At 42.5% G+C, this 239,136-nt stretch overlaps 12 protein-coding genes and 1 pseudogene across 22 annotated transcripts; 5 read left to right on the forward strand and 8 right to left on the reverse strand.

Annotated features, from left to right (window-relative positions):
- The first annotated feature begins 7,509 nt into the window (after positions 1-7,509).
- Positions 7,510-41,478, forward strand: LOC110220538 (RING finger protein 112-like). 2 transcript variants are annotated; one of them, XM_078153021.1, is made up of 16 exons: positions 7,510-7,814; positions 31,501-31,719; positions 31,861-31,942; positions 32,703-32,744; positions 33,440-33,746; positions 34,009-34,218; positions 34,438-34,572; positions 34,841-34,945; positions 35,725-35,775; positions 36,245-36,301; positions 36,388-36,474; positions 37,132-37,249; positions 37,401-37,531; positions 37,622-37,678; positions 37,885-37,959; positions 39,157-41,478. In XM_078153021.1, the coding sequence occupies exons 4-16, from the start codon at positions 32,722-32,724 to the stop codon at positions 39,646-39,648; spliced, it is 1,848 nt and encodes a 615-aa protein (XP_078009147.1). In that variant the 5' UTR covers positions 7,510-7,814; positions 31,501-31,719; positions 31,861-31,942; positions 32,703-32,721; the 3' UTR covers positions 39,649-41,478. The 2 variants fall into 2 exon arrangements, with proteins under 2 accessions (XP_078009147.1, XP_078009148.1); XM_078153022.1 differs by having other exon boundaries at positions 37,885-38,018; positions 39,157-39,245.
- LOC110220539 (NADH dehydrogenase [ubiquinone] 1 beta subcomplex subunit 5, mitochondrial pseudogene) lies at positions 27,906-28,485 on the reverse strand (annotated as a pseudogene).
- An 11,994-nt stretch (positions 41,479-53,472) lies between the features above and the next one.
- On the reverse strand, positions 53,473-62,635 carry AHSP (alpha hemoglobin stabilizing protein). 7 transcript variants are annotated; one of them, XM_078153030.1, is made up of 4 exons: positions 62,525-62,633; positions 59,009-59,126; positions 54,030-54,111; positions 53,473-53,836 (listed from the first exon to the last, which is right to left on the reverse strand). In XM_078153030.1, the coding sequence occupies exons 3-4, from the start codon at positions 54,102-54,104 to the stop codon at positions 53,633-53,635; spliced, it is 279 nt and encodes a 92-aa protein (XP_078009156.1). In that variant the 5' UTR covers positions 54,105-54,111; positions 59,009-59,126; positions 62,525-62,633; the 3' UTR covers positions 53,473-53,632. The 7 variants fall into 7 exon arrangements, with proteins under 7 accessions (XP_078009156.1, XP_078009155.1, XP_078009154.1 ...); XM_078153029.1 differs by having other exon boundaries at positions 54,030-54,108; positions 59,009-59,202; positions 62,525-62,629; XM_078153028.1 differs by having other exon boundaries at positions 59,009-59,202; positions 62,525-62,629.
- A 195-nt stretch (positions 62,636-62,830) lies between these two features.
- Positions 62,831-73,404, forward strand: RUSF1 (RUS family member 1). Of its 4 annotated transcripts, none has more exons than XM_021004478.2 (14): positions 62,831-63,069; positions 63,610-63,687; positions 64,105-64,219; positions 65,410-65,455; positions 66,203-66,235; positions 66,345-66,450; positions 68,391-68,492; positions 69,374-69,444; positions 69,539-69,723; positions 69,966-70,023; positions 70,254-70,324; positions 72,411-72,566; positions 72,660-72,737; positions 72,969-73,404. In XM_021004478.2, the coding sequence occupies exons 1-14, from the start codon at positions 62,923-62,925 to the stop codon at positions 73,061-73,063; spliced, it is 1,341 nt and encodes a 446-aa protein (XP_020860137.1). In that variant the 5' UTR covers positions 62,831-62,922; the 3' UTR covers positions 73,064-73,404. The 4 variants fall into 4 exon arrangements, with proteins under 4 accessions (XP_020860137.1, XP_020860135.1, XP_078009149.1 ...); XM_021004476.2 differs by having other exon boundaries at positions 72,411-72,553; positions 72,969-73,056; XM_078153024.1 differs by having other exon boundaries at positions 63,015-63,079; positions 72,411-72,553; positions 72,969-73,056.
- Positions 73,405-73,608: 204 nt separating this feature from the next.
- Positions 73,609-80,173, reverse strand: SLC5A2 (solute carrier family 5 member 2). The gene is given in 15 exon segments (XM_021004475.2): positions 73,609-73,829; positions 73,960-74,092; positions 74,286-74,501; positions 74,646-74,814; positions 74,948-75,098; positions 75,347-75,415; positions 75,418-75,453; positions 75,603-75,738; positions 75,829-76,058; positions 76,255-76,335; positions 77,718-77,823; positions 78,034-78,198; positions 78,997-79,101; positions 79,226-79,297; positions 80,089-80,173. Coding segments are annotated over 14 exon segments (1,887 nt in total). The 5' UTR covers positions 79,295-79,297; positions 80,089-80,173.
- Positions 80,174-89,542: 9,369 nt separating this feature from the next.
- On the reverse strand, positions 89,543-98,066 carry TGFB1I1 (transforming growth factor beta 1 induced transcript 1). The gene is made up of 11 exons (XM_021004602.2): positions 97,958-98,066; positions 95,583-95,698; positions 95,443-95,495; positions 95,161-95,291; positions 94,986-95,073; positions 94,659-94,764; positions 94,266-94,463; positions 91,750-91,923; positions 91,427-91,508; positions 91,043-91,191; positions 89,543-90,913 (listed from the first exon to the last, which is right to left on the reverse strand). Exons 1-11 carry the CDS (start codon positions 97,968-97,970, stop codon positions 90,647-90,649), a joined length of 1,377 nt encoding a protein of 458 aa, XP_020860261.1. The 5' UTR covers positions 97,971-98,066; the 3' UTR covers positions 89,543-90,646.
- Positions 98,067-99,028: 962 nt separating this feature from the next.
- ARMC5 (armadillo repeat containing 5) lies at positions 99,029-104,845 on the reverse strand. Its single transcript, XM_021004458.2, has 6 exons — positions 104,374-104,845; positions 103,025-103,132; positions 102,094-102,880; positions 101,081-101,697; positions 100,676-100,808; positions 99,029-100,213 (listed from the first exon to the last, which is right to left on the reverse strand). Exons 1-6 carry the CDS (start codon positions 104,843-104,845, stop codon positions 99,424-99,426), a joined length of 2,907 nt encoding a protein of 968 aa, XP_020860117.1. The 3' UTR covers positions 99,029-99,423.
- Positions 104,846-105,243: 398 nt separating this feature from the next.
- On the forward strand, positions 105,244-154,139 carry LOC110220455 (uncharacterized). The gene is made up of 2 exons (XM_078153025.1): positions 105,244-105,504; positions 153,791-154,139. Exons 1-2 carry the CDS (start codon positions 105,244-105,246, stop codon positions 153,839-153,841), a joined length of 312 nt encoding a protein of 103 aa, XP_078009151.1. The 3' UTR covers positions 153,842-154,139.
- LOC144454047 (uncharacterized) lies at positions 105,527-118,154 on the forward strand. Its single transcript, XM_021004460.2, has one exon. It carries the CDS (start codon positions 105,749-105,751, stop codon positions 107,363-107,365), a length of 1,617 nt encoding a protein of 538 aa, XP_020860119.1. The 5' UTR covers positions 105,527-105,748; the 3' UTR covers positions 107,366-118,154.
- Positions 137,747-140,557, forward strand: COX6A2 (cytochrome c oxidase subunit 6A2). The gene is made up of 4 exons (XM_021004464.2): positions 137,747-137,893; positions 138,153-138,289; positions 138,655-138,787; positions 140,419-140,557. Exons 1-3 carry the CDS (start codon positions 137,818-137,820, stop codon positions 138,736-138,738), a joined length of 297 nt encoding a protein of 98 aa, XP_020860123.1. The 5' UTR covers positions 137,747-137,817; the 3' UTR covers positions 138,739-138,787; positions 140,419-140,557.
- Positions 141,089-151,958, reverse strand: LOC110220456 (integrin alpha-D-like). Its single transcript, XM_021004462.2, has 10 exons — positions 151,821-151,958; positions 149,919-149,992; positions 147,523-147,664; positions 147,288-147,404; positions 145,690-145,769; positions 145,221-145,304; positions 143,210-143,288; positions 142,915-143,022; positions 142,301-142,414; positions 141,089-141,487 (listed from the first exon to the last, which is right to left on the reverse strand). The coding sequence occupies exons 3-10, from the start codon at positions 147,652-147,654 to the stop codon at positions 141,377-141,379; spliced, it is 825 nt and encodes a 274-aa protein (XP_020860121.1). The 5' UTR covers positions 147,655-147,664; positions 149,919-149,992; positions 151,821-151,958; the 3' UTR covers positions 141,089-141,376.
- Positions 154,140-155,415: 1,276 nt separating the features above from the next.
- LOC110220458 (integrin alpha-D-like) lies at positions 155,416-184,367 on the reverse strand. The gene is given in 32 exon segments (XM_021004465.2): positions 155,416-156,029; positions 156,143-156,253; positions 156,790-156,891; positions 157,462-157,575; positions 157,780-157,857; positions 157,999-158,106; positions 158,594-158,672; positions 159,718-159,801; positions 160,185-160,264; positions 161,778-161,891; positions 162,012-162,127; positions 162,130-162,152; positions 164,401-164,474; positions 165,582-165,713; positions 166,041-166,195; positions 166,332-166,486; positions 166,610-166,665; positions 166,667-166,741; positions 167,583-167,792; positions 167,908-168,048; positions 168,308-168,450; positions 168,632-168,755; positions 168,934-169,007; positions 169,710-169,860; positions 170,073-170,226; positions 171,210-171,355; positions 171,552-171,682; positions 172,446-172,560; positions 172,966-173,036; positions 175,596-175,699; positions 176,213-176,318; positions 184,192-184,367. Coding segments are annotated over 32 exon segments (3,453 nt in total). The 5' UTR covers positions 184,223-184,367; the 3' UTR covers positions 155,416-155,933.
- A 3,696-nt stretch (positions 184,368-188,063) lies between these two features.
- LOC110220453 (integrin alpha-X) lies at positions 188,064-227,690 on the reverse strand. Its single transcript, XM_021004457.2, is given in 31 exon segments — positions 188,064-188,403; positions 188,517-188,627; positions 189,164-189,265; positions 189,837-189,950; positions 190,155-190,238; positions 190,380-190,487; positions 190,974-191,052; positions 195,907-195,990; positions 196,390-196,469; positions 196,566-196,688; positions 201,546-201,687; positions 201,918-201,991; positions 202,097-202,228; positions 202,509-202,663; positions 202,836-202,993; positions 203,108-203,238; positions 208,392-208,437; positions 208,439-208,599; positions 211,914-212,054; positions 212,248-212,390; positions 212,553-212,682; positions 212,854-212,927; positions 213,434-213,584; positions 214,056-214,209; positions 214,692-214,837; positions 216,416-216,546; positions 219,490-219,604; positions 219,756-219,826; positions 221,122-221,225; positions 221,830-221,935; positions 227,555-227,690. Coding segments are annotated over 31 exon segments (3,501 nt in total). The 5' UTR covers positions 227,610-227,690; the 3' UTR covers positions 188,064-188,307.
- Between the last annotated feature and the right edge of the window lie 11,446 nt (positions 227,691-239,136).

Genomic DNA, 239,136 nt, shown 5'->3' on the forward strand with positions numbered 1-239,136 from the left:
TTAAATTTGGAAATAAGTTCAGGAGGCAGGATAGGGTTAAGTATAGATTTCTTTAAGTCCCCTTTTCTTCGAGTGCCACATTAGCAGTTAAAGTTTGCTAAGCCTGAAACCTTTGAAGCCCCCCCCTGTATTTGTTGTATCTGTTGCTATATTTCGGTCATGGGGACCTGGTTATACAGTACAATGTGTCTCAGGAGTAAACGTTTGAAACCTCCCCTGTATCTTGTTGCATCTGTTGCTATATTTCGGTCACACTGACTTGGCTACACAGCATATCATCGAGCTTGACTGCACATTTTTAATCGCCTCTTTCATATTATTTCAGTAAACTAAAAAATATAGATATGTATATTGTTTCCTTTGTTTTATGTTGGTGGGAGGGGGGATTTGCCCGTTAGGGCTATTTAATCTGGTTCTTTTGTTTCCATCTCTGTCTTTCCCTCATCAGAGTATCCTGTTGGAGGGACACCCTATTCTCAAGAATAGCAAATAAATTAACTTTCTGTTTCTCCTTGAAAAAAACCTCTAAGTGTGGTGGTTTTTTTTAAATTTGAGTGGCATCCCGCGTACCTTGAATCCACCTGAAGGGTGGGAATGAACTTTCTTTACCTTCCATCCCAACTCCACCCTTAAATGTATCAAAGATTTGAGAGGGTAAGTAGAAACTGCCCACACCTCACCTGCTTGCAGACTTATTACCAGGCTCCAATCTCAGGAGGAATCTGGCCCTGAATATTCTTTCTCCTTCTAACACATTGTAATCTCAGTGACTTATGTGGCTCATACTTCTGACCAGTTTGCACTGACAATTCAAATTGGGTTTCTAAAGCCTCTGTAATTTAAATCTGCTTCCCTTCTGTGTTTCTTCTTCCAGCTCACTTAGTTGCACCAATCACATTCAATTACAGAACTAATATATATTTTAATTGGAATAACCCTGTGCTTTTCGAACTTGCTAAATACTAGCTCACAGCCTCCAACCTGTGGACTGCCCCTTAATTAGCCAGTGGACTCAATTCTTTTGCATTTTCTCTAGGACCATAACAAACACAGAAGTTAAAAAGCATTATCCCTAAGGAACACACTCTCCCACAAACACACGTATAGACCTTTACCAGCAAGAGAGAGCCTGAACTTAAAAGTACAATGTTAATCAAAGCATTATATGGAGGGAATAAACATGGCCCGGGGACCTCAGGATACTACCAGGCCTCAACCTCCTTTCTCTCTTCAGAGGGGCCTCACAAAACACATGGAGGCTTGTTTTGCAATTAAACAGTTTATGCTTCAGCCATTGACTGGGCTGGGGCTCTCTTTAGCTGGAGTGTTACCTGTCTCTTTCAGCTAGAGCAGTTACTGTTGTTGCAGTTTGGGGTGAAGGGAACCCTGAAATGCAAGGGTACAGAGGTTCTGCCTGGAAAGATTTCCACCACTCAAGCCTTCTTTCAGTCAAAGCAGTGAGGTTTATTTGTAATGCCAAAAGAAGCAGGATAGCTTCTAAGTGAATCTGCTGTATTATATCAGTTTGGTGGGCAAGATTCCTAGTAAATCTGCAAATTTGATGAGGATTGCACTGATACTTATATACAAAAAAAGACTATTATTTGGATGGGGTTAAGGAGTGGGGTGATTCAGGTGCAGACAATGAAAGGAGTTAAGTGGTCAGAGAGCCACCTGGAAAGGACAGTTAAAAGGATTATTGAGTATCTAGGTGGATTGGGATGGGCCAGAGGCCTCAGGTGAAATGCCAGGGACTGGGCTGTGTGGGGAAACTGCTTCCTGCTGGCAAGGGCCATAACTTTCAAAGACATGGTCCTTTCCTTTTAGGGGTCCAGGTCCTATCACCCCATCACCCTTACTGTGGAACTGAGAGAAGTTTCTTTCCTTTGCCTTTCTCAGAGCCTCAGATCTGAAGCTTTTTATCATCTCTAGGCAGAAGAGAAGGTTTACTGCTTTTGGCAAATGTTTTCTCATCAAAATGTCCTTCCCTTCTTATGCCATTCTATGATGCCTTAGGGAAATTAGTTTTAGTTTCTCATTTTTTACCTCCCAGATGCCTTCGGGAATCATGTGTATGTTTATGTATGTATGTATGTATGTATGTACACACACGTACGTGTGTGTGTGAGAGTGTGTGTGTGTGTGTATGTGGTAAGGCCAAAGAGGTGAATATAAGTCTATTTCCCTAGTACAAAGGTCAGTAAATTATGTCCCATGGCCAAATCTGGTCTGTGACTATTTTTTGTAAAGCTCCTCAAGCTAAGAATTTTTTTTTACATTTTAAATAAGGTTTTGTATTATTTTAAAATGTAAAAAAAAATAGTTTATGACTGTACAAAAAAAGGCATTAGGCCTAATTGGCTTTTGGCCATAGTTTTGCCAACCCATGCCCTAGAGGCACATTCATTTTCTTGTTGACCTCTCAGACACTTTCTAGGCTGGGAAATATATATGTTGTATCTGAACGCTTTCTTCTTCTCCTTTCAAAGCCTGTCTTTTAGCCCTCGTAGACCTTCAGCTTTTGCTGGAGTCTCACTGGGGTACCTTCCTTACATTAATATAACTTCCCATGAACCCTGAAAAAAAACCTTAAAATAATACCATGTAAATAGATTACAGTTCTATTGGGAGGAAGTACTCCTCTCAGCAAAGGGGTTTGTTGGCAAAAGAAACCAAATGGCCAATTTCCATTTTGTCCCATCCTCTAGGAAAGGGACAGAAAGTAGATGAAATAAATGACTGGGGAGTGAACTTCTCCCAACAAGATTAGGAGGTGTGTGTATGTGTGTGTGTGTGTGTGTGTGTGTGTGTGTTGTGTGTGTGTTTGTGTGTAAATTCCAACTCTGCCTCACTAACAAATTCTGATTTATATCTTAGAGAGGTGCTAGGAGGCCCTGGAATTCCCAGATCCCAGGGCTCCTCCATTGGCCTACAGCTCAAATGACTAGAGAAAGGTTCAGCATAAGGAAGGATGCCAGCTGGGTTGCTACACTCCCTCCAATCCATGCATTCTCTGTCACTCTGAAAGTCAAGTCTTTGATCTTCAGTATGTTTCCTAAAGCCAGTTTGAACCCGGAAGTTAGCCAAGACCAAAAGTTCATGTCTCTCTGAGTTCCAGCTCTGTCTGGTCTCTTCAGAAGGGATACTATGCAGAAAAGGAACAAAAGAATTGATTAAGTTCTGTTCATTTTAATTCCTATATTTGGTGGCAAATGCCTCTCCAAATGAATGTTTCTGGAAAAGGGCAAAGAGATCTGACACACAAAACTTATTTATCCAAATGAGATCATAAATCTACATTTGGAAGGGACCCAAGAAGCTAGCCAGTTCAACCCACTCATTTCATTTAAGGTTATTTTTTATATCCAACTTTAGGCCTCAGGAGGTTTAGAGATAGGGATTCTACAAATTTTCAAGTCTGTGACGAGCACAATGAGTTTAAGTGTGCATGAAACAAACTGGACGATTGCTCCCCTCATACCCCAAAAGTGACATTTCCTTTCCTCTCTCTGTGATATCTTATAGGCTGTTCCCTTCACCTGGAATGCCCTCTCAGCCAAGTCTGCCCTTTGAAATCCAACCCATTAGGACTTGTATGAGCTGATGTACAGTGAAATAAGTGGGACTGAAGGATGATTTATATAAGGATGGCAATAAGGTAAAGGTATAAAAGGGATCAGAAGTTCCAGTCAAGATGAAGGACACAGAGGAGCCTAGCTTCCCCACATTATCTAGAAAAGATATCATGTAAAGCCATTAGATCAAAAAAGGATCAAGAAGAGAAACATGAGTGAGTTCCTCCATCCAGCCCAGGATTGCCCAAAAAGATAGAAGGAAGAACACTGGAGGATAGGTCCCTAGGTGTTGCCCGCAACCAGATTGTACACCGAACGGAGAGGCGTGAAATAACTTATGACATGGGCCAGGCAGAGTAGAATTACTGACTCAGTTTATTCATCTGAGGGCACAGAATATATAGGGAAGATCTAGCCTAACTTCAAAGAGTCCTCCCCGTGAGATACTCCCCAGAGCATCTGCTGAGGATGTAACAATCATGAATTTCCTCCTTATCAGGGTTCCTAGATTGGGTTGTAGATTCCAAGGTTTTCCCAGGTGCCTAGGCGCCACCTGCATAGAGGAGTAAATACGTAAATCTAAGGTTCAAAGAGAGAGAAGGGATGTCTCAGAGACCTCTTTATCAGGAAGGAATTTGGGGAGCCGTACCACTTAATCCCTGAGCCCTTTGGGGTGAAAGCCTGAGCAGAGGTCAAATTCTGCCTTGGATCTTAAACCCTTATCAGACTCTTAAGATCGGCCCTCAACACCTAGGTCAGCATAAGCTCTGGTGACACAGCCCAGAGGTCCAGCAGTGTCCTGACTGGGGACGCACCAGTAGGGAATGAAGGTCCCAGTAGCCTCTGACTCTGAAAAGTCCAGGAGAAGGGGGAGGGATCCTTAGGAGATCATGGCAGAGATCTGACAGCCACCTGCAGAGCTCAGGCTAGGAATACTGACACCTGCCAGCACTCTGAGACCACAGATACAAGGTGAAAGAAAACCAACAGCAGGATCTAAGGAAATAGAGGTTATGACTTGACTACCCTATGTGGCTGGGGGTAGAAACTGGCCCTGGCACAAAGGCCCAGGAACTAAGGCTGGAGATATGAGGAAACAGAAGAAGACACTGAACACTAGGAAGAAATCATAGGAATCAAGAGAAGCCAACAAGGAAAATGGGGAACAATTACAAAAACCGCCTTAAACACAATGGATTGGCCACAAGGACTCCAAGAGCACCAAGAGGAAATGAAGCCAGAGATTTTAAAATGAAATAAAAATTGAAAGAAGATCTGTGAAGGGGAAAAAGTGGAAGGAGAATAAATAGCTTAGAAGAAAAGATTGAAAACCTTCCTCAAGGGGGCACCTAGGTGGTGCAGTGAATAGAGCACTGTCCCTGGATTCAGGAGGACCTGAGTTCAAATCTTGCCTCAGACACATAACATTTACTAGCTGTGTGACCCCGGGCAAGGCACTTAACCCCATTGCCTGGCCAAACGAAAAAGCAAAAGCAAACCTTCCTCAAGTAGCACACATCCTGAAAATTAGAAAGGAGTAAATAGAACTTAGTGACTCCATGAGATAAGAAGAAATAGTACAACAAAATAAAAAAAACTAAACATAAACACACACATATATACGTGTATGTATATATATATATATATATATATATATATGAAGGTAAGCCATTGCCCATTAAAAAACTATTGGCAAGGAGAGACTATTAAAATTCTATTTATTTTTTTAGATTCTGAACTACGCAAATACCAAATAAAATGGGCATTTCCATTTACACTGTAGAACAGAAGGGGAAGATTGCACATGGAACTGAGATCTCTATTATGTAGTGCTCAATTTTAACTATCAAACTTTTTTAACTATCAAAGTTATCCTGCTTGTCTGTTATTCCTTCTGGCCTTTATCCTATTCTCCTTTCATTTTTTTTTGGGGGGGGGAAAGTCCTATTCCTCACATTCCTAGTTCCCTTTACTTCCTCACCAACTGAAGAACAGTAAAAAACAAAGAAAAAATACAAACAAACAAAAATCCATTGTAACAAATATGCTTAGCCAAGCAGAACAAAGTTTGATATTAGCCAGATCCAAAAATGTCCCATTCTGTATCTTAAGTCTACTCCTGCTCTGTTAGGAGATGGGTAGCATGCTTCATCATCACTCTTCTGAAGTCATGGTTGATAATTGCATTGAACAGAGTTCTTAAGACTTTTCAAGTTGTTTTTCTTTCAAATGTTGTTGTCCTTGTATAAGTTTTTCTCCTGGTTCTGCCCACTTTAATTTACATCACTTCATATAAGTCTTCCCAGGTTTCTCCAAAATCCTTCCTTTTGTCATTTCTTATGGGGCAATAATATTCCCTTGCCTTTATATCTCATAATTTTGCCCAGTCATTCTTCAAATGATGGACATTCCCATCATTTCCAATTCTTTGCCACTATAAAAAGTACCACTTTATTAACACAACATTCATAATCCATTTAAACTGGTCATTATAATTATATTACTTCTTTTTCCCACTGGCAAAATAGGATCAGAGATAGTTATATATTATCTATCATGTTCCTAAGATGCCACGAATTAAATTAATGCCTACGATAAATTCTCATTCTTCTTTATCTTGTGTAACATTTCATAATCTATGTACATTTGATCAGATATACTAGTGTTACTGGTTCTCTCAAAAATAATAAATATCCTTTTATGCTTTTCCAAAATGAAACAGAAAAGGACCACTATAAATCTTTTATCTTTTTTGAGGTATAAGCCTTGCAGTGATATTATTGGATCCAATCACTGACTTTATGCACTTAGTAAGGAGATGGTTTAAGAATCATTGAATTCCCTGACAGCCATTATTATTGTTCTTTTCGAAGAAATCATTATAAAAAACTATCCAGATCTACTACAAGCAGAAGGTAAAAGAAAAATAGAAAGAAGCCATCAGTACAAGTCTTAGGAGTAGTCATAATACCAATAGCTAGCATTTATAAAGTTCTTTGGGTTTGCAAAGCACTTTACAAATAGTATCTCATTTTATTCTCACAATGACTCTGGGAAGTAGGTGCTATTTTCATGCCCATTTTACATGTGAGGAAACTGTGGCTGATGGAGGTTAAGTGATTAACCCAGGGTCACACAACCAGTGTCTGAGAGAGGATTCAAACTCAGGTCTTTTGGACTCTACTGTACTACCTAGCTTCCAGATCAAAAGTACTTTAAAGAACCAAAAATAAAGAGGTATAGTACCAAGGAACCACAGTCAGGATTATATAAGACTTGATGGCAATTATTGTATTTTAAAGGAGAAAAAATCTTGCAATATGATATTTCCCAAAAGAAAATAAAAACATAGAAACAAGAATAACTTGGCTTACAAGACTGAGGATTATCCTCTACGAAAAATATAGATATTAAATGGAATAGAGCTCTTTAAAGCTTTCCTGATGTCTAAGAGTAAAGTAGAAGCCTTGAAATGCAAATGAGAGATACGAGGAAAAATGTTTGATTCCATAAATTTGTAGGAAATAGAGAAGTAACTAAGTAAAACAGGGTATAGTAGATCTCTTGTTTTGCTGATAGAAGTGAGTTAATCAGAATAAAAGATTCCATAAAATTGAAAATAACTAGGAAAAAACAGGATAAAGCTGGTGTTATTTTCCCGATAGAAGTTAGTAAGTAGTACAAATGTTAAGCTTTGCTTAGAGTGCACATGCTTAACAGGCTTGTAAATATTAGCTTCTCTACCTCCAGGAGGGGCTAAGACACCATTTTCTGAACATGGGATGTATGAAGAAGGAGAAATCACATGTCAAGGAGTACGTGTGTAATAGCTGTACTGGAAAGTTGTACACTCCGGAGTACTCAGCCAATGGAGAAACAGAGGAGGGACCTTGCAGCCAGGATTAGAGATAAATAGTGAACTGATTTGGTGCAATGTGTCCTAGTTCATAGGACATGCGTGGTTGCAAATGCACAATAAACTCAGCTTTTAACTTCATCCCTGCTGAGTCCAAATGAGTTATTTATCAACGTTCCTTGGGGGATTGTCCAAAATACCAAGCGTGGAGGAAGAAAGGCAATCGTCTTCAAAAGGTGGGGAGGTACACCCCATTGTGAAGGTGAGCACCTTTTGTCCAACTGCAGGGACTCGAGACTGCTTGAAAAGGAAGGGTAAATGGAAAAGTGGAAAACAGTCATGCAGGGCAGTGACCACCTGTGCAGGCTCTTATATGGGGCAAGGTAAGAAAATCTATCCTATTAAGTTATTACCTTGTCAGTGGGGTCTGAGACTGAGAGGGTGAGGTGTACTTTTTAAGTACAGGTATGTGGGACTTTGCTCTGCAGGTGCAAGCCTAGACTTGCAAATCTGAACCCTTAATTAAGAGGTGGGTATTCTACGCTCAAGATATCTCAGGAAAGTAGGTAGAATGGGAAATAAGGTAACTAAGGTTCCAGGCAAGGAGAAAGAGAGGGCTCCAGGAAATGTCCCTCCAGAAAGTCCTTTAGGGAGGATGTTGAAAGACTGGAATGATAATTCTTGTACAAGAGGGAAGGATAAGAAGAAAATGATAAAGTATTGCTGTTTTACTTGGCCTTGACAGAGCAATTTACCACCAGCAGTGTTTTAGCCAAAATATGGAGTAGATGAAGACTGGGTATTGTCAGAGGTGATCTCTCAGAAGTGAAGCCTGCTCAAAGATCAGTAGTTCTTGTTACCAGGCTTTGTATTGTTTTCAAAACTCTCCCCTGCTCAGACCCTGTTTGTAAACGTGTAGCAAAAATAATTGCCCTACCCCCAACCTGAACTGCTTGCCCTTGCAAGACTTCCTGCCTTTTCTTGTCTTTGGGCAAACTTGTGTAACTGCCTTTGTTCTCTGTTGCTGGGGAAGAAAGCTATGACTAGATTGTGCCTCCTGAAGCCCAGCCAGTGGGATAAGGGGAAGGGGGTTAGGGAGGAGGAGCTCACATTAGGGTATAAATAAGGATTGCTTTCTGTCACCAATTTGTATTCTCCTGGCTGTTGCACAAGGTGAGCAGGGCGGTACCTTTTTTCATGAGAAAGCAATAAAACTCCTTTTTGCCTTTCTTAAGAAAAGTCTCTGACTGATTATTACAAGGGGGTCACAAACACCTCACACAGTATGTCAAATATTAAATGTTTTTATGAATAACAAAGATCCTTCCAGTCAGGAGGAGTATGATTGTGCCTCCTGCTGGAAAGGAAAGAGTTCTGTTAAATTGTTTCCACTTGAGACAAAGGAGACAGGAAAACTTGGATGCAAAAAGGAGGAAGATTCTCTGAAATGGGACCCCCTTCTTTCCCTTCTGCCCCCTTATTTTCCTACACCCAGGGTTCCAGATACAAATTTGACAGATCTAGGGAATAAGGGAAAGAATGCTGAGAACTCGAAGAAAGATCCAGGAAGTTTGGGGGCATGTAGTACTCCCACCTTTAGTAAATTAAGGAAAGAATTGGAACAATGTCAGCAGGATCTCCAGAATTACCCCCTTCTTTCTGCAGAGAAAGGGGAGCCTAAATTAAACCTTTTAAGGGAGGTCCCAATGGGACAAGGGGAGACTGGATATGTAAACACCCCTTTAACTAGTACTGAAGTTAGGAATTTTAAGAAAGAAATGAACTCTCTGATACAGGCCTCAATTGGCTTAACAGATCAATTAGACCAATTTTTAGGCCTCAGTTTTTATACCTGGTCTGAAATGATGGCAATTATGAATATATTATTCTCAGGGGAAGAAAGGGCATGATTAGGAGGGCAGGTATGAGAGAAAGGAAGAAGAATAATCCACCTGCCCTGGGAGGGCTAGCTGCAGAACAAAAATTTCCAAATACTGACCCTAATTGGGACAACAATGACCTGGTAGATAGGAGAAAGGAGAAAGGAGAAATCTGAGAGAACTGATAATTAAAGGAATCAAGGAAGCTGTACCTAAGTCTCAAAATTTCAACAAAGTTTTTAAGATTCAACAGGAGAAAAATGAGTCCCCCTCTGCATTCCTGCAAAGACTCAGAGATCAAATGAGAAAGTACTGAGGTATGGAGCCTGAGTCGGGATGGCTCAAAGCTTGTTAAAGGTCAATTTTGTCACCAAATCTTGGCCAGACATCCAGAAAAAGATGCCGAAAATTGATGGATGGAGTGAGAAACTATTAGATGAGTCGCTTAAGGAGGCACAGAAAGTGTTTGTGAAGAGGGAAGATGAGAAGCAGAGACAGAAAGCCAAAATCATGGTTTCAGCCAGGGATGAGGTGATTAAGAGAAGGTTGGAAGGGGAAGGATCAGGAAATAGAAGAGGAAAGGGAGAGAAAGGGAGGAAGGCTCCACAAGGAGAATGGATGAGGGCAGGAAGAGGAAAAGGAAGAGGGAGGGCAGAGGTAACCCAAATTATAACCCCTTTAATTTGGCCAGATGCTTCTATTGTGGAAAATTTGGGCACTTTAAGAGGGAATGTCCTGAACTAAAGAAGGAAGGAAAATTAGCACTTCTCATGACTTTTCATGAGGAATGGGGAGGTCAGGGCTTCTCAATGATTGGCCCCAGCCAGAACCCTTGATAAACTTAAAGGTGGGACCATGGGAGGAGGAAGTGGTTTTCTTAGTTGACACCTAGGACTAGATCATCTCTGAATTTCAAATCAGAAGGGGTAAAATTTTCTACTCAGGAACTTACAGTCTCTGGAGTTCAGGGAGAAGAATTCTCAGTAGCCATATTTGAACCAATTAACTTAAAATTAAAAGAAGAAGATATAATTGGACACCTGCCATTTCTTCCTGAGGCAGAGAGTCATTTATTAGGGAGGGATTTAATGGTGAAATTTTTGAATTTCAAAGTGGAAGGTATAACCAAGTGAAAATAGCATTAGTAACAGAAGAAGAAGAGAAGTGAATAGATCCAATAGTCTGGGTTGGAGAAGGAAACAGAGGCGGTTTGAAAATCCCTCCATTGGCTGTGACCCTGAAGAAAGAAGGTGAAGTGGTGCGGTTGAGACAATACCCCATTCTCATGGAAGGGAGGAAGGGGCTATAAGCAATTATTGAGGGATTAATAAAGGACAGGTTATTGGAACCTTGCATGTCTCCATATAACACTCCTGTTTTGCAGTCCATAAGCCTGATGGGTCCTATCGTTTAGTCTAGGACTACTGGCAGGTAATAAAATAGTTTCAGTAAGACGTCCAGTGGTCACAAATCCTTATACCATCATGGGAAAAATTCCATACCAGGATGGATGGTTTAGTGCAGTAGACTTAAAGGATGCCTTCTGGACCTGCCCCCTCGCTCCAGAAAGTAGATATTTATTTGCCTTTGAATGGAAGAACCCCCTTACAGAAAGAAAACAACAATTTAGGTGGACTGGTCTACCTCAAGGATTTACAGAATCCCCAAATGTATTTTTTTTTAGTTTTGGAGCAATTATTAGAAACACTTCCAGTGCCAAAAGGAACCCCTTTACTGCACTGTGTAGATGATCTATTGATATCAGGAGAAAGGAAAAATAAAGTAGTGGAAGCAACAAATGCTTTGCTAAATTTCCTCGGGAAGGAAGGTCTTAGAGTGTCAAAAAAGAAATTACAATATGCAGAAAAGGATGATTTGGTATTAGTGACTGAATCTTGTATCAATCCTGCCTCTTTCCTTCAAGAAGGAGAGACAGCATATGAAAATTTGGAATATAATTGCCTTGACATCATAGAGTATCAAACAAGTGTATACCCAGATTTGAAAAACGTCCCCCTCCATGAGGGGTGTCATCTTTTCACTGATGGATCTTCCAGAGTAATAGAGGGAAAAGGACATAATGGGTATGCTGTCATTGATGGTGAAAGTAATTCTTTAGGGGGCAGCTAGGTGGCGCAGTGGATAAAGCACTGGCCCTGGAGTCAGGAGGGCCTGATTTCAAATCCAGTCTCAGACACATAACACTTACTAGCTGTGTGATGCTGGGCAAGTCACTTAACCCCATTGCCTAGCCACCCCCCCCCAAAAAAAAAGAAAGAAAGTAAATTTTTAGAGGAATCTGATAGGTAACCTAATAGCTGGTCAACTCAAACTTGTGAATCATATGCCCTTAATCAAACTCTAAAGTTGTTAGAAGGAAAAGAGAGTACTATATATACAGACTCCAAATATGCTTATGAGGGAGTTCATAAATTTGGAAAAATTTGGTATGAAACAGGAATGAGAAACAGCAAAGGGAAGGAATTAATACATGAAGAATTGGTAAAGCAGGTACTGGCCAACTTATTGTTACCAAATGAAATTGCCATAGTACATGTGAATGGCCACCAAAAAGGAGGAGTATTTGAAGCAAAGAAGATTAGCAGAAGAGAAGGCTAAAGAGGCTGCCTTATCCATGGAACCTACAAAAATACATGTGTTAATTCCCCAAGTCCATGAGACAAAAGTGATCCCTGTGTTTACAGAAGTAGAAAGAAAGATCTGATTAAATTTGGGGTGACTGAAACCAAGCAAGGCCATTGGTTATTACCAGATGGGAAAGAAATGGTTAAAAAACAAATCATGAGAGAAATTTTATCAATTCTACATCAAGGAAGTCATTGGAGAGTGCAAGTGATATGTGATCTAGCTTTGAGAAAATAGCATTTAATTGGATGGGTTGAAACTTACACTTGGCCTAATGCTACAGCAGCAGGAGTATCTAAAATAATTTTGGAACATGTAATTCCACAATATAGTTTAGCAGAAAATATAGGTTCATACAGTGGTAGTCATTTTACAACCAATCAGACTCTAAAAAGCATGTTTCCAAAATAACGTTAGAAACAAAATTGCCCCGGACTAAATGCCTGCCAATACCTTTAATAAGAATTAGGACTTCACCCAGGAAAGATCTTGGCATATCATCGTATGAAATGTTGTTTGGATGTACTTATCCAGGAGGGCACGGAGACATCCCTACTTTTGAGACAAAAGATAGATTTTGGAGGAACTATGTACTGGCACTATCCGCTACATTGTTAGAGTTGAGGAAGAAAAGACTTTTGGGGCAGACTCCACCACTGAAATTCTCGGCGCGTAAGTACAAACCAGGGGATTGGATACTGCTCAGATCCTGGAAGGAGACCAAACTTCAGCCTGACTGGAAAGGCCCCTACCAAGTGTTGCTGACCACAGAAACGGCAATCCAGACAGCCAAAAAGGGGTGGACGCGTTACACCAGAGTCAAAGGACCAGTGGACAACCCCCGGGAATGGACTGTTCAAAGTTGCCCCGATCTGGGAAGGAAGGGGATGTCAAAAAACCCTGGATTGATCATTCTTGTGCTTACAATATTATTTGTTATACTTGTAGTAATATTCTTGGCGGCCATTTGCAAGAAACTTAGAGAAGGGATCCCTGTATTGCAGAAGCTAGGTAAGGATAATAGGTGTAGGGCTCCTGTGTGTGTAGTATTAAGAATTATAAGAACAGCTGTATTCCCTGAGAAAATTGTGGCAGAAGCACAGCAAATGCTTCCATTGTCATACATAGTGATAGCAGTCCTAATCCTCCCTGGGATGGCCCTTCCTGTGCCTCTTCCCATGGCTCCTAATGCCTTTTTACAACTAGCCAAAATAATGGCAAACACTTTCACCCTGAGCAGCTGTTGGTACTGTGGAGGTGCTGAAACAGCAGAATCGTGGCCACAGTACCTAGTACCTGTGAGTCCAGCCTGGATATTTAGTAACTGGTCAGAGGTAAGGAATGGCACTGGTCTCTGGGACAAAGCAGAAAAGCATAGTTGGCCCTTGGCTACAAGTGTGGGAGGACAATGTTGCTCAAACCAGACAGGAGCAAGAGAGAACCTGGGAGAAAGTGGCTGTGAGTGGACCTACTCCTGGGGAAAGGATTGTAGAGCAGAAAGTGGTTGCCTCATTAATTGCACATGGAAAGGGAAACAACAAATGTGACAGCATAATACAACATTTATGGAAGGAGGACTCAGGATCAGAAGAACAGCAGCATTACCCCTCAGTGCGAAGGAAACCAGTGTTGTTTAGTGAAGAAAGACTTGCATTAAAGGGGTGTTATTGGATTTGTGGACTAAGTGCTTATACCCACCTACCATTTAACTGGACCGTATGTATGTTATATAGGGTTACTACGATCAGGCTTTTTCTTTTTGAAAGGACCAAAGGGGCATGACCTTGGAATTCCATTACATGATGATTTCCAGAGACAGAAAAGAACCTTAGATACCAGCATTACTCAATCAGGAGATGTCAGTGGTTGGGAGAATGAATGGCCACCTTAAAGAATAATTCAAACCTATGTGCCAGCAACTTGGGCCCAAAATGAGAGTTGGGGATATAGAACTCCCATATATCTCCTTAATAGGTTAATTAGGCTCCAGGCAGTGGTAGAAATTATAACTAACCAAACTGCACAAGCTTTAGAACTACTTGCTGATCAAGCCACCCAGGCACAGGTGGCTGTATATCAACACGGATTAGTATTAGATTATCTTCTAGCAGAAGAAGGGGGAGGTTTGAGGAAAATTCAATATCAGTAATTACTATCTGCAAATTGATGATAGATAATGGGCAAATAGTTAAAAATCTGGCAACAAATTCGTAAAGTGGCACATGTGCCAGTTCAAAGGTGGAAAGCACACAGTGAATAGAGCTCTGGCCTTGGAGTCAGGAGGACCTGAGTTCAAATCCAGCCTCACACACTTAACATTTACTAGCTGTGTGACCCTGGGCAAGTCACTTAACCCAGATCAACTCACCAAAAAAGAAAAAAAAATGGAAAGGATGGTTTGACTCAAACTGGTTTAATTGGCTAGCAGGGTCATAGTGGAAGCAGCTTGGAATGATAATTGTGTTAGGATTAGGGGGTCTATTATTTATACCTTGCTTAATTCCTTGCCTGATAAGGCTTATTTCACATGTGGTAGAGGGGATACAAATTGTTACATTGCCTAAAAAGACAAAGCAAGGTGTCTCCATTATGGTAGTAAAAAGAAAACCCGGTCCTAGAGAAGAATGGGAGAAGAAAGAATGTTTAAAACTTCTTGAAAAATTTTGGGGAAAAGGGCTTAAAAGGAAAATAAGAAATTATGGAAACAAAACCCATATTGAGAGAGAAAGAAACTGAGAGACATAACGAAAATGTTTGTTCCCATAAATTTGGAGGAAACAGCTGGAGAAGTAACTAAGTAAAACAGGGTACAGTAGGTCTCTTGTTTTGCTGAGAGAAGTCAGTTAATCAGAGCAAAAGATTCCATAAAATTGAAAGTAATTAGGTAAAATAGGATAAAGGTGGTCTTATCTTGTTTTGCTGATAGAAGTTAGTAAGTAGGACAAAGGTTAAGCTTTGCTCAGAGTGCACATGCTTAAATAGTCTTATAAATATTAGCTTCTCCACCTCCAGGAGGGGCTAAGACACCATTCTCTGAACATGGGATGTGTGAAGAAGGAGAAATCACGTGTCAAGGAGTAGATGTGTGATAGGCGTACCCGGAAGTTGTACATTCTGGAGTACTCAGCCATTGAAGAAAGAAAGGAGGGACTTTGCAGCCAGGATTAGAGATAAATAGTGAACTCCCACTTTGGTACAACGTGTCCTAGTCCTTAGGACATCTGCTGTTGTAACTGTGTAATAAACTGGGCTTTTAACTTCATCCCTCCTGAGTCCAAATGAGTTATTTTTCATACCAAATACAGTGGTAAGGAGCACCCTAAAAAGGCAAACATATCTGAAAACCCTCTAAATGCTAAGGAAGTGATTACATTTCCACAGCTGGAGAATAAACAAGGGCCCTTCAAGATGGCACTAAATGAGATGACAATGGTTTTGTTGTGTTTGGTTGGTATTAAGAGAAGAAAGGAAAGTGAGTGCACACAGGAATTCACTAGTGAAGAAATGAAGGACGAGAGGGAAAATGGCGTGATTATTATCCCCATCTCACAGTTGAGAAAACTGAGGCAGGCAGTAGTTAAGTGATTTTTCCAAGGTCACACAACCAGGAAGTAGGTGATTTGAACTCAGGTCCAGTGCTCTTTCTACCACACCATCTAGTTAGCTGCCTGGTATGAAAAGAAATATACAAACCTAGAAGAAGGGGTGTGAGGTAGGGAATGTGGATCTGAATCTCATTCTGTTTCAAGGGTTCTTCACCTGGTGTCCATGAACTTGTCTGTAAACTGCTTAGCTGTATTTTAAAGTAAATGGTTTGCTTGGTAATCCTATGTATATAAAATATCAAATATCATTCTAAGAAGGGGTCTGGAGGTATCTCAGACTGCCAGAGGGGCCTATGACACAAAAAGTTTGTTGTGAGGATCAAATGGGATCATACTTCTAAGGCCCTTAGCACAGTGCCTGGCACTTAGTAATGTTTACATATAAACATTAGTTCTTATGATTATCATTATTATTATTATCATCTGAACCAGAAAGGGAGGGCTGAACACAAGACTCAAAGAATTTGAAACAGGGAGAATGGAGAGAAATAATAAAAATAGTAATAGTTAAAATTTATAGAGTGCTTACAATGTGCCAGGCACTGTGCTGAGTGCTTTGCCAGTGGTATCTCATTCTATCCTCACCACAGTCCTGCAATGTAGGTGCTGTAATTATCTCCATTTTACAGATGAGGAAGCAGTTAAATGACTTACCTAGGGTCATCCAGCTAGTAAATTTCTGAGGCCAAATTTGAACTCAGGTCTTCCTGTCTCCAGGCCTAGCCCTCTCTCCACTGTACCACCTGGTTGGCCCTAGAGATGTTTAAGAGTAAGAGTATAGTTGGAGAGGCAGTAGCAACAGAAAAACAAAGTTCAGCTTTGGAGTGTGGATTGCAAAAGGGATACTAAAAAAGAAAGCAATCATTATGTGAGAGGCATTAATCAAGGTCTGGGCAAGAGGAAGGTGGGAGGGGCAATGGAATAGATCTAGAGCGCTTCAGGTAAAGATTTGTCGAGTCATTTTCAGTCATGTCTAACTCTTCATGACCCCTTTTGTGGGTTTTCATTTTGTTTTTTTTTTCTTTTTGGTGAGGCACTTGGGGTTAAGTGACTTGCCCAGGGTCACACAGTTAGTACATTTTAAATATCTGGGGCCAGATTTGAGCTCAGGTCCTCCTGACTCCAAGGTCAGGGCTCTATCAACTATACCACCTTGCTGCCCCAGTGGGGTTTTCTTGGCAAGAGATATTGGAGTGCTTTGCCATTTCCAACTGATTTTACAGATAATGAAATTGAGGCAAACAGGGTTAAGGGACCGGGCCAGGGTCACTTAGTCAGTAAATGTCAAAGACCTCATTTGAACTCAGGTCACTTCCTGAAACCAAACTCAGTGGTCCATGGACTGAAGCACTTACCAGTGTTAATTACATTCCTGCTCTTTGACCTTTACTGATTTCTTCTCCTACATAAAGATGGAGGCCATAGTAAAGAAAGAAAAGAAAAGAAGTGGCTATGATGGAGCAAAATACACAATTAACTGTCATAACCACCAATGCGAACTCACCCAGGAACGCCAGTATAGAGTAGCAAGATGAATTGTTCACAAGAAACATGCTTGAAACAGAAGGATTTACACAGAGTTAAAGGTGAAGGGCTGCAATAGAATCAATTGTGCTTTAGAAAACTCAAAAGACAATGGTCCCAATCAATCTCAGACAAGGCAACAGTGGGAAAAAACAAACAAACAAGCAAACAAAACCAACCACAATTAAAAGTGATAAACAGGAAAAGCGTGTTATACATAAAACAATGAACTAACGGCAGTACTTAACATGTATGCACTGAATGCACCATAGATAATAAAATATCCACACTTAAAACATGCACCCAATTGTGTAGTATCTAAGTATCTAACAGAAAAGTGAATGACATTACAGGGAGAAAGGTCCAGCAGAACTGTAACTACAAAAGTCTTTCTAAGATCTGGACAAATTTAACTGAAAAATAAACAGGAAATAACCTAAGGGCCTGAATAGAACTTTAGAAAAGTTAGATCTAAAAGATCTCTCTGAATTATTAAATGGTAGAGAGGGCAGAGCCCAGATGGTGGAGTAACAGGAACTCACTTGAACTCTCCCAAATTCCCCTCCAAACAACTTTAAAATGCCTCCAATTGAATTCTGGAGTAACAGAACCCACAAAAGGATGGGGTGAAACAGTTTTCCAGCCCAGAACAACTCAGGAGGTGGCAGGAAAGATCTGTCTCCCAGGAGGGGTGGTGGTCCCCAGCAGCTGTGTGCTATGCAGGGTGGGCCTTGGAGGTGGCTGCATCAGTGAGGCAGCAGCTTTGGCAGCTCTCAGCTCACAGACTGTGGGGGGGGGGGGGGGTCGGACCGGTGGGCAGAAAGAAATTACTGGGAACCTTTTGCTACCCCTGGGTGCAGGACCCTGTTGCATTGTCCATACACAGCTCAGAGGCATGGTCCCAACTAGCAGTTGCACTTGCCTAGGGGAGCAGCAGCTCTGGTCACAGTTCCAGGGCAGAGAGGAGTGCTTCTGGTCACTCCAAAGAGAGCCAAGGCCCTGGTCTCAGGTTTAGGGTGGAAAGCAGCACCGTCACTTGCCTGAATTGCATTTACAAGACCAGAAGGAGCTAGAGTTGTCATGACAACAGGGGAGCAGGAGCCCTGGTTGTGATTCTGAAGCTTGGAGGAGGGCTTGTACAGGTTGATGAGCCATAGCACAGGACAGGAGAGCAGTGACCACACTTACATCATACCACGTTGAAAGAACTGAAAACTTTCAGACCCCCCAGCACTAGCCAGCGCAAAAAACCCGAAGCTTGGGATAGTTCCTGCTCCACTCCAGGAGCAGAGCTGAACTTTAACATGAACTACTAAATGGGGAAAGAAAAGAGAAAACACATTTCTCAACTGCATGCAACCAAAACAAAATTTTTGACTATATGACAGAGCATAAAAACCTCAGAAACAAATGCAGAAAAGCAGAAGTAGAAAACATATGATTTTATGACCACAATGAAATAAAAAGTGCAATTAACAGAGAATATTTGAAGAAAGGATTCAAATTTTAATGTAGACCAAATAATTTAAGCCTAAACAATGAGTAATTCAAAGAATAAATCATAGAAAAAAGATAATTTCTTGAAAGTGATAACAAAGAAGCAACATACCAAAACTTTTGGAACTCACCCAATGGAGTTCTTATGGAAAATAATTATATCCTTCAACAGTTTAATCAACAACAAAAAAGAACAAAACAACGAATTGGGTACACAAGTAAAAAACCTCTTACAAATAAAAAAATCCCATTTAAACACAAAAATAGAAAATCTTTTAAATTTTAGTTGTTTATTGTTAGTTTTCAACATTCATTTTCATAAGATTTTGAGTTTTAAATTTTCTTCTCTCTCTCCTCCCCCCTCCTGAAGATGGTGTGTAATCTGATATAGAGTCTACTTATACATTCGTATTAAGCCTATTTTCACATCAGTCATGATGTAAAGAAGAATTAGAACTAATGGGAGGAACCACAATAATGAAGAAACAAAACAAAATAACAAAAGAAAAGAGAGCAAGGAGTATGCTTCAATCTGCATTCAGACTCCATAGTTCTTTCTCTGGATGTGGATGCATTTTTCATCATGAGACCCTAAGATGAGATGTCTTAGAGCCTTGTATTGCTGAGAAGACTTAAGTCCATCAATATTAGTCATCACACAACATGGCTGTTACTGTGTACAGCGTTCTCCTAGTTCTGCTCACTTCACTCTGCATCAGTCCATACAAGTCTTTCCAGGTATTCCTGAAGTCTGCTTGCTCATCATTTCTTATAGCATGATAGTATTCCATTATATTCATATATCACAACTTGTTCAGCCATTACCCAATTGATGGGCATCCCCTCAATTTCCAATTCTTTGCCAACACAAAAAGAGCTGCTATAAATATTTTTGTACATGTGGGTCCTCTTCCCGTTTTTATGATATCTTTAGGATACAGGCCTAGCAGTGCTATTGCTGGCTCAAAGGGTATGTACAATTTTATAGCCTTTTGGGCATAGTTCCATACTGTTCTCCAGATTGGTTAGATTATTTCACAACTCCACCAACCTTCTCCAACATTTATCATTTTCTTGTTTTGTCATCTTGGCCAATCTGATAGGTATGATGTGGTACCTCAGAGTTGTTTTGATTTGCATTTCTATAATCAATAGTGATTTAGAGCATCAAAAATAAAATCAAAGAAGAAATTAACAAAATTCAAAGCAAAAAAAGTAATAATAAAACTAAGCTCTGGTTTTTGAGCTAATCTGGCTTTTGTAAAAAGAGAGAGAGAAATCAAACTACAAATATAAAAAATGAAAAAGAATTCACAAGTGAAGAGAAAATACAGGAAATTACTAGAAACTATTTTTGCCCAATTATTTGCCAACAATTTTGATAGCAAATGACATGTACAAATATTTAGAAAAATATAAAATACCTATATTAACAAAAGAAGAGAGGATTCCAAATATCAGGGAGAAAAAAATTGAAAAAGTAATAATTGAATTCCCAAAGTTGGAGGGAACCCAGTACAAAACGGATTAATAAGTTAATGCTATCAAACATTCAAAAGAATTAATTCAAACTAACTCTTAATTCAGACTAATCCTTTCAGTTCGAGATTGGCCCTATCTTCCTCTCAGAGTGCTGGGGGTACCTTAAGAATTGGGAATATCTTTCTATAATGCTATTAACTTGAGCCCCTATTCAAATGTGTTTCCCCTCCCCCAGACTTCCTGGGGGCTTTCTGGTCATCCAAGGGCATAAAGCAGCCCCACCACATGAAGTCCTTGTCATCCAAGGGCATCCTAGGGGCCTGGTCTGAACACAAAAATCACAATATAAGAGCTGAGGGTGAAAATATAAGTTAACAAAAGACATACTGTGAGGAAATAGAAATCCAAGAAAAGAAAGAAGGAAGAAACAATCTCACAACAATTATACAAGGAACTCAGAAGGAAAAATGTCTTGGCCACAAGGTCTACAGAATTGACTGGAAGAAATTAAGTGGAAAATGTTAAAAGTGAAATTGAAAAGAAATAAGAAAATAGAAAGAAGAACGATCAAAAGTGAAACCTAAAGCAGAAAATGACTCATTTTCAATAATTAACTCCTTGGAGGATAAAAAAAGAACAGAACAAATAGAACTCAATGACTAAGTCAGACAACTGGAAAAAAGAAAGCAAACAACTGTTAAGAAATCCCCTATCAAAAGCAACTGACCTCGAAAAAAGAATTAACAGGCTACTTGAAAACCATGATCATACACTATGTTGTATTATAAGAAATCATGATAGAAATCTGCATAAATAAATTACAACTGGGGGGCAAAATGAAAATAAAAGGATTCCAATGGTAACCTCCTGAAAGAAACCTTACACTGAAAAAGTCAAGGAATACTGTGGCCAAAAGTCAGTTGACAAATCAATGAAAAAAATACTGTAACAAGTATAACTGTTATTTAAAGGAAATTTAAGTCTAATTTAAAATAAATTGTTTGCAATAATAAGACAATCTTCTACTTTTATATGAGAAATTTCTTTCTCTTTTATATGAAAAAATTTGCCCCATTCTACCTTTCTCATCCATCTTCTCCCAGTGCATCCCTCTTTTTCACCCCTACATTCTTTTCTTTGGAGGTCATCCCAACATAATTAACTCACACCCCTGCTTTCTGTCTATGCAGACTCCTTCTAACTACCCTAATTATGATATAATTCTTAGGAGTTACCTGTACCATCTTCCCATATAGAAATACAAACAGTTTAACTCCACTGAGTCCCTTATGATGACTCATGGTTACCTTTTTATGCTTCTCTTGAGCCTTCTGTTTGAATGTGAAGTTTTCTATTCATCTCTAATCTTTTCATCAGGAATGCCTGAAAACCCTCTATTTCATTCAATATCCATTTTCCTCCAAAAGATTATACTCAGTTTTGCTAGGTAGGTGATTCTTCTTCTTCTTCTTCTTCTTCTTCTTCTTCTTCTTCTTCTTCTTCTTCTTCTTCTTCTTCTTCTTCTTCTTTTTTTGAAGTTAAAACTTTTTGCTTTTATTTTGGATAATATGGCAACATATTACTTCCCAACAGCCTCCCCAACTCCTTCCACATGAACTTATTGTTCAGAGGAATTAAAATAGATATGATTCAGTAGATAGTATATGTAACTCTCCTCTTACATGCTGAAAGATGTGCTATAACTTTAGTCATTTGGAACCAACACTGTCCACGTCATCTTTTGCATGCTCACTCTGAGTTGTATTGTACTTTTGTGTTTTTATTTACATTAAGGTCTCTGTTCATACTATACTGCAACAGGTCACATGAGGCTTCCCATGCTAAAAAAACTACTTTTGATTTTTATGTTTATAAGTAAAACAAGGTGACTAAATTTGGTTTCTATCTTCATTCCATAGTAGATATTAACTGAGTCAGAGTCTAACAAATGAGGTCTTAGTCAATACAATACTTTAAAGAAATGTTTAGGCTGAGAATCTCATGCTCCAAAGGGTGAGAACCTCTCATGCCTGCTCGTCCTCACGGTTGTCACCTGGCCCTAAATGTTTTATCGCTAATAAACTTTTCCTCTGGCTGAAGAAGATTTGAGTTGAATTCTTTCAGACAGGGCCCAGTACTGCGATCTTGGAGTCCCAGCACCCCAAAACCCCTAGACCTCTTCATATGGTTCCCTGACCGGGAAATAACTGCCAAATCTCAAACTCTTCTTCAGCCACAACTAGTAAGCTTCCCCCTCCCCAATTCCGCCTGTTGTTCTCAGGCTTTTCGGTCCAGTGCCTCTGCTTGAGCACTTGGACCTGGATTTCCAAGCAGCTAGCCAGGCTTGCCTTGGAAGTTTTTTTCGGGCCTGACCTCTCAGGTTCCCTTAGGTCAGACAGCTACAAGGCTGTCTCGAACTCTGCCTGAAGTTCTCAGGCTTTTCGGTCCAGTGCCTCTGCTTGAGCACTTGGACCTGGGTATATACCTTCCTTAGCATAGAGGATGGACTCCCTATCAGGAAGCATAGGTTCAAACTTCTCAGTTCTCTGCACTAGGGAATTGGGAAATTGTTGGATGTATATTTTTTTCTTTCTTTTGCTTTTTTTTCTTTTCCCTAAGCCCACAATAGGTCAATCCTTTTCATTTCCCAAGAATTCGCCTTTGGGCTGTCTTTTACTAAATTGGAAAAATCTTAGCTTCTGTAAAGAACTTAAAAAGAAAAAGCTGGTGCATTTTTGTAACATCATTTGGCCTCAGTATCACCTGGAAAATTGTGAGGCATGGCCCCTTTTTGGGACATTACAGGTAAAGACCCTCTCAGAGTTAGAAAAATATTGTTGCAGAGAAAGAAAATGGGTGGAGATTTCTTACTTAATGGCTTTTGTTGAGCTTTCTAGAGATCCCATTCTCAGAAAGGATTGTAAGATGCTCATAGCTAGAGCCACCCCACTAGTGGTGAGTGGGGACCAAATGGACCTTTTGGACGATCCTCTTATGGCTCCTAGGGTTATGGCATCCCCCTCTTCCCAACCTCAGTCGGCACCACCTCCCCAGCACCTATCTCCACCCCATTCTCCTCTGGCCTCTCCGCTGTTCCTCATTCTCCCCAGACCCTCCCTTCTGCTCCTCTGGTCCCTCCATTTCCTCCCCAGGCCCCTGCTCTAGAGGCTACTTCTACTCAGGCCTTGAGCACGGGCCTTGCCCCAGTGTCTACTTCCAGAGAGACCCCAGCTCAAGCTCTGGACAAGGTTCTCAACTTGGTGCCTCCTCCCCAGACCTCTACTTCAGACAGGACCCCTCCTCAGGCTCCAGACAAGGGTATCACTGTGGCGTCTTTTCCCCTGATCCCCGCCCCTCCGGTGTCAGGTAATCTTCCCCCTTGCCAGCTGGATTCCTCGGCCTTGCCAGTTCAGCTGGCACTTTCCAGTCCCTCACTCACGAGAAGTGGGACTTCCTACCTCCCTCCCCCACAAGCCCCTGCTCCCGCAGGGCCTTCAGGGCTTTTTCCTTTAAGGGAAGTACCTGCCTCTCCTAATGGGACACTTAGGGTGCATGTTCCATTCTCCATTTCAGACCTCACCCAGATTAAGGAAAGGCTGGGTCAATACTCTGAAGATCCAACTAAATTTACTGAGGGCTTCAGGGATGTGTCCCTACAATTTGAACTTTCTTGGGGTGATTTGCATGTCCTCTTCTCCACCTGTTGTACCCCTGAGGAGAGGAAGAGAATCTGGGAACAAGCCCAAAATTTTGGGGATCATTTGCTAGCAATGACCCCACAAAATACCCCCCAGGAACAGCTGCTGTTCCTGCTAGTGATCCGGGGTGGGATTATCAGAAGAGGAGGATAGGGGAAAGAGAGACTACATGATAATTTGCCTGTTAGAAGGCCTGAAAACAGCATTTCAAAAGCAGGTAAACTTTCAAAAGATTAAGGGAATTACTCAGGAAGAAAAGGAAAACCCTGCCCTTTTCCAAGATAGGCTAGTAGAAGGCATTAAAAAGTATACGAATTTAGATCCTGACTCTACAGAAGGGGCAGCAATCCTTAGCATGTATTTCATTAACCAATCTGCCCCAGATATTAGGAGGAAACTACAGAAATTGGCAATGGGACCCCAAACACCTCAGGCTCAGTTATTGGAGATTGCCTTTGGAGTCTTTAACAACAGGGACCTAGTTGCAGCAGAGGAGAAAGAACGCAGGCAGAGGGCTAGAGACAAAGAACATGCTCGATTCCTGGCTGCTGCCATGGTCAGGGAAAGACCCAAGGGTGTTCCTGGCAACTTGGGCAGTGGGAAAACCTGCTTTGATGCCACCATGAGGGTCACTGGTCCAAGGAGTTTACCTCCAGGGCACCCTCTCGGAGGAAGCCCAGCGATTTGGGCAGGGGAGGCCACTGGGAGGCTCACTGGTCCAAGGAGTGCCCCTCCAGGGCACTCCCCTTGGAGGAAGCCCCCAAGACTGAAGCCTCCAGGACCTTGCCCAAGATGTGACCAGGAGGGACATTGGAGGAAGGATTGTCCCCGAGGTAGGAGAAGTGATAGAGCAGCCCCCCAGTACCCTGTCCTCCAGTCTTCTCAAGACTGGGGAGGACAAAGGAACCTGGGTCCGGGCAACGCTCCCACTTTCTCCATCTCCCTCGCCAAGCCCTGGGCAGAAATTGAGGCTGAAGGTAAGGTTACCCACTTTATCATGGCTATGTTCTTTGCTTTAACCAATTACTCTGGCCCTATTCGCTCCTTGACCCATCCGGTCATGGGCATTCGAGAGGTAACTGAGGGATGTCTCCAGACATACCCCTCCCCCTGCCTATTTGAGAATCTGTTGTTTAAACACTCCTTCCCTTATGCTCTCCTTGTGCCCTGCCCCCTCATTGGGAAGGAACCTGATGGTGAAGTTGGGGAGCCAATTTTCTCTAGTTAAGCCTCCCATCTCCCTTTTCCCTCTGTGTGCCAGACCTCCCCATGTTCCCCTGGAAGTGTGGGAGACAATTTGGGATACTTTTGCCACCCCAGCTGTTGTTCACCTCCAAGACCCTAAAGTATTTTCCCTTCCCGTATTTGTAGCCCCACCCAGGAGGCTTCTTTGTCCACTGCCTCAGGAGTGCTTAATCTCTTGGGAACTCAAGGCTATAGGGTCTCTTTGAACAAAGTCCAGATAGCATGCCAGTCTGTAAAGTTTCTGGGCCATGAACTCCTGGTCCCAGCCACTAAGAAACAATTTCGAACTTTTCTAGGCATGGATAGATTTTGTAGACTCTGGATCCCTAATAATAGTTTGATTGTTAAGCCCCTTTATGACTGTCCTCTGGGCCCTGACTCACTCCCTCAAGAGTGGGGCCCAGTCCAGGCTTTCGTGATTTTAAAATCTAAATTGACCTCTGCACCCCTAACTCGGTCCTTAGGAGCTGCTGGAAGGCCTGGCAGTGGCTGCTCATCTCTACAAAGCCCCCTTCCCAATATGACTTTCTCAGAAGTTTATGCCACTCCATTTATGCTTGCCACTTCTCTATGGGCCACTCTGTCTGTATCAACACCTTGCTTTTCCACAGGGGAATATTCCCATACTTGGGAGACAAGCTGCAAGACCACTAGACAAGTTAACACCCCTGTGGAGGGAGGGCTTGAAAGAGTTTCTGCTTATCTTTTGACCTGCACACCTGTGCAGACCACTAGTGACAAGAATTTTGGGGAAAAGGTGAAACGAAGTGCCAACACATGGCAAGACCCCAGAACTACTGTTTTGGTCACTCAATGTTTGACACCCTACAAAGACTTGGGGTGTGCACCTCGGATTTTTAGCACCGCCCTTCTCCATTTTCAATGCCAAACAGCCCACAGTCTCTAACTTAAAGGCAAAACATGGATTTTGGGGAAATGTCCTCTGGTCTCTTAAAAAGGGAGCACACTATCTTATGTCCTGGTATAACTTACAGCATGAACATATTCTCTCTAAGCTTACAGAGACTATTCACCAGTTGGCAAATGTGACAGCTTATGGTCTCTGGGAAATCCAGCAATCTTTGGATTCCTTAGCAAAAGTAGTTCTAGATAACAGAATAGCCCTAGACTACTTGCTTGCCTCCAGTGGGAGTGTATGTGCTTTAGCAAACACATTTTGTTGCATGTACAACAATTTCGGGCAGATAGAGTTCTGCACTGCTCATATTTTGGAGAAAGCTAGTTGGATGCAAGAAATTCACAATAACTTTAGTGCTCCAAAATCTTTTTCATGGGAGTCCTGGCTTCTTTCTATACTGGTTCCTATTCTCATTCCACTACTGATCATATTTTTGTGTTTGTTTCATCCATGTTTACTAAATATCCTTGCCAGATTCCTTTCTTCTAGGGTTGGAGCCATCAACTTTCAGATGACTGCTCAGGCTGTACACCAACCCGAGGATTCTGCCCTGCTGACCCTGGCATCAGCTGGGTTTTTGAAGTTTGACCCCTCAAACAGGACCCAGAGAGGCAGGGACAGCTCCACTACCCTTGCCAGCAGGAAGCAGTTTCAGAAGTCCAGACCTTCGCCCCTTTCCCCAAAAGAATTTGTGTCAAATTTGTTTGAGGGGGGAATGATGGGGTGTGGCCCAAGCCAAGGTCTTTGCCCCTTGCCCTAAAGGGAATCTGGCTCCCCTTTTGTCTACAGGCCCCAGCCCCTCATCTCTCTTTGAAAGCCTTAGCCTACCTTTTAATTTCATTTAGATACCTTTCAGTTCCTTCATTATCTATTCCCATTGTCTATTCAATCTCTTAGACATTCCAGTCTCTGGGAATTCTCACCCAGACCCTTTTCCCAGACCATTTTCCCAGACCCTTCCCTGGTCACCCAAAGTATATAAGATCTACCCTGGCCCTCATTCGGGGCTGAGAATCTCACACTCAAAAGGCTGAGAACCTCTCATGCCTGCTCATCCTTATGGGTGTCACCTGGCCCTAAGTGTTTTATCACTAATAAACTTTTCCTGTGGCTGAAGAAAAAAAAAATGTTTACCAAAAACGTTCAAATCTTGACTTTTTAAAAATAATTTTGTCCCATACAAAGAGCCCATCAAATTGTATTTAAATTATTTTAAAGAGAATTTTTAAATGTTGAAATTTTTACAAAATTTTATGTCTATGCTTGGCATTTCAATTTAACAAATATTTCTTGTCTTTTATGTTTTATAATTTTTATCATTTAAAACTCCTTACTTTGAGCTACTCTTAACACCAACTTTTTTTTAATATTTACCAGTAATTATTTTTATTATTATATCTCAATAGTTAAGATAAGATCCTTGAAAAACTCACATTCTTTAAAGAGATGCAAAAGTTTCTTGGCTATAAAAAGTAAAAAAAAAAAGACAAAACTTTGTCAACTTCCAAAAGACTTGCTTACTGAAGTTTTTCATTTATCTGATTTATTAAAGTGTTAATTTTTACATAATCCAGGCTGAAAATTCCCATGCCAACTGAAATAGATGAGCTATCAATGATGAACCAAGATGCCTATATTCTATATGCTCAGGTACATAAGTCGTTTTTGATATGGTTATACTTCCTGTCCACATCTTTCATTTACTGGGCATATTGTAGAATCTACTTTCAAACAATAACACCTGTATAAGTTCACAAACTTTGATCTCATCTAATTTTAATTGCCATATTCATGACCTTCTTAAAAAAGAAAACCATCCCTTCACATCAAAAGCAATTCTCTCAAACTACACTGAAAACTAACTACAAGACCAAAAGGGAAATGGCTATTTTATTCAGAAAACAACAATGCAGTATGCATTTCTTCATTTGACTCCCCCCTGAAAGACAGATTGCATCAGATGTGTAGAATCAATAGCTTAATGGTCAGGCACTACTTTAGCATTGTGATCAATAAGTTGCTTATCAACAGTTGGGTAATGAAACCAGGGGCCATCCCCTCTTCCTCTCATACCTCTGTTTCCCAATATTTCAACCTCAAATCAGCCTTTTCAGCTTCCAGCTGAAGGATTGCCATGGTTCTTTCATAATTCTTTTCAAGAGGTTCATAAACATAACGAGCAATCCACCTGCTTATGGGATGCTTGTAGTACTCCCAGTACTCTGGAACGTAGCCTTCTGGGATTTCTGCTAATTCAGCTTCGCCAAGAAATCTATTCACCATGTTATGCCTATTGCTACTGGAATCCCAGTCAACAATAAATAAAATCTCAACTTTGAAAATCTCTTGTCATAAAATTCAGTAGGTCTGATGACAAACATTTTCTACCCATGGCCTCCACTATGTCGGACTGGGGCTACAGAGCCCGCACCCGGGGTGCTCCGGGTCAGTAAGCCGCCAAGACACAGCTGCGGCCCGAGTCCATGGCAGGTCAGGGCCAGGCCAGCTCCAGGTGCTGCTGAAGCCAAAGCCCACATCAAGAGGCTCATCACCACCATGGCTGCTCCCAGCTTTCTGTCAGTAGGTGATTCTTGCTTGTAATTCTAGTTCTTTTGCCTTTTCCAATACCATTTTCCAAATCTTCAATTCCTTTAATGTGGAAGCTGCTAAATGTTGTACGATTCTGACTACGGCTGCATGATATTTGGATTGCTTCTTTGTAGCTGCGTGTAGTATTTTCTCCTTGACATGGGAGCATTGGAATTTGGCCATAATGCTCTTGGGAATTTTCATTTTTGGATCTCTTCCAGAAGGTGATCAGAGGATTCTTTCAATGTCTATTTTACCCTTTGGACCCAAGATATTGGGGCAATTTTCTTTAATAATGTCTTGAAATTTGATGTCTAGGCTTTTTTTTTGATCATGCCTTTCAGTACTCCATTAATTCTTAAATTATCACTCCTTGATCAATTTCCCAGCTGTTATTATTCCTATGAGATATTTCACATTTTCTTGTTTTTTTCATTCTTTTCACTTTTTTGTTTGTTTGTTTGTTTCTTCAAGTCTCCTGGGCTCATTAGCTTCCACTTGCCCAATTCTAATTTTTGAGAAATTATTTCCTCAATGAGCTTTCGTGCCTCTTTAACCATTAGGCCAATTCTGTTTTTTAAGGTCATATTTTTTTTCAGTAATTTTTTTGTGCTTCTTTTACCAAACTGTTAATTCTTTTCTCCCTAATTTTCTTGCATCACTCTCATTTCTTTATCCAATTTTTCCTCTACCCCTGTTATCTCTTTCTTTAAGTCTTCCAAGAATTCTTGCTGATCCAGGGTCCAATTAGCATTTTCCTTTGAGGCTTCCTTGTAGCTTTTTCACATTGTTTTCACATTGTTGTCTTCTCCTAAGTTTATGTCTTGGTCTTCTCTGCCACCACAGTAGCTTTCTGTGATCAAGTTATTTTTTTGTTATTTGTTCATTTTCCCAGGCTATTTCTTGACTTTGAACTTTATGTTAAAGTTGGGTTCTGTTCACTTGGAGGTGGGGAGGCACAGTGCCAAGCTTCAGGCTTTTTTGTGCTGCTACTTCTTGGGGGGAAGGGGTTACTGCAAGTTTTTGGTGCTTTCAAGCTGGTATTATTCTGGGAGACATGTGGTCACTGCTCTCCTGGCCTGTGCTCTGATCTTTATGCAGAAAGGGCTCCTGCTCCCTTGCATTACTAGCACTAATGCTCTTCTTGGGCATGGAAGTGTGACTCAGAATTACTAATGGGCAATAGAGTTGCCAGTCAGCAGCAGCTGCAACCAGTGCTACCAAAGGGTCCCTTATAGTTTCTTTCTGACCAATTATTCAACCCCCTTACCACCTCTGGGCTGACAGCTCTGGAAGCTGCTGCTACTGCTGTCTGGGCCACCTCCAAACCACACCACTGATGCTGCTGCCATGCTCTGGGCCTGTGGCCACTGGGTGTTACAGGTCCCTCCTGTGGACCTCCTAGGTTGCTTTACACTGGAAAAATGTCTCCCCTGACCTGCTGTTGGCTCTGCCATTCCACAATTTGATATGAGGTATTATTTTAAAGTTGTTGGGAGGGCAATGCTGGGAGAGTTTAGCTGGGCCCCGGCCTGTTCTTCATCATCTCTGTATCTGTTTCTAAGACAGCCCAAAGATAGCTTAAAACTTCACTCAGATTTTTTGGGACACCTTGTATAGATTTCTGGGTTAAAATATTAACTTTCTAAAAGTGAAGAATGTGGCCTTTCTAGCCTGTGTAAGTGCTTGAAATGGAACCATGAAGAGGCTTGCAAATGCTTATTTGACACAAGTGGAATTCCATCCTGCTATCACCAGTGTCAGGAAAAATTATAATCATTAACAGAAGGAAGAAGTATTTCTCCGATATATCTCCATCCAAAATATTTATTAAATGTCTATTTGAAAAAAAATAAAGCAAGGGCAGGTGACAAAGTCATCTTACCTATTTCCTTGTGCCTCTTCTAGACTGGAAGGGGAGGGGTTCTCTCCCTTTGAGCACCCTCCCCCCACCTAGACAACAGGGGCCCTTTAGTAGAGCAACTCATCCAGGAGGACACACCTGGCCCTCCAGAGAGTAGGACCAGAAGCTCTAACTGTGATGTGGAGTTGAGCCACTATCAGGAACAGGCCCAAAGAGCTCAGTGGTATGACCTGTCCATCAGATACAAGGGCTGCAGTGGATGAGCACAGGGCAGAGTGTGAGGGAATGTGAGAGAGAAAGGACACTGGGTCCCAGATGTTCTGGAGCAGCTAATTGCCCTGACCGTGTGCGTTCTGTTTATTTGTGCCTGGGCTAGTGAACTCTGTGCTTGTGCCCAGGTTTCCCATTGCTGCTGTGTGCATCTGGGAGAGAGGGGCCCCAGGTTTATGGAGGGAATATTTTGTTACAACTATTCCTGTTGTGCCATTTCAGAAATACCTTTGTTTTAAGCTTACTGTGTCCTCTGACAGACTATTTAAGGTAAATACATTCATGGGGACACATGGACTCTTATTTTAGGTGTGTGACCCCACAGCATACTTTGAACCTGGAGTTGTCATCCCCTAGGGAACCAAACCAGAAACCATGATGGAAATTACCTAGACAGGAAAGTATAAATATCTGTTTTTCTTTCCCCAGCTAATTGTGAGCCCTTTTGAGGCTGGTTCCAGGTTTTATTTATTTCTCTCTCCCCATAGCTCCTAGGAGAGAGCCTTGAACATCACAGGTATCAGCTCACAAAGGCATGTGGACATGGAGTCAGGAGAAACCTGGGTTGGGAACCTACCTCCACATTTACTGTATAACTATGTTCAAGGCTTTTCTTGTCTCTGAGCCTTACTATCCTCATCTATAGAATGGGAATAATATTGCTTAAAGTATTACAGATGTTTGTGAGAATCAAATGAGATAACAGGTTAACTGCTTTGCCAATGTTAGCTATTATTTTCTTACTAAAAATTAAATTAAATTGACAATTGAATGAATAAGTGAAGTAACTTGCTGTGCTTTCACTTGTTTAACCATGTGTCCCTTTGCCCCTTTTGTTTTCTCATTCCAGGAACCTTTTCTGCAAGGCTGAATGCTGTTTCTGCCTCATCTCCCTGCCCCTCCCTGGACTTTGAGCCTATCACTTCCTTCTTTCAATTTCCTGGTTAAAGACTCTTCCTTCAATACAGCCTAAGCTATTTAATTGTCCTCCTTGAACAGAAGCTGACTGAGGACTGAAGTGAGACCCTCCATTCCTTCCTTTCCCAGAGGAGGTACACCCCTAAGGCAGGTAAGTATGTTCCATTAGTCTTTGGTCTTCTCCTTTCTCCCCACATCCCTGACTCTTTCCTGGCTTCATCCCCACCCCCAAACCCGTCCCCCATCTAGTCACTTCCAGGAACAGAACTTGTTTATCCCATTTATTCCACAGGTTTCTAGACCTGACAAATAAAGACCTTGCTCTTAAGGGAAGAGGAATAGGGCTGAAGAGAGTTTAGTACAAAGGGAACAGGGTGAGTACAGTGAGAAGGAAGATGAATGGGTCTGTGGGAGGATTGTGGGATGGGAGGGGAATGGGTCTTGGGGAGTACAATAGTATAGAAGGAAGCTAGTGCTAAGGTGAAGACAGTGGGAAATACAGGCGCCAGGCGCTGAGCAGGTGCAACACTAGGACTTAGAAAGTAATAGGACTTGGGGAAGACCGTGAGGGGGCAGAGCAATAGAGTTGAGCAGACCAGAATGGGAAAGAATGAGGACTGGCCTGCGGAGAGGACAGTGGGATAGGACTAAGGAGGGGAATAGTGAAGGGGAAGGAAACAAATGTTTATTAAGGGCCAACTATGGGACAGACACTGATCTAAGGCACTTTACAGTTTGACTCACAACAACCTTGGAAGGTAGATTCTATTATTATCCTCATTCTACAGTTGAGGAAACTGAGGCAGGCGGAAGTCAAATGATGTGCTCAGGGTCACACACAACCAGTAAGTGTCTTAGGCAGGATTGGAACTCAAGTCATCCTGATTCCTGACCCAGGACTCTATCCACTCTATCTATCTACTAGCTGGCTAGTAGAAAGTGGATGATAGAGTTGAGGAGAAGAAAACTGAGTGAGATAGAGATAAAAGGAGGGCAATAGAAAGGGGAAGAAATGAGGTTAAAGGGAGGACAAGTAGATAGGAAAGGAAAGGAAAGGAGACGAGTGTGGGTACCAAGGTCCAGCACTAGCTGTTCTATCATATCTCTCTCACTTTTTTATTTCATATTTTCAAGGACGTAAAAATCCATCTTGATGGAAAACAAAAATGACCATTTGTAAGTAAAAGTGATGGTTAATATGCAAGAACAAGTCCAAATTAGGAGGATTTGGGAGGTTCAGCCTGGAGAAGTCTAAGTTTAGGGGGCAAGTGATAGTTACCTTCTAATATCTTAAAGGATATTGTGGGGAAGAAAGATTATTGTTCTTTGTTGCCTTTTACAGAGGGCAAAATTACTACGAGTCAGTGAGATTTACAGTAAGGCAGAGATTTCAGCTCTATCTAAGGAAGTACTTTCTAAAAATTAGTGCTATCCAACAAGAGTATAGTCTGCTTCCGGGGTGGGGAACCTGTAAAAAACTCCCATCACTGGAAGTATTCATACAGTGATGTTACAGGACATTCCAGCATAGGGTGACAAGTTAGACTGGAAAACCTATGATATTCCTTTTAATTCTAAGATTTTGTAATAAATTAATCAGTCTGGGATCAAAAAGAATAAGAATCCCCCTCCTCTACTTCTTTATCAGTGTTCCCTTCCCACAGTAATCCAGAGAAACTGATCCACTCAGGTATTTAAAAAAAGAAATTATACATCAACATACCTTACCTACATTTGGTCTTCACTCCTCACACTCTTCTCTCTTAAATGAAACGTCCCTGCCACCAGATCCCAACTACTCCCCATTAGCTCCTACAGCCCTTCCGAGATCTAGACATCCTGCTCTATAACACCTTGTTCTGTATCTTTAGACCCAGCTCTGTTCCGAAATGCCCCTCACCGAGTACTTCAACTGACACACAGGATTTACTGAAGTCTCTCCTTACCTGCTCCATCTGCTTGGATCTGTTTCGACATCCTGTCTCCCTTGAATGTGGTCACAACTTCTGTGCTAAATGCATCAACAGTTATTGGAACTCAGGTGTTCCAGGTTCCCAACCACCTCTATGCCCTGAGTGCAGGAGGAGATGTGATAGGAGGCAGCTAGTTCCAGACACACGGCTCCAGAATCTATTAGAGAATATGAACTTGCTACAGCAGAATGCAGACTCAACACAGGTCAAGGATGGGGCCTCACAGTCTCGTGTAGAGAAGGAAAAAATGATCTTCTAGGTCTGACTAGCATAGTGGCTACCATATAGTGAGCACTTAATAATTACATTTTGCCTGATTCGGGAGGAGGTTGTGAAGTTTGGGTTAAATCTAGAAAGATTAGGGTGAAAGATGGGGAATTCCTTCATTATACTTAATAGAGGTGGGTACTCCAGGGTCAGATCCAAGAAGATTAGCAATTTACAGTACCTTTCCTTCTTCTTCTCAGAAGCCACGTGATGTTTGCAACAGAGAGGCAAAGCAGCTGGTTCAAGTGAACTCCAGAAAGGATTTGACCCTCTCTCTAGAGGTTCTGGATCAATGTCTGAATCACCCTCAAGCCAAGAACAGTCCGGTCTGTCTCATCTCTGTCCAGGGGGAACAGAGAACAGGAAAGTCCTTCCTTCTCAACTATCTAATCCGAGGACTGCAGGGTATGGTAAGGCCTAGGGTTGGGATTCCATGTCTGGACAGGTGGAGGGGAGGGAAGGATGGGAACCCTGAGAAATGTGTTGAGGCTAAAAGCTTCTAAAGGAAGCTCAGTGTTAGGAGGCCTAGATCCAGATTTTGAAAGGGGAGTAAATAAGTTCTAAAGGGGAGATTTCATATACATGATATCTAGGTCCTGGGAAGAAATAATTAATTCTACCTCCTTTAGAAGTCCAAGGATCCCCAGTGGATGAGAAGAGGAAGCGATCTTTCAGAGTTCCAGTGTGAACCAGGAGCCAAGGCCATCACCAAGGGCCTGTGGCTATGGAGCCAGCCATTCATTCTGCAGAAGGATGGGAGGAAGGTAAGAGTCCAGAAGAGGGGAGATAGATAAGGAGAGGGGAAAGTGGGAGGCAAAAAGCAGGAAGCTAAGGGGTGGACAATGGAAAAGAGGAAGGAGGGTGGGTATAAGGGATGGGGAAAATAAGAGAGAGAAGAGAGGAGAGAAACTGAGGGAAATCAGGTAGGTGAAAGGGAAGAAGAATTGAGGAAGTTCTGAAGGAAAAAGGAGCAGAAGGAGGAGAGGACCATGATGCTGACCTCATGCTCTGGCTTTCCCCTCTCCTCTCCAGGTGGCTGTGTTTCTTGTGGACACAGAAGGGACCATAAGTCTAGAACAGGACAAGGAAATGAATGCCAAGCTCGTGGCCTTCAGCATGCTGCTCAGCTCTCATCAGGTGATAGCCTGGGCCCACGTGTTTTGTTCCCTAGCCTGTGGGTTCCTTTCTCTAAGACAGCTTCCCTTCCAGCTTATTACAGGATTTCAGGCCAGAATTGAATTATAACTCAGGAAGTGAACCAAAGAGAAATGTGAAAACCACTTGATTCATCTGAAAAAAGGCATCTCAATGCACTGCCTTAATGGGATAGGCCTGCTGTTGATATTATTGTAATTGGGAAGGAATGGTGAGTAGTTATTGAAAAAAATTTGTAAGGTCACAGGATTTAAAGTGGATATGGTTTATATTTTTAAATCATTGTATTGTTGACATATATCCTGTGTAAATCTAGCCAAAAAAAAAAAAAGAATGAGATTTCTAGACCAGAGAAACTGAATCTGTATCAGCTACTGTATTCTTAGTGAAAATGAAAATCACTAGCTTCTGTGTTTGTACTTACTATCTCCTGGCCCTAAGTAATCCCTGAGGCAATATTTTAAAAGTAGGTTATAGAAAATTTCCTGTACTTCCACCCCAGCCCCTAACTCTAACTAGACTAGATTAGGTTTGATTTCTGCACTGAAGACAAGAGGGGAAAAGGATTTGTTAGCCACAAGGTTCTTGATGTTGCCTTGCAAAATAAGTCCCCTTCCTCTCATGAGAAGTAATAATTCCATTCTGAGAATGTGCTTATCCTAAAAAGGAGGGTTCATACTTTCTGAGATGCTCAGTGATCAAGTTTTCTAGGCTCTCCTGCCCTGCTCTCCTTCCCAGTTCCTTCTCTTCCTTGTTCCTAGATTCTCAATGTCTCTCGGATGGTGAAGGAAACAGATCTGGAGTATCTGGAGGTGAGCAAATACTTTGAACTTCTGCTGGGAGTTGAGGGGAAGAGAGGAAGTGATATGAGACAAAGAACTAGGTTTGAGATAGGAAAGGTCTCGTTTCAGAGTGTGATCATAAGGACCAGTAGCTATGGAAGGAAAGGATCTCTGGTTTCTCCAGGAGAGTCTAAGGGACCTGAAGAGAGAGAGAGAGAGAGAAAGAGAGAGAGAGAGAGAGAGAGAGAGAGAGAGAGAGAGAGAGAGAGAGAGAGAGTGAGAGAGAGTGTGTGTGTGAGAGAGAGAGAGAGAGAGAGAGAGAGAGAGTGAGAGAGAGAGTGTGTGTGTGTGTGTGTGTGTGTGTGTGTGAGAGAGAGAGAGAGAGAGAGAGAGAGAGAGAGAGAGAGAGAGAGAGAGTGAGAGAGAGAGAGAGAGAGAGACAGTTAAGCATATCTTGGTCCTGTGACAAGAAGAGCCTTAACTTATATTTTCTTACCAGATGTGCCTCCATATTGCTGAAGAGATAGGAGAATGTTTTAAGATGGAACCAGTGCAGGTGAGGCATTATTTATTATTTGCCCTGAGACTCTGACCCCCTCCAGAATCCATTTGTCCAGCTTTCTTACCTTTTCTCTTCTCCAGCATCTGAATCTCTTAGTTCGCGACTGGTTTTATCCAGCTACATTTGGAAAGGAGGCAGGTCAAAAACACATGATTGATGTGATCCAGGCAAGTGGGAACATTGATTGATTCACTGATTTATTCATTCAATAAGAATTAATGAAATGCCTACTATTGAGCCAGGACTGAGTCTGCCCTCAAAGAACTTATACTTTCTTAGTGGTGGTGGGGACAACATATACATGTATGAGCATATATAGAATCATTTCTGGGGAGGGCTCTAGAAAATGAGGAGAATCAGAAAAGGCTTCATTTAGCAGGAGTCATTTGAGGTGAGCTTTGAGATGGGAGTAAGGAGGGAAAGACCTGGCAAGTTCAGGGAGCAGCCAGCAGCAAGTCAGTTTGGCTAGGTCACAGAATGTATGAAGAGCAGTAATGTACAGAACTTAGAAAGGTAGGCCAGAGATTATGATGAGGGACTGTAGATACCCAACAAACAAGTTTATATTTAATTCCAGAGGCAATAAAAAGCCGCTGAAGCTTCTTGAGCAGACTTATGGAACCTATGCTTTAAGAATATCAGTTTGCCAACTGTTTGGAGGGTGGTGGGAAAAAAGGACATGAGGCCTGGGTTCAGGGAGGAAAGAAAGGTACCACTGGAGTGTGGACATACAAAGTGGGAGAGGGCCGCAGGAACATTGGAAGGGAGAAAGAAGCTACCACCTGAAGCATGGAGCCCATCATGAGGTCTTGCTGTCTCCTTAGAAAATTTCTGACAGATATCCCAGGATTCAGAAGATTCTTAAAAGCAAACAAGCCTGCTGCTATCTCTTGCCATTTCCTGGGAAAAAAATACCAACTAGCAGCAATGGAAATCCAGAAGGTGACTGCCCCTCTATCCAGAAGTCCCTATAATCCCTTCTCAGAGTATAACTGATCTTGGCTCCTCCACCATCCCTCCTCCCTTCTAAACTCCAGCCACCCTGCCCTCCACTACTCAGATCTCCCAGGATCACAGATCTTCTCTTCCTCAGACATGGATCCAGATTTCTATCACTATCTACATGACTACATCACTGATGTTTGCAAGTCATCCACCCAGCATGTGAAAAGGCACTCAGATGGACATATTCTCACTGGGGAAGAATTAGCTGAGAACATGAAGGTACAAGTAATTTCCCTAACTTCCATGAATCTTTCACCTATCTGTCCATTCTCTTGTGATCCCTAATTATCACTTTAAATTTATCTGCAGAAACTTTTCAGCATATTACAGAAGAAAGAATTTGGATATTCTTCCTTGTTTGAGTCGGTAAAGTCCTGGCTTATAGTTCTGGGAAGGATATTAGTCCTGGGTAGAGAACCAGGTCCAGGGAGTCAGAACAACTGTCTTCAAGGGAGCGTGGGGTTGGGTTAGGATTAAGTAGGGAGTGGAGGTAGGTGGGAGGCTTGGGACAGAATTCCAAAATGAATAGGGTAAAAGACAACATGATAAGGGGTCTTTTTCTCCTTGGACAGGTGGTTACTGGACTGTATAATATGAGGATTATTGAAGCTGCTAGAAAAGAGTTGGAGGACTTTGTGAAGGAACAGGTGAACCCTCAGGCTTTTCATTGTCCCTCTCATGGATGAGCTACCCAGAGCTACCCTAGGTTCGAGACACTCTGTGGGTTCACATCCACTCACAACAACTCATAAATTCCCACTGATACTTCTACTTTTTCCCTAGTTATCCAGGGGATACAATTATGTCACAGCAAAGGTGCTAGTGGAATGGCAGAGTAAGAAGATTTATAATAGAGCATTCCCTTCATGAATGTAGAGTATTTTATCCTATAAATACACACACCATATACCTACCTGAGTGAGCATGTATAGCTATTATTATTATAATACATGAACTCACCAGGGAACATCAGGGTCCTAAAGCATCAGAGGTAGTTAGTTGCCCCTGTATATTTATTCCAAAGTGATCACTGGTGTCCCCTGGTGAGTTCCACTGGGTTCACAGAGTCAGAGTTCTCCCCTCTGAGCACTATTTTGCTAAGTTTCCAGTCTCCCCTAGTAATCTCATCTCTTCAGAGCCAGCTCAGCCTTTTCAAGTTAAGTCTGCTAGGATGTATTGGTTAAATCTTCTGCCTCATAAGGCCTGGCTGTTAGCTCTTTAATCGTGGTTGTTCACTAGGCACTACAACCAGGTAACAGAAGCCCAGAAGAGTTTTAAAGCTAAAATTTTAAAAACTAGATCTTTATTTTTGTACCCTATGGACTGGGAATCAAAGGTTTCTGTTAACTATAATTAGTAATTATAATTAATATCTAGATTAAGTATTAGATAATTATCTAGCTTCAGGTTCAGACAATTTAACACATTTCCAATATCCTCCCTGGCTTGGCTTCAGATGAATTTGAGTCAGAAGCAAAGGCAGGCTAAGGAAACAAAATAAGTGGTTTCCACCCACCCAGCCTTTCTCTGAAGACATTGGGAAGTGTGGGTGTACAATGTTGCACATACTATCTGATTAAATTGATGTGTGGGGTGCCAGGGGAGGGGCATCTTTGTAAAAAAAAAGTGATATAGATAGATATAGATATACACATATTTATAGATACATATACATACATACAGACATATATATATGTATATTAAAACTTTTTTTAAACATAATTGAGTTCATCTGGACTGGTAGGGGGGACTAGGGTGAAGGTTGCCTGAATTCTCAGAATCAGAGGGATCTGAATCCCTGGGTGCTCAGTCAGCAGTCATAGCTTCCTCTTCTATACTTTCAGGATTCTTCCACAAAGTCCATGTTTACTTCTTTGAAGACTCTGCCTGGAACCATGTGGACACGCCTCTCAACTAAGAAAGATACAATCTTAAATAGTCTCAAAGAGACTTTGAAGGGCCCAGGGAAGAATCAAATCTTGAACAATTTTAAGGAAGAGATTGAGATGAGAGTTCTGGACTCCTATAAATCCTATAAAAATCGTTTCTGTGGCCATACTGCTGCCGTGGGTGGACTTCTTGGGGCTGGAGTCCTTGGGGTGGCAACTGGTGGTATAATGGCAGTTGGTGCGGCAGCCACTGCTTTGACTATGGAGGGTGTAGCTGTGGCTACAGGGGCCACAGTGGGTGCCACAGTGGTTGGGGGTGGTGTAGGGGCTGGCGTTGGGGCTGCTGTGGGTCTGGCTGGCGTTGAGGCTACTGAGGTTATGGCCAAAAGAAAGCAAAAAGTTCCTGAAGAGGGAGAGGAAAACCCCCTTCTCAGGGATGATGAATGAACCCTGGAAATCAAGTAGAAAGAAGGAGGGAGGGAGAAAAAGCAATGAAGTATAGGGCCCTTTGGGTTACCAGATCTGGCTTGTTTAACAGGATTAGGGGACTGGGGTGGTGCCTATGATACTGTTGGATATTTGACCCAGCAGGTAAGAGGTGCACTCATATTTGCTGACTTAGTAGGACAAAGCAGTGCTTAGGACACATAGCATATGGTGGCTTTAGGGTGCATTTCATGGGCCAATATGGTCTGTCACTAATTTTATGACCTTTCTAGATCAGGTCTTCCCTGGGTTCCCTTCCTACTGTCTATTTGTAATTGACCCTCCCCCTCCTAACTCTCTGTTCCCAACTGAGGAGGCAATGATTTCCCCTGTCCTCTGAGACTGGCCACAGAAAAGTGTCCTGTATTAGCTCTATTCCCTGAGGCCAGCTAGGTCTTGGCCTCAACTAGGAGTGTATGGATGGTCCATACCATCTAAATAGTTCCTGAAAGGACAAGATAAAGCCTAGCCCCCAAATCCCAGTCTAAAGCAGACAGGATACTATTTTGTACCCCAGAGAAGTTTATTGATCACAGAGAACTTAGACCAGATAAAAAAAAAAGACCTGGTTTCAAGTCCAGTCTCTACCATTAACTATGTGACTTTGATAAACGCTCTTTATTTTTCTCATCTGACAAATGAGGATTCCTGTCTTATCTGCTTCACAAGGCTATTGTAAGAAGCAGATGTGAAACATCTTTACAAACTGCAATATTCTAAGGAAGAGTCAAACCCACTCTAGTGGGTGGATTTTTCAGGATGGGGTTAATTCAGGATGGGGCAGCAGGTATTGGCCAGTATTAGGGAGCAGAGGATAATGGACTAGGCTTTTGATCTGCTAGGAATTGATAGGTAATTTGTGTGCTAAATATAGTATAAATGGAAGCAATGTTGTACAGTAGGGAAAAAAGTGACTTTGGATTCAAAGCATATGATCAAACTTGACAGGATGCTCAGAAAATATTACGTTTGTTTAGCAAAAATATCTGCACAGTTCCCTGCAAAACAATTGTAAAACTGTTGGTGGGGTTGGGAACTGATCCAACAGTTCTGAAATGCCATTTGGAAATATAACTGAAGAACAATCAAGCAGTGCCTACCCTTTGATCCAGCACTTCAGCTACTAGGTCTGTATTCCAGAGAGATCATAAAAATGGGTAAAGGTCCTACATCTACAAAAATATTTATAGCAGCCCTTTTTGTAGTGGGAAATTGGAAATTGAGGGTATGTCCAAAAATTGAGGAATGGCTGAACAAGTTGTGGTGTATGAATGTAATGGAATACTATTGTGCTATAAGAAATGATGAGCAGGATGCTCTCAGAAAAACTTGGAAACATTTACATGAATTGATGCTGAGTTGATTGAGAAGAACCAGGAGAACATTGTACATAGTAAGAACAACATTGTGCTATGGTCCACTATGAATAACTTAGCTCTTCTTAGCGATACAGTGATCCAAGACAATTCCAAAGGACTCATGATAAAAAATGATATCCACATCCAGAGAAAGAACTGATGGAGTCTGAATAGAGATGGAAGCATACTATTTTCACATACTTCATTTTTTGCTTGTTTTTATCCTTGTGGTCTGTTTCTTCTGTCACAGTATGACTAATATGGAAATGTTTTACATGATTGCACATATATAATCTATATCAAATTGCTTACTGGCTTAGGAATGTGGAAAGGGAGAGAGGTAGAAAATTTGGAACTCATAATTTTCAGAAATGAATGTTAAAAATTGTCTTTACATGTAATTGGAAAAAATAAAATGCTATTTAAAACAAAACTGTTGCAAAGCCTGCTTTTACTTTCTCCTCTCTCTCTTAAGTTATTGAGGGCAGCAAAGGGAAAGGCTTCCCTTCTCTCAAGCTGCAGATGGTACTAGAAGGCAATAAGTAAAGGATGCTGCTTTCTTCCAATGAAATTCCAGCATTTACAGGATTCTCCTTCAATGAAATAGCTCCTTGAACCAACTGCAAGGCCTACCTGCTTGTTTCCCTGCTTCTCAGAAGTCTAGGGGCAATGATTATTTAAAATGGGGTGGGGGTGGTTGTCTAGGGTTGAGATATTTAAACTTGTTCTTAAGTCAAGCCTTGGATTAGGGACTGTGAGACCAAAACCATAAAATTTTTACACTTAGGAACTTTCTTTTGCCACTGAAATAGACACACCCATAGAATTATAATTCTTGAAGAGGGGAGGCCCTTGAAATAGCTTAGGAATGTCAGCTTTGCTCATTTCTTGTCATCTTCCTGAATATTCTGCCCTTGGTAAGCAGCTGCCCTTCCGAAGCCTTCTGGGTCTTCTGTCCCCAGAATCTTCTAATTCCTCCAGCACTCAGCTTTGCATTTTCTATTTTCTATTTTTATCTGATTGTCTTTCTCAGGCTTATAATTTTTCAGATCAAGTCTCCTTCTACTTAGTGATGCATCCTTTTCCAAACTCCGCTTTTCTGTCAGGTATGACCCTCCAGTTTTGAAATTAATACTAATAATCATAGCTAGAACGTATATAGTACCTTCTATGTACCAGGCTCTGTACTAAATGCTTTCCATAAATATCATTTCATTTGATCCTCACAGCAAGTCTATGAGGGAGGTGCTATTATTTTGCCTATTTTACAGATAAGGCAAATAGTGTTTAAGTGACTTGCTCAGGGGCATATAATTTCTAAGTTTAGGCTGGTAGATTTGAACTCTGGTCTTCCTGATTCCAGGCCCAGAGATTTATCTACTGTGATGCCTAACTGCCCTATAATTACAATTTCTATTATAACCTTTAAAATTCGGCAACCATTCTATGGAAATGAGCTGATGGACCACAGTCCTCTGCAACCATCTTTATCTCAGTCAATGCTCTGATTTCAAACAAGTTCTACCTTAGTGAGTTTATGGGAGGGATCATCTTCTCTCATGTCTGTCTGACACATTCCTCAATCTTTTTATCTGAGGGACTTTGTTTCTTCTCAAGCAGATTTTGTCTTCACACAAATGTTCATTTTCTTCCCCCTTTCAGCAACCAAAATGTCCCTATTACAAAGGGGAAGCATTTTCATTAGTTTTTTTATCTTTATGTAAGCCCACAGGTTGGCCCAGGTGAGCCAGGCAGGTTTAAGAACCACCCACCAGCCTTGATTGAGGCCAGACTTTCAGCTCATTCCTATATCAGGTTCTTGGCTTATATTTTACCGCAACTCACTTCCCTTGAATCCACTGGAAGGGTGGGGAGGAACTTTCTTTTCCTTCCATCCCCACTCCACCCTTAAATATATCAAAGATTTGAGAGGGTAAGTAGAAACTGCCCACACTTCACATGCTTGCAGACTTATTACCAGGCTCCAAGGTCAGGAGGAATCTGGCCCTGATTATTCTTTCTCCTTCTGACACATTGTAATCTCAGTGAGTTATGTGGCTCATACTTCTAACCAGTTTGCATTGACAATTCAAATTGGGTTTCTAAAGCCTCTGTAATTTAAATCTGCTTCCCTTCTGCATTTGTTCTTCCAGCTCACTTAGTTGCACCAATCACATTCAATTACAGAACTAATATTTATTTTAATTGGGATAACCCTGTGCTTTTTCATCTTGCTAAATACTAGCTCACAGCCCCCAACCTGTGTACTGCCCCTTAATTAGCCAGTGGACTCAATTCTTTTGCATTTTCTCTAGGACCATAACAAACACAGAAGTTAAAAATCATTTTCCCTAAGGAACATACTCTCCCACAAACACCTATAGACCCTTACCAGCAAGAAAGGGTCTGAACTTAAAAGTACAATTTTAATCTAAGCATTACATGGAGGGAATAAAGGTGGCCCAGGGAATTCAGAATTCTAATACTACCAGGCCTCTACCTCCTTTATCTCTTCAGAGGGGCCTCACAAAGCACGTGGAGGCTTGTTTTGCAATAAATAATTTATGCTTCAGCCATTGACTGGGTGGGCTGTCTTTAGCTGGAGGGTTACCTGTCTCTTTCAGCTAGAGCAGATACTCTTGTTGTTGTTTGAGGTTCTGGGAACCCTGAAATGCAGGGTACAGAGGTTCTGCCTGGAAAGATTTCCACCACTCAAGCCTTCTTTCAGTCAAAGCAGTGAGGTTTATTTGTGATGCTAATAGAAGCAGGATAGCTTCTAAGTGAATCTACTGTATTATAACACCAGTCTGAAAACTTATAATTTGTGCAATAACTCAGAATTTTTAAATTTAATTTCATATTTTCACATAAGTTATATTTAAGGGAAGAGGGAATTTTTTAAATCTTATATCCTTTCCCAAGTTGCATTTTCTAAGCTGGGTTTATAGTTTTGGCAGGTTGAATGTCATTAGAAACACCACACTGAGGGATTTTAGTTTTTAGCCTTTTTAATTTTATTTTGTTTTTCCTTGGGTAAAATGTGAGGCTTCTTGATTCATTATGAATGGGCAGAGTTGGCTTATGGTTTTATGAAGGAATTAAGCTCCAAAACATTTTGACCCTGCCTTATTAGCAAGATTCCTAGTAAATCTGCAAATTTGATGAGGCTTGGACTGATACTTATAGACAAAAAAAGACTATTATTTGGATAGGATTAAGGAGTGGGGTGATTCAGGTGCAGACAATGAAAGGAGTTAAGTGGTCAGAGAGCCACCTGGGAAGGGCAGTTAAAAGGATTATTGAGGTGGATTGAGATGGGCCAGAGGCCTCAGGTGAAATGCCAGGGACTGGGTTGTGTGGGGAAAGTTCAGGGAAACTGCTGCCTGCTGGCAAGGGCCATAACTTTCAAAGACATGGTCCTTTCCTTTTAGGGGTCCAGGTCTTATCACCCCATCACCCTTACTGTGGAACTGAGAGAAGTTTCTTTCCTTTGCCTCTCTCAGAGGCTGAGGTCTGAAGCTGTTTGTCATCTCTAGGCAGAAGAGAAGGCTTGCCATTCCTTTTGGCAAATTCTTCCTCATTAAAATGTCCTTGCCTTCTTATGCCAATCTCTGATGCCTTAGGGTACTTAGTTTTAGTTTGTCATTTTTTACTTCTCAGATGCCTTTGTGAATCATATCTGTGTGTGCATGTAAGATGTATGTATGTGTATATATATATGTGTGTGTATATGGTAATGATGTGGTTTAGGGATTCAGGGGTGCTGGGACCCCAATATCACAACACATAGGTCCTGCTTGAAAGAATTTGACCCAAGCCTTCTTTCAGACAAAGACAAGGTTTATTAGAACATTGTCATATTGGGCAGACTCTTAAGAAGTCTGAACATGAGTAAGCAGTGGCTAGATTATAAGAATCTGAGCAGTGGCTAGATTATAAAAATCCAAGCATCTTAATGGAGACAAGATGGACCTTATACACAGAAAAACTGTTAGAGGGATCTAGGAGTGACTAAATAGTTTGGGGTTGTGAGAGATGATCTCTCAGAAGTGAAGCCTCCTCAAAGGGTCATTAGTTCTTGTTAGTGGTTCTGGTATTGTTGCTTACAAAACCCTCCCCTACTCAGACTCTTTTTTTTTAAAATACGTAGCAAAAGAAATAACCCTGACCCCAACCTGAACTGCTTGCCCTTGAAAAACTTCCTGCCTTTTCTTGTCTCTGGACAAACCTGTGTCTCTGTGAAATAGATTGTACCCCCTGAAAGCCCAGCCAATGGGATAAGGGGAAGGGGGTTAGGGAGGGGAAATTGCAGTAAATTTAGGTTTCCTGGGAATTATCTAACTCATGGGAATTTGGCCCTAAACCCCCTCCTGATTGCCACACCACTTCTACATTAGCATTAGGTTTACTAAATAAGGACATGTAAGTTTGGATTGGCAATACCCTGTTTCTTTGTTTTTTGTCTTTGGGAAAGAATTTTAGTGCCTAGAATGTAAGCCTGCCTCCCAGCTAAAGGGAATAGGAAATGCAAACCCGCTTCCTAGCCAATGGGAATAAGGGATAGTGGTGGGTGGAGGTTTTTTTGCCTTAGGGTATATAATCTCATTTTGCTTTCTGTGCTGGGCCTCTCTCCTGCTGGTAGTGTATGGGAGGAGCAGACATCCCTTCTCCTGATATTGTAATAAAGAGTAACTTTTGCTTCCACCTTGAGAAGTCTCTGAGTTAAATTGAGTTAGGATCACTGTCCCACACAGGGCGACTGGAGGAGGGATCTGGATGGGAATGGCCGGTAAGCTGGGGTGAACAGAACTCCTGGGACCTGGACAATGGAGCCTAGCTAGGGTTCAGTGTGGGAAATGGTCAGGAGCCATAGGGAGCTAAGACAATGGAGGGGAGATTGGGTGTAGCCATAATGAAAGGCCAGTTAATGGGATTATAGACTCAGGCCAATGCCAGAGATTTAGCCATATGGGAAAGTCCAGGATTTTTCCTTTCTGGGGTCTAGATCCCATCCTCATCAGTAGGGCCCAAAGAGGTGAATGTAAGTCTGTTTCCCTAGTACAAAGGTCAGTAAATTATGTCCCATGGCCAAATCTGGCCTGTACCTGTTTTTTGTACAGCTCCTCAAGCTAAGAATTTTTTTTTACATTTTAAATAAAGTTTTGTATTATTTTAAAATGTAAAAAAAAATAGTTTATGACTGTACAAAAGAAGGCATTAGGCCTAACTGGCTTTTGGCCATAGTTTTGCCAACCCATGCCCTAGAGGCACAGTCATTTCCTTGCTGACCTCTCAGATACTTTCTGGGCTGGGAAATATTTATGTTGTATCTGACAGCTTTCTTTTTCTCCTTTCAAAGTCTGTCTTTTAGCCTCCTAGACCTTCAGCTTTTGCTGAAGTCTCACTGGGGCAACTTCCTTGCATTAATATAATTTCCCATGAACACCGAAAAAAACCTTAAAGCAATACCATGTAAATAGATTACAGTTCTATTGGGAGGAAGGACTCCTCTCAGCAAAGAGGTTTGTTGGAAAAAGAAACCAAATGGCCAATTTCCATTTTGTCCCATCCTCTAGGAAAGGGACAGAGAGTAGATGAAATAAATAACCAGGGAGTGAACTTCTCCCAACAAGATTGGGCGGGGGTGTGTGTGTGTGTGTGTGTAAATTCCAAATCTGCCTCACCAACAAATTCTGATCTTACATCTTAGAGAGATGCCGTGAGGCCCTGAAATTCCCAGATCCCAGGTTCCTCCATTGGCCTATAGCTCAAATGACTATAGAAAGGTTCAGCATAAGGAAGGATGACAACTGGGATGCTGCACTCCCTCCAATCCATGCATTCTCTGTCACCCTCAAAGTCAAGTCTTTAATCTTCAGTATGTTTCCTAAAGCCAACTTGAACCCAGAAGCTAGCCAAGACCAAAAGCTCATGTCTCTCTGAGTCCCACCTCTGTCTGGTCTCTTCAGAATGGATACTATGCAGAAAAGGAACAAAAGAATTGATTAAGTTCTATAACTATAATTGATTAAGTCCTATAATTCCTATATTTGGTGGCAAATGCCTCTCCAAATGAGTGTTTCTGGAAAAAAACAAAGAGATCTGACACACAAAACTTATTTATCCAAATGAGATCATAAATCTAGATTTGGGACCCAAGAAGCTAGCCAGTTCAACCCACTCATTTCATGTAAGGCTATTTTTTATATCCAAATTTAGGCCCTTTTTATATAGATAAGGTCCCATCTTTGTCAAATTGGACATTTCTTCTTCATTACTAAGGATATTAAAGCATGTTTGGTGGGAAAGCAAGTCATTACATGTTACTTCTGATTCTGGGCCTATGCTTTGCCATTTTTGAATATTGTAATTGTATTAGGAGTAAAGAGGGGAGAAAAGGAAAAGGGAATACAGTCTGATTTACTCTCATGTCTGACTTTGGGTCTTTTCTCATAAAGGTAGACCTTGACTCTTATGGCTTTAATTAGATGATAAGAAATTCTTCTCCACAAGTAATCATGAGCTCATAAAAGTAACATAACTTTTGTTCATGGCCTGAATTTCAGATTCAACTCAAATCTCCTGAACCAGTCTCCAGATCCAAAAGTAGGGGGTTCTTTCCTTTTTTTAACATGACGAACTGCTTTGCTAATCTGGTGAAGCCATGGGCCCCTTCTCAGAATAAATTTTTTAAAATTCATAATGGAAATAAATTATTAAATTTTAGTTAGAAGTTAATGGAAATTAATATGTAAATTTTCCCCAGTCAAGTTCACTGAGCCCTGGAAAATCATCCACAAATGTTTTCAGCCTACTTTCATACTCATGAATTCTGAAATTCCCTTATCTGATCGCAATCTGTTGTCATTCCACTTCTCCCTCTGCATTGTAACTTCAAACTCTATTCTTCATTCTCACTATGACCTCCAATCCTTTAACTTTCAGTTCTTTCCTGTGATGGCACAGACACTGGCTATGTTTTCCTCCCTTTCTCATAGTGACCCCTTGATGAACCAGTTCAACTCTACAGTCTTCTCTCAAGTCCCTTACCCCTTTATTCTATCACTAATCTTGATTTGCCAAGCCTCAGCCTTGAATTACTTCCAAGATCCTCTGCCTTTGTTCCTAATCACATGCTGCTGAAAAAAGCTGGTTAAAGTTAGGGGGCAGCTAGGTGGCACAGTGGATAGAGCACCAGCCCTGCAGTCAGGAAGACCTGGGTTGAAACCTGGCTTCAGACACCTACTACCTGTGTGACTCTGAATAAGTCACTTAAACCTGTTTGCCTCCGTTCTTCATCTGTAAAACAAGAAGAAAATGGCAAACCACTCAAGTATCTTTGATGAGAAAATCCTAAATTGGGTCATGAAGAATTGGACATGGCTGAACAACAAGCTGGAGAAAATCACAAAACCATGCTGATTATTATTATATTGGTCACATCTGACTCTTTGTGACACCAGCTGGGATTTTCTTGCAAAGATACTGGAGTAGTTTGCCATTTTCTTCTCCAGCTGACTGAGTCCAACCACAAATTGTTACATCTCAGCTGAGTAAGGCAAACCTTAATGCCTCCCTAATTGAATCACTATCTCAGTCACCACAGCGGCTTTTCCAGACCTTTTCATCCATCCTCAAATCTTCCATGGCTACTCTTTAACCCACCTTCTCAGCTTGTAATTCACTGAAAAATATTGAAATCTTTCCCCAAGAACTCCCTCTTCTCTCCTCCTCATCTCACATCACTAAATGCCTTTTCACACTCTCTCCTCTTTATCCCTGTCTCACATGAAGAGGTGGTTCTTGCCAATGAAAGTCTAAGGTGCCACACTGAAGTAGGACCAAAGAAAGAGAGAATTGTGAAGGAAGTAGAGGGGATGCAGAGGGCTTTGCTGGTAGAGGTTCTGAAGAGTAAGGGTGGTAGTGGAGAAAGGCCAAAAGGATGCAGTGGGATGCAAGAGGATATCAGGTTATAAGTGCCAAAGAGTTCCAGATTCAGAAGAATGTAAGCTCCCTGAGGGCAGGGACCAGCTCTTTTTTTTTTTTTATATTCCCAGGACCTAGCACAGCACCTAGCACATACTAAGAGCTTAATGAATGTTTATCTAATAGAATTGAGTCAAATTGAATTTGATGAGAAGGCCCCATTATGTCTACAGAACCACAGAGAATGGAGATAAGTAAACAGCCAAAGAAAGTTGATGACCAATTTAATTCAACATTTATTAAGCACCTGCTAGGTACAGGTGCTGTGCTAGGATTTGTAGATACAAAGGTGAAATGCCATACAAACTCTTGAGGGAAACTCAAGGTACTTAGAGTCCAGTTGTGGGTAGGAGAAGGATGGAGGAGAGAAAACATGAGGCCTGGATAAAGTGATGCAAGGCAGGACCCTCAAAAACCCAGGTATCCTACTTCCCCATTTTCTCCCTTAATCCTAGACATTAGAACCTAAAGAAATCTGGAAAATCTCCTTTGCAACTTGTCAAAGTGCTGTTATACAGAGCACTCACCATCTGCCCTGTGAAGAATAAGGAGGAATAGGATGCAGGTACCAATCCTAACTCATACTGTCACACCAACTACACATGGAAACCAGTTGTGACTAGGTTAGGATCCTACCTCCCTCAATAGGTCACATACCCTGGAATCCCACCTTACAGTTAATCCAGTCTGATTCCATGTCATCACAGATGAGGCAGAACAGACTTCAGATGAGAACACAGTCTCTTGGAAGCACAAGACTTCTCTCCTTTTATATGGTCACTGAAAGTCTGTGAAGATTCTAGGACTGAGGTTTCAGAACCTGAGACATCACTCAGAGTTTGTCTTGTGTAGGCAATTATCTTAGAAATCCTACTAACAAAGTTTTTCTTTTTTTCCCTTTTTTTTTAGGCAATTGGAGTTAAGTGACTTGCCAAGGGTCACACAGCTAGCAAGTGTTAAGTATTTGGCCTGAGGCTGGATTTGAACTCAGGTCCTCCTGACTTCAGGGCAGGTGCTCTATCCACTGTGCCACCTAGCTGCCCCCCAAAGTTTTTGTTAAGTGTCCTATACTTAACTCCTCTCCCAATATTATATTATGAGGGATTCCTGAAGCCATTCAGTGGAAATCCTAGGTCTGAGAGTAGAGCTTATAACTAAGGTGGGGCATCTTCAACTTTTCCTCATGGTGCTGACGTGGGGGAACACACTTCTTCCTGGGGAGGGATAAGTTTCCTCTTTATGATGGTCTGGAAGCCCCTGTTCCTGTGCCTGGATGACTTCAACCAGCTTGTGCTACATCTCACAACTCTACTATTCCACCTAGCCCCAGGCTGCTACTTCCAGGCTCTTATTGTCATGAGATTGGTCCCACCTGCCACCAACCTTTTTGGGGGATGGGCCAGACTCTCTGGTATCTGAGCCTTTTCTTCTAACAATGTGAACACACCCTTGGTTATCCTATCCTCAGTGCTGCCACAATCTTCCTCCTGCCCACCTCCACTCCCTAACTGCTTTTGCCTCCAGTGAAAGAATTCTTAGTTACATCTTGTCTGACTGCCACTTATGGATAGTTGGGGAAAAGGAGGCATAGAGAGAACTGTGAAAATGATGCTCCAACCTACCAACCTACCTCTGTGGCCTTATTTTACACCACTCCCCTCTATACACCTACATGATCTTGTCCTGCATTCTGGTACCTCCGTGTGTCTGTACAAGCTATCATCCATGTCTAGAATGCATTCTGGCCTGTTGGAATCCTTCTTGTCCTTTGAAGTCCAGCTCAGCTACCTCCTCTTCCCTGATACTTTCTCCTGTCACACTAGCTATAATGCTCTGCCCTGACAGAGTTGTCTTGCATCCCTTTGTATGGATCTCTCCTTTGCTCTTTATCATGGTCTACTTTGCATTATTTTATTTGTACATTCCACAAGACCCCAGGAGCTGGAAGGGACTTTGGAAATCACTTAGCACAATGCATGTATTTTATATAAGAGGAAACTGAGGCCCAGAGAGGACTACAATTAAAGCCCAACCTTCTGGCTCCAAATCCATTGCTCATCATATTATACTACACTGTCTCTGCTAGTCTATCCCCTAGAATTCATTTTACAGAGAAAACAATTAAAGTATGGATAGTCTCTGTTACTAATTGGGTGTATGATCTCAGGCAAGTCAAGGACCTCAGTAATTCTAACTTAGTAAAATGAGAAGGTTGGACCACATGACCTTTAAATTTCCAGGTGGCACTAACATGGTAAGTTTCCATGAAGTTTAAAATCCCTTCTCCCCCTTCCCGTGCCCAATGGCTGTCTGAGAGTTCAACCGTGGTCTGGCTTCACCATGTGGTGGTTGAACAAGACACGCTCTGATCTTCGGGGCCCTACGTTGACTGATAAGATCCTCCACTTCGTCCTTTCTAACTACATCCCTTCTTTTCCATTTCCATTATTAAGTTCCTTCTTGGACATTTCCCATCTGGACTAATCCTTTTCTCCTCTTTTGCCTGCACCTCCAGTCTCTTGGACCTACTTCCACAATGTCTAAATGCCAAATGATCCTCTTCTGGACTTTGCCCTTAGCCTGTCATTCTTTTCCCCATCCCTCTCTCCTTGCTCCCATCACTAAGATGTACATGAAAGAGAGTGATACGAAAATCTGGAAAGGTAGTCAGTTGTCAGATTGTGGAGGGCTTTAAGTAGCAAGTACATTGGAGAGATACAAAATGAAAAATTTCAGTCAATCAACAAGCATTTATTTAGTGCCCACTGTATGTCAGGCACTAGGATAAGCAGTGAGGATACATAAAAAAAAGGAAGAAAAAGAAAAGAAAATTGCCCCAGCCAAAATACCATTGTCTGCTCTCAAGGAGCTCATCATTGATCCAAGGAGGGTTTTTATAGACCTGGGGATCCCAGATGAGGCAGCATTTTGGGTTTAGAGGGTTGGTAGAAATTCAATAAATCAAGAAGTAGATGGGAGACATTGCCACTCTAAGCAAACAGGAAACACTCAGACCAAATCAGAGAAGCACCTTCAGCTCAGGGGGCAGAGCATACTCCATTGTCCTTGGAATATGGAGTACCTGAAGGAAAATGGTGTTACATAAGGATGGAAAGGTAAAGTGATGTCAGGATACTACAGGGTTTGAATGCCAAGCAAAGGAATTTGAATATCCCTTAGTAGGCAATAGTACCAGAGAATTTTTAGCAGAGAAACAAAAGAAGCAAGTCTGTGCATACGCAAAATCATTCTGACAATTAGAATTTGGGGGAGGGTTGAGGAGGTAGGCAGAGGGAAGTAGTGACTTGTCCAAGGGCACACTGCCATCTAGTGGCAGATTCTGGACTGGAGCTCAGCTCTCCCAACACCCCAACTTTCCACTGTGGTACAAAATCTTTAAAGTATCTGTAATTTCACACAGCAAATGCTAGATTTCATATGTCTGGTACAGATTAAAAAAAAAAGGACGGATACTGAAATGAGGGAGGGTAAAGCCAATACCAGGCACCCTTAGTTTTTAAGACCATCCACTAAGAACTCTTTGGGAAGCCCTTTCACTCCTTTCACTGGCATCCACAAATGTCTTTTAGGGGAAACGATATCCCTTCCTGTTTAATTAATCATTGCCCCCATGCCCAATTATATCCCTGAGCAAGTCAGTCTTCCTCTCTGGGACTCAGTTTCCTTATCTTAATGGGGTGAGGTAAATGGGAACAGATGATCTCTAGGCTCCCTTCCAGCTCTGACATTCTATGATCTATGAATTGAGCACCCCGGTAAAAGGTGTTGAGGGAGCAGGGGTCCTCCTGGGGTTAGCACTGGCACTGGCAGAAGACAGCCTGTCTTTACTCAGCTGGAGTGGAATGCTATCAGTTGCAAAATTAACTGTTAGTTCCATTATAAAGAAGATAAGCAAACTGAAGCAGTTCAAGGCTAGTTGGGTTGGGACTCCTCATAGATGTACAAGCCACCACTTCTATTCCTACCTATCAACCCTGGACATCTTCCTTCTCCCTTTCTCTCTCCCTTCTGATCACCCTCATTCCTCCTTGGTCTTCCATTTTGTGTCTGCCTGATGCCTGCTGTTATGGTCACTGTATATAACTGACTGATCTAGGTAGAAGCCAGGAGAAGAAAACTCCAAGATCTGAACCAGGGAATCCAACAGAAGAAAAGGGGAAAGGATGGACTTCTAGGCTCTGTTCTGAGGAGACCTCGGTGAGGGGAGCACTGGGAAAACAGGGAAGGCCGGAGAGTACTGAAAACTTATTGTTCCATTTTGGGAAAAATAAATCCATGAAAGTCCATTAGACTTCCCAAAAGACACAGGAATGAGACTAACCTTTGCACTGCCTTGTTCTCCTAAGTCCTATCCACAGGTCTATACTCTATGAGTCCTGGGGAAAGGGAGGTCCATGTCGAAAGAAGGATGCTAATGTCAGACATTCCCATGTGTGTATTTATTGAGGTATAAATTTTAGGGTCGGGGAAACTGAGGTACAGCAGGCTTTCAGGGGAGAGGAAAAGATTAGTAGAGGGGGCTCAGCTTTGGGGGCATACCGCAAGTGAAAGCCTAGGTCAGGGAAGGAAGACATGGGAACTCAAAGGGCTTTCAGGAAGGCTCTGTACTTCTCCAGGAAGGGGTTGGAAGAAGTTCGAAGCTCCTCTTGCAGCTTCTCTAGGGCTCTCTCCTGTTCTTGCTGATCTCCTGACATCTTGTCAGAGAAGTGTGAAAGGTAGAACTTTATCCAGTCGTCCACGATGGTGACCATGTCTTCCTCAGAGATTACAGGTTCTGTAAAGACCTGGCAAGGCAAGAGAGATAAAGTCACTACTCGAATATCCTGACCTCCAGGCACTCAGTCTTTCCATCAGTCACTGCATGCCTCCCAGAAGCTGCATTTCCTATCCCCTGATTTTGCCATCAAACCCCCCACCTTCCTTCCAAAAGCCAAGATGTCTTGTATGCCCTGGTCCTTGAAATAGGATCCTTCTCACCTGCTGATTCAGCAGTTTGCTAAACTGCTGCAGTGCTGTGGAAATGACATCCTGATTTGACTGAAGAAGAGCCATCTCCCTGCTTAAAAAAAGAGGGTAAGCTCAGGTAACTTTTCCCCTAGAGCTCTGCTACCCACCCCAACACTTCCAGTATCTTGTCTCTTTTTTAAATCCCAAGCGTTTATTTCCCTCCATCTCTCATCAGTCTCTGATAATTTCTCTCTAAGGCGAGCCTCTTCCCAGCTATAGCTAAGGCTTCAGCTTTTGGCTCTATTCTGGGTGTCTCACCTTGCTTTCTCTGGTTCAGTCTGTGTGTCTGAGCAAGACTAGGAACAGCAAAGAAAGAATTTGAAGGGAGGAGATATCCAAAGTGGGGTGGCACCCTGAATTCGACTCTGAATCACAAAGATAAGTGAAGAAAGAGGGAGGAGAGAAAGGGAGGGTCTTTCCTGAGCCAGGAGATAGTGAGGGTTGTACAGAAACAGCTTAATGGGAAAGACAAGGCAACTTGGTAAAACGAAGACAGACCCCTACCATGTTCCTCAAATTCAGCTATCATTTTCCCTATAATCTTTGCTTTCTCCCTTTCAATGATGACTCCTCTCTAAGAATTGGAGCATCTGTACTGTCCCAAAGCTCAAGGGCTTATTTCCCAGACCCTTATGTAATCTCTCCAAGGGCCTGGTTCCCAGCTCTCCTCTTGCTAACTTCTGGAGGAGATTCTAGAGAATCTGCCCTGTTTTTCAGGAATCCTGTTCTAGTCTGTCCATGTTAAGAAAGCAGTAAAAAAAAAAAAGGAAATTCCTTGAACTACAAATAAGATCACAGGATTCTGAATTCAGAGATATAAGGGACCTCTGTGGTCATCTAGTCCAACAATCCTCTCATTTTACAGCTGAGGAAACTGCGGTGAAGAAAAGTTAAGTGATTTGGTCAGACAGGTTGTAAGAATTTGAACTCAGGTCCTTAGACTCAAAATCAGAATTTTTTCTGCTATACAATATTGACAAAGTGAAGAGATAGGGTAGGAGCAAAGGGAGAGAGACACAGAGAGAGAAATAAAGTTTTATTCACTTCTACTGTCTTTGATCATGTAGAACTGGACACATCTTGGTATTCTACCCAGGTATTAATATTTCTCTCCCCAGAGCCAAGAGCATTTTATTTAATATTCATCACCAATACCAAGACTAATAATTCAAGGGAGGAAAGACCAGCAGTCAGACATAATGCTGACACATTCGTCATGGGAAGGAAAAAACAATAACTGCATGTGATTAATATTCTGCTCACTTAAATATTGACTTTCTATGGCATTTTCCTGCAAAGAGCTCTCAGTGGTTACCATAAGTCTACTATGGTTGGGATCTGTATGTGCATATTATTCTTGCTCATCAGTAAACTGCGTTATGTTGAGATGGCAAACACTCAGATTTTGGTGCAGAAATAGTGTTATCCTAAATGACAACTAACTTTGAGGGTCTTTTGTGTGGAAGATAACAGGCTAGACCCAGGGAAACAAAGAGGTGTTAGGTCTCTGGCCTCAAAGATCCTCTGCTCTCTAAGGTTCTTTTTCACTCTAAAATCCTACAGTATTAATCTACTTGGAGAAGCAGAGTCACAAGACCGTGGATTTAGAGCTGGAAGCGGATTCAGAAGACTTCCAATCCAATCTTCCCATTATACAGATGAGGAAACTAAGGCCTAGACACATGAAAAAAAATTTCCCCAAGATCACCTGGGGAGTAAACAACAGAGGAAGGATTTAAATTCAGGTCCTCTGACTCTACAAGTAGTGCTCTTTTGTGTGCAAAAAAAAAGTGTTGCTACCTTGTTTTGTTATTTAAATGGTAAGCGACAGAGAAATGGGATCACTGAGGGTGGTTTCAATGAGGCTTCACTGAGAAATCTTGAGTTGGTCCTTTGGAGGAGGATAGGGTTTAAAGAAATGGAGAGGAAGGGGGAGAGTATTACAGCCTGGGTAAGCAAAGACAGCAAAGTGATGCAAGACAAATGCTGTATTTTGTTGTGGTTTTGTTTGTTTGTTTGTTTTTCCAGGCAGTTAGGGTTAAGTGATTTGCCCAGGGTCGCACAGCTAGTAAGTGTCAAGTGTTTGGTCTGAGGCTGGATTTGAACTCAGGTCCTCCTGACTCCAGAGATGAATGCTGTACTTTGTAGTCAAAGGACTTGGGTTCAATTGCTGGCTCTGCAACTTGCTATCTGAGTAATAATCTTGGACTAGTCACCTCACTTCTCCAGGGTTTAGTTTCCTTATCTATAAAATAAAGGCATTAGACTAGATGATTGCTAATGTCCCTTCTAGCTCTAAATATCTGAATAATCTAAGAATCTCTATAGCATGTTCTGGTGGACAAGGAGCAGAGCAATCGACAGTGAGAACAGCTTGAAGGAATTGGAGATATTTCTCATTCCATCTTCCCCTATGCCTTCCAACTCCTAACTGCTCTTCATTCTTCCCTTCATCCTCCACTCCTTTCCCAAGCCATCACCCTTGCACTGGATATGTGCTCTCCCCTTCTTTATCTCACAAGCTTGGTGAACCAGTTCAAACATACATCATTCTCTATTATTGGATCTCTTGTCCCTTTATCCTATCAATTACACCTTAACTAAATTCTAACCCTGTATTATTCCCACTGTTTCCTTTATTCATCTGCTGCTGAACAGATCTAGAGGAAATGCTGAAACCACTGTAAATTTCTGCTATCTAATCACAACTGGGCCCTCACTTTTGCAGGGCAATCCTTCTCTTCCCTAATCATTTTGTTACTGTACCCTCCGCAACTCCCTTGATATTCCTTCTTACTACTCCTCAAGTTTTCTATGGCACCATTCTACCCATTTCAGTTGAAAGACTTCAATTCATACTTTATAGAAAACATTTGAGGCCATTTTCCAAAAACTCCCTCATCTCTCCTCATTTCACATCACTCAGACATCTTTCATCACATTCTTCTTCACTCTCGTTTCTAGTGAAGAGGCAGCCCTTTTCTTTGCCAAAGCCAGCTCTTCTACATGGACTCTTGATCCTATCCCTTTCCATCTTCTCAAGCAGATTGTACCCACTAACATATACTCTCTATCTTTAATCTATTTCTCCCCTATCTACTTGCTTCTTTGGTGTTTATAAACATGATCATGTTTACCCATCCTTAAAAAAACCCCAAAACAACGTTTATGTGATCCAACCATCCAGGCTAGCTAACACTCTGTATCTCCCTTCACTTTCTCAACAAAACTCCTTAAGAAAGGAGTCTGTGCTGGGTGGTTTTACTTCTCTCACTCTTATCTAAACCCTCTGCCATCTGGTTTCCACATCACCCAAATGAAATTACTCTTCTAAAGTTGTGAATTATTTCTTAATTGTCAAATCTATTGGCCTTTACTCAGTCCTTATCCTTCTCGACCCCTCTCTATCATTTGACATTAACTGTTTTCTTCTATTAGCTTTACTAGTTCCTAGTAGTTCTCTCCTCTCTGAGTTTTTGTTATATCTTTCTCTCGGTTTTCTTCCTATGTATCTATAGCCTAGGCCTAGAGTGAGTGAGGTGGGGTTATTGACCTCATTAATGTTAGTTTCTCTATTCCTGTGGCTGAGGCTAGTCAGGAACAGTCTTTTTTCATCTGGGAAGGCATCTAGTATATCTTCATCATCCATGCCCACAAAGGCCTACCTGAAATTTCCCTCATGCTGCCACATTATGGTGAGCAAAGACCTTTGTTGGATTTTTATCCATGTCACACCTACCAACCAAAGAGCTATCCTGGGCCTCCTTCTCTTTTCCCTCTATACTTGGTGACCTCATTAGCTCTCATGAATTCAATTATCATCTCTATGAAATGATTCCCAGATCTATATATCCAACCCTAGTCTCTTTACTGAGCTCCAGTCCTACATCCCTAACTGCCTTTTGGGCATTTCATCCTGGATAATTATTTCAAAATCCATCCATACAAAACAATATTCATTATCATCCCTCAAATTCTACCTTATTCCAAACTCCCTTATTACTGTAGGGAATACACCATCCTTCCAATCAGTCAGATTACTGACCTCAGTGTCATCCTCAACTCCTTACTCTCTCTTACCTCATGAATCCAATCTGTTGTCAAATCTTGTAGCTTCTACACCAACATCTCTCATATATGTCTTCTTTTCTCCATTCACACAGCTACCACCCAAGTTCAGGTGTTCACCTGAATACCTTCTAATTGGTCGCCCTGCCTCAAGTCTCTCCATGCTTCAATCTGTCCTCCACCTAGCTACCAAAGTGATTTTCCTAAAGCATAGGTCTGGTCATATCACACACACACATGCCTACCACTTAATAAACTCTAGTGCAGGGGTGGGGAACCTGTAGCCTCAAGGTGTCACATGTGGCCCTCTAGGTCCTCTACATTGAAGTTTGGATTCAGTCAAAGGGCTATACTTGAGGACCTAGAGGGCCACAGGTTCCCCATCCCTGCTCTAGTGGTTCCCTAATACCTCTAGGATCAAATCTAAAATCCTCTATCACTTGAAGTTCTTTACAACCTGGTTCCTCCCTACCTTCTCAATCTTTTTACACTTTACTCTCTTCCACCAAATTCCCCAAAACTTGACTGAGTAGGCTAGAGTTGACTTCCACCTCTTGTCCTTTATATGAACCACCAACTGATCTAGGGCCTTTGTCAAGATGTTCTTATCAGACCAATTAACATTATGTCATCATTGTAGTGGTGTTAACCAATGCCCTCAGGAAAGGAAGCCTCTTTCAGGTCTTTGCTCACCATGATGTGGCAGCATGAGGGAGATTTCAGGTAGGCAGGTGTGGTGATGGATGATGAAGGGATGCCTTCCCAGGTGAAAACATACTGTTCCTGACTAGTCTCAGCCACAGGAATAGAGAAACTAACATTAATAAGGTCAATAACCCCACCTCACTCACTCTAGGCCTAGGCTGCCCAGGTTTACTGACCTACAACATTGATGAGGTCAGGATCAGCTGTAGTGATGATTATGACGACTTCATGTAGCTTTGTGCAGTTCACTATAAGTTGCCAGGTACCATCAGTCTTCCTCAGGAGAGAGGGCTGCTGTAAGGGGTATTTGTATAATGAAGTGTTCCAGCTTTCTTCATCTCCATCACTAAAGAAGTATCTTTCATCCTTCCTGAGGATTTGATATTGGTTGGTGTTAACTAAATGGGAGAGTTAAGGTAACTCTAAGAGTTTCAATGCTACCTACAGTAACATATACAGAGGTTGATGAAAGAGCCTATACAAATATTTATTCCCAAGAGCCTATGAAACCCTTTCCTGCCATGGTTTGTCCTCTATAGCCTCCCCTGAATCATCCAAATGGACCTTTGTAGGAAACTTTAGGCTTGGGAGTGGCTGAAAGGCTCTTAGTGTCCCGGTGCTGAATTTTCTCATACAATCTTACAAGTACCAGGATGGGCAGGCCCCATATTTTAGGAACCACACCCAAAGATCCCTCCAAGAGACAGTGTCCTTGCCCTCTGCCCACCTAATAGGCTGTTGGGCTCTGTGACTCCTTCCTATTCCCATTAACAGCAGTATTTGTAGAATCATAGCTGTCCTAATGTCTTGCTCAAATTTCACCAATTGATCAGCTTGTACCTGTGTCATTGTATGATTAGAGACCCATAGCTAAAGTCTAAATACGTTCTGCTGAGCTTCCACCCAGAAGTCAGAATCTAATTTCCCCAGAGGAGGGCTAGTCACAGGGTGTGCCAGGCCAAGGGGATGGGGGTCAAGAAAGCAACATGAATAAATCCAATCTATCAAACCCATTTCCTTTATGAACTTCATCCTTTTCCTTGCAGATTCCCATCTGGAGCTGGCTGTGTTGAAGATTAATATTTATGGGACCAGTGCAAATAACTCTCCACTTCAGTCACTTAAAAAGGGACAAAGGGCAGTCCCCATCTGAATGCTGTAATACATTTCTCTAATTCCACAAAAGTCCCCTAAGCCAATGGTACTAAGCTTGGTTCTATTAGATCACACCCTCAGGAGCCATCCCTCCAATGACCCATCAGGTCTCTGAACTTCTGAAACAGTTTTGTTGCCTTTTAGGGAAAACCAATTCCTAACATTCTGAAGTGGGGGAACCCTGGTGCTATCACAGGAACTTTACTTAAAACTGGGCCCACTTTAGCCAAACAAGAGATAGAGGAAATTACAAAAGATAAAATAGATGAATTTTATTACATAAATTTTGAAAAATTCTGCACAAAATCCATACCTATAGAATAAGAAGGGAAACAATGGAATGGAGGGAAATCTTTGTATCAAATTTCTCAGATAAGGGTTTGGTATCCAAGATATACACACACACACATACACGTGTGTGTATATATATATATATATATATATATATATATATATGTATATATGTACGTATGTATATCTTTCCATATATTTAAGTAGATATGAACAGTTCTCAAAAGAATGGCAACATATTAATAATCATATGAAAGAATGCTCCAAAACACTAACAATAAGAAAAATGCAAATCAAAACAATCTTCAGTTTTTGAAATACAGAAAACTGGCAAAGCTGGGAAAAGATGGGAATGGTCCATGGTGGAGAGGTCATGGGAAGATATATACTGGGCCTGCACAACATCCCAGGCCATTTATGACCAGAGTGCTGCCCGCCAAAGGATTTCAGGCAGCCCGAGAAAAATGTAGAGGATATAAACAGGCCTGCTGCTTGTAGCTGCCAAAGAATCACCCCCCAAAAATGTAGATTATGTAAAACAGGCTTGCACAACATCCTGTCCACCTGCCACTTTGGCAAGCTGAAAGCAGCCTGCAGGCTGTATGTTGTGTAGGCCTGATATACACACTAGTGCATTGTTGATGGAGCTGTGATTTAGTACGACCATTTTAGAAAACAATTTGGAATTATGCAAATAAAGTGATTAAAATGTCCTCTAGACAGTTATGTCCTTCTGGAGTCAGGGTAGCTTCTATCTTTAGCAACCCTTGGGCTCAGAGGGTCCATGCCAGAACCATACAGGCAGGACCAGGAGGATGTACGGGGTTAGACTTTTTCCTTTGACCCAGAGATTTCACTTCTAAGTATATACAATGAGGTCATTGATAAAAACAAAGTCCCATATACAATAAAATATTTATAGTAGCACTTTTGGGGGTAGCAAAGAAGTAGAAATAAAGTAGCTGTCCATCAATTCAGGAAATGGCTTAACAAATAGTGGCACATGAATATTACTATGCTGTAAGAAATGATGAATGTGATGAATACAGAGAAACATGGGAAGACATACATAAACCGATGCAGGGTGAAATAAGTAGGGCCAACAAAACAATATACATAGTAACTATAATGTAAATGGAAAGAGCCACAAAATAATCAAAAGTAAATGTTGCAAAATTATAAAGAACAAGCATGACCTTAAAGAAGAAATGTGAGAGCTCACCTCCCACTCTGTTGCAGAAGTGGGAGGGACACAGCTGTGGAACATTGTATATACATACATACACACACACACAACACACACACACACACATATATACATACACATACATATACATATGTATATATACATATATATATATATTCAGACTTTTTCCAATGTATTAATCAGTTTTGCTGATTGCTTTTTCTTCCTCATTTTTGTCTTTAAAAATATTCTTTGCTACATGGGGTGGGGGGGGAGCAGGAGGGAGAGGGGAAATTTAAGTAATGGGAAGAAAAGCTACCAATATTTTTTTTCAACTAGGTCTAAGAGAAAAATAAAGTGGTAAGGTACTGAGGCTGGAGAGCGGTGGGAAACTCAGGGGAACGGAAACAACACTGAAAAACTTAAGTGAAGGAATTTTCTGAATTCAGCAAGGCACTCTCCTCTATACCACAAGGCCTCCTTTAAATGAAAGTTGAGGGTATGAGAATGGAGGTCAAAAGACACTAAAGCTCTGGCCCATTCTCATATCCCTGGAACTGAGAAACCCAGGTCTGGACAAGAGGCTACAGCATCCTTTATTAAGTGCTTTAAAGTCTGCACAAATAGCTCACAAACGCGATCTCGTTTGAGCTTCACAACAACAATATGAATTGAGTCCTATTTTAATCTCCATTTTAGAGACAGGGAAATTGAAGCTGGAGGAGGCTAAATGATTTGCCCATAGTGATACAGCTAAGTGTTTGTGAGAAGCAGAATTTGAACATGGGTCCTTGTGACTCTGAGTCTAGGCAAGCAAGTGAGTGGCCTCTCAGGCATTAAACCACAGCTCTATCTGATATAAACGTTTTAAGGTTTGCTAAGCGCTTTGCATGCAGCTGTGAATCCTCCAAAGAGCCTGGGGAGTAAGTGCTGCAATCATTCGCATTTTACAGAAGGGAGGAAACTGCGGCCCACCTAGAGGTTGAGGGTCACAGAGCTTAGTAAGCGTCCGAGGTCTGATTAGAACACCAGTTTTCCTTATTAGAAGGGCTCTACTCACTGCGCCATCTAACTGCTCCCATCCTTATTAGAGGTTGAGGGTCACAGAGCTTAGTAAGCGTCCGAGGTCTGATTAGAACACCAGTTTTCCTTATTAGAAGTGCTCTACTCACTGCGCCCCTACGCCTGGTCCCCAGGAGCCAGCGGGGGAAGGGGGGCAGTGTTGTAGGAGGGGATCTCGTGCTTCGCCTTTATGAACGTTATGTCCTTCCGGCGTCGCCGTAGCTTCTATTCAAGGCAACCCTCGGTCTCAGACAGAGGGTCCATGCCGGAACCACGCCGGCCGGCCGGGCGGATGTGCGGGGTTAGAGGTCATCGGTACCGACCGCTGCTCCGGAACCTGTTCTGTTTTGCCGCTGCTCCACGCGGCAGCTTATACGGAGGCGCCTGGGGACGGAGATGGCGGGCAGCAAGGGGCCCGTGGCCCTGCAGTGCTGGGAGCGCTTCGGCTCCGGGAGCCCCCGCAGCTGCACCGTAGCCCCCGATGGGAGCCTGAGCTGGGAGGCCGGGGGCGGGCCCGGGCAAGGCCTGCGAGCCGCTCTCACGGTGACGGATGGTGGGGAGACCCCCAAGAAGAAGAGAGTGTCAAGAGACACCTCCCCCCAGGAGGAAGTAGAAAAAGGCCCCTGGGGGGGAGTGTCAAGAGACTCCCCCCCAGGAGGGAGTGCAGAGAGACCGCTCCGGGAGGGAGTGTGTGTGGGAACCCCCCTCCAGGGAGGAGGTGCTTGTGGAGGGGGTGTAGAGAAACCCCTACCTGATGAAAGTATATGATGAAGTAGACCTCTAGAGTGCAGAGAGACCCCTCCTCCCCTGAGGGGCGGGGCAGGGATAGGGGGAGGTAGATGTAGACATAACTGCAGGTAGATATAGATAGTGGTGGGTGGGATAGAGACAGTCCCTGCCAGGAAAGAGGTAGAGGTACCCCCCAACTCCCTTAAGGGAGGAAGCACACTTGGGATGAGGAAGGGCACGAGGTCTTCCAAATCCAGGCATACAGATCATCCTAGGGGTCCACTGTGGGAGGGAAGTGCGGTCCCGGCAGTCGGGGCACCCTTGAACTGCCCTCCCTTCTCCCCCCCCCCCCAGGCCGTGTTCCTGCCTCATGGCTTCCCTGACAGCGTCAGCCCTGATTACCTGCCTTACCAGCTGTGGGACACAGTGCAGGTTATTGTCCAGCCCCCCAAGGGGGAGGGAGGGCGGCTGGGAGGCTCCACCGTCCGAGGACCCCGGAGGTCATGTAGGTCAGGCTTGGCTTTTTACAGAGGAGGAACTCGAGGCCCAGACTGGCCCACTTGAATCCAGGTCTCTTTTTCTTTTTCCCAGTGTTCTTTCCATTCTTTACTTTGGGGCGTTATGACAGGACTGGCAGCTTGGTGTAGTGGAGCAAGTCCTGGGCTGTAAGTCAGAAGACGTGTTCTAGTTTTAGGTTTGCCCGGGTTCCTCCTGGTCCCTATCTGGGCCTCTGTAAAGGGAGGGGGTTTGACTAAATGATCTCTAAGGTCCATTTAAACCATATTATGACAAATTTCAAGCTGGGAGAACTATGACATTTCTTTTACCAGATATCTTTTCACCATTCAGGCTTTTGCCTCCAGCCTCACAGGCTCCTTGGCGACCCAAGCTGTCCTTCAAGGGGTAGGGGTGGGGGATGCGACTGCTTCTGTCTCAGCTGCCACCATCACTTGGCTCTTAAAAGGTGAGCTATGATCTCTATGCCAGCCCCAAATAGCCTATATCTTTTCAGCCATTGTGTTCCCAAGTCAGTGCTTCCTTTTCTCTCCTTCCCACCCCAAATGCCTACCATGCTTCCCTCTTTTGTTTGTTTTTGTTTTTGCTAGGCAATGGGGTTAAGTGACTTGCCTAAGGTCACAGTAAATGTCAAGTATCTGAGGCCAGATTTGAACTCAGGTCCTCCTGACTCTAGGGCCAGTGTTCTAACTACTGCACCACCTAACTGCCCCCATGCTTACCTCTTCCTCGAGTCCCTTTTCCCACCTGGCATTCTGGATTCATGTCACTAAAGAAAAGAATTCATTCTGCTGTAAGCTTTCTCCCTCCAATCCATTCTGTACTGGTCTATCAAGCTAGTCTTTATAATGCCCCATTCTGACCCTATCCTGCAAGGCAGTCTTATTCAAAAACCTTCAGTATCACTTCACTGCCCCAAGGCATGAGTTCTTAACCTATTTGTGTGTTGGGGACCCCTTGGTAAGTCTGGTGAAACTATGGACCTCTTTTCAAAGTAATGTTTTTAAATCCATAAATTCACAGACCCCAGGTTTAGAACCCTTGATTTAGGATGATGTACCCATCTGTGGCTCAAGATTTCTACACCCCCATCAATCTGATTTTGCCATTCTGACTAATCCTGTTCTTTGCACCAACCTTCCAGCCTTCGTTCCCACTTCTTCCTTATACATTTTACTCCACCTGGAATTCAATATGTATTAATTACCTACAATGTCCAAGGCATTGTATTCATTGCTAAAGGAGGAGCAAAGATAAATTAGAGCCCTTAAGGAGTTTGCTTAGCTTCTACTACTGTTTCCACCTGTCAAAAATCCTTCGATAACCACTAGTCAGAAGTCATCTGTCATTTTTCCATATTCCTATAGCATTGTTTGTACTACTCTTGAGGCATTTATCACTTTTTAACTTTTATAATAGTTATTTATAAGTTGCTTATTTCACTTGTTAGACTGTTTCATGAGAGCAGTGATTGTTTTAATTAGTTTTGTACCTTCTCCCTTCCTCCTCTGCATCACCCTCCCCAGCAATTTACACCTAGTAGATGAGAAACTTACCTGCTGAATGAATGAATGAATGAATAAACAAACATTAACTTCAGAGATCCTTTGGCCTCACTTGCCTTCTCTTCTACTGTAGATGGAACTGGCATGCTGGGGCGAATTGGTTTTGCCTGGTTGATGGGGTAAGTGAGCTCATCTTTCTTCCAGATCAGGTCTGATTAAATCAAGAGCTTTCATGGGGGTAATCACTGTTCTTTTAGCCATTAGTAAAGTGGCAGGGCTGGCCCTCACCCAAATTGTGAAGTTTGATTTTGGTAGCTTCCCATTTCCCCTAACCTCTTTTCAGGTAATGAATCAATATTTCTTGATATCAATTGCAATATCAATATCTCTTTTTCTACTTCCCTTTTCTTTTCCCTTTCTCTAAACCACTGAACCCACTCAGTTTCTTAAGAGTGTTAGAACCTGGAGATAGAGAACCTTAGAAGAGGAAACTGAGCTCAGAGGGGCACTACCCAAAAGCCACAGATAGTTAATGATAGAGCTGGGACTAAATGACCAGTCTGTGGCTCTCTGCACTACCCTGTGTTGCCTTGTGTTGTTTCGTCTCTCTTGTCAGGGGAGAAAAGATATGATAATATCAAATGCATTAAGGTGTTAGGGACCAGATGTGTTCCTTCTCCCAGTGCTGTTTGGATTTCAAAAGAAAGGGCCTAGAGAAGGCAATGCTTAAATCAGAGTAGATCTCTAATGTTGGGGGTTTAGGCATCAACGATAAGTCGGATGAGAGAGATTTTTGGGAAGAAAGGGTTTTCCTAGGGCCCTTCAAATCACACTATGTGCTCTGCCTATATGTGAAGCTGGCTGCCACACTAGCCACAGTAAATACTTTCTTCTTGGTTCCAATGCATGCTAATCTTTCTCGACAGGAGCAGACTGGATTGTGAAGCCAAAAAATGGAGGTAATGAGAATGCAGTGGGGAAACACAGAGCTGGTGGGGCTTGGAGGGCACAGGATGAGTCTTTTATTATGAAAATTCAGGACCCCTAACCTCTAACCTCTGACCCCAGGCTCTTTGCTGATGTTCTCAATGATGCAGCCATGTTCCTAGAGATTGTGGCCCCAGCATTCCCATCCTGCTTTACTCTCATTGTTTGTGTCAGCAGCTTGGCCAAGGTACTCATCTTGAGAAGAAATGGGGGGGGCCAATCTTTTCACAATCACTCTTAACGTATTGTTAAGATTAAGAGATGCATAAGACATGCTCTGGAGGAGTCCAGCAATAACAATGAAACACAGGGGCTTGAAAGTTTAAATAAAAATGACAGTGTGCAGTCAGTTTCATATGAGTAGTATAACCTGATGTTATGCTACTGATTGGGTATCAAGATGATGCAGAATTTTCCATGTCGGTGCTAGGAAAGGAGACAGTTTTGGCAGGGTCTGCCACACTGGCTTCATACAGAGGCCTGATGATTAGGTGTTACCCAAGAACTAGCATTGGTATATGCAGAAAGTCTCCCCAACAAGTAGTGACTTTGGGCTTAGTTTATGAAACCACGGGCCAATGTGTGGTAGAGTTATGGTCTGCCTCAGTGGAGGGAGTGCCTGTACCTCTGAATCTTGAAGTACTAAGATAAGAGAAACATGGTTCATAAGGATGATCAGAGTTCAGCACTGAGGCAGCATGGTGTATTTGAATAGTCATGGACTGGGAGTCAGAAAACTTGGGTTCTAGTCCCATTTCTGCCACCGACTAGCTATCATATCGCTTCACTTTCATTAATTAAAATGAGGTGGTTGAACTAGGTAATCTCTGATTAGACTCCAAAATTCAAGGATTCCCTCAATGATATGTGACCTAAGAGAGCTGGAGTGGTCAGGGAAGACTTCATAAGTAGGAGGTGAGATTTGAACTGGACTTTGAAAGATAGAGGGTGGTATTTAGCAAGGTAAAGAAGGTGGAGAAGAGCATTTTAGGGATCATGAAATCTGGAAAACATGATATAGACAGAGGATAGGCAAGAAAGCATAGCTGGTGTTAATTTTGTGGGGTGGAGGAGGGGAAAATAGGTTAAAGATCTGTGGGGCTTATTCCACATCCTTAGGGCTTCTCCGTTGAGGAAAGGAGTCCTTGACCCTGGAGGTTCTGAGAAGGGAGAGATTAGGTCAAGAGCTGCCAGATCCAGAGGGGAAAAGGACCCACTGTATCTGATGGAGGAGGAAGATGACTATTTCATTCCTTCATTGAAGATAAAATGCCTCAGATTCCTGAAGTTGGGACTCTGAAATTCAATAGGAGGGCACTGGTCACTGGGGACAGTGTATATTTAATAAACATTTATTTGTCTGGGGCAGTGTTGGCGTAGTGGAGAATGTTGGACTTACAGTTAAGAAGATGTAGGTTCAAGCCCATTTAATAGGTGTTTGATCCAGAACAAGTCACTTAACTTCTGAATTTGAATCTGCTCATCTATAAAATGAAAGAGTTGGACTTGGTGATTTCTAAGGTCCTGTCTCTCTCAGTCGGTAATCCTGTAAGATACTGTGTTAAATGCTGGGGATATAAATAAAAAATAAAATATTCCAGGCCTTCAGAGAGCTTAAGTTCTTTTTCCCTCTGGAATCACAGCAATAGGTTTGGTTTTTGTACTAAAGTGCAGGTACAATGCTGGGTTCTTTCAGGATCTTAGACCTATTTTCTCTCACTAATTTAGGGAAAGATTCAAGATTTCCTCCAGTTTGTTGAAAATAAGGGCTATTTGATCTAAGGGGCAGCTTGGTGGTATAGTAGATAGAGTGCCAGGCCTAGAGTCAGGAAGACTCTTTCCTGAGTTCAAACCTGGCCTCACACACTTATGAGCTTTGTGACCCTGGGCAAGTCACTTCATCCTGTTTGCTTGTATTTCCTCATCTGTAAAATGAGCTAGAGAAGGAAATGGCAAACCACTCCAGTATCTTTGCCAAGAAAACCCCAAATGGGGTCACGAAGAGTCAGACACGACTGAAAAACAACTGAACAGCATTTGATCTAAATGCAATAATTAGTCTTGACAATGTGACATTGTTGTATTGGGTACTGAGCTCTTCTTTTTTCTGTCATATTTCACTCTTAGTGCATTGTGGGAGTAGCAGGAGGAGCCACACGGGCAGCCCTGACCATGCACCAGGCCAGGAGAGACAACATGGCTGATGTGTCAGCCAAAGATGGAAGCCAGGTGAGAGGCATGAGAAGAGTTGTGGGGTCAAGTCGAAGGGTAGGACTGGAATTGAGCTGGAATAGCAAGGGCTGAGTTGGGGATCTGTGGGAAGATAATCTAACCCTCCTTTTAGGAGGAGCAGAATTTAAGTAGATACCACAGTGTCTGTTTGTAGGTCTGATAAGCTAGTCTAGACATAGCCAAATGTGGTGGTTTCTTTCACTGCCAGAGAGGAACCACCTAGCAGATTAACAGCTTGTCCTCCCCAACCTTTTCTCATGTGAGAATAGCTGGAGGGTAGAGGAGAAGGTGAGAACATGTCAGGACTAAACCTGGAAATTTGGAGCTGAGGGTCCCTTTTCCCTAGTGGTAGTGAAAGGTTAGTGTGTTAGTGGAATTTGAGGATAAGCTGAGGATCCATCCAGGTGTGAAGGTGTTCCAGACGGTACTCTCCGGAGCAGCCTGAGGACAGGCAAGCTTCATTTGACACCCAAACAATTAAACTCCTATAAACACTTCTTTGTTGCACTTTTTTGGCGGTTCAAGTTGTCTTAATTTATGATTTTATGAAAAATTTATCATCTTCCTTCTTATTTTGGAATTGATCTAATTGAGGAATTGATTAAAGCGTAGTCTCATAAATTTAGCACTGGAAGGAATCTTCAAGAGACACCTTTAAATGGGTGATAGACCCGGGAAGGCAACTTATGGCCAGATTTTTAAAGATCCTTGAATCGCAGGTTAAGAAATTTGGACTATATTTTGTAAGAAATGGAGAACCATTGGGGAATGACATGGTAAAAGCTCTGCTTTAGAAAGATTAGTATGGCAGTGGCTCTATGATGTCAGAACTGCTGGCCTGACTTTTTTCCTTTCTGCTAACTTGTGTCCCAATGCAGGAGACTCTAGTGAACTTGGCAGGGCTCCTGGTCAGTCTTTTACTTCTTCCTCTGCTGTCTGAACGGCCAAGGTGAGATTTTAGGGGAAGTCATGAAGGAGGGGTTGTGAATTCCTTGTTTCATCTATCTTGGCTTCTACCTCTGATCTCATTCTCTTTTCCCTAGTCTCAGTCTTGCTGCCTTCTTCCTTTTCACCATCCTCCATCTCTATGCCAACTTCCGAGCAGTTCGGGCTGTCATCATGGAAACGTTCAATGAAGCTCGACTTTACCTTGTCCTAAAGCACTTCATTCAGCGGGGAAAGGTCTTAACACCCCCCTTAGCCAATCGTATGGAACCACTGTGGACAGGTGACACTGCCCCTCTTCTTCAATCTCCCACATACCCTAAACCAGGGATGGGGAACCTGTGGCCTTCTGGGTCCTCAAGTGCGGCCCTTTGACTGAATCCAAACTTCTCAAAACAAATCCCATTTTTCAAAGTTTGGGTGCAATCAAAGGGCCACATTTGAGGACCTAGAGAGCCACAGGTTCCCCACTCCTAGTTCCTAAACCTAGTTCCTGCTGAACATACTGACCCTGGCTCTCCACAGGTTGCCACCCTACCCTGTCTCTGTCCCTGGGTGTACCCCTGCACAGCCTGGTCTCAAGGTGAGTGACATCCTCCTCTCTCTCTCTTCTTGCCTTCTGCTCCCATGCATTCCCTAGGCACCTGTTAACCCTATACAAAGACCTTGCACTTCTTTACCTCTAATGGCTCTTGCCTCAATCCCTCTCCTTTGGGTTTCCTGCCCAGCCATATCTCTTACCCACAGCCACTCTACTACTGCTACCTTCTCCTCTCCCATGTACCCCCACATTTTGTTTCTTTCTTTCCTTAGTGCCTCTGAACTGCAGCAGGTGAGTGAGGGGCACCGACAACCCTACCTCCTTCGCTGGGACCGTTGCCAAGGTGAGAGGGGTAGAAAGCAAGATAGGCTAGGGGAGGAAGAGGAAAGGCAATGGAATGAAGCTTTATGAATAACTCCTTTCACTTCCTTTTCCTTTTGGACAGTTTTTATAAGAACATGAAAATTCTCCTAACTCCCTTTAGTAAGAGCTTAGTCAGACAAAAGGAATCTTGACTACGTGATATAGGTAGGTAGATCTGGCTGAACAGTTGACCCCAGAATATTAAGATCGGTGTCAGCCCGGATGGTCTAGTGCTGTAGGGCTTTCTAATCTAATCAGCATGTTTATCCTCAGCTTGGATGAAGTATATGGCAGGGCAGATACTACAAAGGAAGCGAGGCGGTGCAGTGGATCGAGCGCCAGGCCTAGAGTCAATAGGACTCTCTTCCTGAGCTGGAATCTGGCCTCAGACACTTACTAGCTGTGGGACCCTGGGCAAGTCACTTAACACCCTGTCTGCCTCAGTTTCCTCATCTGTAAAATGAGCTGGAGAAGGAAATGACAAATCACTATCTTTGCCAAGAAAAGCCCAAATGGGGTTGTGAAGAGTCAGACACAACTGAAAATGACTAAATAACGATAACCATCACAATAGGTGATTTTGCAAAGCTAAGGAAGATAGCTTTATTGGATGACAACCAGAATTCAAAAGATTTCAGTTTTTGTTGAAAAATGGGCTAAAACAATTCTCAAATTACTTTGTGACATCAATGTGGATGTTCCCTCCAGCATGTAAATAGTAGCCTCTCTGTGCCAGTCTGTCCTGAGCTGTTCTTGGCCGTGTTCTGCCATATAAGATTGTTACGTTGGGTCCTAACCAAGGTGCTAAGAACCTTCTTTACTTTCTCCCTACTTCAGGAGGATGCCAGTAGAGTAAACAGGAGGTTCATTAAGTGATCAGCCTATCTCTTTTTTTCCAATCATAAATTCCCCTGATGACATACTTTGTTCCCATTCTTCTCCAGAGTTCCTTATTTGCTATATGTGATAGCCTCACTCCTTCTCATACTGTGTCTCTGTTGCCCTCTGAGTGATGCTATGTCAAAGACTGTTAGTGTTCTGTGACCCAGAGCCATAGGACTAACTGAAACAGAAGAAAGGAAATGAGAATAGATGTAAAGGCCTACACTGCATGAAGACAAAGTTAGGGGGACCTTACTTGACAGCAGTTTGTGTGAAAAAGATCTGAAAGTTTTAGTTGACCACAAGTTTGACATGAATGTTTCAGCAACCATTGTGAGCTCATGATACATGAACTTTTTGACTCTGAAGGTCCTTTCCAGGTATGAGAGTCTATGGAACTATAAAATTCCTCTGTAGCTTATACCTACATATACATATATACATACTCACACATATACACTTCTTGGCTTTCATCACCTCTTGGGGTTACAAATACTGTGAATTTACTCTCTTCTATAAATTATATGTTCCTTTTTATAGACTTCAGATCTCCCAGTAAACTTTTCTCCATTATAATCAAGGATTTGGGAAAGAAATCTGCCTTTTCTTTTATGAGTTAATTGGCTTTTGTCACATCCTCTCTCAGTCTTCATCTTTCCAGATGGAAGAAGCCTAATTCTTCTGCTCTAGCCTCAAAGCAGTCACTCACTTATCTTTCTCTCCCCCACAGATTTCTGTAATTGTTCTTCCAAGGATCTTTTTCAGTTGTTATTAGACATGCAGTCAAAAAACATTTATTAAGCACCTGTATAAGGAGGTTGTATGCTAGGTGCACTGGTGTAAAACATTTCCCTGTCCTCGAGGAGCTTACAGATGTGTTTGGGTAGATAGGATATGTACACAGAAGAAGAAACCTAATGACACCAGGACATGTAAGCTAAAGGCCAGATAGTGGGATAGGCAATAAATGTTCTTGGAGTTCAAAGAAGAGAGAGTGATGTGAGCTAAGGCAGTCAGGGAAGGCTTCATGTAGGACACAGACTTAATTAAAGCCTTGAGGGATGAATAGTGAAGAGAAGGCATTCCAGGAGCAAAGAAGTAGAGTAGGGGAAAGCATAAGGTGTGTCCTAGAGATGAGACCAGTGTGCCAGGCTGGTATTAACTTGTTAAATTAATCTCTCTAGGCCAGATACAGGTGACTTTGGGCCAGGAAGTAAGTGCTGGAGTCATTCTGAGGGCAGCAACACATGGACTTTTGCTGGCAGCACTATTGGAGGATGTACCTCTTACAGAAGAGCTGGAGACCCTGAGGGCCAGATCAGGGCAGGTGAGAGCTGAGGGTTTTCTATGAGAGTGGGGCAGTGAAGTGGACAGCAGAAAGAGAGGAAGGCTGGTTCTTAGTGCTGATGCTGGTTATTGTTTTGGTCCCACAGCCCCTGAAGGAGACAGTTGGACCATTGTCAAAGAGACTTACCAGATCCTTGATAGGCTCTACCCCAAGTTCTTGAAAGGTAATAAAATCCATACTCCTTCCTTCAGCCATCCTGCTGGGATTTGAGAACTGGGGATTTGAGAATGCTGTATTCTAATCTGAGCTATTCCATTTACTTATATGACCAAGTCAGATCACTTCTTTTTTTCTGAATTTGCTTGCTTGGCTTTAAAATGGGGAAGGGTTCGAGAGAGGGTACAGATCAGATTAAAGGCCCTTCATTGGATTATGAGGGCTTCTTCTCCACCAGAGCTGCAAGCTGTAGGCTGGGAGACAGAGCACCATCTGTTGGAGGTGGACGAATGGCGAGCTGCATGGTCCGTGGGCGAGAAGAAGACTTTGTGAGGGCTGCTGTCATCACCTGAACCTAGACAAGGGCAGATGGGGACCAGGAACGCTCTGGAATTGGATCAAAGGAATAAGGATTCCAGAGAAAATGAGCTGCTCTCAGTGGGTGAAGCCTCTCCCTTAACAACACCTCCATTTTCTTTGAGTGGGAGAGCCTTTTCTATGCTATCATTTTAAAAATGACGTTGGACTTTCCAGATCTGTGATAAGTTTTATTTTTAATCAATCCCAAAGCCAGCCACATTTTAAACTGACTCAATAACATAAAGGATGTATGTATTCATTAAGTACAGTGGTGGTATGTAGTTGATGAGTGATCAAGCTGATACTGATAAAAATGAGTCCGAGTCTTCTGTTAGGGTTCCTTTTTACACCTCTGGATCTGTGGGTGCAGAGGTCCTCACAGATGGCCAGGCCTAGACTCCAGCTGTGTCAATGCGGAAGTCGCCTGGCGTCCCTGCTCCTCATCCCCCACCCCCAATCCCCAACACCAGAGAGCCCCAGGGTAGCACTGGATTGCCAGTGTTCTGCCACCAGAGGTCTCAGGCATAAAAGCCCCAGAGGAAGACTGCCACTGCCATCATGAACAGTGCATTGAGGTTGACAAGTCGAGCCCAGCGTGGGTCCTCAATAGGGTCTTGCAGTTGCTGGGCCCTTGTTTCCCCAGCTGTGGGAGGTGAGGAGCTGCTTGGGTCACTTCCAGTCATCCCACAGAACCAGAGCAGGCAGCGATGGAATAGGCCTGGGGCTGCAGGTGGGGATTCTAAAGGAAAAGAAGACTCAGTGCTCAGCAGATGGAGGTGCCTCCCACCCTTCCAATGAAAGAAAAGCCAGTCCTTCTCCCCCATACTTGTAGACAGGGCGGGTTCCGGTCCCCGTCCCCAGTGACCTACCATCCATCTCTACTGCATGTTCCAGCTGGCCATTCTGCACCGGCAATTCAGGGGGCCCTGTGTCCTGCTCATCCACATCCAGGTCCTCCCGTTCTTCTTTACTGTGACGGAGGCTGAACACAAGGCGGTGGAGCTAAGAGAAGAAAGGACCTGTAAATTCATTCGTTCATTGGATTTACCCATTCAGTTGGCACTCACCAAGTTCAGGTCACCATGGGGAATATTGATGCTAGACTCGGTTCCTTCCTGTAAGGCATTTGGTCCATGAGGGAAGAGGGGGTGCAGCCCTAGGAAGAAGGGAACCATCCAGAAACCAGTCTACTTACATGTTTCTGGGGGATAGGTGTAGTGCAGAAGGATATGGTGAGGATTAAGATACAGGAACAGATGAAAAGCACAATGGCAAAGTAGAGGTAGTGGACACCACAGAAGAGGCCGGGGCAGGAGGAGGGCCGGATACAGCTGCCGGTGCCAAAGGAGAACTCTGGGATGAGGCGAGCCAACCCCATCAGGAGGCCTCCAATTAACCCCCAAAAGGCACCCTGGTGAAAAGAGGGGTGATCGCTCTTAAATGTGACCCCCAAATCCAGGAACGCTCCCCACAGTTACCCTACTCCCAAGTTCCCTTTCTTAGGCCTAGATGGCCTGCCCCCTAAGTTCCCTCTCAGTCTAGATTTGGGGCTTACTGGTTCGTTGACCCTGGGCACAAAGAGGGCAAGAACGAAGACTGCTGAAACTGGGGGGGCCAGGTAGCTGGAGACAGCTTGCATGTAGTCGAAGAGCTGACCACCTTGTGCGGCTTGGACCACTGGGAGCCAGGCAATTGAGATGGCAACAATAATCAGCACCCAGAGCCTAGGAAGGAGAACAGAAAGTTCAGGACTGTGGACCAGTTTGTCCACCCCCAGCTGAGACTCAAGCATTGGTTTCCAGGGTAAGTGTACCCCAGAATCCTTGTCTCCAGGAGGGGCTAAGGGCCGATACTCACCGGCCCACCAGCAGCAACTCTTTGTCTCCAGCTCGAGGTCGGATCCTGGTGTAGATATCCATGGTGAAGAGTGTGCTGCTGCTGTTGAAGATGGAGGCCAGGGAGCTCATGAGAGCAGCCAGCATGACAGCCAGCATTAGTCCACGAAGACCTAGGTAGAAAGGAGATGATAGGGCTGGGTGGGATCAGGTGGAAGGAGCCCTCACTGAGAGCAGGCCTTGGTTGCAGTTCTGGCCTTAGCACTGACTTATTGTGCACCTCTAGGTAAACGTCTTTCCCTTTCTGGGCTTCAGTTGCCTCTTCTGTAAAAGGGGGTTGGGCCTGGTCTCCAAGGACCCCTGTAGCTCTCTTATTCTGTGACTGACCGATGTCTCCTCCATTTCCCACTCCCCAGCTCACCGTTGGGCATGAGTTTCACCACCAGCAGGGGGTAGGCGATGTTGGAACAGCCAACCTCTGTACCACAGACCGCTTGCACACTTCTGGAGCCACACATGCCACCTTATCTAGGAGAGGACCATACAAAGCTGGAGAAAGCCAGGGCCTGGCAGACATGCAAGTTGAGCATCTGTATCCTGGGTTTGGGATAGGAAGCAGAGTCCAAGGGTCAGGGCACCTGGATCCTAAGGTCAGAGTGGAGCTGAGGGGCTGTTACCTGGGAAGAGAATTCGGCTAATCATTCCTGGCATGACCATTAGGAACATGGGCAGCAGCTTCAGGTAGCCACACAAGATACAGCCAGCCTTAATGTGGGTCAAGTTCTTTCCTGCCAGGCATCTCTGTACAATAACCTGAAACATAAAGGAGATCCCTGGGCTCAGATCCAGTTGTCCTCAGACCCCAGCATTCCCGTACACCCCTCCATACCTTCATCTCCATACCTGGTCACTGCACCAGTACCAGCCAGAGACAATGGTGAGCCCCACTATCAGGGCTGGCCAAGGCAGATCGCTAGTCACTGGGTCCCGAAGAAGGTGAAAGGAGTCAGCACGGGGCTGGTAGCAGGAGGGAGAGATGTTGCCCACCATGGGGTCCTCAGAAAAGGTTTGTGTGGCCTTGGCTTCCAAGTACTTGTTAAAGAGGCCTGTATACCCGCCCACCTCATTGAAGGCTGGCGTAGGGACAGAGGACAGTCACAAGTCCTGGCACACAGATTTCCCTCTTCCCAGGGATCTAGATTCTTTCTAGAGTGAGGGCCCAAGCTTCCTTTTCCCCTTAAAAGTTCCATCCCTTTCTGAGAGATTGAGGTATCCTGTCATCTAGCCTTTAGTACCTCTCCCCGAATTCAGGGTTCTGCTTTGCCATACCGTAGCCCATAAGGATGAATGCTCCCCCAAGAATGACGAAAGTCTGGACGGTATCTGTGTACATCAGTGCAGCTAGGCCCCCTGGAAGGAGAGTGGGGTAAGAAGATAGGCCTTCCATTTCCCTCCCCCTAAAAATCACAAAAATAATCATGGCTTTATAATTTCCAAGGCACTTGTTCATCTATAACTTCATTTGATCCTCAGTTCCACCCTGTGAGTTAGGTAGTAGGGCAGGGGCTATTATTTCTCCTTGACAGATGAGAAAATGGGTGTTGCCCCAGTTTGGGGTGCTATATTTTGAAAAGGACTTTGACAGCTAGAGCATGACCAGGTAAATGTGAATAAGAATGGTGAGGGAACTAAAAATCTTCCCCTTGTTTGGCAGAACTGGGAATGTTTAGTTCCTCATCCCTGGTTTAGTCGATAGAAAGTAAGCTGGAGAAACATGATTAAGTCTGAATATTTGGATGGCCAGCATATGAAGAGTTATTTTATTTGACTCCTAGAGTTCAGTACTAGGAGCAATGAAGAGAAGGTGTAGAGAAGATTTTTGCTAAATTAAGGAAGAACCTAATGATCAAAGCTGTCCCAAAAGGGGAAGGGGCTGTCTCAAGAGAGTTTCCTGCAGCTGAAAGTCTTTGACATAAGTAAGGGTGGATGACTACTTCAGGATATTTGCTGAGGAAATAATTCTCATTCAGGTAGAGGCTGGATTCAGTTAGAGTTCTTAACCGTTTTCTTCATCATGGATCCCTTTGGCAGTGTGGTCAAACCTCTGGATCCTTTCACATAATAGTGTTTTTAAATGCATAAAATAACAGGATTGCAAAGAAAACCAATTATAAAAAAAAGCAATGACCCCAGATTAAGAGCCCTTTGACTAGATACCCTTTGAAGTATTTTCCTATTTGAGAGTCTGAGGCTGAGGGAGGTGCTTTGCCCAAGGCCATGCAACAAGGCCAGCACTGGCACAAAGGACTTTTGCCTTTTTTGTGTTTTGTTTTTTCCATTAAATCATGTGGCCTCCCTTTTGTCCTGTATCTGTGGCATGCCATTTTTTACCAGATCATAACCCTTTTTGCCCCAGTGAGTTGTCATGTTGGCTCTGGAGTTTGAATCCTGAATACTACTTATGTGCTCTTGTATAACTTTATTTCCCCCTCCTGGCCTCATTTTCCTCATCTGAGAACCCTTCAAACACTATAATCCATGAACTTTGGTGCCATTCCCCATAGCACCCCACGCCGATGGGCTTGGAACATTTGCCTTCTTATATGGAATCCACCAGAAAGAGAGGGAGCTCTAAGCCTGCCCTGCCACCAGAGCCAGCCAGTGAGGAAAAAAACCACCTAACCTGGCCACATGTGGGTCAGATCCTAAATTAAAAAGATGAAGTGACTCTCCCTTGGTCCCACCTGTCTCTCTGAGGCCTCACTGCTATTGGCAGGCCCTGCCTTACCTACCTGTCACTGTGTAGATCATGGTGATGCCCAGGAGGGCAATAACAGAAGCATAGATGTTCCAGCCCAGAGCCTGCTGAATGAACACAGCCCCAGAAAACATGTCTACCTGGAGAGAGGGGAGGGGAGGGGAGAAGAAGAGAAGGTCAGGTCAATAGGAGAAACATGAGGATTTAGGCATCTTATCCTCCAGGGTCTAGGCTTCCTCTCTCCCATTCTGTTCCCTGCAGGACACAGGTCATATCCCTCATTCATTTCTCAACATCACAGCCACACTGCCTCCCATCCCACTCCCCACTTCTATATGGTTGACTCCTACGGAGATTTTGGTGAAGATGTAGAGGAAGAGTGAGAGCATTGAAAGGTAGAGGCGGATTCGATGACCCCCAAAGCGCTTCCTCAGGTACTGGGGCATAGTGATGACTCCAGCCGTCAGGTACACGGGTGCAAACAGCCAGCCCAGGAGCAGCACCACAAAGAGGGCCTGGGGATTGCAGGTACGGGATTGTTAGTAGGAAACCACCAGCTGTCAGGGAAACGGGCCTGAGGAATGTACAGCTGTCAAATTTGCTGCCTGAACCAAATTAAAACGTAATTGGGATATGTTTAAAAGAATAAATACAAATATAACACAATATAGATAATGTTAATTTGTGGTTTTCTAAGTCAGTATGCTGCCTGCAGGGATATGTTTTGACACCATTACTGCAGTGAGCTGGAGGGAGGTCCAGGCCTCCGGAAGGAAAAGATTAAGATCCAGGGTGTGATGAGAATTGGGTTCAGTTCAGGAATTGTTCAGCTAATAGACTATTGTATCCCAGGAAGTGGGAAGTCTTCCAGAGCAGAACCTGATGTGGACAATGTGATGATTACAGGGGGAGTGTCCCCTTCTAATGAGAAGGAAATGGGTTCAGGAGGAGGCTGTACATCAGTTCTGTGCCTTTTCAAGGCCTATATGAGTTATCTTGTCTATCCACCTTCCTCTGTGAAAGAATGCCCTTCACAATCAGAAGGTTTCAGGCTGGTATTTGGAGAGCCTCAAGGAAGGAGAAGCCAGAGGCACCTTCCCCACCTTGACTCATTTCCTCCTATGTCTCTTAGATTCCAGATTAGGAAGTTCTATCTCAGATCTAACGTTTAGACTACTTGCTATAGGAGCTTTTAACTCCATCTCTGGGAATCAGTCCTTCACAGAGATACAGAAGGAAATTCCCACAGGGCAGTAGTACTGATAATTCCTAGAAGATGGTGAGACTGGAGAAGAAAAGGGAGTGAAACTCACATTCCACTCAAATCCTGCCACAGCTAGTCCATTTGCTGCGCCTGTCCCAGCCAGGCCCACAAAATGTGCACTCCCAATGTTGCTGGCAAAGAGAGAGGCCCCAACCTGCAAGAATTGAGATAGGAGGAGAATAACCTCCAGGAGAATAACCCCCAGCTCCCCCTCATTCACCTTCACATTCTTCCCAAACCCTTCCCATGATAACTCCTTTTTCAAAGCCCCTCCTTACCGGCCACCATATCATGCTCCTCCCAGCCAAGAAGTATCCTCCAATGGTCCCCCGGTTTGTGTGGCACATGGACTAGGAGAGAAGGTGGGGGAGGGCTGCAGCTAACTGCAGCTGAGTAAAACATGAAGACCAGTCAAGAGGACTGCATTAAAGGGGTGGGGAGTGAGGACATGGATGGGGGCAGGGGTTGGGCTAATGGGATCATCTATTTGTACCTCATTAGTGTCCTCATCACATTCCTCAGCCTTGCCTCAGTCTGAATATTAACTCCTATTCCAGCTTTCAGCCCTAGTCACATGATCTTAGAAGCATAAGATGTTAGTGCTGAAAGGAACCTTAGAGATCCAGACTCATTTTATAGAAGAGGAAAGTGGTCAGACCCATGGAGGTTTAATGACTGGACGAGGGTCAAGAAGTAAGTGGCAAAGCCAGGATTTGAACTTAGGTCCTCCGGTTCCAAATCCAGGGGTTTTCTGACGGTTTGTTTTTCACTCCATCGTATTCCCTGCCCAGCTCCTATCAGTTCCCTTCGATGTTGGAAGACACATTTCCAGCTCCCAATCTGTGTCTTTCTTCTTCAGAGATACAGGCTTCTTTAAATGCACTGGACTGGAGGTCAAAAGGTCATAATCGAAATCCTGGCTCTACCATTAATTTGTTCTGTAACCTTAGGCAGGTCATAACTCTCTAGCCTTCAGTTTCCTCTTCTAAAGGTTAAATTAGATGACCCTTCAGGACCCTTCCAGCACTGACATTCTAGCTTTCTAAGATACCAGGTGTCCTATCCCTTAGCCCCCTCCCATCAGCTATTCTGTTCTCCCTCACCCAGCCTAAGCTCAAGACATAACCCTTTGGCCTCTCACCCACAGACCGACCCCGATGACCAAAAGGAAGTAGCCAGAGAGGATGATGAGGTCTGCTGGGTTGTCAATGAAGTTCCTTGAGTCTGCTGTGCTCTGCTCCATGATGCCTCAGCTCTGCCTCTAGTCCTGTCTGGACACTGGCCTCCCCCTAACTCCACGAGAGGTGACTCCACCCTCTGAAGGTTTAATGGTTACCCTGGGGGGCACTGAGCCGAGAAGTCCCCACTTGGCACTCTCAGATACCTGGTACCCCTACCCTCATCTTGAGTAAGAAGGCCCATGCTCAGTGGTAAAGAAAGGCCAGGATATTGTGGGGCAGGATTCATGTTGATGAATTATTCTGGAGAGGAGATAAATAGATAAGCATAAACTAGATCTACAAAGGAGATTTAGTCATGGGAACTAAGTGGGTAAACATGGATTGGAAAATAGCTAAACAAATTGTGGTATATGAATGTAATAGAATACTAATATGCCTTAAGAAACAACAAATATGAGGGATTTAGAGAAACATGGGTAGGCAAACTTCTGCAGCGTAAACTAAGCAAAACCAGGAAAACAACATACAAAATGACTATAATGATGTAAATGAAAAGAACGATATGTAATTGTAATGACTAATCTCAGTCCCTGAAAAAAGGTGGGGAAATTCATCTCCCTTCTTTTTCATTGGGGAGGTGGGGAGTGAGTGTGGGTCAACACATATGTGTTCCCTTATACGTTAATTTCAGTTGTTTCATCATGTCCGACTCTGTAACCCCTAGTTGGGGTTTTCTTGGCAAAGGTAATGAAGTGGTTTGCAGTTTCCTTCTCCAGCTCATTTTACAGATAGGGAAACTGAGGCAAACATGGTTAAGTGACTTGCCCCAGGGTCACATAGTAAGTGTCTGAGGTCAGATTTGAACTCAGGAAGATAAGTCTTCCTGAACGCAGGCCCAGCACTCTGTGCATTATGGCGCCGCCTAGCTGGTTTGGGTTGATGTATCAGTTGGTTTTGTTAACTGATTTCACTCCCCCCCTCCCTCTTTGTTAAAAGAGAAGTTTCACTAGGGTGGGGTGGGTTAGACTCTGGAAATGACTGTGAGGTAAAAACAAAAGGCATCAAATATTTGTTTAAAAAGACTGTCATAAATTCGTGTGCTTATTTGTTTGACAGACCTTTACCAGGCTCCTGTGCGGGTCACTTGTAGATCACTTGGGAGATGCAGATATGATTAAACTGGCAACCCCAGCCCTCAGGCTGGCAGTCAGGAACAGATGGACTTCTCTACCCAGATATTCCAGCCCCTCTTAAAATCCATCATAACCAAAGCTCATCTTGTACTCCTAGCTTCCCTATCCCTGTTGATCACACCACCATCTTTTCAGTTACATAGGCTTGAAGTCTCAGATTCGTTGTTGTATTTTTTCCCCTTCCTCACCTCACACATACATTCAGTCCCTCCATTCTGTCGATTCTACATCACTAATATCTTATCACCTTGTCTCTTCTACTCTCTTCCCATGGATAGGATAGCCTAATCCAAGTCCTTATTACTACTACTTGAATTATTCTAATAGCTTCTTACTTGGTTTTCCTTCTTCCAGTCTCTTCCCCAACCTTTCCTACAACGACTGCCTCATTAATCTTTCTAAAGCACATCTTTCATCATATCTGCCCCTTACTCAGACTTCAATGGCTTCCTCTTCATTGGACAATTAGGTGATATAAGGGACAGAGCATTGGACTTGGAGTTAGGAAGATTTGAATTCATATCCTACTCAGACACTAATTATGTGACCCTAGGCAAGTCACCTAACCTCTCAGCTTCAGTTTTCTCTTTTGTAAAATAGAAATAATAATGATAGCACTTATGTCACAAGGTTATTGTGCAGATCAAATAAAATAATATCTGTAACACCCTTTGCAAACCTTAAAGGGTTATGTAAATGTTAGCTATTACATTACCTACTTTAAAAAACAGTCCAGGGGCAGCTAGGTGGCACAGTGGATAGAGCACCAGCCCTGAAGTCAGGAGGACCTGAGTTCAAATGCGGACTCAGACCAAACACTTGACACTTACTAGATGTGTGACCCTGGGTAAATCACTTAATGTTGCTTAAAAAAAAAAAAAGTCCAAGCTTACGCAGCTTTCGAGGCCTTCCATATCTTGACTTTCAGCCAGCATTTCCAGCTCTCTTCTAAAATACCCCACATTACATAAAACCCATTCACCTTACTGTGTCCCAAACACATCCTACATTAGTCAGTTGCCATAACTTTGTTCAGGCTGCCTCTGTTCCTGGGTTTGTACCCTGCCCCCCTTTGGCTGAAAGAGACAGCAATAAATTTAGAGTCAGACAGTTAAAATGCTGGCTTTGCCATGACCTTGCCTCCTGTTCTGCTGAGCAAATGAGTATTCCCTCAAGAATAACAACTAAACCCCAAGCGCTATGTAATCCAAGCTTGACTTCAGAAAAGAGTGAAGAAGAGGTACCTCCATTCCTTTACTGAAGAGGTGGAGGCCTGTGTGTATTGCCAGATGCAGTCTGATGGTTAGTTTTGTTGTGCTGGGTTTTTTTTCTTTTTCTCTTAAAAAAATATTTGTTACAAGGAATGGCTCACAGGGTAGGAGAGAAGGGAAGAATATACTCAGAAAAGTGATATATAAAGCAAAAGGCACCAATTAAAAAGAAGATATTGAAATATTCCGTGCTGGTGGTCATGAGGGACTGTAAGTACTCAGATGACGTCAGTAGTAGTATAGAGATGGGCATGAGTGTGATAATGTAGCAATGTGATCCTGGGCAAATCACTTAATGTCTCAGAAACTCTGCTTCACTTCTATAAGGAAGCCTCATTTCATGCACTGCTATGTGATACTCTGTAGGTAACATACATAAAATTGGTAACTAATTGTATTTGAGAGGTGAGGGAAAACAAGTCAAAGATAACATTAAAATTATGATTTTGGGGCGATTGAGTGGATTGTGTTGGTAGAGACAAAAATAACCAAGCTCAAATGAAGCACAGGATTGGGGAAAGATAATAAGTTTGGTACGAACAAATGAGTTTGAAGTTGTTGGTGGTGTATCTATGTAGAGAAAATATAAATGGCTTGGAGATACACATCTAGGGTTTGGAACCTGGATGATTGGGAATAGGGATCAGAAGGAGGAGTAGATTTTTTTAGAGAAAGAAACCAGTCCAGGTGTAGACATATTGAATCTGAGGCATTGTTAGGGCATTCAGAGGCAGGATGACTTTAGGAGGGAAAGAACATTAAATTTGGAGTCAGAACCCTGGGTTTGAATTCTTAATTTCATGCTTTCTAGCTATGATTATGGGTAATTTATTTAAACTCGGTAAACTTCAATTTTCTTACTTATAAAATGGGTCATTGAGAGGCATGGTGGATAAAATGCTGGCATTGAAGCTAGAAAAATCTGAGCATAAGACATGCCTTTGACACATAAAAGACTATGCAATCCTGGGCAATTCACTTAATTTTTCAGTGTTCTAGGCAGATCTCTAATACGATGCATTGTGAAGAAGGTCTTGACCTGCATTGGTAAGGGGCTTTCCTCATATGGGAGTTTTTCATGTCAGTAAGATCAGAGGTCTAATCCCTATCCTTAAATGGATGGTAGGACCATAAATTCAGAACTGAAAGGAACCTTAGAGGTCATCTAGTAAGTCCAGGGCTTCTTAAACTTTTTCCACTGGAGACCCCTTCTGCACTTCTTAAACTGTAGGTCAAGACCCAACCCACTGTGTAAGAAGCACTTGTCCCACTCCTTCAATTTACAGTTGAGGAGAAACCAAAGCCCAGAGAGATTATTTGCTCAAGGCCACGTAGAAGATCAGAGATTTGAACCCAGATCCTCTGATTCTAGATAACCATGCTCTTTCTACAGTATTTTATTGCCTTTCCTACTACTTTGTCAGTCTTGTGATCAGTTTCTCATATGTCATCTATTTCCTCCTTCTATCTAGGCAATCTAAAAAATACTCCTAAGATAATATCTCTTTTGTTGCTTTCTTCACTGATTTTCAGCAGGTGATCTCTACCATGCTCAATTCATCTTGTTCTTGGACTTCCTCACGTGACCACATCTTAATATGTAGTGTTACTCCTCTCCCATCTTCTTTCGAATGTTACTGTATTTGATGGTTATATTCCAATCATCAGTTCCATCCCATTAAGTCTCAGTGATATCAGTGATTTTGACATTACCTCCTTGAATTAGGATCTCCAGTTCACCTTGCTTTTTACTCATACTTTGTGCTTCTCTGTATACATATCTGGGGTTATAGGTTTTGATGATGGCTCCATTCTTGGATTTTCAGTCCTATGAATTCTGAGTGACATCATTTTTTACCTGGCTACTTTGGGGACCTCTCTGACTTTTCCACAAAGCCCTGAGTCAGGGACTGTGTCCAGCTGTCCTTTTCAGTTTACTTTTGTATATTCCAGCATGTAGCACAATGCCTAGCACATAGTAGGTATTTATTGACTATTATTATTGACTGCTGACTCTTGCTATTCATCTTCCTATGTCCTGTACAGTTTACATTGTACAGATCACATTGTGATAAATGTGGTTGTGATGAGAGTGCTTTGTAAACTTTAAAATGGTGATAAAAACTACTGGGAAAAATGGAAAACAATCTGGCAGAAATCAGGCTTAGACTAACATACCACACTCCACAATATAGTCTAAGTGAATACAGAACCTTAATATTAAAGATCATACTATAAAAAAATTGGAAGAGAAACAGATCATATGCCTTTCATAGCCATTGGTGGGAGATGTATTCTTAACCAAATGAGAGAAGCAATTGCGAGAGATAAAATAGATAACTTTAATTACTCGAAACTGAAATGCTTCTGCAGAGACAATATTAATGCAGCTAGGATAAGAAGGGAAGTGGTTAAATGGGGAAAAAAATCTTTGTATCAAATTTCTCTGATAAGGGTTTGGTATGCAAGATATATAAACAATTCATATATATATATGTATGTATATACATATCACTAATAATAAGAGAAATGCAAATCAAAACAACTCTGTGGTATCATCTTATATCCTGCAAATTGGCAAAAATGACAAAAAATAGTTAACAGTCAATGTTGGAGGGGTTGTAGAAAGATAGGCATACTAATACGTTGTTGTTGGAGCTGTGAAATGCTACAACCATTTTGGAAAACAATTTGGATATATGTAAATAAAGTGACTAAAATGTCTATACCCCTTGAGTCAAAGATGCCATTACTGGGCTTACACCCCAAGAAATCCATTAATAAGAAAAAAGTCCTCATGTCATCCAAAGTATTTGTAGCAGCATTTTTTTGTGATGGCTAAGAACTGGAAACAAAGTAGATGCTGGTGAATTAGGGAATGGCTAAACAAATTGTGATGCATGAATGTAATGAAATATTACTGTGCTGTAAGAAATTATGTGTGTGATGAACACATAGAAACATGAGAAGATCTACAGGAACTGATTCAGAGTGAAGTAAACAGAGACAAGAAAACAATATACACAGTAACAACAATGTAAATGTAAAGAATGACACACCCAAAAAAGTAAATATTACAAAATTATAAATATCAAACAGGATTTGAATAAAGCCATATGAGAAGACAGTGCCAATCTACCCCTTCCTGGAGGTGGGAGGTCCACAGGTGTTACACATTGCAAGTTTTCAGACTTTTTCAGTGTATTGATCAGTTGCATTGACTTTTGTCCCTCTCCAAAACAACTACTATTTGTCATATGGGATAGTTGGGGGCTGGGGTGGGGGTGGGGGAAGGAATATATGTGACATTATGGTGATGTAAGAAATAGAAAATATCAACAAAAACTTATGTGTTTTAGAAAAGATACTATAGAAATATGAATTATAATTATCTAGAAGAATATATTTAGGCAATGATTCAGAATGAAGAACTCTCTGTAGTGAGGCTAATGTTGAATATAAAGATTTGTGAGAATAAAGGATCTGACTGGGCTTTAGGCTTTGCTTCCCTTTGTCAATTTCCTAGGGATTTCAGGTCCTCCTAGGAAATGCCTAGAGCCATATCTTTAACTAGGAATCACTGAACATTAGGCAAATAGCAAAAAATCTCTAGTTAATCTTAGCTCATATTTTCCTGTTTCTTGTTTCTGCTAGTTATTCTTGCTAACTAGGTGCTAAGCTCTTTTGTTTCTGTGATGCTGAGGGACTGAAAGTGTTGGTAGTATCCTATTAACTTTGTGCCCTTTAAATTTAGCACCTGGGGGCAAAGCTCTAAACACCCTATCTTTGTTGTGGCTCTGTCCGGAAGACCTTACCAGCTCCGGTGCTTTCTCCTTCCACCACTTTCCAAACTTTAATTGATCAGCATGCCCCGAATGTGAGGCACTTTTTTGGTCAGTCGTTTTTCAGTCATGCCTGATTCTTTGTGACCCCATTTGGGATTTTCTTTAGATACTAGGGTGTTTTGCCATTTCCTTCTCCAGCTCAATTTACAGATGAGGAAACTGAGGCAAACCAGGTTAAGTGACCTTGCCCATGGGTCACACAGCTAATAAGTGTCTGAGGCCTGATTTGAACTGAGGAAGGTGAATCTTGCTGACTCCATGCCTGGTAGCTGTCCGTAATCTGAGGCATTAAACTTCTTGAATTCCTTGTTCCCTTACTTAAATCAGAGATTTGCTGTACTTGATGCCTGTTTGTCCATCTTTCTTTCCTTGATAATGTTTCCTTTTTTTTTCCTTTTTACTCCTGTCTGCTACACATTCCAAGCCACGACAGTTCATTTTTTACAGTTTATTCACTGGAGTAAAGAGAATATATGTACTCAGAAATAACGCACTAGGAAAAAGTAATTGTGTATACAAAAGAAAATTACCTGGTACCAGACCAGGTGATGCTTAAGCTTTCGAGCTATTCTCAAGTCTTTAATCTATCCTTCCCTCCCCAAGCCCCTTACCCTCAACCAAAAAAAAAAAAAAAAGAAAAAAGATAAAGAACTTTGCTGCTATCTTCTTCCATAACTAACCCTTTAGCTTCAAAGTGAGCTTCTTGGTCCATTGGGAAAGTGAAGGATGTTGGATTTAGAGCTATCAATTAAGATTTCTGGGACTTATTGTCAGCCTCAAGATTGCCACACAAAAGCACCACCTTGGTAAAAAAAAAAAAGCCCCCCCCCAGCAAAATCTTAACCATCAATGGAAAGAGGGTTGAAGACAAAACAGATGGGGCACCAAGAATACCTTGTAACTTTCTGGTCAATACGCCTTAAAGCATAAATCCTAGAGCTGGAGGAACTCTAAAGAAAGTTGTTCTAGGAATTGGGGTTTGGAAGACATCTGCCACATGAAGCTAGCTCCTCAGACTGAAGGAGACCCAGGCTGAGAGGGGAGGTGGTTGAGACCTGGGGTCTCAACCTGTTCATCAAGTTTGAAAAAATTTCCTGGTTTACCTTCGGAGGTGGGGTGGGTAGTGAGATAGGTGAGAATCTAATGCACAGGGTGGCACTGTAAGTCCTGGGGAGACTAGGACTATGTAGGAAAGCAAGGCTCACTGGAATAAGAGGATTATCCTGGCAGCACCCCCAAGTTCAATTCCCTTCCAGGGAATGCTGAGGAGCTATTTGGGTGTTTCTGTTGTATTTGTTCATAGGCTCCTAAGAGACCTTCACAGCTTACACATTTTCTGTGAGGTGAAATAAAGGCTGTCACAACACAAATTGTACATTGTATGTCTGTGTGTAAGTTACAATGACATCCACATTTAGGGAGGCCTGCACAGAGCTATACCTAAACTTTATTTTTGAAGATGATCGTGGATTACCTCCAGGTGGAGACAATGAGCCAAAGAGAGAAACTGACCGCTTTGGGGATCAGACCTCAAAATTAATCTAAGTATGTGGAGGCCACCAAGTTTGAAGAGCTAGGCTATGGATTACACTTACGGGTTACTGAGATCCAGGATCACAGAGACCTTAGGTACTTAGGCTGTACCTTTCAAGGGGATCAGAGACTTTGGAGAACTTTCCATGGAAGAACAGAAGATCCTTGGGCTGAACAGGAAGTCTGAAGAGAGCTGTTTGTTTTGGGGTTCCAGTGGCACTGAGATATTTTCTTCAAAGTTTGAGGAGACATTACTCAAGGAAGTAGAAGGGTGGGAACAAGATGCAAATAGAGAGGGGTGTGTGGATCAGCAAACCAGTAAAAAGATGTAACAGAGAAGTGGCTGCCAGGCACTGAGACTACACCAGGGGTGGGGAACCTGTGGCCTCGAGGCCCCATGTGGCCCTCTAGGTCCTCAAGTGCCGTCCTTTGACTGAATCCAAATTTCACAGAACAAACCCCCTTAATAAAAGGATTTTTTTCTGTAACACTGGGACTCAGTCAAAAGGCCAAACCTGAGGAACTAGGCGGCTACATGGGGCCTCGAGGCAGCAGGTTCCCTACCCCTAGACTCCACCAAATCAGCAGTTCCACTCAGGCACCTCATCATTCTCCTGTTTTCCCCAAGCACAGAAATGACTGGCTTTGATCTCTACTGCAGCCTTGTTTTAAGTGTTTTTGTTTATTATTTGATACTAATAATAAATTACGTGGCCAGCAACAGTGATTTTTCTAAGCCTATAAATGTGTGGTTTGAGAGAAGGGAAGCTAGGTGATAGGAGAAAAGACTTCTGTGGGGTGAGGGGCAAGGCTATTAAAGACAGAATTTCTGTAATTTTGATAATTAAAAAAAAAACCCAGGGCATACCCAAGACTGCTTTTGAACCTGATGAGAGAGAACTACTAAGGAAACAAGCTAGATTGAACAGTGTGGGGTGGGGAGGTTGGTATATTTCCTCCTAAGAGCTGAGAGATAAACTAACAGCCTGATCACATACCCACAGTTGTCTACATATTATAATTAGGGCCCGTGGGTTCTTCAGTAACCAGTTCTTTTCTTCACTTCTTTCACCACAAAAGATCCTAATTGGACAATGACTAAGAGCCACAGACCTCTGGCATAGAGGGAGTACTCAGAAATGTGTTGAATTAATGAAATTAATCCTGGCAGAAAGCCAGGAGATGGAGAACTGGATTCGATTTCCAGCTCTGCTACCGACTCAGTACAGTCTTTTCTGCAATCTGCTTTTTCTCTTGTTTTCTTTTTTTGTTTTTTGTTTTTTTAAAAAGTGGCCAGAAGGGTCTTTAATTAATCTTCCAGCTCTAATTGTCTAATTCACTAAGGTCCTTTCTGGCTCTCAATGGTTCCACGGAGCCACAAAGTCAGAACCTAAGCCTTAGGGTCCAGAGAGAGAGTGCAACGGTCCTTCTATTTCCATGGTGGGCCAAAGCTTTGTGTTTCTGGTTTCAGAATAAGGGTGTGTGTTGCAGAAGTAAAAGAATCAGAATTGGCAAAGGCTGGAGAGCCAGGCACCTGACTTCCCTTGCTAAATCACAAACACAGGAAGCCAGTTCGTGAAATATGTATTTATATAGAGATAGGTGAGGACAGCAGTGAAGGAAACCCAGGGCACTCAGGAAGTACCCTGAGGCAGAACCTGGATTCTCAATTTTCTTGGACCTGGTCCCATTCTCATAAGCTCTTTCCTTTCTCAGTAAAATGCAAGTGCTTTAAAACCTAGAGAGGGATTCTATTACCCTCATTTGTGGAAATCTAGACAAGAGCCCCCTACACTAAGTTGAGTATCCCCTAAAAGTCTATTCCTGTGGATAGCCAACCAGTATAAGGTTAAGACTCCACTTCTTCTTACCATCCCTTTTCATGAAGGAAGACACTAATTCACTATACACTCCTTTGCCTCTCCACATTGCCCAGAGGGATAGAACTTCAGGAATAGTTGGGCTGCTTTGGGGAAGGGACACTCCCCCAGGAAGCCTTTTTTTTTTTTTGGAAGAGGGAGAACATCTCCTTTGAGATCGTTTCATTATGTGATAGTCGTGGACCTTCTGGGACATTGCTCTATTTAATGGGCACTTGGACACGTGGTCTGTTCTTGAACCTGTTAACAAGATTTTACTAAGCCAAGTCTCTATCTTCACTTCAGTTAGATGGAATTCTGATTAGAATTCCTGATTTGCAAATCTGTTCCTCATAATGAAAAGAATTAATTAAATGTCTACCTCATCTCTGACACTTTGTCTCTGGCCTGTTGTTTCGTCATTCTCAGGTTAGAGACTGGCTCAGTAAAATCCCGTTGACAGGTTCAAGAATGGACCAGACCTCTCTTTGGACTGGGTTCTAGTTAAGGGGCTGGAGTTTAAGGTGAGGGAGTCTGCTGGCACTGGGCTCTAATGAGAAGGCCAAGTGCGCTGGAGATGCCTTCTATTCTTGAGTCAGGCTCTCGGGTAGGGAAAGGACCTCTCTTTGGACAGGGTCTGGTTCCCAGGTGAGGCCTCACTGGGGACGGAGTCTAATCAGAAACCAGGTTTTGTGGAAGGGGAGGGGCCTCCCCCAGCTGTGCAGCCTCTCCTCGTACCAGACTCATTTTAAGAGCAGAGGCCTTTCTTGGAACCGGGTTCTAAACTTGGCAGTGGGCCCTTCTCGTGGGTAGGGGCTCATCCGAAGAGCTTGAGGAAGCAAGGCTGGCAGTAGGGCTTGTCCGCGCGCTCCTGGAAGGAGCCCTTGGTGAGCGGGCGCAGGCAGAAGGTGCAGGTGAAGTGATCGGGGTGGAAACGGCGCCCCAGCGCGGAGACGCAGCGGCCGGTGACCGGGAGCCCGCAGGTGGCGCAGAGGGAGCCGCGCCGAGCGTGGAAGTGGCTCTCGCAGAGCGGGCGCCCCTCGTGCTCGAAGAAGCTGCCTCCCGAGAAGGGCGTGAAGCACTCCTGGAGGAAAGGACGCGAACCAACACAGCAAAGCAGGGTTAGGTGCTAGGCAGGGAAGGGGGAGGGCTAGAGTGCCCGGCTTCATCCCTTCCTCCCCGCTTCGCCCCAGCCCTTCTCGGCCCCCCTCACCCTGCACACGAAGCAGTCCGGGTGCCAGAGTGCGCTCAGCGCCGAGATGTAGTTCTCCAGGATAGGACCCTGGCAACCTTGGCAGCGTGGGGCGAACAGCTGCAGAAAGTCCCGGCGGCAATACGGGCGGCCTTCCCGCTCGTGGAACCCTGCGGGTCCGGGAAAGGTGGGGTGGAATCAGGGGGAAGATCGGAAGAGGGGAGGGCAGTGGGGGCGCTAAAGGTGGCATCAGGGGCAATCGGGGAAGGGGAAAGGTGCCTAAAGGGTGATATCTTGACGAAAGGTGGCGGGGGAGAAGGACGAGAGGGAAATGTCTGAGAGGGGATCCTAAGGGTGTGGGGGAATGGACTGCTTGCTGCTGGGTGCCCCCAGCGCCTCTCTCACCCTCTTCCCCGAAGGGCTCCCCACAGCTGACGCAGCAGAAGTGTTCAGGATGCCAATGGGTGTCCAGGGCGGTGACCATCTTCTGTAATAATAATAACAATGCACATTCCTATGCCGCTTTAAGGTTTGCAAAACACTTTATATACGCTATCTGAAGGTGGCGGGGAGGGGAGAGCCAGGACCCAGGTGGCTGGAAGTGTAGAGCTCCCTAGAGTTGAAAGATTGCCGGAGTCGGGGAGGGGGAGAGAGAAGACCAAATGAGACTGAGCAAGGATGAGGAGTGTGGAAGGGGTGTGGAAGCGCTTCCACTCTACAGGGCTCACGTGGCGAATGGGCTGATTGCAGAGACCACAGCGCGGGGAGAAGCGCTCGAAGTAGCATTCAGGGCAGTAAGGGGCACCGTCCTTTTCAAAGAAGCTGCTACCTCCCAGAGCCACGGAGCATCCTCCGCATAAAAAGTGCTCTGGGTGCCAGGTGCGGCCGAGAGCTGTCACTACCTGCAGGGAAGAAGTGGGTCAAATGGTCACATAGACACACACATTAGAGCCTAGCTGAAGCTGCTTCTTGTGTCTCTACATTCATTTACCAACCAGGTGTTAAACCCTGGCTTCTTCTACCTGTCTCCTCACCCCCTAGCATCTCAAACTTAGTTTGCCTCAAATTGAGTTTATTAAGGCAACACAAGAATACAAATAAAATGGATCTTTATTTAGCCTAGCCTGCTCATTTTATAGATAAGGACAGTTACTTAGAGGTTAATCTTTCTTCCTAAACACATTCTTCCTTCTGGCTTCACACCTTTCAGTGTGTGGCAGCTCATTTACTCTGTCTAACATGGTTTCTAGTTTAATGAGTTAGAAACCTCTCACCCTCAGCCCTCCTATTTGGTTAGTTGTCAATACCTCTCAATACCACCTTTTCTTTGGCAGTTCTCCCCAGTATATTACTAGTTAGTTACCCTGGTACAGGACTCCATTACAATCCATCTACTGTTGCATTGGTCCTTCTGGACTTCACAATAACCAACCCTTTCCTCCCTCCCTCCCTCCTTCACACTACTGTCAAAATCATCTTTCCTGCACAAAGATTTGGTCATGTTATTCCCTTATCTCTTTCCCACTCTGCTATGATAATACCCTTTTCTTAGACCTTTTTAAAAACTTCATATACTTAGGTATAATTTAATATTAAGATTATTAATCCCTTACTAGTCTGTAAGCTCTAGGAAGACAAATATTATATCTTATCTAAACTGACTCTCTCCCAATGTTTTCTGCATACAGTAATACTCAATGTGTCTGAGATCTCCCTCTCTCCAGGGTCCTGCAGATCACAATTTCATGGTCAGTTACAGAGATGTCAAGGAGGAGGAGACCTGAAGGAAGTCCATTGTATTTGGGGGGGGGTAAAAAAAGTGGTCACTTGTGGCCTTTGGGAGAAGTGTTTCTTACTTACAACTTCACTAATGTGAAAATATGTTTAATAAAAATGTAAATGTATAGCCTATATCAGATGGTGCGCAGTCTTGGGGAGGGTGGTGGGAGGGAACAGGGAGAAAAATTTAAAACTCAAAAGCATATGGAAGTGATTGTTGATAAATCAAAATAAATTAATAAAATTTTAAAAATTAAAAAATAAAACAAAGAAGAGAAGTGTTTCAGTGGAGTGGTGGGAACACAGTCAAAATGGAAGAGGCTGAAAGCTGAGTGGGGGATGAGGAAGGGAAGGCAAAGAATTCAAACTGTTTACTTTTTTTGCAATGTAGGAGAGAAGAGAGAGGGATGACAGCTTAAGGGAAAGGGTCAAGGGAAATTGTTTTTTTCTTCTAATTTTAGGAATGATATGAGAATATACATGGTGTCCCAAAAGTCTTAGTGAAGTTTTAAGTACATAGAGATAGCTATATCTCACACACACATATATGAAATATATATATATATATATATATATATATATATGTATAAATGTATCACAAAACCTATTAAGCTATTAAAGCTTAAAACTACACTGAGATGTTTTTGGGATACTGTGTGTATTTGTGTGTGTGTGTGTGTGTGTGTGTGTGTGTGAGAGAGAGAGAGAGAGAGAGAGAGATGAATGAGATGGAAGCTACATATCACAAAGCTATACATAGACACACACACATATAAAATACGTAAAGATTCAAGGATTATTAATGGAGTTAGATCCTGGAAGGGCATCAGGATCCCAGATAGAGGGGGCAGAATAATAGTTTGTCCCTGCCCCATAAGGGCAGAAAGTTAATAACAGCTAATATTTATATAGCTCTTTAAGGTCTGAAAAGCACTTTACATGTATTATCTCAACAATTCTGTGGGGTGAGTGCTAGTGTGACCTCCACTTTACAGATGAGGAAACTGAAGCATTTGCCCAGGCTCCCACAGGTTGGGAAGTGTCTGAGGTAAGACTGGAACCCAATCCTTCCTGACTCCCAAGTAAGGCACTAGCCTACACATCCTGCCTCTAAAGACAGGTTTTGAGGTAAGGATGACCTGATCTCAGTGAAACAGGAGGTGAGAGCATCTGCTGAGAGTGTGGATAGGTTGGGGTGTCAAAGGATGTGTGCACTTAGAAGAGGTGGTCTAGAACAAGTGTTGTGTGGAATAGGAAAGTAGTACATAAATGATACATAAATGATTTGCTAAACAGTAGTGAGGCCTCAGCTAAAGTTGCACAACATGTCTATAATTAACAATTTTAACACTTTTATAACTCTCCCACAGGAATCCACAGCCTAGTTTTTTTGTGTGTGCCCTATTGTCTTCTGTATCTGTCTTTCCTCCCTCCTCCCTTCTTCTCCTCTGGGGGCCTCACTCACCTGCCCAGCAATGGGTTTATTGCAGGAACCACAAAGGCCCTTGGCCTGGGTGGGGACTCCCTGTCGACTGAGGTCTGACTGCAGCAACCCCAGCATGGTGTCCAGGCTGCCCTCAGCGGTGGACCCTGAGGTAGGCGGTGGTGTGGTATCACTCACTGAGCTCAGCTCTGGCTTTGGGGGAGGCCCAGAAGCAGGAAGCTATTAGAATACAAAATAGAAGTACCTGCCATTTGGCCCCCATCTGCTTCATTGAGCTGGAAGGGATGGGCTGGGAGACAGGGGAAGAAGTTGAGATGACCTCTCACAGTTAGGTGGGTACAGGGATCATAGGGGCTGGGACTAACCAGAGCTAATACCCTCCCCGGAGACCCTTGACCCTTTCATTCAGCTCACATGGTTCTGGACACGGAAATCAGAAAGGGAAGCCATCAGCTTGTCCAATTCCAGCGTAGCTGAGGTGGCTGAAGGTTTTGGCAGTTGCGGCGTTGGGCTAGGGGGGCTGTAGGGAGATAGGCTGAGTCAACAGCTTCTCCCATTTCTCAGTCCTTCCAGGTCCCAGACCCAAGAAGCCTAGCTCTCAGTCCTCCCTCTTACCAGACCCTCAACCCCAAATAATGCAGGCATCTGGATCTGCAGCCTTCATGCTTCCCACTTCAACCCCGACCTGGGGATCCAGCTCCCAGGCTGTAGCCCTTCCAACCCTGTCTCCAAGAGCCTCACGTGGTGGGCCTTTTCTTTTCTTCAGATTGCTCTTCCTTTCGTTTCCCATCAGCTGCCTTGCTGGATGGGAACTGGGACATGATTTCATCTGGTTGGAAGGAGGGGTTGTTATTCTCACTATTACTTGCTTTTTCCTGCCTTTTCCCCTTATCCTCAATTCTCCCTCTTCTCTTACCTGTGATATTGAATTGGGTGGCATTGAGCTCCTGCAGCAGGCGGTCCAACTCACAAAGGCCAGCACCAAGGACGCCACTGGAGGAGAATGGGGGTGCCGCTGGCTTGGGGGAACGAGGCTTACACACGGTGCTAGAGCAGAGAAGAGAATTAGAGGAGGGGACCCGGGAATGAAAGACTCAGACTGGAACTCAAGTGGCACGGAGGGTGCAAGCCCTTTGGACTTAGAGAGGGGTAAACTTCAGTCCCACCAGCCTTTAAAGGACATTCCCAGTCCCTTCACCTGTATAGATGGTCTTTGTCTCCTGAGGCCCCAGAGGTTTCCCTAGTCGCCTTCTGCAGAAAGAAGCAATACATCTGAGGCTGGAGAGGAGCTTCTTCCCCAACCCAGGAATCCTAGACCCTTAGCCCTGCTCTTCTTACCTGCTGCTGCTGGCTATAGGGAGGAGGAGGAGTGGTGGCTTCTTGGGGCTGGTCCCTAAGAGCCCCAGCCCGGGGGATGTGGGATGTTGTAGACTCCAGGTCGGACAAAAGAGCATCTGTGAGAAGACGCTGAGTAAATTGTCTAGAGGGTTGCTTAGATATTAAGGGGCTGAGTTGGTCTAGGTTAAAGGAGGTGAATGTTTGAAAGAGATCTGAAGTCAGAGTTGGGGGTCAGAAACCAAAAGTTAGACAACCACAGCATCAAAGAGGCTCCAGGGAAACCATACAAGGGTAAAGCTGGGAGAACACAATACAGCCAAGCTGTTTCATCCTTGGCCAATCCCGGGAGACGTGCCAGGTTGGGTGTTTTACTTCCAGCCATGAAAGCCCTTGTATTTGTATAGCAATTGTGTCATCTAATCCTCAAAACAGTTTCTATGAGGTCATAGCATTATAAACTGTAACAAACATTACAGATCATCTAATCAAATCCCTCACTCCAAATTATTACTCACTCCAAACCCACTCGTTTTACGTAATAGAAAACTGAGGCCCAGAAAAAGTTAGTGATGATAGCTGACATTTCATAGAGCATCTGAAGATTTATAAAACATTTTCCAGTTGTCTGATTTAGTCTTCATAACAAGCCCGTGATGCAGTTATTGTCATCTGATAGATGGAGGAAACTGAAGCTCAGAGGTGGTGACTGGTCAAAGGTTAGGCAGGTAGTAACAGCTGAGATTCTGACTCTGGCATTGCTGTTCAGTCTTCCCTGACTTCGGGACCACGTCTGTTTGTTTGTTTTTGGCAAAGATTCTGGAGTGGTTTGCCATTTCCTTTTCTAGCTCGTTTTACAGATGAGAAAACTAAGGCAAACATGGTTAAGTGACTTGCCAAGGGTCACCCAGCTAGCACGTCTAAGACCAGATTTAAACTGAGGAAGAAAAGAGCCTTCCTGATTCCAAGCCCCGTGCTCCATTCACTTCATCACGTAGCTGCTCTTGGAGTCAGACGACTTAGCTTCAAACCCACCTCTGACATACTAGCTATGTGACCTCAGTCAATGTATATGCCTAAGCCTCAGTTTCCTCATCTATAAAATGAAGGAGTTGGATTAGATGGTCTCTGAAAGAGATGATTTCCAACTTTAGATCCATTATTCACAAAGAAACAAGAGGAAAGAAAAGAGGCAACTTTGTGTTGTGGCTAGGTCAACAGACTTGGAGTTGAGAACAGCTGGGTTCAAATCCCAACTCAGAAAGTCACTTAACCTCTCTGGGCCTCAGTTTCCTCATCTGTAAAAATGGCTTCCAAGGTCCCTTCTGGATCTAAACCTATGACACTATGAGGTGAATGTATGTCTAGAACTCTATCTAGTCTTTCAGGTATTATCTGTACATTAAGTCCTGGACTCTTTCCTGGATACTTCATTGGCTTTTTTGGATTATTGTCAGGTTGTATATTCTCCAACTCAACTTTACAATGGGCCCTTTCTCCCATTTTAAAATTTGGACTCCTGGCCTCAGTTTCCAATTGATCACATCTATGCCCCAGTCCCTTCTTCCAGATCTCTTCAGAGATACCTCTCATTAGGTAATCTGCCAGACTCCCACACTCTTCTGATTAGCTGTTTCCCCTAACTAGGACCCCTGGATTGGGGTACCTACCAAGACCACAATAGGTGGTTCAAGAAGGGATAAAGGGGAGGTGGAGTCACCTGGTAGGGTAAAGAGAGACAGTCACCGGGAGAGAAGTGTACCACCTGGTGGCCTGACCCCCCCTCCTAGTCCCTCTCCCTCCCCCACTCCAGCCTTTCTCCTATGACCTGGGCATCTTGCCTTCCAGCTCGAAGCTTTCTTCTGCAGACCCATACCCAGGAATCCTCCCTGCCACCAACCTAACCCCCCTTCTGCTCCCCTCTCAGAACCCAGGTATCTGGTCCCCTCCGCTCCACTCCCTGGTCCCTCCAGCCTTTCGACCAGTGGACCTCAGTTCCTCGGGAAAGAAGGGAGAAAGGATTGAAGAAAAATGCAGGAAGGGAGAGGCAGGAAGGCAGACGTGGAGCTGGGCAGGAGGAAGAGAGGGAGGAGGGGAAGAGAAAGAAGAAAGAGGGAGAAAGAGAAGAGGAGAGAAGCTATGAGAGGCGGGGGGGGCGAGGAGAGGGAACTGAGACAGAAATGGAGAAATGAAAGGAAGAAAGCACTTAAGGCAGAAGAGGCAGAGATGAATAGACGTGGGGAGAGACAAGAGAGGAGGGAAGCAGAAAACGAGCTCCAGGGAGAGGGGACGGTGGGATGGGGTTGAGAGAGGCAGATGGAGGCATCTCGGGCTGGAAAGGAGAGACTCATGGTCCCGGGGCTTCTAGCCCCACTCACCCAGGTCCTCCATGGCTGGGGTGCCGGGCTGGCTGGCTGAGAGGGGTAGCAGCAGGGCGGGGGCTGTGTCCGGTTGGGGGGGCGGGAGACAGCGGGGGGGTGGAGGGGGGGACGTCCGGGAGAGGAAGGCCCCGGCCGTGACCATGTAAGGAAGCGGGGACCAGATGGGATGGGGGGCGGGAATGGGAATTAGCGGGGAGAGAGGCTGGAGAAGGGGGCCTGAGGGGAGCCGAAGGGGGTGACAGACAAGAATAGGGATGGCGGGACACACCCTCAGAACAGCCACACCCCAGCTAGACACTGGAGTCAGCGAGAGCTTAGGCTTGGAACTGAGAACCATCCACCAACAGCACCAGCGAAAACAAGAGCAGCAGGAGTAAGCCGGAGTGACAGGGGAGTCTAAAGTCTTAGAGAGACAGAAGTCCAGGGAAACCCTCCCAGGAGTACAGAAACACCTCCAGAGAATAGCCAATTCAGACACGCAGAAATGGAAATAAAAACTCAGAGGAAGACACAGATCTAGAGGGATGGAGATACTCAATCACAAAAAGCTTCTTAAGTAAAGGGATAGAGAGGCAGAACCCTGAAGCAGACATTCCTAGACTCCTGGGCCACATACTGAAGAACCAACTCCCTCACTCAAGGGAGGGCTCTAGCCAATGCTTGCATTTTCTTGGACTGTGCAAAGCCATTAAAAATAATAATAATAAAAATTAAAAAACCAAGTATTTGGTCACTGGTTGAGCAACTTTTTACCCCCATTCGGCATGCCTACCTCCTCTATAAAGTGAAAAAAATTGGGCCTGGGAACTCCTAGAGCAGACACTTGGGTGAATCCCCTGGGTCCTTCACAAAGATCTGCTCTGGGGGTGTGGGAAAGGTTAACTATAACCTCATATCTAGTCACATACACAGTGACCCTGCACGTCAGCCCAGATTTATGATCTCACCCATCCCTGGGTACCTGACTTAAGGTTTAGGCCTACTCGGCTGAAATAAGGATGGAAATGGGAATTGGTCAATGGGTGGAGGGAAGAGAAGATCTGGGACAAAAAAGAACCACACACTACATGAAGTAATCAACTCTGGAGCCTTTAATTTCAGTCTGGCCTCTGTATGAGGCTCCTTTTTGGGTGCTGAGGGATCTCTTCTTCGCCTCTAGTCCTTGTAGGTCTGTACTCTCCATATTTCATTCTTGAGACCTCTGGCCAAGTCCCATTTTGCTTCCCCAAGCCATTCTCATTCCTCATTCTCTATCCTACCTCCCCTTCTAGTTTCTTGTACCTTCCATGGCTCCTCTTCCCTGGAATTTGCCCTCTCCCCCCCCCCCAACTCTCCCCCGGCCACAGTTCTCCTTTTCCAGAGAAGCCTCCTTTTCTGGTCCCTGGAGCCAGGTGAAGGTCCTATGGGGCATCTCCTCCGTCCTGGTGCCAGGGCCCCTCAGAGTCCTGGGGCTGTGGCCCTAGTCACAGCCTCCCTTTCATCCCCATCACAGCCCCCAAAAGGGCCTCAGTCAGGGGCCCACCCTCCTCGCCTGCTGCCTCTACCAGTCCAGCCAGGGCCGTTGCCCGGGCTTGTGGGCTCCGGCCAGGTCCCAGGGTCCAGTGGGCACATCTTGCCGCTAGACGGGTTCCACCAAGACGGAATACCTCGCCTACTGCCTCAGGGGGACCACAAGGCCCGAGGTGCACACTTCCCACAGCCTCTTCCAGTTCTTCCTCTAGAAAGGGCAGCAGAAATCGGCCAGCTGCCTCTAAGGCAGCTTCTGCCTCAGAGCCCAAGAGGGGTTGGCCTGGAGGCGGAATGGGTTGTAAGGAAGCCCCACAGCCTCGGCAGCCATGGAGATGATGCAGAATAGGCCAAGCAGCCCCTGGGGACAAGCCCCTCAGTGGCACCAGGCTCAAGTGAGCCTCAGCAAAGCCTCCTGATAGCAAGGCTCTGAAGAAGGGGGAAGCATCAGCTGCAGAGGCCCGAATGGCAGGTAGGCGGAGGCCCGAGTCCAGCAGGAAGTGGAGGTCAGGGACTAGGGATGGGGTAGGGCCCAGCAATTGCCCATAGAGGCATGGGGAGGTTGGAGAAGAATCCATAGGAGGCTGAGCAGAATCCACTGATGGGGAGATTAGGCTTTGAAGGCAGGAGAGGGAATCAGCAGCAAAAAAGAGGAAAAGTGGATGAGGGGCTGGACGAGAAAGTGCTGTCAGAAGGAGCCGGAGACCACCTTGGTCCAGAAGTAGACGCCTCCAGAGAGCCGGTTTCCTGAAAGACAGAGGGGTACGCACAAGAGTCAGTGAGGGCACGTGATACAAATACAGAATTTTTACCTCATAAGAGAAAGTAGTACAAGTCCCTGCCAGAAACCCAGTGGGCCACAAGCTCTGGGCACCCATGAAATAGGCTGATGATCTTGCCCATTCCTGGGAACTTCCTATGGATCTCTTCAGGACAAAGAGGCAGAAAGCACAGAGCTAAGGGAAGGGAGGAATAAGGCAGCAGGGAAGATGGGAGGCAGAGTCACAGAGAAGGGAATAGTAGCGATGCTAAGGGAACTAGGACAGGAATTTGGGGATTTGCTGTACAGTCAAAGGGAGGAAGCAAAGTCTTTTCCTAATATCTAGGGGTCTTTGACAAATTTCTGTTCTCTGTCCTCCTATCCTATCCTACAACCTTAGGAACATTCCCTCCCATAAGAGCTGTTCCCTGGTTCCTAAAATAACGTACCTGCAGATAAAGGGCAGGGTCAGTGCACAGGCAACTCGGTCTTCTGGGGTCCCAGAGAGGAGCAAGTGAGTCAGTGCTCCCACCCCAAAGGGAGACTCAGCCTGGACTGTCAGGTTCTGGAGCAGCATTTCACCTGGGGGGAAAAGAAGGGTCAGGTCAGGAGACTGGATCACCGAAGGCAGAAGAACTGATGAGGTGGAAAGAACTGGCAAAGAAGGTTTAAGATGCCTGGGTTCTTGATGCATAAAATTACAGGGAGGGAGGTCACATGGGTTCAAGGACATTAAGTATGGGCAGCACAGAGATCTGGGTAATAGGAAAACAGAACTTCTGGGTTCTAAAGAGAGAATAAGGGGCAGGAAAACCACATGTTTGTGTACCTGAAAGAAGAAATGAGTCACTCACCTAGTTCCCTATGTTTTCGATCACCTGCTCGTACCCGGGTTGGCTTTGAAGCCCGCCAATCGTCTGGGGCAACACCCAACACTAGCCAAGCCCGGATGAGTGCAGCACCATAGCTTCGGACAAAAGCTTCTAGGCAAGCAGGGTTGCAGGTGAGGCGGGCCAGAATTCGCAGGGCTCGGGGATTTGGGGGACCAGGGGCCCCGGTCACATAGCCTAGCAGGCCTTGTAGTGCTGGGCCAGTCACTAGTGCCCCACTGGGATCTGGAGCCTGTGAGAAGCGTGACAAGAGTAAGAGTGCTGGCCCTTCCCGTCCCCACAATTCTTCAGCACGACCAGATGTCCTTAGTGGGGTTGGGGAAGTTGGGATGTCGCCTGAGTGACTGGGAGTGTCTAGTTGTGAGGTGCTTGGGGTCTCCATGCCTAGGCTGGCAGAGTTTGGAGCAGAGGGTAGTGGGGAATGGGACACTGAGGAGAAGGGCAGACTGTCCCGTAAGCATCGCTGCTGGAGGGATCTGACTGGGACAGCAGGAAGCTCTGGCAGAGGGCAGTGTTCAGGGGACCAATCAGGGGAGATATCTCCAGGTGCTACAGCATAGCCTTCTGATATCAGCCATGACCTGGAGATCAAAGAGAAAGACAGTCAGTGGTCCTACCAGACCTAAGAGAAATCATGTGTAAAAAGTGCTTATCACAGTGCCTGGGTATATAATAGGCACTTAGTTTAAACATTAACTGATAATAGCCAGTATTTACATACTACATTAAAACATCAACCCCGGTAAATAGGTGCCATTACTTAGCAGTTGAGGAAACTGAGGGAGACAAAGGTTAAGTAGCTTGCCCAAGGTCATACAGCTAGTAAGTGTCTGAGTCTGGATTTAAACTCAGGACTTCCTGACTTCAGGTCCAGTGCTTTATCTACTATGCCATTATATTAGGGAATATAAGAATTGGAAAAGACAGGTAGTGTCAGAATTGCAGATCTAGAGAGACTGCTCAAGATGCAGGTTTACCTGAGGCTCCTGAAGCTCCCAGCCTCTGTTGGTCCTGGAGTCCGCTCCTCAGGGAAGTCACAGGAAGCAGCCTCATGGCCTTCTTCCTCCTCTTCTCCAACTTCACCACTTAGCTGCCCTGCCAGCAATGGCACAAGCCCCAGTGCCTGAAGCCTTCCTAGGGCCCCAGTGTCATATAGGAAGCCAACAAGTGCTGCTACTACACGAGGATGAAAGGCCTCTGCCCGTGGGTCTCTCAGAAGGGACATGAGCAGCTCCAGACCCCCAGCGTCCCTTAATCGTGCTCGGTTAATGGCCTCACGGCACAGAAGACAGACAGCCCGTACCAGGGCCTGCTGGGACACTGGGCCTGCCCCATTGGGCCCCCGTCTCCTCCGGAGTTCACTGAGGAGTACTTCCACACCACCAGCATTGCCCAAAGCAGGACGCACTAGGCCCTGGGCACACAGGTTGGCCAGAGTCAATATGGCTGCATCACGTACTGTCCGCTTGGGGTGAGTAGCCAGGCTCACTAGAGGTCCCAGTCCACCACCCAGGCTCAGCTGTTCAGCACAGGCCCGTGAGCAGCCTCGGCTTAGCTCCAACAGGGCCCGAGCCAGGGCTGAAGTGAGGGCAGGGTCAGAGGTTGTAGCCAGCAGCTCTGCCAGGGGCCGAACAGCCCCCTGTTGGGCTAGGACCAGGCGGTGCTGAGGTGAATCAGCCAAATTTCGGAGGGCACGGATGACACTCTGGAGACACTGGGAATCCTGAGAGGCAGTGAGGATCTCAACCAGCAGAGGCACAGCACCTAGACAGGGGGATGGAAAAGGGAAGGGTAAAGAAACATGTGTTTAAATCTTCCAATTCTGGACTCCTGTTTTCTTTTTTTGCTAAAATCTAGGCATTTCCTCCCTGCCATTCCCATGCCCCTTTCCCCTCATCAAGCTCTTACCAGCTCTGTGGATGTCTCCACAGCTCTCAGCCTCCATAGCCAGGTTCCCTAAGGCTCGGGCTGTCCGGTTCTGTATACTGTCAGTCCTTACACACTGTAGGATGCTTACTAAGGGCAAAAATGAACAAGAAGACACATTTCATTTCTTAGTACACTATAAGGGCACAGACTAAGTCTTACCTAAACTTTGTATTCTCACCCCCCAGTCAGACCTAGTATAGTATTCTGCATAAAACATGCCCTTATGTTTAACCAAATTTCTTCTATTTGGGGATGAAAATTTTTTGTACTTTGGAGTCCCAATTTTACCAGTGATTTGCTGTGTGACTTTTGATAAGTTCCTTGGCCCTTCTGAGTGCTGATTTTTCTATTTGTCAAGTAGGTATAATACACACTATTCTTACAACCTCAACCCTTACAACCATCCCCCCAATATACTTGTCTGGGACAGAAGAGTGAACTCTTATGAAAAGAGCTTTTTCTCTGCAGGCCAACAAAGGTGAGCAACAGACCACTCAGCCTCTTTTCATGAGTTGTTATATTTGAGCCTGTGTTCCAGAATTCTGGGGGATGTATCAAAGTTCTCTGAATGCCTTATATGTTTTCTGCATGTTTTTATGGGTTCTTATGAATCACCTGCATCTTCTGCATTTTTATGGTACGGTGAAATAAAGACTGTCCCATACCTGACACCCATATCACTTTGAGGACTTGTATGGCAGTTGGGGCTTCCTTTCACCTACATTTTAGAAACAAGTTATACCTATTCTATTTGGAGAGTGTTCCTCAAGAAAACATCAGATGGGTGCAAGATAATGAACTAGAGAGCTAATGATCACTTTGGGGCAACTCCCAGAAACATATTAAGGTCTGGGTGATTTGGGGGACACTTCCATGACCACGGGGGTTTTCATTAAAGAGTAACATTTCAGCAATCTAAAGATATCACTTTGGCCTAAACTGTCAACACAAGGCCAAGTGAGCTTCCCCCATCCCAAACCGTTCAAGCAATTGTCTTCTATTTTATTCCACCCATGAGGACTGAAAACAGGATCATCGTGGGGTATGGCTGGCTGCGTATGTAAAGAATGACCTCACAGTGGGAGAGGAACCTGCGATATTAAGGGAGCTGTTGCATCACACAAGATGTGGTGATATCACAGAAGACCCTGTGACGTCACAAGCCCCGTCCTCTTCCATGAAGGTGGGGTCATTCCCACATAGCGACGTCCCCCCATGTCCTGGGCCTCAGAGATCCTGTCGCTTTAAATCTGTCGTCAGAAGGGAAACAGCAAAGGGGCAAACCCGAATCAGAGCGAAGGGCGGAGGACGAACAGCTGGACACTCACCAAGTGGGAGAATACCGCCGAGTCTGCGCACTTCGGTCCGGCACGCCCCCTCGGTGCAGCAGTTGGCGAGGATGCTGAGGGCCAAATCGAGCGTTCTACGTAATCGCGCTGGCGCTGACGTAGCAGCTTGGGGGGCGGGACCCGAGGAAGGGGCGGAACCGGCAGCGCCCGTCGACGTGGCGGGTGAGGGGGCGGGGCCGGGGCCTGCTAGGGGCGGGGCGGGTCCCGCCGCCACTGCTGCAGTGCGCCGCAGCAGAGCGAGCAGGGGGCGGAGCCCACCGCGCGCCCGGAAACGCTCAATATCCCCCGCCGCCTTGACGTGACGCGTGCGGAGGGCTAAGAGCGCGCGGCTCAAGGGGGCTTCGTTGGCTGCCGAGTCCTTTCCCCCACCCGGCCCCTCCACGGCCGCTGCTGTGAGCTGCGCGAGGCAGAACGAGAGCGAGTCGGTGGGGGTCGGTTTCGCCGCCGCCATCTTGGCCTGGGCCTGAGGCCCCACCCCCCTTTTTCGTGGCTCCGCAGAGAACAGGACTGGAAGGATGGGGCGTGACTATGCACGTCTTCTGGAGGACGCCTTTTAAATGGCCCCGTTGCTGTGATGCACACTGGGAAGTGTAGTTCACACCTCCCCGGCTCCACTTCCTGGGAATTCCCGATCACGTGGGTGGTAGGCTGTGACCAACGGCAGTTCGAAACCCGCGAGGTATGACGGGAGTGGTAGTTCTTTGTCGATTCTCTGTACTGGGGCGCGGTGGACGCTGGGATACGTAGTCCGTGATTATCGTATATAGCCTATCGTGGGACGAGCGAAGAACTCCCGCTCCCAGGGGACAGCGCGCGGCCCCTTCCCCTCGAGAACCCAGGCGTCCGACCATGGAGTCTTCGGACTACGCGGTTCCCGGTGCCCCGGACGTCGCGCTTCCCGGCGCGGCCCCGGCTCTCTGGCATTCTCAGAAGCCCCTGCGCCCTTTGGAGTCGGCTGTCCTTCAGACACGCCTTTGTGGGCTCCAGGGCCGCAGCGCCGGCCCCAGGGGTCCCACTCTCAGGGCTCACGGCCTCGGGGCCCGCGAGCTCGTCCAGGTCTGTCGGGCCCGAGAGGCCTGGCAAGCCTCTACCTTTTTTTTCCCCGACGCGGTGAGTTAAAGGGTTAAGCCCACAGAGGAGCGCTAGGGTCTGGGTCCTAGAGAGGCCGGGCTGGGGGGTTTCCGGTTCCGGTGCTCGGACGCCTGGAACCTTAGTGGCCCACCCCGGCTCTGGTCTGTGCACAGGGCGAGCGCCAGCCCCGTGGTTCCTTGGTCCCTCCTGCCCACCGGCTTTCGTTTAAGAAAGAACGGCCCCTTTCCTCCCTTCCTCTTCTTTCTCCCCTTTTCTCTCCAGGATGGAGGGAGGGTTGGAACCCGGGAACCCAGGGCTCCAGGCACACGAAGAAGAGGGTCTGAGAAGTGACGAGTCCCGGGATGGAGGAGAGGAGCAAGTAGGGCCCGGAGGGCTGGGACGCCTGAGTCCCAGGAGGGGCCTGGAATGTCCTTTTCTCCCCTTGGGGCACAGAAATAGGGAAGACGCCATTCTTCAGCCAGGAGTTCTGGAGGATGTGAGGGCTCCAGGCCTGGCTTCTGGAGACCTGCCCCCCAGCCCTGTTTTCAAGCTCCCCTCGGAACACCCGCCTGAAAGGCCCTTTCTTGTCTGGCCAGGCCAGCCAGCTGCCCGTGAAATGATGCTGGGGCTCCAGAGGCTGTGTGGAGCAGGCCAGGGCGAGGGGGAGGAGAAACTTGCCGGAATAGGTCTCAGGACAGCTCTCCCAGGATCCAGGCCTTTTGGTTGCCTCCAGTGCGGACTGACTGTAGCTTGTCTCCCCGATCTGATTCACCACCAGGGTACTCACCCAGGGGAGAAGCCATACAGGTGTCCTGAGTGTGGGAAAGAGTTTCGAAGAGGCTCAGACCTAATAAAGCACCATCGTGTGCACACTGGGGAAAAGCCTTACCCCTGTCCAGACTGCGGCCGTTGCTTCAGCCTTAGCTCCAACCTGATCCAGCACCGAAGATCACACACAGGCCACCGGCCACACAAATGTCCCGACTGTGGTGAGGGCTTTGGCCGGAGCTCAGACTTAGTGAAGCACCAAAGGGTCCATACGGGTGAGAAACCATACACTTGCTCTGAGTGTGGCAAGACCTTCAGTGTCAGCTCCAACCTCATCCAGCACCAGCGAACTCACACAGGAGAGAAGCCATATAAGTGTGCAGACTGTGGAAAGAGCTTCAGCTTGAGCTCTAATCTGCTTCAGCATAGGAGATCACATACTGGGGAGAAGCCCTATAAGTGTGGTTGGTGTGGGGACAGCTTTGGCCGAAGCTCCTATCTGCTCAAACACCAACGTTCTCACACAGGTGAGAAGCCCTATAATTGCTGTGAATGTGGCAAGAGCTTCACTAACAGCTCTGACTGTCTACGCCATCAGCGGACCCACAATGGTGAGAAGCCCTTCAAGTGCCCTGATTGTGGTAGAGGCTTCAGTGAGCGTTCACAGTTCACAGACCACCAGCGAATTCACACAGGAGAGCGGCCTTATTCCTGTGCAGACTGTGGCAAGAGCTTCTACCACAGCTCTAAACTTATCAAGCACCAGCGTTCCCACACAGGAGAAAAGCCCTATAAGTGTCCTGAATGTGGCAAGAGCTTTGTGGATAGTTCAAACCTCCTCCGGCACCGACGGACCCACATTGGGGAGAAGCCATATACTTGTAGTGTCTGTGGAAAGGGGTTCAGTCAGAGTTCCCACCTGCTAATCCACCAGGCAGCCCATAGTGGTGAAAAGCCTTACGTTTGTCTTGAGTGTGGAAAGGCTTTTGCCCGAAGTTCTAACCTGGTCCAGCACCAGAGAACCCATCAGGGTGGGCATCCTTATAAATATCCTACCTTTGGTCAGAACTTTGGCCTTGGCCCTGAATTTGTTCAGGACCTTGGGAGTTCTTCAGGAGCTGGTTTCCTCTGAGCCCTAGCTAGTAAAAGTGACAGAGCCCAGGTCAGATATACTCTGGGATGTGAGCTTTGGTTCTTTTTGGGGGTATCCTCTGTGTCCTGGAACATACTTCCTCTTTGGGGACAGAAACATAGATTCTGAGTTTCAAATATGAAGACATCCACCATTCTTGCTACCCTGCTGGACCTTTCAGTTGATTGATGAATAGGCTTTAAGGACTAAGGCAGATAGGGCTAGAAAAAAAAGACTTTGAGGGAACAGCGTAGTTATCTTCCAGAATTGTAAAGATTGTAACGTAGGAAAGGATACAGACTCATTTGGGGTAGGTCCTAGTGGCAGAACTAGGGCTAATGAGAAGTTAGTTATAATTAAAGCTATCTGTTTTTAAAATGGGACTGAGGTTGTTAGAGAGAAATTTAATTTCCTGTTACTTGCCTTCTCCGTGAAGACACTATGTGATTTATCTATCTGAAGTATCATAGAGTAGATTCAATACTAGAAGAGAGGTTGGAATAGATTACCTGTAAGGTCTTTTCCACCTCTGTGTTCTTTGATTCTATAGTTCTAAGGCTTCATTGGGGTTGATAGGACACATTTAGACTAAGTTGTCAGGAGGCTTCATTGATTCTATGGGAAGAAGCTGTATGGCATAGAAGGAAACAGGATGGTATGTAGACCCAACTACAGAGGGCGAAGAATGGGTGACATAGTTCTCATGAGATCAGCACCTGAGTTCTAAAGGCTTAAGGAGATCTCCTGGGAGCTAAGGGAAATGAGTAACTTTGGGTTCCCAGCTAGTGTCCTTTGGCCAAACTATGTGAAATTTGTTTTCGCTTTTAGTGTTTTTCCAGGGTTCTTATGTTGCTCCCCAGTCACAAGAGGAAGACATTGTATATGCTTCATCACACTAAGATGTTGGACATTTTGTGTTTTATCTTTAAGGAGTAGGTGTACAGCCTGGGGAAGAGTAGTGTTTAATTCAAAGGAATTTATTGGTAATGATGGAATTTGATCTTGCAATGAGAGAGAGATTGGGGCTTGGTGGAGAACAATTTTCAGAGTTTGCCAAGGAACAGTGATTTCAGCTGTAGGTCCAGCCTCTTCCTATTTCTTGATACCCTCACCCCCTATGCAGGTGCCCTGTGTCTTTGGGAAAGGCAAGGGCTGGTTGCACTGAGGCTGATTATTTCTTTCCATAGGCCTGCATAGAAGCTTTCTCCTTGGGAGACCTGGAATGGATAGGATTAATCTTTTGCTATAGAGCATAGCTCTGAGCTGTTCCCTAGCGTAAAGAGAAGAAGCCTCAGGATTCTTGGATGTTGGGAGGTTTTGAGGGGCCTTTGGAGATGTTTGAATGTTTTAGTGCTCAGAGAAAGTATAAACATTGGTTCTAGGCCTCAGCCCCCAATAAAGATGGTATCTGTGATTGATTATTCTTGTTTCAAACTCTCTCATCCTGTTCTTTTTTCCTCCAGAGGATTCTCCCATTTCAACAAAATGGGTTAGTGAGGCAGATTATCAAAAGATTCAGAGAATCATTTTTGTCAGCTGTTCTTTCCCTGGCCTCAGTAGGTATATCCTTGTAAGACAGGAAAAGGGTATTTAGGGTGGCTATCCCCTTGCTCCCCAGTCTCTTTAAGAGCCTTCTACCCCGAAACTGTTTCATTTACATTATTTGACTTACCCTTCCAGGAGCTCAGTGGGAAGGATGTAAGTCTCCATTGTATAGTTGGGGAACCTAGAACTGTTTGCTTAGTCAGTGTTTGAACAAGTTGTCATATTCCTTAATTGAAGGGGGTATAGCTATGGAAAAAACACTAGGTTGGGAGTCTGATCTGAATTCTGGTCTGCCTCTGACTTTAAGGAAGTCATAATCTCTCTGATCCTCAGTTTCCTTGTCTGTTAAATGGGGGACAATCTAATACCTCCCCATCTCAGGTATCATCAAATGAGATTCTCAGAGGACCTACCTAGGATATTAATATACATTAATTGAAAAACAAACTGCTATACACTTTAATCTTATTTGTGTAATACTTATGCTATTCATAAGGATTTCACAATGTATTTTCTCAGGGCAGACATTTTCCTTTTTATTTTTTAGAACTATGGGTACTTCCTAGAATGGTTGGGAAGATCATGTTTTTGAGGAAAGGAAAAGCATTTGGGACCAGAATTATTTAACTTGCAAAATAAGAAGTTTGTAACCAGGACTACTTTATTGTCTTTTAAGTAGACAATTAAACTCTTTTTCTTTTTTGAGAAGAGAAGCCATTTAATTTCCATAGTAAGGTTTTAGGTTCAATAGATAAATTCTTAACAGAATTGGTAAATTTTGGGAAGCAAGGGATTAGAGTGAGGTGGAATATCTCCTTCAGTATTTTGTAGAATAAGGGTCTTTACCTGCGTGTCTTCATGGGAGGAGAGGAGTATGAGATTGGGGAATCTGAAATTCTATATGATTAGGCTTCTGTAAAGAAAGGGTTGGGATTCATGAGACTATAATCACCACACAAGACAATTTGTAGAGTCCCTCCAGCCCAGAATTCTGTATGGGAAGGGATGGGCAACTGGTTATTCTCAATTGCTAACCTCAAAAATAGAGTTGAATCTCAAATCACCTATTAAAGACCTATTACATAATAACTAAACTGTAAACCTGTCTTTAGCTTGTATTTTTATTCTTTATTGCCCCATGAAATAAGCTTCCATAAAGTTACTACCTGCTATGTAGAGCAGGATTTCCTTTAATTCTCTCATAATGACCTTTAAGCATCAAGGTAGTTTTAAATTTGATATTCCAGGGTTTAGCACACACATCACTTCAGCTTTTATTGATTCTGCATTTATAGAATTTTGCATCCAATAAGCAAACATTTATTAAGTGCCTCTTATGGGTCAGGCATATTGAGATTCCCATTTATTTGTCTTTTTAATCTTTAAAAATTTGGTCTCATAACAGCTTTCCTGCTACCAAACCTCATCCCGGGATTTCTTCCTCTGGTGATTTTCAAGTTCTAAGATGCCTCCCCATGAGATATGCAAGTGAGAAGGGGATAAACTACTCCAGGTGCAGGTGTCTCATTTCACAGAAGTACAGGGGGAATCATTCCTGTTTTGTATCCCATTCCCCCATCTAGTCATCTGAAGTGGTGATATCTATAATAACAACAAAGTTCTGATTTTATACTTGGGAATTTACTCTAAAATACATTGATGACATTGACCTACCTGTCCCTTTTTCAGCTTTCTGGTTTTTCTGTAAATTGTTTCTGTTAACTTAGATTTTACTAGCTGGAAGATCTTTGGCATTATAGGATTTAGAGCTAAAAGGGATCTTAATAGATTATCTTGTCCAAGACCTTCATTTTATAAATGAGGAAACTGAGGGTTAGAGAAGTTGTATTTTGCCACCCACAAACAGTGTGTGTGTTTCTAGTCATACAAAGAGTAAGTACCAGAGCCAAGATTCAAACATGGATCTTCTGACTCCAAGTCTAGAGCTTTTTGCCCTAAGCTAATATTTAGTTTGCAGACCTGAGGGCCTTAACGGTTTATTTCCTCTTCTGGTTTATTAAGGGAAAAAAGTTACATAAGACAAGTCTTAGTGCCAGTAGTAGAAAACAGCACCATTCTGGAATTCTTCCAGAGAAGTGTACACTTATCTTTATCCTTTGTTTAAGCTCTACAAAAGGTTATCAAGTCCCATGGGGACTTGTTTTGATAATTTTCTTTTGAAAATTAATAAAAGGCTTTTTGAAAAATAAAATAGATGGTTAGTGCTTTGCACATTTATTTACCTTTTCAAAGAACTGTGGCGCATTAACCAAGTATGTAAAAAATAAATATGCATTACTCTTTTGTTTCTCCTTTGTCTACATTCCCAGTGTTAGCACCCTCACCCTCCCAGAAAGCTATCCCTTAGAATAAAAAGAAAGGAAAAAAACTTCAGCAAAATTAACATCAAAGTCTGACATTTATAGTGTTCCCTTCCCATGATCCCTCTCCTTTGCAAAGGAGGTGGAGAGGTTCCTTCTCATATCCTGGAGCTGAGCTTGGTCAGAAGTTTCTGTTGTGTTGTTTTTTGGGGTTTTTTTGCATTTACATTGTTTCTGTATATTATTTTCCTGATTCTGTATTTGCTTTACTTTGCATCAGTTCATACGAGTTTTCCTGTGCTTCTCTATTTTCATCATATTTATTGTTTCTTATAGTACAATAATATTACATTATTAACCAAGTACTTTGAATCATGTCTTATTAATCCTCAGGGCTCCTGCCTTGATAGGCAAATAAATATTGTTTGTGTTAAATTGATGCTATGGAAAGAGCACCTGACCTTAGTTTTGGTGGAATAGAAATTTGGGCCCTGGTCCTCTTGACTTCAAATCCAACATTTTTTTTCCCCCATTGAGAAATCAAAATACTATGCTGCAATCAATTAACAGTAAAACAGAAATCCTCCACACTTCCAAATTTGGGTCAGTCTTGAACTACTTTCTGTTCTGTAATTTCAGAGAGTAAGATGAATCATGTTAGGACATCTGTAGATTAGTAATGCATACTTCACTGTCCAGTTAATTCTGTGTGCAAACTAACTTCACATATAACTAAGAACTGGTGGATGTAGAAACAATAGAGGAAATGGGAAGAAGGGATACTGTGGATGTCATCTGCAAAAGACTGTTAATGTTACCACCCTGCCCCCCCCCCAGTCTCATTCATGTGGAATTTTCTATGCCTTAGCATTACATTTGCAAAGTTTCACAGTTTCAGGGCACAAGATGATTTGTTGGAGTTCATGCCACTGTGAGTCCCCCAATTCAGTTCCTTAAATATGAGCTGAGTGCCTGCTGCAAATATCTAGCTCTTTCCTAGGTGTTATGAGGAGACAGGGGAGTATGTGGAGAGGATTCTTCACCCCAAGGCCAGGTGACTCAGTCCATTCAAGAAATGCTTTGCTGTCTAGGAGAGACTGGAATATGAGGGGTTTATGTTTCTGTCACACCATACTCCCAGAAGGAGAGGAAGAGCTAGGCAGATGGAAAAGAGACTTTTAGTAGAAGAAAGACTTGGAATTTAGCAGTAAAGCTTCAGGTGGTGGAGGCCACAGTCTGCTAGGGAGATCAGGTCCTGAAGTATGTGGTCATACTGGTTCAGAAGCACTGTCATCCATTTCCTCACATCTCAACCCAAATTACTTGTGTGTGTCATTCCCATCCAAGATAACCCCTACCTCTCCTCCTCCTTCCTTACTATTTACTTATATTCCTAACAGGCCGTCTGTCCCTATAGAATCTCTGTTTTCTGCTCTTTCCCTTGAAAGTTTCACGCTCCCATCCCTCCAGTTCTGCGTGTTCATCATTCCCCATTCCCTTGTCTGAAGAGAAGTTTGTAGGAGAGGATGTGCGCTGGGAGATGAGCCTCCTGTCCCTTAGCCCACTAACTTCTTTTTTTCCCTTTGCTAGTCACTAATGTGACACCCTTTTTTCCAGTTTTTATCCTGTGACACATCTTCAATCCAAGCCTCCCAGTGTCCAATCCTGCCAATTTCCCTACAGAGGGGCCCCTCTGATGATACTTTTTCTAGATGTACCAGTGATGTCCTAGTCTAAGTGACTGGTGGTTTTAACAAAGGTTGGATCTGAGACTGGGAGGCACAGTTCAAGGCAAAAAAGGGTGGAAGAAGCTGGGAGTTAGAGGTGTGAAGTCAGTTTTAATAAGCACTAAGTACCTACTCTGTACCTACTATGTATGCAAAGCCTGCAGATACAGAAAGGGGTAAAAGGCAGTGGTTGCACTCAAGGAGCTTGCAATTTAATGAAGAAGCCAACAAGCAAATATGTACAAACAGGCTATATTCAGAACAAATAAGGGAAGGCCTTGAGGTTGGAAAAGACTTCCTGTTGGAGGTGGGATTGTAGTTGAGACTTAAAGGCAGCCAGTAGATGGAAATGAAGGAGAGAAACCCAGACATAGAAAGTTTAGGAGACAACCAGAGAGCTTCCAAAGCCAAGAGATGGAGTACCTGTTTGTGGAATAGTCAGGAGATCAATCACTGGGTCAAAGAGAACTTGGCAAAGAATAAGATGTAAGACGGCTGGAAAGGTGGGAAGGGGCTAGGTTATAAAAGGCTTTGTATGTTAAACAGGATTTTATATTTGACTTGGAGGCAATAGGGAGCCCCTAGAGTTTATTGGATAGGGGTATGTGTCATATAACCAGACCTGTGCTTTAGGAAAATTACTTTTGGTAACTGAATGGAGCCTTTTTTTTGCTTTGCTTTGATACTTTTATTATTACAGAGTTATTGTATGTGCAACAGAATTATATTGGGAACACTTAAAGTTATTCAAAGACCTCTCACTTTTGAACCTTATTTTTTCAAGGAGCAAGTTATTAGATGTTGTAATTACTGACCTGTGAATAAACCAAGGTTTGATTAAATAACTTCTTTGGCTAGACTTGAGAACTGGAATTTCCTCTCCAAAAGTAAAAACATTTTAAGTACCTTGTATAGCATACTTACTTGTGCTAGTAAAGCCATATTAGTTCACTCCATTCTCTTTTAAAAGGTGCCAAAATTTGAAGCCCATTAAAAAAATTAAGTTCATCAGTATTTACACATTCATTAAATGACACATAAATAATGTACATTCAATACCCGCTCAATATACAGAGAATCTCCTGGTAGTACTAGTAAAAAGTTACAATGTTATGTGCCTAGTATTTTCAAGTTTTTTGTTTTTAAAACAGACTCAATATGAATATGCAAATAAAACTATGATACAACTTGAGAGAAAAATGTATTTTCAGTACTGGAGTGGGGAGAGTCTTGAGGCAGGCAGCCCAGCCAGCAGGCTATTGCAAAAATAAAGCCATGAGGTGATAAGGGCCTGCACCAGGGTGGTGGCAGTGTCAGAGGAGAGAAGGGGCCATATTGGAGAAGTGTTTCAAACTAACAGGCCTTGGTAACTGATGGGATATGGGGGAATGAGAGAGACTCCTAAGTTATGGACCTGAGTGGCTGGGAGGATAGTGTTACCCTCTACAGTAATAGGGAAGTTATGAAGGGAGAGGGTTTAAGGAGAAAGAAAATGAGTTCACTTTTGGACATGTTGAGTTTAAGATGTCTCTAAGACGTCCAGTTTGAAATGTCTGAAAGGCAGTTGGAGATTGGATATCAAAGAGGTTAGGGCACAATAGGTAAATTTGATAAGTAATTTTGAGGGAAAGGGGAATGACGTACGAATGCCATGGGGGACATGAAGCCATGTTTCTGAATCTGATTCTTATTCTTACTAAAACTGCCCACACAGGCAAAGGGTAGTGATGTTCACCATCGTGGAGTTTGACCCTTTTTGACAGCAAAACTTCAGCTTTGGTCAGGGCAAGTAAAGGCTGCTAGTCAGAGTGAGTTCATGCATGCTCACCCAGATCTGTTTTCTGCCCAAAGTTCCAGCCACATGTGATGGTCAAAGGGCCTCTTGTGCAGATGCTGAGCAACAGCCAAAAGTCTTTCTGTAGGTGGGGCAGTGGTAATCCTGGGCTAATCCTGTACCCTTCCCTGCCCCCAGCTAGCTCCTCACATAAACTCTTCCACCTTTCTATCTCCTTGAAAGTCTAATGACCCCAATAGCCCTAGGTTCTGTTGTTATTTAGCTGAGTCTTCTATTCCTGTTACTCTGGTTTTCTCACCACTGTTCTATATAATCAAGTTCACATACCATGAGAACCTTGAACATCTTATGATTTTGCAGTGGCTCCTAGAGACTTCCTCTATAACTCCTGCCAAAGCCCTTTCAAGGGGGTAGGGATGCTCACCACTTCGGGTGTATTGGAGCAGGTGGGAACTGAAGCCAAAGTCTTTGTTACAGGGGAAGCAGGGGTGGGCTTCTCACGCTTGTGAATATGAAGGATGAGATTGGAGTTTTGGCTGAAATCGCTCCTAGTCAGGGCAGATAGAACCATTCGCCTTTTTATAGCTGCTCTGTTAAGAGGTCAGCAGGGAACTCTGGTGGCCTCGATACATACACTGTCCATACCATAGCAGCATGACTTTTCACTACTGTGACTATACTGTTACTGTATCAAATGGGAGCTTTGGTGGAAACCTTTGCCACACTTAGAACAGAGTTAGGGTGTTAGGCCTACCTCCTAGAAAGGGATTTCCTGTGTTAGTATTTTGGTTTTTTGTTTGATTGTTTTACTTTGAGGAGTTTGGAGACAAGCCATAGTTCTTTGGCTCCTGGAGCCTTGGCTAGTTAAGAAGTTTTTTCAGGGTAGCATGTTCTTTTTCTTATCTTCCTCTAGTTGAGTGTCCGAGGTATATCCTTGTGAGACATTCGTAGCAGTTCCTTATCATTTAGTTTCCAAAGCATCTTTCTATGTCACTTTTTCTTCATTTTTGCTCCTGATACCTATAGGGAGTAAAAGACTTTCTTGGAAAAGGATTAAACAGGAATGGGTACCAGCCTTGGGCATAGTCTCCCCTCCTGGCAGCAGCAGAAAGATCTGGAAAGCAAGAATGAGATGTCTGTCTCAGGGCACCACATGTCCTTGGTTCTTTGAGGGATAATGGAACCCTGGAATGAGAGGTGATGGAGGTGAGGAGTCACATCTTAAGCTGTGGGCTTATTTGAGCAGTGGGAAGATCTTCTGAAGAGCAACATACAGCAGCACCCATCCTGGCACCTGGTCCTGGGGACTCGAAGTGAAGAAGCCTTTCCTGGCCATCCCTCATAGATCAGGGGAAGGAGGCTGGCAATAGAGACAGATGCCTGGTAGTTGACGAGTGGGGTTGGCAACCATAACTTAGACTCGGCCTCGGATTCACAGTAGCTGCTTCACTTCACCTCAGCCCCAGTATCCAATATAAATTGATAATTTATGAAATGGGGCAGGCACACCCAGTTCTTTGGCTACTCACCAGGAAAGACCATGATGGCAGCAGAAAATGAGGCTGCAATTGCACTTTAATAAGGCACAGAGGATATAGGGGCAAACAGGCACAGGAAGTACCAGAAACAAGCAGTGAGAAGGAGTACAGTGGCAGATGACATGGGGACAAAGATTGGGTGGTGAAGGAAGGCAGGAAGGAAGATGGGTAGAGGAGAGGCACAATCAGTCAGTAACCATGGATTAGAGTTGGGAGTATACAGCAGCATGGACCTGACAGAGATGGAAGAGTGCTGGGAGTGGGGGTGGGACTGGAGTTAAGAGGTCTCATTTTTATGGGGTTTTGGGGGGAACAGACTCTTATCTGTGCCACCTTGGGGTTAGTTCATTGACATAACCAGAGCTCAAAGTTGGTAAAACTTTAAAGTTAACGTTCACATCATCTCAGAGTTAGCAGTACCTTTTGGTGTTCTACTGGTCTTACTGTGGATCTCTGGAACTTGTCTGAGATTTCTTATCATAGGACCAAAAATCCCTGACAGCAGCACCTATGTGGCTTCCCCTGATTCAGCACATATGACCAGGATGTGATTTTTTTCTTAATATATAATAACAATTTGAAAATTATGCTCCTTTGATCTTTGGGACAGTTTGTATGTGATTTCTAGGTTCCCCTTTGCAATCTTACTTCATGCTATTGCTACTTTATACTGGCTACTTATAAACTTACTATACTGACTAGAAGAGGGGCAAGTGTTCAGGGTGACCAGAACAAGAAACAGCTTTGACACATAATTCTATAGGGTCTTTTTCACCTGGAAAGTGAGGAACATGACAATACTAGCATCATCTACCTTACACAGTTGTCATGAAGCATCAAAGAGATCACTGATCTTCTGAAGTGCTACTACATTAGGGTGTTATACTTTAGATTTTATATAAAATGGTTAAAAAGTTCAAAAAATGTTTTTATGTTCCACAGGTTGTATGGAATACTCCATTCTCCTAGGAAATGTATTCTGTGAGAATGCTTGAGAACTGACTGTTTCCTGAATGCTGATAAGAGTTGATGCACAGGACTTAACTTTTTCTTGATTCTATCCAAGATAGGGCAGTTTAGAGATAAGATGGTCTTGCTTTGTTTCAAAGAGCAAATCCTGAGGATGTGAGAGTTTGTCCTAAATTAACCTAGAGTACAAAGTTTGGGCAAGAATTGGATTTAAGAAACTTGGCAACTTTATTCTCTTATTTGCTTATTACCAGAGACAGCCCTCAGGGCTTCTGCTGCTATCAAGATTTAATCTAAAATGCTTTACATAAAGTTGAAGAAACACTTGAAGTAGAATTATTCCTATTTAAGCACTGTAATTGGAATATATCCTTACAGTAATAAGCTCCCAGGGAGCTGAATTGTTGAGATCTTTCTAATTTAAAACTTATCTAAATGCTTTTTTGAAAGCAAAATTACAAACTCTTCCAAACTTGTGTATGGTAAATCATTAAGTCATTTCTTGGAACAGCTCCTTCATGCTAATCATATTAACCAAGACATTAAGGTAGTGACACAGAATGTGCTCTGATGATTCTGTCTTTATTCTGATATTCTCTGTCCAGGTGTTCAGTGTCCATATGGATCAGTCAGTAAGTATTAAGTGCCTACCATTTGCCAGGTATTATGCCAGAAACTGGGGATAAAAAGACCAAAATAATACAGCCCTTCCCCTCAAAGATTTTACGTTTTATCTGGAATAATAACACACACATGTACATACAGAATAAATTCAAGGTAATTTGTGTGACCCCATGATTTATATTAATTCAGGATTTATATGTTAACTTCTAGGACTTTTACATTCTTGCAATCTTAGTTGATTTTTCAAATAAATTAAAAGTCTTAAGATAATACTGGTAATGAGTTTATATTAACTTTAAGGTTTGCAAAGCACTTTATACATGTCTCATTTGACCCTTAACAATAACCCTATGAGGTAGGTGCAATTATTCCCATTTTACAGATGAGGAAACTGAGGATCAGAGAGGATAACTGACTTACCTAGGGACACACAGGTAGGATTCAAACTCAGGTCTTCCTGACTCCAAGTTAATACTTATCTACTGCACCACCAAAAGTGTAAACACAATTTCGTTGTGCAATGGCAGGGTTTTAATACCATCTTATAATACCTTCCACAATTTCTTTTCTCTTTTTGAAGGCAAGGAAGTATATTGTGTGGGACTCTTTCATTCCATAGACTCTAAGAGGGAAAATGAGAAAAATCACCAGCTTCACAAAGGGACCAATAATGAGAACATCAAGTGATACCCCTTAGGTCAGGCTTGCACAACATACAGTCCGTGGGCCACTTGTGGTCTGGCAAAGGACTTCTGTCAGCCTGTGAAAAATGTAGGGTTGACACTGCGCAGTCTCATTTGTCACATGACCCGTGGCAACCAACCATCATCGGTCTGTCTCTAGTCTAACCTATCAGTGGCCCGAAGAAGTTTAGCCTATTTAAATTCTGGCCCCTACCTCTTGCCAAGTTGTGCAGGTCTGCCTTAGAGAAATACTTTGAGTTCTGGTCTTGAGGATTCTCAAGAAACAGCACCAGGAGCTGAGTGCTATGTAATTATATTGACAAGTTTGGTCCTGGAGAAGAGTTGAGAAAATTGAAGGGGGAAAGGGAGGAAACTGTGGATACAAAATATTCCATATACTGTCACACATTGTCTGACATGCTTAATATTACTGAGCTGCCTTTTTTTTTTTTAAACTTCTTTGTGTAATGAGTCTGAGTCTGGCCCCAGCACTTTCAGGACCAGGCCTGTTAAATCTCCTTCCTCAGAGTTTTCAGGTACCCTGAGAAGATTGAGGTATCTTTTTTCTCTGCCGTTGGCTTCAACCTCCACCAGTTGTGTTCCTCTCATTTTTAGAGAGCTAGTAACTAGCACTGCAGTTCCATTTAACCACAACATTGGATAGCTTTTATAAAGAAGATTTACTTCAAAGAAGAGCAAGAACCAAATGTAGAAACATTTCCCCCATTATCTTTGGAGGATAATACTACTAATACACCTCAGTGTCTGGATGGAGGATTAGGCTCACAATTTGGCCCTGTTTCTACGTAGCATTGGTCATACCAATTTCATGGCCAAAAGCAGCACTGCTGTGGGCCTCTGTTGGGTTGGAGTCCCAAAGGTAACTCTAGATGATTGATCCCAGTACTGGGCTGGCTGAAATAACCAGACTGTATTCCTTGACTCACAAATTTCTGTGGCTTGCACTCTCAGACTTTGAAATTCCAGGTTGAGAATTCTTATTTCCTGCACTTGCCCAGAAAGAGAATGATTAAAAGAAGGTCAAAGACCTGAGCCTATTTCTCCTAGGGATCCCTTGCTGCAGTCTCATAGGCCTTGAGTGAAGGCCGCTTCTGGCCCTAGATATGAATATAGCAAAAGATGTGGCCATTTGTGACCCAGTCTCTTGAAGATATCTGTAGTTCTGGCTATGTAGCCAATAGAAAAAAAGCATCATCTAACTACATGGTGGGTCGAGTTACAAAATATGTACGTGTGCTTACGTGCATGTTTCAGTCTTCATGCTCCCTTAAATCCTCCATTTAAATATGCTGTCTTAGCAAGTTGTTGGAGTATGCACCTGTGCTAGATCCCCATTGCAGTTGTTGTAAGGGATGGCTTACTGTTGTAAAGAAGGGGAGAAATATATTTGGAAACAAATGTGATATTTTTAAAAAAAGCATAAATGTGAAGAAACTGACATAAAGGGACTCGTAATAATAATGACTATAATATATGTAGGCTTGTGAGGTAAAATAGGAGGTCTGGGTTTATAGTTCTAGAAATCTTTCTGAAGTTTGGAGGGGAAATGAAAACTACACCCAATTTCACACCTGACTTCAGCTATTTGTCAGCCCAGTAGCCTTAGAGCACAATCAACAGCTACAGCATTAAATGTCAGAAAGCCGCGGAAGCTTTAATGTCTGGTTCTCTGGCCCTCACTTTTATCACTATGCTTTTGTTTCCTTTACCTCCCTTAAATGCAATGACTGCAATAACTATGATTTCCTGTACTTCTTTCTGTCTGGTGGGAAATTCAGGGAGCCCTCCTTACTCCATATTAACTTCCACTGAATAGGAACAGTGTTTCCTATCTGTCTAAGGGCAAAACTTCTCTCTCCCAATATTGGCCCAAACTAGAAAAAAAAAACACATTAGGCGATTTTGGTGGGCACTTGTTTTTATGTCAGAGAAATGAAAATGCATAATAATGTAAATGAGTAAGGGGGGGCACAAAGTGTAGATAGATTGGGGCTACTAGAAGAGAGACAAACTGCTTTCCCCCCACTCTCTCTTTACAACGCAGAAATGAAATAGATGGTAATCATCACACAGTTGAGCTGGAGGCAGGGGCTTTGTTGCTGAGCTTCCTTTAGCAGGAAGGAAGAAGCAGAGTCCAGGCTGCCCTGGATGTTCAATCTCACCTGACGTGCCCATCAATTTCCGACTGCCTCTGGCTTCTCTGACTCCTTAGTTTCTCTCATTCCAGCTTGAGCTTATCCATGTAACTCAGCCAACACAGATTGTGTCCATGTCCTTCTTCCTAGGATCTTCAACACCATTTTAAATGTCACAGGTCCTGCAAACTTTGGATAGCAGTCTGCTTGGACTGGTTACTGTCATGGTTACTCCTGGCATCTCATTACATAATAATAATGTTCACTAAATTGGCAACCTGGGAGGGTTAGAGGAGGGCCACCTCCAGAGGATGTTTCCCAGTGTCTTAGACTTAAGTAATCTGAAGAAACCCTTTTTTTGGCTGATGAGAACTAGCCACAACCAACTCCTAGACAAGAAATCCACTGGCCATAGGAAATTATCCCAAGTGAGAGACCCCACAATGTATTTGAGTAAGGCAAAAAGTTTCCAGGAGTTATTTCTTGACCATCACTATTGCAGTCATGCTACTGTGAAGTCTAATTACCCTTTCCAAATATAGGAAACATTTCAGTCAGAGCTTCAACTTGAACGAGCATCCACCAGGAAAGGATAAGCCCTACCATTTGGCAGTAAATTCAGTTGCATTCAATAAACATTTATTACCTGCTATGTACCAGGCACTGTACTAAGTACTGGAGATATAAAAAGAGGCAAAAAAGCCCTCAAAGAGCTTACAGTCTAATAGGGGAGATGACATGCAATTACATACAAAGTGAGCTATATACAGGATAAATAGAAAAAATTAACAGAGAGAAGGCACTAGGATTAAGAAGGGTTGCAGAAGGCTTCCTGTAGGAGGTGAGAAAGGTTTTGCTCCCAAGGCATTACTCACTGAGTACTGAGAATCTACATGGAAGAGAAACTCCATCACTGGTGAACATAAGCAGGAACTTGGTGGCTTAGGGTTGAAGCCCTGCACTGCTGCACCCAAGTGTGGTGAGAGCATTGTCCTGCTTTCACATCAGGGAGTACACATGTGGGTGCAGTCAGATCTGTCCTGAGTGTGATAAGAATTTTGGGGATTAGGTTCAAGCAGGTGTATTCCCAGAGGTTTCTGCTGTATGCTTTTTTCTTCAACTTTGGGAATAGCTTGAGCCAGAAACTTCCCTATTCTGGAACTTCCAGCATACGAGGGAAAAGTCTTACTAGTGTAGAAGTGGGGAAGAGAGCATCTGTTTCTTTGTTAATCTTAACTGCCATGCTGTGTGGGACAACTAGATGTTGCAGTGGATAGAGCTCTGGGCTTGGACTCAGAAAGATTTGAGTTCAAATCCAGCCTCAGACACTTACTAGTTACGTGACACTGTGCAAGTCACTTAACTTTTGTTTGCCTCAGTTTCCTTATCTGTAAAATGAGCTGGAGAAGGAAATGGCAAACCACTTCAGTATCTTTGTCAAAAAAACCCCAAATGGGGTCATGAAGAGTCAGATATGACTGAAATGACTGAACACATTATCATTAGGTCTTTCCCATCCCATAAATTGTGCCCCATTTATTCCAGCAAACGTTAGGTTCTTGTTCCTTCCTCTTCCCCACCTTCCATTCCAAATATAGTTCCTGTAACCTTCTACCACTCAGAATCAGTTCTCCTCCCATTCCATTCTAGGCCTAACTCCTCAAATCCTTCAGCCTTCTCTCAGTTCCACTCTTCCTCATATGTCTTCCTTATTCTCCTTTTTCTCTAGTACTCATCTCTAGTCTCTTAACCCTTCCCTCTCATCCCTTTTGCCCCAGGAGATGCTAGAGGGCCCTAACTCTAAGCAGTACCAGGAGAAGTAATAGCTACCCTCTTCACCTGTTTTATGTGCAGAGGGAAATCCTATCTACTGGCAATCTGTTTTGGCACCAGCATACTTACGTGAATGAGAAGCCCTACATCTACGTTGTGTTATCCAGAGCTTCTTTTCTCTCTCTCTCTCTCTTTTTTTTTTTGGCAAGGCAGTGGGGTTAAGTGACCTGCCTGGGGTCACACAGCTAGTAAGTGTCAAGTGTCTGAGGCCAGATTTGAACTCAAATCTTCCTGAATCCAGGGCTGGTGCTTTTTCCACTGCCCCATCAAGCTGCCCCAATCCAGAGCTTCTTCCTGGTCTAGTACCAGAAGACCCACCTGATAAACTTTACCCTTCTTTGGAGTGTGAATGGATTTTCAGATAGTATGTGTCTCTGGCCAACCACTTCATGACTGTACTTTGGAGTTGTGGCCATTTGCCTACCCTGAGTGTAGGGAATGTTTCAAGAGTAAGGGCTCTTAACTGGGAGCCTGAACTTAAAACACTTTTTTGATATCTGTTTCATTTTAATTAGTTTCCTTTGCAGTGCTGTGTATTTTATTTTATGCATTTAAAACATTATTCTGAGGAAAAAGTTCATAGACTTTGCCAGATTGCCAAAGGAATACATGAAGTAAAAAAAAAAGTAAGAACTCCTGCACTAGAAAGAAACCCTATCATTGTCCACAGTGCAGCAAATAGTTCAGCTAGATCTCCAACCTCTTATGGCAAAAACTCCAATAAAGCAAGAACATCAGGGACTTTTTGGTTGTTCTAAAAAGTAGAACTATCTGCAACAATATCCACTTCTTTATAAAAACTGTACCACTGATCATTCCTCAGAGGTCCCTTTTTTCACCCCTATTCTCTTCTTAAACCTTAGCATTTATTTATATATTCATTTATTTAATTATTTTTGCTGAGGCAATCAGGGTTAAGTGACTTGCCCAGGGTCACACAGCTAGTAAGTGTGAAGTGTCTGAAGTCACATTTGAACCCAGGTCCTCCTGACTCCAAAGCCGAAGCTCTGTCCACTACGCCATCTAGCTGCCCCAAACCTTAGTATTTAAAGTGAATTAGAGAGATGGTGGTTGGAGGTTATATGTAATGGTGGTACAGATGTGTTCTGAGAAGTCATTTTGATTGATTTCTCCTTTGGCTTTTAAATAAAAATTAATAAAACAAAATATTGTAATTCTTTTTTAATATTCAATTTTATTTTACTTTGAGTTTCAAATTCTCTTTCTACCTTAACCCTATCCCTTCCCACAATGAGAAGGCAAGAAATACAATGTTAATTATGTGTACGAAGCCATATGAAACAATTCTGCATTAGTCTGTGTTCCAAAAAAAGGAAGGAAGGAAGGAAGAGAAAGAGAAAAAATATGCTTCAATCTGTATTCTGAGTTCATCTATTCTCTGTCTATAGGTGGATAGTATTTTTCATTCATGAATCCTTTGGAATGATGGTGACTCATTGTATTGATCAGAGTTACTAAGTTTTCCACAGTTGATTGTCTTTACAATATTGTTGCTATTTAGATTGCTCTGGTTCTGCTCACTTCACTTTGTATCAATTCATATAAGTCTTCCCAGGTTTTTCTAAAACCATCTCCTTTGTCATTTCTTCTTGTACAATAGTATTCCATCATAATCACATAGTGCATCTTGTTTAGTCATTCTCCAGTTAATGGCCATCCCCCCAATTTCTAGTTCTTTTGCCACCACAAAAAAACTCAAAACTGCTAGAAATATTTTCATACATATAGGTCCTTTTTCTTTTTCTTTGTAATATAGACCTAGTAGTGCTATTGTTGGGAAAAGCATATGCACAGTCTTATAGCCTTTAGACATAGTTCTAAATTGTTTTTCAGAATGGTTGAACTAGTTCATAGCTCCACCTATTTCCCCACATCCCTCCCAGCTTTTGTCACTTTCCTTTTCTATCATTTTAGCCAATCTGAAAGATAGGGTATGGTATCTCAGAGTTGCTTTAATTTGCATTTTTCTAATTTTTAGTGAGAATATTTTTTCATATGATTAATAATAGTTTTGATTTCTTCTTCTGAAAATTACCTGTTCATATTTTTTGACCATTTATCAATTGGAGAATGGCTCTTATTCTTATGAATTTGGCTTAGCTCCCTATATATTTGAGAAATGAGAGCTTTATCAGAAAAACCTGCTGCAATTCTCTTCTCCCATTCCCCCCCACCCAGTTTCCTGCTTTTCTTCTATTTTTGGCTGCATTGGTTTTGTTTGTGCAAAACATTTGTAATTTATTTATAATTTGGGGCAGCTAGGTGGCACAATGAATAGAGCACCAGCCTTGGATTCAGGAGGACTTGAGTTCAAATCCGACCTCAGATGTATAACACTTACTAGCTGTGTGACCCTGGGCAAGTCACTTAACCCCATTGCCTAACCCCCCCCCCAAAAAAAAATTTATAATTTTTTATTATAATTTATGTGATTATGATTATCCATTTTACCTCCCATGAACCTTTCTATCTCTTTGTTTGCATGAACTCTTCCCCTATCCATAGAGCTGATGGGTAATCTCATCTGTACTCCACTAATTTGCTGATATCACCCTTTATGTCTAAATCATGTACCCATTTTGAACTTATCTTGATGTACAGTGTGAAATAGACAGTGGCATATGTCTAACTTCTGCCAGATTGTTTTCTAGTTTTCTAGCAGTTTTTGTCAAATAGTGAGTTATTGTGCCAATAGCTGAGGTCTGTGGGTTTATCAAATACTAGATTACTATGCTCATTTACTTCTATATATTGTGTACCTAATCTGTTCCACTGATCAACCACTCTATTTCTTGCTTGTTGTTGTTTAGTTGTTTCAGTCATGTTTGACTCTTCTTGACCCCATGTAGGGTTTTCTTTGCAAAGACACTGGAGTGGTTTGCCATTTCCTTCTCCAGCTCATTTTACAGAGGAGGAAACTGAGGCAAATAGGATTAAGTGATTTGCCCAGGGTCATACAGCTAATAAGTGTCTGAGGTCAGATTTGAACTCCAGAAGGTAAGTCTTCTTGACTCCAGGCCTGACCCTCTATCCACTGAGTCATTTAGTTGCCTCATTGTATCTCTTATCCAGTACTAAATTATTTTGATGATTATAGCTTTGTAGTATAGTTTGAGATCTAATACTACTAAGCCTCTTCCCTTCATATTTTTTTCATTGATTCCCTTGATAATCTTGACCTTTTATTCTTCCAGATGAAATTTGTTATTTTTTCTAGCTCTATAAAACAATTCCTTTGTAGTTTGATTAGTGTGACACTGAATGAGTAAATTTATTTAGATAGTATAGTCATTTTTATTATGTTGGTTTGGCCTACCCATAAGCAATGAATTATTTCTCCAATTATTTGGATGTTTTTATTTTCCTTTGTAATTGTGTTCATATAGATTCTAGATTTGTCTTAATAGACTTCTAAGTATTTTGTGCTATCTACAGTAATTTTAAAAAGAATTTCTTTTTATTTTTTCTTGCTAGGTTTTGTTGGTAACATATAGACATGCTGATGATTTGTGTGGGTTTATTTCACATCCTGCAACTTTGCTGAAGTTGTTGATTGTTTTGACTAGTTTTTTTAGTTGACTCTTTAGGGTTCTCTAAGTATACCATTATATCATCTTCTAAAAAGTGATCGTTTTGTTTCCTCATCAACTATGCTTATTCCTTCAATTTCTCTTTCTGGTCTTATCACTATAGTTAGCATTTTTATCACAATAATGAATAACAGTGGTAATAATAGACATCCTTTCACCACTGATCTTATTGAAAAGGCTTCTAGTTTATCCCAACTGAAGATAATGCTTTTTCTATCCCAAGTCCTCCCCTTCTTTATAATGGTAGCTGCTAAATCTCTTGTAATCCTGACTGTGGCTACCCAGTATTTGGATTCTTTCTGACTACTTTCAATATTTTTTCCTTGACTTTAGAGTTCTGGATTTTGTCTAATATATTCTTGGGAGTGTTCATTTTGGGATTTCTTTCAGGAGATAAGTGGTGGATTCTATCAATTTCTACATTGCCCTCTGGTTCTAAGATATCTAGGGCAGTTTTCCTTTATAATTTCCCACTTCTGATTTTTAAGGAGTTTTCTTCAGTATTTTTTTTACCTGTTTTACCAAGCTGTTCATCCTCTTTTCATAACTTTATTACATAGCTCTAATTTCTCTTCCCAATTTATCCTCTGCTACTCTAATTTGGTTTTTAAATCATTTTTTTTGCTCTTTTAAAGATAGTTTTTGGTTAAGTCATTATCTTCGCTATTTGTGTCTTGACCTTCCCTGTCACCATAGTAGCTTTTTATGATAAAGTTTTTTTTGATTGTTCATTTTCCAGCCTACTTCTTGACATTGGACTAACATAGCATGCATAGGAGTAAAGGAGAATTGTGGGAATACTTCATGGTTGGGGTTTGGCAAGGCATAATTAGCTAGAGATTCAGGAATAGTGGTGGGGAAATGTGGAAAGCATAGCCAGAGCAGGGGTGATGGCTTGGGAGAATACTGAGAGGTGGAGGGATTGGAGGTTATGGTGAAGATGAAGAATATGATTGCTGTAATAAGGCATAGGGAGAAATGGAATGCTAAAAGATTATGATTGGATTTCTGACCAAGGTGAATGCTTGAACAGAATTTGTATATTCTTCTTACACAACAGAATTATAATAAATAGCAAGGTTCTCCACCCCTTCACACACCTTTCTTCCTCCTTTCTATACTAATATATTCCTCTTACTTTCCCTTCTATTTCCTTTCTTCAGGTCCTCAGAATAGAACAAATCTACCCTAAGGGCTACTATTTTTTTTTCTTACTTAACTCTCAATATTTTTTGAAGGCAGTAAGATTCTTCTCCTATATTAGACTGTTAGCATTACATCATCATATAGCTCCTTCCAATTGCTCAAATAAATTTACCTCTCTTAGTTTCTCTGGACTCTTAATGTTTGTATTTCCAAGTTTCTGTTCAGCTCAGATCTTTTCATCAGAGATGTTTGAAACTCCTCATTCTGTAAGGTCTATTTTTCCCCCTCTAGGATTCAACTCAGCTTTGCAGCATAAGTTACCCTTGGTTGTGAGGCTCTCTTTTATTTTTTGGAATACTTTATGCCAAGAGCTCCTCCCATTTATAGTAGAAGCTACCTAGTGTAGAGCGCTATGGTTCTTTAGTTCTTGAACTGTATTTTTTAAAAAATTAATATATTTTGATTTATCAACAATCACTTCCGTAAGCTTTTGAGTTTTAAATTTTTCTCCCCCTTGCTCCCCACCTCCCTCCCCAAGATGGCATGCAATCTGATATAGGCTATACATGTACATTCATATTAAACATATTTTCACATTAGTGATGTTGTAAGTAGGAATTAGAACAAATAGGGGGAACCACCAGAAAGAGGAAACAAAACACAACAGAAGAAAAAAAATAGCAAATAGTATGCTTTGATCTGCATTTAAACTCCATAGTGCTTTCTTTGAATGTGGATAGCATTTTCCATCATGAGCCCTTTGGAGATGTCTTAGATCTTTGTATTGCTGAGAAGAGTTAAGTCTGTCAATATTAGTACCTAACTGATTACGTTATTCCCTTCTTGAGCCAAATCTGATGACAGTAAGGTTCAAACAACGCTCATCTCCCTCCCTTCTTTCCCTCTGCTGTAATAGGTTTTTGTGCCTTTTCCTGTAATGTAATTTACCCTTGTCTGCCTGTCCTTTCCTTTTCTCTCAGTACATTTTCTTAGTTAGATCAGATTAATCCACTTACTTGGATCCACCCTCTTTGTGTATACCCCTTTAACATGGTATAATAACAATATAGTTCTCAAGGGTTACAAGTGTCATCTTCCCTTATAGGAATGTAAACATTTTACCCTTATTAATAACATATTGTTTCTTTCTGTCCCGTTTACTTTTTTATGTCTCTCCTTTTTTTATTAAAATTTTTTTATTAATTGATTTTTAGTGTTCAACATTCACTTCCACAAGATTTTGAGTTTCAGATTTTCTCCCTATATCGTCCCTCCCCCCACCCCAAGATGGCATGCATTCTGAATACCCCTTTTCCTAATCTGCCCTCTCTTCTATCTCTCCCCCCCTTCTCTTATCCCCTTCCCCTTCTGTTTTCCTGTAGGGCAGAATAGATTTCTATACCCCATTTCCTGTATATCTTATTTCCCAGTTGCATGTGAAAATGATTTTTTTTAATATTTGTTTTTAAAACTTTGGGTTTCAAATGTTCTCCCTTTCTCCCTCCCCACCCACCCTCATTTAAAAGGCAAGCAACTTGATACAGGTTATATATGTGTAATCATGCAAAACACTTCCATAGTAGTCATTTTGTGAAAAACTAAGTCTATTTCCCTTCATCCTATTCCACCCCCCATTTATTCTATTCTCTCTTTTGACTCTGTCCCGCCTTAGAAGTGCTTGCTTTTGATTATCCCCTCCCACAGTCTGCCCTCCCCTCTATCATTCCCCCTATTCTTTTGTTTCCTTCCCCCGATATTTTCCTGTAGAGTAAGATGATTTCCATACCCAGTTGAGTGTGTATGTTATTCCCTCCTTAAGCTAAATCCAATGAGAATAAGATTCACTCATTCTCTCTCACTTTCCCCCGTTTCTCCTCCACTGCAAAAGCCTTTTCTGTTTTATGTGAGATAATTTACCCCATTCTGCCTCTCCCTTTCTCCTTCTCCTAGTATCATCCTCTCTCACCCCTTAATTTTATTCTCCAGATATCACCCCTTCATCTTCAACTCACCCTGTGCCCTCTATCTATCTATCTATCTATCTATCTATCTATCTATCTATCTATCTATCTACATACATATAATTATTTCCCTCCAACTACCGTAATACTGACAAAGGTCTCATGAGTTACAAATATCATCTTTCCATTCAGTAATGTAAACAGTTCAACCTTAATAAGTCTCTTATGATTTCTCTTTCCTGTTTACCTCTTCATGTTTCACTTGAGTCTTGTATTTGAAGGTCAGATTTTCTATTCAGCTGTGGTCTTTTCATCAAGAATGTTTGAAAGTCTTCTCTTTCACTGAAGTTCCATTTTTTTCCCCTGAAGGATTATACTCAGTTTTTCTGGGTAGGTGATTCTGGGTTATAATCCTATCTCTTTTTCCCTCCAGAATATTATATTCCAAGTCCTGTGGTCCTTTAATGTGGAGGCTGCTAAATCTTGTGTTGTCCTGATTGTGTTTCTACAATAACTTGACTTGTTTCTTTTTGGCTGCTTGCAGTATTTTCTCCTTGAGTCTTGTATTTGAAGATCAGATTTTCTGTTGAGCTCTGGTCTTTTTATCAGGGAGGTTTGGAAGTCTCCTATTTCATTGAATATCTATCTCCTCCCCTGAAAGATCATGCTCATTTTCGCTGGGTAGTTGATCCTTGGTTGTAATCCAAGCTTCTTTGCCTTAGGGAATATTATATTCCATGCCCTATGGTATTTTAATGTAGAAGCTGCAAGGTCCTGTATAATCCTGACTGTGGTTCCATGATATTTAAATTGTTTCTTTCTGGCTGCTTGCAGTATTTTCTCTTTGACCTGGTCATTTTGAAATTTGGCTACTATATCTCTTGGTGTTTTCAATTTGGGATCTCTTTCAGGAGGTGATTGGTTTTTTCATTCTTTGGTTTTTATTTGACTGATTCTTGCTCTCTCATAGAGTTATTACCTTCTATTTGCCCAATTCTAATTTTTAACAAATTGTTTTCTTCTATTAGGTTTTGTACCTCCTTCCCCATTTGGCCAATTGTATTTTTTAGGGACTTGTTTTCTTCAGTGTACTTATTTTTTTCTAGTTGGCCAATTATATTCTTTAAGGACTTGTTTTCTCCAGTTAATTTTTATCCTTCCTTTTCCAAGCTATTGACTGTCTCTTGCATACCTCTCATTTCTTTTCCCAGTTTTTCTTCTACCTCTCTCATTTGACTTTTAAAATCCTTCTTGAGCTCTTCTAAGAAGGCTTTTTAGGCTTCAGACCAGTTCATATTCCCTTTTGAAGTTCCAGATATAGGTTTGTTGACAATGTTGTCCTCTTCAGAATTTCTGCCTTGATCTTCACTCTTCCCATAATAAAAATCTATCGTACATTTCTTTTTGCTCATGGTGTTTGCTTATTTCCTGGCCTTTAAAGAGATTGAGCTCTCTTGCTGGGGAGCAGAGGGCACTGATCCAGGCTTCTTATATTGGGAGCCTAGGGCCTGGTCACTGGCTTTGTGTACTGGGGCCTCCGATGTTGGAAGTTGGAGGCTATAGGGTTTTGGCAGCTTAACTGATATTGGGCTGGAATCAGCAACACTGAAACTCTAGGGGTAGGATTAGGTAGTGTGGCTCCTGGAGATTTCCTGCTCACCCAGGTCTTTCCTTCCTTTTGCTTTCTTTAGCTCCTTTCAGATGGATGTTGCAGGATATTTATCTGCCTGGGGCCCCTTGGAGTGCTGCTTCCCTTAGTTTTGCTGAGGCACTGGGAGACCTGGTTGCTGTAGAACACCCAGGCACCTGGTAGTTGTCCAAGCTGGTTTCCACCACTTCCCTGACCTCACTGAGGCGCTCAGGGGTCCAGGTGTTGGTGTTTGCCTGCTCCACCCCCTGGGTTTCAGGATCTCCTCCTGGTATGCTGAGGTGGGGCTTTCTATTAGCTTGCTGGGATGCTTCCTGTTCTGTACTGCTCCCCTTCCCCCAGGGCAAGAGGGGCCTTTCCTGTTAATCCCTCAAGCTACCTGGACTACTAGACTTCTGCACTCCATCTTTCTTCTGGTTCAGCTGTTCCAAGGTTTTTCCTGGGGTAATATTTTCTGGGCTTTCAGAGGATAATAAGGGAGGTAAAAGTGATTTACTTTTTACTCTGCCATCTTGGCTCCTGGAAGTGGAAGTCTCCTTGAACTGTATCTTTCTGGATGCTTGTGGTATTTTTTTCTTTTGACATTGGAGTTTTATATTTTGTATATGACATTCCTTGGACTTTCCTTTTGGTGCTTCTTTCAGGAGGTGATTGGTAGATTCTTTCTATGTTTGCCCTCTGGTTCTAATAGATCTGGGTAGTTTTCATTTAAAATTTTTTTACAAACCATTTATGATTGCTTGAAAGATAGTGTTCAGGCCTTTTTTTTTTAAATCATGGTTTTCAGGGAGTCCAGTGATTCTTACATTATCTCTCTTTGACCTATTTTCCATGGAGTTTTTTGTTGTTTTTTTTTTAGTATCAAATATCAAGTTCCTTAGTATTTGAACTGCTTCTTTCTGGATGCTTGCTAATCTGGTTATTCTACATTTTTCTGCAATCTGGGCATCTTCTAATTTTGTAAATATTTATCCATTTCATTTAAATAATCAGTTTTGTACCATCAGCACCAACAAAACTAACCCCTCTGTTCTTCTGTTTGTTTTATTTCATTCCCTCTGTGACCCTTGAAGACACTGGGATTTTAAAGGGTCACTTGTCTCTTCTCCTTAAATTAGAATGCAAGCTCTTAATTACCATGTAACTCCTTCTAAGTGTTCAAATGTATTTACTTTTTATTCTTATGTTTATATTTCAAAGTTTCTACTCAGTTCCGGTCTTTTTATCAAGAATTTTTGTAGATCCTCTATAATATTAAAGATGCATTCTCTCTCCAACTCCTTCCTACCCTCATCCTCACCTGTAACAATTATAGTCAGTTTTGCAGAGTAAATTATTATTGATTGTAAATCTTTATCTTTTGCCTTCTGTAATATTGTATTCCAAGATTTTCTGTGCTTTAAGGAAGGTGTAGTTGGTTGCTGACAAGTCTTGTGTTATCTTTCCTGGGGTGCCTTAATACTTGACTCTCTTTCTGACTGCTTGCAGTATTTTTTCTTTGACCTGAAAGCTTTGGGTTTTGGCTAAGTGATGGGAGTCTTCACTCCTGGGTGTTTTGTTGTTTGTTTGTTTTTTAAAGGGAGCCAGTAGGGTTTCTTCCCGCCCCCAATTTTACTTTGCCCTCTGGTTCTTATAAATCTGTGCAGTTTTCATTTATGCTTTAATGAAATAGGATTTCCAGGCTTGTACTGGATATGGTTTTCAGGGAGTCCAATGACTCTTAAATTCTCTCTCTTTGACCTGTTTTCCATATCAATTGTATTAGAGAGTAGAATATAAGGTTATTTTCTTCTATTTTTTCATTCTTTTGAATTTGTTTTATTATACCTTACTGAATCATAGAGTTATTGAGTTGTTTGGTCAGTTCGAATTTTTAGGGAGTCCAGTATTTGGGTAAGGTTTCCTATTTTCTAAACTATTTGTTCTCCTTTCAGTTCTCTCTCCAGAGCTCCTATTTAAATGTTTATCTCTTACTTTATTTATTGGGGACCTTTTTACAGTTTTTGTGGCCAAGTCATTTCCCCTCCTTTGCTTATACTTCTTGTAGACCTACTCTTTTCTGACTTTTCTATTTAGGTGACTCAGCTCACACAATTTCTTTGTAGTATTCAGTATCTTTTTATGTTTATTCAGATCTCCAGCCTGAGTTCCTGGTTCAGAGCATTGTGCCAAGGCAAGGCCAGGGCACCCCCTTCTACACTCTAGGATGGGTGGTTAGGTGCTATTTGGTTCTAATCTCAATTTTCTGAGGTCTTGCTGCTGGTTTTCACCTCTCCCCCTCCTTCCTCTTCTACGTCTGGGCTCAGAGGACCAGCAGGCTTTGGTATCCCCAGTCAGTTCTGAGGTTGGCTATCTCAGGCCAGGGTGCTACTATGGTTTCCTGTTTCCTTCTAGTGCTTCCTGGGTCAGGGCATCGACAGACCATTAGCTTGTTCAACTGAGTTCTTGGCTGGTTTTTCCTGGTTAGTCAGCACTGTGACTTCTAGCTTTTTGTTCAGTCTTGGGTTGAATGAAACAGCTTACTAATGTTTCCTTTTGAATTTCTTGATTATTTTTCTGTCTTGTGTCCTTTAGATTATTGCTAGAGTATTTGGGAGACCTAATATCCTCCATCCTTTTTCGTGTAACTTTCTTAATTGGAGCCCTTAGTACTATCAATAATCAGCATCAGTTTCTGTAAATAGAAAATGTTCCAAAATGAATAATTCACTACTTTAGTGCCACCTTGTGTACAGTCTAGGTTAGTTACCTCACTTGGTTACAGGATCATGAAAACAATGCCATGATTTGGGATTAATCCTACAGGAAGACAGCTTCAAACTCAGTTGTAGCTCTATAAACTAGAGCCCTGCCCAGCTGACTTACATTGGTTAGGAGGATAACTGAGCAACAGCATATCAGAACAGGCTGTGTAGAAACACTTTTAAAATTGCATGTTCTAATAACTATAATAAAATAGTATCATCTTTTTATACAAAGGACAGCAATAGTCTTTTCATTGATACAATCCAGAAATGTAGAAAGGAATATGAACAGTGGACTTGATAGGGTTGGGGAAGAATCTGTAGCAGCTCTATTTCTGTAATTTGTGAATAAAATATTAGCTCTTAACCTTTTAATAATGACAAATCTGCAACTTCTGATCAGAAGTGATTGCATATTTTCTGAAAATATCTCAGAATACAGGTCATATCTCTTTTAATTTTGAGCTTCTTCCTTTCCCCAAACTCCAGTAACTGCCCAATACATTTTTGAAAATACTAAAGTATTATGTTATAGACAAACTAGTAACAAAATTTATAGAATGGCAAAAAGGGCAAGAACCTAAAGGGAAATCATGAAAAAAGGTAGGAATGAAGGAGGCCTAGTAGTACCTGCTACAAAGAAGTAATTCCCAAAACAATTTGGGATTGGTTAAAAAATGAACATTGAACAATGGAACAGATTAGGTATACAACTTATAGAAGCAAAGCCTACTATTATCTGATAAACCCAAAGACCCTAGCTACTAGAAAGACTCACTAGTCTATAAAAATTACTGATAAAATTAAATAGTATGGAAAAAATAGATTTGTAGCAATACCTCTTACGCCAAGATAAACTTCAAGTGGTTATGTGAACTAAATATAAAAGATCATATCATGAACAAATTACAACAAGGAAAAAAATTACCAGTCACATCTATGGATAGAGGGAAAGTTCATGACCAATTAAGGGATAGAGAGGATCACAGAAAAAAAAAACAGGTAATTTTGATTACATAAAATTTAAAAGTTTTTGCATAAACAAATTCAATAAAACTAAAATTAAAAGTGAAACAACTGGTGAAAGATTTTTGTAGCAAGTTTCTCTGACAAAGGTCTAATTTCCAAGTTATATAAGAAATTGATCCAAATTTATAAGAAAAATAACCATTCCCCAATTGGTAAAAAATGATCTAAGGATATGAATGGGCAGTTCTCAAGGTAAGTAAGCCAGACTATTTCAATTCATATAAAAATAATGCTCCAAATTTCTATTAATTAGGGAAATGCATATTAGAGCCAATTCTGAGGTTCTTCCTTATAACTCTCAGACTGGCAAAGATGACAGAAAGTGAAAATGACAAATGTTGGAGGAGTTGTGGGAAAATAGGCACTGTCTGATGCACTATTGGTAGAACTGTGAATGGGCCCAGCCATTCTGGAAAGGAAATTGGAATTATATACAAAAAAGTTACTAAATAGTGCTTTGACCCAGCTAGCTATACCACTTCTAGACTTATACCCCAAAGAGACTAATGAAAGAGGAAAAGATCCTAGATGTAAATATATATATATATATGTATATATTTATATTTATGGTGGCCCAAAGCTGGAACTTAAAAAGATACACCATTGATTAGGAAATGGCAGAACAAATGAAAATCCTGTTAACAATATATACATATATGCACCTATATACATACATATGTGTATATATATTATCAAAGTCCTTCATAACCTAGCACCCCTACCACCTTTCTAATCTTCTTCTACTTTATACCTTCCCTCTCCCCTGATAGTCTTTGATCCAGTGATAATGTCCTCCCAGCTGTTTTCATGAGCAATATTCTCCATCTCTCAGTTCTAGGTATTTTCTCCTATACCTGGAATGCTCTCCCACCTTATTTCCACCTCCTGGCCTCCCTGGCTTCCTTCAAATCTCAGTTAAAATATCACCTTGTACAGGAAACTTTTCCTAATTCCTCTTTAATTCCAATACCTTCCCTCTTTTAATTATTTCTTGCTTATCTTGCCTATAGCTTGTTTGTACATAGTTGTTTGCATGTTGTCTCCCCCATTAGATTGTGAGTTCTTTGAGGGTGGGGGGTCTTCTTTTGCCTTTCTTTGTATGCCTAGTGCTTACAGTGCCTGGCACATATCCCTCACATTTGTCTCACCCCCCCCACCATAAACCCATACCACCTCTTGCCTGATTTTAATTGCTTTTTAATTAGCCTTTCTGCCTCAAGTCTCTTCCCACTCCAATCATTCCTCAACTCATATGCCAAAGTGATTTTCCTAAGGCATAGATCTCACTATGTTACTACAAATAAACTCCACTGTTACCTCCAGGAACAAACATGAAATGCTCTGTTTGGCATTGCAAGCCCTTCTTAAATGGGTCCTTGCTACTCTTCTAGTCTTCTTACTCTCTGTGTCTTTCTAGGCAGGATCTTGCTAATCCATGTACTTGCTATCTCTCATCTGGTCCTCCATCTCCTGACTCTGTGTCATTGTATTAGTCATTCCTCGTGCCTGGAATGCTTTCCCTCCTCACCTTTGCCTCCTGCCTTCCCTAGATGTGTTCAGCTCAAATCTCACCTTCTTCAGGGAGCCCTTTCCCCCACCTTTCCATCTAAGATTATTTTCTGTTTACGCTGTTTAAATCCTGTCTGTACATAGTTATTTACATGTTGTTCCCCTTATTAGAATACCTGAAATACTATCCTTCCTCATCTCTGCCTGTTATATAATTCTTACTTTCAAGGCTCAGTTCAGGTTTTACTCCTTGGAGCTTTCCCTGATTCCCCCAATTTTTTGGTGCTCCATTTACCTTGTATTTTACTTATTTCTGCACATATTTGTCTTCCCAATAGAATACGAACTCATTGAGGGCAGGTACTCTCATTTTTATCTTTATATCTTCAGCTTCTAGCACAGCCTAATAGTCACGCACAAGCATCATGTTTACTGAATTGAACTGAATTCTTGAATAAGGCATTCACAATGTCATACATAAGCTTGAAGCTTTTTAGCAGTTTACAAACCTTTTCCCTCTTTCATTTCTGGATCTTAACCAATATTTTCCAACATTTTTTGCTACTCTTTTGGTGCTAAATTTGAATTTATGCCACTGAGCATCAGTTAAGTGTAGTTAATTTAGTTTGAATATCTTTTCAAGTTCTTCATAAAATTCCTCTACTTTTTCCAGAAGCAATGAGAATGTTGGGTGGTCTGGAAACTGCATCATCTGAGCTAGGAATTTTTAGTCTGAAGAAGAGAGGAATGAGAGGGAATAACAACTGTCTTCAAATATTTAAAGGGCTGGAAAGATGGATTAGATTAATGCTATTTGACTTCAGAAGGCAGAAGTAGGACCAATAACAGGTATAAGTTAAAGGGAGACATTCTGGCTTAACACAAGGAAGAACTTTCTAACAATGAGTCTCCAAAAATGGAAAGGATTGACTTGTATGGTAATGAGATTCTCTTTCTGAGGTATTCAAGCAGAGACTGGATTAACACTTGTGAAGTTTGTGTTAAGTGATTCTTTCATTAAGTGGGTAGTTGGACTGGATGGTCTCTAAAATGCATTTCCACTCAGATTCTGTGAACTCTTAAGTACGTGGCCTAAACCAACCAATCTGGTTCGCTTATTCTTTGTCAAACTTCCCCTTTGAGTTATAGGATGTTTCACTTTTTTCTACATCTCCTGCATCTTTGGTGGTCTCAGTTCCTCTTGTTTACCTCCCCCTTTGTGAAACCTTCACACCCCTTACATGGAAACAAATAGGATAGTAAACAAATTATCCTCCCACAAAAGGGGAACAGTGGACATTTGCTAAAACTTTTTTAGCACTAAAAAATTAAGCGGGAAAGTCTTGTATTGAAGTTGAAATGTCCTCATGCCAGAGTAAGTGCTACAGCATAGTTGGGATGGAGGTAAATAACCAGCAAAAAGGGACTTTTTGACTCCCTGTACTTTTCCAGAAGAGCAAGCACAACCCGATAAATATAGACACTTCTCTAAAAATAGCTACCCCATGTCTGAGACCTAACAGGTGATTGGCCCAGGGAGAGGGGAATGTAGGACTCAGTGAAGGAGACTCAGAGGGCAGTGGTCTGTTTCTCAGTTTCTCTCACTGGGCAAAATGATGGCTCTGCGTTTGAGGCCCCTGAGCAGGGGACTGGCTACTGCGGCCAAGGAAGGGCACGGAGGAGCAGGGGGTGAGTCATAAGGGGCAAACTTTGGCATTCTACTCTTTACTTTCCCTTTCCTGTCCGGCTGCCCAACCTCCATTCCACTCCCAGTACCCAGGCACCCAACTCATCCCTCCTCCGAAATGAACTCTTTTGCGTTTCTCGTTTATGTTTAAATCAAATGCTCTTTTTCATGGCCTAGGGAAGGATGGGCTTTATTCTGTCTCCTCTGTCCTTCATTTCTGCTCAGCTCCCTTTCTTTTCTGCTCTTGCCCGGTCTGATCAGGAAAAACCTGGCGTCTGCTGACCTTCGTGCTCGCTCTCCCAGCGGTGGCTGTTTGCACCCTCAACTCCTGGCTCCACTCAGGTCACCGTCAACGGCCCGAGTTCAAACCCTATCACCACCTCCGCATCCGTACCAAGGTAGCGCAGGAACACCTGGGTGGGGGGAGGGGGGAGGTTCGGGTGGAGATCCCGAGGCCGGGAGGTCGGGGGAGGAGACAGCTGCAGCAGGAGGCAGGACGCCTGGGGCTTGGGAGACCCTAGCGAGAGCCACCAGGACTTTTAAAACCCCACAATTATCTGTTAATTTCTTTTTAAGATTCATTTTTTGAAATTGAGTTCCAAATTTCTTTCTTTCTTTCCTTCCTTCCTTCCTTCCTTCCTTCCTTCCTTCCTTCCTTCCTTCCTTCCTTCCTTCCTTCCTTCCTTCCTTCCTTCCTTCCTTCCTTCCTTCCTTCCTTCTTTCTTTCTTTTCTTTCTTTCTCTCTATAACTTTTTCTCCACAGCCTTATTCCTGGGGTGACGGCAACCACACCTTGTTCCACAATCCCCGCACGAACGCTCTGCCCACGGGCTATGAACACCCCTGAACTCGGGCGCCCTTGAAGTTCAATAAATACTGGCCAACCACGGCCCCCAGTGAGAACCCACAGCTGAGCGGTTTTTAAAAACTTTTCAACGCACATGTCCAGTGTGGGGGTTGAGGGGGGAGTCGGTGAAGCTGGGGAGGAGCTGAGGGGGGTGAGCGAGCAACTCGAGATCCAAGTTCAAGAAGCTGAGGCGGAGCTTTGGAACGCGTGCCTTAAGGCCCCCTTGTCCGCCCCCTCCCCCCCAGCTTCCAGAGGTACCCCTCACCCCCCCATCCCACCAACCCAGAGCCCTGACTTTCACTCTACTGTACTTGGTGTGGAGGGGTACAGACTGGCTTGCCTTAGGTCAGGGTTAGGCCACCTACCCTCTCCAAACGATTTAAAAATGAAATTGTTTGGTCCTAGAGAAACGGAAGTTTAGAAAGCATTTCCTTAGTGTTGTGAGTGCGATCAGGTAGTACTAAAGTTTGTATGGCTTTGGGGGGCCTGGTCCTGTGATTTCATAGGATCTGGAGAAGACCCCAGAAGCCATTTAGTTAAATTCCCTCATTTTGCAGTTGAGGAAAAAAGCCCAGGAAAGGTTAATGAATTGCCCTCAGGTACAACAGGCAGAATGAGAGGTGAGATCTGATGCCAAATCTCATTTAGGGTGGGGATGAGGCCTGTGACTTCCCAGCTAGCACTTTTTCTCCACTCTCACACTTCTCACTTTTCATCTGGTATAGGGAACTCATAGTTTAGAAATTCCCTCCACAGATGCAAATAGACTGTAATTTATAATCTCCCAGAATGTTGGGATGTTGAGAGGTTTTTGCTTGTCCAAGGTGACAGAGAAGTGGCCTGTTCTCCCAGACCAGTGTCTGGGACCAGCTCTGACTGTTCTAATGGGCCTCATTGCCCCTGACTAGGTGGTGTACTATCTCCCCCCCCTACTTTTCCCCTTAAAGGCAGAATTAGTTGCCTTTGACCTGTTCTGCTCTCCAACAGAAAAAGAGGAAAAAACTTAATGCCTATTTTCTCTAGTAGGGAGAGAAAACTCTCCCATTTCCGTGAGTAGTAAGGTGGGAGGGCCATACTGGGTACACCACACTTGTTGATAATTACACCAACCTCTCTCTAACTTCTTGGTTTATCTTCTTATTAATTTTCATCCTGAATTCTAAGGGAACTGAGGAATATGTTCTGAAATTGCCTCAAAAATTCATAGAAATGCAGTCTCATGTTAAATAGCTCTCGGCCCCCAATTTATAAACCAACTAGAGGTAGATCTTTACTCATGAATTTTTGCTCATCTTTCTCAATATCAATCCTTCCTAGGGGTGGGGAACTTTTGGCCTCAAGGCCACACATGACCCTCTAGGTCCTCAAGTGCTGCCCTTTGATTGAATTCAAACCTCACTGAACAAATCCCCTTAGTAAAAGGATTTGTTCTGGAAAACTTGGACTCACCCAAAGACCTAGAAGGCCACATGTGGTCTTTCAGGCTGCAGGTTCCCCACTCCTGTCTCTTATCTCATAGGCCTAAATAAACACAAATGTTAACTGGTGATACAATTTAACATTGTAACAAATAATACAAAGACATACTGAAACATTTCAACAATATATCAGTTGTGAGAAAACTCTCAGCTAGAATACTTCTAACCATCAATTGTAACTACTGATTTCTTCACACTACAGTTTACTGGAACTATAATTTCATCGTTGAGCTCCTTCAGAATGGCTGTCAGAATCTCTCAAGAATTCTCTTCAGAATATCTTCTCCTCAGTATGGCTTCTATACACAATAAGAATTAAACTCACTCATCTCAAAAATGTTTCTATAGACTCTTTATCCTTGACAATTAACTTAGTCTCTCAGGAAGTTTTCTTAGTCTTTTCTCTCTATCTGGCCATGACAGTGAACTCCTTCCAGAATGTGTTAGGCTTTAACTCCCCAACATTCTATTCTCTCTTAAATGGATGAATAAAACATTTATTAAACACTTACTATGTTCAAAGCTCTATTATAAGAATTGGGGATGCAAATAGAAAAGTAAGACAATCCCTGCTGTTAAAGAGCTCACATTCTAATGGGGGAGATGAAATAAATGGTAAGTTTCAGCTGTAAGTCAGATGGAAAGGTCCCATGGTGCTTAGGGTGCAGTGGCAAGGCAGATGATACTTTTTTCACTGTCATTTCCAGTCTTAATGATATAATAGCAGTAGTCTTTGTGAAAGAGACTACTTAATAAATTAGAGTTTCTTGTGTATTTCCAGTCTCACAGAGAAACTGTTTTATTGACACAAAGTTGCACACTCCTACTGTAAGATACTTGGCACATAAAAAGAAAACACACAATGGAAAACATACATTTCACATTCTCATTTAATATAGCAGGTAGTAATGTGGCATGAGCTAACAGTGAAGCTGGCAGCTATTTGCATACAGGGAGTTTCACGTGTTTCTTCCTTTGTAAAATGGATAGACATAGGAAAATGCAAAATTTCCATTACTCGGGGAAAACAATAGCATATGACAGAAAAACAAAATTACCCTGCATGTTTGACATCCTTTCTGGGTCTATCCAAATGAAAATACAGTTGTATACATACATAGCCCTCATATGGAAAGATTGATTGACAGGAGAAACAGTTCCTATGGGGTAGGCAAATCATCTGTCAAAGAGTTGGAAACCTCATTGCTGAAGTGAGTACTCTGGGTATTTTCCTCTATCATTTCTTTGTAGCGACATTTAAAGAAGCCAAGCTAGGGGAGGGGGAGAAACATAAAGAGAAAGTGAATCAGGACATTGTGGAAAAAAGGAAGAAAATGGTTAACTGCAGAAATGTTGGGAAGTAGAGAAAAGATGGTAACAGGGAAGGGAGAAGTGAAGAAAAAAGAAGTTGGAAAGAAAGGATAGATGGAAAAAGGGGAAGAGGGATCCTTGTCAGTACAGGTAGATAGCATGGGATGCAGTGGGTAATCTTATCTTGGAAGGCCCAGCTGTTATGAGCACCAGCAACAGGAGTCCCCCCACTGTGCTGCCAGCAATAAGAGGGATGGGGCTGTGAATTTCATATTGCTCCAGGATTGTTTCTGTCTAATTTCATGGAAGAACCCATCAAAAGAGATCAGACATCTTGCTGACAAACCTCATTGCCACCTCAGAGCCTGAGCCCCACGCTTCTAGAATGCTTCCCTTCCTACCATCTCTAACATCTGCTGCAAGTTGGGGAAATTCTCCAGGCCCCACTCCTACTACCAATTGGCGGGTTAGATAGGTACATTTATCATGATAGCACTATTGATTCTTATACCAAGAGCAGAATTTACCACTGCCTGACCTATACATACCTGGAATTTCAAAAAGGCCTCCTGTCCTTGAAATTGGGAATATACCAATTCATTAAAAATTATTTCAGCTAAGCTTCTTCTGCAGCTTCTTCTGCAGTGTCCACCAAAGAGAGGTTGGAATTACTGGTTCTGGGGGCAGCCATAAAGCTTAGGAAATGTGCCTGGCTCTGAGGCAGGAAGAGCAGCTAGCTCTGGATAAAATTTTCATGTACAATCTGTACTTACTTGGCTGACCAAGACAAAGCTGAGGTTGCCTTTGAGAGTGAAGTCAAGTTCTTCTTGGACACCAAAAGAGGAGATATTACATCTAATTTTGAGACAAACTGCAATGTAACAGTCCTGGAAGGGAGGAAACAGGCAAAGCTGGGGGTGGTCAGCTTGAGGGTGGATAATAGACAAAGAATACAGATTTGTCTGATATGAGGTGTTGTGAGTATTTGTGGGCCAATATTATATTCCTATATACTGTCACAGTGATATGATTCCAACTCTGAAATTGAGAAATCCAGTTGTTTATCTTTCTTTACTCCCCCCTCCTCAGCCTCCACCATGGGCAGCTGGTTCTGGGGGCAGATCCTAGGATTAATTCTCACCAGCACAGGACTTGTCTGAATTTAGGTCTGGAAGTCAGAATGTCTGGGGGGTTTCCTCTCTGAGACACATGGAATCTTCTGGAGAGAGAGAGAAGAGAGAGAGAGAGAGAGAAAGAGAGAGAGAGAGAGAGAGAGAGAGAGAGAGAGAGAGAGAGAGAGAGATACCATTGGTGATAGACTATAATGGACACTTGGTCTGAGGGCAAAGATATATGATTACTCTGGGATGGGAGGCAAGAACGCCACCTGGGGGGAATTGGCTGTGGTCACATCCCACACAATCATCCTATTTAGCTCTGCAGGGACCCAGAAGTTAATGCTGCTGGGCAGATCCTGCTTACTCAGATTGTTCACCTGCCAAAAGAAAAAATAAAGCTCAATGCGACCAATGGTAGATTCTCAGTCCTTCATCCCAAATTCTTTTTCCATTTCAGTACTTCCCAGAGCCACTTGGCTGCTCTTTCCCTATGCTCTCCCACTGGCCAGTGGCTTTTTTCATTCCCCAGCCAGAACCTGGAAGTTGTATTCCCCATCCTCTCACTTGGTATCTGTGCTTGACCTCTTGGCTTTTCTTCTCCTCGGAAGCAGAGAAATTTAAGTACTGAGTGGATTCTTCCTTGCTGGAGAGAGAGGAACTATTGGTGAAAAGCAGGTCTTGGGGAAGCCCTCAGTTGTTCCCCTGAACAACTGTGTGTCTATATATTGGGGTAACATATGATCCTATGGGGACTAAATTTTGGATTGTGCACACAGAAACATGCAAAACGTGTCCATGCCAATATGGTGTAAGAGTCCCACCACAAATTATAATGGACATTTACATAGCACTGTAAAGTTTCCAAAGCATTTTGCTACATTGTCTCATCTGAGTCTCCCAGTGATCCTGTGAAATAGGTGCTGAAGGGATCATTGTCCTCATTTTACAAATGAGGAAATTGAGGCTAACAAAGGTTAAGTAATTTGCCCATAGCTAATGTCCAAGGGAGGACTCTAACTCAGGATTTCCTGACAGATTTGAAGTTCAGCATTTTATCATCCATTATGCCGTGCTGGCTTTCATAGAAATGGGTAAATATAGGCTGTGGGTATTTAGGGACAGTAGGTAGGTCTGAGTGCTTAATGTGAGTTGTGAATAGGCATGCAATATGGGCATAGATTGCAAGTAGTGCAAATGTAGAGGGGAGCTATTGGTGTGAAAAACAATCCTTTTACTGGTATATTCATAGAAATATGTAGATGTGAACCAGTATTCAGTATGATGCCTAGAATACTAGAATATCAGGGCTGGAAGAGATCTTGGAGATCATTTAATCCAACCTCTTCATTGTGTGGCTGAGGAATTGAATTTTAGAGTGGTGAGGAACTTGCCCAGTGCTCCCAGATAGATGGATAATTAACCTAGACCAGCCTTACAGACAAGCTCAAAAAGTGTTGTTGTTCAGTCATATATGATTCTTCATGACCGAATTTGAGGTTTTCTTGGCAAAGATACTGGAGTGGTTTGCCCTTTCCTTCTCCAGTCATTTTATGGATGAGGAAACTGAGGCAAACAGGGTACAATGACTTGCCTAGAGTCATACAGCTAGTAAGTGTCTGAGGTCAGATTTGAACTCAGGTCTTCCCAATTCCAAACCTGTTGCTTTATGCACTGTGCCACCTTGGAATCCCCCTTAGCTGTATGGATTACAAAAATTCTGCAATTGTGTTTTCAGCTAACACAGGCTTCTTTACCCTGCACTACACCCCCTCCAAGTTCTCATTCATGAGAACCCCAATATTCCTTAGAGCCCAAACCAGATAAAATCCTTCAAAAAAAAGAAGCCCCAACACCCAAATTTTAGAAAAGTAAACAGACTAGAAGTCTTTTTAGTCCCATGCCTTCCTGAAATAGAGGTTGGCAGCACCAGCCTATGTCACTTGACAATATTGACTCATCTCTGGTCTAGTATCTTGGTTTTAAAAATAGTTTTCCTTTCAACTCTTTCTGGGTTCTCCCCTCCTTTCACAGTCTCTTTGGCACTCCCTCTGTCACTCACTTTCTTTTATCCAGAATATTGGTCCCAGAACCGGTTAGCCACAGTTGTTTGGTATGATCTATCCTAGTTCTGAAACTTTGCCTTTATCTATCTATCTATCTATCTATCTATCTATCTATCTATCTATCTATCTATCTATCTATCTATCTATCTATCTATTTGTTTATTTATTTATCTATTTATCTATTCATTCATTCATTCATTTATTTACTTACTTACTTACTTTTTTTTGGTGACCTCCCTGACAGTATTAACACCTCTTGCTTCTCCTTAGTTTCACAGGAACCCTATTCTTTCCCTTCCTCTGTGTGGCTTCAGGCCACATCCTACTTAGGAGTATGAGCATCCCACATCAGATAATTCAGAAAACTCCTGATCTTAAATGAGCAAATCCACTTTGAGATTTAGACAACAAGTACAAGGAAGCAGTGGTTTCATGCCAAAAGAAGGCTGTGAGTATAAAGTGGGAGTTGATGCCAAGGCACATGTCTTGTCAGTGACCGAGAGAGCTGATACCTGCTGATTACCAAGTAGACAGCATACTTCACTGGTACCTCCAGCTGAAAGGTGGTGTTGTTGGACTTAGGTGTGTTATTTTCACTGTAGGAAAAGAGAAGGTAGGTCATCCCAGCCTTCGCACATATTCCCCTATGCCTGGAATGCTTTTACTCTTCATCTGTACCTTTTGTGGCCACCTCCCATAAGAATCACATTCTGATTCCTTCATTTCCAAATTGTTTTGTATTTACTTATCTTTATATATGTTGTTTCGCCCCAATAGAACATAAATTCCTTGGAGGAAAGGATTATTAAAAAAAAAACACCTTTGTGTCACTAGCACCTAGAACAGTGCCTGGTACCTAGTATATGCTTAATACATGCTAGTTCAATTGAATGGAAACATCTGGGGTGGGGCTTCAGAGGAGGAGTGGTTTGGAGGTAACATGAACTGAGAGGGAAGAAGTTCCATGCATTTTGGGCTCACCTGCTCACTTTAGTTTTCATGAGCATTTTGTCTCCAAGGGTGGCAGTGGGAGAGATATCAAATGTGGCTACAAAAGTGACCTAAGGGAGGAAGGAGCAGGAAATCACTAAAAATATAAATTCTTCATATCCTCTGCTTCTTTTGAATTCCCTATAAGTACCTAGCACACTAATCACATAGCAAGTGCTTATTTCAGACTCTCTGAAATGAAATGCGTAACAATTAAATCTGGTTATACCATTAGGTAGTGGGTATGCTTCCAGAAGTAACCCTCTTTCTCTCACTTCTCCCTCACAGTTTTCAGAATGAGGTGAATTGTCCTAGGCTTGGGTCGTCTTTGACTCACTGGCTTTTTTTCATGGAACATTCCAGTCAGTGTTACTGACCTGCTGTTATTGTTAATAAAGTTCCACATCTCGAGCTGGCCCTTGGATGTGGTTTTTAAAAGGAGATGAGGACTCATCAGAAGGAGAATCAAAAAGAAGTTCAGAGAAAAGAGAAGTCCTACTAAGAGAAAAGACACCAGACTCTTCAGAGAGGTCCTCCAAAGGAGTTGATAGAAAGGGGAGAAATGCATACGTAAGCATGCAATGCTGTACATGGAACTGCAGAGAAGTTAATATTTCTACTTGGCCTCTACAGGAAATTTTGTGCATTTAAGGTCTGGCACTACATGGCGACTTGGAAGGATATAAAATAGAGATGCTCAGTCTCGTCCCTGAAGAGAGGTCCATAAAACTAAAACATAAGGATTGGCAAAGCAGAGCATTTGTTCTGAAGAATAATTTAGCCTGGGTCATCCTTGATCCTGTGAGTCAAGTCCAGAGGGAATGTGGCACAGGCTATTCAGAAAATTAGAAAAGAGTGTTCACAATTATAAAAAAGAGTTCAGGGCTAACTAAGTTCATTTTGCATTTTTTTGTGTGTTTGAGATTAAGTAAAACCTATCCTGTATCTGATGTCCTGAGCCAAATCCTGGTGTTTCTGGGTGAGGTCAAAGTGAATTAGAGAGATTATTATGGAGAGAGGCCACCAAGGTAAACTCTGTTTTTGGTTCTAGGGACCAAACTTATGTTGTGATTACAATGTAAGGCTTTATGTAATGAAAACATTTCCCAATCCCAGCTGATTGCTCATTCATTTCAAATAGCATCCTATAAAACATAATTCCCTAGTACATACATATGTATAGTTCCCTGGAAGTCACTATAGAAGTACACATAGATCATGTGATGAGCTTGTTGTAAAATCACATGTCAATTACTGTAGTCGTATTTTGAAAGTAATAGGGGAATTTTCCATTTAAAAGAACCATGAAGGGGAAGAATTCCTTTGTGATAGGAAGAATTGCCCCTAATTCACCTAATTTTATAAGTGTGGTTTTCTGAATATTGGACAAATATTAAATAAACATTAATTATTATTAAATTGGAATCTGTAAGAGTAGGTCACAAAAAGGAAAAAACTAACAATGAGAAGGAAACAGCAGGACAGAGAGGACCATGAACCAAGAGGAAGAGAAGAAAATAAGGAAGGAGAAAAGAGGAGGAAGAGAGACAGAGAGAGACAGAGAGAATGGGAAAGTAGGAGGTATTAACCTTAGCTGCTTCCTGGAAGATGGGGTGATTGATGCTGCAGCCAGTACCTTTCAGGGCCTTGTTCTCTGGCGCTGCTGCCTCACATGCAAGACGCACAGATTGCCGAGGATGCCAGCTCTGGTCGGTTGTAAGAGACAACAAAGAAACAATTGGAAGACAATGCAGAGGAACGAGGTAGCTGGGGGGAGGAGAGAGAGACATTAGGAAGACACTCTCATACGAATTTGATGTTTACCTGGGTCACTGATACTCGTCGATAGGACAGTCCTGGGGGATATAAGAAGGTCACCATGGTCCTGTAAGAATCTTCCCCCTGATTTGTCACCGTCACTGTCACATTCAACTCCAGATCATTCCCAACCACCATAGTCTGTAGGCTACAAGGAGAAAGGCTTAGTATTAGGGGTCATGATTAAGTTTGGGAGCTGATTTCCTTTTTTTAGCAATTACTTAATTTTTAGTTTTCAATATTCCCTTCCATAAGAATTTGAGTTTTAAATTTTCTCCCCCTTCCTCTCCTCCCTTCTCTCCAACATGGCATACGCTCTGATATAGGCTCTACTTGTACATTCATATTAAGCATATTCTCACATTAGTCGTGATGTAAAGAAGAATTAGAACTAATGGGAGCAATCATGAGAATGAAGCAATAAAACACAACAGCAAAGGAAAAAGAGAGCAAATAGTATGCTTCCATCTGCATTCACACTCCTAAGTTCTTTCTCTGGATGAGGATAGCCTCATGATGGGTTTTCCATCACGAGTGTTTTGGAGTTGTTAGATCCTTGCATTGCTGAGAAGAGCTAAGTCTATCAAAGTTAGTCATTGCACAGTGTGGCTGTTACTATGTACAATGTTCTGCTGGTTCTGCCCACTTCACTCAGCATCAGTTCACATAAATCTTTCCAGGTTTTTCTGAAGTCTGCCTGCTCATCATCTTTTTTTTTTTTTTTGGCAATTGGGGTTAAGTGATTTGCTCAGGGTCACACAGCTAGTAAGTGTCAAGTGTTTAGTCTGAGGCCGCATTTGAACTCAGCTTCTTCTGACTTCAGGGCCGGTGCTCTATCCACTGCGCCACCTAGCTGCCCCTGCTCATCATTTCTTATAGCACAATAATATTCTATTACTTTCATATACCACGGGGGCTGATGTCTGCGGAAGAACGTGGAAATAAGGGGATAGGGGCTGTGAAAATATATAGTCTCCTTACTGTTTTCTTGTACATGGAACTCTGTCTCTTTATTCCAGGCATTTTCTTTGACTCTCCTCCATGCCTAGAAGTCCCTCTCTCCTCACCTTTGCCTCTTGGCTTCCTTTAAGTCTCAGCTAAAAATCTCATCTTCTAAAAGAAGCTTTTCCTGATCTTCCTCAATATTAGTGCTTTCCCCCTGAGATTATCTCCAATTTATTATGTATACATCTGGCTTATACATAGTTGTTTACATATTGTCTCCCTCCCATTGGATTGTGAACTCTCCTTGAGAGAAGGGACTATTTTTGCCTTTCTTTGCCTACCACACAATAGGTGTTTAATAAATGCTTCTTGCCTTGCCTTGATTTGACATGAGGAATTCAGAATTTTGCAATAAGCGTTGAAGTATGGTTGTAGGAAGAACCAGAGGCTGGCAGGTTTCTTGATTTCAAAGCTGGGATGTCTGATGTATGAATGTAATACAAGACCCCAGAGAGATGACCAAGTAAGAAGTCATAAGAGAGTTTACCTCCTCATGACCCTTTACAGAAGTAGCAATAGAAATGCCCCAAAGAAGCAAAACTGTCTGAAATCCTCATGAGAAAATTTAAGACCATTAAAAATAATGATAGTAGGGAAAAAAGCACTCTGATAAAATGGAGGGGGCAGCATTATAAAATAAAAGAATACGAGGCCAAAACGTCAGAACAAAGATATGCTGAAATGATGTCAACAGTTGCACTAGAAACAAAATTAGAAATCCCTCAAGATAAAATGTCAGGGTGCCACAAACTCCTGTTGCCAGGATCTTGCAACATTTGGCACAGGCAAATGTAAGAGAATACAGAAGCTACATCCAAGAATGCAGTTCTTTTGGCTGTCTTGACTCTCCCTCCTGACACAGTCACCTCAGCAATGGGAGAACCAGTTTAGAAACTCTGATCTAGAAGTTTCAACGAGAGTGCTTTATATAGCCTGGCTCTAGGCATCCTCTGAGGGTGACACAGTTGCCCTTTTCAAAGTTCCTGGCAACAATTGCTGCTTTCATGACCTGTAGACCAATTGTCCTGTCTCCATTGTGGAACACAGTAAAATTGATGATAGACACATTGAAGGGATTAAAGGAAAAAGTTTAATCAGGAAAAAAATTGACAGAAATGAAGGGTAAACTGGGTGCACCCAAGGCATGTTGGGACAAGGAGATAATACAGTAGCAACAATAATAAGGGCTAGCATTTATCTCATATTTTAAGGTTGGTAAAACAGAGTTTCAATTAGTGGTGAAAATATGGAATTAACTTAAGAATTGGCAGCAGAATAAATTAAAAGATGATGGTAGCAGGCACAGTTGAAATGGAAGAAAAACTGGAAGAGTGTTGGAAAAGTAACAGAGATTATAAAGTGAATGGATTGGAGGACAGATAAAATAGTTCACTTACCCAGAGAAATTGAAGGTAATGCCAAGGTCGTCCTCACAGAGGTGATCTGTTCCACAGTTCTTCTCAAAGGGGAGCTGCAAAGAAAATGCCTTCCTAATCTCTTCATATCCCATATCTGAATCTTGATCTCCAATCTTTTCACTAACCCTTTTAGAACCTAGAGATTCTGGCTACCTCAATGAACAAGGATATATCTAATGCTGCACTGGGGGATATTCAAAGGTTAAATTATGTGTTCCTTATTGAAGACAGCTATGATGTCTTCTCCAGGCTAAGCAGTCTCAATTTCCTCAACCAGTGTTCATGTCACATGAACACAATGCTCTTCACTGTCCCATGTTTCTTGAATTTAAATGGATTGTGCAAACTCCAAGGTCCAGTTTCCTGGTCTGCATCAATCCATCAGTAACAGAGTCAGGACAAGGGCCAAGAATGTGCATTTTTCATTATGTCTCCCAGTAGTTAAGAGGGAGAAGAGCCATGAGGCATTTCATGTGCTTTCCCCCTCACCTTAGCTTTCTCAGATAATCTGACTTCTCTTTCCTGTAGAACTCTAAGATACTCTTTTCCCTTTAGTGTGAGAAAGTTGAGTCTAATAGCAAGAATCATAGGGAATCTGGGGAGGAGAGGGACAGGGCTTAAGCAAAAGAATGGGAAAGTGATGGGGTAAAGATCATTCTGGAAATGGAACACCTGAAACATAGAAAGAACTGAAGCATTAATGTAATATCCAAGAGCTGGTGATCAGGACCCTGGGGCCCCACCATTACTGTGCCTAGGGGTCAATGCCTCTCTGTTTTCCAGCCTCTATCCCACCAGAGCAGTGTTTGTGCCCATCTCTTCCTTGTTCTACTCTTACCCTACACCCCTATACTGTCAGGGTGGTTGAGATCTTAAGACCAAGGTTCCCCACTGTATCCTGGGCCATCTCCAGTCATCCCGATCCATATCTGGCCACTGGACGCAGATGGCTCTGGAGGAGAAAGTGAGGCTGGTGACTTTGCACAGCCCTCCCTCACTTAAATCCAATTCACTTGCATGTCATGGCATCACCTCCCTCGTGTCATGGTCCTCTTCAAGAACAAAGGGCAAACAGCAACCTCAGGTGTTAATATGGAGTAACTTTTTATGGGTAGAGGACAGTGAACACATTTTTTCCCTCTCTCAGACATATTATCTCTAGGAGTAACGTCACTGTCCTTAGTGCTGGGGAAGATACTTAATATGGTTCTTGCTGTAATGGACTTTATTGTCTAGTAGGAGGAGATCCAGATGAATATCATGTGAATTGGAATATGAGTCCGTAATACTAGAAATTCACATTTATGATTTAAAGGACTGCTTTCCTCATAACAGCCCTAGTAGGGAGGTAGGGCAAGCATTATTATTATTTTACAGAGAAGGACATTAAGGTTCGGATGGCTTAAATACTTTGCTTAGAGTCACACAGCTGTAAAGGGTTGTGAGAGTCAATAGTCTCCTGAGCCCAGGTCCAGTGTTCTTTCCTCTTTAACACAGTACTGTCCCTTAAAGGGAATATAAAATATGCCACAAGAGCTGATGAGGGAGGAGTTACTTGTAACTAGGGGGATCTGGAGAACTTCATAGAAAAGGTGGCTCCAAAGCTGGATCTATGGAACTTACCACATTTGGTGTGGCTGTAGTTTGTATCCTTCAGTCTTCATCGAATCGGTTTTGTTATTCACTCTGCCACCCTATGCCACTCCTCCACCTCACCTCCAACCCTGGGGACCTATTCTGGTCTTTTTCCCTCCTTGCTTTCCATCTGTCCTCCTTTTTCCTTCTCAGAGCTCCAATGGATAGACTTAGATGGGGACTTACTCTTTTTACCCAATCATCTCACCTCCCTTCCCCATTCCAAAGGAAGGGGTCTCCACTCACCTGTGAGCAGGAACACAGCACCAGATGCCATAGTTGGAGTGGTTCTTGGAGCCTCCTAGGAAGTGAGTAGTGCCGGGTGAAGTGGGATAGGAGAAAAGGAGGGGCGGAAGCAGACTGCTGACAAGGATTTGATAGGGGTTAGCTCAATAAATTACGCAGCTGCAAATGGGGGTGGAGAACTTGGGTTAATCACAGAACAGAAGAAGCAAGCAAAAAGAGCAGATTTTGCAGCCAATGAACTGCCCCCCTTGGCTCCTTTCCAGAACCCTTGGCTTCTCTTTCATTCTTTCTACCAAGCCACACAATTTGATCAGCACTCGGGTGCAGCTCTGAGCAGGGCTTCTTTAAAGGGAGGAGCCATTCCCTACTATATAAAGTGCTATTAATATTTTATCGTATGTTGGACCTTTTTTTCTGTCCTTGACCTTGGGAACATGTGACCAATGGTGGGAGCAGTGTTTCGAAGGCTATGATACACATTATACCTTTATTGAATAGCTTAACCACTTTTCTTTGATAATTTCAACTTATTATACAGAGCAGTTGAACTACTTTGCAGCTCCACCAACAGAGTATTAGTATGCCTGTCTTTCAACATTTGCTCCAACAATGACACTTCCCATTTTTGTCACCTTTGCCTAAATACCTGGAGAATATGAAGTAAAAGCTCAGAGTTGCTTTAATTTGTGTTTCTCTTTTAGTGATTTGGAGTATGTTTTAATAAGTTCCTTTTGAAAGCTGTTCATATCTTTTAAGGATTTATTTATTGGAGAATTGTTCTTGATCACATATGTGTCAGTTTCCTGTATCTACTAGATAGCATACTTTTATCAGTGATATTTGCTGTAAATATCCACCCCCCCTTTACAGTTTCTTTTTATTTTATTTTCATTAATTTTGTTAAAGAACCCACTCATTACTCATGAAGCTGTTAATTTTGGGGGGGGGGAGGACGGAATCTTTTCCAGGAATTCTTTTTGGGCCTAATACCAATTCACATTTTCTTTGAGGCTTTGGATATACTTAAGTTTTGACTTTGTTGTCTTCTGAGTTTGTGTTTTGCTTTCCCCTGTCATAATAACTTTCTATGGTCAGCGTCTTTTTTTTGTTTCTGTTTGTTCATTTTTCCATCCTGTGTTTTGATTTTTAACCTTATATTAAAGTTGGGCTCTGCTCCCAGGGTGGAGGGGCACTGTCCCAAGCTTCAGGTTTTTTTGTGTAGCTGTATTCAGGCCTAGGTCGGGCCTAGGATTTGTAAGCTTTCAGTTCTTCCAAGGTGGTATGATCTAAGGAGAAGAATATTTACTACTGTCCTGGCTTGCGCTCTGGTCTGAGTGACCACAAGCATTCTCCCTCTCCTTCAGCTGCAAGCTCTGGCATGCCAGTGCTCCTCCCTAGCACACAGGGCTGTGACCCAGATGTGAGGATGGGCAATGCAACAGAGTCCTGTACCCAGTGCCAGCGAAAGGGATTCCTGTAATCTTCTTCTGACCAGTTGTCCAACCCCCAGTTTCTCTAGAAGCTACTGCTGCTGCTGATTCAGTCACTCCCATCCACCCAAGTCCTGTTGCTGGTTTGTTGGGGCCTGATTTGTGCTAGTGTGGCCTGCGCTGGACTGCATTCTACTCCCACCCTGGTGCAATAACTAGACAATTGTTTCACATCATCTTTCCGTGTGTCCCTCCAGAATTTGTTTTGAAGCATTACTTAAAGTTGTTTGGAGGTGAATCTGAGAGAGCTCAGGTGAGTGCCTGCCTTTCCTCCACCATCTTGGCCCTGACTCTTCCAATACCATTTTAGAGGTTCATTTTGTGCGTATGACCAGCAAACGTCCTTTCACTGCCATTTTCAGGCAAAAGCCTGCTAAGTCCTTCACCTGTTTTTTTTTTTCCTCCTCTTCTGTTTGGGATCTTGCTTTCAGCCAATTGCTTTTTAGAGCAACTAATGACTTATTATTTGTATTTTAACAGAGGACTCCTGGGACCCAAAGGTCTTCAAGACTTAAGGGATTGCATGTCTAAGTGGAATTTCAAGCACCAGGATAGGCAGGGTAGGAGAGATGTTGTGGATCACTCCTGGCATCCCTCAGCTCATGGGACCTACTTGCAAGACTGCTTCAGACTATGACCAACCTCCTCTTTTCTCATTTGTGCACTTGAACAGAGGTGCAAACCATCTTTTCTCTGAATCTCAGCTTCCTCAGCGGTAAAAGTGTTGTTTGGGAATTAAATTAGAAGCGTTATACAAATGTGACTTTTACTGAATTATTGTATTAATTGGATTCTTATTCAATCAATAAACAAGTATTTCTTAAAGACATACCGTGTGCCATGAACAGTGCTAAGTTGTAGGACAGGGATTCTTAACATTTTTGGGTTGATGGACCCCCTTAGCTGTCCATTGAAGCCTATCAATCTCTTATCAGATTTAAAAGCATAAAATAAAATACATAGGATTGCAGAGGAATACAATTATATTGAAAGAGGTATCACAACATGAAGGAAAAAAAAGGTCCTGTAATCTAGATTAAAAAAAACAACCATGCGTAGTGATGCACGGACAAAAGTAAAATCATTCCTGTTCTCAGGGGACTTTTATTCTAAGAGAGAAACATGTAGAGAATAAACCCCTACAGACTGTGAACACTTCAAGTAAGAACTATGAGTTTCCTTGGGCCCCATGGTTGTGGGTGGACAGGTAAGATTATGGGGACCCAAGAAGCAATAAAGTCATCCCTCCCACATAAGTATGAAGTGTTTCATTGTGGTTGTGAGTTCAGAAAGTCTAGAACAGGCTTGTTCACAAAGGGCAGGGAAAAATCTTGAGGCAGCATAGCATGGTGGATCTGAAATCAGAGACAGGAAGAGCTGGATTGAAATCCCACCTCAGACCCTTATGGCTCTGAAATCCTGGGTAAGTCCTTTAACTTCTCTCTGCCTCAGATTCCTCTTCATATGTAAAATGAGAAATGAGATCCAATGGCCTCCAAGATTCTTTCCAGCTCTGAAACTGTGACTCCTGTCGCCTAACGGCCTTTCAGAATTGGACTTGTCTAATGATCGCTAGTCTGAAGAGGAATATAGTGGAAGGACCTTTAGGAAGAAAAGAATAAGTAAAGGACCAGTCTCTTCCTACTGTCTTCTCAGCAGCCCACTGACCTGCTCTGTGGGGGCCAGATGAAAGGTTATTCTTAGTGTTCGTCTCCCTTGGGGTTGGGAGAGAGGGCTATGTGTGGGAAATCACCATTGATGCTGACCTGCAAACACAGCACCCTGCACTTTTAGTCCTTCCCTGCCCCCCTTCTCACACTGGGTAGCTGGTGTGAAAAAACAGCTAATTACTTGTCCTCACCTTGAGGCTGATAAGAACAACCCTTCCAGTCCCAGAATAGACAAGCTGTGTGTGTGTGGGGGTGCTTGCTAGTGTTCCCCAACCTTTGCTGGGAGCTACATTCCCTGTTTCTACTTCTCAGACACATGTGCCGATTGTTGTTATTGGGTTTTCGTTTTAAATTTCCAATGGAAAACTGAGAGTCAGCTACTAATGATAATTTCAGCTACTAATGATAATTTCGTAGCGATGAAGGGAACAGGGAGATAGCCAACACCTTTATTCTTGTATGAGACAAAGATTTCTGATACCCAGTGCTGGGAACCTTGGGCCTGGTGACTCTTCCCTTTCCTGTGCTTGACCCTCATCACTGACAGGATCAACCCCATCCAGGCACTGTGTGTCACTCTAATTTATTTCCTGTTAGAAAGGGAAGGGAGAAGACTGACTCCATTTACACACGACGTTGATGGTGCCCCAGCCCTCCAGCCTGCCAGCCCCAACAGGGAAGTTGCAAGGCTAAAGAATGGGTGGATTGACTCAAAGGCAAGAGGTTTTATTCAAACATGCCAGAATGGCAGTATTTCCCAGGAAGTGTGACAGGTTTTGGGCACCCATGGTTGTGTCATATGAAAGACTCGGTTGCATTTGTGGGCCAAGGAAGGAGAGTTTGTAGAAGCAGTCTGATGAAAAGCTGTCATCTCAGGCCCAGCTTTGTCCAGGGAAAGGGAGGGCTGAGATTTCACCCCATGATAACAGGCCTAGGAGAGTGGGATGGCTGCATCAGGAGGTGGGGGCTTGAGAGTCTTCATTTTTCAGATCAGCCTCCTGGGCTTTATCTTCCATCATGTCCTTATAGTGACGTTTGAAGAAACCAAGCTGTGGGTGGCACAAAAGGAAGTAAAATCAGGAAGGACAAGTCAGGAGGGAGTAAAGGGAACTTAGAAGCATGGGAGAAGGGGGATGGTGGGGCTGGGGAGGAGGAGTCTCACCTCATACAGCCCAATTGTGATGAGTGCCAGCAGCAGGAGTCCCCCCACAGTGCTGCCCAAGATGAGGGGAATGGGATTGTAGATCTCATACTGTTCCACCACTGTCTCTACCTGGTTTGAAGCAGAGCCCCATCAGTCAATCAAGCAGTCCATTAATCAATCAACATTCCTTAAATGTCTATCATGTGCCAGAGACTATGCTAAGAGAGTGCTTTTCATTTGAAAGGACCAGATTTTGCTGACAAACCTCATCATCATCTTAGTTAAGAATAATGGCTACCATTTACACAAGCCTTTAAGGTTTGCACAGCGCTTTACAAATATTATCTCATTTGAGATACAACAAGTCTGAGAGGTAGGTTCTATTATCATCCCCATTTTACAGATGAGGAAACTAAGGCAGCCAGCCATGTCTTGTCTGAACTCAGGTGTCCCTGATTCTTGGTCCAGCGCACCACCTCAGCCTCCTACTACTTTTCTTCCTGGGACTCTGGGACCTGCCCCTGTATAAAAGCACCTGGGGACCTAAGGAGAAATCTGCTTTTTATTGTATGCTCCCAACCTTAAGCAAAAATGCCCACTAAATACCAACTTAAATTATACCAAGAAAGAGATTTACCAGCCTTACTGACTCCGTGGTCAATTACCTGGGTTCTCAAAAAGGCCTCTTGTCCTGGAAGCTGGGAATACTTTAATTCATCAAAACTAATCTTAGCTGAACTCACAAACAACAGCTTCTTCTGTTGAGTCTGCAAAAGAGAGGAAGGAAAGCTGAAGTGGCTGGCTCTGGGGAAGTCACAGAACAGCAAAAATGTGTCTCCTTTGGGGTAGGAGTAGCAGCATCTGAGAACGAGGACCATAGAGCTGATTCAGACATAGGACCCTTGGGATGAAGCCGGGATGCCATTTAAGAGCACAGGCACTGGGTTAGGGGTACTTAACCTCTTTTTTGTGTCATGGACTCCTTTGTCAGTCTGGTGAAACCTATGGACCACTTCTCAGAATAATGTTTTTAAATGCATAAAATACAGAAGATTGCAAAGGATACCAATCATGTTGGAATGTAGTCATCAAAATTTTTAAAAATCTGTTAAAGAACAAGTTTATGGACCCCAGGTAAAGAATCCCTGATGTAGAGAACCTGGGTTCAAATCTCTCCTCTAATGCTTACTACCTGGGTGACCTCCCAGGGTCTCAGCTATGTCATCTGCAAAATAAGAGGGCATTGGCCTCAGATGTCCTTTGTGGTCTCTTCCAGTTCTAAAGCTGCCATACTCCTACATCGCCCCCACCCCCACCCCTTATGCTGCCCCACATACCTGGCTGACCCAGCCAAAGCTGAAATTGCCTTTAATGAGGAAGTCAGTCTCCTCTTGGATTTTGAAGGTGGGGATATCACAGCCAATTCTCAAGCAGACAGCAATGGAGCAATTCTGGGGAGGGGAGAAGACAAAGTTCTGAAGGAGTCAGGTTTAGGGTTTCGGGCTCAAAATAACATTGACTTCTATTTAGTTTGAGTGGGGAGAGTTAGATATGAGACAGTGGTGTCTCTGAGGTAAAACAACAACCACTGAAGAGAACACTGAACTTCTATGTTCTTTTAACAAATTGGGGATGATTCTAGAGTCCATCCTCACTGGGCTCTTGTGGATGTGGGTCAAGAAGTCAGAGTGACTGGGTTCTTTTCTTTCTATGGCACACTGAATTGATGAATCCTAGGGAGTGAAAAATCAGACAGAGATAAGGTCTTTAGTGTGAAGTAGGAGGCTGAGGATTTGTCAGAGAAATAGGGAAGCTATGGTCCAGTGCAAAGAAGGGATATGGGAGGGTAACTGTTGCATTTGATCCAAGATTACCTGGGGGTAAATGACCTCAGTCAGATTCCATATAGACTCCTTGTTCAATTCCACAGGAACCCAGAAGTCTATGTGGACAGGTAGAGCCCTCTGTCCCAGGTTATTTATCTGCAGAGAGGATGGATGGAAAACAATGTTTTGAATCCTGCCCTCTCCTTGACTCTTCCCCAACTTACACGAGATTTTATTTCCATTCCCAACCCCACACATTTCGTACCTGCATTCAGCCAAAACCCAATGAAAATGAGCCTGTGGCAAATGCAGTGGGGAGGGGGCAGTGTGGATCATGGTGGCCTATAAGACAGTCCTACCACTGATATGTTTAGGCTGAAAGATGGTAGGTATCCCATGCTCCAGAAAGACCTGACCCCCTCATGGAAGGTTAGGCCACAAGGGTGAGGGTTGCTACCCTGGGGGTGGGAGCAGGGGGTAGTTTTTCTCTGTGCCTCTGGAGGTCTGTGAGGCAAGGAAGAATCCCATCCCATGTCTGTGCCATGGGGCAAAGCCCCATTTTTTCCATTCTAATTTTGGTTCTGCTCCTCAGTCACTGTGTCTTTCCCAGATGCCCCGGGGGTTTTGGTCCCTCCTCCCTCACTCTGTATCCATGCTCAGTCGTGTTAACTTGCTTCTCTTCTGAAACTGAGAAGTTAAGATATTTGGTGGAATCTTCAATGCTGGTGGAAAAAGAGAAAGTGTTAATGGAATAAACACCATGGAGAGCCCCTGAATAAGCTTCAAGCTGTACAAACAGGGTCCAGTTTGAGATTAGTTAGGCAATGTATACACAGAATTTGTAGTTAACAAGGACCTTAGAGATCAGCTAGCCTAAGGGAAGTGACTTGTCCAAAGTCACACAGTTGTGATGGTGGGGCTAATGGGGCCCCATTGTGGACTGAGAGGAAGGGGCAGTTGCTGAAGTAGAGCGTGTGGAAAGAGTAGCTCTTTGGTTTATGAACTGTACCACCTTGGTATCCTCCTTAGCTTTATGGATTACAAAAATTCTGCAGTTTTGTTTTCAGCTAACACAGTCTTCTTTACCCTGCGCTACATCCTCCCTGAATTCTCCTTCACAAGAACCCCAATATCCCTTACAGCCCAAACCAGATAAAATCCTAAAAAAAAAAAGAAGCCCCAATACCCAAATTTGAGACAAGTAAGGAGACTAGAAATCTTTTTAGTCCCATGCATTCCTGAAATAGAGGTTGGCAGCACCAGCCTATGTCACTTGACAATATTGACTCATCTCTGGTCTAGTATCTTGGTTTTAAAAATAGTTTTCCTTTCAACTCTTTCTGGGTTCTCCCCTCCTTTCACAGTCTCTTTGGCACTCCCTCTGTCACTTTCTTTTATCCAGAATATTGGTCCCAGAACCGGTTAGCCACAGTTGTTTGGTATAATCTATCCCAGTTCTGAAGCTTTGCCTTTTTTTTTTTTGGTGACCTCCCTGACAGTATTAACACCTCTTGCTTCTCCTTAGTTTCACAGGAACCCTATTCTTTCCCTTCCTCTGTGTGGCTTCAGGCCACATCCTACTTAGGAGTATGAGCATCCCACATCAGATAATTCAGAAAACTCCTGATCTTAAATGAGCAAATCCACTTTGAGATTTAAACAACAAGTACAAGGAAGCAGTGGTTTCATGCCAAAAGAAGGCTGTGAGTATAAAGTGGGAGTTGATGCCAAGGCACATGTCTTGTCAGTGACCGAGAGAGCTGATACCTGCTGATTACCAAGTAGACAGCATACTTCACTGGTACCTCCAGCTGAAAGGTGGTGTTGTTGGACTTAGGTGTGTTATTTTCACTGTAGGAAAAGAGAAGGTAGGTCATCCCAGCCTTCGCACATATTCCCCTATGCCTGGAATGCTTTTACTCTTCATCTGTACCTTTTGTGGCCACCTCCCATAAGAATCACATTCTGATTCCTTCATTTCCAAATTGTTTTGTATTTACTTATCTTTATATATGTTGTTTCGCCCCAATAGAACATAAATTCCTTGGAGGAAAGGATTATTAAAAAAAAAACACCTTTGTGTCACTAGCACCTAGAACAGTGCCTGGTACCTAGTATATGCTTAATACATGCTAGTTCAATTGAATGGAAACATCTGGTGGGGCTTCAGAGGAGGAGTGGTTTGGAGGTAACATGAACTGAGAGGGAAGAAGTTCCATGCATTTTGGGCTCACCTGCTCACTTTAGTTTTCATGAGCATTTTGTCTCCAAGGGTGGCAGTGGGAGAGATATCAAATGTGGCTACAAAAGTGACCTAAGGGAGGAAGGAGCAGGAAATCACTAAAAATATAAATTCTTCATATCCTCTGCTTCTTTTGAATTCCCTATAAGTACCTAGCACACTAATCACATAGCAAGTGCTTATTTCAGACTCTCTGAAATGAAATGCGTAACAATTAAATCTGGTTATACCATTAGGTAGTGGGTATGCTTCCAGAAGTAACCCTCTTTCTCTCACTTCTCCTCACAGTTTTCAGAATGAGGTGAATTGTCCTAGGCTTGGGTCGTCTTTGACTCACTGGCTTTTTTTCATGGAACATTCCAGTCAGTGTTACTGACCTGCTGTTATTGTTAATAAAGTTCCACATCTCGAGCTGGCCCTTGGATGTGGTTTTTAAAAGGAGATGAGGACTCATCAGAAGGAGAATCAAAAAGAAGTTCAGAGAAAAGAGAAGTCCTACTAAGAGAAAAGACACCAGACTCTTCAGAGAGGTCCTCCAAAGGAGTTGATAGAAAGGGGAGAAATGCATACGTAAGCATGCAATGCTGTACATGGAACTGCAGAGAAGTTAATATTTCTACTTGGCCTCTACAGGAAATTTTGTGCATTTAAGGTCTGGCACTACATGGCGACTTGGAAGGATATAAAATAGAGATGCTCAGTCTTGGCCCTGAAGAGAGGTCCATAAAACTAAAACATAAGGATTGGCAAAGCAGAGCATTTGTTCTGAAGAATAATTTAGCCTGGGTCATCCTTGATCCTGTGAGTCAAGTCCAGAGGGAATGTGGCACAGGCTATTCAGAAAATTAGAAAAGAGTGTTCACAATTATAAAAAAGAGTTCAGGGCTAACTAAGTTCATTTTGCATTTTTTGTGTGTTTGAGATTAAGTAAAACCTATCCTGTATCTGATGTCCTGAGCCAAATCCTGGTGTTTCTGGGTGAGGTCAAAGTGAATTAGAGAGATTATTATGGAGAGAGGCCACCAAGGTAAACTCTGTTTTTGGTTCTAGGGACCAAACTTATGTTGTGATTACAATGTAAGGCTTTATGTAATGAAAACATTTCCCAATCCCAGCTGATTGCTCATTCATTTCAAATAGCATCCTATAAAACATAATTCCCTAGTACATACATATGTATAGTTCCCTGGAAGTCACTATAGAAGTACACATAGATCATGTGATGAGCTTGTTGTAAAATCACATGTCAATTACTGTAGTCGTATTTTGAAAGTAATAGGGGAATTTTCCATTTAAAAGAACCATGAAGGGGAAGAATTCCTTTGTGATAGGAAGAATTGCCCCTAATTCACCTAATTTTATAAGTGTTTTTCTGAATATTGGACAAATATTAATAAACATTAATTATTATTAAATTGGAATCTGTAAGAGTAGGTCACAAAAAGGAAAAAACTAACAATGAGAAGGAAACAGCAGGACAGAGAGGACCATGAACCAAGAGGAAGAGAAGAAAATAAGGAAGGAGAAAAGAGGAGGAAGAGAGACAGAGAGAGACAGAGAGAATGGGAAAGTAGGAGGTATTAACCTTAGCTGCTTCCTGGAAGATGGGGTGATTGATGCTGCAGCCAGTACCTTTCAGGGCCTTGTTCTCTGGCGCTGCTGCCTCACATGCAAGACGCACAGATTGCGAGGATGCCAGCTCTGGTCGGTTGTAAGAGACAACAAAGAAACAATTGGAAGACAATGCAGAGGAACGAGGTAGCTGGGGGGAGGAGAGAGAGAGATTAGGAAGACACTCTCATACGAATTTGATGTTTACCTGGGTCACTGATACTCGTCGATAGGACAGTCCTGGGGGATATAAGAAGGTCACCATGGTCCTGTAAGAATCTTCCCCCTGATTTGTCACCGTCACTGTCACATTCAACTCCAGATCATTCCAACCACCATAGTCTGTAGGCTACAAGGAGAAAGGCTTAGTATTAGGGGTCATGATTAAGTTTGGGAGCTGATTTCCTTTTTTTAGCAATTACTTAATTTTTAGTTTTCAATATTCCCTTCCATAAGAATTTGAGTTTTAAATTTTCTCCCCTTCCTCTCCTCCCTTCTCTCCAACATGGCATACGCTCTGATATAGGCTCTACTTGTACATTCATATTAAGCATATTCTCACATTAGTCGTGATGTAAAGAAGAATTAGAACTAATGGGAGCAATCATGAGAATGAAGCAATAAAACACAACAGCAAAGGAAAAAGAGAGCAAATAGTATGCTTCCATCTGCATTCACACTCCTAAGTTCTTTCTCTGGATGAGGATAGCCTCATGATGGGTTTTCCATCACGAGTGTTTTGGAGTTGTTAGATCCTTGCATTGCTGAGAAGAGCTAAGTCTATCAAAGTTAGTCATTGCACAGTGTGGCTGTTACTATGTACAATGTTCTGCTGGTTCTGCCCACTTCACTCAGCATCAGTTCACATAAATCTTTCCAGGTTTTTCTGAAGTCTGCCTGCTCATCATCTTTTTTTTTTTTTGGCAATTGGGGTTAAGTGATTTGCTCAGGGTCACACAGCTAGTAAGTGTCAAGTGTTTAGTCTGAGGCCGCATTTGAACTCAGCTTCTTCTGACTTCAGGGCCGGTGCTCTATCCACTGCGCCACCTAGCTGCCCTGCTCATCATTTCTTATAGCACAATAATATTCTATTACTTTCATATACCACGGGGGCTGATGTCTGCGGAAGAACGTGGAAATAAGGGATAGGGGCTGTGAAAATATATAGTCTCCTTACTGTTTTCTTGTACATGGCACTCTGTCTCTTTATTCCAGGCATTTTCTTTGACTCTCCTCCATGCCTAGAAGTCCCTCTCTCCTCACCTTTGCCTCTTGGCTTCCTTTAAGTCTCAGCTAAAAATCTCATCTTCTAAAAGAAGCTTTTCCTGATCTTCCTCAATATTAGTGCTTTCCCCCTGAGATTATCTCCAATTTATTATGTATACATCTGGCTTATACATAGTTGTTTACATATTGTCTCCCTCCCATTGGATTGTGAACTCTCCTTGAGAGAAGGGACTATTTTTGCCTTTCTTTGCCTACCACACAATAGGTGTTTAATAAATGCTTCTTGCCTTGCCTTGATTTGACATGAGGAATTCAGAATTTTGCAATAAGCGTTGAAGTATGGTTGTAGGAAGAACCAGAGGCTGGCAGGTTTCTTGATTTCAAAGCTGGGATGTCTGATGTATGAATGTAATACAAGACCCAGAGAGATGACCAAGTAAGAAGTCATAAGAGAGTTTACCTCCTCATGACCCTTTACAGAAGTAGCAATAGAAATGCCCCAAAGAAGCAAAACTGTCTGAAATCCTCATGAAAATTTAAGACCATTAAAAATAATGATAGTAGGGAAAAAAGCACTCTGATAAAATGGAGGGGGCAGCATTATAAAATAAAAGAATACGAGGCCAAAACGTCAGAACAAAGATATGCTGAAATGATGTCAACAGTTGCACTAGAAACAAAATTAGAAATCCCTCAAGATAAAATGTCAGGGTGCCACAAACTCCTGTTGCCAGGATCTTGCAACATTTGGCACAGGCAAATGTAAGAGAATACAGAAGCTACATCCAAGAATGCAGTTCTTTTGGCTGTCTTGGCTCTCCCTCCTGACACAGTCACCTCAGCAATGGGAGAACCAGTTTAGAAACTCTGATCTAGAAGTTTCAACGAGAGTGCTTTATATAGCCTGGCTCTAGGCATCCTCTGAGGGTGACACAGTTGCCCTTTTCAAAGTTCCTGGCAACAATTGCTGCTTTCATGACCTGTAGACCAATTGTCCTGTCTCCATTGTGGAACACAGTAAAATTGATGATAGACACATTGAAGGGATTAAAGGAAAAAGTTTAATCAGGAAAAAAATTGACAGAAATGAAGGGTAAACTGGGTGCACCCAAGGCATGTTGGGACAAGGAGATAATACAGTAGCAACAATAATAAGGGCTAGCATTTATCTCATATTTTAAGGTTGGTAAAACAGAGTTTCCAGATTAGTGGTGAAAATATGGAATTAACTTAAGAATTGGCAGCAGAATAAATTAAAAGATGATGGTAGCAGGCACAGTTGAAATGGAAGAAAAACTGGAAGAGTGTTGGAAAAGTAACAGAGATTATAAAGTGAATGGATTGGAGGACAGATAAAATAGTTCACTTACCCAGAGAAATTGAAGGTAATGCCAAGGTCGTCCTCACAGAGGTGATCTGTTCCACAGTTCTTCTCAAAGGGGAGCTGCAAAGAAAATGCCTTCCTAATCTCTTCATATCCCATATCTGAATCTTGATCTCCAATCTTTTCACTAACCCTTTTAGAACCTAGAGATTCTGGCTACCTCAGTGAACAAGGATATCTAATACTCCACACTGGGGGATATTCAAAGGAAAACTAGGACAAGCAAAATTGGAATTAGGAATTCCAGTGCCTGGGACAAATTCAGAAGAAGGTTTTAACCCCAGGAAGGAGGCACAGGATGATGGAGGAGGCAGGCAGTGGGGTTAGAAGAAGAGGAGACCTATTACACCCATGGTGCAATAGCACTGAGTCACTCTAGAGGAGATAATAGTATGTGTGTGTGTGTGTGTGTGTGTGTGTGTGTGTGTGTGTGTGTGTGTAATTGTAAAAAGTCCCCAAAGTGGGTGTGCTGAGGAGTTCCACCAAGCTATCTCTTGCTCACTCCCTCCCCCAGATTGGAATTGGGAAGAGGAGAAGGAAGAGGTGGGAAGTGTGATAATGGAAGGGCAGAAGGGCAGATCCTTCATGGCACTTCATGGCAGAGGGTCTGCAGAACACTGTGAAGTACTGAGCCAGCAAGCCATGGGAGAACAATGAGGACAACAGAACATGAAGGAACATCAACCACAGGATGTTGGCAGACTGGTACAAAGCCATATTGGTCTATCCCTAGTTATAATTTTGATGAGAAAATCTTTGAACTGGAAGAAAATACTGACAGATACTGAAAAAAAATTAGGAAACTAGTGTTAAATAGTTTGGTACTTATTTTATGTGCAACAGGATTTCGGAGGAAGGAGAAATCAACATAGGCTAGAGCTGTTAAGGGGAAGCTTCAAGAAGTCCCGAGACCTTGAAGAATGGGTAGGATTTAGATAGGCAGGCTAGGAAGGGCATACCAGGAGAGAAGCGCAAGATGGCACATTAAGGACAGTGAGACTGACACATCAATCTGCTTTAGAGAACAGCATGAAATAAGTTTGGATGTGTAAGATGAAGAACAGAGTATGGAAGACCTTAAATAACAGGCAGAGGAACTTTGGGTTGATTCAGTAGGTAGGCAAAAACGAGCCACTGTAAACTCTTGAGCATATACTAAATACTCACACGGGAAGTAAAGAGGTCCTGGGAACCCACTTCTAGAACAGGTCTGAGGTTCCCAGATGAGGGGATGTGTTGTCCCACCAGAGAGAAGTTGAGGCGCAGACTGATAGGGGTCACTGAGTCCTCCACACAATACTGAGAAAAAATAAACATCGATGAACTGAGGAACATTGGCTCTCAGTCTGTTGATCTCTCCTTTGACCTCACTGTCTTTTCAAATTGAGGCATGGTCTCCATTTCCTTCTTTCTTGTGCACATGAGGCCATTACCTCTGCTTTTCCAAGCCTTTAACCTCTCTTGGGTGCCAAGTATTCTGCCCTTCTTTTTTCCCCTTGCCTACTCTCCATCTTTTACCACCTTCACCCACCCTCCAACCAGAGTGCAGGTGTTCCGCTCCTCAAATGTGCTTTCCTCAACACTTCTCTTTCCTTCTAAAATCCAGACATTCTACTCTAGACTCACTGGTAACAGCAGTTTCACATTCTCACAGTGATTCCCTAGTCCCAGCGTTTTAATTCGATTTAGTGTCCAGTTCTTTGTCTCATCAAATATGGCACGAGGACTCAGGCGTCCAGCATCCAGAGCAAGATCATAAGCCACAGAGCTTTGGACATCACCTGAAAGTGAAATCAGGAAGTAGAGATAACCGAGTCTGGAACTCTTCAGTCTAGAGAAGTATTCCTATGTTAGTGAGGAGCTGAATGATAGTATAGGAGAGATGGCGATCGCCAGGTCTGTTGTTAGAAGACTCACCCAACTGGTCTGGAATACTTTTGTAAATAGTGAGGCAAATTACAGCAGCCCCTGCTTCCTGGTTGGTAGCCTGTCCCCAACACTCAAATGTAGATCTTGCCAACTCTGGAGGTGTGAATGTTATTGACACTTCAACTTTCAGGACTGGACATGTCCTATGGGGTATAAAACAGTGACCAAGAACAGAATACACGGGTTCTGGAAGCAGAGTAAGGTATTTAGAAGCAGTATATTGGTGACTGGAAAACAGAAGGGAAGGGGGTGGGGGCTTTTCTCACCTGAGCAGCAGCACCTGTCCCTGGGCTCCCACAGTCACATCCACAAGTCCATCCTGGGGTGAGGTCTTGTCCCCCACTCACTGACTGCCCAAAATATTGGAGTGTGGGAGAAAGGCTGGAACCACTTATTCTCTTGGAGTGAAATTGAAATAGGATCAGAGATCATGGGAAGTTTGGTGGCCCTTTACAATCTGGCTCCAATTTACCTTTCCAGACTCATTTCATATTCATTCTCCTTTTTCCATTCTCCATTATAACTAAACCAGATTATTAGCAATTCCCTTAACTTGATATGTCACTTCTGCTTCTGCGCATGTGCATAGGCTCTCTCCCATGCCTTCATTTCTGCCTCTTAGAATTCTTTTTTTCCTTCCATGCTTAGCTTAGGTGCCACCTCCTCCAGGGAGCCTTCCCTAATTCCTACAGCTGAAAGTGGCCACTCTTCTTTATCAAATCTGTCTGGATCATGTAATACACTTATCTGTGTCCATGCAATATTTCTAGTCATAGAACATAAACTCCCTGAGGGAAGGAACTATGTCATTTTTAATATACTTCCAGCACGTAGCACAGTTTCTTCAACATAATAGGGAATTAATAATTGTTTACTGAACTGAATTATGGATTTTCAGATCAAAACAGTATTGATTTTTCCCCAGTGGAATGTGAGCTCTTTGAAGGTAGGACTGATTTAGTTTTTTTTTTTTCCTGATTTCAGTTTCCCTAGCACCTAATATAGTTCACAATATATAACGCATAGCGTATTTCATGAAGTACATGTAGTAGGCACATGAGACATGTTTGCTAATCATGCTGAATTAATGATGTCTCTAATCAAATGCCTAGAGTTTTGGCCTATTTTGTTGGACATTTTTGTCAGTGACTTGGATGAAGGCATAAATGAAGGTGACTAGGTGGCCTCAAAAATCCCTCCCAATTCTGAGATGACATATGTCTGGGAATCATGCCTTACCTGGCTATAGGAAGGGTTGATACCAAATCCAGACACACCATGAAACAAATAGATGGCTCCCTGGTTTTCTTCCTCCCCAGGTGCCCCCACCACTACATCTGTTATTTCGTCCCCATTCGTGTCCCCTGCCACTGCCAGTGCTGCCCCAAAACGGCCCAAGGGGTATCCCTGCTGCCCCCGGAGAACAGCTTCACAGTTCCACTTGGCCCTCTGGAAAATGAAAATTGTGACAAGCTCTGAAACTCAGGTAATCTTCAAACCATGTATTTTAGATACTCATTCCCACCCAAGAACCAGACTCCCTATCCCCCATTAACTCCCTTACCTGCCGAGGTATGGGACAAATGGACACCTGGCCTCCTCGTTTTTGTTCGTAGTAATAGGGGGCTCCAATGAGGATCAGGTCAGTGTTGTTATCTCTGTTCACATCAATGGGACATAGGGTTGCTCCAAAATAGGATCCTACCTGGAATGACAGATTCTGAAGTCATATTGCCCTCTCTCTTCCAAAGAAATAGAGCCACTATGATCCTTCTATTTCCCCAAATTCAAGAGCCTTCTTCCATGGAGTTCCAAAGTCCACTTAGCCCCAGAAAACACACACATACACACACTCATACTCACATGGCATCTCTGGCTCTCCCTCTCTCCCATGCTTCTTCTCTGTCTCTCTCTGTCTCTTCCCTCTGCTCCTTCCTCATAACCCCAGGCTCTTAATTCTTTACCTGTGTCCCTTCGACTTCAGCCTCCTGCTCCCAGGTGCCACCAACATTGGTGAAGACTACAGCCTTTCCTGTGTGCTGGTATCTAGGGGCCCCCAGGGCAAGTCTCTGAACTCCATTCCAAATGGCTACCATAGCAGAGTAACCTGAAGAGACAAAGCGCCTGTGGATCCCTATAGTTACCTCATGCCTTTTGTCTTCTGCTCCCCTGATGGGATGGGGAGGGGGCATCCAGGGAAGCACTGCTCTTCCCAGACACAAGAGCTTTCTCTTCCCACCCTATACTCCCCATTCTCTCTCTTTTTTTTCTTTCACAGTTTTCCTTACCCAGATAAGCATCATTCATGTCCTCTTTGGATGTCTTGATAAAGACAGGGCCTTGATTTGGGGAGTATAAGAAGACACCTCCAGACCAATCGAAACTCCCTACAGCTCCCAGGACTGGTCCCATCTGAGACCAAAAAACATGTTGGATCTAGAGGTCTTGAGATCATGGAAATATCCCATCCCCAGAAGAAGCACCCGTCATGGCCACAGTTTTTTTTTTTAATCTCCCCCATACTTGCTTGTAATTCCCCCCTCCCTTTCCCATCCCCACATAACCCTCGCTTAGTGGGGGACTCACTCACAGGTGTAAGGGCAGCACTGAAGCCTGCCTGAGACATCTCATGCTGGAAGGAGATACTGCTTCCAGACTGAGTACCTGTGGGGATATAACACACCTGATTCTGAGAGGCCCTGGAAACTTTAAAGGCTGAAAATGAGTGGGGAGGACAAGCTTTGAAGTTGACAGCTGGTATTTCATTCTCAGGAGCAAATGTTGTGAATACTACTTCCAACTTTTTGCCTGAAGAGACCAGGTCATGACAAGAAATCTATCAAGACTAGGGACTGGGACTGGAGTAATCAATCAATCAATCAATCAATCAATCAATCCACACTGATCAGGTACCAATTAAGTGCCAGGCACAGTACTAGGTTTTGAGGATACAAAGACAGAAATCAGACAATCTCTGCCATCAAGTAACTCATACAAAATTGATGCAAGATAACTATTTTGGGGAGGGGAGTCATTGGCACATGGAGGCCTCAGAAAAGGTCTCTTGTAGGTCATGGAACCTGAGCTAAGATTTGAAGGAAACTAAGGATTTTTAGAGGAGGGAAATGAGGAGGGAGTGCATTCTAAGGATGGAGAAAAGCATGGAAATTGGAGTCATATTGTCATATGTGAGGAACATATCAAGAAAGCCATTTTGGCTGGACCATAGATTGCAGGAATGGGATGCACCTGGAAAGGTAGGTTGGAGGGAGATGGAGAAGTTTTAAGTGCCAAAAAATGGAATTTGGAGTCAGACATGGGATCAGGATAACTTCATTCTGCCAGTGAACCAGGGTTACAACCTACCCTCAATGGAAAAGATCTTCTCTTGAAGCTGCTCCTGGATGTTCTTTAGAGCACTGAAGTTATTCACTCGGAACACATGTTCATTTGCAGGTTTTGATCCAATTATGTTCAGTTCCTCCCGGGCGCTGACATACTCAAAAGCATCTCCTACCTAGTATCAGCAAACAGTGGCAGAGTCTGATGAGGAGAGACTTTCGTGGCTGAAGGATGGGGCTTTCTTAGGAAGAATTGCTGCCTGCCAGGAAAGGGCAGGGATAGCAATTGCAGGGACCAAAGGTAGGGGGAAGATGTGCCTTTCTCTAAAAGGGGAATGAGTATCCTACTTTGGGGAAAAGCAATAGATGGGAAAAATGGGGCCCATACCCCAATTGCATATCGGATGATTCCTGCCTGGTCTGCCTGGGGGATGACATCTTTATATTGTAGCTCGTCTTTGTATTTCTCTCCATCCGTGATTACAATGAGGATCTTAGTGGCATTTTTCCGAGCTCCATTCCAGCTTTGAAATAATTCAGTTCTACCCAAGGAAAAGAAAGAGACAAACCCTCTTGGGGATTTTTTCTTTTCCTACTGAACAAAGACATGACTTTTGTTGGAAAGAAAAAGTAAAAGAGTAACAGTTGCTTCTGGAGAGGGGTACCAGAATATCTGACTATAAAAGTGAAACAGTGTTGTTTTGGGGGGACAGGAGAGGTGGTGAGGACAGATAGTCCTAAGAAATGTCCAGCTCTAGATGATGACATTACTTTGTGTTCTGTAGAATTTTAAGAGTAACTTCTTTAGGACAGAAACTGTATTTTCTTCTTTTCTAGCCCCACAGACCTTAATTTCTAGGCAAGCATAGGTGGTGCAGTGGAGAGAGCTCTGAGCCTGATGTTAGGAAGACCTGAGTTCAAATCTAGCCTCAGACACTTACTGACTGTGTGATCCCAAGCAAGTCACTTAGCTTCTGTTTGCCTCTGTTTCCTCATTTGTAAAATGAGGAGCAACTACCTCCCAGGGTTGTTGTGAGGATCAATGAGATAATAATTGTAAAGCCCTTAGTGTAGTGCCTGGCACATAGTCAACATGTAAATGTTATTTATCATTATTAATATTATTGTTATTATTAAATGGCTACTGGATTATATTCCTGAGAGAATAACTGTCACTACTGTCCTATTCCCTGAGTCCATGGTCGAAGCTGAGTCCTCGTTGTTGGGATTAGTCATGGGTCAGCTTCTCCTGAATCACGAGGAGGTAAAATACTCCAAGGTAGTGGTTAATTCCTACATCAGAAAACTTGGGAGAGCACAGCACTTAAAGCTGCTTCATTTGGCACCTTCATTGTTTCCTAGTGCCACTTTTTCCTAGCAGGCCCCAGGTGTCTTCTATCAAGAGGCTGACAAGGCAGATAGGACAACACCAATTTTGAGGTTAGGGAGAGAGTGAAACAGTCAGTGGATCACCAAGATGCAAGAGGTCCAAGTGAAAGCAATATGTAAGAAGGAGGGGACTTACACTACTTTTCTGATGGCAGTGGCAGTGTAGGTCAAACCTTTCAGCTGCAGAATTGGATCCACTAGCTTTCCCCAGTTGGTGCTCTTTTGGAAGTCCAAAAAAGTAAAATGTATTTTAAGTAGGTTTGAATACTGCATCAATGAGAACTGGAAAAACCAAGAGGAGGAGGTTGGAAAGGTGGCAGTGGCCTCCACTGCTCTCTAGTCCCAACCCAGAAAATCATTCATCCATCCTCCTTCCAACCACCCAAAATCCCCATTCTCATAGTAAAGTGAACTTAGCTGCCATGCCACCTGTGATCCACAGATAGTGGAAATCAGACCTTTCTCTCCCAGGCCTCACCTGGGTGTTGGTTTCTTTGAACTGGTCAATTACAGCTCTGACAAAACTCTTCATTTGCTGAAAGTCATGGGACTCAATGCTGGCAGAACCATCAATCAAAAAGACAATGTCATTTTCTTGCTTTGGACACTCTGAGTATGAAAAGGGAGAGGCATAAGAGTCACAAATTGGTCAATGAAGTCTCCTGATAGAAAATTTTCTTTCCAAATAGAATCATGGTGGTCTTTGAGTTGGAATCTCTTAGGTGTAATTTAGACCCAACCTCCCACCCCATGTAGGAATCTCCTCCTTACCTTTATGTATACCTACTGCTTAAACTCTTCAAATCATCGGTAGCTCCTTAGAGTAGGGACTTTTCAACACTGGCCAAAGCAGAACCTTTGCCCTTGAAGATAAGTACTCCTAGTCCAGTGGAAAGAGTTCCTACTCCTTTCCCCAGTCCCTGCTTCCTCCTACTATACCAGAGTTCCTCCACCATGACATCAGAATATTAGATTCCCTTCCATCACTTCAATGAAGAGTATGGGTTTGGGCTTTGGCATAGGACCCTAGGAGCCTCTGCCAGGATTCCCAGAGTTAGGTTTGATGAGTCCTAGAGTAGCCAGACATATAGACAGGTTTGCCCTATACTTGAACTCCTTGTGACCCAGGGCTCTCTGCTGAAACACCTAGGTATCATATATTGAATACAGAATACATAAATGGTTTGTGCCTCCCATATATACAGTGACCATAGATCTCCAATTTTCCACAATGGTCCCAGTTTCAAGAAAAGGTATTTGTAATGAGATACTACAGAAAGAATATTTTTGGTTAGAAGACATGTCCCAATTTTTGGTTTTGGAAAAATGCAGTCATCATTCACAGGAATATGGTCACCCTACTATGACTTACCCTGTAGGGCTGTTGGAATTGTCTTACATTGTTGTACCTTTGAATCCAGCACAAAACAGAAACCCTTCATGTATATGTTCTTCCCACAGGTTTGGTGTACTGTAGGTCCACAGGCCTGGGGAGAAGATGGATTTGAGGGGAAGGGACTGACCCCTGTGTCAAGGTATTCTACCCAAGCTCTAGCAAGAAGCCTTTCCCAGGCCTCCTTAATCTCAGTGCTTTCCTTCTGAGATTAACACCAATTTATCCTATCTATACCTGTTTGTACATAGTTCTCTGCATGTTATCTCCCTCATTAGACTGTGAGTTCTTTGAGAGGAGGTGATTTTTTTTTTTGGCTTGGTGTTTCCAATGCTTAGCACAGTACTTGACGTATAGTAGGCACTTAATGAATGCTTGTTGACTTGACGTGATTCTTTTCCCATTTGCCAACTTTTTCCACATCCAGATATTGTATCCTTTGGTCCCCCACCCCTCCCACCCTACAGAACCCTAGTTGTCCTGTGACCTGGGAACTTACCAGTAGTTGTGAGGAGTCTGTATCAGCAGTCAGAGAGAGTCCCAGGGACATGTTCACTGCCTCTTGGGGGACTGGGGAGACACAGACATACATAAATGGTCAGATATGCACAGTCACACCTATAAACAGTGTATAGGGACCTAAGTGGATGAGGAACTTCATTTTAAGGAGGGAGATGGGGGACTTAAGAACAAAAGAATTAACCTTTCATCTATGAGTGAGGGCAGCATAAGAAGTATCCAGCCCCGGGCCTTAGGATTCACTGAACTGGGTTACTGTATAGGGAATTTAGTTTCTTCTCTGAACCAATCTAAGGACATTGTCCCTGACCCCAGGACTTTAATTTTCATTACTTTGTTGTCCTTTTCTGAGCTCTAAACCTTAATCCAAACCAGATTTCCTGATGTTCCAAATCCCTGACCCAACTTAGCTTCCTGGGTGCAGAGATCTGCTGCGTGTAATCAATCAACTAACAATCATTTCTTTTTTTTAAAATTTTTTAAATTAATTTATTTTGATTTATCAACAATCACTTCCATATGCTTTTGAGTTGAAAATTTTTCTCCCCTTCCTCCCCACCACCCTCCCCAAGACGGCGCACAATCTGATATAGGCTATACATTTACATTCCTATTAAACATATTTTCACATTAGTGACATTTTAAGTAAAAATTAAAACCGATAGGAGGAACCATCAGAAAGAGGAAATAAAACTCAACAGAAGAGAAAAAAAAAGATAGCAATTCAACTTCCATAGTTCTTTCTTTGAATGTGGATAGCATTTTCCATCACGAGGCCTCTGGAGATGTCTTAGATTCTTGTATTGCTGAGAAGGGTTAAGTTTATCAATATTAGTCGTCGAACAGTATGGCTGTTATTATGTACAACGTTCTCTTGGTTCTGCTCACTTCACTCAGCATCAGACCATACAAGTCTTTCCATGTTTTTCTGAAGTCAGCCTGTTCATCATTTCTTATAGCACAGTAGTATTCCATTACATTCATATACCACAACTTGCTCAGCCACTCCCCAATTGATGTGCATCCTCTCAATTTCCAATTCTTTGCCACCACAAAAAGAGCTGCTATGAATATTTTTGTACATGTGGGTCCTTTTCCCATTTGTATGATCTTTTTGGGATATAGCCCTAGAAGTGCTGTTGCTGGGTCAAAGGGTATGTACATTTTTATAGCCCTTTGGGCATAGTTCCAAATTGTTCTCCAAAATGGTTGGATCATTTCACAAGTCCACCAACAATGCATTAATGTTCCAATTTTCCCACATCTTCTCCAGCATTTATCATTTTCCTGTTTTGTCATGTTGGCCAATCTGATAGGTGTGATGTGGTACCTCCAAGTTGTTTTGATTTGCATTTCTCTAATCAATAATGATTTAGAGCATTTTATCTGAGAACTGTCTGTTCATATCCTTTGAGCATTTATCAATTGGGGAATGGCTTGTATTCTTATAAATTTGTCTTAATTCTCTATATATTTTAGAAATGAGACCCTTGTCAGAGAGACTGGTTGTAAAAATTCTTTTCCAATTTCCTACCTTCCTTCTAATCTTAGTTGCATTGGCTTTGTTTGTGCAAAAACTTTTCAGTTTAATGTAATCAAAATGCTCCATTTTGCTTTTCATAATGTTCTCTATCTCCTGTTTGGTCATGAATTCTTCTGTTCCCCATAGATCTGATAGGTAAACTATTCCTTGCTCTCCAAGTTAACAATCATTTCTTTAAGTATGCACTACATGCCAGGCATTGGTCCAGGTGCTGGATATACAAAGACAAAAATGAAACAGTCCTTGCTCTTGTGAAACTTAAATTTACATCTTGTTGTTGTTGTTGTTATTCAGTCATTTCAGTGTGTCTGACTCTTTGTGACCCCACTTGGGGTTTTCTTGGCAGAGATACTAGAGTGGTTTGCCATTTCCTTCTCCAGCTCATTTTGCAGATGAGGAAACCACGACAAATAGGGTTAAATGACTTGCCCAGGGTCATAGACCTAGTAAGTGTCTGAGAACAGATTTGAACTTAGGAAGATGAGTTCTTCTGACTCTAGGCCCAGGACTCTATCCATTGCAGCCACCTAGCTGCCCAAATGAGAGTATGCATGTAAATATAAATACAGATATAGATGCATATAAAAACATATTTGGGGGAAGGTGAATCCGGAAAGAGTTTTTAGAAAGTGGTTCTTAAATTGAATTTTGAAGGAAATTAGGGATTCTAAGAGGCAGGAGTAAGGAAATGTATTCCAGACAAAGGGGGACAGCCTGTGCAAAAGCACAGACATAGGAGATTGAGCACCATGTGTGACAAACGGCCAAAAGGCCAGTTTGACTGGACTCAAGAATGTCTGAAGGGGAGTAGTACATATAATAAGCCTAAAAAGGGTAGGTTGAAGTCAAATTGTGAGGGCTTTGAATGACAAATAGAGGAGGCTGTATTTCATCCCAGAGGTGATAGGGAACCACTCAAGTTGATTGAGCAGGGAAATGGCACAGTCAGACATGTGCTTTAAGAAAATCACTTTGGCAGCTGGGTGGAAGATTGGAGTGGGGAGAGACCTGTGGGAGGGAGACCAATGAGGAGGTAAGAAATGAAAACAAGGGTGACAGGTACTCACTCTGTAAGGGGATGGGCAGACATCTTTCAGTACCATATTTACACTCGTAGAGTCTCCCTGTTTGGTTGGCAGAAATCCTCACCAAGGGAGCTCCCACCACGAGGCTGGGGACATAGAGGGAATATCGGCATGTAATCAGAGGTTGAAAGGGAAAAGATAAGATATTTATGATTAAATGATTAAAATGTTGGCACTCATGCAAGAACATAAAAAGGGCATTATTAGAGTTCATGGCTCTTTCTTAGGAGGGTTAGTGTGAGAACTGAGCCAAAAAAAAAAAAAGGGAAGTACGGAAATAGGTTGGCACATTTATTCCATTTCCCCCATTCTTTCAGTTGCTGGGAAAGCTGCCAGTGGGGGTAAAACTTGATCTTCAGGTCTAACATGTGATCTGTCCCTCCACCCCCGCTTGCTCTCATAACCAACCCCCCAAAATACCACTTTGGGGTGTCCTAGAATGATGGTGCTGAGCATTCAAGGATAGTTTCACATTCTCAACAAAGGATAGTCTCAGGGTACCCCTGGTGGAAGGAGCAAAATGATGCTCCCGGCTCAGCTTATGGGACTTGAGCCCAGAAAGCCAGGAAGGGAAAAGTACAGTATCCAGCAATACTTACCGAGATTCTTTAAACTGGACCACGCTCTGCCCAAAACCAGCCACATTGTTCTGGAAGATAATGGGGTGTTTGATGTCCAGGTTGAATCCATGACAAGAGGCCAGGGCTGGAAATACACATGCATACATATGTACATAGATGTATATATACATATATATATATATATGTATGTATATATATCATATATATATATATATGTATGTATATATGAATCATAGGATCACACATCTAGAACTGGAAGGGCCCTCAAAGGCCAACTAGTCCAACTTTCTCGTTTGACATATAAGGGTACTGAGGCCCAGAGAGGTAAGTGACTTGCCTAAGGTTACACTGGGAGTTACCATCAGATGTGGGATTTGAACACAGGAACTGTGATTCCAGTGGGCAGCTAGGTGGTACAGTGGATAGAGTGCTGGGCCTGGAGTCAGGAAGACTCATCTTCCTGAGTTCAAAGCTGGCCTCAGACACTTACTAGCTCTGCGACCTTGGACAAATCATTTAACCCTATTTGCTTCAGTTTCCTTATCTATAACATGAGCTGGAGAAGGAAATGGCAAATCACTCCTATATCTTTGCCAAGAAAACTTCAAATAGGATCGTGAAGAATTAGACGTGACTGAAAATGACTAAACAACAACAACATGTGATTCCAGAGCTGCTATTCTTTCTGTTATAGGTAGCATCATGTCTTGTTCCCCTAATTTTCACTTAAAGCCTTTCATTTCTTTCCAGAATGCAAATTTCCTGTTTCTACTCCAGGATCTCATTTTTCTACCAACATTGCATCCAGCACCCTGGGCCCATTTATCTGCTCCAGATCCCTGTTTACTTAATTTTTATAAGGGTAATAACTCAGCCTTGCTTCTTCCCTTCAGCCTTCCCTTTTAAAAAACCTCTGTGGCCAAAAGGGAGACAAAGGGGAGGTTACAGGTGGTAGCAAAGTCATGTGATCACAGAATTTTAGAGTTGGGCAGGACCTCAGTCACCAACTAGTCTACTGTATACCTAAAATAAAATCCCCCAAAGTGGTCATCTGCTCTCTGCTTGAAGACTTCCAATGAGGAGGGACCCATTATCCATTTCATTTTTTTGTAGCTGTATTGGAGAATTTTTTTCTTTTTTTCTTCATATTTCTTTAAAATTTTATTTTTTCCCAATTACATGTAAAAACAATTTTTAAGATTCATTTAAAAAATTTTTAAGTTCCAAATTCTCTCCCTCTGTCTTTTCCCTCCCTCTCTTCCTCCCTTATTGAGAACACAAGCAATTTGATATGGATTATACACATGCAGTCAATGCAAAACGTATTTCCATATTAGTCAAGTTGTAAAAGAAAACACAGACCCCACCAAAAAAAACACCCCAAGAAAAATAAAGTAAAAAAAAGTATACTTCAATCTGCATCCAGACTCTATCAATTCTCTCTCTGGAGGCGGATACTATTTTTCATCATAAGTCCTTCAGTGTTGTCTTGGATCATTGTACTGCTGAGAATAGCTAATTCATTATCAGGTGATCATCATACAATATTGCTGTTACTGTATACAACGTCCTACTGGTTCTGCTTTGCATCAGTTCATGTACATTTTACCAGGTTTTTCTTAGAGCATCGTGCTCGTCATTTCTCATAGCACAATAGTATTCCATCGCAATCATATACCACAACTTGTTCAGCCATTCCCCAAGTAATGAGTATGCTCTTCAGTTATTCTCTCTTTAAGTCAATTCCAATGAGAGTAAGGTTCAAGTGCTTCCCCTCACCTCCTCCATTTCCCCCTCCACAGTAAAAACTCTTTTGTGTCTCTTTTATGTGAGATAATTTACCCTATTCTACCTTCCCCTTTCCCCTTCTCCCAGTGCATTCCTCTTTCTCACCTGTTAATTTTATTTTTTAGATATCATCCTATCATATTCAACTGACACTCATGCCCTCTGTCTATGTAGACTCCTTCTAACTGCCCTAATAAAGGAGAAAGTTCTTAGGAGTTACAAGTATCATCTTCCCAAGAAGGAATGTAAACCTTATTGAATCCCTTATGATTTCTCTTTCCTGTTTACCTTTTTATGCTTCTCTTGAGTCTTGTATTTGAAAGTCAGATTTTCTGTTCAGCTCTGGTCTTTTCATGAGGAATGCTTGAAAGTCTTCTATTCCATTAAATGCTTATTTCCCCCTATGAAGTATTATACTCAGGTTTGCTGGGTAGGTGATTCTTGGTTGTAATCCTAGCTCCTTTCTCCTCTGGAATATCATATTCTGAGCCCTCCAAACCTTTCATGTAGAAGCTGCTAAATCTCATGTTATCCTGACTGTTGACCCCATGATATTGGAATAATTTCTTTCTAATTGATGGCAATATTTTCTCCTTGACCTGGGAGCTCTTGTTGGAAGTAACGTCTGGTGCCCAAATAGGCACAGTAAGTTAGACAGACTCAGGATGAATGAAGCAGTGAAACCTTTAATATGCTTCCCGCAGGAAGCAGGTGTAGAACTTGAGATGAGCACATACCCCCTACAGAATTGAGAGCAATCCTTATATTCCTATTACTGGCCATGAGTCCCTCCTACCTCACTTTCATTGGTAGAAGTCGGCGCAGGTCACAGACTTCCCAAAACACCCACCACGTGTTCCCCTAGAGAAGTTTCAAGCATGTGCACGCTAAGTAAAGCTTAACCTTTGTCCTCCTTCCAGCCTCTTTAATCGGACAACCAGTTTCACTCTATTTTAGCTGGTTCTTAAAGCTCCTGACCTAGAGCTACTTTCCTGTCAATTTCCTTATATGGAAATATAATCATTCCATAATAATTTGTGGAAATATAATCTTACTTCTCACACTCTGGAATTTGGTTATAACATTCGTGGGAGTTTTCATTTTAGGATCTCTTTCAGGAGCCAATTGATGGATTCTTTCAATTTCTATTTTACCCTGTGGTTCTAGGATATCAGGGTAGTTTTCCTTGATAATTTTTTGAAAGATTATGTATAGGCTCTATTTTTTTTTTATCATGGCTTTCAGGTAGTACAATAATTCTTACATTATCTCTCCTTGATCTAGTTTTCAGGTCAAATGTTTTTCCAGTCAGGTATTTAATATTTTCTTCTATTTTTTTATTCTTTTGGTTTGGTTTTATGGTTTTTTGATGTCTCATGGAGTCATTAGGTTCTACTTACCCAATTCTAATTTTTAAGGAATTGCTTTCTCCAATGAGTTTTTCATTTGACCAGTTCTGCTTTTTAAGGAGTTCGTCTCCTCAGTGAATTTTTGTATATCTTTGTCAATTTGGCCAATTTTGTTTTTCAAGGCTTCCTTCTCCTCATTGGATTTTTGTGCCTCTTTTACCATTTGGCCTATTCTGTTCTTTAAGGTGTTGTTTTTCTTCCATATTTTTTGAGCCTCCTTTTACCAAGCTGCTGACTCTTTTTTTCAAGATTTTCTTGCACCACTGTCATTTCTTTTCTCAATTTTTCATTTACCTCTCTTATTTGATTTTTTTGTTGGAGCTTTTCTGGGAATTCTTTTTGGACCTGAGACCAATTCACATTTTCTTTGAGGCTTTGGATGTAGCAATTTTGACTTTGTGGTCTTCTTCTGAGTTTGCGTTTTGCTCTTCCCTGTCACCATAGTAACTTTTTGTATTCAGGGTCTTTTTTGGTTGTTTGTTCATTTTTCCGTCCTACTTCTTGACTTTTAACTTTATATTAAAGTTGAGCTCTGCTTCTGGGGTAGAGGGAGCACTATTCCAAGCTTCAGGTTTTTTGTGCAGCTGTTTTCAGAACTAGTTCTAGGGAGTCTGTAAGTTTTCAGTTCTTCCAAGGTGGTATGATTTAAGAGGAGGTGTGTTTGCTACTCTCCTTGGCCTGTGCTCTGATCTGTGAATAGCCACAAACACTCTTTTCCACCTTGGGACTTTGACCAGGGTCACCTACTCCCATTTGGCCACAAGTTCTGGTAGTGCTAGTGCTCTTTCTTGCCTTGGGACTGCAACCCCAGATCTACATAAGGGCAATGCAACAGAGCCCTGCACACAGTGCCAGCAAAGGAACCCTTTGTAATCTCCTTCTGACTAGTTGTCAAACCCCCTTACCATCTATGGGCTGAGAGCTCTGGAAGCTACTGCTGCCAATTCAGTTGCCCCCAAAGCCTGCTGCTGCTATCTTACTGGGCCTTGCCTGCATTGGACTGCACTCTACTCTCACCCCAGTGTAACAGACCTTTTCTGCAAAGCTTCCAAGTTGTCTTGGGTTGGAAAAATTGTTTCATCCCATCTGTTTGTGGGTTCTGCTGCTCCAGAATTCATTTTGAAGTATTATTTAAAGTTGATTGGAGGGGAATTTGGGAGAGCCAAGGAGAATTCCTGTTTTTTCTCCACCATCTTGATTCCTGGGAAATTTTTCTTGACATTGAGAATCAGTTTGCCTTTTTGCATCTTCTTAGTGAGAACTTAATGTTTTTTTAATTCATTCATCCATTCATTCACCCAGTGCTCCTATTTCTGCCCTCCTTTTGGTGCCAAACTGAACAAGGCTACATTCCAGCCTTTAAACTGCTTGGAGACAACTATAATTCCCCTCTGTATCTTCTCCAGGGTAAACATCTCTAGTTCCCTCAACCAATCTTCATATGAGATGGACCCAATGCTCTTTACTCTCTTTTCTTCTTTCCTCTGTTTGCTCATTTTTGTCCTTCTTAAATGGTTCAAAATCTGAACATGATGTCCCAGATGTGGTCTGATCAGGGCAGAGTATGGAGGAACAATCACTTCCTTGTTTCTGGAAGCTCTGCCTCTCTTAATGCATCCCATGATCAAATTAGCATCCCACAGTGCTGTCATTCAATGCCATTTGCTAAGTGCCTCATGGGAGCCCTGAATAACTAAGCTATATTGGGAATTTCAAACAAAATAGAAGACATGATACTTGACCTTTGTCAACCTGAAAAAAAATTTAGACCGACTCGGTGATCAGTAAATAAAATGAGGCATTTATTCCAGGTTAAGGAATTGCAATTTGGGACAACAGGCTGCCTTATTGAGACAGGGATACCTGAGACTGAAGGGGAGCAGGAGATTCTTATTGTGTATAGCTATGGGAAATAGCAGAAGGGCGTATAGTCTGGATACACAGAACAGTTGAACTGTAGGAAGGCAGTGTTGAAGGTGTTGAGAAATTATAAGAAATGTCCTTGGAACTATCTCTGTCCAGGAACAGGGGTAGTTAGAAACTGCTGAGCTGTGCAGGCTGGGGCTAGAGGGAGTGGAGAACGGTTTCCTGGCTGCAGTTAGAAACTGCTGTTCAGAGCAAGGTAGGTACCCAGATTTTCCCAGTGGCTGACACCTTAAATACATTATAATGTAATGGGAGAGATAAGATATCTGTGTACACACACACGTGTACATATGCACACATGTATGCATACACATATATGTTGTTGCTGAATTGTTTTTTAGTCACGTCAGGCTCTTCATGATTCCATTTGGAGTTTTCTTGGCAAAAATCCTGGAGTGGTTTGCCATTTCCTTCCCAGCTTATTTTACAGATGAGGAAACTGAAGCAAACAAGGCTAAGTGACTTGCCCAGGGTCACAGAGCTAGAAAGTGTCTGAGGCCAGATTTAAATCTCCCTGACTCCAGACCTAGCACCCTATCCACTGCATACCACCTAGCAGTGCGTCTTTGTGTATATGCATATGTGTGTATATACACATATGTATATGTACACACACATATATATTTATACACACATACACATATATATGCAACTATGACTAATCACAACTTTCTTAGAAATTAATCTTCCTTAGGGCTGTTTTAAAAAATAAAAACAAAACCTTAATGCATCAAATGTGTCACAAAATGATACCTATTCCCTAGATTCCTTAGGTTTCTAGATGTTGAGGAAAACAAACATTTATTTGCATATTCAAACCCAAAGTTTATAGAAAACCCCACTGCATTTCTTTACCCATACCTTGATGTTATTGACTTAGGAACATCTGAGGAGGCATATCATTCCACCAATACAGCTTTTAAACTTAGAGTGTTGACTGAGGGCTCTGAGAAACTAAGTGACTTGCTTCAGAGATTGCAGCAGAAGAATCACAGACTCTTGGGGCTTGGAAGACTTTAGAGATCATCCAGTCCTGGATCAATTTCCTTCTGTGTATGGGTTGTCCTCCCTGACCCTGTTAGAATGGTTTTGTTTTTTCTCTTTGTATCACCAGTATGTACCTGGCATATGGAAAGTGCTTAATAAATACTTACTGATTGATACAGATCAACATATATGGCCCATGGAGGTTAAGTGATCTGTTCCTTATTGAAGACAACTATGATGCCTTCTCCAGGCTAAGCAGTCTCAATTTCCTCAACCGATCTTCATGTCACATGAACACAGTGCTCTTCACTGTCCCATGTTTCTTAAATTTAAATGGATTGTGCAAACTCCAAGGTCCAGTTTCCTGGTCTGCATCAATCCATCAGTAACAGAGTCAGGACAAGGGCCAAGAATGTGCATTTTTCGTTATGTCTGCCAGTAGTTAAGAGGGAGAAGAGCCATGAGGCATTTCATGTGCTTTCCCCCTCACCTTAGCTTTCTCAGATAATCTGACTTCTCTTTCCTGTAGAACTCTAAGATACTCCTTTCCCTTTAGTGTGAGAAAGTTGAGTCTAATAGCAAGAACCATAGGGAATCTGGGGAGGAGAGGGACAGGGCTTAAGCAAAAGAATGGGAAAGTGATGGGGTAAAGATCATTCTGGGAATGGAACACCTGAAACATAGAAAGAACTGAAGCATTAATGTAATATCCAAGAGCTGGTGATCAGGACCCTGGGGGCCCCACCATTACTGTGCCTAGGGGTCAATGCCTCTCTGTTTTCCAGCCTCTATCCCACCAGAGCAGTGTTTGTGCCCATCTCTTCCTTGTTCTACTCTTACCCTACACCCCTATACTGTCAGGGTGGTTGAGATCTTAAGACCAAGGTTCCCCACTGTATCCTGGGCCATCTCCAGTCATCCCGATCCATATCTGGCCACTGGACGCAGATGGCTCTGGAGGAGAAAGTGAGGCTGGTGACTTTGCACAGCCCTCCCTCACTTAAATCCAATTCACTTGCATGTCATGGCATCACCTCCCTCGTGTCATGGTCCTCTTCAAGAACAAAGGGCAAACAGCAACCTCAGGTGTTAATATGGAGTAACTTTTTATGGGTAGAGGACAGGGAACACATTTTTTTCCCTCTCTCAGACATATTATCTCTAGGAGTAACGTCACTGTCCTTAGTGCTGGGGAAGATACTTAATATGGTTCTTGCTGTAATGGACTTTATTGTCTAGTAGGAGGAGATCCAGATGAATATGATGTGAATTGGAATATGAGTCCGTAATACTAGAAATTCACATTTATGATTTAAAGGACTGCTTTCCTCATAACAGCCCTAGTAGGGAGGTAGGGCAAGCATTATTATTCCTATTTTACAGAGAAGGACATTAAGGTTCGGATGGCTTAAATACTTTGCTTAGAGTCACACAGCTGTAAAGGGTTGTGAGAGTCAATAGTCTCCTGAGCCCAGGTCCAGTGTTCTTTCCTCTTTAACACAGTACTGTCCCTTAAAGGGAATATAAAATATGCCACAAGAGCTGATGAGGGAGGAGTTACTTGTAACTAGGGGGATCTGGAGAACTTCATAGAAAAGGTGGCTCCAAAGCTGGATCTATGGAACTTACCACATTTGGTGTGGCTGTAGTTTGTATCCTTCAGTCTTCATCGAATCGGTTTTGTTATTCACTCTGCCACCCTATGCCACTCCTCCACCTCACCTCCAACCCTGGGGACCTATTCTGGTCTTTTTCCCTCCTTGCTTTCCATCTGTCCTCCTTTTTCCTTCTCAGAGCTCCAATGGATAGACTTAGATGGGGACTTACTCTTTTTACCCAATCATCTCACCTCCCTTCCCCATTCCAAAGGAAGGGGTCTCCACTCACCTGTGAGCAGGAACACAGCACCAGATGCCATAGTTGGAGTGGTTCTTGGAGCCTCCTAGGAAGTGAGTAGTGCAGGGTGAAGTGGGATAGGAGAAAAGGAGGGGCGGAAGCAGACTGCTGACAAGGATTTGATAGGGGTTAGCTCAATAAATTACGCAGCTGCAAATGGGGGTGGAGAAGTTGGGTTAATCACAGAACAGAAGAAGCAAGCAAAAAGAGCAGATTTTGCAGCCAATGAACTGCCCCCCTTGGCTCCTTTCCAGAACCCTTGGCTTCTCTTTCATTCTTTCTACCAAGCCACACAATTTGATCAGCACTCGGGTGCAGCTCTGAGCAGGGCTTCTTTAAAGGGAGGAGCCATTCCCTACTATATAAAGTGCTATTAATATTTTATCGTATGTTGGACCTTTTTTTCTGTCCTTGACCTTGGGAACATGTGACCAATGGTGGGAGCAGTGTTTCGAAGGCTATGATACACATTATACCTTTATTGAATAGCTTAACCACTTTTCTTTGATAATTTCAACTTATTATACAGAGCAGTTGAACTACTTTGCAGCTCCACCAACAGAGTATTAGTATGCCTGTCTTTCAACATTTGCTCCAACAATGACACTTCCCATTTTTGTCACCTTTGCCTAAATACCTGGAGAATATGAAGTAAAAGCTCAGAGTTGCTTTAATTTGTGTTTCTCTTTTAGTGATTTGGAGTATGTTTTAATAAGTTCCTTTTGAAAGCTGTTCATATCTTTTAAGGATTTATTTATTGGAGAATTGTTCTTGATCACATATGTGTCAGTTTCCTGTATCTACTAGATAGCATACTTTTATCAGTGATGTTTGCTGTAAATATCCACCCCCCCTTTACAGTTTCTTTTTATTTTATTTTCATTAATTTTGTTAAAGAACCCACTCATTACTCATGAAGCTGTTAATTTTGGGGGGGGGGAGGACGGAATCTTTTCCAGGAATTCTTTTTGGGCCTAATACCAATTCACATTTTCTTTGAGGCTTTGGATATACTTAAGTTTTGACTTTGTTGTCTTCTGAGTTTGTGTTTTGCTTTCCCCTGTCATAATAACTTTCTATGGTCAGCGTCTTTTTTTTGTTTTCTGTTTGTTCATTTTTCCATCCTGTGTTTTGATTTTTAACCTTATATTAAAGTTGGGCTCTGCTCCCAGGGTGGAGGGGCACTGTCCCAAGCTTCAGGTTTTTTGTGTAGCTGTATTCAGGCCTAGGTCGGGCCTAGGATTTGTAAGCTTTCAGTTCTTCCAAGGTGGTATGATCTAAGGAGAAGAATATTTACTACTGTCCTGGCTTGCGCTCTGGTCTGAGTGACCACAAGCATTCTCCCTCTCCTTCAGCTGCAAGCTCTGGCATGCCAGTGCTCCTCCCTAGCACACAGGGCTGTGACCCAGATGTGAGTATGGGCAATGCAACAGAGTCCTGTACCCAGTGCCAGCGAAAGGGATTCCTGTAATCTTCTTCTGACCAGTTGTCCAACCCCCAGTTTCTCTAGAAGCTACTGCTGCTGCTGATTCAGTCACTCCCATCCACCCAAGTCCTGTTGCTGGTTTGTTGGGGCCTGATTTGTGCTAGTGTGGCCTGCGCTGGACTGCATTCTACTCCCACCCTGGTGCAATAACTAGACAATTGTTTCACATCATCTTTCCGTGTGTCCCTCCAGAATTTGTTTTGAAGCATTACTTAAAGTTGTTTGGAGGTGAATCTGAGAGAGCTCAGGTGAGTGCCTGCCTTTCCTCCACCATCTTGGCCCTGACTCTTCCAATACCATTTTAGAGGTTCATTTTGTGCGTATGACCAGCAAACGTCCTTTCACTGCCATTTTCAGGCAAAAGCCTGCTAAGTCCTTCACCTGTTTTTTTTTTTCCTCCTCTTCTGTTTGGGATCTTGCTTTCAGCCAATTGCTTTTTAGAGCAACTAATGACTTATTATTTGTATTTTAACAGAGGACTCCTGGGACCCAAAGGTCTTCAAGACTTAAGGGATTGCATGTCCTAAGTGGAATTTCAAGCACCAGGATAGGCAGGGTAGGAGAGATGTTGTGGATCACTCCTGGCATCCCTCAGCTCATGGGACCTACTTGCAAGACTGCTTCAGACTATGACCAACCTCCTCTTTTCTCATTTGTGCACTTGAACAGAGGTGCAAACCATCTTTTCTCTGAATCTCAGCTTCCTCAGCGGTAAAAGTGTTGTTTGGGAATTAAATTAGAAGCGTTATACAAATGTGACTTTTATTGAATTATTGTATTAATTGGATTCTTATTCAATCAATAAACAAGTATTTCTTAAAGACATACCGTGTGCCATGAACAGTGCTAAGTTGTAGGACAGGGATTCTTAACATTTTTGGGTTGATGGACCCCCTTAGCTGTCCATTGAAGCCTATCAATCTCTTATCAGATTTAAAAGCATAAAATAAAATACATAGGATTGCAGAGGAATACAATTATATTGAAAGAGGTATCACAACATGAAGGAAAAAAAAGGTCCTGTAATCTAGATTAAAAAAAACAACCCATGCGTAGTGATGCACGGACAAAAGTAAAATCATTCCTGTTCTCAGGGGACTTTTATTCTAAGAGAGAAACATGTAGAGAATAAACCCCTACAGACTGTGAACACTTCAAGTAAGAACTATGAGTTTCCTTGGGCCCCATGGTTGTGGGTGGACAGGTAAGATTATGGGGACCCAAGAAGCAATAAAGTCATCCCTCCCACATAAGTATGAAGTGTTTCATTGTGGTTGTGAGTTCAGAAAGTCTAGAACAGGCTTGTTCACAAAGGGCAGGGAAAAATCTTGAGGCAGCATAGCATGGTGGATCTGAAATCAGAGACAGGAAGAGCTGGATTGAAATCCCACCTCAGACCCTTATGGCTCTGAAATCCTGGGTAAGTCCTTTAACTTCTCTCTGCCTCAGATTCCTCTTCATATGTAAAATGAGAAATGAGATCCAATGGCCTCCAAGATTCTTTCCAGCTCTGAAACTGTGACTCCTGTCGCCTAACGGCCTTTCAGAATTGGACTTGTCTAATGATCGCTAGTCTGAAGAGGAATATAGTGGAAGGACCTTTAGGAAGAAAAGAATAAGTAAAGGACCAGTCTCTTCCTACTGTCTTCTCAGCAGCCCACTGACCTGCTCTGTGGGGGCCAGATGAAAGGTTATTCTTAGTGTTCGTCTTCCCTGGGGGTTGGGAGAGAGGGCTATGTGTGGGAAATCACCATTGATGCTGACCTGCAAACACAGCACCCTGCACTTTTAGTCCTTCCCTGCCCCCTTCTCACACTGGGTAGCTGGTGTGAAAAAACAGCTAATTACTTGTCCTCACCTTGAGGCTGATAAGAACAACCCTTCCAGTCCCAGAATAGACAAGCTGTGTGTGTGTGGGGGTGCTTGCTAGTGTTCCCCAACCTTTGCTGGGAGCTACATTCCCTGTTTCTACTTCTCAGACACATGTGCCGATTGTTGTTATTGGGTTTTCGTTTTAAATTTCCAATGGAAAACTGAGAGTCAGCTACTAATGATAATTTCAGCTACTAATGATAATTTCGTAGCGATGAAGGGAACAGGGAGATAGCCAACACCTTTATTCTTGTATGAGACAAAGATTTCTGATACCCAGTGCTGGGAACCTTGGGCCTGGTGACTCTTCCCTTTCCTGTGCTTGACCCTCATCACTGACAGGATCAACCCCATCCAGGCACTGTGTGTCACTCTAATTTATTTCCTGTTAGAAAGGGAAGGGAGAAGACTGACTCCATTTACACACGACGTTGATGGTGCCCCAGCCCTCCAGCCTGCCAGCCCCAACAGGGAAGTTGCAAGGCTAAAGAATGGGTGGATTGACTCAAAGGCAAGAGGTTTTATTCAAACATGCCAGAATGGCAGTATTTCCCAGGAAGTGTGACAGGTTTTGGGCACCCCATGGTTGTGTCATATGAAAGACTCGGTTGCATTTGTGGGCCAAGGAAGGAGAGTTTGTAGAAGCAGTCTGATGAAAAGCTGTCATCTCAGGCCCAGCTTTGTCCAGGGAAAGGGAGGGCTGAGATTTCACCCCATGATAACAGGCCTAGGAGAGTGGGATGGCTGCATCAGGAGGTGGGGGCTTGAGAGTCTTCATTTTTCAGATCAGCCTCCTGGGCTTTATCTTCCATCATGTCCTTATAGTGACGTTTGAAGAAACCAAGCTGTGGGTGGCACAAAAGGAAGTAAAATCAGGAAGGACAAGTCAGGAGGGAGTAAAGGGAACTTAGAAGCATGGGAGAAGGGGGATGGTGGGGCTGGGGAGGAGGAGTCTCACCTCATACAGCCCAATTGTGATGAGTGCCAGCAGCAGGAGTCCCCCCACAGTGCTGCCCAAGATGAGGGGAATGGGATTGTAGATCTCATACTGTTCCACCACTGTCTCTACCTGGTTTGAAGCAGAGCCCCATCAGTCAATCAAGCAGTCCATTAATCAATCAACATTCCTTAAATGTCTATCATGTGCCAGAGACTATGCTAAGAGAGTGCTTTTCATTTGAAAGGACCAGATTTTGCTGACAAACCTCATCATCATCTTAGTTAAGAATAATGGCTACCATTTACACAAGCCTTTAAGGTTTGCACAGCGCTTTACAAATATTATCTCATTTGAGATACAACAAGTCTGAGAGGTAGGTTCTATTATCATCCCCATTTTACAGATGAGGAAACTAAGGCAGCCAGCCATGTCTTGTCTGAACTCAGGTGTCCCTGATTCTTGGTCCAGCGCACCACCTCAGCCTCCTACTACTTTTCTTCCTGGGACTCTGGGACCTGCCCCTGTATAAAAGCACCTGGGGACCTAAGGAGAAATCTGCTTTTTATTGTATGCTCCCAACCTTAAGCAAAAATGCCCACTAAATACCAACTTAAATTATACCAAGAAAGAGATTTACCAGCCTTACTGACTCCGTGGTCAATTACCTGGGTTCTCAAAAAGGCCTCTTGTCCTGGAAGCTGGGAATACTTTAATTCATCAAAACTAATCTTAGCTGAACTCACAAACAACAGCTTCTTCTGTTGAGTCTGCAAAAGAGAGGAAGGAAAGCTGAAGTGGCTGGCTCTGGGGAAGTCACAGAACAGCAAAAATGTGTCTCCTTTGGGGTAGGAGTAGCAGCATCTGAGAACGAGGACCATAGAGCTGATTCAGACATAGGACCCTTGGGATGAAGCCGGGATGCCATTTAAAGAGCACAGGCACTGGGTTAGGGGTACTTAACCTCTTTTTTGTGTCATGGACTCCTTTGTCAGTCTGGTGAAACCTATGGACCACTTCTCAGAATAATGTTTTTAAATGCATAAAATACAGAAGATTGCAAAGGATACCAATCATGTTGGAATGTAGTCATCAAAATTTTTAAAAATCTGTTAAAGAACAAGTTTATGGACCCCAGGTAAAGAATCCCTGATGTAGAGAACCTGGGTTCAAATCTCTCCTCTAATGCTTACTACCTGGGTGACCTCCCAGGGTCTCAGCTATGTCATCTGCAAAATAAGAGGGCATTGGCCTCAGATGTCCTTTGTGGTCTCTTCCAGTTCTAAAGCTGCCATACTCCTACATCGCCCCCACCCCCACCCCTTATGCTGCCCCACATACCTGGCTGACCCAGCCAAAGCTGAAATTGCCTTTAATGAGGAAGTCAGTCTCCTCTTGGATTTTGAAGGTGGGGATATCACAGCCAATTCTCAAGCAGACAGCAATGGAGCAATTCTGGGGAGGGGAGAAGACAAAGTTCTGAAGGAGTCAGGTTTAGGGTTTCGGGCTCAAAATAACATTGACTTCTATTTAGTTTGAGTGGGGAGAGTTAGATATGAGACAGTGGTGTCTCTGAGGTAAAACAACAACCACTGAAGAGAACACTGAACTTCTATGTTCTTTTAACAAATTGGGGATGATTCTAGAGTCCATCCTCACCACCACTGGGCTCTTGTGGATGTGGGTCAAGAAGTCAGAGTGACTGGGTTCTTTTCTTTCTATGGCACACTGAATTGATGAATCCTAGGGAGTGAAAAATCAGACAGAGATAAGGTCTTTAGTGTGAAGTAGGAGGCTGAGGATTTGTCAGAGAAATAGGGAAGCTATGGTCCAGTGCAAAGAAGGGATATGGGAGGGTAACTGTTGCATTTGATCCAAGATTACCTGGGGGTAAATGACCTCAGTCAGATTCCATATAGACTCCTTGTTCAATTCCACAGGAACCCAGAAGTCTATGTGGACAGGTAGAGCCCTCTGTCCCAGGTTATTTATCTGCAGAGAGGATGGATGGAAAACAATGTTTTGAATCCTGCCCTCTCCTTGACTCTTCCCCAACTTACACGAGATTTTATTTCCATTCCCAACCCACACATTTCGTACCTGCATTCAGCCAAAACCCAATGAAAATGAGCCTGTGGCAAATGCAGTGGGGAGGGGGCAGTGTGGATCATGGTGGCCTATAAGACAGTCCTACCACTGATATGTTTAGGCTGAAAGATGGTAGGTATCCCATGCTCCAGAAAGACCTGACCCCCTCATGGAAGGTTAGGCCACAAGGGTGAGGGTTGCTACCCTGGGGGTGGGAGCAGGGGGTAGTTTTTCTCTGTGCCTCTGGAGGTCTGTGAGGCAAGGAAGAATCCCATCCCATGTCTGTGCCATGGGGCAAAGCCCCATTTTTTCCATTCTAATTTTGGTTCTGCTCCTCAGTCACTGTGTCTTTCCCAGATGCCCCGGGGGTTTTGGTCCCTCCTCCCTCACTCTGTATCCATGCTCAGTCGTGTTAACTTGCTTCTCTTCTGAAACTGAGAAGTTAAGATATTTGGTGGAATCTTCAATGCTGGTGGAAAAAGAGAAAGTGTTAATGGAATAAACACCATGGAGAGCCCCTGAATAAGCTTCAAGCTGTACAAACAGGGTCCAGTTTGAGATTAGTTAGGCAATGTATACACAGAATTTGTAGTTAACAAGGACCTTAGAGATCAGCTAGCCTAAGGGAAGTGACTTGTCCAAAGTCACACAGTTGTGATGGTGGGGCTAATGGGGCCCCATTGTGGACTGAGAGGAAGGGGCCGTTGCTCAAGTAGAGACTATGGAAAGAGTAGGTGTTTGGGAAAGCAAATTTTATTGTGGCTTTGGAGTTTTGAGTGTTTTAGATGCTCTAATCACCTGCACACCTGGGAAACCCCTGCCTGAGGAAATGGACAAAGGTATACAAAGGCATAGCAGGTACAAATGTATCTGCTATACTAGGGATAGGGCAGGTAGTTGGTGCAGTGGATAGAGCACCAGGACCAGAATCAGGCAGATCTGAGTTCAAATTCAGCCTGAGACACTAGCTGTGTGACCCTGGGCAAGTCACTTAATCCATATTTGCCTCAGTTCCTCATCTGTAAAAAGGGGACATGCTGGAGAAAGAAATGGCAATGTACTCCAATATCTTTGCCAAGAAAACCCCATTGACAATGTCCATGGACTCATATAGAAATCAGACATGTCTGAACAACTAGACAATAATACATTAAATTTAGCATAGACTACCCCACTGGGAATCAGGTGACTTGTACTCTGATCCAGATGGCCACTAACTTGCTATGTGTTCTTGGCCAAGTTCATTTCCTGGATTCTCAGTTTCCTACTGTGTAAAATGAAGGAGTTGAATTATACCTTCTCTAATGTAGCTTCCAGTGCAGCTAGTTGGCACAGTGGATAGCGCACCGGCCCTGGATTCAGGAGGACCTGAGCTCAAATCCGGCCTGAGACACATAACACTTACTAGCTGTGTGACCCTGGGCAAGTCACTTAACCCCCATTGCCCTAGGAAAAAAAAAATAATAATGTAACTTCCAGTTTATCAGTTCTAGGGTGTTATGAGTCCATGACAAAAACACACACACACACACACACACACACACACACACACACACATATATATATATATAATGTACACGCACATGTGTGTATATACTTAGTTAACGGTGATTGACTTTAGTTAACATTTTATATAGCAGTTACTCTGTGGAAGACACTATGCTAAGTGCTTTACAGACATTGTGTTATTTGATCCTCACAAGGAGCCTAGGAAGTAGGTGCTATTATGACCCCCTGCTTTACAGTTTAGGAAGTGGAGGCGGGCAGGTGAAGTGACTTGCCCAGGGTCACACAACTAGTAAGTGTCTGTAAGTGAGGTTGGATTTGAACTCAGGTCTTCCTAATTCCAGATTAGGCATTTTTACTTCATGTGCACTGTCTCATTTGCAGCTCTCAAGAAGCCTGGGAAATGGCTATTATCCTCAAAAAGATTAAGAGGCATGCTCAGAGTTTCTCAGCTGCCAAGTGTCAGAATTGGGATTTGAGCTTAGGTTTTCCTGACTCTAAGACCAGCTATCTGTGTCCTGTGCCACACAAGGCCATTTAGCTTAGAAAAACCCAAGTTTAGATTAAGAACTCAAACCACAAGATTCTCCTTTCAAAATCTCTTCCTCTGGAAAATTGTAGACCTTCTTGGCCTGGGTTTGGGCCTTGCCCTATTGCTCTGGTGTGGTGTAGAGGGGGGGATGATGCTGGCTAGGGCGTTGAGGTGATGTGTGTGTCTCTGGGGAGGATGAGGAGAAGAGAGTAGAATGTAGAATAGAAGTGAAGCATGCCTTCTCTTCTGCCCAGTAAGAGACACAATAGCAGATTAAATTTGAAAGCATTTGTAGCATCACTCTCTCTGCTAAGAACACTGGATGTGGAATCAGCTGTCCTAGGTTCTAATTCTGACTCGACTACTCATGAGACCTCACTTAACCTTTGTGGGCCTCAGTTTCCTCATCTGTAAAATGAGCACATTGGAATAGATGATCTCTCTTTACATTTAATTTTAATTTTATTTTTCTCAATTACATGTAAACATACTTTTTAAACATTTTTTAACATTTGTTTAAAAAATTTTAACATTCATTTTTCACAAAAAATTTTGAGTTCCATATTCTCTCCTTCCCTTCCCCTTCTCTTCTTTCTTGAAAAGGCAAGCAATTTAATATAAATTATGTAAGTGTAGTTGTGCAAAACATTTCCATATTAGCCATGTTGTAAAAGAAAATGAAGACCAAAAAAAAAAAACCTCAAGAATAATAACAAAAGTTAAAAAAAAGTATGCTTCAATCTGCCTTCAGACTCCATTACTTATTTCTCTGGAGATGGATAGCATTTTTTATCGAAAGTCTTTCAGAAGACTAAATGATTTCTAAGTTCTCTTTTAGGTCCTTAGTAAATGGCTGCCCCTTCATGCTGTTTCACTCCCAGTAGTTAATCACCCTTCCGGGAGCTGCTCACACCTCTGCTCCCCAGGGCTTAGCTCTAGCACTTCCTTCTGCTACCGTGAAGCTCAAACCACTGGCCACATCCTCCTCTAGGTCCCGCTCTAACCTCAATGAAAGAGCCTTTAGAAAAGGTCAGCCCTTAGTAACCACTAGATTTCCCTTTCAGAGACCCCTCATGAGCATAAGAAGCTTGTCCAAAGCGTGTGATATGATGGTGAACTCAGTGTGACTTCAGGACTAAGCACGTCTGTCTGCTCATCAACAGCATCCTGTGGCCAAAGGTAATAGCTGGTTACAGTACCAGTTAGTTTCCACAATATGCATGGAAGGGGATAGATATGAATATGAAAGGTTCAATATGTAAGGAAATGCAAGATGAGAGGCAATGTGGCTTAGGTGGTGGAGATCTGATCTTGTAATCAGGAAGACCTGAATTCACCCTACACCCAATCTTAGTGCGTCAGAAGATTTTCTACTAGATTATCAATTTCAGAGTGGATGCTGGTCTGCATTAGTAGAAGGAATTTCCTAGACTGAAGAAATAACAAGTCCAGTCCAAAAAAAAAACCTACAAAAAAACCCCAAACCAACTGAAAAAGCCAAAAGGCTTCTTAGTATATTAAGGACTATATGCCAGCACACAACATATAATAGGTGCTTACTAAATGTTTCCTGAATGAATGAGCTAGTTTTCATGTACTTTGGTGTCACCTGTTCACAGTGGCTAGGGACCCAAAGACAAACATGAAACAGTCCCTGCTCCCAAGGACACAATGCAGGTGTTCAACAACTATTTGTTGACTTTATTTAATTTGTTGTTGTCATTCCTTTGCTCAGCAACTTTCCATGGATCCCTATTGCCTACCATCTTTTTTAAACCCTGACTTTCAAGGTCCCCGGTAATCTGGCAGCTAGGTGGTGCAGTATAGAGAGCGCTGGGCCTGGAGTTAGAAAACCCAAGTTCAAATACAACTCCTCATCCTTAATATCTGGGTGACCTTGGGTAAAATACTTAATCTTAGTTTCCTCATCTGTAAAATGGGGGTGATAAGAGCATCACCTCCCACGGTTGTGGTGAGGATCAGATAATATTTATAATGCGCCTAGCACTATATAAATATTAGCTATTATTATTCGCTTGCCTCACCCCTTAACTTTTACTACTCTTAAAATTTCTCATTCAGGGCAGCAAGGTGGTACAGTGGATAGAGCTCTGGCCTTGGAGTCAGGAGGACCTGAGTTCAAATGTGACTTCTGACACTTACACACTTACTAGCTGTGTGACCCTGAGCAAGTTACTTAACCCCAACTGCCTCACCAAAAAAAGCAAAACAAAAAAAACCCCTCCTCATTCAGAGCCCCTCAGCTCCACCCCAACTGGCCTCTTCATTGCCCTCTGAAAACACACGCTGTTTTTCTCTTCCATGTGTCCATTGTTCAAGACCCAGCTCAAGTTGTCACCTTCTCTGCAAAATCACTCTGTGAAGCACACAAGATATAAACTGAGTTGTTCCTTCCCAAAACTTTTAGAGACTGGGAACCAAGGAATTAACACTTAATCATCTTCTCTCTTTTTCTGTTTCTTAGTTCTAAGTTTTATTTCCACCGCAAGTTTGTAAATGTAATGAGAGCTGGGACAGCGATTGTATCTTTTCTTTCTATTGTTAGTCTGAATAGAAATGAGTTAATCCAGTTTTGGCATCATGGAAAGACCCCTGGATTTAGAACCACCAGAACTGGGTTTAGGTCCTGGATTTGGGTCCTGGCTTTACCACTGAACCAATCACTCTTTCTCTGAGGCTCAATGTCCTCATTTATTAAATGGGAATAATGATACTCTGTAATAATGATACTCTACTTCCCTCATATGGCCATTGGGAGAATGTGTTGAGATGATGTTTTTGTAATTTTAGTTCTAAATAAATATCATCTTTACATGAAGGTGCTTCACATGAAAGGAAATCTATAAATGTGAGAGGCCGTGTTTCTGGCACTCAGTTATACTGTTATGATTAACATGATATGCTAATTTTTTTAAAGTCGTATCTGACTCTCGTGACCCTATTTTGGGATTTTCTTGGCAAAGACGTTGTAGTGGTTTGCCATTTCCTTCCCAGTTCATTTTACAGATGAAGAAACTGAGGCAAACAGGGTTAACTGACTTGCCCAGGGTCACACAGATAGTAAGTGAGGCCAGATTTGAAGTCAGGAAGATGAGTCTTCTTGACTCAGGTCCAGCAATACTAACTACTGGGCAACCTTGGGGCCTTGATATTCTAATATGAAGGACAATAATAAAATCACATTAACATAAAAGTGCAGCTCCTAGAGGTATTATGAAGGAGGCCCTTTGGGATGACTGAGTATTAGAGAACAGAGCATGGTACCTGTTGATCACTGTGTAGATCGCATATTTCACTGGTAGTTTCAGCTGGAAGACATTTTTACTGGTCATAGGTGTGTTGTTCTCACTGGAAAAAAAAAAAGAGAAAGATCATCTGGGAAGGGACCCCAGAGGAGAAGGCTTTCATGCTTTGGGTAGGATAAGCTAACCGCAAGTCAAGTTAAGAAGTATTTATCAAGTGCTTCTATGAGCCAGGCACTGTACTGAGCTCTGGGGATACAAAGAAAGGCAAAAACAATCCTTGCCCTTGGGGAGCTGATGATCTAATAGGGAGAAGACATAAAAACAGCTATGTGCAAACAAGATATGTGTAGGATCATTTGGAGATAATCTCAGAAAGCCCTAGAATTAAGGGGTACCAGGAAAGGCTTCTTACTGCACTAAGTACTTTATGTCTCAGTGCGCGGCACATACAACAACTAACTCTCCCGAATGAATGAGCAGGTTTTCATGTACTTTGGTTTACCTGCTCACAGTGGCTTTGAAAAGTACTTGGTCTCCAAGGTTGGCTGTAGGGGACACATCAAATGTCATTATGAAAGTAACCTGATGGAAGAGAGTGAAACAGAAGGTAGAAAGTCATGGGATGAATGAGATAAGGAAGACTAACCAGTGGAAAAGCTGGCCCATGAAGATGCTGACCTTGGACCCCATTCGGAAGATTGGGTGGTTGATGCTACAGCTGCTGCTTCTCAAATTCTCCAACTCGGAGACTGCTGGTATATCACAAGCCAGATGCGGGGAATGCTGCTGATGCTTTGAGTTCTAGATGATGGAAAGACAGTATGAAAAAAACTAACCCATCAATTGAGAATAATGCGAAGATATAAGGAGGGTCTTCGAGGACTCTGGCTATTAAAGAAACATACAGCCTTTAAGTTGGAAGGGAAATGCAGAGGTTATTGAGTTTAGCCAATCACTCCATGAAAGGAACCCCTTCCAGGCCTGCTAGGTAGTGCAGTGGATAGAGCACAGTGCCTGGAGTCAGAAAGACCTAGCTCAAATCCAGCCTTAGACACTTACTAACTGTGTGACCCTAAGCAAGTCATTTAGCTGCTGTTTGCCTCAGTTTCTTCACCTATAAAATGGGGAAAATAACAGCATCTAGTTTGCAGGGTTGTGGGGAAATCAAATGAGAAATATTCTTATGAAGTGTTTAGCACAGTTCCTGGCACACAGTAGATGCTGTATAAATGTTTATTCTCTCCTTCACTCCCTCCCTCCCCTAGGGCATCTCTAACTAGTAACCATTTTGCTTCTTGAATGTTCCCAAGTGAGGGGGGACTACCTCACAAGGTTTTTTGTTTGTTTGTTTTTGCCAGGAAGTTCTTTCTTTTATTGTGCCAAGAGCTGCCTTTTCCTGTTTCTACTCATTGGTCATAGTTCTGTGCCCTGAAGCAACATAGAACCGGTGTGACCCCTCTTTGCCATCTCACCTCCACCCTCCACATACACATCTTTAAGATAACGATCATGTTTCTCCATAATCTTTTTTATACTGTCTTCAGTTTCTTCTACTTTCTTATATGGCATTAAATTAAACAAATTATTGTTTATTGAACACTATAGGGAGTAGAAAGAAGTAAGGAAGTCTTAGATTTTGGGGTCACCCACCTATCACATGGTTTCTAAATCCCTCAGCATCCTAGTTGCCATCTTCTGGAGACAATGGTTTTCATTGTCATTCTTAAAATGTGACACCCAGAACTGAATTCGGTATTCCAGGTATGGTCTAATAGGCCCTGAGGAAAATAGTATTATTGTTTTCCTCTCTTTTTGGACTCTACATTTGCATCAGGAGCAGCTAGGTGGCATAGTGGCTAGAGCATTGGCCCTGGAGTCAGGAGGACCTGAGTTCAAATTCAACCTCAGACACTTACTAGCTATATGACTCTAGGCAACTCACTTAACCCTGTTTGCCTCAGTTTCATCATCTGTAAAATGAGCTGGAGAAGGAAATGGCAAACGACTCCAGTATCTTTGCCAAGGAAACCCCAAATGGGATCACAGAAAGTAGGATACAACTGAAACAACTCAACAACCACAACCACCAATACCACATTTGTATCAAATAGCCAAGCCTAAGATTGTATAGAAAGAAACCACAGCTTAGTGGATAGAGCCCTGGAGCTTGAGTCAGGAAAACCAGGGTTCGAATCCTGCCTCTGACACTCACTAGCTAATTTTATGACCATGAGCAAGTTGCTTAACTTCTTGGAGGCTCAGCTGTCTGAGGATAATAAAAACCTGCTAAAAGGCTCAAATGAGATTATGCACACCTAAAGCACTATGTAAATGCTAACTATTATTATTATCTCTTTTAGTAGCAGTTTCATACAAAGCCTGTATAGCAGGGCCAATAGAATGAATTACCGCAATGTTTTCCATAATAGGTGATGTCTGTAGTTCTGTACCCCTGTTAATGACGTATATGAGGATGTGTTTTCTATTTTGTTGTTGTTCCATTGTTTTCAATTGTGTCTAACTCTCTGTGACCTCATTTAGGATTTTCTCAGCAAAGATACTAGACTGGTTTGTCACTTCCTTCTCCAGTTCATTTTTTACAGATGAGGAACTTAGGCAAACAGGGTTAAATGATTTGCCCAGGATCACACAGCTAGTAAATATCTGGGGTCAGATTTGGACTCAGGAAGATGAGTCTTCTTGACTCCAGACCCGGCATTCTATCCACTGAGCCACCTAGCTGCTGTTTAGGATTGGTGTAATTTTAAGTACCAGTCTTCTCATTAATATAAATGAATTGCTATTGTTTGCCAGAAAATGTGTATGTGTGTATCAGTGCAGCATGTGTGTATATCAACAAATTGAGACCTTTTCCTCCTTAAGATTAGAATCCTTGTGAGGTCTCTCTGCTCCTCCATTGGCCTCATCTGAAAATGTATGCTTCATTCTGTTTTGTCAGCTCTCTGCCAAGAGGTTCTGAAAATGATTCACTATCAGTCTTTTGGGGGTGTGATTTGTCATTGTGTTGATCATAGTTCTCAAGTTTTTCATAGTTGTTTTCCTTTGGACTGTTGTCATTTTATAGCTTTTCCCTAGGTCAGCTCACTTCACGCTGCCTCAGTTTTTATAAATCCTCCCATGTTTCTCTTACTCTGTCTCAGTGAAATAATATTTAATTACATTCATGGCTCAGAGTGAGTATAAATAGCAATTGTTTATGTTCTGGGCAGAAACTCTGAAAGTCTTCCCCTCCCAGACTGATTTTTTTGTGAAAGTAAACTAGGCCATCTTTTGCCTCCATTCTTACTTAGCCTTTAACTACTGGTGGTCATTGCCTCAGACAAACAAACCTGGAAAAGACCTTAGCTTAAAAAGGCCAAGGTCTCCCACTGCAGCCAGGGCCGTGTCCAGTCGTCCTGACCTGTACCTTGCCACTGGACTCTGATAACTCTGGAGGGGAGAATGAGGCTGATGATTTGCACAGCCCTGACTCACTTAAATCCTATTCACTTGCAAGTCAAGACATCCCCCTTCTGAAGTCATTGGTCCTCTTCTACAGCAAACAACAAGTTAGTGTGCCCTTTTGTAGTGCTCTAGTTTTTATAAATAACTGATTAAAAATTCTAAGAGAGATAGGAAGGCTGACTTCTCTACTTCCACATTCACCATTCAATTCAGCCAATCACTGTCCTAGAATCCCTTAAAAACTTAAAAAAAAATCCAAGCATCCCTACTGAGTATCAGAAATGAGGCTCTTAGGGGCAGCTAGGTGGCACAGTGGATAGAGCACTGGCCCTGAAGTCAGGAGAACCTGAGTTCAAATCCGGTCTCAGACCAAACACTTGACACTTCCTAGCTGTGTGACCCTGGGCAAGTCAGTTAATCCCAATTTGCCTAAAAAAAAATAATAAAAAGAAATGAGGCTCTTTATGTAAAAAAATCTTGGTGGGGGTGGAAAAGGACATTGAGTTATAATTCCCTTTCCCTCCAGCTATCTTTGGAGCTGCTACCCACTCTTTTTCCTCCCCTCTAATCCCCAGCTGATTTGAGACAGCCTCTGAGCTGCCCATAGAGTCATCTCTAGTGTTGCAAACCTCCTGGAACCCCTAGTGATTACCATCTACCCTTTCTCAAGAAGGAAAAAAAAATTCTTGAGTCATGTTATTTTGACTCAGAAGCAAATGTAGGTTAAGGTTTAGCACGTCATACTGTAAGACGTTAGACTGACAAAGGGATGCCCATCACTTGGGGAATGGCTAAATAAGGCTATGGTATATGATCGTAATGGAATATTATTATGCTGTAAGAGAGAAAACAAGTAAGACGATTTCATAAAAATCTGAAAAGACTTACATGAACTGATGCAAAATGAAGTGAATAGAACCAGGAGAATGTTGTACACAGTAACAGCAATATTGTTCGATGAAGAACTGTGAATGATTTCGCTATTTTCAGAAATAGAATGATCCAAGATAATCCCAAAGGACTAATGAAGTGTACTATCTGCCTTCAGAGAAAGAACTGATATTGATTGAATAGACTGAAGCATGCTATTTTTCACTTTCTTTCATTTTTTTCTTTTATTCTAGTCTTCTTGTACAAAATGACTAATATGGAAATGTTTTACATAATCGCAAAAAAAAAGTAGTCAGAATTTCCAATGGGGGGAAAAAAAAGTTAGGCTGAAATTTCTTCATATTCTTTCACTTCCCTCATTGGCCAAGCAGAGACCACAAGCCTCATCAGTCTCAGACATCTAGTAGAGACTCAATTCAAAACATAGGCCTCAGAAGCATCTCAACTTGTCTTTACTGGTCCTGAAACCTTTATGGACTAGAAAAAATTCCCTATGAGACCCCTCTTAGATTTGTTAATTTTATGGATGTGTCTTGTTTCCTCCTCCCATGGATGCGGTAGTTTATCCCAAATCTTTCATTTAGGGGGCAATTGCCACTCAATGTAGGAAGTAGTGTGAAGAGGGAGATCTAATCTATTCTATTCAATTATTCTTTACGAATCCCAAGAGTAGTGTGTGAGAAACAGCATGGCATAGTGCAGTAGGACAGTAGACTTGGAGTTAGGAAGACCCAGGTTCAAATCCTACCTTACATGCTTACTAGTTGTGTGATCCTGAACAAGTCTCTTAACCCCTTTGTGCCCCAGTTTTGTATTGGTAAAATAAGAGAGTTGTACTTAATGGCTTCAAAGGTCTCTTCTGGTTTTAAATGTATGATTCTAGGAACCTTGACATTTCTTTTTGAGAGGAGGAAAGGGGGAAAATAACACATTAAAGTGATATTTGATCACTAAAAAAGCACTAACCTGCAATCAGATATTTTCTCCATGAACCTGTCAAGGTAGGTCTTCCCCATTCTGTATTTGGGCAGCTGAACCTTTGACTTTACATTTGTCCTTGTTTATTTATACTCTGAATATGATCCTTCATTTTACTCTATGTGTCTTATATATAACTATTATTTATACATTGTCTTTACCATTAGAAAGTAGTTTCTATGAAGGCAGGGACTGTTTTTGCCTTTCTTGGTATCCTCAGTGTTTAACTTGGTGCCTGGAATATAGTAAGTACTCAATAAATGTTGTTTGGTTGCTTTTCATCTTTTTACACCTCATTCATTCCATACTAAGGAGCTGGTTTACCTGGGCCACTGACACTCGACGATAGGACAGTCCTGGGGGATATGTGAAGGTGACCATGGTCCTGTAAGAGTCCTCACCCTCATTTCTCACTGTCACTTCAATCTCCAGCTCAAGGAAGTACCCCACCACCAAGGTCTGCAGCCTGAAGGGGGAAGGGAATCAAGATGGAAAACTTCTATTTGAACTGTGACTGGGTTTGGCCATGGAAGAGTGGGAGGCTGTTGGGACATATGGCTGGTTACATAGGTTCTAGGCAAAGAGCCAAGTTGTCAGAGAAAACTAAGGCCAAAGTATAGAAGTAGAAGACAAGTATCCTGAATTCTGTGAGAGAAGCTTAGGGACTGGAGAGAGGATAAAAGCAAAGTGTCTCACCTGGAGAAGCTGAAAGTGACACTGAGATCATCTTTACAGATGTGATCATCACCACAATTCTTTTCAAAAGGGAGCTGTGAAAGAGAAGAAATAGGATTTCATTCTGGAACTCCTTTCTTTCTACTTCCTGAAATCCCATCACCCTCTCATCATCAAAGTGTCCAGAGACTGGGACCCACAGCTGCTGTGAAGTGATTCGGAGAGCCCATAGCTAGAACAGGTCGGAGGTTCCCGGAAAAAGGGATGGGCTGTCCCACCAGAGTGAAGTTGAGGCGCAGAATGATGGGAGTCACTGAGTCCTCCACGCATTCCTGTGGGAATCAATCAATGAATGAATTGATAGAAAAGCTTTTATTAGGCGCCTACTATGTGCAAGGCATTGTGCTAGGTAGTAGGAGTGCAAAGATAAAGAGAGCCAGATGTTTTGTCATGAGTTCTCCAGCTCTCCAATCTACCTACACTGTCTTCTCAGAATACAAGTTTACCATCAGCTCATTCTCCTCCTGCTCAAACCCTCTACTGGCTCTTCGTGATTGCCTTTACAAGCATTATCCCCCTCTCATAAACCCATACAATCATCCCCAAGCTCACTGGTAACAGCAACTTCACAGTCTCACAGTGATTCCCCAATCCCAGGATTTCAACTCGCTTTAGTGTCCGGCTTTTTGTCTCATCAAAGACAGCACGAGGACTTAGGCGTCCAGGATCCAGGGCCAGGTCATAACTCACAGAACTTTGGACATTACCTGTAGATGAAACAAGGGAAGATAGAGGACATAGAGAACCTGGAACTTCTCGATCTGTTTTCAAGATAGCATGGAGATTCTTGGGTCAGATGTGTATCCTCAGGAATGGGATGATGGATTGTACAGGACAGACTAAATGGGGGATGTCTGGGTCTGATGGTAAGGAACTTACCTAGCCTGTCTTGAATACTTTTGGAGATAGTAAGGCAGACAGTGGCACTCCCTGCTTCCCTGTTGGTGGCTTCCTGTGCCTGGCACTCAAACACAGACCTTGCCAATTCCACTGGCATAAATTGGATGGATGCTTTAACTTTCAGCACTGGCTGTGTCCTGTAGAGCATAAAAGAGGGGTTAAGAACAACATACTTATACTCAGAGCAGAGTGGGTTGCAAAGGGGCAGGATGTGGATTTAAGGACAGAATAGGAAGAAGGGCTGTCCTCACCTGAACAGTAATACCTGTCCTTGGGCTCCCACTGCTACATCCATGAGGCCATCCTGGGTGATGTCTTGTCCTCCACTCAGTGACTGCCCAAAATATTGGAGTGTGGGGGAAAGGAGGGAGCCACTGATTTTCTGGAAGAAATTGAAAATAGAATCAGAAATCATAGGGCTAACTAGTGAAGAGCAGAGTACAACTGGGACAGAGATGTTGGGAGGCAGGTTTACAAAAGAGGGGAAGAGAAAGGCTAATCAAGGGTGGTTGTAGGAAATCCTCAATCCAGTGAAGGAAGGGGGCTGCCATAAAGAAAAGTGGATATGTTAGGAATCATTATTGGGGATAAGGAAAAACCAATCAGTAAGAGACAAGAGACAAAGAGAGGGACATTTCCATGTATTCATTTATCAAGCATTTATTAAATGACTTCTGTATATATATGTATGTATGTATGTATGTATATATGTGTGTATATGTATATGTATATGTATATGTATATGTATATGTATATCCCTGCCCTCAGTACCTTTCATTTAATAGTAGAGGAAGAAAAGGCATGACTGTAAAGAAATTGTTCAATTGTTTCAGTCATGTCTGACTCTGTGATCCCATTTGAGGTCTTCTTGGCAAAGATACTGGAGTGGGTTGCCATTTCCTTCTCTAGCTCATTTTTTACAAATGAGGAAACTGAGGCAAAGAGAGTTAAGTGACTTGCCCAGGGTCACACAACTAGTAAGTGTCTGAGGCCAGATTTGAACTCAAGTCTTCCCGATACTACACCACCTAGCTGCCCGGCAAAAGTAATGAGATAGATCCTAAAAAATCCGCAGGGAAGTCTGTCTGTTAGCTTTTCACATGAACAAATGGAGACCCCCCTCCAACCCTCATCAATAAATACTATATTATAAAGAGCCTGATCATGATGGGAAAGATCCATGTGGGTTAGAATGAGATAAGACAAGCTATGAATGGAGGAAGCTCAACTTTGAGCTGAGCCTTGTTGAGTAGAGTGCAGGACTGATACTGGCAGAGAGCACAAAATGAGGTCATTGTAGATTGGGAGGTAAGAGATGTATAATGAGCAAAGGCACCAGGGTAGAAGACAGCTTTGTGTTAGAGGACTGGAACAAAAGGATTAATCTGACCTGAGAAGAGAATGTATTGGAGGTTGCTGGGTGTTGTAATGGACAGGTCTGGACTTGGAGTCTGGAAGACTCAAGTTTGAATCCTTGCCTCAGACACTTACTAGCTGTGTGACTTTGGGCAAGTCACTTAACTTCTCTCAGCCTCAGTTTCCTCATCTGAAAAATGGAGAGTAATAATAGCACTGACTTCACAGGTTTGTTGTAAGATCAAATGAGATAACATCCTCAAATTGTTTTGCAAACTTTAAAGAACTGTATATAAATACTATGATGAGATGGTAATGGTGTTGGGGAAAAGGGACTTTCTGAGAGGCCATGTGCTCATACTCTCTTCTGCCAACCACCATCTTATATGTTTTAAATTTATCATTTATTTTTAATATTCACTTAAAATTTTGTTGAGTTTTCAATTCTTTCTCCCATCCACCCTCCACCACCCATTTAGAGGGCAAGAAAGGTGATATCAATTATACCTGTAGAATCATGCAAAACATATTTCCATATTAGCTATGTTTCAAAAACCAAAGAAAAGCAAGTGCAAAAAAAGTAATTTTTATTGAATTATGATCTGAAAAGGATGCATTTAATATTTCTGCTTTTCAGCATTTGGTTGCGGGGGTTTTATGCCCTAATACAAGGTCAATTTTTGTGAAGTTGTCATGTACAGCCGAGAAAAAGGTATATTACTTTATATTTCCGTTTAGTTTTCCCTAGACATCTATCATGTCTGACTTTTCTAAAATTCTATTCATCTCCTTAACTTCTTATTTATTTTATGATTAGACTTATCTAATTCTGAGAGGGGAAAGTTGAGGTCCCTCACTAATATCTAATATAGTTTTACTGTCTATTTCCTTCTATAACTCATTTAACTTTTTCTGTAAGGATTTGGATGCTATGCCATTTAGTGTTGATATTAATTCATTGTCTGTGGTACCTTTTAGCAAAATATAGTTTCCCTGCTTGTCTCATTTAATTAGGTCTATTTTTGCTTCTGCTTTGAGGCCATGATCGCTACCCCTGAGTTGTTTGTTTGTTTTTTTAACCTTAGCTGAAGCATAATAGATTCTGCTCCAGCCTCTTACTTTTACTCTGCATTATCTCTCTGTTTTAAGTGCATTTCTTGTAAACAATACATTGTTGGATTCTAGTTTCTAATCCATTTGGCTCTCCATATTCGTTTTATGGGTGAGTTCATCCCATTCACATTTACAGTTACTAACTATATTTTCCTGCATCCTATTTTTGTCCTGTTTATCCTTCTCTCTTTTTACCCTGTCCCTCCTCAAAAGTCTTTTTGCTTCTCTTAGTCCATCCTCCCTTCTATTAGCCCTGTCCCCCCCCCCCCTGCATGCCCTTTCTCTTATTCTATCCCCCCACTTCTTCCCTGCTGGGAAAGATAGATTTCTATATCCAAATGAGTTTGTAAGTTATTTCCTCTTTTAGCTAATTCCAGTGAGAATGAAGTTCAAGTGCTGCCCCCCCCATTTCCTCCTCAACTGTAAAAGCTCTTCTTTGCACTTCTCTTTTATGTGAAATAATTTTTTCATTTTTCCTCTCCCTTCCCCTTTTTCTCAGCCCTTAGTTGCTGTTGCTGTTGTTTTTTTAGATCATCCCATCAAAGTCAGCTCACACCCATGTCCTCTCTCTACATGGACTCCTAATTGCCCTAATAATGATATTCTTACATAGTAATATAAACAGTTTAACCTAATTGAGTCCCTTATGATTTTGCTTTCATGTTTGCTTTTTTATACTTCTCTTGAGTCTTCTGTTTAAATGCCATATTTTTTCTATTCAATTCTGGTCTTTTCATCAAGAATGCTTAAAAGTCCTTTATTTCATTCAATATCCTCTTTCCCCCCTGAAGGATTATACCAGTTTTGCTGGATAGATTATTCTTGGTTGTAATTCTATTTCCTTTGCCTTCTGGAATATCATATTCCAACTTCTCCACTCCTTTAATGTGGAACTTGCTAAATCTTGTGTGATCTTGACAGTGGCTTCACAATATTTGAATTGTTTTTTTGGCTGCTTGCAATATTTTCTCCTTGACCTAAGAACTCTTGAATTTGACTATAATCATTTTGAGATCTCTTTTAGGAGGTGATCAGTGGATTCTTTCAATTTCTATTTTACCCTTTGGTTATAGGATATCAGGGCATTTTTCCTTGATAATTTCTTGAAAATTATTGCCTAGGCTCTTTATCTCTTCTTGATCTATTTTCCAGGTCAGTTTTTTTTCCAATGATGTATTTCACATTTTCTTCTATTTTCTTCATTTTTTTGACTTTGTTTTATTGTTTCTTGATGCCTTAGAGTCATTAGCTTCCATTTGCCCAATCTTAATTTTTAATGAATTATTTTCTTCAGTAAGCTTTTGTACTTCTTTTTCTATCTGGCCGATTCTGCTTTTTAAGGAAATCTTCTCTTCAGTTGATTTTTGTGCCTATTTTACCATTTGGCCAGTTCTGATTTTTTTTTTGAGCCTCTTTTACCAAGACATTGACTCTCTTTTCCTAATTTTCCAGCATCATTTTCATTTATTTTCCCAATTTTTCCTCTACCTCTCTTACTTGATTTTTTTTTTTGCTTTTTGATGAGGCAGATGGGATTAAGTGACTTGCCCAGGGTCACACAGCTAGTAAGTGTCAAGTGTCTGAGGCCAGATTTGAACTCATGTCCTCCTGACTTCAAGGCTGGAGCTCTATCCACTGTACCACCTAGCTGCCCCTGATTTTTTAAAATCTCTTTGAATTCTCCAAGGAATTCTTGTTGGGCTGGTGTCCAATTCATATTTTTCTTTGAGGCTTTGCTTGTAGCTACTTTAAATTCATTGTCTTCTAAGTTGTGTCTTGATTTTTCTTATCATAGCTTTTTATGGTGAGTTTCTTTATTTGTTGTTTATTCATTCTTCCCACCCTATTTCTTGACTTTAACTTTATGTTAAAGTTGGGCTCTGCTCTCAAGGTGGAGAGGCACTATCCCAACACTCTTTTTTTAAATTTTGTTTTGTTTTTGTGCTGCTGTTGTCAGAGCTAGCTCTGGGAATCTAAGTTTTCAGTGATCCTAAGGTAGTATAATCCAAGGAGAGGTGTGGTCATGACTCTCCTGGCCTGTGCTCTGGTCTTTACTCAGGAAGAAACCTTGTTCCCCTGCAACCGTACTCTTTTGGGCTCTGAAATTTGTGACTGGGGCCCCTTCTCTTCTATAGCTGCAAGTGCTGGTGTTCCTTTCTGCCTTGGAAATAAGACCAAGGCTTCTACACCCTTGTGCGCAATGACAAGTCCTCTTCAGACCAGGGCCTCTGCTCTCCTGTGGCTGTAACCACTAGTGCTCCTTTTCCCTCAGGAACTATGATCTGAAATTGTGTATAGGCAATGCCGTAGGGCCCTACACCCAGTTCCAGCAAAGGGCCCCTAGTAATCTCCTTCTGACCAGTTGTCTGACGCCCTTTACCATCTCTGGACTGAAAGCTCCTGAAGCTGCTGCTTCAGCTGGTGCATCTGCCTCCAAGGCCTGTGGCTGGTGGCATGTACTGAAGTCTGGGCCAGCCTCCACCCCAATGTCACAGACCTCTCCTGCTGACTCAGTTGTCTTGGGCTGGAAAAATCTCACTCTAATCTTTTGTTGGCTCTGCTGCTCCAGAATTTGATTCCAGGTGTTATTTTATAGTTGTTGGGAGGGGAATGTTGGTGGAGTTCAGCTGAGATGCTACCTGTACTGTCAACCTTGGCTCTGCCCCCTGAACCATTTCTTTATTTTAGAATCATAGATATAGACCTCACAGACCCCTCCTCTTTTTGCTAATGAGGAAACTAAGACCCAGAGAGGTTAAATGATTTACCCAGGGTCCCAAAGGCACTAAGTGCCATAGCTAGTATTCAGATGCAGATTTCCTGACTCCAAATGCAGAGTTCTTTCCATTTAACCATTTTACCAGACAACTCTGCTTACCCCATACAGTGGTAAAGCTTCAAGGTGATAATGTGAACGTATTTTGAAGTATAAAATAGCCATGAAACACAAGATAGATATTGTTATTCTTAAGTACAGTGAAGGATGGATTAGACTCAGGAGACATTAGAAGCAAAGTAAATCAGCTTGGAGGCTTTGTGTTAATCCAGACTGTTATAGAACCTTACCTGGGTGTAGGAAGGATTGATGCTGTATTCAACTGCTCCATGAAAAATAGATGGCTCCATGGTTTTCTTCCTCCCCTGGTGCCCCCACGGCCACATCTGTTAGCTTATCCCCATTTATGTCCCCTAGCACAGCCAAGGCTGCTCCAAAACGTCCAAAGGGGTGTCCTTGCTGTCCTTTAAGAATACTGTTACACTGCCACTTGGCATTCTGAAAAATGAAGGTTGTGATAGGTTTGAAAATCCAAGCAACTCTTCCAATTTGTACCAGATTTTCATCCTGCAAAATCACAGTATCCCAGAACCAGAAAGAATGCCAGAGGCTGCTTAGTCTGACCTGGATCTAAGAATCCCTCCTTCAACATATCCAACAAGTGTTCATATAGCTTTTGCTCAGAGAGCAATAGTAAGTGGGTACCCACTACCTCCAGAGACAGCCCATTCCACACAGACAGTTCTAATTGTTAGATAACCTACTGGAATCTTCTACCCATTTTTCCTAATTTTGCCTTCTGGCATTAAGCAGAACAAAACCCAGCCCACTTTCCAAATGATGGACCTTAAATATTTGAAAATAGCTATCACATTGTTGCTCCCTCCGTTCCTTCTCCTCTTCTCTAGTCTAAACATTCACTTAACTCCTAGGGTGTGACTATGAGCCTTTTCACCATTCTGGTCACTGGATTTCTCCCATTTATCAGTGCTCTTTCTAAAATACTGAACAAAATATTCTAGATATGGCCTGGCTGAAGCATAATATAATGGGAATACAATTTCCTTTATTTTGTACACTATCCTTTTCTTAATACATTCTAAGGTCATATTGGTTTTGTTTATTTTGTTTTTGGGGTTTTTTTGTGTCTTATTATACTTGTGTCAAGTTTGAAATCTACTAAAACTTAGATTTTCTCTATTTTGTACTTTTGAAGTTGATGTATATGTGTGTATGTATACTACTATATTTATGCCTGTTAATTTCCATTGTATTAGTTTTGTCCTAGTGTTTTAAGCCTACGGAGGTCTTTTGGGATCTCAGTTCTGCCATCCACCATGAGTCAGTTCATCATTTAGTACGCTGTTCCAACCTGTCCAGAAATTTTTATATCAACTTTGTTTTCCAGTGTTATTAACTATCCCTCCCATCTTTGTGTCATCTGTGATAAGCATGATATCTATGACATTTTATGCTAAATACAGTTAGGATAGTAGCTATCTCTCCCAGCTACAGATCATCTGTTATTTTCATGAACATGACCTCTATATCTTTATACAGCTAGAGTGCAGTGAGAACTTGAATTCAAATCCAGCCTCAGACACTTACTAGCTGTGTAATCTTGGGCACGTCACTTAACCTTGATACCTCAGTTTCTTTATCTATAAAATGAGGATGGGGCAGCTAAGTGGCATGGTGGATAGAGCTCTGACCTTGAAGTCAGGAGGACCTGAGTTCAAATCCGGCCTGAGACACTTGACACTTACTAGCTATGTGACCCTGGGCAAGTCACTTCACCCCAATTGCCTCACCAAAAAGAAAAAAACAATGTGGATAACAATAGTACCTCCTTCCTAGAGTTGTTGTGAAGATAAAAACAAGGTATTTGTCAAATGCTTAGCACAGTGTCTGGCACATAGAAGATACTATATAAATGCTAGCTATTATTATTAAGTTATAGATAAAAATGATAAGCAGTACAGAGCTACTGACATATATCCCTGAGGTACTTAGAGAGTTCATTTCAGGTTCATTGGCTCATTAATGATTACTCTGGTTCTAGTTTCAGATTTAGTGAACTGAGCTATCCCACTGTCATCTAGCCCACATCTTTCCATTATTTTTCACGAGAATGGCATGAGACACTTTGTTGGATGCTTTGATGAAGTCAAAGTAAATAGCATTCCTTGATCCAATAGTTTAGTAGCACTGTTCATAGAAGGAAACGGGATTAATCTGTGGTGAAACCATGTGAGCTCTCTGTGGTCATCACTTCCTTTTCTAGAAAGTTCCTATTCATCCCTTTATTAATTCATTCTAGAATTTTGGCAGGAATTGAAGTCAGATTCACTGTTCTTTAATTTGCAGACTTCCCTCTCTCCTTTCAAAAATAGGGCTATTTGTCCTCTTCCAGTCTGTGGAGCCTCTCTTATTTTCTTTTTTTTTTGGTGAGACAATCTGGGTTAAGTGACTTGTCCAGGGTCACATAGCTTGTAAGTGTAAAGTGTCTGAGGCTGGATTTGAACTCAGGTCTTCCTGACTCCAAGGCCAGATCTCTATTTACTGTCTCTCTTATTTTCTATCATCTTTCAAAGAACATCAATAGTAAGTCACTCAGTAAGAGGGTGAGGAAAGAAAAGTAGAAAGCTAACAAACATACATTAACAAAACAGAAAAGAAAGGATTTAGGAATTGAATATGCATTTTAAAAATTAGAAAGCCAACAAATAAAAAAGCCTAAAATAAGCATGAAAGGAGATATTAAAAATCAGAGGAGAAATAGATTAGTTGGAATCAAAAACCATTGAAATGATAAATAAAACCAAAATCTGGTTTTTTGACATTGCTAATCTGATTAAGAAAGCAGAAAATCAAATCAATGAAATAGAAAATGAGCAAGGTGAAATCACAACAAAAGCAGGAGAAATTATAAAAGAATAATCAGAACCTATCATGTAGTTATGTGCTACCAAAACTGATAACAAAAACTGAGCACACAAAAGAAATAAAGGAATACCTTCGAAAATATGAAATACCTAAATTAGCAGAAGACTAGATATAGATCTTAAATAACTCACTCTCAGAAAAGAAATTACATCTAGCTATAAGGGAACTACCAAAGAAATCTTAGCTAACTTTGCTTCATCTCAACACCTAATGCTTACCCTGGAATGTAACCTGCCTGAGCCTGGTGGCTCAGACTCCTTTAGATCAGCTAGGTACTCTTTTGTTACCTCCTTACTTGTCCTGAGTTTTTAACTCTCTATTAGTCATTTTTGTCATATCTTCTCCAGGACAAAGATTATTTTCCTTGGCCAAGGAAGTCGAAGCCAAATATGAGTCAAGTGGTTTTCCCCTTCTCTCCACAGTCTAATATTACCATCCCTTCTATCACAAACTATGCCTCTTTCTTTGGTCCTCCCCTTTTCTCCAATGCATATGTGTATGTATGTGTGTATATATGTATATATGTATGTATGTGTATATATATATGTGTGTGTGTGTATATGTATATGACAACACAAGTGAGGGAGAATTTTATATATATATACATACACATAGAGATCGATAGTTACATGTACACACACACTACTACATATATGTGTGTGTGTGTGTGTATGTAGAGAGACAGACAGACAGAAAGAGTGACAGAGAGAGCATTATATCTTAGCTACTCTGGGCTCATTCTCAGATTTAACTCTTCTAACATTAATCTTGGAGGCCCCTGCCTTATTTTAAAATCTAAGTAGGCTGATGAGTTTTCAGACTACTCTCTTAACTATGCTCCCATCCCCACTTCCAAACCTCCTTACCTGCCAAGGTAATGAGCAGACGGACACCTGGCCTCCATGATTCTGCTCATAGTAATGGGGAGCTCCAATGAGGATCAGGTCAGTGTTGCTATCTCTGTTAAGATCCACAGGGCAGAGCGTTGCCCCAAAATAGGAGCCAATCTGAGAAGACAGAGGCTGAAATCACATTTCCCTCTCACCGTAGAGGAAAGAATCCCTGTGTCTCCCAGGTACAAGAGTCTTCTTCAGATCTCCGCTCAATACCCAGAGCGCTCTCTCTCATACACTACACTGTTTCTCTTTTCACAGAACTGTACTTTTTTTTTTTTATAATCCCAGGTTCTTAGTTTTTCACCTGTGTCCCTTTGACCTCAGCCTTCTGCACCCAGGTTCTATAACCATTCACAAAGATCACGACCTTCCCAATGTGCTGGTATCGAGGGGCTCCCAGAACAAGGCTTTGAGCCCCATTCCAAGTGAATGCCTCAGTAGAATAACCTGAAAAGACAAAGCCCCAATGGATCTCAGTCTTTACCTTATGTCTCTCACCTCCTGGCTTCCTGACATTCTTCGCCAAACCAATCTCTTCCCAGACCCAAGAGACCCCCCCCACTCCCATACCCTTTGCTCCCTTCTCCTTCCCAGCCCCTCCTTACGTACCCAGGTAAGCGTCATTCACGTCCTTATCTATATTGGATGTCTTGATAAAGATGGCACTTCCAGTTTGGGAGTACAAGAAGGCACCACCTGACCAGTCAAAGGTCCCCATGGCTCCAAGGACTGGCCCATCCTGGGAGAAAACTTTTCAGAGCTAGGGATATTCAGAGAATGGGGTATCCCAAACAGAAGTGCCTGTCACTGATTCGACAGCTTTCTTCTGGGCTTTGATCTTCCCTTCTGCTTTTCCCTTCTCCCTCCCCTCTCCCCTATGTCACCCTGCCCTAATGAGGGATCCACTCACAGATGTAAATGCAGCACTGAAACCCTCCTGAGACATTTCATATTGGAAGGAGATAGTATCTGTAGACTTGGTACCTGTGAAGAGTAAAGATACTTTAGTTTTTGGTTGAAAGAAGGAGTTTGGATAGTCAAGAGAGAAGGGCATGAACTTTTGGAGTGTTCAGAGTGTAATAGCCAGGACAAGGAATGCAGTATCTTTATATATTTTGAAGGGCAGGAATGAAACAGGCATTTATTAAGCACCTACTCTATTCTAGGAACTGTACTAGGCACTTTACAAATATCTCATTTGATCCTTACAGCAATCCTGGGAAATAGGAGCTATTATGATCTCCATTTAACAGAGGAGGAAATCGAGACAAACAGAGGTTAAGTGACTTGCCCAGGGTCACACAGCTAGTAAATGTCTGAGGATGGATTTGAATTCAGGTCTTCCTAACTCCAAAACCCTCACTGTATTTGCTGTGTCACCTAGTTGCCTAGGGAGGAAACTTGGACTAGAGACAAGTTTGCTATAGCATGGGAGATAGGTTTTGGGAGTGAAACATTTTAAGGGCTCAGGAACTGGGGCTGTGACTTACCCTCAATGGCAAAGATCTTCTCTTTCAGCTGGTTTTGAATATTATTGAGTGCTTCAAAGTTGTCAACCTGGAATACATGATCCTTGGAAGGTTTTGATGCAATTTCATCTAGTTCTTGTTTGGACTTCTGATCATCAAAGGCTTTTCCCACCTTCAGCCAGGAAAAAGAGGGTTAGAGCTACATGGAGAATGTCCTTACCCCAGGAAGTTCTGAGGGGGGAAAAGGCTCATTGTCTTCCATGTTAGGACAAGGTTTGCATCTTGAGAGCAGGAGGGTTGGTGAGAGATGAAAGGGAAGTTATACTTGATGCAGGACATTACCACTAGAGCACATGCAGAGAGGAAGAAGCTGCCTCCTTTTTGGAAAAAAAGCCATGAAAGAGAAGCTATTTATGACTAGATAGAAAAGAAATTGGGGAGGGGGGGAGCTAGGTGGCACAGTGGATAGAGCACTGGCCCTGGAGTCAGGAGGACCTGAGTTCAAATCAGGCCTCAGACCAAATACTTGACACTTACTAGCTGTGTGACCCTGGGCAAGTCACTTAACCCCATTGCCTAGCACCACCACCACCCCCCAAAAAAAGAAAGAAAAGAAATTATGGAGATTGAGGCCCCTCTGTACCCCAATTGCGTATCGGATTATTCCTGCTTCATCTGCCATGGGGATGACATCTCTGTATTCCAGGGAGTCTTCATATTTTTCGCCATCTGTGATGACAATGAGGATCTTAGTGGCATCTTCTCGTGCGCCACTTGATTTCTGAAAGAGTTCATTTCTGCCCAGGGAAGAAAGAGGGCCAAGGTCTCATGGAGTACCTTCCTATTGAGACTGACCCTAGGAAAGGAAACTCATTAAGTCCAAAAATACAGCTGGCCCCAGGGAAAAAATGGGCAGGAAGTAGCTGCTCCAAGGAGGGAAGAGAGAGTCCATGTATAGTTCAACTCTGAAACATAACCAAGACTGGGAGGAAAGAGCCAATACTAGACATTGTATATCTGAGGCTGAATCATTCAGCTCCTCTAAACAAAATGAAAGAGATCTGGTCCTGAATAAGGATTCAGTCCTATTCTATGGTGCAGGAAGGGAGCCAGAAATACTCTCAGGAAAGTGGTCTTTTTAGTTTCTCCTCCTCCTCCTTCCCAGCGCTACTCCTTCCTGTCAAGACATGGGCATCTCTCACTCCAACATGTCCCCTTGACCCTCTAAGCAGAGAGCAAGGCACCCATGCTAGAACAGTGTCAGAAGAAGGGCACTTACACCACTTTGCTGATGCCTGTGGCAGTTTTTGTCACTCCATGCAGTTGAAAAATATTATCCACCAGCTCTCCAGGATCACGACTCTTCATGAATGTGTCAAAGGTAAAATGTTTCCAGAATCTGGTTGCAAACTGCATCAGGGAAAACTGTGGGGGAAAAGCCCCTGAGATCACTCTGTTTGAAATTCCCATAAGGAAGCAGGATAGTGAGGCCGTGTGTGTGTGTGTGTCTGTGTGTGTGTGTTTGTGTTTTGAGTCAGCAATGATCGTCCTCTGTTCGCTACTCCCACAAGAAAGTTGGATGATGAAGGAAATACAGCTGAGTCAGTCAGTCGATTAACATTTATTAAATATCTACTACATGCCAGGCACTGAGCTAAACACTGGAGATACAGAAAGAGGTAGAAGACAGTCCCTGTTCTTACGATCTAATGGACAACAAGCAAATACATACCAACAAACTATATGATAAGTAGAAAATAATTTAAAAAGGAAAGCCACTAGAAGTAAGAGGTATTGGGAAAGGTTTCCAGTAGAAGATGGAATTTTAGTTAGGCCTTAAAGGAATCCAAGCAGGCAGTAGGCAGAGATGAGGAGTGGGAACGTTCTAGGCATTCTGTGAATAGCCAGAGGAATTCCTGGAGCTGGGAGATGGAATGTCTTGTTCATGGAATAGCAAGAAGGCCTTTGTCATTGGACATATTCTATATGAATACATGATGGGAAGTAAGAAGACTGAAAAGATAGGAGGGGACTAGGCTATATAGGGCTTTGAACCCCTCAAAAAGGATTTTGAATTTGATCCTGGAGGTAGCCACTGAAAGTTTATTGAGTAGGGGAATGACATAATGGAATCTGGGATTTAGAAAAATCACTTTGGTGGCTATCTATTCAGATAGAGGGATGGACTGAAGTGGAGAGAGACTTAAGGCAAGTGGAGTTACCAGCAGGCTATTTGCCGCAGTGCAGGGATAAGGTAATAAGGGCCCGTACCAGAGCGATAACAATGTGTCAAAAGAGAGAACTGGGTATATTTGAGAGACGTTGCAAAAGTGAAATCAATAGGCCTTGGCAGCAGATTGGATGGGGTGGAGGTGGGGGGGAGCAGTGAGAGATAGGAGTTGAAGATGACACCCAGGTTTCAATCCTGAAGGACTGGGAAGATGGTGTTGCCCCCAATGGTAATAGGAAAGGTATGGGGGTGGAGGGGAACATTTAGGAGGATAGATAATTAATTTGTGGTTTTGGATATATTGAGTTTAAGATGTCTTCTGGACGTCCAGTCTGAGATGTCTGAAAGGCGACTAGAGATGTGAAACTGGTGGTTGAAGAGAGTTTAGGGCAGGATAGGTTGATTTGAGAATTATCAGCATGGAGATAATTGTAATTAAGTCCTTGGGAGCTGCTGAGATCCCAAGCAGAGCAGTGTAGAAGGAGAGGTGTATTTCTGTTTAGAGGGCATGATCTGAATGAGGATCCAGCAAAGACTGAGGAGTGGTCTGGTTGGTAGAAGGAGAGCCCCAAGACCAGGGATGGTGAGTGCGTATACATAGATATATGGAGTCAACAGTGATAACCTACGTGATAGCAACAACAGAATGGAAAGCTGAGAAGGAAGGTCTTCCTACCTGTCTCAATACTTGCCTATCTAATATGCTCCCTAGCTCGTGTGTCTGGGCTTTCCTACACATAGCCAAACCCGGGCAGTCTGTCCCAGCTGCTTACCTGTGTTTTAGGCTTTTCAAACTGGCTCATCACAGCCTTCACAAAGTTTTTCATTTTCTGGAAGTCAGAGCCAGAAATGCTGCCGGAGCCATCAATCAGGAAAGCAATATCATTATCTTGTTTGGGGCACTCTGGAAGAGAGAAGAATGGTAAGAAAGTATCAAATGAGATAACATTTTGTATCCCTTAAAGTGCCAAATAAGTAGGTGCTGTCATTGCTATAGTCATCTTTATCATCATGTCCATTTCACTGGGGCTACCCACTTCCCAGCTAGGTGGCACAGGGGATAGAGTACTAAATCTGGAGTCAGGAAAACCTGAGTTCAAATTCAGCTTCAGACACTAGCTATGTGACCCTGGGCAAGTCACTTAACCTTTGTTTACCTCGATTTCCTCAACTGCAAAATAGGGACCCTGGAGAAGGAAATGGCAAACCACTCCAGTATCTTTGCCGAAAATCCATTAAAAAAATGGGGTGACAGAGTAGGATACACTAAGCAACTTAACAGCAATAACACTCACTTGCCGTCATTCACACTAGCACTACAATTCATTCTCCAGGCCCCTGCAATTCCCTATCAGAAAAAAAAAACAGGATTGTAGGTAGAAGGGGACTTCAACTTTTACATTTTATAGATAAGACAAAAATTCCTGAGAAAATCACTTATTCCATGATCTCATGGGTAGTATCAGAGCTATGATTTGAGCCTAGGTCCTCTAACACCAAAACTAGCCCACTTTTCCATTTTAGTTCCCTCATTTTTCTTTCGGGGTTTCTTCTCCCTACCACAGGTAGGTCATCTCTAAACACCCTATGGCCCTATATGTTCCCCTTTCAATTTCAGGGCCCTTCCCACCCATCCAAACACAGGAACCTCCTCCATTCTCTGTTCCTTGCCTCTCCTCACTGCAGGGGTCCTTCAACCCCTTCCAAAGCACAAAGGAAGCCCCTTCATCACAGTGGGAGGGGTTCCTTCTTCTTCAAGGGCCCACCATATATGAAACACTGTGCTATGTAAGAACTTAGGGTATAAAAACAAAGGGAAACAGTCCTTTTTCACAAAGAACTTATATTCCCTGGGGGTACCAAGAGCCTCTTTGACACTGGAAGGTATGATCTCTAAGTGGAAAATATTACAAATCATGAAATGTGCAGTGCATTCTCTGTAGTCTGGCTGGGGCTCAAGATAGTGGTGATGGGACCAAAGCTTGTCAGGTACTCTGTATTGATTGATTCTTCCAAACTTGATTGGATACCTTTGTCTGGCTGCCTTAGTTAAATGTCAAACCCAAAAGTAGCTTATTCTTGTCAGTCTGTGACATGTATATTAAGCATGAGTGTCATGACCTATAGAATGATGGATGGGATGGTCCCTGAGGTCCCTTCAAGGTTTAAATCTATGATCTGTTGTTCACGAAAGGTGGATGGAGGTTCACTTCCCAGCCATCCATCTGGATCAATACATTGCTACTGCAACAGTTTGCCTCGTTCTCTCCCCATCCCTATAGACGCACATATTCTCCAATCCTACTGCACACCTCACCAAGGAGATCAAATCAGTCAATATTTAAAGAAATCAATTCAGGTTATTCATCAGAAAATCAAATACTGAAGCTTAAGAATTTTGACCACATAATGAGAAGATGGGACTCATTAGATGATGATGGGAAAGATGGAAGGCTAAAGGAAAAGGGGATGGCAGAGGATAAAATGGATAGAGTTAGGGAAACAAGGAATGTGAACTTGGGCAGACTTGGAGAGATAGTGGAGGATGGAAGGGCCTGCCATGCTGTTGTCCATGGAGTCTCAAAGAGTCAGACATGGACTGCACAACAATAACACCATCCCTATCAGATGCTGCCCAGTCCATCCAAATTACAGAGCAATCTGGTGAAATTTAATAAAGCCTCAGGCAAGTAACTCCTACTCTCCTAGTATTTCCTCTCTATCTTCATAGAGTCCCATTCATCCAGAACTATAATCTTCATTAATCTGTGTTACAGCCAAACTGGCCTTCTTGTTCCAGCTTCAGCTTAAATCAAACCTTCCAATTCCGTCCCCTCCCTCTCCTCCAGGCAGGTAGAGTAGTATAGTGGATAGAATGCTCTGCCTGGAGACAGGAAGACCTGAATTCAAATCCAGCCTCAGATAATTACGAGCTATGTGATCCTGGCAAAGTCACTTAACCTCTTTGCCTCAGTTTCTTCAACTGTAATATTTGCAAAGCTCCTGTCACATAGTAGGTGCTTAATAAATGCTTGTTCCCTCCCCTCTCCTTCTCTTCTTTCTGAAATTACCTTCCATTTACACTGTACATATCTTTCTTTGTATATCATTCTTCGTAGGCTATTTCCCCCATTATAAGGTGAGCTCATTTTTGCCTTTGTTTCCCCAGTCTTTAGCACAGGATCTGACACATAATAATGGCTTAATGAATGTCTGTTGACTCCCCAGACAAGACATTCCAACCTTCTTCTCTATGCCTTTGTAGAGTCTGTCCCTGGAATGTACTCCTTTCTCATCTCTGCCTTGATGACTTCCATGGGTTTTTTTTTGTTGTTTGTTTGTTTGTTTTTTCCTGAGTCAGTCAGGGTTAAGTGGCTTGCCCAGGGTCACACAGCTATTAAGTGTCAAGTGTCTGAGGTCAGATTTGGACTCAGGTCCTCCTGACCCCAAGTCCAGAGCTCTATCCACGGCGCCACCTAGCTGCCCCCCTCCGGGTTTTCCTTCAAGTCTCAGCTCAGGTATTCCCTCTAACTATCCCGATCACTTGGTCATTAGTGACCTACCCCCTCCCCAGAAGTTGCGCAGTATTTACTTTGTCTATATTGACAATTCACTTTTCGGTACATGTTTCTCCTCAATAGAATCTAAACCCCTTGAGGGTAAGGACTGCCTTGTTATTTGTCATTTGTCCTCAGCATGTAACACAGAGCATAGAGTACATAGGAGCTTAATAAATGCTCATTCTATGAATTGACAATCTGAGTATTTTCCCCATGCCCCTCCCCATCAGAAGCATCCCAGCTCATATCTTCCAAAGGAATCTTACAGTCTTCACCTAGGGACTTACCTTGAAGAGCTGGCGGGAACTTCTGACGTTGCTGCAGATTTGAACTCAACACAAAGCAGAAACCTTTCATGTAAGTGTTCATCCCGCAGGCTTGATGTACTGTAGGTCCACAGGCCTAAGTAGCCAAAAAAAGGGTTTGAGGGTCTGCTAGGTCCCAGGGGTTCCACCTGAGCTCTATTTCCACATGCAGACATTGTGTCTCCCAGCCCCAACCTCTTCTTTCCCTCCAGGACCCCATTACCCTCCTGTGACCCAGCCTAACTCACCAGAATCTGTGAAGGGTTTCTACCAGCCGTCAGAGAGAGACCCAGGGACATGTTCACTGCCTCTAGAGGGACTGGAGAGACACAGGCATGCATAGTTATACATATATAGGGTGCATAGGGCTGAGAGGGGTCACCCCTTTGGACTTAGCACAGCTCTGGTGGAGCATGCTTCAGCTTTAGGTCAAGATAGTGTATAGTACGGGAGAAAGCATAATAGATTTGTAGTACAAAGGTTCAAGTCCCAATTCTGCCAGCTGTGTGACCTTGAACAAGTTATTTAATCCCTCCAAGTCTCAGTTTTCTCATCTGTAAAAGAAGGGGACTGGAGTAAAAGTCCTTTCCATCTCTAAATCTGTGATCCTGTCTTCCTGAGACATATACAGAGTCTGGGAAGTCAAAGGAAAGACAATAAGCAGAACCAAGATTATGCTGTAATAGCAATATTGTTTTAAAACAACTATGCACAAATAAGCCATTTTGACTATTATAAATACCCAAATTAACTACAAAGGCCCTATGAAGATAGACACTATCTGCATCTAGAAAAGAACTGGTAAATAGAAATATGTATGGAATGATTTTGCACGTACAGTTATCTCTTACATATCATGACCTTCCCCATCACAGTTTTTATATATCATGGGTCAGCACAAGAAATTAAATGGGAATTTTTGGGGAGTTTTGTGGAAGCCACAGATAACACATGAAGGCCAACAGACAACACAGAGCCTATGGCCAAATACTTAGCCCAAATTTTACAGTAAGGTACTGTGAGCACTCCATAAAAGAAAAAGAAAAAAATTCAGACTTCTTCTCCATTGCAAAGGGAGGGTCAAAAAAAATTTATGTGGATTTTCCAGAGTAAGGGGAAGTCATGCCCCTAACCCCAGCAATGTGGAAGGGATAACTGTATGTACATATTTCTGTATAATGCCCATCTGTAGGGCAGGAATGGGGGGGAAGGAGAAAAAAGGGGGGAGAAAAGAAATTTATATGATAACTATGTTAAAAGGAATGACAAGTTGTACATAATAGATTTGCACTTTCTTATGAAATCATCTTTTTTATTATACTATGTTATGAAAATGCCAATTTTATTCCATAAAATAAAAATAAAAGAGAAAAATTTAAAGACAAAAGAAAGACACCTGGCGGGGGGAAGGGGGTTGGAGTAGGGGCAGTGTGCAGAGGCAGCAGGGCTTGGAGGCTGATGAATTAAGTTATGAAAAGCAGAAAGCTGAAATTCCAGTAGGGGCATCAAGTCTCTGAAACAGAGCAAAGGCTGGAGAAAAGGATAGCTATGTAAAGAGTTAGGAGCAGAAAGCAGGATCCAGGATGTGCTCCCAGGATAGAAGCCTTTACTTACTCTGCATGGGGATGAGCTCACAACTCCCAATGCCATATTCACAGTTGTAGAGTTGCCCTGTTTGGTTAGGGGATGTCCTCTCCAAGGGGGCTCCTACCACCAGGCTGTGGGGAGAAGTGGAAACTGAGTGCTTATCATAGGGGCAGAAGAGAGTCACAGAAGAACTCTCATTATTAGGATGAGCTAGAGTAGACGACTTGGAGGAGAAAGCTGCATCACCCTGAGAGATGTGAAGTACATCAAGGAAGAAAGTTTGCATACTTAAGAGGGGAGAATTACTAGGAACTCCGAATATCATTTTGAGAATGTTGCCAATTCCAATATAGAGACAAAGCTGCTTGTGACTGTTTCCTACCTCCCAGAATAAGAGAATAGAAAGAAGAGAATACTGGGGAGGATGAAGGCACGTGGAAGGGGAAAGGGAGGAATAAGTAGACAGCACCTACTGTGTGCCAGGCACTTTATAATGATTATTTCATTTGGTCCTCAGAATAACCCTACAAGGTAGGTGTTATTTCTCATATTCTACAGTTGAGGAAACTGAGGCAAATAAAAGCTAAGTGACTTGCCCAGGGTCACACATCTAGTAAATATCTGAGGCAGGCTTTGAACTGAAGTCTTCCTGATTCCAGGTGCAGCACTCTATCCACTGGGTCACGTAGTTGTTACCCTAAGCCCCTCCAGATTACGTTGTAGCCACATCCTTACCGGGAACCCTCATACAGGACCACAGTGTGCCCAAATTCAGCTCCATCTGACTGGAAAGTTGTAGGATGGTCTGTGTCCAGGTTGAATCCATGAGAAGAGGCCAAAGCTGAAGGGAGGAGGGTAAGACAGTGAGTCAATAAACAGGTGGCAGGCACTGTCTTACACTGGCTGGGGATTCAAAGAAAGCCAGAAGACAGGTCTCTGCTCTCAAAGAGCTTAGCATCTAATGGGAAAGACAACATGAAAACAAGTGGTTACAAACAGAAAGACTGGAAATAATCAACAGACAGAAGGTGCTAAAGTTAAGGGGGATTGGGAGCGACTTCCTATAGAAGCTGGGATTTTAGCTGGGCCTTGAAGGAAGCCAGGAGGTGGAGATAGGGAAGGAGAGCAGGCAAGGGGGATAATGAGGACAGCCAGTGAAAATGCTCAGAGTGGGGAGATGAAGTCTCTTGTTGAAAGAACAGCCAGAGAGGAATTTATTTTCCTGAGTCTTACTCTGTCTATGCTGATGAATCAAGTCCACTTAACCAGCCCTAACTTCTGAAAGGTCCTCCAGTCTTGAATCTCCAACTGTCTGTTAGACATCTAGACCTGGATATCCCATAAACATTTTAATCTCAGCATTATCATTCCCCCAAAACCCTCCCTTCTTCCTAACTTCCTTGTTACTGTTGAGGATACATCAACCTCCCAGTCACTTAGATTTGCAACCTAGGTGTCATTTTCTACTTCTCTCTCTCTCTGTCTCTCTTTCTTACACACGCACTCAAACATGCACCCACATATACATGCACACACACATATACACATCCCATATCCAATTTATTGCCAAGGCCTATTGATTTTACCTTTGTAACATCTCTTTTCTTTGTTGTCTTCTCTCCTCTGCCCTGCCACTCACCTGTACAAGTTCTTACCTCTTCATGCCTAGACTATTGCAGTTTCCTGGAGGCCACAGTTTCTGCTCGCTCCAGTCACACCTCCTCCTAACTGTTGAAGACGTCTTCCTCAAATGCAAGTCTAACCATGTCACACACACCCTTGCCCATTCAATAAACTCCATTGGCTCCCTATTACCCACAGGATGAAATAGAAAATCCTACATAGTTTTCAAAGTCTTTTGATAACCTGACCCCTCCCCTCAAATTTCAGTCTGCTTATACCTTACACCCCCTCCCCCCAACTCTGAAGCCCAGTGACGCTGGCCTCCTGTTGTTCCACAAACAAGATACTCAGGGGGCATTTTTTTTTCTTCTTTTTTTAAAATTTTTAATATAAATTTATTTATTTTTAGTTTTCAACATTTACTTCCACAAGATTTTGAGTTCCACATTTTTACCCGATCTCACCCTTTCCCCCACCCCAAGATGGCATGCATTCTGAATATCCCTTCCCCTAGTCTGCCCTCTCTTCTATCTCTGCCTCCCCTTCCCCTTCTATTTTCCTATAGGGCAGGATAGACTTCTGTACCCCATTTCCAGTATTTCTTATTTCCAAGTTGCATGTGAAAACATTTTTTTTAAACATGCATTTTGAAAACTTTGGGTTCCAAATTTTCTCCCTTCCTCCCTACCCACCCACCCTCATTGAAAAGGCAAGCAGCTCAACATAGGTTATACATGTGCAGTTATGCAAAATACTTCCTTAGTAGACATGTTGTGAAAAACTAACTCTATTTCCCTTAAGCCTATCCTGCCCCCCTTTTTATTCTTTCTTTTGACCCTGTCCCTCCTCAGAAGTATTTGCTTCTGATTACCCCCTTTCCCAATCTGCCCTCCTTTCTATCGTGCCCCTGCTCTCTTGTCCCCTTCTCCCCCTATTTTCCTCTAGGGTAAGACAGATTTCCTTACCCAATTAAATGTGTATGTTATTCCCTCCTTAAGCCAAATCCTGTGAGAATAGGATTCAGTCATTCCCTCTCATCTTCTCCCGTTTCCCCTCCACTGTAAGAGCCTTTTCTTTTCTGTTTTTTTGTGGGGATAATTTACTCCGTTCTACCTCTCCCTTTCTTCTTCTCCTAGTACAATCCTCTCTCATCCCTTAATTTTATTCTCCAGATATAACCCCTAAATCCCTCTATCTATCTATGTATCTATCTATGTATCTATCTATCTATCTATCTATCTATCTATCTACATACCCTAATACTGACAAAGGTCTCATGAGTTATAAATATCATCTTTCCATGTAGGAATGTAAACAGTTCAACCTTAATAAGTCTCTTATGATTTCTCTTTCCTGTTTACCTCTTCATGTTTCACTTGAGTCTTGTATTTGAAAGTCAAATTTTCTGTTCAGCTCTGGTCTTTTCATCAAGAATGCTTGAAAATCCTCTATTTCACTGAATGACCATTTTTTTCCCTTGAAGGATTATACTCAGTTTTGCTGGGTAGGTGATTCTTGGCTGTAATCCTATCTCCTTTGCCCTCTGGAATATTATATTCCATGCTCAGGGGGCATTTTCATTGGCTGTCCTCCATACCTGGATCCTCTTCCTCCTCCTCTCTCCCTACTGGCTTCCTTCAAGTTCAAGCTAGAACCCCACCCACTACAGGAAGACTTTCTAATACCCTCTAATACCGTCTTCCCCTTGTTGATTATTTCCAATTTATCCTGTTTTTGTTGTTCGTCCTTTGTTCCCAAAAAGGACCAATGACATCACAAGGGTGATGTCTTGACTTGTGCATAAATTGGATTTAAGTGAGGCAGAGCTGCATGATGGCCTGGAATTTATCCTGTGTATAGCTTAGTACAGAGTTGTTTGCATCCTTTCTCCCCATTTAGGCTGAGCTTCTTGAGAGCAGGCACTACCTTGCCTTCCTTCACATTCTCACATCTTCTGACTGCAAAGTCAAGTGCACTATCCACTATGCCTCTAGCTGCCTCTGAAATAAAGCTATTTATATATAAAAGTGCCATATTCACTTTAAGTTGGAATCACATTATGGAAAGCCTTGAATGTTAGACTAGGGTGTATGGATTTTATTCGGTAGGTGATAGGGAGCTACTGAAAGTTTTTGAGCAGGGTGGAAATACTAGTGTTATTAGGAACACAAGGCTGGCATCAGTCTGTTGGATTAATTAGAAAGGGGTCAGGGAGAATGGTTAGCAGGCTATAGTAATAGTCCAGGTAAGAGGTAAGACCTTGAACTACACTTGAACTACATTCCCACTACAGTGGGAGTAGAAAAGAGGAAAAGGAGGAAAAGGGAGGACAGACATTTCAAAGGTAGAATCAATAGGATTTGGCAACTAATTTTATGTAGTTGAGAGGAAGAATCAAAGATACGTTTTTGATTTTGAGACAAGGTGACTGAGGAAGTGGTATTGCTACTAACAAAAACAAAGTGGTTGAGAGGAATAGGTTTGGGGAAAGGCAATAAGGTATTGTGGGGACAACCAGATAAAGATGCAGTTGGAAATGCAGATTTGAAGTTCAGAAGAGACTGGAGCTAGAGATACATCATTCACATGAGTGACCATTTAAATCGTAGATGTGAAAGAGATTGCCAAGAATGAGAAGAGAGGGGGCAGCTAGGTGGCGTAGTGGATAGAGCACTGGCCCTGAAGTCAGGAGGACCTGAGTTCAAATTCGGCCTCAGACTAAACACTTGATACTTATTAGCTGTGTGACCCTGGGAAAGTCACTTAACCCCAATCGCCTAAAAGCAAAAAAAAAAAAAGAAGAAGAATGAGAAGAGAGAGACAGAGAGACACATAGAAAGAGACAGAGATGGAGAGGAGAGAGAGACAGACAGAGAGAGCAAAGTACAGAGCCTTGGGGAGTTCCCATAATTAGTGAACCAACAAAGGGGACCTGAAAGGTATAGTCAGAGTCTGGTTTTTATTTCATCAGGGGATAATCATCCATAAGTCACCTAATTATAGCAAGCGGGTAGAACAGTAGATCATGAGCAGGACCTGGAGTCAGGAAGTTGCTGTTCCATTGTTTTTCAGTCATGCCCAACTCTTCATAACCCCATCTGAGGTTTTCTTGGCAGAGATACTGGAGTGGTTTGCCATTTCCTTCTGCATCTCATTTTACAGATGAAGAATCTGAAGCGGACATGGTTAAGTGACTTACCCAGGGTCACATAGCTAGTAAGTATCTGAGGCCAGATTTGAACTCATGAAGATGGGTCTTCCTGACTCCAGGCATGGTATTCTATCTGCTGTGCCACTCAGCTGCCCCAGTGAGGTCAGAAAGACCCAAATTCAAATCCTGTATCTCACACTAGCTATGTGAATGAGGGTAAGTCACTTAACTAGTTAGCCTCAGTTTTTTTTCACTTGTAAAAGGAGGATAATAATAGTATCTCCCTCATGGGATTGTTATCAGGATCAAAATAGAATAGAAAATATTTGCAAGGAGTTTTGTAAATCTTAAAGCTATATAAATATTAGCTATGTTATGTCACAAAATATCACATTTTATTTCCTCTTCCTCAGTCTCTAAGAAAAATAAATTGACTAGAAGTATATGTGGAAACTGTCTCAGGAAATGAATTGAACACTTTTCTATAGCCTTTACAAAGTGTATTGACATCATCTATTTTAAAACTCAGAACAGCCCTGTGAGGTAGGTACTGTAAGCATTATTAATTCTTTAAAATTTTTCAAACCAAATCCATTGTTGGAAAAGAGCTGGAGAGAACCATAGAGAATTCAGTGTCTCTGAAGCCAAGAAAGAGACAGCATCTAGGAGGAGAGGCTGGTCAACTGATTATGTCAAATGCTGCCCAGGGGTGGAGAATGAGAACTGAGAACCACTATTGATGCCACTGATGATTAGGTTACTGAAGACCAAGAAAACTGATTCAATCCAATAATTGGGAGGAAAGCAGATGAAAAAGAAAGCGATGGGACAGAGGAGGAAGTGAGAACTGCAGGAAAGTTGATGTAATCCAGTAGTGTGAAGGAAGTAAAATTTTTAAAAAGTTAGAGTGGAGTGGGTGAAGTATAGTTAGTGAATGTAGACAAGGAGTTTGGCTATGGAGGGTAAAAAGCCTACGTGAGATGATGACATGGAAGGGGCAATAGATTGGAGTGAAGGTGGCTCTTTTTCTTGTTTTATTTTTGGGGGGGAATGAAGGGAAATGTGTATAATTTTGGGTGGAGGGGAAGGAACAAGTAAAGAAGAAGGGACTCAAGAAGCAAGATAGCTTGGGTCTTCTCTCTTCCTTTTAGTTCTAATTTCCTGAGGTGCTCTCCCATTCTCAAATGTCCCTTCATCCCTTCTCACTGCTTTCTATGTGTCCCAGTCTTTCATTATAGCCCATCCATTTTCCCAGAGAATAAGTTATTACATTGGTGTCTGGCTGATTTGACACTTTAATTCTTCTTTTCATTGATCTTACTTATTCCCCTCACCTACTTTTAATTCTTTCCAACAAAGTATAAGACAAAAGGGTAACACTACAGGATCATAATAGGACACTTCAAAGAAAAGTTTGATTCTAGAAATGAGAACTTTGAATCAAGGCAGCTCAATTCTGTTTACTTTAGGCTTCTCTGAAATGTGTCCACACAGGCAACATTTCTCCCTGTGCTTTCTCAAACAGCCCCAAATCTGAGCATCAATGACCGCAATTCATACTTTATGCAATGTAGGAACCAGATCTCCAGAATCTTACTCTCAGAGTTGGTAATTGACTCTTCTCGACCCTCCCTCCCTTTAAGCTAAGCCTGTATCAAGTTACCCACAAAGTTAAGGGTTCCTTACCCATTAGCAGGACAAGTGCAGCAGAATCCATGGCTGTAAGGTCTATGGGAGTCATATGTCTCCAGTCTTCATCCAAGTCCCAGGATAGCAGCTGATACAAAGACCAGTGGACACTGCAATAGAGGAAGAGAACTGTTCTATAGACCAAATAGCCAGGAAGGGAAGTCTCTTAATGACTCAGAGGTGGAGGCGGGGAAGGGATGCCAAAAATAGATTAGTTAAGGGGCTGAGTGAACTTCCAAATCAATTACTTACCCTCAAAGAGGATGTTTCTGTCTTAGAGCTTCTTTTAGTGGGTGTGACTGATGAGATTTAAATGAAGCCAAAAGATCCCTCCTCAGGCAAAAACAAAGGAAGCTTTTAGGCTTTTGGTATTCAATTATAGCTGATATTTGGGGCCACTAGGTGGCATAGTGGGGAAGTTAGCCCACTGTGGTGGGCTTGAATGAGTTCAAATCCAGCCTCCAACATTAGCTGTGTGACCCTAGATAAGTCACCTAATTGTATTTGCCTCAGTCGTCTGACTCTTCGTAATCCCATTTGGGGGTTTTCTTAGCAAAGATACTGGAATGGTTTGCCATTTCCTTCTCCAGCTCATTTTTACAGATGAGGAACTGAGGCAGATAGGGTTAAATGACTTGCCCAGTGTCACACAGCTAGTAAATGTCTGAGGCTAGATTTGAAGTCATGAAGATGAGCCTTCCTGATTCCAAGTACAGTGCTCTATCCACTGCTCCACCTAGCCGCCTTAGCTGATATTATCAATCATAATAAATAGGAAACGATAGAGAAGTCCAGAAAAACCAAACCAAACAAAACATCACTTTATGGATTCTGTCCAGGAAATGGAATGTAAATAAATGAGATATGCTCAGTCAAATGGAACTCTGGGAAGTATTTGAAGGTCCTATGTTGTCTCCTTTTTCCTGCTTCCAAGCATGAGTCATTTAAAAAGTATATCTTCCTTTCTCCCCCTAAAGAGTAGATCACAAGGCTACTTTTCTTTTCTCCTTTCTCTGTTTTCTCCCTCTTTCCATCCAGAACTTAGATTTTCTGACCTTCAGGCATATTATTCTCCTCCATTAGATACCCTTCAATTCCCAGAACTCTGAAGCATCATCACTTTGGGGTTCTTATTTGAGTCCTGATTTCTCACCCACAGGTATTCTTTTCCTTTGAGGCAAATAAAGTCTACAAGCTGGAAAGGCACTGTGCAGAAGATAGGTTTTTAGCTCAGATTTGGAAGAAGCCAGGAGATACGGAGACAAGGAGGGAGAGAATTCCAGGCATGGGGGAACAGCTAGCAAAAATGAATGGGGTCAGATGGAATGTCTTGCTCTAAAAACAGGAACAGCAAGGAAGCAAGTGTTATTTAGAGTAAGCCAAAGCATGTAAGATGTAAGAAGACTGGAAAGGCAGGGGTGGGGAAGGTCATTAAGAAGGACTCCTAGGTGGTGCAGTGGATAAAGCATGGGCCCTGAAGTCAGGAGGACCTGAGTTTAAATTCAGCCAAGACACATAATACTCGCTAGCTGTGTGACCCTGGGCAAATCACTTACAGTACATTACTCCTCAACTTCACAATTCCTCCTCTATTTTAACTAGACTTCTTCCTCACCCCAAACTTTTAAAAACAGTTCTACTCATTCATTCATTCATCACATATTTACATCAAAACATCTCATGAGTGTGGCCCTGCTCCCTATTTAGAACCTAGAGGACTGGTTCCTAGTGTCGAACCCCAGAGTCTGTTCTAAGAAAGACAAATGAAATTAGGGTGCATGTGTCCATGTTTCAATTTCTCTCAGTCTGGATTGACATGCATTGCATGGAATTACAGTCCAGAACTAGGCCCTCCTAAGGGGACCAGTCCAGAACTGGCTCCATTTGGGATTTGGGGGTACAGGGTTATGTGCCCTTCAAAGAGTAGGTATTCCCAAGGGGTGCCAATCAACTCTGATGGGTCAACACATAGCAAGGTGGGCTATATTAAAATGAGGTCTTGAGTACATGATTTAGGTCACTTAATCTTAATCAACAGTGGCTGATACCATCCTGCCATCCAGAACAGGAAAAAGCACCCCTAGTCTTGGGCTGTCTAGGCAGAAGAAACTACCTCCACCCAAACCTGAGCAGATTAAATCAATTCAGGCCTGGGTGGGAGTTTGACCAAGATAAGACTCAGTGCAATCTTATTATCAGTAATGTCCTTCTAAAGAACTTTTCAGAGGGAGTCTGGCTAGGGGGAAGCTCTGAGAAGCATTTTCACACTAGATACTGATGTTCTTTGGAGAAATGTTAAGCTAATTTTAATAGAAGAATGCACACTGCCTGTCTTCCCTCCAAGCTTTGGAGGGCTCAGAACTCCCCTAGGAAATCCAGGAGAAGTGTTAGGGTGAGAGTGGAGAGAAGAGCAAGAGGCAAAGGAGGTGTCCATTCATTTAGCAAACATTTACAAACATATGCGGCATATAAAGATGATTTCCTGGTCTAGTTGAATAGAATTGTCTCCAAGGCAAACTACTGGTCTGCAAATGCACTCCCGTATCTGCACTTAGATAATATTAAATTTTTTTAATCAGTAGGGGTGTTTCACAGGTAAACACACAGGTAACGCCATTTGTTGGACAGGAGAACCCAGAAGGGCTCCTAACACTAGCAGGTGTTCTAACATAGGTTCACTTTTGGTCTGGTCGACAGGAAGACAGGTTCAGAGGGGTTAATAAGCTTTCTTTATTTTAGTCTAGTCTTCTCATAGGGTGTTGCTGATAATGGGAGCACCAGCTCCTACAGCATTCCTAATCACACTTCTCACAGGGGTAGGTAAGAATAGAAGTATAACTCCTCATCCCCTAAGCCTTAATGGGGGCCAGTTGAGGCAAACACACAGATTCCCCCTCCCAAGCCTTGATAGAGGCCAATCAAAGCACACAGAGCATTCCAGCTTATGCATTCATCCCTAAGGGGGTCTCCACTCACTGACCAGTGCCCACTTGCTTTGTAGGGCAACAGACAAAAATGGCATCTTACCGACATTAAGCTCATAGGTTAACTTTAACACTATCATCATGACCTAAAACAGTGCAGGCCTACCTCTTGTCATCCCTACATCTCACTGCGCAAGCCTGGTGGAGATGTTTTCAACAATAATTTGTGGGAATTATTATCTATTTTGGCCATGAATTCTGGAACTGTTATCTAAAAAGGAATAACAAAATCCTTCTTGCACACACTAAAATTCACCTTACTTACAAGGGGCTTCACTTTTTGTGATTGCAAAGTTGGAAACAAAGCAGAAGCCTATTGATTGGGGAACGGCTAAGCAAATTGTAGCACACAGTACATGAATGTAATGGAATACTACTGAGCTACAAGAAATGACGAACAGGACAAGTATAGAAATACCTACATGAACGAATGCACAATGAAGCAGAGCAAAATTATAATATAATGTAGTATAGCATACCACAACATAGTATAGTACATACACAGTGTAGTATAATATAGCATAATATTCTATTCTATAATGATACAATTTAATATCTCATACTATATAGCATTTTGAGGTTTGCAAAGTGCTTTCTTCTTAACAGCCCTATAATATAGTAGTTAGAGGTATTATTAATTCCCATTTTTCAGATGAGGAAACTCAGGCTCTGAGATATTAAATAATCTGCCCATGATTACAAAACTAAGCAAATGACCCAAACATAGGTCTCAGCTACAACATGACTGATAACAACACATTTATATAAGTCTTTAATATTTATTCTCACAATGACTCCATGAAATTAGATGAAAGGAATGGGATTAAGTGTTATGAACTTTAGGCATGACTTGCATATTGAACTGAACTGTTCTGATTTTGAAGGGTTGGAGAATTTTGCTTGTATTTCTTGTTTTTGCTCCTTGTCCAGAAGTGAAGATAGATGTATTCTCTGTTAGTGAAAGGATTATGGAATTCTAGCACCTCATACCTGCCAGAATATCAGGTCAGTGAATTACTGATTGGCTAAAAGTAGATGTAGAATGCAAAAAAATGATCAATAGTTTGGCTCAGAGAGTCTAGGTAGATTTTGATGGGTATGTACTCTGAAGAGAATACTTTTGGTCCCATGAAGGGAATTAGCGGTGACAATGATAATAATAATTAATAAGAACAATAATAACTAGCATTTATACAGTGCTTTAAGGTTGGCAAAACACCTTACAAATATCTCATTTAATCCTCCTAACAACCCTGGGAGGCAGGTGCTGTTATTATCCCCATTTATTACAGGTGAGGAAACTGAGAAAGACAGCGATTAAATGACTCACTCAGGGTTGCACTCTGGGCCAAGGGAGGATCAGAATGGTTAGGTTAGGCCTGGGGAATGGGTTTTTGTTTTGTTTTGGTTTTGTGTGAGTTAATTTAGGAAGTTGAAAATCTTCTGGTTGGACTAAATAGATTTCTTTTATATGCATACTTGCTTACCTTACCCTATTATTCCAGAATTTGTGTATTTGCTTTCATTATTCAAAATAAGCAAGAGAAACTATTTTGGGGTTTTCTAAGGTATATGGAGACATGGAGGAGGGGAAGGAAAGAAGGAAATGGGTGGTAAGAAGTGGAACCCAAAGATATTAACAGTAGCAAAGAACAAATAACAACAGCAACAATAATGGGTAAAAATGGGTATAGCCCTGGGATTTAGGTCTCATTGGCGAGTACTCAGCTTTTTGGGAAACTAAGAAGCCACTAGAGTATAATTTGGCTTTAGTCTCAGGTGTTAACATGCCTAATTCCTCTCCCTACTCAAAGGACTTGAGATAATTATTTTAACATTGTATTACACTTAAATTGTTCTCTGAAGAGGACTATGACATCAGGAAGGTGATGCCATGACTTTCAAGTGAATTGGATTTATGTGAGGGAGGGCTGTGCAAAGTCACCAGCCTCACTTTCTCCTCCTGAGCCATCTGGGTCCAGTGGCCAGATATAGATCAGGATGACTGGAAATGGCCCCACATCCATTATAATAAGTTTTGCAAATATATTATCTCCATTTTAAAAAAATAGATGAGGACATGCATATTTAGAGAGGTTGATTTGGGTCATGCAGCCTAACTCCAAAGTTCAGTACTCTTACCCCTCTATCCCACACAACTCTGCTCTTTCATCCTCCATTAACAAAACAAACAAATAAATAAACCAAAAACAACCCCCCCCCAAAAAAAAACCCCAGCAAATACTTATGTATTTTCAATACAGGAAGCGATTCCTTCATGAATCTAGGACCAATGATTACATATGTTGTGGAGAATTCATGTGTCAAAACGGACCTTCTATGAAGTCATGGAAATAGTATCTTTGTGTAGATCTCTTTGCTGTAATGGATGTTTTCTGTCTTAATCAACAAGAGTTGAGAGAAAGGGCTGTCCAAAGTCCTGTACTCAGTGGCTACTGGGGAAACATGTAAAGTTTTGAATGTTGTGGGTTGGTGTCAAGTGGGGGGGTGTGTGTTAGAAACAGTTGTTTCCTGTTTTACTGTACTACATTTCAGCTAGAACCAGGGTAGGGCTTTTTCTAAGTGAGGTGTCAGCACAGTCTCAGTCCCCAGAGAGTATTTATTTTTTTTAATCGAGAGGGAAGCAAGTGTTCACTGAACCCTCCATACTAGAGGGTACTCTTTGAACTCTGTGGATGTGTGGGATGCCACTCAAATAAAAATAAAAATGCAGATGTGTCCAAGGAGAAACAGAGAGTTAATTGATTATAGCTATAATTATTATTATTATTTCAAATCTTGAGATTTGGGCGTCCTCGCACCAATGGCTCTGATGAGAGGAGACAACCTACAGAGGTAGAAATTAGTTTATATAACCCTGAAAGTTCAATTCCCCCTCCCTCACAGCTGTCCGTTAACTCGGCTAAGAATGTGCAGTTAGGAAGATAATTTACAATTGTTTCGGAAGGTGTCAGGGATTGAACAGATAATGCTGGGAACAGAAAGACATCTGAATAAGACCCTGTCAAAGGGAGATAAGGGGACTTGAACATTTAAGGGTTTTCCGGGCTTGGGACAAAAGGCGCATCTGGATAAGATCAGAAGGCAGGCCAGCGCTTAACAACTAGACAAATTTTAACTGCTAGCATTTGGCACTAAAAAGAGAAGATCTTACAGTAATCTATTCTTAACCCTATCCTACCTTCTGAACTCACTACCTTAATTACACTGAGAAGTCTTCACTGGGACATCCCATTCATGGAGGAGGTATACACTTGCCCAGGGGCAAGTTTGCGTGCATCTCTTGGATTTTGTCTAACTATGTGCTTGGGTTGTAGGTGTGCCAGTTGGGCTTTATGTCCCTGGGCTGTGTGTCTGTGTATTCTCAGTCTTTGTGTCCCTCCCTGAGCAGTGTGGGAATTCCTGTTAGGACCCAGCCATTCATACTATTGTTCTGGATACTTATCCCAAGACCAAAGGCCCAATAAATTAATATCAATCCATCAGCAAACATTTACTTAGCATTAAATTGTAAGCTACTTGAGGGCAGGGACTATCTTTGTTTTTATTTGTATTTTTATCCCCAGTACAAATGCATGGCACTTAATAGCTACTTCATAAATGTTTATTGATCGACTGATGATTTTTCAGGCACCCAGGTCTTGGGAGACACAAAAACAAAGGAGGAAGCAATTTTTACCCTAGGGAAGCTTACTTTCTAAGAGGAAGACAACCTACGCTTCTACCAGTTCCCTCCAGCCCTGCCCTTGGGGAAAGTTACTAATTTCATTTGGTTTTGCAAGTAAACTATTCAAGCTTTATATCCTTTATCGTGATTGAATTATACAAAAAAACGGGGGGGGGGGGTTTCACCCTTAACACCTCACGAAGTCCTCTACTTAAAGAATGTGTATTGTGAATTTGCTTATGGAGGTGGGGAAGGGAGGAAGGGTGGCAGGAAAGAGACCACTTGGAACTTGCATCCTGTTCAAGGACACAGTGGAGACCAGGGACAGAGAAGGGAGAGCAAGGGAAGCAACTCACAGGGGTGAGGCCCACCACTGGGGAGCCTGGAAAGAACCTAGAGCAGACCTCCACAACTTGGCAGCAGGGAGGGGCCAGAATTAAAATAGGCTAAACCTCTTCAGGCTGCAGACTGGTTAGACTAGAGACAGACTGATGATGGTTGGTGGCCTGGGTCACGTGACAAACAGGGGCGAGTGCTCAGTGGCAACCCCACATTTTTTGGGGGCCACCCGAAGTCCTTTGGCGAGCCTGTGGGCAGTATGTTATGCAGGTCTGATCTAGAAGAAGTGTGGGGGCGGGGGGGGGCAGACACACTGGGGCAGGACACAGACACAGACACAGACAGGAGGAAGCCAGGAATACACATGGTACTCCAGCAAAGATGGAGGGGGAGACAGATGACCAAGGCCTTGTGGGCAGGTGGAGGGGGCAAGGGTATCCTCTTTCTGAGCTGGTGGTCTCAAGCCAAGCCCCCTGACTTTGCTGTGGAGGTCTCTCTCTGTATGTCACTTGGAGGTTTTTTTTAAGTTTATTTGGAGGGTGGGGGGGTGGAAAGCCAGGGAGTGCGGAGAGGAAGGGCAGGAGCAGGGAAAAAGAGAGTACAGTACTAACAGTAAAGTTAACATAAGGATTTTTTAATGTAGATTTCTTTCAGAATCCTTTATGTAAAATCAAAATTGCGTAATGTGAAATTATAAAAAGTGGGAACTGTCTTTATATATTATATCATCTCAGCTAAATGTAAACTCTGAGTACAGGGAATGGTTCTTTTCTGTCTTTGTATTTCTATTGCCAAGAAGAGTGCCTCATTTTTTTTTTTGATAAATTTTTATTGATTATCTTTTGTATTCTTAATCAGAATTTATCCTAATATCCTTCCCTATTCCCAGAGAGCCATTCCATATAATTAATCATATTTTTAAGAAAAAAAAGAGGAAGAAGACACAAACCAATCAGCAAAACTAATTGATACATCTAAAAAGATTGAAAATGTGCCACAGCTGTGGACTTCTTATCTCCGCAAAGGAGTGGGATGGAGGGTGTTCTCACAGTTCTTTTTTGTTTGTTTGTTTCAGAACCATATTTGTTTTTTGTAACTTTGCAACATTCACTTTTGATTGTTTTGTGGTTGTTCTTTCCATTTACATTGTTTTAGTCATGGTGTATATTGTTTCCTTGGCTCTGATTACTTTACTCTGTATCAGATGATGTGAATTTTTCTATGCTTCTCTCTATGTTCAGCACAGTAACATTTCATTACATTTTTATATCACAATTGTTTTAGCTATGGCTACCAGTGTAGTGCCTCACATATTTTGTTAATATTTTGTATTTTGCAATTACATGTAAAAGCAAATTTTAATATTCTTTTTTTTAAATTGAGCTCCAAAATCTTTCCCTCTTGCCTTCCCCTCCCTCCATCATTGAGAAGACAAACAGGTTATACATGTGCAGTCATGCAGAACATTTCTATATTAGTCATACTGTGAAAAAAAATACAGACCAAAAAACAAACAAAAAAAAAACCACAAAGAAAAATAAAGTTTAAAAAAAAAAGCATGCTTTGATCTGCCTTGAGACTCCATTTCTTTCTCTGGAGGAGGATAGCATTTTTCATTATAAGTCCTTTAGAATTGTCTTGGACAACTGTATTGCTGAGAATAGTTAAGTCATTCATAGCTGATCATTATACAGTATTGCTGTTACTGTGTACACTGTTCTGGTTCTGCTCACTTCACTTTGCATCGGTTCATATAAATTTCTTTTTTTTTCTGAAATTATTCTGCTCATCATTTTTTATAGCACAATAGTATTCCGTGATAGTCATATACTACAACTTGTTCAGCTGTTCCCCAATTGATAGGAGTCTCCTCAACTTCCAATTCTTTGCAACCACAAAAAAGAGCTGCTATAAATATTTTGTAGGTTCTTTTCCTTTTTTAAAAAAAAATCTTTTTGGGTGGTATTGCTGGGTGAAAGGGTATGCATGGTTTTATAGCCCTTTTGGCATAGCTCCAAATTGCTTTCCAGAATGGTTGAAGCAGTTCACAACTCCACCAACATTGTTTTAATGTCCCAATTTTCCCACATCCCATCCAATATTTGTCATTTTCCTTTTCTTTCATATTAGCTAATAGGTGTGGAGTAGTACCTCAGAGTTGTTTAAATTTGTATTTCTCTAATCAATAGCAATTCAGAATTTTTTTAATATTATAAATAGCTTCATTATTATAAAATATGTTATACATAATAAAATATATGAATATTATAAATTATAAAATACATTAAATTATAAAATATACTAATATTATAAATAACTTCATCTGAAAACTGTTCATATCCTTTGACCATTTATCAATTAGAGAATGATGTGTATTCTTATGAAATTGACTTAATTCTCTATATATCTGAGAAATGAAGTCTTTATCAGAGAAACTTGTAACTTTTTTCACAGTTAAGATTACTGTGTATTTTCCTCCATCCTATTTTTCTTCTGTTTGTCCTTCTCTCCCTTTCCTTTCTCCCTGTTCCTCTTCAAAAGTGTTTTGCTTCTGACCACTACCTCCTCCAATCTGCCCTTCCATCTATCAGCTTCCTCCACTGTCTTACCTCTTTTCCCTCCTACTTTACTGTAGCGTGTGATAGACTTTTATACACAACTGGGTATGTAAGTTATTTCCTCTTTGAGCCAATTCTGAAAGTGAGTCCACCACCCCCATCTTCACCTCCACTGAAAAAGCTCTTTTGCATCTTTCATGTGATATAATTTACCCCATTCTACCTCTCCCTTCCCCCTTTGCCCAGTGCCTTCCTCTTTCTCACCCCTTAATTTAATTTTTTTTTAGATATCATCCCATCATAGTCAACTCACATTCATGCCCTCTATCTATGTCTACTCCTAACTGCCCTAATAATGATAAAGTTTTTAGGAGTTACATATACCATCTTCCCATGTAGGAATGTGAACAGTTTAACCTTTAGGGTTTCTCTTCACTGTTTACCTTTTTATGCTTCTCTTGAGTCTTGTATTTGAAAATAAACTTTTCCAGCTCTGGTCTTTTTATCAGGAATACCTGGAAGTCTTCTATTTCATTAAATGTTTATTTTGCCCCATAAAATATTATACTTATTTTTGCTGGGTAAGTGATTCTTGGTTGTAATTCTAGTTTCTCTCTTGTCTGGAATATCATATTCTAAGCTCTCCAAACTTTTCATGTAGAAAGTGCTAAATCTTGTAATATCCTGACTGTGGCTCTACAATATTTGGATTGTTGATTTCTGACTGCTTGCAATATTTCTTCTTTGACCTGGGAGCTCTGGGATTAGACTATAATTTCCTGGGAGTTTTCATTTTGGAATCTCTTTTAGGAGATGATTGGTGGATTCTTTCAATTTCCCTTTTCCCCTCTGGTTCTAGGATATCAAGGCAGTTTTCCTTGATGATTTCATGAAAGGTGATGACTTTTTTTTGATCATGGTCTTTTTTTGATCATGGTTTTCAGGTAGTCCAATTGATGGAGTCTAGCCACTGCCCCCACCCCCAATATCTCAACTTCTTCATATACCTTTCTGCCTCACTAGAATAGCAGATATATCAACCACATCCATGTAGTTTTAGACAGGACCATAATAGCTAGCCCATCATTCTGGCCTCAGACAGGACCACAATAGCCAGCCAATCAGAAAACAGAACCAATAGGACATTGAACAGGATGTTTGACCACTGACTCACAGCCTACACGGATGTCTGAGCAGTAATAGCAAAGAACTGTCCAAAGGTGAGCTTAAAACATAGAGAGGCTTATTGTAATATAATTATCATACATAAATACCCCTCCCACTTGGCTTTTTCTGTACGTATTCTGGGTAACTACACGTGCAGCTCCACCAAGGCTGGGACCCCTCCCATATCAATAAACCCCTCCTATATTTTAATATTCATATATTCTGCAATGATATAATCTTTTGTTCTTAGCTACCTTCTTGGAGCCTAACCTGTTTTCTGAGAGGCATAATTCTCAATAAAAGCTTTTGATTTGGGTTGGAGATGGTCTGAGTCTGTGAATTCTTTCAAGATGACTTCACAACACACCTTGAACCTCAACCCAATAATTCTTAAATTATCTCTCCTGGATCTATTTTCCAGGTCAGTCATTTTTCCAACGAGATTTCACATTTTCTTCTGTTTTTTCGTTCTTTTGATTTTGTTTTATTGTTTCTTGATGTCTCATGGAATCATTAGGTTCAACTTTCCCAATTCTAATTTTTAAGGAATAATATTCTTCAGTGAACTTTCATGCCTCCTTCTCCATTTGTCCAATTCTACTTTTTAAGAAGTTCTTTTCTCCAGGAATTTTTATGCATTTTTTTTCCATTTGGCCGATTCTGATTCTCAAAGCATTCTTCTGTTCTGTGGACTTTCGTGCCCCTTTTACCATTTGACCTATTATGTTTTTTAAGGTGTTATTTCTCTTCTATATTTTTTGTGCCTCCTTTACCGAGCTGTTAACTTTTTCCCATGATTTTCTCGTATCACTGTTGTTTCTTTTCCCAATTTTTCTTCTGCAT

This window comes from Phascolarctos cinereus, unplaced genomic scaffold (assembly GCF_003287225.1).
Source record: "Phascolarctos cinereus isolate Bilbo 61053 unplaced genomic scaffold, phaCin_HiC Scaffold_4;HRSCAF=312, whole genome shotgun sequence".
Lineage (NCBI taxonomy): Eukaryota > Metazoa > Chordata > Mammalia > Diprotodontia > Phascolarctidae > Phascolarctos > Phascolarctos cinereus.

Coding starts and splice junctions, on each gene's coding strand:
- ARMC5 (XM_021004458.2), bottom strand. CDS start 104,845: ATGGCGGCGGCGAAACCGACCCCCACCGACTCGCTCTCGTTCTGCCTC. Junction 101,698..102,093: donor GGGAGCTTCAGGAGCCTCAG/GTAAACCTGCAT, acceptor TTTGATCTCCAG/GTCATGGCTGATATCAGAAG. Junction 100,214..100,675: donor ACCCTGCCCTTTATCTGCAG/GTACGTTATTTT, acceptor TCTGTCTTTCAG/GAAACCGGCTCTCTGGAGGC.
- RUSF1 (XM_021004478.2), top strand. CDS start 62,923: ATGGCGGGCAGCAAGGGGCCCGTGGCCCTGCAGTGCTGGGAGCGCTTC. Junction 70,325..72,410: donor TCGCTGGGACCGTTGCCAAG/GTGAGAGGGGTA, acceptor TAATCTCTCTAG/GCCAGATACAGGTGACTTTG. Junction 72,567..72,659: donor AGGGCAGGTGAGAGCTGAGG/GTTTTCTATGAG, acceptor TTGGTCCCACAG/CCCCTGAAGGAGACAGTTGG.
- TGFB1I1 (XM_021004602.2), bottom strand. Junction 94,765..94,985: donor GAAAAGAAAAGGCCCACCAC/GTGAGGCTCTTG, acceptor ATCTCCCTACAG/CCCCCCTAGCCCAACGCCGC. Junction 94,464..94,658: donor ATTTCCGTGTCCAGAACCAT/GTGAGCTGAATG, acceptor GTATTCTAATAG/CTTCCTGCTTCTGGGCCTCC.
- COX6A2 (XM_021004464.2), top strand. CDS start 137,818: ATGATGGCTCTGCGTTTGAGGCCCCTGAGCAGGGGACTGGCTACTGCG. Junction 137,894..138,152: donor AGGGCACGGAGGAGCAGGGG/GTGAGTCATAAG, acceptor CGGTCTGATCAG/GAAAAACCTGGCGTCTGCTG. Junction 138,290..138,654: donor ACCTCCGCATCCGTACCAAG/GTAGCGCAGGAA, acceptor TTTTCTCCACAG/CCTTATTCCTGGGGTGACGG.
- LOC110220538 (XM_078153021.1), top strand. CDS start 32,722: ATGGAAAACAAAAATGACCATTT. Junction 34,946..35,724: donor TGCTGCTCAGCTCTCATCAG/GTGATAGCCTGG, acceptor CCTTGTTCCTAG/ATTCTCAATGTCTCTCGGAT. Junction 37,250..37,400: donor CAGCAATGGAAATCCAGAAG/GTGACTGCCCCT, acceptor TCTCTTCCTCAG/ACATGGATCCAGATTTCTAT.
- LOC110220456 (XM_021004462.2), bottom strand. CDS start 147,654: ATGGTGGTTGGGAATGATCTGGAGTTGAATGTGACAGTGACGGTGACA. Junction 143,289..145,220: donor GTCTACTTGGTAATCAGCAG/GTATCAGCTCTC, acceptor CTCTCTCTCCAG/CAAGGAAGAATCCACTCAGT. Junction 143,023..143,209: donor AGGTCAAGCACAGATACCAA/GTGAGAGGATGG, acceptor TTCTTTTGGCAG/GTGAACAATCTGAGTAAGCA.
- LOC110220455 (XM_078153025.1), top strand. CDS start 105,244: ATGGAGTCTTCGGACTACGCGGTTCCCGGTGCCCCGGACGTCGCGCTT. Junction 105,505..153,790: donor CCTTTTTTTTCCCCGACGCG/GTGAGTTAAAGG, acceptor GTATTTTAACAG/AGGACTCCTGGGACCCAAAG.
- LOC144454047 (XM_021004460.2), top strand. CDS start 105,749: ATGGAGGGAGGGTTGGAACCCGGGAACCCAGGGCTCCAGGCACACGAA.
- AHSP (XM_078153026.1), bottom strand. Junction 53,837..54,029: donor GCAAACTGCTGAATCAGCAG/GTGAGAAGGATC, acceptor TTGCCTTGCCAG/GTCTTTACAGAACCTGTAAT.